The 282188-nt window shown below is 47.1% G+C and overlaps 3 protein-coding genes across 7 annotated transcripts; all 3 read right to left on the reverse strand.

Moving 5' to 3' along the window:
• Positions 1 to 65806: 65806 nt before the first annotated feature.
• On the reverse strand, positions 65807 to 188877 carry LOC143774145 (phospholipid scramblase 2-like). The gene is made up of 8 exons (XM_077261477.1): positions 188739 to 188877; positions 95838 to 95883; positions 91727 to 91893; positions 90166 to 90193; positions 83055 to 83236; positions 82604 to 82765; positions 80435 to 80563; positions 65807 to 66159 (listed from the first exon to the last, which is right to left on the reverse strand). The coding sequence occupies exons 2-8, from the start codon at positions 95848 to 95850 to the stop codon at positions 66100 to 66102; spliced, it is 741 nt and encodes a 246-aa protein (XP_077117592.1). The 5' UTR covers positions 95851 to 95883; positions 188739 to 188877; the 3' UTR covers positions 65807 to 66099.
• A 20809-nt stretch (positions 188878 to 209686) lies between these two features.
• On the reverse strand, positions 209687 to 261965 carry LOC143774146 (phospholipid scramblase 1-like). Of its 5 annotated transcripts, none has more exons than XM_077261480.1 (9): positions 260965 to 261665; positions 260702 to 260735; positions 255511 to 255557; positions 255186 to 255436; positions 251265 to 251307; positions 242582 to 242802; positions 242331 to 242492; positions 241687 to 241848; positions 209687 to 209897 (listed from the first exon to the last, which is right to left on the reverse strand). In XM_077261480.1, exons 3-9 carry the CDS (start codon positions 255521 to 255523, stop codon positions 209838 to 209840), a joined length of 912 nt encoding a protein of 303 aa, XP_077117595.1. In that variant the 5' UTR covers positions 255524 to 255557; positions 260702 to 260735; positions 260965 to 261665; the 3' UTR covers positions 209687 to 209837. The 5 variants fall into 5 exon arrangements, 4 of the variants coding, with proteins under 4 accessions (XP_077117595.1, XP_077117593.1, XP_077117597.1 ...); XM_077261478.1 differs by lacking the exon at positions 260965 to 261665 and adding an exon at positions 260825 to 260958; XM_077261482.1 differs by lacking the exons at positions 260702 to 260735; positions 260965 to 261665 and adding an exon at positions 261862 to 261965.
• On the reverse strand, positions 240775 to 241643 carry LOC143773334 (uncharacterized). The gene is made up of 2 exons (XM_077260810.1): positions 241581 to 241643; positions 240775 to 241518 (listed from the first exon to the last, which is right to left on the reverse strand). Exons 1-2 carry the CDS (start codon positions 241641 to 241643, stop codon positions 240775 to 240777), a joined length of 807 nt encoding a protein of 268 aa, XP_077116925.1.
• Positions 261966 to 282188: the final 20223 nt, after the last annotated feature.

Below are 282188 nucleotides of genomic sequence, written 5' to 3' on the forward strand. Positions count from 1 at the left end.
CGTTCTCTTTGTAAAGTTGCTGAGTGTGAAGGTACCTTATGCGGGTTTCTATAAGCAGAATGTATATCTTTTTACATTGCATCTTCTCTTAATCTGTGCCCTCTGTTTGTACAGATCCTTTAGGTACAAATGTTCCCTTGTTTGAATCCCCCGGGAGACCTCAATGGTTGGAGAATTGTGCATCATGTCTGCTCTTTGCGTTTGCATATGGTTAGTTTTTGTATTACAAGGTGTCCACTGTCCATCTGCTGCTAGCTTTACCTGCCGTTATTTAGGGTTACATTTATTGGGGTCTTGTGGTCGGCTGCCTTATTGATCCGGTAAGCAGTTGCAGACTGAGGGAGGTATTTATTTGGCAGATTGTTCTGTGCCGCGCTGATGGGGTTGTGTGAACACTGCACCCGATGATCTGACTTGTCGTATAATTGGTTTCCAGTAGGTAAATGACTATCCAAAAATAAATAATGTGACCAACGATTCGATCCAGTTGTTCATGATCGCTTTGGTTACATATTAGGTTTCCTAATAGGACTCTGGGACTCCCTATGTGGGGACTGTTTGCCAACTATGGAGTCAGTGAGATGGGTCAGCTTGGGCCTACAGCCCTGATGGGTGGGATTCTACTAGGCTGACATGATTGGGTGCCCTGCAGAATGGGCATTTGGTGCTTGTAGCAGTCTGCACACATGTGACTAATTCTTATAGTCAGCACCCTTGCTTGCGGTTATGTGATCACCCTTAGCGCAATGCCATTGTGTATGTGCCGGCCACCAATGGCCCCTGTGGACGCTTTCCCTCCCTCGATAGTCCGCAGTCGGGGGATGATCTAGTTGATTAGGTATTTAAGTGTAGTGATTACTTGGTTGCAAACCCATTACATGCGCAGGCACAGACACATGTCGGCCTTTAGGATGTGTCATGGAATGTGAATGAATGTGCAGTAATCCTGCTCTCTGTTGCTGCGACTTACCTGACTTCCCTACATGACGGTGATATCCCTGCGGTGGCCATGTGTAAGAGAAATGCGCAGGCGCATAAGGGGATGAGCTTAGCGTCTTCTGTTGCCATGGGGATACACTGCTGCGTCTGAGTATTGGTCTGTCTGCTGAAGCATCATCTGCGCAGGCGCATAAGGAAATGAGCTTAGCGTCTTCTGTTGCCATGGGGATACACTGTTGCGTCTGAGTATTGGTGTGTCTGCTAAAGCATCATCTGCGCAGGCGCATAAGGGGATGAGCTTAGCGTCTTCTGTTGCCATGGGGATACACTGTTGCGTCTGAGTATTGGTGTGTCTGCTGAAGCATCATCTGCGCAGGCGCATAAGGGGATGAGCTTAGCGTCTTCTGTTGCCATGGGGATACACTGTTGCGTCTGAGTATTGGTCTGTCTGCTGAAGCATCATCTGCGCAGGCGCATAAGGAAATGAGCTTAGCGTCTTCTGTTGCCATGGGGATACACTGCTGCATCTGAGTATTGGTCTGTCTGCTGAAGCATCATCTGCGCAGGCGCATAAGGGGATGAGCTTAGCGTCTTCTGTTGCCATGGGGATACACTGTTGCGTCTGAGTATTGGTCTGTCTGCTGAAGCATCATATGCGCAGGCGCATAAGGAAATGAGCTTAGCGTCTTCTGTTGCCATGGGGATACACTGCTGCATCTGAGTATTGGTCTGTCTGCTGAAGCATCATCTGCGCAGGCGCATAAGGGGATGAGCTTAGCGTCTTCTGTTGCCATGGGGATACACTGTTGCGTCTGAGTATTGGTCTGTCTGCTGAAGCATCATCTGCGCAGGCGCATAAGGGGATGAGCTTAGCGTCTTCTGTTGCCATGGGGATACACTGTTGCGTCTGAGTATTGGTGTGTCTGCTGAAGCATCATCTGCGCAGGCGCATAAGGAAATGAGCTTAGCGTCTTCTGTTGCCATGGGGATACACTGCTGCATCTGAGTATTGGTCTGTCTGCTGAAGCATCATCTGCGCAGGCGCATAAGGGGATGAGCTTAGCGTCTTCTGTTGCCATGGGGATACACTGTTGCGTCTGAGTATTGGTCTGTTTGCTGAAGCATCATCTGCGCAGGCGCATAAGGAAATGAGCTTAACGTCTTCTGTTGCCATGGGGATACACTGCTGCATCTGAGTATTGGTCTGTCTGCTGAAGCATCATCTGCGCAGGCGCATAAGGGGATGAGCTTAGCGTCTTCTGTTGCCATGGGGATACACTGCTGCATCTGAGTATTGGTGTGTCTGCTGAAGCATCATCTGCGCAGGCGCATAAGGGGATGAGCTTAGCGTCTTCTGTTGCCATGGGGATACACTGCTGCGTCTGAGTATTGGTGTGTCTGCTGAAGCATCATCTGCGCAGGCGCATAAGGAAATGAGCTTAGCGTCTTCTGTTGCCATGGGGATACACTGCTGCATCTGAGTATTGGTCTATCTGCTGAAGCATCATCTGCGCAGGCGCATAAGGGGATGAGCTTAGCGTCTTCTGTTGCCATGGGGATACACTGCTGCGTCTGAGTATTGGTGTGTCTGCTGAAGCATCATCTGCGCAGGCGCATAAGGGGATGAGCTTAGCGTCTTCTGTTGCCATGGGGATACACTGCTGCGTCTGAGTATTGGTCTGTCTGCTGAAGCATCATCTGCGCAGGCGCATAAGGGGATGAGCTTAGCGTCTTCTGTTGCCATGGGGATACACTGTTGCGTCTGAGTATTGGTGTGTCTGCTGAAGCATCATCTGCGCAGGCGCATAAGGAAATGAGCTTAGCGTCTTCTGTTGCCATGGGGATTGTTGTGAAATTGGATTCTGGGCTCCCCCGGTGGCCACTTGTGGAATTGAACTTGTGTGCATCATCCCCTCTGTTCACCTGCTCCTATCAGGATGTGGGAGTCGCTATATAACCTTGCTCCTCTGTCAGTTTCTTGCCGGTCAACAATGTAATCAGAAGCCTTCTGTGCTTGTTCCTGCTACTAGACAACTCCCAGCTAAGTTGGACTTTTGTCCTTGTGTGTTTTTGCATTTTGTTCCTGTTCACAGCTGCTGTTTCGTTACTGTGTCTGGAAAGCTCTTGTGATCGGAAATTGCCACTCTGGTGTTATGAGTTAATGCTAGAGTCTTAAAGGAATTTCTGGATGGTGTTTTGATAGGGTTTTCTGCTGACCATGAAAGTGTCCTTTCTGTCTTCCTGCTATCTAGAAAGCGGACCTCGATTTTGCTAAACCTATTTTCATACTACGTTTGTCATTTCATCTAAAATCACCGCCAATATATGTGGGGGCCTCTGTCTGCCTTTTGGGAAAATTTCTCTAGAGGTGAGCCAGGACTGTCTTTTCCTCTGCTAGGATTAGTTAGTTCTCCGGCTGGCGCTGGGCATCTAGGGTTAAAAAACGTAGGCATGCTACCCGGCCACTTCTAGTTGTGCGGCAGGTTTAGTTCATGGTCAGTATAGTTTCCATCTTCCAAGAGCTAGTTCTCATATATGCTGGGCTATGTTCTCTCGCCATTGAGAATCATGACAGGGGATACACTGTTGCGTCTGAGTATTGGTGTGTCTGCTGAAGCATCATCTGCGCAGGCGCATAAGGAAATGAGCTTAGCGTCTTCTGTTGCCATGGGGATACACTGCTGCATCTGAGTATTGGTCTATCTGCTGAAGCATCATCTGCGCAGGCGCATAAGGGGATGAGCTTAGTGTCTTCTGTTGCCATGGGGATACACTGCTGCGTCTGAGTATTGGTGTGTCTGCTGAAGCATCATCTGCGCAGGCGCATAAGGAAATGAGCTTAGCGTCTTCTGTTGCCATGGGGATACACTGTTGCGTCTGAGTATTGGTGTGTCTGCTGAAGCATCATCTGCGCAGGCGCATAAGGAAATGAGCTTAGCGTCTTCTGTTGCCATGGGGATACACTGCTGCATCTGAGTATTGGTCTATCTGCTGAAGCATCATCTGCGCAGGCGCATAAGGGGATGAGCTTAGTGTCTTCTGTTGCCATGGGGATACACTGCTGCGTCTGAGTATTGGTGTGTCTGCTGAAGCATCATCTGCGCAGGCGCATAAGGAAATGAGCTTAGCGTCTTCTGTTGCCATGGGGATACACTGTTGCGTCTGAGTATTGGTGTGTCTGCTGAAGCATCATCTGCGCAGGCGCATAAGGAAATGAGCTTAGCGTCTTCTGTTGCCATGGGGATACACTGCTGCATCTGAGTATTGGTCTATCTGCTGAAGCATCATCTGCGCAGGCGCATAAGGGGATGAGCTTAGTGTCTTCTGTTGCCATGGGGATACACTGCTGCGTCTGAGTATTGGTGTGTCTGCTGAAGCATCATCTGCGCAGGCGCATAAGGGGATGAGCTTAGCGTCTTCTGTTGCCATGGGGATACACTGCTGCGTCTGAGTATTGGTGTGTCTGCTGAAGCATCATCTGCGCAGGCGCTTGTAGTAATAGACGCTGAAATCGCTTCGCCTCTGTACTCGCTATGAGCACTTTGTGCCGGATCATCAGAAGTGACTATTATTTTATTTCAAGATCTGAATTCATTATATGCGTGACATTGCGTGAGAATTTTTCTCTGCTGTGATCCTATATATGTGTAATATGATTGCGGTGTGCTGTTGGTGACGCTGCGTAACCCTTTACCCCGAGGGTGGTTTGCACGGTAATGACCAGGCCAATTTGTGCAATTCTGACCACTGTCCCTTCATGAGGTTATAACTCTGGAACGCTTTAACGGATCTTGGCGATTCAGACACTGTTTTCTCGTGACATATTGTAGTTCATGATAGTGGTAACATTTATTCGATATAAATTTTGCAATTTTCCAACTTTGAATTTTTATGCCCTTAAATCACAGACATATGTCACGCAAAATACTTAATAAGTAACATTTCCCACATGTCTACTTTACATCAGCACAATTTTGGAACCAAATTTTTTTTTTCTTAGGGAGTTATAAGGGTTAAAAGTTGACCAGCAATTTCTCATTTTTACAACACCATTGTTTTTAAGGGACCACATCTCATTTGAAGTCATTTTGAGGGGTCTATATGATAGAAAATACCCAAGTGTGACACCATTCTAAAAACTGCACCCCTCAAGGTGCTCAAAACCACATTCAAGAAGTTTATTAACCCTTCAGGTGCTTCACAGGAATTTTTAATAAAAAAAAAATGTTGTACAATTTGTCCTGAGTACGCTGATGTCCCATATGTGGGGGTAAACCACTTTTTAGGCGCATGGCAGAGCTCGGAAGGGAAGGAGCGCCATTTGACTTTTCAATGCAAAATTGACTGGAATTGAGATGGGACGCCATGTTGGGTTTGGAGAGCCCCTGATGTGCCTAAATAACATGTTTCGCCTATATGACCTTAGTCATGGTCTCACTGATCAGACACAAATAGACATTACATAGCTACAAGAAGCCGTCCGTACAGAGGCCGGTCCAGGACAGGAGCCTCAGCTGTGGAGTAACTCGCTCATATCCAGCACGCAGGCAGATGTGCTCAACATGGAAACCAGAGAAGTGCAGCTAGAAAAAAGGTCCATGAGAACCTGAGCATATGAATATGATAGCGAGATGACATTATACAGACAACACTAGCAGGAGAGCATCATCTCGTATCAGGACGTTCCCATACTCCGTACAAATTCATCTGACACATAATAGACTATGGGACATTAGTGGCAGATAACAACATTAGCAATCAGACTTTAGTGGAATATGATGGTATCATGTGTGCGTGGTATGTATTGGTATCTTTTATCATAAATAAATAATATAATAATAATAATAATTAGGATGTCAAAGTGTGAATGTACCTGTGCAACATACATTATCACAACCAAAAGAACCAAATACCCTAAAAAATCACTTTTAATGAATAATCTTAAAATCTCATAGATAAACACACAATGACTACCAACATCATAACCACTAATTCTGAGCGGGGTATATAAACGCCAGGAGAACACAGGACCTCTTTTTGTAAAGAAAGGTATACCTGACTAAGTCCCTAATGGTCACCCTAATGGGACTCACACCTTCCTGACAGCGGAGGTTGGCACCCTAGAATTCGATGTGGCGCCCCCACTCAACGGCGGCTATCCCTCCTCATCCTAGTCGGGTCCTAACAACTACCCACACCCAGACTCCAACATACAACACACACACAACAAAAAACCTAGGCCATAGTACACGCCATGTCTGCATATCCGTATCACAGACATACATAGAAGCCTCACTGATAATAGACCAGATCACAGATTTCTCATGGCTGCAGCGCTACACATCAAAGCGCTTAATATATTCCTGCCATGAGGTGCCGGGCACAGTCTGCTATGATCAGCGACATTACTTATCCGAATACAAGTGACTCAGTCTGTCCCATGTCACCATCCCGAGGGATGACTGAGTCACTTATATAAAGATAAGTAATGTCGCTGATGTGTCACAATTTGCACAATAGCACCTTAGAGTATTAGGGTCCCCAACTATTGAATGTTGAGAAACCTCTTTTTCTGGACTCTCCATGTCTAACATCTTGTCAGTATCTAGTCCTGGAATCTGTTTCTCTTGCCCTTAGACTTGCCCTTAGTTAACATGGATCTTGATGTTTCACGTCGGCCATCTTGCTTCCTGCCAAAGTTGTATATAAAGCCAGCACCTGCTCTGTTTCATTGCTTGTGTATTATGTTTTGGACCTTGTTCCTCTGCAGTCCCAAGCCTGGACTTACTATCCCTGTGGGTCCTTTCCTAACGGCGGAGTCCTCTGCCAACCTGCACGTCTGGATCCCTGCCTGCTGACCAAGTGATTGCTAACACCTGACTTCAGAAACCTCTGCCTGACCACACCTGCGGTGAAGTAAGAACTCCAGCCAGCTAGTGTGTTCCTCTGCTCTGCAAGAGACTGTGTCTTGTGCACTCATTGCTCAGTGACTTTGCATGCTGTGTCGCAGAATATCAGCTCTGCTATTACTGTTTATCAGATTGACTGAACATTTATCTGGACTTACATGCTATATTGCATTCAGATCACAAATACAATCTTGCTTGTGAAAACCATTGTGTCTGCAGTCTCTTTGACCTAGCCACTGGTGTCCAGTTGTATCGAAATGTCGGGACCACACTCAGTCGGAGCAGCCTTTGGAAGTGGAGAATCACCAGAAATAATACACAAGACACGTCTCGTATAGTATATCACTGGGAAGCCTCTGAAGCACGCCTGCCTTCAAAGTGCTATCCCCTCTTTATATAGTTGTACAGGTAGTTTCAGTGGTTATACAAGTTTTGCTTGTTTAAACAAAGAGAGAAAAGAGAAGACAAAAAAACAGTTTCGGCTATGTGATAGTTTCACAACAAACAAAACAGTACAGTTTCGCCTAAGTGGCAGTTTCACAAACAAAAAATAGGATTTCACACTATAGCTAAAATGTCCTTGAATGGACAGGTCAATATTGATCACAAATTCTTTTTGGTTCATTGAGGTAACCATTTTTGTTCCGCTCTTCACAATCCCCCCTTTGACATATTCCATTCAAAACCTTGTCATATAGACGATTATTTTAGTCATTCTTTTTGTGATATTACAAAAAAAAAACAACTTTATATTCTCGCATCCATTACACAAAATTTATTTGTGCATACCGAGATACCCTTGAGTACAACCTTGAATAATACATATATAATTACAATAACTATAACTGTATGTGTTAGACTCCCGGTATAATCCCGGTAACCCATCCACCGATCCCCCTGAACCAATTGGCCGGGTTAAGAAAAGAAAAGGTATCTGACCACCAGCTATCCTTATTTTGGTCATTGTCTTTGTCATACTGATCCCTGAGTCGTTGTACGTCTTCTAATTTAAATCTCATACTCATAGTACTATTCGGGTCTATATAATGACAGCAGGTGGGTCCGATGATTTGACACATACCCCCTTGTGAGGCAGTTAGGTAATCCAATACCAGGGTATGTTGGTTAGTGATTATTATAAGCTGATTCTGTACAGCTATACTAGTATTTAATATGTCCAATATATCCCAAATCTGGTCATCTAGATAATCCGTGGCTCTAACTAATTTATCCCACATCTGGTATGGCGATTGTAGTATTCCATAGTCTAGTATTGCCAGGTTGGTTGTTGGCCAGGTTGTCTGAACAATTAGGCCAAGCGAATATTTCTTCAGCTGACACGGGAACTGCTAGAAAAGGTATACTTGTGGCTGATACTGGTGAATGGGTACAGATCCAACAATCTGCCAGGGGTTGCGTATTATTTAACAAATCATGCACTAATTTTCTATGATGTTGTACGAATCTATTGTTCAAAGGGGCTAGAGAATTCAATCTTTCCCATGCCTCCGTTGAGGTTAACATTATTAACATCAATATCATGAGTCTTATACTGCTTTTTTGCAATGGCTTGCATGTATCCATGATGCCTTTCCTTCAAGCTTGACTGCTGTTGGAGTTGTTAACAGGACTTGGAAAGGTCCGTCAAATCTCGGTTCCAGAGTCTTTCTGGTGTGTCTTTTCACGTAGATTTGATCACCAGGTTCCAACTTGTGGCCTCCTTCGAGATTTTCTGGATCTGGAAGGGAAGCAAAAACTTGCAAATGCACTTTAGTTAAACGTTTTTGTAATTCTTGTACATAAGCAGTTAAAGTCTCAGTATTCAACATCAGTTGTTGTGGAAAATAACAACCCAAATTTGCTGCTCTACCAAAAAGAATCTCATGTGGTGACAGCTTAGCCTTCCCCCTTGGGGCGTTTCGGATGGAATACAGGGCAAGTGGTAGACACTCGGTCCAAGGCTTTCCTGTTTCTGCCATGGCCTTCTGGATTTTTAATTTTATTGTTCCATTTAATCTTTCCACTTTACCTGAACTCTGTGGGTGATACGGAGTGTGAAACTGGTTTTCTACTCCCAACATTTTCATAACATTCTGGAATATTTCTCCAGTAAAATGGGTACCCCTATCTGACTCGATCACCTCAGGCATGCCGTAACGGGGTATCAGTTCATGTGCTATTTTAATGGCAGTAGTTTTTGCTGAGGCTTTACGAACTGGATAAGCCTCTGGCCACCCTGAGAACATGTCCACACACACAAGCACATATTCGTATCCATTGTACCTAGGAAGTTGGATGTAGTCGATCTGGAGTCTTTGAAAGGGATACAGTGGTCTTACATGATGCTTGGTTGGGGTTTTAATGGTCTGACCTGGATTGTGTGCCAGGCATATGGCGCATGCAGCACACATGTTCCGAGCGAAATTACCAAAGCCTGGAGCCAACCACCTTTCTTTTACCTTGAGCGTCATACCGTTTGCCGATACATGCGTAGGTAGGTGGAGGTCACTCGCCACTGCGGGGTACCAGGCTCTGGGTAAACACAACAAAGTTCCTTTTTTCCATAATCCTTGCTGATCTTCTGCCCCTTTTTTCTGCCACTGCCCTCGTTCTTCGTCGTCTACCTGTTTCTGAGCTTCCTTCAATCTCTCCTCATCATCTTCAGAGCTATCTAGTGTGTGGGCATGATGTAAGGGTTTACGTGCTGCCTGTTTTGCTGCTTTGTCGGCTTTATCGTTACCCCTGGCTTCCTCGGTGTCGAGTCTCACATGTGCAGCTACCTTTATCACCGCTATTTCTTTAGTTTCTTGTGCTGCCTCCAGAATCTGTCTAATGAGGGAGGCATGTTTAACAGGTTGGCCTGAAGCAGTCATATAACCTCTGGCTCTCCATATTACGCCAAAATCGAAAATAATGCCATGTGCATATCTAGAATCAGTGTATATGTTTGCTGTCTGATCTTTGGCTATTTTTAGAGCTTCAACTAATGCCGTAAGTTCTGCTTCTTGTGCAGACTGATTAGCAGGGAGAGGTTCTGCTTTCAGCACTTCATGCTGAGTTACTACCGCATAACCTGTATGAAATTGTCCATTCATATCTGCATATCTACTGCCATCTATGAAAAGTTCAAATGTAGCATTACAGAGTGGCTTGTCACGTACATTACGTAAGCCCTGAGTCTCTTGTTCCATTAATTGTACACAATCATGCATTGACTCTGATGGGTCAAAGGAGTTGGAGAGTGCAGTTTCCTCAGGTATGGTACCCCCCTCAGACTCTAAAGGGAGCAAAGACGCGAGATTAAGAGTCTGAAGCCTGGCAAAGGAAATGTTGGGCGGCAGTAGTAGGGAACATTGGAGACGGAGGTGTCTGGCCATTGAAATATGTTTAGGTTGGACCTGGTTAAGAATGCCATGTACATCATGAGTGGTCTGAACTAGAAGTGGGTGATCAAGAACAATCTCAGAAGCTTTATCTAATAACAGTGAAATTGCGGCTACTACTCTTACACAAGAAGGTGCGGCTCTAGCTACAGGGTCCAGATGAGCTGATATGTATGCCACAGGTCTCTGTTTGTTTCCATGTTTTTGTGTGAGCACCCCTGTAGCATGTGAGGGTATCTCAGCTGCCATCAATTGAAAAGGTTTAGTGTAGTCTGGGAGTCCCAGAGCCGGAGCTGATACCAGTGCTGTTTTCAAAGAGGAAAATGACTGTTTAGCCTCTTCACTGAGTGAATATGGTGTGTTGGCAATACAGTCATATAAAGACTGCATGAGTTGACTTGCATGTATGATCCACTGTCTACAGTGTGAAACAATACCCAGGAAAGCACGCAGCTGTTTGTGATTCCTGGGTTCAAGCATGTTACGTATGGCTTCCGTACGTTGAGGTGTGAGGTGTCTGATGCCCTGTGATATGCAGTGACCTAAGAACACGACTGTTTGTTGACAAGCCTGGAGTTTCTGTCTATTTACTTTACAGCCTTCTTGCGCTAGGAAAATTAAGAAATTAACAGTTGAGGTAACTGCCGTCTGCTCATCAGGGCAACAAATAAGTAAGTCATCTACATACTGTAGAATGACTACTCCTGGTTCTGGGGTGAAATTTTTCAGCACGGTCTGCATTGCTTCAGAGTACAAAGTTGGTGAGTGTACCATACCTTGTGGCAATCTTGTCCATGCTAATTGTTTACCCTTGAATGTAAAGGCAAACAAATGCCAACAGTTCTTATGTAGTGGCACAGAAAAAAATGCGTTTGATAAGTCAATTACCGTAAAATATGCAGCAGTGCTGGGAATTTGAGACAGTAAGGTATGAGGATTCGGTACCACAGGGGTGACCGGTGCCAAAACCTTATTGATTTCCCGTAGGTCGTGCACCATGCGATATTTCACCATAGTTTCTTTGGAGGAAACTTTCTTTTTAACAGGGTATAAGGGTGTATTGGCGGGTGACCTGATTTCTACCAAAACACCTTGTAATACATAATCCTGAATTTGTTGAGAAATCGCCAGTTCTTGCTGGGCGCTGATGGGGTATTGCCTGAGCTGAGGTAAAATGGTTCCCGGGGCAGTTTCTAACAGTATAGGAGCTACTGATAAGAATCCTACATCAGTGTCTCCTTTTGCCCATAGGCTGTCAGGAACCCGAGACAAGTCAATTTCTGCTTGTTGAGTGTAAATTTCGGGAAAATCCTCCATTGCCTGTATTCTAACATATTGTTCCAGAGTTTCTGCATCTTCAGGGATGGTCAGCATAACTGTGCCATTTTCTCTAAAATGGATGTTTGCGTGCATTTTACTTAAGACATCAGTACCCAGCAAGCAGGTAGGTGCACCTTTAGCAAATAAAAATTTGGATACAAAAGTTTTAGGGCCAAAGCTCACATTTAAAGGTTTTGTAAAGGGCAACGCCTGAATTTTACCATCATACCCTTCTGCATATGTTACCTTTGAGGATATATTGTCAGGATATGGTAAAAAGTCCTGATTTAAAATGGAGGATGTTGCTCCCGTATCTATCAGAAAAGGTACATTTTTACCCTCAACCTCAACTTGTATTATTGGTCTTCTAGAAGGAAGAGAGACCTGCATAACCTTCAGTCATTCTGAGCTGTCTGTTTGATCAGGCGCTGGGTTATTTATCCTATTTTTGGGTACAAAGGTTCCTGAATCTATATCTGCTTTTCTCTTCCTACATTCCCTTTGGAAATGTCCTGGCTTCTTACAGTAATGACAAGTAAACTTTTGATTAGCAGAGCCAGTATTAGCCTGTGCAATTCTTACTGGCTTAGAATTTTCTCTTAAGTCCATTTCTATCCCTACAGCTTTCTGTCTAGCCAGGTGTGGGTCTTCCAAGGTTCTCCAATCAGGGGTTGCGGCCTTAAGCTTTTCCTTCACTTTTGGAGACAATCCATCTATAAAGGTTTTTGTAACTAACCTCATCATTCCTGAAGCGGTTAGATCCATGCCTTCATCTCTGAAATTATTTTCTACACTTAGATAATATTCGTCTACTGATTGTCCAGATTTCTGAGCCACCACTCCCGTTGTTCCTCTCTGCCTCTGTTTTTCCCTCATGAAAACCATTAAGTGATCTACAAATTGCGTACCTGATTCTATCGTTTGTAAGGCACCATCTCCTGCCTGGGGCCTATGTACCTGTAGATTTGCTAATAGCTCCTGGAAGAGTCCAGGAGTCATTTTCATTCTACATAATTCTTCTCCATCTGCCCAAACTCCAGCGTGAGTCTGCATAATTTGCTGTATATATTGTGCAAATCTAACTGGACACTGGGTGGGATCTGGTGCGTTATGCAAGAGAGACATGCCTTCAGCGGGGGACCAAGGGAAATATTGTCGAGTTTGGTGGTATCTAGTTCCCATTACTCCGTCAGCACCAGGTTCCCTAAAGGGTCTTGGTACTACCCTAACAGGGGCAAGTACAGCGCCATGTCTAGGTGTACCACAGGCTAGGCAATCATTTCTCCAGTCTGGATTTTGTTGTCCACAGTGCGGACATACCCATCCTCCTGGTCCGGCTAAACTTTGAGGTGGTGTTTGGAGAAAAGATGGGGCATGTGGGTTAAGGTATGGAGGTGGAGTGTTCTTATATTCCACATTTTGTTTTTCTCCATAGCCTGCGGGTCTAATACACCACTTTTTATTCTGTTGATTATATGTCCATCCCTCTTTTTCTGCTACCCTAGAGACATCAATCAACGCTTGGATCTGATCTATCCATTTCTTGTCTCTGATTATGCCTTTTTTTTTTTCCTGAATTCCTTCCCATTTTTTTCTACTAAAGGCTTCTGCCTTAGTAACTCCAAACTTACTAAAAATCTTTCTCAGCCCCTTAGTGGCATCTTCACCACTTCTCTCCTTTATGATAGTATAGATATCTAATTCTTCTGGTTCCGACTTTGTTTGCTTATTCCCCATTTTCTTATCCTGAGCTTTTTTCTTTTCTTGCCCTAGGTGGCGTTTGGGTATGAGAATACCTCGTTACCTTCTTCCTAAGGAGCTAGGATGTTTAACGGCTTCTGCGTACCGTGTTGATGTAAGAAAATCCTGATTCCTACACCTATAGCAAACAACACAAATGCAACCAGACAGAGGATCAAAATACAACGTATCTTGTCCCAGGCTAATTTATCTGTCCTGGGCTCATACTATCATACACTTATCCGTCACCAGGTTTTCGTCAAAGACAGGATCAGAGATTGAACATAGGCGCGGAGGTCTCCCCGAAAGGACGCAACCACGTTGCCCAGTGGGACAGTCACTTCTTCTGTTTCAACACCCTGGGCGGCTTATAGGGCTATTCCCAGCTTCCACACACCTTCTATTCACATTCACTCTCATTCAATGCCGTACTCCGTGAGGTGGTCAATTCCTAAGTAGTTCAAGAACCCGAGCTATAGGTATCCTCCTCTACTAGAACTACCCGCTAAAGGACACGACACAGAAAATCTTACGGACAGTGCAGGGCAGATATAAGAGATCTAACAGTGTCTCTTACCTGGCCAGGTTTTTATTCATCTGCCGTCCATTATCCCAGATTCTCTATTCGTTCGTATTCTGCCGGTGTTCTTGAAGGAGTACACAGACCTCGGGTCCCTGTTCAGGCGCCAGGAAATGTCGGGACCACACTCAGTCGGAGCAGCCTTTGGAAGTGGGGAATCACCAGAAATAATACACAAGACACGTCTCGTATAGTATATCACTGGGAAGCCTCTGAAGCACGCCTGCCTTCAAGGTGCTATCCCCTCTTTATATAGTTGTACAGGTAGTTTCAGTGGTTATACAAGTTTTGCTTGTTTAAACAAAGAGAGAAAAGAGAAGACAAAAAAAACAGTTTCGGCTATGTGATAGTTTCACAACAAACAAAACAGTACAGTTTCGCCTAAGTGGCAGTTTCACAAACAAAAAATAGGATTTCACACTATAGCTAAAATGTCCTTGAATGGACAGGTCAATATTGATCACAAATTCTTTTTGGTTCATTGAGGTAACCATTTTTGTTCCGCTCTTCACACACTAGTATCGTGACACATCTATTGTATTGTATAGACTAAGTAGATTGATATCCGGCTGAGATAAAAGATCCTCTTGGCTCTCAATATACAGAGTTCGCATATCAGGTACCTAATACTGTGCATCATTTGGTGCTTGTAGCTTTATTTTTTATTATTAATAGTTTTTCACATTCACAGTGTGACCTAGGTTTTTTGTTGTGTGTATGTTGTTTTTGGAGTCTGGGTGTGGGTAGTTGTTAGGACCCGACTAGGGTGAGGAGGGATAGCCGCCGTTGAATGGGGGAGCCACATCGAAATATAGGGTGCCAACCTCCGCTGTCAGGAAGGTGTGAGTCCCATTAGGGTGACCATTAGGGACTTAGTCAGGTATACCTTTCTTTACAAAAAGAGGTCCTGTGTTCTCCTGGCGTTTATATACCCCGCTCAGAATTAGTGGTTATGATGTTGGTAGTCATTGTGTGTTTATCTATGAGATTTTAAGATTATTCATTAATAGTTATTTTTTAGGGTATGTTGGTTCTTTTTTGGTTGTTATTTTGATTATACCCTTACATTATTTTGTTTTGGTTTCCGACATCCATTATCCACTGGTGAGCAGAATGGTACTCCACCTATCTGTGCTATATCACCTACTTTATACCATGATCCATATATATCACGATTATGTATTACTCCCAAAATTCGGCATAATGTATGAGACCTGAATTTCATATTAGTTCCAAAATCCGATCAGTAGAACCTTCATTATTAACAATGAAACTGGTGCATGGACAGTCTGCGGGCGTGTGGGATAGAAGGCAGTACAAGTTGTTCATAGGCTCAGCTTAGGATTCTTTATGGTGGAACATCAGGTTCCTGTAATTCAATGCAATTTTTCAAGATATTAATTATATGGTAGGATTAATCCCTCCTATTCAAACCGTCAGGATGTCTAGTGACCAACGTAACCAGCCAGAATGCTCCGCGATTCAGAACCTTTCTTCTCTAGAATCGGGCGTCTGACCTTCTCTATACGGCAGAATGGTAATGCGGCAGCCTTCCCACCATACATGACCGCAAGGTGTCTGCAGACGGCGGAAACATTTATGTTCAGTTCTCCCGTAGAATCGGATCAATGTCTCCTGATTCTGCGTTTCAGGGGACCGATCGTACAACCAATGTACTGAATCTTACACTCCACACGTTCCATGAAATCCATCACTCTGCTGGTGCTACAATTCATGAAGTCTTTGATTGTGTATGTAAGGCCGGGGACACACAACGTATAAAAAAACATCGCACAAATGTTTCCTAAACAGTGATCCGTGTGCAGTGCGAGGATGCGATTTCCTCGCATCAAATGATCCTTTTGACATCCGTGTGACATCCGTAGGCAGGGAGTGGCAGCGTATTTTGTGCATGGCATCCTCCGTATGTAATCCGTATCCGTACTGCGATATTTGCTCGCAGGCTTGCAAAACCGACATCTAATGAATTTATGTGCTCAAATGTTCGTTAAAACATATATACAGTATGTCGAGATATATATATATATATATATATATATATATATATATATATATATATATATATATATATATATATATGTCATTGAGACACACACACATATATATATATATATATATATATTCTGTATTTATATTTAATTCAGCGCGTGATATGTGAAAAGCCGGTAATTCAATTGCCGCTTTTCATTTCTCCTTCCCAAACCCGACATGATTACATACAGTAAACCATCTCATATCCCCCTTTTTTTTGCATATTCCACACTACTAATGTTAGTAGTGTGTATGTGCAAAATTTGGGTGCTGTAGCTGCTAAAATAAAGGGTTAAATGGCGGAAAAAATTGGCGTGGGCTCCCGCGCAATTTTCTCCGCCAGAGTGGTAAAGCCAGTGACTGAGGGCAGATATTAATAGCCTAGAGAGGGTCCATGGTTATTGGCCCCCCCGTGGCTAAAAACATCTGCCCCCTGCCACCCCAGAAAAGGCACATCTGGAAGATGCGCCTATTCTGGCACTTAGCCACTCTCTTCCCACTCCCGTGTAGCGGTGGGATATGGGGTAATGAAGGGTTAATGTCACCTTGCTATTGTAAGGTGACATTAAGCCAGATTAATAATGGAGAGGCGTCAATTATGACACCTATCCATTATTAATCCAATAGTACGAAATGGTTAATAAAACACACACACATTTTTAAAAGTATTTTAATGAAATAAAGACACAGGGTGTTGTAATATTTTATTAGACTTTTAATCCACCTGAAGACCCTTGTCACCTGAAACAAAGTTTAAAAAAACCAAACAACAATATTCCATACCTTCTGTCGTTCTGTCCCACGTTGTAAATCCATCTGAAAGGGTTAACTAATTTTACAAGCAGAAGCCTGTTAATGCAGCCGCTTCTGCCTGTAAAAACCCGGGGAATGAATGGAAAGCAGGGTGACCTGTAGTTACCTTGAGTCGCGGTGATGCGCCCTCTGCTGGATGTCCTCATGAACTGGAGCCTTGGAATTTTTCCCAGGCTCCAGTTCATGAGGACATCCAGCAGAGGGCGCCTCACCGCGACTCAAGGTAACTACAGGTCATTCCCCTGCAATCCATTCATTCCCTGGGGGTTTTACAGGCAGGAGCACTGCTTTAGCACAGCTCCTGGCTGTAAAATGATTTAACCCCTTCAGATGTATTTAATTCGTGGGACTTGACCTGAGCAACGGAAGGTATGAGATATTGTTGTTTTTTTATTTTTCCTTTGCTACAGAACGAGGGTCTTCAGGTGGATTACGAGTATAATAAAATATTAAAACACCCTGTGTCTTTATTTCATTAAAATACTTTGTAATAATGTGTGTGTGTTTTATTAACCATTTCGTACTATTGGATTAATAATGGATAGGTGTCATAATTCTACTCCGTGACCGATCCGGAACTGTCGGGGCTGTCACCCAGGTTTCACGGGGGAAAGCTTAAAGCCCCGGACCGACCTCTGCACCTAGAAGTAGGGGGCGTGGCTAAGATAAAAGTTAGTTGCCGTGGGAACATGTATCGCGCAGGAGGGCAGTGTCATGGCTTCTGCGGGGGGCCAACTGCCAGAGTGGACAAAAACCAGCAGAGGCTAAAAGCTGTTAACAGAGACTGCCGACAACGACGTACCCGGAACCCGCTGACATCGCTGACCATGAGTGACAGGATGCCCAGTCAGGACATAAGCCTGCGCACGCACTGACGGGAGAATTGGGACACCCGCTGTGAGGGGTTTCCCTTTGTACCTGAGCTGAGTTGCTCGTTGTCCCTTTACACTGACAGGGGGAAAGACTGTGTTCTGTCCGGGTCATCGTTTCCTGACTCACTGGTCACCGACCGGACCATGAAGAATCAGTGCCGCCGCCAGGATCCAGGACGCCATATTTTCCAGGACCATACTGGACCCCTTATGTGCCACTGCTTTGGCGCAAACATCCACTGTTATGGACCTGGTGGTTAGGAGCACCCGAAATGACCTGATGGTTAAACTAGAAACAGGGACAAGCTCTGGGGACGTGGGAACTCTGCTGACCGCAAACCCTACTCCTATCACAAACACTAGAGATAGCCGTGGAGCGTACCTAACTCTCCCTAGACGCCTCTGCACAGCCTAAGAGCTAACTACCCCTTAAAGAAAGAAATAGAAGCCTTACCTTGCCTCAGAGAAATTCCCCAAAGGAAAAGGCAGCCCCCACATATATTGACTGTGAGTTAAGAGGAAAGTCACAAACACAGGAATGAAACGGGTTTTAGCAAAGGAGGCCAGTCTTCACTAAATAGTCAGAGGATAGAAAAGGGAACTATGCGGTCAGCACAAAAAACTACAAAAGCCACGCAGAATATGCAAAAGGACCTCCACACCGACTCACGGTGTGGAGGCGCAACTCTGCACCACCAGAGCTTCCAGCTAGCAAGGAAATATCATGATAGCAAGCTGGACTAGAATGTAGCAGTACTAAGAAATATATTCAAAAAGCAGTAACAACAAATGAACTATCAGGGACTTAGCTTCTGCTGGAGTAGACAGGTCATCAGAGAAGTCCAAGAGAGATCTGAACCAATACTGAAACATTGACAGCTGGCAAGAAGTAACGATCTGAGTGGAGTTAAATAGGGAAGCCAGCATGACAATAAACGAGGGCAGCTGAGCCAGCCAAACTCAGTGACCAGCAGTTCCGCTCAAAGCCACCAGAGGGAGTCCAAGAGCAGAATTAACCAAAGTACCATTCATGACCACAGGAGGGAGTCCGAGAACGGAATTCACAACAATCCACATCCTGAACTAACCGCATTCTGAAGTCGTCAGACTGATAAGTTTGCTTTCCTTAAACTTCCTACCCTATGCTTCACACCCGCTTCCCCTGAGTTACGTCCCCTGTGTTCCTTTATACTGTTTTATCTATTTTCTCCCTGCGAGGAGTATACCTGTTAAATTAAACCCCATGGTAACACTTGCCCTGCCTGTGACCCGTTACTGCATCTTCCTACCTGCTCACACTTGGCGTAGTCGGCAGGATGCAGTCTACTGGCACGGAGGGGGCAGACCAAGCGTCTGGGGAGAGCTCTAGGTCCAGCATTTCCCTGGGGGCAATGTTAAACAACCAACCTAAATTTAATGGGAGTAACACCATGTTGTGGAGCTGGACTGAATGTGTTAAAGGGATGATGAGAACACTCTATGATACCTGCCTTACAGGCGGAGGTCGCCATGATGGCCCTGGAAGGGGAGGCGAGGGATTCAGTGATGCTACGGCCCCCCAGACAGCAGGATACACTTGACAAGGTGTTACATATACAGGAGGAAACACATGGGGACCCCACAGATGTAGGAGAGCTGCGCATGCGACTGTTTAGCCAGATTCAAAAGGAAGAGGAGACAGTGACACAGTTCATGAACATATTGCAGGAAATACACACTACCATATCCCGGAAAGACGGTGTGGGGGTAGGGTCGATTGACGTGGTGCTGCGTGATCAGTTAGTGACCGGGTTGAGATGCGCTGCTGAAACAGGCCCTGCAGGAGCGTTTGAGTGCAAACCCACACATGACTTTTGCAGCAGTTGGAAGTGAGGCACGCGTGCGAGAGCAAGAACAAGGGGTGACAGTTCCAGTGGAGAAGGTCCGGAGCGGAGAGGTGGCCATGAATGCAGTGGCTGCGCCCGGATGGGTGGAAGATTTTCGGAGAGAAATCCAAGAGATGAGGGAAGACTTGACAGAAACTAAAAAGGTGACCTCGCTGAGCTCATCTGGGAGCAGAGACTTCTCAGAACCGCGATGGGGCGGAAGAGTGTGTAGACGGGAGGAACTTCCTACCTGCTTCCTCTGTGGAGAGCTGGGGCACATGGCCCGGATGTGCCCACAATGTGGGTGGCCTCTCCAGCGTCACCCGTTAAACTAGGCGGCTCAGAGGCTGGGGGACGCCGCCCGGAGCCAGACCAGCCAGTAAGAAGAACCAGAAGTCCCACCAATTTAATTTCAAGGTGTCCGTTAGTCTGGGCCGAAATAGATGGAGGGGCCATATGCTGTCTGGTAGATACCGGCTCCCAAGTAACCATGATGCCAGAGAAGTATTTCAGAAACCATTTCCCTGAAGCAACGAGGCTTGAATGGGGACAGGTGATAAAGTTGACGGCCGCCAATCAGCTTTCCATCCCGGTCGCAGGGGTGGCATGGATGCAAATTAGAGTCTGCGGCAAAGACTTGGGTCGCTGAGTTGTGGTACTGACTTTGGGTGACACTGAGCGTGGATATACTGTTACCCTGGGGATGAATGTGCTTAAGGAGTTCGGATGTTTGCTTATCAACGAGTCCCCAGACCTGTTTCAGAGACAATGGAGTCCCCGAACACCTCAAAGGAAAATATTTCAACAGTTGATTCGGACAGCTCAGGCGCAAGAAGTCTCCTGTGATGGAAAAGTGCTGGGCAAAGTGGTCATTCCGGCTGCAAACAATCTTGAAATACCTGCGGGGCAGACAGTGCCATTTCCCTGAAGCAACAAGGCCTGAATGGGGACAGGTGATAAAGTTGACGGCTGCCAATCAGCTCCCCATCCCAGTCGCAGGGGTGGCATGGATGCAAATTAGAGTCTGCGGCAAAGACTTGGGCCGCTGAGTTGTGGTACTGACTTCGGGTGACACTGAGCGTGGATATACTGTTACACTAGAGATGAATGTGCTTAAGGAGTTCGGAAGTTTGCTTATCAACGAGTCCCCAGACCTGTTTCTGAGACAATGGAGTCCCCGAACACCTCAAAGGAAAATATTTCAACAGTTGATTCGGACAAAGTTCTGGGCAAAGTGGTCATTCCGGCTGCAAACAATCTTGAAATACCTGCGGGGCAGACCATGCTCTCTGTCCCAGTACGGGCCTGCACCCCTCTGGAAGGAGTGGAAGTACAACTAGAACCAGCTGCTATAGAGAATCTACCACCCGGACTCCTAATTGCCCGAACATTGGCTACCGTACGAGATGGGAAAGTGGCCGTGAGATGTGTAAATTTGAGAGGGGACACACTGACACTTTTCCCCAGGCATGAAATAGCACAAATAGTTGGCATGCCGGAGGAGCTGATACCTTTACAGTCCGCACAGTTGACAGCAAAAAAAGGAGACCCTTGGACTGTAACAGTAGAAACTTGTTCAATGTCGGAACCCCCATGGCAAAGAAAAGGGCAAAGAATCTTAGAACAAATGCAGGCTGAACTAACAGAGCTCACACCGCAGCAGATACAGCAGGTGGAAGATGTACTCGGACGCTATCAAGATGTATTTGTCGTCATGAGGATGATTTTGGCTGTACCACTGCAATCGCTCACAAGATCCCAATGGGTAATGCTGCGCCCATAAGAGAACGCTACCATCAAATTCCTCCACAGCTGTACCAGGAGGTGAAAGGAATGCTCTCACAGATGTTGCAGAATGGTGTCATCCTGGAAAGTCAAAGTCCATGCGCTGCTCCTATAGTCCTAGTACGAAAAGAAGACGGCACTCTGAGATTTTGTGTAGACTATCGCAAGTTAAATGCATGCACTGTGTGGGATTCGTACCTGCTACCCCGGATTGAAGAGTCCTTATCCGCCCTGGGACAAGCGAGATACTTCTCTACCCTAGATCTCGCCAGTGGATATTGGCAAGTGCCGATGTCCGAACACGACCGAGCGAAGACGGCCTTCATACTACCTATGGGCCTGTTTGAGTGTAATAGAATGCAGTTTGGGCTGGCCAACGCTCCTGGAACTTTTCAGCGACTGATAGAGAGGTGCTTGAGTGACCTGAATTTCGAAGCCACTTTGATCTATCTAGATTATATAATTGTCTTATATATGGAGCGCCCCCAGACGCAGGGCCGCGGGGTACTCGGTACCGGGCCTCTCTGTCTCAGTCCTGGGGTTGTCACGGTGGCTAGACCCGGTCCGTGACCCTGCTAAGGGGCGTCCAATGAAAAGTGTGATGATGGTGCGTGGTGCAAGGTGCGATGAATAACGAGGACACAGGGTTGCAGTTTCTTTACCTCTTTACTGAAGGCTTCGGCATCCGCAATCCAGAGTACTGCTAACAGGGCTGGCTGAGACCGGCCGGTCCGAAGGCACATCCAGAGTTCCCTTTGCAGGTGGAAATCAGTGCCTACCTTCTAGCGCCTGTGTGTTGTAGTACCTCCCTGCTGAGCACCACGGGATAGTCCTCACAACTGTTGTGTCTGTTTCTGATGTTCTTTCTCTCTCCGTCCCCCAGATGATTTGGCTAGGACGCACCCGTATGATGGGGTAGGCCTGGAGTTATTTTATAGGGACCCTAGAGACGCCCGACTGCTACGACCCATAACCGTTTTCTCCCATTAAGTGACACAAACAAATTATCAAACTTGAAAACTTTTATTGGGAAATATAAGCATAAAATTTCCATCTTTTAACTTTGGGTAAAATATTTGGTCGCAGCTTATAAAAACAGGCAATATCTGCCAACAAATTTGGGTGTAGGGAGATTAACTGCATTCCGGACTCCCGGGCAGGTATCTTCACCACCAACAAAGCTCCACCATTCCGCAGCTGCGACTGAAACAAACCATAACAAAAAGGGGAGGGAGGGCGGGAAACAGGTCCGGGTCCAGGGATCGGATGTGCTATCAGCACTTCCGGGTGCCAGAAGCAGGGGATAAGCCCCGCCCCCTCTGCGGGGAGTTAATCCCATATTCCATTTGGCCACAGAATGGGAGATCTGCTTTTTACACAGGGGAAGGCGCAGCAGTCAGGGGACAGCGGCATAAGCCGCAGTGTCCCAAAGACTGCTACGACCCATAACCGTTTTCTCCCATTAAGTGACACAAACAAATTATCAAACTTGAAAACTTTTATTGGGAAATATAAGCATAAAATTTCCATCTTTTAACTTTGGGTAAAATATTTGGTCGCAGCTTATAAAAACAGGCAATATCTGCCAACAAATTTGGGTGTAGGGAGATTAACTGCCTTCCGGACTCCCGGGCAGGTATCTTCACCACCAACAAATCTCCACCCTTCCGCCAAGGAGGAGCGAATACAGAGAGCTACGACCCCTACAACGAATGCATAGCCTGTTCCACGCCTTCACGAAGCCCATTGAGGAAAATATCCAAACCCGCCGCGTTCAAATGAACTCCGTCTGGAAGAAGAAAACCGGAATTGTCTCCCTCCAGACGGTGGTGCCTTACCACTACACCATTCTTAAATCTCACGAAGCGCGATATCCTCTGGTTCAAAGTACGTCTGGATCTCTCCATAGCATCCAATTCCCTGGCACCCCGCCACACCAGTCGTGGGATAACCTCAGACCAGACTAGTCGCATCAGCGGGAAAAACTCGGGAATTTGTCCATATCAGATCTGATAAGCGTAAGCAGCTCGGCAAGTGGAGACGAAGCCAGGTCATTTCCTCCGGCATGGATAACCACAATGGCGGGAGATGAAGACACCCGTGCAATGTGAACGACCTCCGGCAGCACTTGAGACTACGTCAGACCTCTCATACCACGCCATATCACGTCGACATCATCAAAACCCAAGGATCGCCCTCCTGGGCACAATTCAGCACGACGAGCTGCCCAATAGATGTATGAGTGACCCACAATCCAGACGCTGGGTCGCACTCCATCTAGGAATTAAAGAATACAATTAATCAACGTACAATAATCAAACACTAACGATAACTTCTCCGATTTATCCCTGAAGCTGCTTCTATTATTGTTTTGACAAACAAAACCAAAATTTTATAACAATAAGTCAGGCCTGATATATCTAGCAAAACAACGGGATTTCAATCTACCCACCCTTTGAATCTCTGAAACAAATAAACCCGCCCTGGAGGCTTCAGTTGCTGCACCTATTCAAAAAGAATGAGTCCGAAATTCTGCCGCGGGCATTCCCAAAAACGACAACGCGCGTCTCAATATGACTAAAAATTGACCCGACACTAGAGGAAGGCCATTCTCATGCATGAAAAATTGATCACCATCCCTTCTCACCCGCATGAAGTTCTTAATTAACGTTAATGGGCAAACATCCTTGTTGATGGCAAATATTGGGAACCAAATCCCCCTGCCCTACTGATCAGTTTTAGATTTACATATTCTGATCCTGAGACCATCGTCACAAATTAAAAACATCATCTTGCCTCAGTCCACCCGGTTTATTTAAGGCCGTGGGTAAGATCTCACTGACCCGCATAGCCCCAAAAATGCCAGGCCAAAAGCCGCTGATGTGAGTGCAGCTTCATAGTTAGAATCGCAAACTGATACCGCGGACTTAACCAAGCTAACAAGCAAGTCAAAGGAGATAGGACGCCTGTTGTCACAGTGCTTATCCACTCGGCGCCAACCTTTTAGTAGCTGACTGACTAAAAAATGTTTCGTGGAATCTGACCACCCACGCAATTTAAAATGGAAGGCTAACGCAGACACACGATTGCGCGCAACCGCACCCGATACTCCCTTGGCATGCATTTTGGATAGAAATGCCATGGTCACCTGCATCCGCACATCATCCAAAGACCCCACCGGCTTTCCGTCTGCTAAAAAGACACCACTCCTCCCACGCCTTACCATAGGCTCTCCAGGTCGACGGAGCTACCGATGAGCGTATTAGCGGCATCAGGTCCCCAGGACATTCCAGATCGAACGTGGGCAATCCACCTCCTCCAAACGTTCCTGAAGACGCAAATCCTGTAGGTCCTGTGAATAAATCCCAGTTACTAACTCTGGAACAGTCACATTGTTATTGGGTAATGTATTAGCTTTGAACCAAACATTAAACATTAAACATTTTAAAACTATGAATCTAACCAGGTCTAAAACCAAAAGTGAAGGAGATGCTAGGTAGTTGATGGCATGCGCCCCGCCAACGGTTTCAAGGTGTAAACGGATTCGCTTGTTGGCCAATAGTGGGCCCCATATTTCCATGGCCACCGCAACAGGGAAAAGGTCAATCAAGGTTGGGTCAACATTACACTTCCTGGCAATCCAGGAAGCAGGCCATAGTGCAGAGCATATTTGGCTGCCGAAACGAACACTGAAACCCGTGTGGCCTGACGCTGCAAACAACAAACCCATATCAACGTTTGAACACTCTACCTCCTGAAAGCAAGTCCTACCATTGTAATTGCTGAGAAACATCTTCCATGTGTTTAAATCAGAACGTAACTGGGCTGTTATCCTGATTCTGTGATGACGTTGTTTCACTCCTCTCGTGGCAATCATCAATCTGCGAGAAAATATCCTGCCCACTGGCATGATCCTGCATGCAAAATTTAATGAGCCAAGAAGTGACTGCATTTGCGTCAATGTGACTTTGCCAACCGAAATGCACCCATTAATGAGATCCAGCAATTTGTCGATTTTGTCTTTCGGCAATCTAAATTCCATGGCGACCGTGTCGATTTCAATACCAAGGAATGTGATCACTGATACTGGCCCTATCGTCTTCTTGGGGGAAAGTGGGACCCCAAAATATGTCATGGCATCTTTGAATTGGGCCAGCGCTGAGGAACAGGCGTCTGAATCAGCTGGGCCAACTATCAAAAATCATCAAGGTAATGAGTAATGGCAGTTAGCCGGGTGATCTCGCGAGCAACCCATTCTAAAAACGTGCTGAATAATTCAAAATAAAAACAGGAAAGTGAGCACCCCATGGGGAGACATGTGTCGTAGTAGTAAACATCCTCAAATTTGGCTCCCAGTAAGTGGTAGCAATCCGGGTGAACCGGAAGTAGACGGAAAGCGGATTCTATGTCCGACTTGGCCATAAGGGCCCCCGGACCGGCGTTTCTGACTAAATCCACTGCCTTGTCGAAGGAAATATAATTAACGGCTGAATCCTCACTGGGTATGCCATCGTTAACCGACATCCCCTTGGGGTAGGACAGGTGATGAATCAGCCGGTACTTGCCTGCCTCTGCCGACTTATTGGGGTATTTGTCCAGCCACGGCCCCATTCTTTCTACGCTCACTGGCGTCGGTAACCTCACCTGTAGAGGGGTTTTTCCCGGGGTTAGCTTTTTGGGACGGCCGTGTGCATTTTGCCACGGAGTGGGGTCCACCGCACGTTGAACACTCGTGCCTATATTTGCAGAGCCCATAGAACTTACAGTGTCCTTCATTAAATAACCAGCATGAACCTGGCCTACGAATAGATGCTGCTGCCGTGTTGCTATTGGACCCGGCAGCGGACCCATGAAAGGATTGAGTCATTTTTTTTTATTTTTTATTTTTTATTTTTTTTGGGGGGGGCCATCATCAGGCGAAGCCACGGATCCATGGCTTTCACACCCCAGCCTAATTGGGGATTGACGGACAAGCGACGGCGGAAATCTTCATCATATTTCCACCATGCTGATCCCCCGTGAGCCTTATATGAATTATCGATGCTATCTAAGTATATAAAAAGCTCAGAGCACCTCTCGGGGTGCTTCTCCCCCATAACACATCCTAGGACCGCAAAAGCTTGCAACCAGTTATTAATGGTTTTTGCAACTTTTTGCTTCCGTTCGTATGTCTTATCACCCAAACGTCTCTCTCTATCAATTGAATGTTGGTCCGTGGAAACCAGGGACCATATATCGACGAACTCATTGGCCCAAATTTGTTCCTTGATGACGCTGTCCAAGTGAGCCCCTAACGGAGGGACACCACAAAACAGACCATCCTTATAAACGTCCGGGCGAGGAGGGAGGGGCTGCCTGCACGATCCTGACGGTTGCAGTATTTTTGGATTAACATAAATCCTATTCCCTGTGGCCGCATTGGCTACTGTATCTGAAAGGATGGTGTTGGTTCTCTCCCCCCCCAAGCCCCAACAAAGGGGTACTCACCAATTGGTGCACCGACATCCGTACGGCTTGTGTCCCGTGCCACGGGAGTCATCGAACCTTGACGTTCCGTGAGATGTATGGACCTACGACGAGAAGACTCCTGCCTGTGCGACCTGCTTAAAGAACTACCGGATGACGAAGGCGAGCGCCAACGTGACGCTCTAGAACGCCTACTGCGCCGGCTGGACCTGGATCGATACGAACGTCGCTTGCTGTCAGAACGACCGCGCTTCCTATGTCTATTTCTGCGGTGCCCTCTGGGGGATGACGATGATGACGATGATGATCTGCGCGCGGAGCGGATACCCGCACTCTGTCTGTTATCCAGAGCCGGGGTGCCAGCACCCTGAATTGGGGGACGAACACCGGTTGCCATCAGCGATAGCGACGCTGAGGCGTTCTGATGTTCAACTACCGCCGCCTGAGAGGGAGTTATTTGCCCGCCTGGTATTTGCGAATACGGGGTACTAAAGATGAGTGGGTAGGATGGAAACTGTGACTCTCCCCCTATATTAGACTGGGAGTATGCGCTATGCTGTCCGGGCGCTGATATTATGTGAGGTGAACCCACATTTGGCTGCACTGGAGCTGCCGTATCCCTGCTCCTATCAGTATTGGCCATGACTTCCCCCCTGTTCCTAGAAAGTGGTGGGATGCCCCCCTGCGGAGCCTCAGTCTCCTTTTCTGCAGAGCCTGCATCCTGTGAGGAAGCAGACGTTCCCAGGGCTCCCCCCATGCTGTCTCCAAGTAAGATTGCAGTGCCAGATACTAAAGCAGGCACTTGCAGACCTGCACTCCTTCTTACAGTAACTGGGGCAGCAGGGGCTGTACAACTAAATGTGCCACGCAGCGCCGATCCCTGAGCCTCCCCCACCTGAGGTACGACGCTGCTTCCCGCCGTACTAACGCGCCTGGCGCCCGAGTCAGAAGAAGCACGCACGCGAATTGCGCGCGCCCTTGTTTGAATATAATGGCGGGCTCAGCCGTGCCGGAGGCCGGGTGGCTCTGCGAAAGCGCCGACCCTCCGGCGGCACCGCCTGCACCATAGTAAGGAAGGAGTCGCTTCCAGTCAGCAAAGCTGCTAACCAAGCGCTTCCTTCCCTGCCAATCCTATCCCTCACCGCATGTTCCAGCGGGTCCATGATCCGGCAGCCCAAACAGGTCCGGGTCCAGGGATCGGATGTGCTATCAGCACTTCCGGGTGCCAGAAGCAGGGGATAAGCCCCGCCCCCTCTGCGGGGAGTTAACCCCATATTCCATTTGGCCACAGAATGGGAGATCTGCTTTTTACACAGGGGAAGGCGCAGCAGTCAGGGGACAGCGGCGTAAGCTGCAGTGTCCCAAACTCTCCCACAATTGCCCCCTATGTCTGCTTAGGTGATTTAGGTGAGACAGCCAACCTAAAGTCAACTGCCCTGCCGCTGTTTGAAGTAATGCGTGGAGCCCAATACTTCCTCGGCGTTCCGGCCACCGGCTACGCGCCTCAGTAGGATGTTGCCGATCTCGGGGCACGACTCCTACTGGCTCTATTCTCCTTTGTGCTGTGATCTCGTTTCTCACATCTCCACAGTAAACCTCGCTTCTTATCCTTTCTTAAGATGCCGCCGCGATGAAGTGCAGGCGCGGTTCCGTAACGATCTGTCCTTTTCGCTAGGCCTCTGTCAGGATCCCACCCCTGACAGGGACCCCTGTGAATCTTCCCAAGCAACCCCTTCTCTCACTAGGTGTTGACTGGGCAAAACCCAGTCAGCTTCTCTCCCTAACTTCCTATCCAGCCCCCAGTTTTACCAGATTGTGAGGAGTGGCCTAATACATAGAACCCTTTGCTCCCCCTGGTGGCCAGACTGTGAAGTGTAATGTGTGACTGTGATACCTGGTCAGGTGAACTCCTTAAGTGCCATCAGACGTACCATCACTCTCCTTAGTGGCGGAGCGTCAGTACTGCAACGACCAGGACTCTGGGGCGCTGCACTCCCCCCCGGTTAAATCCAGTACTCCCGGACTGGGAAGAAGAACAACAATACATGTCAGCAAAAAGACATACAAATTTTTGAAATGCAATGAACAAGTAAATTTAACAGTGCTTCCCTTTATGGGAGGTGAGGACACTTGAACGTTACAAACGGAAACATATTTACATTTTTACTCAAGGCTATAAATAACACTTATGACTAACTTGACTATAAATAACCATCATTACCCAGCCGGGCATTCTATCTACTAAGTGCAAATTTTGAACAATAATTTAACTTTTCCTTTAAGGGCGTATAAGCAGAACCCACTAAAGGCTTACCATAAAACTCTAAAATATAAATTAACTTTGTCTTTATTCTCTGACTTTGAACATGCAGGACCGCCTGGCTACTCGTCCGGGCCTACTGCCTCTTTTCTTCTATTAGCTTAATTTTTATTCACAGTACAAGATCAATCAACCATGTCTCTATGGTTTCCAGGAGGACTCACAAACCCCTACGGGCTCACTTTCTTTCAACTTTTTTCTGTCCTCAATCTCTAGTAACATCATCAAACATTTTCTATTATTTCTTAAATAACTACACACTATTCATTACTATTCAACATTCTTAAAGTAACATTATACTTAAGTGCAACACATCAACATTCCCTTTAAGAGGGGACCAAGTCTCTTTGTAAGTAGTGCAGACTCTCTATCTGCAAGTCCGTTTAAAGCGAGAACTTCTGCGCTGTATTCAAGAACAGTCTCTTCAAAAAGTTCTCCTTCTTGTAAAACCAGTAGGGGGCACCTTTAAGAAGGTGCGAACTATTTACAGCAACAGTTTGTGAATCATTCACCGTCCATGATTCGGCAGTCTTTTAGAACACTGATGAACTTGTGCAAAAACAAACATAAAACAATAGGGATCCCGGGTCAACAAAGGGATCCCTTTAAGAACTAACCCTAGACGGGTTTTAAAGCAGCAAGACAGGAAAACAAACAGTTAACTATTTACAAGCCATGGTTTCGAGGTTTATTGCAGCTTTGGAGGTAGCACTAGTGGAGGTAGCCCGGTTGGATACTGGCGGCTACCAGGTGCTACATAGGGTGCTCCCTCACTCCAGACGAAGGTCTAAGTACCCACAGTGTTCTGTTCAGGGGTAACCTGAGCACCGGTTACCATTGGAGTTGGCTCTGTGGCCACGACAGTTTCAGTATTTGTGACAGTGCACACAGTTGTCTTAGTGTTGGGACCCGCTAGTTCAGAGGCTAGGGGGTTAATGTCGTTAGTCTTAGTTGTGGCAGCAGGTAGCGCTGCTGCAAGATCAGTCACTGGAACGGAGTCAGTAGCGGTGGCACGAGCAGTCGCTGGAGTGGTGTCAGTCATCAGGGCAGGGTCGTTCTTCATACCTGCTTCCGATGCAGTTCCTCCGGTGCCGGTCTGCTCCGTCTCCGCTGGGGTCTGGAACGCTGGTTGCAGGGCCTTGTGCTGCGATGTTGTCATCTCTGTTGGCAGCATCTCGCTTTCAGGCAGGGCCTTGCTTTCTGGCTTCGGAGCGCTGGAACTTCTTTCCTGCTCCGGACCAGACGAGGCTGCCGAAAAGGCGTCTGGCGAAGCTCCCGATAAAGGTCTTCTTCCACCCGGCCTCAGTGCTCAGCTGCGTCCGCAGGAGTTGGTCGCTGAGCTCTTCCACGCCGGCCTGCAGGAAATCAGCATCAGCGGTGGAGGCCTGGTTATGGTGCCCCTCCGGGTAGCTGGGGGAATCCTCTGCTCCGACCCCATGCTCCAGCTCCGGGTGGCCAGCCGTGGCAACCTCCACGTGGCTGACTTCTTCTTTGTCCTTTTCCCGCTCTCTCCTTCGTGGGCGGTTTCGCTTTCTTTGTCTCCGCCCTCCATTGAGAATCAGGAGGCGGATCTCGACTGCTGACGGACACGTCCTCAAGGTACAGAAATACTTAGACTGGGCAGCCATTGTCTTTCGCGCTCTTTAGTTCGTTCACGCCCACAAATCCACGCCCTTCTTCTTCTCCTGCGCTCCTCGTGGCGCTGTAATGGCGGCGGTTTTGGCAGGAATTTTTGTCGGCAAATAGCAATACCCACCCTGGAAAAATATACAGTGCACCATCTTAACTTGGGTCCGCTGCACCTTGGTTAGTGCAATTGTTGGAGGCCTTGAACAGGTAAGCATCTCTGCCTGTATACTGTTTTTTTTTGTTTAGAATAGTGGAGGTTTTTCCTCTTATGGTGTTTTTTTTGATTAGGACTGCCAATATGTAAGGACCCTTGACGCAGGTTGGCAGCTTAAATATTGTGGCCATAATATCAACCAATACCTTGCATACATTGTTATGTTTTTAGTGCACTGTATATTTTTCCAGTGTGCGGCTGGGCCCTGGATGGCTCTGTACACTGTGGCCTCTGTTCGCACAGGATGCATTATGGTGAGCCCGCTACATGGCGTCATTAATATGCTTTGAGCCATATACTTTGCATTTCTGTGTGAACACGCCACATACAGACTATTTGTTTGCACAGGTGCACCAAGCGGCCAATTCCTGATTGTAGGGTGGCTGCATTATCGGTATTATTGCACCTGTGTATTTGCCATCTTAACTTGGGTCCGCTGCACCTTGGTTAGTGCAATTGTTGGAGGCCTTGAACAGGTAAGCATCTCTGCCTGTATACTGGTTTTTTTTGTTTAGAATAGTGGAGGTCTTTCCTCTTATGGTGTTTTTTTACATCCCTTACACTCTTCTCTTCAGCAGACCAGGCAAAGAGATCACAGAGCTGGAGCTGGACCCATAGTAGGACTACCAACGGACGGAGGTGTCCACCTGGGTACGAGAACAACGCCATTGGCAGCAAACACTACGTCGCCTGGTACAGACCCAGTTTCAGGAGTTGGAGCATTCTGAGAAAACTCCTCTACGAAGGACAGCTCTACAGGCCGGAGACCGGGTGTTGGTACAAGAGAATCGCTCTCGAGATAAACTTGACTATCGATGGGAGAAAACACCGTACCAGGTAAAGCGGCGAGTCAGTTCTGAAAGACCCATCTACCTTGTCCAGTCTGAGGGGGAAGAAGATGCCCAACTCGCACAGTACACCGAAATATGCTCCGCCCCTGCGTATCCAGGGATCCTGTTTTAGAAGAAGAAGAAAACCCGGTGTTGCCGAGAGCCCTCCTGTTATGACCCCCAATGGCAGAGGGTCTCAGAAATAATAACCAAGTCTGCAAACACAAAAAACCAGCTCCTAGGGCAGTGGTAACTGGGCTGACCATATATCTAATCCTAGCACCACAAATAGAAGTAGCCGGGGAACGTGCCTACGTTGGTTCTAGACGTCTCGCGCCAGCCGGAGAACTAACTAACCCTAGAAGGGAAAAGAAAGACCTTTCTTGCCTCCAGAGATAAGACCCCAAAAAGTTGGATACAAGCCCCCAACAAATAATAACGGTGAGGTAAGAAGAAAAGACAAACATAAGAATGAACTAGGTATTTAGCAAAGAGAGGCCCACTAGCTAATAGCAGAATATAGTAAGATGACTTATATGGTCAGCAAAAACCCTATTAAAATATCCATGCTGGGTATTCAAGAACCCCCGAACCGTCTAACGGCCGGGGGGAGAACACCAGCACCCCTAGAGCTTCCAGCAAGGTCAGAAATCACATTTAGTACAAGCTGGACAAAAATAGAAGCAAAGCAAATAACCCAAATAACCAAAAAGCAGAACTTAGCTTAATTTTGCAAAAACCAGGACCAGCAGATAGGAGCAAACAGAAGGATCTGATTACAACGATGACAGGCACTGGACTAAGGATCCAGGAAGTTAATATAGCAACACCCCTGGACTAACGGCCCAGGTGAGTGCCAAAGTGAAGAAAGACAATCCCAGAGTCATATCACTAGTGACCACAAGAGGGAGCCAAAAAGTCTAATTCACAACAGTACCCCCCCTTAAGGAGGGGTCACCGAACCCTCACCAAGACCACCAGGGCGATCAGGATGAGCAGCGTGAAAGGTACGAACTAAATCGGCCGCATGCACATCAGAGGCAACCACCCAGGAATTATCCTCCTGACCATAGCCCTTCCACTTGACCAGATACTGAAGCCTCCGCCTGGAGAGACGAGAATCCAAGATCTTCTCCACCACGTACTCCAACTCGCCCTCAACCAACACCGGAGCAGGAGGCTCAACAGAAGGAACCACAGGCACAACGTACCGCCGCAACAAAGACCTATGGAACACGTTGTGAATGGCAAACGACACCGGAAGATCCAAGCGAAAGGACACCGGATTAAGGATTTCCAATATCTTGTAAGAACCGATGAAGCGAGGCTTAAATTTAGGAGAGGAGACCTTCATAGGAACAAATCGAGAAGACAGCCATACCAAATCCCCAACACGAAGTCGGGGACCCACACCGCGGCGGCGGTTGGCAAAACGCTGAGCCTTCTCCTGTGACAACTTTAAGTTGTCCACCACATGATTCCAGATCTGCTGCAACCTATCCACCACAGAATCTACCCCAGGACAGTCAGAAGGCTCCACATGTCCCGAGGAAAAACGAGGATGGAAACCAGAGTTGCAGAAAAAAGGCGAAACCAATGTAGCGGAACTAGCCCGATTATTAAGGGCAAACTCAGCCAACGGCAAGAAGGTCACCCAATCATCCTGATCCGCAGAAACAAAACACCTCAAATAAGCCTCCAGAGTCTGATTAGTTCGCTCCGTTTGTCCATTAGTCTGAGGATGAAAGGCAGACGAAAACGACAAATCAATGCCCATCCTAGCACAAAAGGATCGCCAGAACCTGGAAACAAACTGGGATCCTCTGTCAGACACAATATTCTCAGGAATGCCGTGTAAACGAACCACATTCTGAAAGAACACAGGAACCAGATCGGAAGAGGAAGGCAGCTTAGGCAAAGGTACCAAATGGACCATCTTAGAAAAGCGATCACATACCAACCAGATGACAGACATGCCCTGAGAAACCGGAAGATCTGAAATGAAATCCATGGAAATGTGTGTCCAAGGCCTCTTCGGGACAGGCAAGGGCAAGAGCAACCCGCTGGCACGAGAACAGCAAGGTTTAGCCCGAGCACAAGTCCCACAGGACTGCACAAACGACCGCACATCCCGAGACAAGGAAGGCCACCAAAAGGACCTAGCCACCAGATCTCTGGTGCCAAAAATTCCCGGATGCCCTGCCAACACCGAGGAATGAACCTCGGAAATGACTCTGCTGGTCCACTTATCAGGAACAAACAGTCTGTCAGGTGGACAAGAGTCAGGTCTACCAGCCTGAAATCTCTGCAACACACGTCGCAAATCCGGAGAAATGGCTGACAAGATAACTCCCTCTTTAAGAATACCAACTGGTTCTGCGACTCCCGGAGAGTCAGGCACAAAGCTCCTTGAAAGAGCATCAGCCTTCACATTCTTTGAACCTAGTAAATACGAGACCACAAAGTCAAAACGGGAGAAAAACAATGACCAGCGGGGCTGTCTAGGATTCAGGCGTTTAGCAGACTCGAGATACATCAAATTTTTGTGATCAGTCAAGACCACCACACGATGCTTAGCACCCTCGAGCCAATGACGCCACTCCTCAAATGCCCACTTCATGGCCAACAACTCCCGATTGCCAACATCATAATTCCGCTCAGCAGGCGAAAACTTCCTCGAGAAAAAGGCACAAGGTCTCATCACAGAGCAACCAGGGCCTCTCTGCGACAAAACGGCCCCTGCCCCAATCTCAGAAGCATCCACTTCAACCTGAAAGGGAAGTGAGACATCAGGCTGGCACAAAACAGGCGCCGAAGTAAACCGGCGCTTCAACTCCTGGAAAGCCTCCACGGCTGCAGGAGCCCAGTTAGCAACATCAGAACCTTTCTTGGTCATATCCGTCAAAGGTTTAACAATGCTAGAAAAATTAGCAATAAAACGACGGTAGAAGTTAGCAAAACCCAAGAACTTCTGAAGACTCTTAACTGACGTGGGCTGAGTCCAATCATGAATAGCTCGGACCTTGACTGGGTCCATCTCCACCGCAGAAGGGGAAAAAATAAACCCCAAAAAGGGAACCTTCTGTACTCCAAAGAGACACTTTGAGCCCTTAACAAACAACGCATTCTCGCGCAAAACCTGAAACACCATCCTGACCTGCTCCACATGCGAGTCCCAGTCATCAGAAAAAACCAGAATATCATCCAGATAAACGATCATAAATTTATCCAGATACTTCCGGAAAATATCATGCATAAAGGACTGAAACACTGAAGGAGCATTAGAGAGCCCAAAAGGCATCACCAAGTACTCAAAATGACCTTCGGGCGTATTAAACGCGGTTTTCCATTCATCTCCTCGCTTAATGCGCACAAGGTTGTACGCACCACGAAGATCTATCTTGGTGAACCACTTGGCACCTTTAATTCGGGCAAATAAGTCTGACAACAGAGGCAAAGGATACTGAAATTTAACAGTGATTTTATTCAAAAGCCGATAGTCAATACAAGGTCTCAAAGATCCGTCCTTCTTGGCCACAAAAAAGAATCCCGCACCAAGAGGGGAAGAGGATGGACGGATATGCCCCCTTAGGTTGCAAATTACCAATGGCGACAGGACTAACAACCCTTGTTAGGCGTTTAGAGCATGCTGATATAACATGTGTAGAATCACCACAGTAAAAACACAACCCATTCTGACGTCTATGATTTTTCCGCTCATTTCTGGTCTGAATTCTATCACATTGCATCAAATCAGGTGCTTGTTCAGACAACACCACCAGAGGATTAGCGGCTTTGCGCTCCCGCAAACGCCGGTCAATTTGAATAGCCAGCGCCATGGAATCATTCAGACCTGTAGGAATGGGGAAACCCACCATCACATTTTTAATGGCTTCAGAAAGGCCATTTCTGAAATTTGCGGCCAGAGCGCACTCATTCCACTGAGTAAGCACGGACCATTTCCGAAATTTTTGGCAATACACTTCAGCTTCATCCTGGCCCTGAGAAATAGCCAGCAAGGCTTTTTCTGCCTGAACCTCAAGATTGGGTTCCTCGTAAAGCAATCCAAGCGCCAGAAAAAACGCATCAATATTTGCCAATGCCGGATCTCCTGGCGCTAGCGAGAAGGCCCAATCCTGAGGGTCGCCCCGTAAAAAAGAGATAACAATTTTAACTTGCTGAGCCGAGTCTCCAGATGAACGGGGTCTCAGAGATAGAAACAATTTACAATTATTCCTGAAATTCCCAAACTTGAATCGATCTCCAGAAAACAGTTCAGGAATAGGTATTTTAGGTTCAGACAAAGGACTCCTGGTAACAAAATCTTGTATGCCTTGCACACGAGCAGCAAGCTGGTCCACACTTGTAATCAAGGTCTGGACATTCATGTCTGCAGCAAACACAAGCCACTCAAAGGTAAAGGGGAGGAAGAGAGGAAAAAAAAAAAAAACTCAGAATTTCCTTTCTTATAATTCCACTTCTGCAATGCATTAAACATTCAATGTTGGCCTGGCATACTGTTATGACCCCAATGGCAGAGGGTCTCAGAAATAATAACCAAGTCTGCAAACACAAAAAAACAGCTCCTAGGGCAGTGGTAACTGGGCTGACCATATATCTAATCCTAGCACCACAAATAGAAGTAGCCGGGGAACGTGCCTACGTTGGTTCTAGACGTCTCGCGCCAGCCGGAGAACTAACTAACCCTAGAAGGGAAAAGAAAGACCTTTCTTGCCTCCAGAGATAAGACCCCAAAAAGTTGGATACAAGCCCCCAACAAATAATAACGGTGAGGTAAGAGGAAAAGACAAACATAAGAATGAACTAGGTATTTAGCAAAGAGAGGCCCACTAGCTAATAGCAGAATATAGTAAGATGACTTATATGGTCAGCAAAAACCCTATTAAAATATCCACGCTGGGTATTCAAGAACCCCCGAACCGTCTAACGGCCGGGGGGAGAACACCAGCACCCCTAGAGCTTCCAGCAAGGTCAGAAATCACATTTAGTACAAGCTGGACAAAAATAGAAGCAAAGCAAATAACCCAAATAACCAAAAAGCAGAACTTAGCTTAATTTTGCAAAAACCAGGACCAGCGGACAGGAGCAAACAGAAGGATCTGATTACAACGATGCCAGGCACTGGACTAAGGATCCAGGGAGTTAATATAGCAACACCCCTGGACTAATGGCCCAGGTGAGTGCCAAAGTGAAGAAAGACAATCCCAGAGTCATATCACTAGTGACCACAAGAGGGAGCCAAAAAGTCTAATTCACAACTCCCTCCCTTAGTTCATAGTGATTATGAAGAAAAAGAATATCCAAGGCTACCGATAGTGACGCCGAAAGAAGAGCTAATATCCGAGACCCCTGGAACATCTGAAATTCCTGAAATGGCTGCTTCACCAGAACTGGGCGCGTCCCTGCTCCCGTCAGTTCAACCTGATTCAACTACTCAAATGCATATGCAGGAAACTCCTAGTTTACGACGTTCTGAATGTTCAACAGCAGGAAAACCCTAACCGCTTTGATCAGGATCATTTTGTTTGGCGACAAATAATTCAAAGAATGGGAGAATGTCAGCGCTTACTGCAGGAATTCTCGCCCGTGGAATGGTGAGCACAAAGAGTGGGGGAATGTAAGGAGAAGACCCGGATGAGGCCTACCTACTCCATGATGGATCCGGAATTGTCGGGGCTGTCACCCAGGTTTCATGGGGGAAAGCTTAAAGCCTCGGACAGACCCCTGCACCTAGGAGTAGATGGCGTGGCTAAGATAAAAGGGCCACAGCGTGCGGCAAATCAGTTAATTGCCGTGGGAACATGCATCGCACAGGAGGGTAGTGTCAGGGCTTCTGCAGGGGGGCCAACTGAGGCAAAAAGCTGTTAACAGAGACTGCTGACAACTACGCACCTGATCCCCGCTGACATTGCTGATCGTGAGTGACAGGACGCCCAGTCAGGACATAAGCCTGCGCACGTGTAGGGGACAGGGACCTGGTGAGCTGTGCAGACGGGTGGAACCATTGTTGCCGGGAGTCGGGGTTCCGGGGGACGGATTTGAGGGGCGCATGGGAAGCCAGGCTCATGTGACAGGAGGCAGAGTGACGCAGAGAGAGGAGAGGATAAAAAGCAAAACGCGCGAAAGCAGGGACGGAGAAGGGCGGGAAATCTCTGAGGAGAGGAAACTGCAGCGCAGTTGTTGTGTGTGTGCAGGCCGCAGTGAGACTTGCTGGAAGCAGGGGGAGAACGTGCAACAGACACTGCGGGCAATTACCAGAGCCCCCAAAAAGAGGCGCACTCGTCGTCAGCGACCCCCCAGGCAGAGGGGTAGCGCTGATCAGCTCAGGGACAATATTACCGTGCTCCCCGGGAGCATCTTGCCACAGAGTGCTCCGGGCCCTCCTGGGTTTTTCTTAGCTGTGACTGATACCGATTATTCTGCTAATTCTTCTCAAAAAGACCCCTCTCTGGACGTGGAAACTGTTACCCCGGATCAACGTCCGCCTGTGGGAGGTAACGCAGCACCGCAAAAGACATTCTGGACTCGAATCTACACCTGGGCCCGTCAACGGAGGACACCTCCTTCCCCCGCCATCAGGACTACGTCGCTGACGGAGCTTCACCATCAGGACTACGCCGCTGACGGAGCTTCACCATCAGGACTGCATCGTTGAAACAACGCTGATAAGTGAACTTGGTTGACTTGTTCTTGTTAGTGGGTCACTAGTGAGGCGCTGTCGTGTTTCGCGGGTTTAGTTCAGGGCGCCTATATAGTAGATAGGATTTACTGTGAAATTGTGATCGTGTACCTAAGTTCCCTGCGTGGAAAACTGTTATTTCTTTGTTGGGTTGGAAGTTAAAGGAAAGTTAAAAAACGTTATTTGCTTTCTGACTCCTCTTTGTCCCTGCATCCTTCTTTATCTGCGGTCTCTACATTTGGCGTAGTCGGCAGGATGCAGGATCCAAAGAGGGAGCCAGAAGATACGGAGGATGGGGCTGGCCCGAGAGCGTCTCTCTCATTGGGGGCCATGTTGAATAACCTGCCCAAGTTTAATGGGAGCAACATGTTGTTGTGGAGTTGGACTGAAAGGATGCGGGGGCTGCTGAGGATGCATCCTATGACCCCGGCCCTGGAAGCAGAGGTGGCCATTATGGCCTTAGACGGAGAGGCCCGAGATTCAGTGATGTTGAGATCCCCCACAGAGCGGAATACTTTTACCGGGGTGTTAAATGTGTTAGAGGGGACGCACGGGGATCCCACCGACGTGGGAGAGCTGCGGGCCCGGTTGTTTGGACGGCGACAAAAAGAAGGCGAGACTGTCACTCAGTACATGAATGCTCTGCAAGAGCTAAACATTGCAATCGTGCGGAAAGATGGTATGGGGATGGGACATGTTGACGTGACCCTGCGCGACCAACTGGTGACGGGACTGCGAGATGAGTTGACGAAACAGGCTCTACGTGAACGAGTGCGGGTCGACCCGCGCCTGACTTTCTCCGACATAGGCAATGAGGCCCGCACCCGGGAGCAAGAGAGGGGGGTGACGGTCCTGACAGGAGAGACTCGGGTTATCCAGACCGCTGCACCAGGAGGGGGTGAGCCGTCGTGGGTTCAGGAGATGCGGCAGGAGCTCAAACAAATCAGGGACGAACTGGCTGAAGTTAAAAAGAATGCGCGAAGCCCAAGGGAGCTACCCCGGGGGCAAGGGTCTGGGAGTCCAGCTCGTGGCGCTCGTCCAGGATATTATTCGGTCCCCGGTGCTTGCTATGGTTGCGGGGAGGCAGGACATTTCGCACGGGAGTGCCCCCAGAGAGGGAGGGCCTCGTCCCGTCAGGCGTTAAACTAGAGGGCTCCGAGCTAAGGGGACGACGCTCGGAGCCAGAGTCCCCGCGGATGGGTGGTGAAAGTCCCGGAAATTTGGTTGCCAGCTGCCCCCTGGTTTGGGCAGAGTTTGAAGGGCGGGCTGTCCGTTGTCTGGTGGACACCGGGTCCCAAGTCACGACTATGCCCGAGGCTTATTTTAGAAAACACTTTCCTTTGACAGTCAGACCCCAATGGGGTCCCGTAATTCGGTTACAGGCCGCCAATCAGCTGCCCATCCCAGTGGAAGGGGTCACCTGGATGCAAATATCTTTATGTGGGAAGGACCTGGGCCGCCGGGGGGTTGTGTTAACACGGGGAGATCCCGGCCCACAACATACTGTGACCTTGGGGATGAACGTATTGAAAGATTTTGGCAGTTTTCTGTTAGGGGAGACTACGCAAGAGACACTCAATCAGTGGGGGACCAGTACACCTCAGGGCTCCGTGTTCAGACAGTTAGTGAGGGAAGTCCGGGTACAAGAGACCTGTCAGGAGGGAGACATACTAGGGAGAGTAATTACTTCCCCGACAGCAAAGGTGACGTTCCCCCCAGGACAGACTGTTATATCCCTGCCCATACGAGCTCGCATCCCTCTAGAAGGAGTACAAGTACAGATTGAGCCCACCTTTACATCCCCTTTGCCCACAGGACTGCTGGTGGCCCGATCCCTGGCTACTGTTAAAAATGGGGCCGTACCAGTGCGATGTGTGAATGTGGACGAACACGATGTCGTGCTACGGGTCCGAAGTGAGATGGCCAAAGTGTTACGACCTTTAGAAGTGATGCCCCCTCCAGATACTTTGCAGTTAACGGTGGATTCCCCTGATCCCTGGATGGTCAGTGTCCGGTCTACGCAGGATCCTGAGCCAATAGCGTTTCGAAAGGGTCAAACTATTCTGGAGCACATGCGGACGGAATTGTCGGGCCTGGATCCATCACAGATCTCACAAGTGCAGCGACTCCTTGGACATTATGCTAAAGTGTTCGCACAACATGAAGATGATTTTGGCTGTACCACGGCCATCGAACATGGAATTCCGACCGGAGATACAGTGCCCATCAGGGAGCGGTACAGACAGATTCCCCCGCAGATGTACCAGGAAGTAAAGACGTTGTTAGGCCAGATGCTACAAAAGGGAGTGATCTGCGAGAGTCAGAGCCCGTGGGCTGCCCCGATCGTGCTGGTGCGGAAAAAGGATGGCACGCTCCGGTTCTGTGTGGACTATCGTAAGCTAAATGCATGCACCGTCCGAGACTCTTATCCACTTCCCCGTATCGAGGAGTCTCTCTCCGTGCTGGGTCGGGCCAAATATTTTTCCACCTTAGACCTAGCCAGCGGATACTGGCAGGTCCCGATGACAGAAGCAGATCGTCCTAAGACAGCGTTTATCCTTCCCATGGGACTATTCGAGTTCAATCGAATGCCGTTTGGGCTGGCCAACGCTCCAGGCACCTTCCAACGATTAATGGAGCGGTGTCTGGGGGATTTGAACTTCGAGGCCACTCTCATTTATCTGGATGACATCATCATCTATGCTCCAACATTCGAGGAACATCTGTGCCGACTGGAGCAGGTACTAGACCGGTTGCTGAAATACGGGCTTAAGGTGAAGCCCCAGAAGTGTCACTTGTTCCGGGAACAGATCGAGTACCTGGGGCATGTGGTGTCCGCCGAAGGAGTCCGGCCATCGCAGGAGAAGATTGCCGCAATCCAGGAGTGGCCCACACCGGAGACCGCCAAGGATGTACGGGCGTTCTTGGGCCTCGCTGGGTACTACCGGCGCTTCGTGAAGAACTTTGCTCGCCGTTCTCACAATCTACAAGTCCTGCTGAAAGGAAGCTCCCCCAAGGAATGGGGAAAGAAGATACAATGGCAGGAGCCACAAGAAGCAGCGTTCCGGGACTTGAAGACAGCTCTCATGGAGCCGCCGGTGTTGGCTTATGCGGACTTTTCGCAACCGTTCATCCTACACACCGACGGCAGCTCTCAGGGATTGGGGGCTGTGTTGTCTCAGGTTCAGGATGGGCGGGAGAGAGTGATCGCCTATGCGAGTCGGTCTCTTCGTGACTCTGAGTTGAACCCGGACAATTATAGTTCTTTCAAGGTGGAGCTGCTGGCCGTGGTGTGGGCTATGACGGAGCGGTTCGCTGAGTACCTGGCCGGTTCCGAGGTGCTGATACGCACGGATAACAACCCATTGGCACATCTGGAAAATGCGAAATTGGGTGCCCTGGAACAGCGCTGGGTAGCCCGGATGGCCAAGTACAGATACCGTATCCTCTACAAGCGAGGAGCGGAGAATGTTCATGCTGACGCGTTATCTCGTCTGCGGAAGAACCCCCCAAGAACTAACCGAGATGAGGAGCTGGAGGGAGAAGAAATCCCCTACGCCATCGGGGGCGCTGCTCGGACGGCTGTGAGCCGGGAACAGACCGGGAACGGAACGGCTACAGGACTGTTGGTTCAGAGTCGGGACGAATGGATACGGCTGCAACAGGAAGACCAGGAACTAGCTCCATTGCGACAGTGGATAACGAATGGTCTATTGCCCGTGAGAACCCCTGGACAAACTCTCCCGTCAGACCTGAACCTTCTTCTGCGGCAGTGGGAGCGCCTAACTCTTCAGGACGGGCTCTTATGCCACTTAACCATGGCTCAGGCAGATTCCGAGCCGACCTGGCAGATGGTCTTACCAGGGCCCGCGGTGGCCGCAGTTGCTAAAGAAGCTCATGAGTCCGGGGCACACTTCGGAGTGAAGAGGACGTTTAAGTGGCTGCAAACTCGGTTCTATCATCCTCGGCTGCTTGCGGAAGTACAGGTACTCGCATTCTTCATCGCAACATGCTCCGGTTGTGTCGCTCTGTTGACTCGGACACCCCGGAATCCGCAATCAGGGAAGAGCCACCTACGACTGAGTCCCCCAACAACCATTGGTGGGATGAAGAAGATGATGAAGAAGAACGGCGTCAAAATACTCCCCCTATCTTGACTACTACACTACCCCTGACCAGTCACCCTTCCGCTGACGACATTCCCCCAACACCCCCTACACAAGGACCCGAGCCACGACGTTCTGAACGTTCTACTGCCGGTAGACCCCCAACTCGCTACAGTCCTGACTTACACACTAGACAGACCCAAGTGTGGAACAACCCGTCAGATGGGCGACCTGTCAGTGCGAAGGCCTCGCCCGGGGACTGGCGAGCATACAGGGTGGGGGAATGTAGGGGACAGGGACCTGGTGAGCTGTGCAGACGGGTGGAACCATTGTTGCCGGGAGTCGGGGTTCCGGGGGACGGATTTGAGGGGCGCATGGGAAGCCAGGCTGATGTGACAGGAGGCAGAGTGACGCAGAGAGAGGAGAGGATAAAAAGCAAAACGCGCGAAAGCAGGGACGGAGAAGGGCGGGAAATCTCTGAGGAGAGGAAACTGCAGCGCAGTTGTTGTGTGTGTGCAGGCCGCAGTGAGACTTGCTGGAAGCAGGGGGAGAACGTGCAACAGACACTGCGGGCAATTACCAGAGCCCCCAAAAAGAGGCGCACTCGTCGTCAGCGACCCCCCAGGCAGAGGGGTAGCGCTGATCAGCTCAGGGACAATATTACCGTGCTCCCCGGGAGCATCTTGCCACAGAGTGCTCCGGGCCCTCCTGGGTTTTTCTTAGCTGTGACTGATACCGATTATTCTGCTAATTCTTCTCAAAAAGACCCCTCTCTGGACGTGGAAACTGTTACCCCGGATCAACGTCCGCCTGTGGGAGGTAACGCAGCACCGCAAAAGACATTCTGGACTCGAATCTACACCTGGGCCCGTCAACGGAGGACACCTCCTTCCCCCGCCATCAGGACTACGTCGCTGACGGAGCTTCACCATCAGGACTACGCCGCTGACGGAGCTTCACCATCAGGACTGCATCGTTGAAACAACGCTGATAAGTGAACTTGGTTGACTTGTTCTTGTTAGTGGGTCACTAGTGAGGCGCTGTCGTGTTTCGCGGGTTTAGTTCAGGGCGCCTATATAGTAGATAGGATTTACTGTGAAATTGTGATCGTGTACCTAAGTTCCCTGCGTGGAAAACTGTTGTTATTTCTTTGTTGGGTTGGAAGTTAAAGGAAAGTTAAAAAACGTTATTTGCTTTCTGACTCCTCTTTGTCCCTGCATCCTTCTTTATCTGCGGTCTCTACACACGCTCCGACAGGAGAATTGGGACACCCGCTGTGAGGGGTTTCCCTTTGTACTTGAATCGAGTTGCTCATTGTCCCTGTACCCTGACAGGGGGAAAGACTGTGCTCTGTCCGGCTCACCGTTTCCTGACACACCGATCACCGACCGGATCACAAGGAATCACCGTCACCGCCAAGACATCATTTTTTCCAGGACAACACTGGACCACGAGGAACCACCGCCACCACCAGGATCAAGGACACCATGTTTTTCAGGACCATATTGGACCCCTTATGTGCCACTGCTTAGGCGCCAACATCCACATCCTGAACTTACCGCATTCTGAAGTCGTCAGACTGATAAGTTTGCTTTCCTTGAACTTCCTACCCTATGCTTCACACCTGCTTCCCCTAAGTTACGTCCCCTGTAATCCTTTATACTGTTTTATCTGTATTCTCCCTGCGAGGAGTATACCTGTTAAATTAAACCCCACGTTAACGCTTGCTCTGCCTCCGACCCGTTACTGCATCTTCATACCTGCTCACATGTATGTCCGGCCCGTGTGATGAGAAGTAAAATCCTTACATTTCTCAGCATGCGTGCAGCTGATGCAGATTTTCTGGCCACATTTATAGAATCCTGTCAGACTTAACCAGTTATTGGTTTCTTTAGTATTATCTCTAACAAAGAGACTGGGTGAAATCCAAAGTGGGAGCTTTTCTGGCAGAGAACTGGACATATTCTCTGCCAGACTTTGTTTGAGCTGTGGATCCTGGTGTAGCATCGATATGTATTTTCTGATTATAGTCACTATTTGCCCATAGTTAGCACTATATTGGGTGGTGAAATTAATAAAACCCATACCCACAGAGATATTTCTTTTTTATGATTATTTTTAATAAGAACATCTCTACTCCATTTTGCTACCTTGTCTTTATCTCGTTTTAAGACGCTTTGTGAATATCCTCTACTCTGTAATTCCGCACATTTTTTGTCCAGTTCTGCATCTAGTAATGTATCATCAGAACAATTTCTTTTGATTCTAATGAGTTCTCCCACAGGTATATTGTGTGTAACATGCTTCTGATGGCATGAGTTTGGCTTACGAATGGTATTAGTGTCCGTTTCTTTTCTCTATGTAATCTTTTAACTCTTGGTGACCCCTCTACTGGTGCGGAGGGCGACATCTAGAAAATTAACTTTTTCTTTATTGAAACAATGAGAAACTTTGAAATTGAATGGATTATCGTTCAGAAATGTTAAAAACGTAATAGCTTCATCTATGTCATCTGTCCACACCAGCAAGAGGTCATCAATGTATCTCCAAAACCAAAACATGGTTTTCAAGAAAGGATTGTCTGGAGAGAACAATATAGTTTCTTCCCAAAAGGCTATGGTAATATTTGCAAGGGAGGTGAGAATTTCCCCCCACGCTTACACCTTGTTTCTGGATACTAAAGTTGTTGCTAAATGTGAAATAATTTCTATTGAAAAGAAATTTCATGGATTCAATGATAAACTCTACCACATACCACACTCATAGGTGCTCTATTTAGAAAGGAAGAATTTTAGAGCTATTCTACCCACCTCGTCATCCCACACAAGTTTATCAAATACTTGTAGGACAGCTTTAGTGCCCCTAAGATCTCCAGGGATCTCTTTTATGAGTGGCTGAAGCATGTGGTCCACCAATGCTCCTAGTCTTTCATTCACGACCCAATGCCTGATATTATAGATCTCATTTTGGGAGGAAAGTCCGGTTTACTTTGGGTAGGGAATGGAGAATGGAAATTATAGGTGTATCAATATACAAATAATCAAAGATTTTTTGTGATAGAACCCCATTCTCTAGACCCTTTCTGAAGAGCACTAATAGATCTTGTTGGATCACTGCTCAAAACACCATAGATGTCAATATTGCTCAGCATCAGCTACTGCATTTCAGATATAAATGAGTATAGAGGACGACTATAGCGCTGCCCTTATCAGCTTTACGTATATTGGTGTTTTTATTATTTTTAATCTCCCTAAGAGCTAGACTTTATTTTTTACTTAGATTGTTCGAGGAAGTTTTTTTTTGTCACGATCCAACCTATTAAGTTCTTGTTCCACCACATCTTGGAACTGGTCCAGAATGGGCGGTCTTGATTGGATCAGATAACAATATTTATTTTTGGTCTAAAATATTATATTTCCTACCCAAGTGCTTTGGTAGGATTCCGATCTAAGTAATATTTTGTAAATCACTGAATAAAGGGATCGGAATATCTTCAGTTGGTATGTTTATGACAGCAGATCTATCATCAGAAGTATGTGGTTCTAATGTGTCATCTTCCTTAAAATGGCACTTGATGGTAATGGGCCTGGCACATTTATTTACATCCAGCAATGTAGAAGATAAATCAAAGTTTTTAGTGGGTGAATGTCCAAGAACAGAGAGATGTTCTTCCTGCAAAATCTGTGCAGACAAATTCCACAAGGGACAAGATTGCGTTATTTGTGCTTTCTGAGACTGCTTTTTCTTATTAGGATGTCTTTATCCTGCCCATTGTCATCGTTTTTTGAAAAACCTTCTTTTTTTGTTGTTTTTTTTGGAATATGGTGAAGAGGACTATCAGGACCGGACTCTGTTATATCCTCAGACTCAAGTCAGGAAGTGGTCTCCATAGATGTCTCTGGGTAGGAAAAACTCACTTTACGTAATGGCAGTCTGTCATCCTCTTTGAGATTTTTCTTTGATGTTTTTTTCTGAGTTTTTATGGAATACAGTTTTTTTTCCCACGAATAAATTCTATCTGCATTTTAGTCCTGATAATCTCTCTTGTATTTCTTCTTTTTAACATCATTGATTTGATTTTCCAATTTATCAATGTGAGAGTCAAGCTCATCCTGCAGTTTTTTGAAATTACCGGGTTTATTACATTTGTCCAATTATCTCAAAGCCTTCGTCATCAGAATTCTGTATTTTTTTCATTATCTCCTCATATTTGATGATTAATTTGATAAGATAAGATTGCTAGTGTGGGTACCCGGTCTGTGCCTAAATACATGTCTGACTTTGGGGATGTTTTCTCGGAGCAGGGGTGCTTTTGGCTCTGGGCTCTCAGCTGAGCTTGGGTAGCCACTCCCATCCCTTATATAATCTGGGTCCTGACTGATACACATTGTCAGAGCTAGCTTTTGCTGAGGGGCTGGAAGGATAGTAGTTGGTGGTGATATGAAAAGGCGTTTGGTGGTTTATCTGTGACTGCTGCTTGGTTTATAGAGTGTAATAATTCCCTTTCCTTCTCCTTCTTTGATTTTACCCCATCTTCCACTCCCCGATGCATTCCCCTGTTGTTGTGAGTATATTTGTATGCCTGGTGTTTTCCGTTTCCCCTGTTCATGTTACCTTGTTCGTCTGTTTGGTGTGCTACGGTGCACAACTACTTCCCTCTTCCCTGGGTGGGGGAAGGGCTCAGATAGAGGGCTAATTCAGGAGATAAGGCAATGTTTGTGGCCCTGACATCTTCACCTTCAGAAGTAACCCAGGGAAAAGGGCGAGCTAGGGCACCCACTAGTGTAAGGGACAGGGATGAAGCCCCTGGTTCCGGGCCACCCGACAACAGAGTCGTGACAGCTGCTGCCAATACACAGCTGGACATCTCCTGCCTGTCGATACTGAACTACACTGTATTGTTGACAGTGCCACTGTCACTGAATGTTATATGGAAAGGACCTCCAGGGTCATCGTGTCTAAACCCTCTGCTCAATGCAGGAGTCACTAAACCATCAAAGATGTGACAGCCCTTGGGATAATTGTAGACAGCTATTAAGTCTCCTCTTAGCCTTCTTTTTTGCAGTGAAACATTCCCAGATCCTTTACCCGTTCCTCGTAGGACATCCTTTGCAGTCCGCTCACCATCCTGGTCGCTCTTCTCTGCCTGTCCATCTATACTGTACTGCTCCTGACAATGCTACTGCTAATAAACTTTGTTGGCTTAAGATTCATTTTCGCAACATCTTTGACATCTGTTTAAAGATTTTACATATAAAATAATGGCGATGTCCGGAAGGTGCCTGAACAGTGGTTGGGTCACTTCTTTTATCGGCTTCAGCTGAATATTAAAAGAAGTTAAAAAAGACAATTTTCAGTATACACAAAAAGAATTGATGGACAACAGTCACCAGAGGTAGAAAATATGTAAAAACTTTTATTTATAGCTCCAAACACATAACAAAGCAACATTTTCACCGTTCGGTTTTCCTCCAGCTTTTACAGAAAATTAAACCGAAAAAAAATTAAATAGAGTACAAGTTGGTATGCAAATGTAATGCAGGTGTGTGGATGGAACGCACAGAGGCATGATGCGGAGACCGTCAGAGATAATTACAGCTCTATTTATATACCGTGATTTAACCACTTACGACCGCCGATACGCCTTTTAACGGCGCTGTGGAATAAGTGTATAGTGCCCCCCAGAGTTGGAATTTCTCCGGGGTTTTGGCTACCGGGGGTAGCTGAGAACCAAGAGAACATGATTTGGGTTGGTTTTTACCCACCCCAGTGTTGCCATCTCCATTATTAACGGTATAACGGCAACCGCAAAAAAAGTCAGATTTTCTATTTAATTTCTCTCTCCTCTGATGTGATCGCACATCAGAGGAGAGAGAGAAATAGGGTCCCCCGATCACCCTGATACCTCCAGAGTCCCTGCATCCCCTGAGATGTCCCCCGGGCCGCCGGCATCTTCTTCCACGAGAAAATGGTAGGCACATGCACAGTGCGCCCCCCGAGATCTGCTGGCCAGTACTCGGTAACAATAGGACATTTTTCCTATTGGTTCATTTTGATCACTGTGATAGACCCTATCACGGTGATCAAAATAAAAACTATTGTAAATTAACCCCCCTTTTATCACCCCCTTAGTTAGGTAAAAACAATGAAATAAAAAATATATATTTATTTCCATTTTTCCATTAGGGTTAGAATTGGGCTAAAGTGAGTTGGGCTAAAGTTAGGGTTAGGGTTATGGTTAGGATTATGGTTAGGGTTGGGATTAGCGTTAGGTTTGTGGTTAGGGTTATAGTTAGGGTTGGGATTAAGGTTGGGGTGTGTTGAGTTAGGTTTGTGGTTAGGGTTGGAATTAGGGTTAGGGGTGTGCTGGGGTTGGGGTTGGAGTTAGAATTGGGGGTTTCCGCTGTTTAGGTACATCAGGGGGTCTCCAAGTGCGACCTGGCACCACCATTGATTCCAGCCAAGGTTGCGTTCAAAAAGTCAAATGGTGCTCTCTCCCTTCTGAGCCCTGCTGTGCGCCCAAACAGTGGCTTTTCCCCATGCATGGGGTATCGGCGTACTCAGGACAAATTGCACAACATATTTTGTGGTCCATTTTCTCCTGATACCCTTGTGAAAATAAAAAAAAATTGTTTCCAAAGTAAATTTTTTGTGAAAAAAAAGTAAAATCTTCATTTTTTTCTTTGCATGTTGCTTTAGCTCTCATGAAGCATCTGAAGGGTTAAGAAACTTCTTGAATATGGTTTTGCGCACCTTGAGGCATGCAGTTTTTAGAATAGTGTCACTTTTGAGTATTTTATTTTATATTGACCCCTCAAACTCACTTCAAATGTGAGGTGGTCCCTAAAAAAATGGTTTTGTAAATTTTTGTTGTAAAAATGAGAAATCGCTGGTCAAATTCAAGCCTTATAACTCCCTAACAAAAAAAAAGTTGGTTCCAAAATTGTGCTGATGTAAAGTAGACATGTGGGAAATGTTACTTATTGTGTATTTTGTGTGACATATCTCTGTGATTTAAGGGCACAAAAATTCAAAGTTTGAATATAGCAAAAATTTTCAAAATTTTCACCATATTTCAATTTTTTTCATAAATAAACGCAAGTCGTATCAAATAAATTTTACCACTAACATGAAGTACAATATGTCACGAAAAAACATTCTCAGAATCACCGGGATCCGTTAAAGCGTTCCAGAGTTATAACCTCATAAAGTGACAGTGGTCAGAAGTGTAAAAATTGGCCCGGTCATTAAGCAGCAAATTGGCTCGGTCACTAAGGGGTTAAATTAACTCTGAACAATTAGCGTTAGTAACTAGGCAGATTAACATTCAAAGATTACAATAAACCTGGAAAAAAGGAAGTCTCCCTCTATGTAACGTTAATGTTCTGTTCACACTGGTGTTGCGCCCAGTCGCGAGAGCCACCACATAAATTCTCTCTCTGCAAATCTGTCTCTATTGGGGGTCACCGGGTTTTCCCACTAGACCACAAGTCTCTCTGATGTATTCTTTCAAAGCCCGTTGAGCCTCTCACACACCAACCGGCCCTCTCCCAACCTGAGATCCTAATCCCAGCCGACCCCGGTACCATAGAGGATAGCTGGAAGTAATGGCCATGCTCATATGCACTATCGTTCTGCAGTCGCAGGCATGTCCTGCCTGTTGCAGTCTCCTCATGGATCTTCTCGGATTTACCATTGATGGAAGTCTTTCAGAACTGGAATGGAGTAGACCGGGCCTCGGCTCTTGATGGGTGACGTCTGGTCTCTTGAGTTTCACTGGCGTGGGGGACAGATCTCAGTCCCAACTAGCTCAGGTACAACTCAGAGTCTTTGTCAGGCAATGGCCGACACCTTGATGTCATAGACTTTCTGCTGAGGCCTGTTACCCTCAACAACATCTGCTCCACTTTTTTCAGAGTTCTGGCTCCTACAGACCAGTTAGACGCTCGTTACCTGCATTATAGACATCTGTGTTACATAGTCGCCTTTATAAAAGATTCCTGTCCACAGACTCCATCAGTCAGACTCTAACCTCTACAACATGGGCAAGACCAAAGAGCTTTATAAGGAAGGGACAATATCATAGACCTGCACAAAGCTGGAATGGGCTACAAAACCATAAGTAAGACGCTGGGTAAGAAGGAGACAACTGTTGGTGCAATAGTAAGAAAATGGAAGAAATAGAAAATTACTGTCGGTCGACATTGATCAGGGGTACCATGTAAAATTTCACCTTGTGGGGTATCCTTGATCGTGAAGAAGGTGAGAGATCAGCCTAAAACTACACAGGGGAACTTATTAATGTTCTCAAGGCAGCTGGGACCACAGTCACCAAGAAATCCAATGCCACCGTAAAGATTTAAAATCCTGCAGTGCCCACAAGGTCCTTCTGCTCTAGAAGGCACATGTGCAGCCCGTCTGAAGTTTGCCAGTGATCCCCTGGATGATTCTGTGAGTGATTGGGAGAAGGTGCTGTGGTCAGATGAGACAAAAATCGAGGTCTTTGGCATTAACGCAACTTGTCATGTTTGGAGGAAGAGTAATGCCACCTGTGACCCAAAGAACACTGTCCCCACTGTCAAGCATGGAGGAGGAACCATTATGTTTTGGGGGTATTTCTCTACTAAGGGCACAGGACTACTTAACCGCATCAATGGGAGAATGGATGGAGCCATGTACTGTAAAATCCTGAGTAACAACCTCCTTCCCTCCGCCAGGACATTAAAAATAGGTCGTGGCTGGGTCTTTCAGCAACACAATGACCCAAAACATACAGCCAAGGCAACAAAGGAGTAGCTCAAAAAGACGCACATTAAGGTCATGAAGTGGCCTAGCCAGTCTCCAGACCTTCATCCCAGAGAAAACCTATTGAGGGAGTTGAAGCTCTGAGTTGCCAAGCGACAGCCCCAAAATCTTAATGATTTAGAGATGATCTGCAAAGAGGAGTGGAGCAAAATTCCTCCTGACATGAGCGCAAACCTCATCATCAACTACAAAAATCGTCTGACTGCTGAGCTTGCCAACAAGGGTTTTACCACCAAGGATTAAGTCTTGTTTGCCAGAGGGATCAAATACTTATTTCTCACTGCAAAACGCAAATAAATGTATATAATTTATACAACCTGATTTTCTGGGTTTTATTTTTGATATTCTATCTATCAATGCTAAAATTAACCTACCCTTAAAATTATAGACGGTTCATGTCTTTGTCAGTGGGCAACTTACAAAATCAGCAAGGGATCAAATACTTATTTCCCCCACTGTATATACCTCCATTACTCACAAAAGAGGCCTTGAGGCTACGAACAGATTACTCATGGAAGCTAATGTAGACATCAAAATTAGAGACTTCTGTTCCGATCTCTTAGAATTAGTTTTGAAAGAAAACTTTTTCCTATTCCAAGACACATATTATGTCCAGACCCAAGGGACTGCAATGGGATCAAATGTAGCATATGTAAAATATATTTTGCATTTGGGATGGCCCACTCGAAACTTGTGAAAAACTGAAGCGCCGGATCCGTTATTTAGCTGGATCCGTCCTTCTTTAATGTGCATGGATTTTTGACTCCCTGTTCCGGGGAAGAGAGAGAAATTCTGCATGATTTGTATGAAAAATGCATTGAAAACCGGATCAGGCCACCGGATTCATTGTTACACATCTCCGTTTCATGTGTTTTTGGCCGATTATGTCACTGTGCGTTTTTTTCCCACCGGACAAAAAACGTTGCAGTGGACGTTTTCTCCATCCACCGGAAACGACTATTTGGACGGATCCGGGAAAAAAACGGATGAAACGTCTGCCCATCAGGCACAATCCGGCACTAATACAACTCTATGGGAAAAAAAACAGATCTGGTGTAAAAAAAAACAGATCCGTTTTTTCCCAAAATTCCCGGATTGTGCCTGAAACAAAAAGCCTGATGTGTGAAAATAGCCTTATTCCTTCCAGATCTGATAGACATCCAACTTCTTATCTTTACCACCACCTTCTGATAACCACACAGAATACATAGCAGTCATTCCCCCCACTAAACCCCTGGTCTGTGCACTCATTTCCCCATTCTGGTCTGTAATGCATACATTATCCAGTACCAAATACCAAGTACCAGCAACACAACACGATACGCCACAGCTACAATACAAGTCCAATCATTAAACTAAATAGCAAAGCCACTAAAGACTCAAGGTCTACAAAAATTCAATCAAATTCAACAGCAGAAAAAAAAGGCAGCAACACTTACCTGCCCAGATCTTGGAACAAATGCACTGCAGGGTGCGGCCAGCCCATAAAGCAAGATGTTAGCAAAATACCAGATCAACAGCCGCTCACCACATACCCACTCCTGGAGGGGTGACTGCCCAGTATACAAGTGCACAATAAAGGCCCACATAGTGCGTTGTCCACACAATCAATCCAATCATTCCTCTAACATGGACGCGGACATCCAAGCGCAAGTGCAGCCCCTCGCACTGCAGTCACAACACATGCTGACACAGACTGGACACATGACGCTATGACGCACTGCGGGCACGTGATATGATGATGCGCCGGACCTTCAGCATGCCTACACTTCCAGGAACTATGCCTTATAACCTCGGCCAGTATACAATGGCCGACAGCGCTTTACCCCAGTGACGCTACTCTCAACTCCATGTGCTGACATTCCTCCCTCGCAGGCATACAGACACAGCCACCACACATCTCATGCATGTCTTCTGCAATATACAAGGATTTTAGATGTACATATACTACGGTTTATACTTTTTCATAGAACCATAGAATGGTAGAGTTGGAAGGGACCTCCTGGGTCATCTGGTCCAACCCCCTGCTCAATGCAGGATTCACTAAACCATCTCAGACAGGTGTCTGTCCAGCCTCTGTGTGAAGACTTCTATTGAAGGAGAACTCACCACCTCTCGTGGCCGCCTGTTCCACTCATTGATCACCCTCACTGTCACCCTTCTAATATCTAATCTGTGTCTCCTCCCATTCAGTTTCATCCCATTGCTTCTCGTCTTTCCTTGTGCAAATGAGAATAAAGATGATCCTTCTACAATGTGACAGCCCTTCAGATATTTGTAGACAGCTATTAAGTCTCCTCTCAGTCTTTTTTGGAAACTAAACATTCCCAGATCCTGTAACCATTCCTCATAGGACATGGTTTGCAGACCAGTCACCATTCTGGTCGCTCTTCTCTGAAATTGCTCCAAAACTGGACACAGTGTTCCAGATGAGGTCTGACCACAGAGGAGTAGAGGGCAATAATGACTTCACGTGATCTAGACTGTATGCTTCTGTTAATACATCCCAGAATTGCATTTGCCCTTTTTGCTGCTGCATCACACTGTTGACTCATGTTCAATTTATGGTCTATTAGTATACCCAAGTCTTTTTCACACGTGCTGTTGCTTAGCCCTATTCCTCCCATTCTGTATATGCTTTTTTTATTTTTATTGCCCAGATGTAGTACTTTGCATTTTTCCTTATTAAAAACCATTCTGTTAGTTGCTGCCCTCTAATCCAGTTATTTATGTCTTTTTGAATCCTCTCTCTTATTATTATTATTTATTTTTATAGCACCATTGATTCCATGGTGCTGTACATGAGAAGGGGTTACATACAAGTGACAGATATCACTTACAGTAAACAAACTAACAATGACAGACTGATACAGAGGGGCGAGGACCCTGCCCTTGCCGGCTTACATTCTACAGGATGGTGGGGAAGGAGACAATAGGTTGAGGGTTGCAGGAGCTCCGGTGTTGGTGAGGCGGTAGCTCCGGTAGTGGTAAGGCGGTAGCTCCGGTAGTGATGAGAAGTCAGCGGGGTCAGTGCAGGCTGTAGCTTTCCTGAAGAGGTGGGTTTTCAGGTTCCGTCTGTAGGATCCGAATATGGTTGATAATCGGACGTGTTGGGGCAGAGAGTTCCAGAGGATGGGGGATATTCGGGAGAAGTCTTGGAGGCAATTGGATGAGGAGCGAATAAGTTTGGAGGAGAGGGGGTCTTGGGAGGACCGGAGATTACGTGAGGGAAGATATCGGGAGATTAGTTCAGAGATATATGGAGGAGACAGGTTATGGATGGCTTTGTAGGTATTAGTAATTTGAACTGGATACGCTGAGGGAATGGGAGCCAGTGAAGAGATTTGCAGAGGGAGGAAGCGGAGGAGTAGCGAGGAGAGAGATGGATTAGTCGGGCAGCAGAGTTAAGGATGGACTGGAGAGGTGCAAGGGTGTTAGCAGGGAGGCCGCAGAAAAGGATGTTGCAGTAGTCAAGGCGGGAGATGATGAGGGCATGCACAAGCATTTTAGTAGATTGAGAAAAGGACGGATTCTGGAGATATTTTTGAGCTGGAGGCGACAGGAGGTGGAAAGAGCTTGGATGTGCGGTTTGAAGGACAGGGCAGAGTCGAAGGTTACTCCGAGGCAGCGGACTTCCGGTATGGAGGAAAGCATGATGTAATTGATTGCGATAGATAGGTCAGGTAAGGAAAATCTGTGGGATGGAGGAAAGATGATGAGTTCAGATTTGTCCACATTGAGTTTGAGGAAGCGAGAGGAGAAGAAGGAGGATATGGCTGATATGCACTCTGGGATTCTGGACAGCAGAGCGGTGACGTCTGGGCCAGAGAGGTAGATCTGAGTGTCATCAGCATAGAGGTGTGTTGTGAAATTGGATTCTGGGCTCCCCCGGTGGCCACTTGTGGAATTTAACTTGTGTGCATCATCCCCTCTGTTCACCTGCTCCTATCAGGATGTGGGAGTCGCTATATAACCTTGCTCCTCTGTCAGTTTCATGCCGGTCAACAATGTATCAGTAGCCTTTCTGTGCATGTTCCTGCTACTAGACAACTCCCAGCTAAGTTGGACTTTTGTCCTTGTGTGTTTTTGCATTTTGTTCCTGTTCACAGCTGCTGTTTCGTTACTGTGTCTGGAAAGCTCTTGTGAGCGGAAATTGCCACTCTGGTGTTATGAGTTAATGCTAGAGTCTTAAAGTAATTTCTGGATGGTGTTTTGATAGGGTTTTCTGCTGACCATGAAAGTACCCTTTCTGTCTTCATGCTATCTAGTAAGCGGACCTCGATTTTGCTAAACCTATTTTCATACTACGTTTGTCATTTCATCTTAAATCACCGCCAATATATGTGGGGGCCTCTGTCTGCCTTTTGGGAAAATTTCTCTAGAGGTGAGCCAGGACTGTCTTTTCCTCTGCTAGGATTAGGTAGTTCTCCGGCTGGCGCTGGGCATCTAGGGATAAAAAAACGTAGGCATGCTACCCGGCCACTTCTAGTTGTGCGGCAGGTTTAGTTCATGGTCAGTATAGTTTCCATCTTCCAAGAGCTAGTTCTCATATATGCTGGGCTATGTTCTCTCGCCATTGAGAATCATGACAGTTTGACCGGCCCAAAAAAGGGTTAAATTACTGGCTGAGAAAGGAGAAAAAAAAGAAGTCTGCTACAATTTTTTTTTTTTTTCCCTCTAGTTCTGAGTGTGCTCTTAATTGAATCACTTGCTAGTCTGCCTATACTGCAGCCTTCCTCTCTTCCTCTCCTTCTAATCCTTGAATGGCTCTGTGTTCACCTGTTTCAAATGGATCTTCAGAGTGTAGCTACAGGTTTGAATAATCTCGCCACAAAGGTACAAAATTTGCAAGATTTTGTTGTTCATGCACCTATGTCTGAGCCTAGAATTCCTTTGCCTGAATTCTTCTCGGGGAATAGATCTCACTTTCAAAATTTTAAAAATAGTTGCAAATTGTTTTTGTCCCTGAAGTCTCGCTCTGCCGGAGACCCTGCACAGCAGGTCAGGATTGTAATTTCCTTGCTCCGGGGCGACCCTCAAGACTGGGCTTTTGCATTGGCACCAGGGGATCCTGCGTTGCTCAATGTGGATGCGTTTTTTCTGGCCTTGGGGTTGCTTTATGAGGAACCTCATTTAGAGCTTCAGGCGGAAAAGGCCTTGATGTCCTTGTCTCAGGGGCAAGATGAAGCTGAAATATACTGCCAAAAATTCCGCAAATGGTCTGTGCTTACTCAGTGGAATGAGTGCGCCCTGGCGGCGATTTTCAGAGAAGGTCTCTCTGATGCCATTAAGGATGTTATGGTGGGGTTCCCTGTGCCTGCGAGTCTGAATGAGTCCATGACGATGGCTATTCAGATCGATAGGCGTCTGCGGGAGCGCAAACCTGTGCACCATTTGGCGGTGTCTACTGAGAAAACGCCAGAAAATATGCAATGTGATAGAATTCTGTCCAGAAGCGAGCGGCAGAATTTTAGACGAAAAAATGGGTTGTGCTTCTATTGTGGTGATTCAACTCATGTTATATCAGCATGCTTTAAGCGTACTAAGAAGCCTGACAAGTCTGTTTCAATTAGCACTTTACAGTCTAAGTTTATTCTATCTGTGACCCTGATTTGTTCTTTGTCATCTATTACCGCGGACGCCTATGTCGACTCTGGCGCTGCTTTGAGTCTTATGGATTGGTCCTTTGCCAAACGCTGTGGGTATGATTTGGAGCCATTGGAGGCTCCGATACCTCTGAAAGGGATTGACTCCACCCCATTGGCTAGTAATAAACCACAATACTGGACACAAGTGACTATGCGTGTTAATCCGGATCACCAGGAGGTTATTCGCTTTCTGGTGCTGTATAATCTACATGATGTTTTGGTGCTGGGATTGCCATGGCTGCAATCTCATAACCCAGTCCTCGACTGGAGAGCTATGTCTGTGTTAAGCTGGGGATGTAAAGGAACTCATGGGGACGTACCTTTGGTTTCCATTTCATCATCTATTCCCTCTGAGATTCCTGAATTCTTGTCTGACTTTCGTGACGTTTTTGAAGAACCCAAGGTTGGTTCACTACCTCCGCACCGGGAGTGCGATTGTGCCATAGACTTGATCCCGGGTAGTAAATACCCTAAGGGTCGTTTATTTAATCTGTCTGTGCCTGAACACGCTGCTATGCGAGAATATATAAAGGAGTCCTTGGAAAAGGGACATATTCGTCCTTCGTCATCTCCCTTAGGAGCCGGTTTTTTCTTTGTGTCTAAGAAAGACGGCTCTTTGAGGCCGTGTATTGATTATCGACTTTTGAATAAAATCACGGTTAAATATCAATATCCGTTACCACTGCTTACTGATTTGTTTGCTCGTATTAAGGGGGCCAAGTGGTTCTCTAAGATTGATCTCCGTGGGGCGTATAATTTGGTGCGAATCAAGCAGGGGGATGAGTGGAAAACCGCATTTAATACGCCCGAGGGCCATTTTGAGTATTTGGTGATGCCTTTTGGTCTTTCAAATGCCCCTTCAGTCTTCCAGTCCTTTATGCATGACATTTTCCGCGATTATTTGGATAAATTTATGATTGTGTATCTGGATGATATTCTGATTTTTTCGGATGACTGGGACTCTCATGTCCAGCAGGTCAGGAGGGTTTTTCAGGTTTTGCGGTCTAATTCCTTGTGTGTGAAGGGTTCTAAGTGTGTTTTTGGGGTTCAGAAGATTTCCTTCTTGGGATACATTTTTTCCCCCTCTTCCATCGAGATGGATCCTGTCAAGGTTCAGGCTATTGGTGATTGGACGCAACCCTCTTCTCTTAAGAGTCTTCAGAAATTTTTGGGCTTTGCTAACTTTTATCGTCGATTTATTGCTGGTTTTTCTGATGTTGTAAAACCATTGACTGATTTGACTAAGAAGGGTGCTGATGTTGCTGATTGGTCCCCTGATGCTGTGGAGGCCTTTCGGGAGCTCAAGCGCCGCTTTTCTTCCGCCCCAGTGTTGCGTCAGCCTGATGTTGCTCTTCCTTTTCAGGTTGAGGTCGACGCTTCTGAAATCGGAGCTGGGGCGGTGTTGTCGCAGAGAAGTTCCGACTGCTCCGTGATGAGACCTTGTGCTTTTTTTTCCCGTAAATTTTCGCCCGCCGAGCGGAATTATGATATTGGGAATCGGGAGCTTTTGGCCATGAAGTGGGCTTTTGAGGAGTGGCGTCACTGGCTTGAGGGGGCCAGACATCAGGTGGTGGTATTGACTGACCACAAAAATTTAATTTACCTTGAGTCTGCCAGGCGCCTGAATCCTAGACAAGCGCGCTGGTCGTTGTTTTTCTCTCGGTTTAATTTTGTGGTGTCTTACCTACCGGGTTCTAAGAATGTTAAGGCGGATGCCCTTTCTAGGAGTTTTGAGCCTGACTCCCCTGGTAATTCTGAGCCCACAGGTATCCTTAAAGATGGAGTGATATTGTCTGCCGTTTCTCCAGACCTGCGGCGGGCCTTGCAGGAGTTTCAGGCGGATAGACCTGATCGTTGCCCACCTGGTAGACTGTTTGTTCCTGATGATTGGACCAGTAGAGTCATCTCTGAGGTTCATTCTTCTGCGTTGGCAGGTCATCCTGGAATCTTTGGTACCAGGGATTTGGTGGCAAGGTCCTTCTGGTGGCCTTCCCTGTCACGAGATGTGCGAGGCTTTGTGCAGTCTTGTGACGTTTGTGCTCGGGCCAAGCCTTGTTGTTCTCGGGCTAGTGGATTGTTGTTGCCCTTGCCTATCCCGAAGAGGCCTTGGACGCACATCTCGATGGATTTTATTTCGGATCTGCCTGTTTCTCAGAAGATGTCTGTCATCTGGGTGGTGTGTGACCGTTTCTCTAAGATGGTCCATCTGGTTCCCTTGCCTAAGTTGCCTTCTTCTTCCGAGTTGGTTCCTCTGTTTTTTCAAAATGTTGTTCGTTTGCATGGTATTCCGGAGAATATCGTTTCTGACAGAGGGACCCAATTCGTGTCTAGATTTTGGCGGGCATTCTGTGCTAGGATGGGCATAGATTTGTCTTTTTCGTCTGCTTTCCATCCTCAGACTAATGGCCAGACCGAGCGGACTAATCAGACCTTGGAGACATATTTGAGGTGTTTTGTGTCTGCAGATCAGGATGATTGGGTTGCTTTTTTGCCTTTGGCGGAGTTCGCCCTCAATAATCGGGCCAGCTCTGCCACCTTGGTGTCCCCGTTTTTCTGTAATTCGGGGTTTCATCCTCGATTTTCCTCCGGTCAAGTGGAATCTTCGGATTGTCCTGGAGTGGATGCTGTGGTGGAGAGGTTGCATCAGATTTGGGGGCAGGTGGTGGACAATTTGAAGTTGTCCCAGGAGAAGACTCAGCTTTTTGCCAACCGCCGTCGTCGTGTTGGTCCTCGGCTTTGTGTTGGGGACTTGGTGTGGTTGTCTTCTCGTTTTGTCCCTATGAGGGTTTCTTCTCCTAAGTTTAAGCCTCGGTTCATCGGCCCGTACAAGATATTGGAGATTCTTAACCCTGTGTCCTTCCGTTTGGACCTCCCTGCATCCTTTTCGATTCATAATGTTTTTCATCGGTCATTGTTGCGCAGGTATGAGGTACCAGCTGTGCCTTCCGTTGAGCCTCCTGCTCCGGTGTTGGTTGAGGGTGAGTTGGAGTACGTTGTGGAAAAGATCTTGGACTCTCGTGTTTCCAGACGGAAACTCCAGTATCTGGTCAAATGGAAGGGATACGGTCAGGAGGATAATTCTTGGGTCACTGCCTCTGATGTTCATGCCTCCGATCTTGTCCGTGCCTTTCATAGGGCTCATCCTGATCGCCCTGGTGGTTCTGGTGAGGGTTCGGTGCCCCCTCCTTGAGGGGGGGGTACTGTTGTGAAATTGGATTCTGGGCTCCCCCGGTGGCCACTTGTGGAATTTAACTTGTGTGCATCATCCCCTCTGTTCACCTGCTCCTATCAGGATGTGGGAGTCGCTATATAACCTTGCTCCTCTGTCAGTTTCATGCCGGTCAACAATGTATCAGTAGCCTTTCTGTGCATGTTCCTGCTACTAGACAACTCCCAGCTAAGTTGGACTTTTGTCCTTGTGTGTTTTTGCATTTTGTTCCTGTTCACAGCTGCTGTTTCGTTACTGTGTCTGGAAAGCTCTTGTGAGCGGAAATTGCCACTCTGGTGTTATGAGTTAATGCTAGAGTCTTAAAGTAATTTCTGGATGGTGTTTTGATAGGGTTTTCTGCTGACCATGAAAGTACCCTTTCTGTCTTCATGCTATCTAGTAAGCGGACCTCGATTTTGCTAAACCTATTTTCATACTACGTTTGTCATTTCATCTTAAATCACCGCCAATATATGTGGGGGCCTCTGTCTGCCTTTTGGGAAAATTTCTCTAGAGGTGAGCCAGGACTGTCTTTTCCTCTGCTAGGATTAGGTAGTTCTCCGGCTGGCGCTGGGCATCTAGGGATAAAAAAACGTAGGCATGCTACCCGGCCACTTCTAGTTGTGCGGCAGGTTTAGTTCATGGTCAGTATAGTTTCCATCTTCCAAGAGCTAGTTCTCATATATGCTGGGCTATGTTCTCTCGCCATTGAGAATCATGACAGAGGTGGTTTGGAATCCATGGGACTTTATGAGTTGTCCCAAGCCAAGTGTATAGATTGAGAAGAGTAGGGGTCCTAGAACAAAGCCTTGGGGGACTCCAACAGAGAGAGGGTGGGATGAGGAGGTATTGTGGGAGTGGGAGACGCTGAATGTGCGGTTGTAAAGGCATGAGGCGATCCAGGATAGGGCGAGGTCTTTGATGCTAAAGGAGGAGAGGATCTGTAGTAGGAGGCAGTGGTCAACTGTGTCAAAAGCAGAGGACAGGTCTAGAAGGAGGAGTACAGAGTATTGTCCAGTAGCTTTGGCGGTAAGTAGGTCGTTAGTGATTTTGGTCAGGGCAGTCTAAGTTGAGTGATGGGGCGGAAACCAGATTGTAGATTGTCAAACAAGTTAGATGAGAGGTGGGAGGAAAGTTCAGCGTGGACGTGCTGCTCCAGGAGTTTGGAAGCGAAAGGGAGCAGCGATATTGGGCGATAGCTGGACATAGTATTAGTATTAATATTAATTAGTATTATTTCTAGTATTAGCTATCCCTCCTAGCTTTGTGTCATCAGCAAATTTAATTAGTGTACCCTCAATTCCTTCATCTAAATCATTGATAAAGATGTTGAACAATACAGGGCCCAGGATAGAACCCTGTGGTCCCCCACTTGAGACATTCTTCCAACTGGATGTGCAGCCATTTACGACCACTGTTTGGGTCCGATCACTAAGCCAGTTATGAATCCACCTAACAGTTGCCTTGTCCATTCTTATTCATTTTTTCAATAAGGATGGTGTGAGATACTTTGTCAAATGCTTTGCTGAAGTCAAGATATACTATATCTACAGCATTTCCCTGATCCACCCAGTCAGTGATTCTGTCAAGAGAAGGAAATTAAGTTAGTCTGACATGACTTATTAGTTACAAACCCATGCTGACTCTGGTTAATCACTTCATTCTTATCCAGGTACTTACATACATGTTGTTTAATATAATTTGTTCAAAGATCTTTCCTGGTATAGACGTCAGACTCACCGGCCTATAGTTCCCTGACTCCACCTTCTTCACTTTTTTTAAAGATAGGAACAACATTTTCTCTTCTCCAATCTTCTGAGACTTCTCGTTTTCTCCAAAAAATGTGAAAGATTATGGAGAGTAGTTCAAAAATGTCTTCTGCTATCTCCTTCAGTACTCTGGGGTGTAATTCATCTGGACCCGGAGACTTGAATTCATTTATGTTAGCTAAGTGTTTCCTCACTATCTTTTTGTTTATAGATATCCTGGACTCTTCTATCCCTTTAATAGGACAGTGAAGATTAATGGATGTTACATTTCCTTTCTGAGAGAAAACAGATGCAAAATAGGAATTTAAAAGTTCGACTTCTCAACATCCTTTCTTACCATTTAATCATTTTCATCCTGTAAAAAATCCTGTAGCATTTTTTACTTTTGACATATCCCCAAAATCGTTTTTTGCTTCTGAAGTCGCTTGCAAGCCTTTTGCCCGTATATATGAAAATACATGAACCCTTCCCTCGCTCATCCAGCTACAATATGACCACCCAAGTTCACCACTCTCACACTGGATGTCTCCGCTCCTCTATACACTACTGGCTGGAACATCCCACTGGACTCTCCCCAGTTCTCTCACAAGACTTTCCTGTATCCTTTGCACCTTACATTTTGCTGTAACCATGAGTCTTCTGTAAATTGCTTTTTATTGACTTCCCAGTCAATAAATGGTTCATTTTGTTTAGGTATTCGCTCTCCAGGGATACTGGGGCCATGAACATACGATTGTTTTGCTACATGACTTATGACTTTTGATAAGAATATTTTCATTGTGATTTAGTTTTTTGTATTTAATTTGTTTTGCATTGAATTCATTTGCCTTATTAGAATGTAGTCACGCGTATGACACATCCTTCTTCTTCCTTTCTGTATATCCCTCTAGTTTCTGATGAAGGTTTGAAACAGACCGAAAACATTCAAAACTAATGTATGCAAAATAAAGGACGACACTGAGTGCCAAGTCTAGGGAAGGGTTAATGTCAGTGTGGAGACACGGGGGTCAGCAAGTGGTCTCTGTCATGATAATGTAAGAATATCATTGGTCTGAGGGATTTTTTCAGAAGGTACATGGTTCCCGACACACTGCCTAGGAAGCTTTTCTTCTCGGTCTTGGCCTGCAGGCAACTCCCTCCCCCCTGAATACAGCTGTAACTTGAAACTCTAGTGTGGTACTCTGTCCCTCCCCCTCCCTTTGAATGCAGGAGTGTGTAGAAATTCTTTGTCTGAAAACCATGTGCTCTTTTGCTCATGTACAACTTTAATAGTAAGGCATAACTTGACCCCAATTAGTGACAGAGATATGGAAGTTATATATTTGGTATGTGCATCGGCCAGGCCATCCCACAGTGTGTTTTCTAGGTGCAGTGCCAAGTGGATACGGAGAAACGGATTGCTGCTTAACAGGGGCTCATAACTACGTCGTGGTTGGGCTCAAATTAACGCCTAGCTCATGCCCGGAAGAAGGGTAGTTCCGTGATCGCTATCCGAGGTTGCATCCTGGAGCTACAGGAGATATGAATGTTGCACAACTCTGAGAAAGTAGGAGTGCATTCTATACCTACGCCATTCAGTGATGTCATGACCAAGGGGTATAAGACCCTGAGAGCTCAGTTTTCACTAGCCCTTTGACCAGGAAGTTAATTAAGAGACGCTCTGTAATGCATGTTGATGTATCGCCCCTCCCCCGAGCCACATGGCCTGCCAGGAGCTAAAATAATATAAGGAACTGTAAGTGCGGCGCATCAGGGTCCTGGTCATCGCAGTGGTATTGCTTTCCTCTCGGGGAGAATGATGCTACGTTCGGAGGCAAGAAAGGATAATTGCATCCGGGTATCACAAACATGCAACACATTCACACTCCAGGCCACCAGGGGGAGCTTTTGCTCCTATTTATGAGGTCTCTCCCTATATATATATATATATATATCTGATAACTGGTAGTCTGTAGGGAAAGTTAGTTAGTTCCATACAGTAGTCTGAGGAGGACAGAAGGTCAACGGAAGCTGTGCATGCCCTCAGAGCTGCAGCTCCCAGAAAGAGACATTGAAATGGCAGAATTGTATTGCAGCGAGCGTGAAGGAAAGCAAAGCAAAGGAGAGGATACTAGAAGCGGACCAGCCCCGAACAGGCTGCCTCCTTCTGAGGCGCAGAATCCCGGTAGCCGGAACACCGAGGTAGTAAGGACCTCTACGCCTTATTTCAGTGACCGGCGGGACAGCTAATTGCAGGTTACCTGTCCGCCCCTACACCCAGGAGGCACGGTGACACCCACAGTGCCGGGTTATCTAAGAGAACCTATAAACAGGCTCAAGTCACCAGTCATACGGGTTTTGTCCTATCCTATACGGGGGACAGAGAGAACGAAATACCACATCTGTGAGACCCTTATGTGAAGCCATAGGCAGTAAGGGACTACACCACCGCAGCGCAAGGGAAGGCTACTGATTTCCACCTGGACAAGGGAACTCTGGACTTGCCTCCAACCTAACTGGACTGTACCTGCCCTGTGGTCTGGTGCCCTGGACTGTGGATGCTGAAGTCTTCAGTAAAAGGTAAAGAGACTGCAACCTTGTGTCCTCATTCTTCACCATCTACACACCGGGAAGCCCTGGGGACACACTTCACCTGTGGGAAGGTATACCATCTAGCTGCCATAACATCACCCCAGCGGACCCCTTAAAGCAGCGTCGGTCACCCTGATCGAATACCACAGGTGGCATCACGAACATAAACTTTATCCCTTTAAAGACCTTTCCCCTTTTACATGGGCGCCCAAAGCCACGGACCAGGTCAGACACCGTGACATCCTCATGTGAAACAGCAGGACCCGGTACCGAGTACCCCACGGCCCTGGTGGGCGACTCATAAGTGTTTTTTTTCTTCTGTTAATCCTTTATTTGTAATTGTCTGTACATGCGATACTTGTCTTCTTTTATAATACCTTTTTATACTTCTGTAAACACTGCCTACCTTTTTGGTAATAAAATATATAAAATTACTAGCTTTGTTTCTCCTTGCTCTATAACGTACGGTCACGTCCTCTGAGGTGAATTACGCTACTAATTTGGGTTGGCTCCGGACCCATTATTATGTAGGAAACGGGAGCTGGTGGCAGCGGATTTGCCCTGTGCGTTTGGGAGGCTTTGTAGAGACGGCGGCGTTGATAATTATTGTTCCCGCCTGAGTGGGAGTAGTTATATCACCCTAACTGCACTGTGCCCCTTAGCCAGTACAAAGTAAGGCAGCCTTTCTGGTGACTAATTATCCTAGATACAGTACCCTGACTGACCTGAGGGTAAGGGGGCACCAGAGAGCTGCAAGTTCCAAAACCGGAAGTGGGATATAGATAAATCCCCTTCAGAAGGAACCAGGGGCAACCAAACAACCCCAGTTCAAGATAAATTGGTGTGAGTTTTGGGGATGATAAAGGTATCCTCCTCGTGAACCATGACAGATTGGTGACATATGGTGGGATTCCTGACAGTCTCATCCACTGACGCATGGACCAGGACTCACCACACCTGGGTGCCAAGTCTAGGGAAGGGTTAATGTCAGTGTGGAGACACTACAGACCACCAGGGATGCTGATATTAACCCCTTCCCTGCTACAGACCACCAGGGATGCGGACATTAGCCTGTTCCCGACCCTAGACCACCAGCAGTAACCCGACAATCAGTGTAAATCACGACCCCGTCCCCCATGATCACTCACCTCCCCCCATGTGAGTCTCCCACACAGGAGGAACAATGGGACGAGATGTAACTAACCTGCAGGAGGCCGAGGCAGCAGCCATATAGAATCTGGTACTTGTAGTGCACACCATAAACTCACATTCAGGCGCCATGTCAGACAGCAGAGACCGCGTTTATTGAGATATAGGATACAGTGCACATGTAATAGAGCTCATTATAACTGCCAGGAACATAGGTTGTCAGACACTTCTCATCAAGCATTAGTCGTTTTGAACAGTTTTCTTATTAATGCCAGCGATTTGTGGCCACCACCCCATGAGTGCCCATGGTACATGGCCAGGGGTGGTGGGGTGTGATGCTCTGCGGTGAAGCCGCCACCAGATACATGTGGCTGAGGAGACTGCGATAATACTGAAATATGTAACAGGTGTTTAGTCATATGACATTTAGGAATTATGCCGCGCTTGTCTCTGCAGATTACTCCGGGACACTTTAATGAAATGATCCTGAAAACAAGGAAAAATATAATTAAAATAAAGAAAGTGCAAATATGAAAAAAAAGGAGGCTAAAGGGGAGAGGAGGGGAGGGTAGGAGATGAGGAAGAGGAGGAGAGAGGAGGGGAGAAGATGAGGAAGAGGAGGAGAGAGGAGGGGAGGAGAAAATTAAGAGAGGGAGAGGCAAAGAGAGGAGGAAGCGAAGGAGAGGAGAAAGAGAAGAAAGGAGGTGAGGAGATGAGGAAACTAGGTAGCGGAGGAAGAGAGGAGATTAAGAAGAAAGAGAGGAGGGGAGGAGATGAGGAAAAGGAGAGAGGAGGGAAGTATATGAGGAAGAGGAGGGGAGGAGATGAGGAAGAGAGGGAGAGGAGGAAGAGGAGAAAGGAGGGGAGGAGATGAGGAAAAGAGGGAGGAGAGGAGGAGATCAGGAAGAAAGAGGAGACGAGGAACAGAGGGATAGGAGAAGAGAGGGAGAGGAGAAGAGAAGGAAAAGAAGGACAGAAGAGAGGATGAAGAGGAGAGAGAAATAAGGGGAGAGAGAAGGAGAGGAGAAAAGATGAGCAAGAAGAGAGGAGGGGGAGGAGATTAGGAAGAAAGGGAGAGGAGGAGAGAGGAGGGGAGTAGATGAGGAAGAGGAGGAGATGAGGAAGAGAGAGGAGGAAAAAGAGGGAGATGATGAAGAGGAGGGGTGATGAGAAAAAGAGGGAGAGTATAAATAGGAGAGAAGAATAAGAGGAGAGAGAGGAGAGAGGAGTGGAGGATATGAGAAAGAGTGGGAAAGGAGGAAGAGGAGGGGAGGAGATCAAGAAGAAAGGGAGAATGGGAAAGATTAGGAAGAGGAGTGAGGAGGGGAGGAGATGAGGAAGAGAGGGAGAGGAGGAAGAGGAGAAAGGAGGGGAGGAGATGAGGAAAAGAGGGAGGAGAGGAGATCAGGAAGAAAGAGAGGAGGAGAGGAGATGAGGAAGAAAGGGATAGGAGAAGAGAAGGAAGAGAGGGACAGAAGAGGATGAAGAGGAGAGAGGAATAAGGGGAGAGAGAAGGAGAGGAGAAAAGATGAGCAAGAAGAGAGGAGGAGATTAGGAAGAAAGGGAGAGGAGGAGAGAGGAATGGAGTAGATGAGGAAGAGAGAGGAGGAAAAAGAGGGAGATGATGAAGAGGAGGGGAGGAGATGAGAAAGAGGGAGTGTATAAAGATGAGAGAGGAATAAGAGAAGCGAGAGGAGAGAGAAGAGAGGAAGAGGAGATCAGGAAGAGGAGGGGAGAGGATGAAAAAGAGATGAGGAGAGAGGAGGAGAGGATAAAGAGGAGAGAGGAAAAAGGAGAGAGGAATAAGAGGAGAGACAAAGGGAGGAGATGAGGGAATGAGAGGAGAGGAGAAAGAGGATAGAGAGGAGAGGAGGAGATGAAGAAAAGATTAAGAGGAGAAGAGAAGAGGAGATGAGGAGAAAAAAGGAAGAGGAAAGATGATGGTAGAAGATGAGGAAGAGAGGGAGAGGACTGGAGATGAGGAAGAGTGGGAGAGGAGGAAGAGGAGAGAACAGTGGAGGATATGAGAAAGGAGGGGAGGAGATCAGGAAGAAAGGGAGAAGGGGAAAGATGGGGAAAGATTAGGAAGAGGAGAGAGAAGGGGAGGAGATAAGGAAGAGAGGGAGATGAGGAGAGAGAGGAGGACGGAGAGGAAGAGCGATATATGAGTAGAGAAGAGGAGAGAGAGATGGGAGGAACAGATGGATAGGAGGAACAGAGGGACAGGGAGAGAGACAAAAGAGGAGAGGGATAGGAGGAGAGAGGAGAAAGAGAGGGAGAGAGGAGTAAGAGCGGGATATGAGGAAGAAGACAGAAAGAGAGACAGGAGGAGAGAGAGAGGGAGAGAGGAGGAGGGAGAACAAAAAAGAGGAGAGAGAGAGAGGAGACTAAAACAAAAGGGGAGAAAGGCGAGAGGGAGACAGAGGGTAGAGAAAGCAGAGGAGCGCAAGAAAGAGGAGTACAGAGAGGAGAGAAAGAGGAGAGGGAAGAGCAAAAGAGGAGGAGAGAGAAGAGACAGTAAGAGGGGGAAGAGAGGAAGATGAGGAGAAAGTGGAGAGAGGAGGAGAAAAAGAAGAGGAGGAAAAGTAAAAAAGTAAAGAGAAGAAAGAAGAGTAGGTAAAAGATGGGAGAATGAAGAGAAGGAAGAGGAGGAGGAAGAAGAGTAGGGAGTAGATATAACGTGAAATAGGAAAAAGAAGGAAGCTGAGGAGAGAGTAATGATAACAAAGAATGAGAGAGTGAGAGGAGGAGGAGGAGTGACAAATAAGAAGAGGAGAAAGAGGAAAGAAGGAATAGGAGGAGGAGAAAGAGGAAGAAGAAGAATAGGGAAAGGGAGGAAGAAGAGAGAAGAGGAGAAAGAGGAAAATGAAGGAAGGGGAGGAGTAAAAAGAGGATAAAGAGAAGTAAAAGGAGCACAGTCAGTGCAGCACACAACGTATGTCCAGCACCCTTTAGCAGCTACCGTTTGGTCTTTTAGGCCCAGCCTCATTAATATCCTGGGATAGCTCTCTGCAGGCATTGGATTTTTGTTAAAAATCACATTTGTGAAAAATAAATTCACACAAATCACATAAATAAAAAGCCTCTAATTCCCCGTAAAATGTGTAGAGCGCTGCGAGTTCCCCTGGGATTCAATTGAACACACTTTGATGTATGTAATGGATGTATGTAATGCAATCACAGCCTTTTTAATGTCCAAATGACTTCCTCCTATGTGGCGAGGGGAACACAGATGGTAACCAGAAGTAACCCACAGATGGTAACCAGAGGTAACCCACAGACATTTCAGTCTACCTACACTGTGTAAAATGCTAAACAATTATCCCTTTTGGGTGGTGTGGGCACATTCACTGCTGTGGTTTATAGACAGGTAGTACAAACTGAAGCAGACGAGGCATTTTCACAATTAGGCGTACTGTACTGTTTTTAATGTGAAGACGTAATGATGACCTCTCATCAAGAAGTGAAAAAAGATATTGTTATTTTATGGTCCGCAACTGGTTCACTAACCGCACAATCATTAGGCAATTACAAAGGCTTTTTATAAAATCATCCAAAAATAATCCCCTTATTTCTGGAGACAAAACTGTTCCTATGTTTTGAATGTGAAGACTTTCTGTCTGGTTTTCACCAAGCCTTTTAAAAAAATTAGCTCTATTTTCAGAATGGTTTCTAGGGGGTCCAAAAACCAAGTTCATTTCCCAGCATCAGAAGTGCTGTCTAGCACTATAGCCCACGGGGCAGCCAGGAGACGAGTGGGCGTGCAGTGACGGCAGCAGAAGTAGCACCATAGAGATCTAAGACGGCGCAGGCAGAGAAGCTGGGCAGTTTACGGCCAGCAATGACCGCTCCGGCAGCAGCAGAACTTCAGTCTAGATGACATGATGGACAGTGAGTAGATGACCAGTAGAGTGTGGTCCATTGGCACAGGAGGCGGCAGAATGGTGCAGATGTCAGTCAATGGGTAGGCTGGCCGGCAGGCAGATGATATGACTGAATTAATCATTGACATCAGCCATCAGTACATGAAAGTGGTGTGGTCTGGCTCCGTAAGAATGGCTCTTTAAGTATGAAGCAGAAATATGCCAGAAAAATAACCCCCTGCTATAGATGCTTCAATGTCATTATTACTATCAATCTGACAATCAATCTGCTTCATCCTCGGGGATGTTTCCTGGCTGCAAAATCATCGCCCATATTTTCTGACCCCCTTTCACCCTGTACTTGTCTGTCATTACTGGTATGGTTTTTTTCCGGGAAGAAATGAGGAATCCAGCTCAATGAGATAGTGAAAAAACTCTTTTCTTTATTCACTTGAAACGTGTTCAGTGGAGGATAAAAACATCAGCACTGACCACATTTTTCAAGTGAATAAAGAAAAGCGTTTTTCCACTATCTCGTTGAGCTGGATTCCTCATTTCTTCCCTGACTTCTCCACGCCTTGACACAGCGGTTCCGTGCTCCGAGTTTCCAAGGATATCGATCATGGTGAGCTGGACTTTGTTCGGTTATGTTTTTTTTTCCCCTGCATGTTTTCCCACCTTAATTCCTTAATGCTAACACACACTTGGCTTTATCTGTGCATTTGGATCTGACTATCTCTTGTTTGCATTTTCTCTTCTGCCTTCTAATTCATCCCCTCCTGTGTCTGTGATCGGTCTCCTTGCTGCTCCTCCCTCCTGATCACACCTGGCCTATTTCATGTGCACTTAGCTTGTTATAAATTCAGAGTCCCTGGTCTGTCTGACCGTGGTCTGGCTCCATAAGTATGGCTCTTTAAGTATGCAGCAGAAATATGCCAGAAAAAAGGCCAGAAGTGAACAGAAGGTACGACTAAACGCTGTTATTAAATGTACTAAATATCTTTTTTCTTTACCCCACTCTTACTCTCATCATGCTGACCTATGCCCTAACAGTTTTGGCTCCATTACTCCTCACTCTCCTTCGCTATCCGCAAACTCCAGCACCCTCTAACCAAATAATAATCTCTCCTTCTTCCTTCTTGCCTCCCCACCTGACTTTCTCCACAGACCTCCTCAACATCACGTCTGTTCTACTAAAACATAAAACAAGCCGCCCACTCTCCTTCTCCCACCTGCTCTCCCTCTCTCTGCTTCTCCTCACTGCTGGCGATCTCCCAATCCTGGAACTTCACAGCTCATACCTCCCATTATTTCCCCCTCCTATCACTCCTAACCCAATATAAACACCCGAAATCTCGCCTACTTCAAACCCGTGTCCTAAACGCCCATCTCCCTCTCTCTGGAGCACTCTGGAATGCCCGCTCCGTCTGCAAGAAACTCCATGTGATCCACGACCTCTTTACCTCTTGTAACTTTTCCTTCCTAGGCTGACACGCTTCGACACAGCCTCCCCTACTACGCTATGTTACGGTGGTCTCCACTTCACCCACACTCCTCGCCCTGGCAACAGACATGGTGGAGGAGTGGGCCATCTCCTTTCTTCCAACTGTACCTTTAACCCAATCCCACCTCTTCACTCCCTTATCCTCCCCTCTTTTGAAGTCCACTCTGTCCGCATCTACTCTCCCTGCAATCTCCAATTAGCTGTCATATACCGACCTCCAGACCTGACCACTGCCTTTATTGAGCAATTCTCCACCTGGCTTCTTCATTTTCTCTCTGCTAACATTCCCCATCATTATGGGTGACTTCAACATCCCCACTGACACCCACCAGTCAGCAGCCTACAAACTCCTTTCACTCAATCTTTTGGACTTACTCAGTGGTCCTCTTCAACTACCCACACAGACGGACACACTTTAGACCTGGTCTTCACCCATTTCTGCTCCCTATCCAACTTCACAACCTCCCCTCACCCTCTATCTGCCCACCATCGACTCACTTTCTCATCCCTGTTCTCCTCACCTGTCACCCATGTTCACCAACTTGCACACCTCTGCAGAAACCTCGCACATCTAGACCCTCGCACACTCTCTGACTCTATTCAGCCACTGTCCTCCATAGCTTCACTCCAAACCACAGACACTGCCACTAGTTTCTACAATGCCACTCTTGCATCAGCTATTGCCACGGTCGCCCCTCTTCATGGCAGAGTGTGACAAATCCAATCAATTGATAACTGGCACAATAACATCACTAAAAAGCTTCGGCAAGTATCCAGAATTGCAGAACGGCGTTGGAAAAAAACGCATTCGCAAGATGATGTGACTGCACTCAAACAGTCAACACTCGCATTCAAATCAGCTCTCACCTCTGCTAAACAGGCCTACTTTACATCCCTTGTAGCTTTCTAATCCCACAACGCCAAACAGTTGTTCAACACTTTTAACTTCCTCCTCCGCCCACCACTGCCCCCTCCAACTTCCCTCATCTCTGCCGAGGACTTTGCCACGCACTTCAAAAATAAGATAGACCAAACAAGGCAAGTCTTTATTGTCCGACCACCACAACCTCTTTTTATATCAGACCAATGCCATAACACCATAACATCCCTCTCCAAAATCACTGAAGGAGATCTTACTCCTCTCCTCTCCAAATCACACCTCACCACTTGTGCACTTGACCCCATCCCATCCCACCTCCTCCCCAACCTCACCACCACACTTATCCCATCCCTAACCCATCTCTTCAACCTATCACTAACTTCTGGTATCTTCCCTTCTGCTTTCAAACATGCCACAATCACCTCATCCTCAAAAAGCCATCCCTTGACCTGAACGCTATGTCCAGCTATCGCCTCATATCTTTGCTCCCATTTGCTTCCAAACTCCTTGAACAGTATGTCCATGCTGAACTTTCCTCTCACTTTGCATCTAACTCTCTCTTCGACAACCTACAATCTGGCTTCCGTCCCCACCATTCCACTGAGACTGCCCTGACCAAAATTACTAACGGCTTACTTACAGCCAAAGCTAACTGACAATTCTCCATCCTCCTCCTTCTAGTCCTGTCCTTTGCCTTCCACACAGTTGACCACTGCCTCCTACTACAGATCCTCTCTTCCTTTGGTGTCAAAGACCTTGCCCTATCCTGGATCTCCTCATACCTTAGCACCCACACATTTAGCGTTTCCTATTCCCACACTACCTCCTTGTCTCACCTCTCTGTTGGTGTCCCTCAAGGCTCTGTCCTAGGACTTGTAGAGAAGAAAATATATACCAGCTCACCCGTCAATGCATTAGCTGAGCTTCGGGAGCACGGACCCGCTGTGTCCAAGCGTATGTAATCTGAAAGAAAATAGATGTACAGCTCCACCGAATCCGTGAAGATAAAATTTCTTTATTCACAAAACTTGTAACATAGAGAATACAAACTTCAGCACAAAACCAAGTGGGTGTGAATCTCGATGCGTTTCTGGAGACTAAGCTCCTTTAATCAGGATTCGGTGGAGGTGGACATCTCTTTTCTGTCCTAGGACCCCTTCTGTTTCTATACCCTTGGCCTGGGAAAACTAAAAGTCATATGGCTTCCAGTACCATCTATACGCTGATGACTGTTATGATCCGGTGACCCTGGAGCCGCATGAGACTATCTCTGGAGTAGGTGGAACCTGTACTGACCGCAATCCTAATTCTGACACCACAACTAGAAGTAGCCGTGGGATGTACCTAACACGTCCTAGACACCTCGACACAGCCGGAGAACTAAATACCCCTATAGATGGAAATGGGAAATCCTATCTTGCCTCAGAGCAGAGCCCCCAAATATTGACAGTGAATTTAAGAGGAAATACGTACACAGGCAGAAAAGACAGAGTTTAGCAAAAGAGGCCCTTCTAGCTAGATAGAAAGGATAGGACAGAGTTCTAAGCAGTCAGTATTAAAACACTAGAAAAATCCACAGCAGAATATACTATACACTACATCTAACTAAAGACATAGGATGTATATCTGCATCTCCAGAGAAACCAGCATGACTGAAAAAATCCAAACAAGTCAAAAGCTGGACAAAAACACATTAGATTGCACTGCACATAAAAGCACACTGCATGCGTGCTACAGAGAGCAAAACAGGGCACTTATCTTTAGCTGAAATGACAGCAGGGCAAATGGAGCCAGACAGAGATGCAATCCCTCCAAGATACAATGGACAACTGGCAGGGATTGATGGATCCTACAAACCTAAATACCTAATAGAGCTGCAATAAGCAGAAACACCTGCCCAGCTTATAATCCAGAGACCACTGCACTACCACTAACAACCACCGGAGAGAGCCCAAGAGCAGAATTCACAACAGTACCCCCCCCCCTTGAAGAGGGGTCACCGAACCCTCACCAGAGCCCCCAGGCTGATCAGGACGAGCCAGATGAAAGGCCCGAACCAAATCAGCAGCATGGACATCAGAGGCAAAAACCCAAGAATTATCCTCCTGGCCGTAACCCTTCCATTTGACAAGGTACTGAAGTTCCGTCTCGAAAAACGAGAATCCAAAATCTTCTCAACCACATACTCCAACTCCCCATCAACCAACACAGGAGCCGGAGGATCAACAGAGGGAAGAACGGGCACCACATATTTCCGCAATAAAGATCTATGGAAAACATTATGGATAGCAAAAGATGCCGGAAGGGCCAAACGAAAAGACACCGGATTGATAATCTCAGAAATCCTATAAGGACCAATAAACCGAAGCTTAAACTTAGGGGAAGAAACCTTCATAGGAACATGACGTGAAGACAACCAGACCAAATCCCCAACCCGAAGCCGGGAACCAACACACCGACGACGATTAGCAAAACGTTGCGCCTCCTCCTGAGACAACACCAAATTGTCCACCACATGAGCCCAAATTTGCTGCAACCTGTCCACCACAGAATCCACACCAGGACAATCAGAAGGCTCAACCTGCCCTGAAGAAAAACGAGGATGAAAACCAAAATTACAACAAAAAGGCGAAACCAAGGTAGCCGAACTAGCCCGATTATTAAGGGCAAATTCGGCCAATGGCAAGAAAGCCACCCAATCATCCTGATCAGCAGACACGAAGCATCTCAAATAAGTTTCCAAAGTCTGATTGGTTCGCTCAGTTTGGCCATTTGTCTGAGGATGAAATGCAGAAGAAAAAGACAAATCAATGCCTAGCCTAGCACAAAAGGCTCGCCAAAACCTAGAAACAAACTGGGAACCTCTGTCGGACACAATATTCTCCGGAATACCATGCAAACGAACCACATGATGAAAAAACAACGGAACCAACTCTGAAGAGGAAGGCAACTTAGGCAAAGGCACCAAATGAACCATCTTAGAAAACCGGTCACAAACCACCCAGATAACCGACATCCTCTGGGAAACAGGAAGGTCCGAAATAAAATCCATAGAAATATGCGTCCAAGGCCTCTCAGGGACCGGCAAAGGCAAAAGCAACCCAATAGCACGGGAACAACAAGGCTTAGCCCGCGCACAAGTCCCACAGGACTGCACAAAAGAACGCACATCCCGCAACAAAGAAGGCCACCAAAAAGACCTACCAACCAAATCTCTGGTACCAAAAATACCAGGATGACCAGCCAACACCGAACAATGAACCTCCGAAATCACCCTACTAGTCCATTTATGAGGAACGAACAGTTTCCCCACTGGACAGCGGTCAGGTTTGTCAGCCTGAAATTCCTGAAGAACTCGTCGCAGATCAGGGGAGATGGCAGAAAGGACCACCCCTTCCTTTAGAATGCCGACTGGTTCCAGGACCTGCGGAGAATCAGGCAAAAAGCTCCTAGAGAGGGCATCAGCCTTAATGTTATTAGAACCCGGAAGATATGAGACCACGAAATCAAAACGGGAGAAAAACAAAGACCATCGAGCCTGTCTAGGATTCAGCCGCTTGGCAGACTCGAGGTAAATCAAATTTTTATGATCGGTCAAGACCACAATACGATGCTTGGCTCCCTCAAGCCAATGTCGCCATTCCTGAGGAAGCGACGGGATTTACACGCGAAACGCGCGTTGGGGTTTGCGACCCAGGATCTACACAGGACGCCTGCACACATATGGGTAAACTTATTTAACTATGTCTGTTTGCACAGTATTTATGACTAGATTATGATGTGTGGGGAACTTATACTCGGTTTAATCACCGCTTGCCACTGATAGCAGGTCCCATGTGTATGATAGTATTTACTGGTATGCACATGACTGGGAAGTAATACGTATTGGTTTCACCTGTGTCCTGTTTTATCCTGGATCGCTCTTCTGATGTATTCAGGATTTAGTTGCTAATTGTTACAGATTAATTATTTATTATCTCATGGTACATTTTTATGTATGTGATTCTTTGAAATAAAATTTAACTTTTTGTGAACCTACATTGGCTAGTTTTGACTCTTGGTTCTCCTTTATATTACTAAATACCTAATAGAGCTGCAATAAGCAGAAACACCTGCCCAGCTTATAATCCAGAGACCACTGCACTACCACTAACAACCACCGGAGAGAGCCCAAGAGCAGAATTCACAACACATGACACTCAGATCTACCTCTCTGTCCTAGTGTCATCTCTCTGCACTCCAGAATCTCAGAGAGTCTATCAGCCATATCCTCCTTCTCCTCTCGCTTCCTCAAACTCAATGTGGACAAATCTGAACTAATTATCTTTCCTCCATCTCGCACATCTTCCCTACCTGATCTATCTATCACAATAAATGAATTCACACTTTCCCCCATCCCGGAAATCCGCTGCCTCGGAGTAACCCTGGACTCTGCCCTGCCCTTCAAACCGCACATCCAAGCTCTCGCCACCTCCTGTCGCCTCCAGCTCAAAAATATTTCCAGAATCCGTCCTTTCCTCAACCCACAATCTACCAAAATGCTCATGCATGCCCTAATCATCTCCCACCTCGACTACTGCAACATCCTCCTCTGCGGCCTATCCTCTAACACTTTCACACCCCTCCATACCGTCCTTAACTCTGCTGCCCAACTAATTAATCTCTCTCCTCTCTACACTCCTGCTTCCCCTCTTTGCAAATTCTCTCACTGGCTCCCAATTTCCCAGCGTATCCAGTTTAAACTACTAACACTGACCTACAAAGCCATCCATAACCTTTCTCCTCCGTATATTTCCGTATATTTCCGAACTAATCTCTCAATATCTTCCCTCACGTAATCTCCGGTCCTCCCAAGACCTCCTTCTCTCCACCACATTTATTCATGCCTCACCCAATCGCCTCCAAGACTTCTCCCGAATATCCCCCATCCTCTGGAATTCAGTGCCCCAACATGTCTGATTATCCACCACATTTGGATCCTTCAAACAGAACCTGAAAACCCCCCTCTTCAAGAAAGCTTACAACCTGTAATGACCACACGGCCACCTCAACACCATCGGAGCTACTGCAACCCCCGACCTACTGTCTCCTCCCCCATCATCCTGTAGACTGTAAGCCCGCAAGGCTGGGTACTGTTCCCTCTGTACCGGTCTGCCATAGTTAGTTTACTGTCAGTGATATTTGTATTTTGATGTAACCTGTTATGACCTGGTGGTTAGGAGCACCCGAAGTGACCTGATGGTTAAAACAGAAAACCTGGGACAAGCTCTGAGGAAGTGGTAACTCTACTGACCGCAATCCCTAATCCTATCATACACACTAGAAATAGCCGTGGAGCGTACCTAACTCTCCCTAGACGCCTCTTCACAGCCTAAGAGCTAACTACCCATAAAGATAGAAATAGCAGCCTACCTTGCCTCAGAGAAATTCCCCAAAGTAAAGGTAGCCCCCCCACAAATATTAACTGTGAGTTAAGAGGGAAGTGACAAACACAGGAATGAAACAGATTTTAGCAAAGGAGGCCGAATCTTCTCTAGAAAGACAGAGGATAGGAAAGGGAACTATGCGGTCAGTATAAAAAACTACAAAAACCACGCAGAGTGTGCAAAAAGACCTCCACACCGACTCACGGTGTGGAGGTGCAGCTCTGCACCCCCAGAGCTTCCAGCTAGCAAGGAAATATCATAATAGCAGGCTGGACTGAAACATAGCATGTACTGAAAAATATATTCAAAAACCAATGAACAGCAAATGACTAGCAAGGACTTAGCTTCTGCTGGAGTAGTCAGGTCATCTGAGAATTCCAAGAGAGATCTGAACCAGTACTGAGACATTGACAGCTGGCATGGACTAACGACCTGGGCAGAGTTAAATAGGGAAGCCAGCAGCAGCAATAAACGAGGGCAGCTGAGAAAGCCAACCTCAAAGATCAGCAGTTCCACTCAAAGCCACCAGAGGGTGTCCAAGGACAGAACTCACCAAAGTACCATTCACGACCACAGGAGGGAGCCCGAGAACGGAATTCACAACAGTAACCCCTTCTCATGTGCAGCACCATGGAATCAATGGTGCTATATAAATAAATAATAATAATAAAGTCTCCTCTGATTCATACCCGAATCAATCATTTTGACAAATGTAAGGTTTTCCATGCTTGTGGCAGATAACCTGGTCTTCTTGGGTGAGACGGATCCTCTGGCCATGCTGAACACCCTCTGTGACATGACACTGGGGGCTCAACTCGACAGTACTCCTATAACAAACTGGACCAGTTCTTGCCACTGGTGCAAATTACTGACTCAGAAATCTCTGGGATCGGGGGTTCAGGGTATTTGCCTTTGTAAGGACACAGTCTAGGTACAGCTGACACTGGAGGTTCAAGCAGTGCGTCTGTGTTTGCTGAATTTGCCGGAATGTCGCAATGGAAAAAAAAAAAATCTTGACCATCATGTCTAATATACTGTGGATGCTGCTTCCTCGGCAATTTGTTGTCGCCCTAACACTGGCAAGGGCGGAAACGCTGTATCTGTGGATCACAGAGGGGTTAGCCATGCAGATGGCACACAACTGCCCAGCGACGTCATTGCAGGCCAATTAACAGAGCTTTATTACTCATTTTTCGCCATTTTTAGTGACTCTTACTACTCTCTCCTCTCTATTATACATGTTTCTTGGATACATTGATGATCTCTACTGTCTAATACTCCTGGACGGTTCCCCCGATGTTCTGCTTCTTTTCTCTCTATCATTGTGCCAACACTGCAGTTTTACTTCATCATTTCTTATATTTCACTCTGTGCATTTTATGGGTCTTATACATTTGTCTCCATTTTTACATAACTTTTTTCCTTCATGTTTATTTTGTATCTTGTCTCCTTAATCTTGTGCACATTCTGCTCTGATATCTGTTTATTTTCTTGCTTTATGGCCGTGACCGAGGTCCACAGATGACTGATCGCTGGCCATTATACACACTGGCGACATCGGATGACACTTCAGTAAAGTTACATTTGATTTTCGGTTTGCATCTCTTGGAGAGCCGTGGTTATTTTCTTTTGCTCCTCTGGCCACAACCAGAGCCTTTCTCAAGCTTGTATTTTCTGAAATAAATCCTGACCTATTAAATTCAGGGCTATGGTTGGATAGTGGGTTATTTTGCATGACCATAAGGTAGCCAAAATATTCCGGTCATTGCCACTCAAGACAATTCCAAGTTGCGGACGACAACTCAAGATGAGCATGATGAGAAGTGGGAAGACAACAACTCGAGACAAGCGTTGCAAGAAGTGAGAGGACGACAACCTGGACTAGCATGGCGAGAAGTGGGAGGATGACAACTCGAGACTAGTGTAGCGAAAAGTGGGAGAATGACAACTCGAGACGAGTGTAGCGAAAAGTGGGAGAATGACAACTCGAGACAAACAGGGTGAGACGTGAGAGAACGACAACTCGAAATGAGCGTGGCGAGAAGTGGGAGGATGACAACTTGAGACGAGTGTAGCGAGAAGTGGGAGGACGACAACTCGAGAGGAGCGGGGCAAGAAGTGAGAGGGCGACAACTCGAGAGGAGCGGGGCAAGAAGTGGGAGGGCAACAACTTGAGAGGAGAGGGGCAAGAAGTGGGAGGGCGACAATGCGAGAAAAGTGTGGTAAGTTGTGGGAGGACGACAACTCGAGACGAGTGTAGCGAGAAGTGGGAGGACAACAACTCGAGATGAGTGGGACGAAAAATGGGAGGACAACAACTGAAGACGAGAGGGGCAAGTGTGGCGAGAAGTGGGAGGATGACAACTCGAGAGAAGCATGATGAGAAGAGAGAGGACGACAACTCGAAGCTTGAAGTAAGTTCATGAAACCTAAAATGTAAAGTTTCTACATGTAGGTTCACGAGTCACGACTGGTAACAAATATGTGGCAACAATGACAGTATGACTGGGAGGTGTATGGCATCTAGAGTAGACAATTAAAGCAGGTATTCCAAAAATAAAGAGACCTTTTATAATTAAAAAGTGAAAAAAAAGTAAAAAAAACGTTCACATGCCTTTTCCGAATCAGTTGGGAGCAGAAAATGTAGGTAGAATTCTCTTCCATGAGTGAGCATGTATGACTGCCCACTGTACTCGGGCACCTTGGGTAACTTGTGATACTCTTGTCATCTTGGAATAGTGCAGTCCGTCATTTAGCTGTCATAAGCTTTACAGATAACAGTCCTGCTTCTAGACTGGGATCACACAACATATCCTTTACTGCTATGGCTCCGTACATTTTTTCTCCGCAAATGAGGACTCCTTGACCAGTTACTCTGTGGTAATAATCTCCCACATGTCATCTAGAGATGGTCACGTTCCACTTTTTTCCTCCATAACTGGTCATTTTCTTATTCAGTGGCCACAATAAGTCTGAGCTCTTGACCTACGGGCCAGTCTTATGGCTCCGCCATGTGTGGGCACTGCTAGGACAGTCACAGAGGGCACAGTGGACATGGCCACAATCCAACATAGAAGCAACTACTCACCAGGTACAGGGCAGAGCCCAACAATATCGCCTTCAGTGTCACCTCCAGGTCCAGCGGGAAGGAAACAAAAATTTGATCACCCTCCATCTTGATCATTCCCACGACATGCTGCTCATCCTGAGACTTCACCTTGGACATAGACAGAGAGATTTATCTCCTGAAACATAATAGTTGGAATTGAGAGTCCGCAGTGGTTGATACCTTTTAATGGCTAACTGAAAAGATGGTAACAAATTGCAGCTTTCGAGACTACGCAGGACTCTTCATCAGGCACAGACTAATATGACATTTGAAGAATCACATATTTATACACAACACGGCACAGAACTGTCATTAAAGGAGAGTGATAAACAGTTGTGTCCATAAATATTGGAACAGTTCATAGATGAGGAGTGAATGTTTTATTGTCCTCTGATTGGGGTCTCCTTCTTTGTTATGATGCCCCATAAGGTCTGAAGTACAAATTCCTTAACTGACGTAAAAAGACATAAATCCATGCGACACATTCATTTCTGCACTAAGTGTGTCAAAGGTCGTCATTAGTGATGAGCGAGTATACTTGTTGCTCGGGTTTTCCTCACATGTATTCAGGCTGGCCAGTAGCTGTAAATCATTCAGCTGCGGCAATGAAAACTAAATCTCCGAGCACTAAAAAATACTCAGAGGACACCCGAGCGTGCTCAGGAAAACCCCAGCAAAGAGTACACTCACTCATCACTAGTTGTCATAAATTTATATTCCCAGACTCTTCTCTCTCTGAGATTTAAAGTTACCTTTCAATACAAGTAATTTCATGTCCATAATGTTATGATTTGGGAGACAAAAATGTATTGCCACAGGTAGATCCATTCTTTTTTCTCTTATTGTATGGCGGTGAGAATTTATCCTTGTTCTCAGTTTCTGCCCTGTCTCCCCCATATACAGACCCCCAGTTGGACATTTAGTACAAATAATTAGGTACACCACATTAGAAGTGACGCAGCTGAAGGTACCTGGGATCTTGTAGTCCTGATGTGAATTGGGGATCTTTATCTTGTCTGTGGTCATTATAAATGGACAGGTTTTACATTTTTTCTGGTTGCAGGTTCCTGCAGCTGTTGGAGAGGACAGGGAGAGAAACTGAGAACAAGGATGAACTCTCATTGCCACACAATAAGAGAAAAAACAATATATCTACCTGAGGCCAAACATTTTTGTCTCCCACATCATAACATTATGGACATGAAATTACTTGTATTTAAAGGTAACTTCAAATCTCAGAGAGACAGAAGAGTCTGGGAGTATAAACTTATGACGACCTTTGACACACTCAGTGCAGGAATGAATGTGTCGCATGGATTTATGTCTTTTTACATCAATTAAGGAATTTGCTCCTCAGACGGTGTGGGGGCATCATAACAGAACCAGACCCCAATCAGAGAACAATAAAACATTCACTCCTTATCTATGAACTGTTCCAATATTTACAGACACAACTGTTTATCACTCTCCCATAATGACAGTTCTGTGTCATGTATAAATATGTGATTCTTCCGATGTTGTATTAGTCTATGCCTGATAAAGAGACCTTAGTAGTCTCGAAAGCTGCAATTTGTTACCATCTTTTCAGTTCGCCATTAAAATGTATCAACCACTGAGGACTCTCAATTCCAAATATTATTCTATATACTGGCTAACATGGTACAAAGATATATATCTTTCCTGTATCTCCTGAAACATATCACCCTAAAAGGAGTTGGGGTGAAGGTGGGGGTGGGTCCGGCATCGGCCCATAGCTCAATCCATCAGTGTCACCCTGCAGGGCACAGTGCAGACTCATAGCTCCCTTTTGTCTTTATCACCCTTCAGGGGCCAGGGCCGGCTCATAGCTCCCTTCTCTGTCAGCATTACCCTGTAAGGGCGGGGTCATAATGCTCTACAGTCTATCACTCTGCGGGGGCGGGGATCTCTTCTATCTATATCATTCTGCGGGGCGGAGTCATAGCTCCCTTCTGTCTATCACCCGACAGGGGGCGGGGTCACAGCTTCCTTCTATCTGTATCACTCTGCAGGGGCGGGTTCATGGCTCCCTTCTATCTGTATCACCCTGCACGGGGCGGGGTCACAGCTCCCTTCAGTTTATATCACCCTGCTAGGGGTTGGGCACACATCAAATACCATGTGACTTACCTCAAAAGTGACGTTGCCAAAGATACTGTTCTGGAATCTAGGTCCCAGGATGATCAGAGTCACCTCCTTGGAGCAATTCAAGATGGACAGGTGGGTCACCATCAAGTTATTATGCACCTTGACAAATCCAACTGGACATCCTGGGGGACAGTGCACCTCCATCTACAGGAGGAGAAACATGGCGTCAGGAGTAATTGGTACTGTGACCATCAGAGGGCACCACATAATAGGTGCCAGATCTCGTGTTGCCCTGTGGGGTGGTTCTTCAGGAGATAATAGCAAATGCTCGGCCCTCTGATATAATAAACAGGAGTGTTAGTTGAGTATCTCTGGTCCATGTGGGCTGTTATGTGGATGACTTTAGTGGTGTGGGAGCGAGAGGTGCCCTGACACCCAGGTCAGGGAGGGTGAGGTGCCCTGACACCCAGGTCACTGTCTATGTACCCCTCACCTCTCGGGTACAGGTGCAGCTGCAGGTCTCCAGCAGCTGCAGGACATCATTGTTGCTGTTGTCCTTAATCTTCACATCGTAGAGAGGTCCACAGCACGCAACATTCTGAAACGCCTGGAATACTCGCTGACCAACGTGGTTCAACACATCAAATGTGCAGTTCCGACCCTGCGACACCATGACTGGTGGGAAGACACACAAGGATGGATCAATACCAGAACTCAGAGGACAGCTCACATGAGATAGGTAGGACCATATTCATGGACAGCACCCACTGTAGAAGACAGTTGTAGCGCCCCCACTGTTGCAGGGCCGAGGGGTACCCGGTACCGGGCCTCTGAGTCTATGCGCTGGGATTGTCACGGTGGCTAGACCCGGTCCGTGACCCTGCTGAGGGGCGCCCAATAATAGGTGTGGAAAGTGGTGGTAGTGCGGTGGAGTGCCGGTCACAGTAAATAACGAGGACGCCAGGTTGCAGTCTCTTTACATCTTTACTGGAGGCTTCAGGACCCTCAATCCGGAATACGGTTAACCGGGCTGCGCAAGTCCGGCCGGTCTGATGGCACCTCCAGAGTTCCCTTTGCAGGTGGAAATCTGTGCCTACCTTCTAGCGCTTGTATGTTGTGGTCCTCCCCTGCTGTGCTTACGGGATAGTCCCCACAACTGTTGTGTCTGTTTCTGAAGTTCCCTCACAACTCGATTCTGATGTTCTTCTTCATCCCCCAGATTATATGGCTAGGACGCACCCGTATGACGGGTAGGCTCGGAGTTCTTCCGGGACCCTAGAGTCGCCCCTCTCCAAATGTTGCCCCCTATGTCTTCGTAGGTGATTTGTGTGAGACAGCCCACCTATAACTGACTGTCCTGCCGTAGGTTTGAAGTATTGCTTGGAGCCTAGTACTTCCTCAGCGTTCCGGCCACCGGCTGCGCGCCTCAGTAGGATGTTGCCTCGTCTTACAGCACGACTCCTACTGGTATTTCTCCTTGTTGCGTTGATGTCGTTTCTCACTCAGCACAATCAACCTCGCTTCTTATCCTTTCTTGGGGTACCGCCGCGATCAAGTGCAGGCGCGGTCCCATAACGTTCTCTCTGTTCGCTAGGCCTCTGTCTGGATCCCACCCCTGACAGAGACCCCCCTGAGTCTTCCCCTGCAACACCCTCTGCCACAGGATGTTGCCTGGCTCCAACCCAGTCAGTTTCTCCCTAACTTCCTATCCAACCCCCAGTTTTACCAGACTGTGAGGAGTGGCCTAATACATAGCGCCCTTAGCTCCCCCTGGAGGCCAGACTGTGAAGTGTATTGGTGTCTGTGATACCTGGTCAGGTGAACTCCTTCAGTGCCATCAGACGTACCATAGCCCCCCTTAGCGGCAGAGCATCAGTACTGCAACGACCAGGACTCTGGGGCGCTGCACTCCCCCCCGGTTAAATCCAGTACTCCTGGACTGGGAAGAATACAACAATACATGTCAGCAAAAAGACATACAATTTTGAAATGCAATAACAAGTAAATTTGAACAGAGCTTCCCTTTATGGGAGGTGAGGACACTTGAACGTTACAAACATGGTTAAATACTTTAAATAACATACTATAAATAACTTTTCTTACCCAACCGGGTATTCTACTAAGTGCAAAATTTTGAACAATAATTTAACGTTGCCTTTAAGGACGTACACGCTGAATCCACTAAAGACCTTTTTATAAAACACTATAAGGCTAATCAACTTTTCTTCATTTTCCATCCTTACATCCGCAGGACCGCCTGTCTATCTGCCTCAGGCCTACTGCCTCTCGCTCTGTTGCAGGACCGCCCCTTTCCGCCCGGGCCTTCTGCCTTTCTGCTACTATACACAGTATAGAACATATCATCCATCTCTCAGTTCAGGATCACCGAGCCATCTCTGTATGGCTCCTAGGAGGACTCACCGACTAACCCCGTACGGGTTCACTTCCTGTCCTCATTCTCTAACACATTATTAAACATTCCTTACAATTAACTAGCTAACTACATATAACTGCTACATGTCAGCATTATTACTTCTTCTTTTAAAGTATCATCATTGTCTAAGTGCTATCGATGAACGTCCCCTTTAAGAAGGGACCAAGTCTCTATGAGGTAGTGCAACTTCTCAAGCTGCAAGTCCATATGCAGTAAGGACTCTGGTGCTGTTTCCAGGAACAGTTTCTTCGCAAAGAGTCCTTTCTTTTGTAAAACCAGTAGAGGGCACCTTTAAGAAGGTGCAAACTATTTACAATGAGTTTGTAATCATGCAGTGTTCATGATCCAGCAGTTCTTTCAACAACGATAAAACGAAAAACAAAAACAAAAGCAAAAAGGCAAAATAGGGATCCCGGGTAAACGAAGGGATCCCTTTAAGAATAACCCTAGTCGGGTTTAAAGCAGCAAACAGCAGGCAAACAAACAGTTAACTATTTACATATCAATGGCATCGAGGTTTACTCTCGCTCTGGCGGCCGTAGCTCCGCATAGACCTCGCTCGGCAAGGTGATCGGCGAGATCGGGGCCTTTAAGAAGTGCTCCATACCCGTGGCCCGATCCCAGGGTGTAAGGCGTCGGAGTCTATAGCTCACAGGGAGAGGGGGTGCCGCGACAGGGCCTATCAGCAGGTCCTCTGCTGGCGGGGCAGGGTCGTTCTTCATACCTGCTTCAGATGCGGTCCCTCCGGTGCCGATTTGCTGCGTCTCCGCTGGGATCTGGAACGCTGGTTGCAGGGCCTTGCGCTGCGGCGCTGTCCTCTCCGTTCGCAGCATCTCGCTTTTCGGCAGGGCATTGCTTTCTGGCTTTGGAGCGCTGGAACTTCTTTCTTGCTCCGGACCAGATGAGGCTGCCGACAGATGTCTGGTGAGGCTCCCGATGATGGTCTTCTTCCACCCGGTCTCAGTGCTCAGCTGCGTCTGCAGGAGTTGGTGGATCAGCTCGTCCGCTCCGGTCTGCAGGAGGTCAGCGTCAACTGTGGAGGTCTGGCTGCGGTGCCTCTCCGGGTAGCTGGGGGAGTCCTCGGCTCCGACCCCACGCTCCGGCTCCGGGCGGCTGGCCATGGCATCCTCCATGTGGCTCGCTCCTTCTTCCTGGTCCTTTTCCCGCTCTCTCCTTCGTGGGCGGTTTCGCTTCCTTTGTCTCCGCCCTCCATTGAGAATCAGGAGGCGGATCTCGGCTGCTGACGGACACGTCCTCAAGGGGCAGAAATACTTAGACTGGGCGGCCATTGTCTTTCGTGCTCTTCAGCTGGTCCACGCCTACTCCACGCCCCTCTTCTTCTCCTGCGCTCTCCTCAGCGCTGTAATGGCGGCGGTTTTTGGTGGCAAGTGGCACTACACAGTCCTTGCAATAAGTCACAGTCCAAACACAGTAAATCACAGTTCCAAGGCACACATGACCTGATTCTTTAGGCTTAAGTAGATCCTGTTCGTGACGCCAAGTTGTAGCGCCCCCACTGTTGCAGGGCCGAGGGGTACCCGGTACCGGGCCTCTGAGTCTCTGCGCTGGGATTGTCACGGTGGCTAGACCCGGTCCGTGAACCTGCTGAGGTACGCCCAATAATAGGTGTGGAAAGTGGTGGTAGTGCGGTGGAGTGCCGGTCGCAGTAAATAACGAGGACGCCAGGTTGCAGTCTCTTTACCTCTTTACTGGAGGCTTCAGGACCCTCAGTCCGGAATACGGTTAACCGGGCTGCGCAAGTCCGGCCGGTCCGATGGCACCTCCAGAGTTCCCTTTGCAGGTGGAAATCTGTGCCTACCTTCTAGCGCTTGTGTGTTGTGGTCCTCCCCTGCTGTGCTTACGGGATAGTCCCCACAACTGTTGTGTCTGTTTCTGAAGTTCCCTCACAACTCGATTCTGATGTTCTTCTTCGTCCCCCAGATTATATGGCTAGGATGCACCCGTATGACGGGTAGGCTCGGAGTTCTTCCGGGACCCTAGAGTCGCCCCTCTCCAAATGTTGCCCCTATGTCTTCGTAGGTGATTTGTGTGAGACAGCCCGCCTATAACTGACTGTCCTGCCGTAGGTTTGAAGTAATGCTTGGAGCCTAGTACTTCCTCGGCGTTCCGGCCACCAGCTGCGCGCCTCAGTAGGATGTTGCCTCGTCTTACAGCACGACTCCTACTGGTATTTCTCCTTGTTGCGTTGATGTCGTTTCTCACTCAGCACAATCAACCTCGCTTCTTATCCTTTCTTGGGGTACCGCCGCGATCAAGTGCAGGCGCGGTCCCTTAACGTTCTCTCTGTTCGCTAGGCCTCTGTCAGGATCCCACCCCTGACAGAGACCCCTCTGAATCTTCCCTTGCAACACCCTCTGCCACAGGATGTTGCCTGGCTCCAACCCAGTCAGCTTTCTCCCTAACTTCCTATCTAACCCACAGTTTTACCAGACTGTGAGGAGTGGCCTAATACATAGCGCCCTTAGCTCCCCCTGGAGGCCAGACTGTGAAGTGTATTGGTGTCTGTGATACCTGGTCAGGTGAACTCCTTCAGTGCCATCAGACGTACCATAGCCCCCCTTAGCGGCGGAGCATCAGTACTGCAACGACCAGGACTCTGGGGCGCTGCACACACACGCGGCCATACCAGAGAAAACAACAGATCAGGAGAGGTCCTTCCTCAAGAGAAAGGATCCCAACCTGTGGCTTGTGGGCTCATGATGTGTGGCTCACGGCTGTCTGCCAGCTTTCTGCATTAGCACCAGGTCTTGCAAACCACTGTGAAGATCAGGTCCCTGGATGGTGACATTTGTGAGGAGCCTCCCACAGAAGAGGAGATCTGAATACTGGCCTTGGGGGTGCAGAGATAAATTAGGTATGGAACCCTGGAGATAGGATGATTCTGCCCGTCAGATGTGATGGGAGTGCTGGATGCAAGAATACTGAATGCGGGCGAGGCGGGAACTGCTGGATACAAGTGCATGTGATTTCTGTGGGGGAGCTTTGGTTGTCACAATGCCGATAATGGGGGCTCTAGGGGTCACTACTGTGGAGGAGAAAGGAGCTGCATGTCACCACTTGGGCGGGAGCCCATCTCCGGATGTGGCTCAGAACCCTCTTTCACCGCTGAATGTGGCTCTTACGGTAAAGGCCCGTCTCACTTAGCGAGATCGCTAGCGAGATCGCTGCTGAGACACAAGTTTTGTGACGCAACAGCGACCTCAGTAGCGATCTCGCTATGTGTGACACGTACCAGCGACCCGGCCCCTGCTGTGAGATCACTGGTCGTGTCGGAATGGCCTGGGCCGTTTTTTGATCGTTGAGGTCCCGCTGACATTGCTGAATCGGTGTGTGTGACACCGATCCAGCGATGTCTTCACTGGTAACCAGGGTAAACATCGGGTTACTAAGCGCAGGGCCGCGCTTAGTAACCCGATGTTTACCCTGGTTACCATCGTAAATGTAAAAAAAAACAAACAGTACATACTCACCATCTGATGTCCGTCAGGTCCCTTGCCGTCTGCTTCCTGCTCTGACTGTCTGCCGGCCGTACAGTGAGAGCACAGCACAGCAGTGACGTCACCGCTGCGCTCTGCTCTCACTGTACGGCGGCACTCAGTCAGAGCAGGAAGCAGACGGCAAGGGACCTGACGGACATCAGATGGTGAGTATGTACTGTTTTTTTTGGTAACCAGGGTAAACATCGGGTTACTAAGCGCGGCCCTGCGCTTAGTAACCCGATGTTTACCCTGGTTACCCGGGTGCTGCAGGGGGACTTCGGCATCGTTGAAGACAGTTTCAACGATGCCGAAGTCGTTCCCCTGATCGTTGGTCGCTGGAGAGAGCTGTCTGTGTGACAGCTCCCCAGCGACCACACAACGACTTACCAACGATCACGGCCAGGTCGTATCGCTGGTCGTGATCGTTGGTAAATCGCTATGTGAGACGGGGCCTTAAGAGGGTGGAGGCCGCTGCTCTAGAGATTAGTGATGTAGATGGGGACCACCAGCCTGGTATCAAAGCATCAAACACTACCATAGACCAGGGTACTAGACAAATCCAAATCATGAGAGGCACTAAGCCAATAGACTGCAGGACTAACCAACAAACCACAGGACCCCAGGGAACATAACACTAGACTGCAGGACTAAACCTTCAAACCACAGGACATCAAGGATTAGAGGATTAAACCTTTAGACACCATTGACCATTACATTAAACCACTATACACCTAGGACTGGAGCAACAAACCAAAACTAAAGGTACCGTCACACATAGCGATTTACCAACGATCACGACCAGCGATACGACCTGGCCGTGATCGTTGGTAAGTCGTTGTGTGGTGGCTGGGGAGCTGTCACACAGACCGCTCTCTCCAGCGACCAACGATCAGGGGAACGACTTCGGCATCGTTGAAACTGTCTTCAACGATGCCGAAGTCCCCCTGCAGCACCCGGGTAACCAGGGTAAACATCGGGTTACTAAGCGCAGGGCCGCGCTTAGTAACCCGATGTTTACCCTGGTTACCAAAAAAAGCAAACAGTACATACTCGCCTTTCGGTGTCCAGGTCCCTTGCCGTCTGCTTCCTGCTCTGACTGAGCCGCCGTACAGTGAGAGCAGAGCGCAGCGGTGACGTCACTGCTGTGATCTGCTCTCACTTTCCGGCCGGCAGTCAGAGCAGGAAGCGGACGGCAAGGGACCTGGACACCGAAAGGCGAGTATGTACTGTTTGTTTTTTTTGGTAACCAGGGTAAACATCGGGTTACTAAGCACGGCCCTGCGCTTAGTAACCCGATGTTTACCCTGGTTACCAGTGAAGACATCGCTGGATCGGTGTCACACACACCGATTCAGCGATGTCAGCGGGACCTCAACGATCAAAAAATGGCCCAGGCCATTCCGACACGACCAGCAATCTCACAGCAGGGGCCTGATCGCTGGTACGTGTCACACATAGCGAGATCGCTACTGAGGTCGCTGTTGCGTCACAAAACTTGTGACTCAGCAGCGATCTCGCTAGCGATCTCGCTATGTGAGACGGGGCCTTAAGGAATGCATATCTAAATAATTAACCACCAGGGACTAGGATAGGATAATTCCCCTGTATTCACACAGAGGACACAGGATATAGAACACGATCATTTTGGAATATATATACAATTTTCTTACATTTCTCTTTCACGGTTAGCTGGTTAATCTGAAACAGAAAACTCAACATTAGTGATGACTCTGCACAAGGTGGACATATGGATGACTGACATCACAGCTGAAAGGACAGGCTGGAGAGACGGGAGGAGCAGACAGGCTGGGGAGACAGGAGGAGAAGACAGGCTGGGGAGACGAGAGGAGAAGACAGGCTGGAGAGACGGGAGGAGCAGACAGGCTGGAGAGACGGGAGGAGAAGACAGGCTGGGGAGATGGGAGGAGAAGACAGGCTGGGGAGACGGGAGGAGAAGACAGGCTGGGGAGATGGGAGAAGAAGACAGGCTAGGGAGACGGGAGGAGAAGACAGGCTGGGGAGACGAGAGGAGCAGACAGGCTGGGGAGACGGGAGGAGAAGACAGGCTGGAGAGACGGGAGGAGAAGACAGGCTGGGGAGAAAAGAGGCGAAGACAGGCTGGGAAGACGGGAGAAGACTGGCAGGGGAGACGGGAGGAGAAGACAGGCTGGGGAGATGGGAGGAGAAGACAGGCTGGGGAGAAAGGAGAAGACAGGCTGGGGAGACGGGAGGAGAAGATAGGCTGGGGAGACGGGAGGAGAAGATAGGCTGGGGAGACGGGAGGAGCAGACAGGCTGGGGAGACGAGAGGAGCAGACAGGCTGGGGAGACAAGAGGAGAAGACGGGCTGTGGAGACGGGAGGAGAAGACAGGCTGGGGAGACGGGAGAAGATGGGATGGGGAGACATGAGGAGCAGACGGGCTGGGGAGACGGGAGGAGCAGATGGGCTGGGGAGATATAAAGAGGACAGAATGGAAAGAAAAGGGAGAAAGTCTTGGAAGACACAGTACATTGACAAGCAAGGAAGGTAAATAAATGAGGCAGAAAGGGGAGAAAGATTTGTAGACAGGCTACAAATATTCTGTGGATAAAGGTAAGGAATAGGACAGAGAGGGATGAGACAAGCAGGAGGAAGAGAGAAACAAGATGAGCAGGCATGGGAGAAAGGCAGATAAAACAGAGGGAGAAGGGCAAATAAGACACAGGAGGCAAATAAAGAATACAGGCAGGGGAGACAGAAGAGACAGGAATGTGAAAGGAGACACATGCTGGGAAGACAGTAAGAGCACACAAGCAGATGTCAGTGTTTTTCTCCATGTAGAAAAGTCCCGGAGACACCATCACGTGTTTCTCAACGCAAGCAATGAATAGGTCTTTCATCGGGAAGGAACAACCACGGGAAGGGCAGCATCCAATAAAGGAAAACCACCTATGCCAAAACATGGTATCCATCCATAGACAGCTGTTTCGACATTTGCATATTTCCCATAAGCGATGGGGGCAATGTTCTGGATCACTGCGTTGAGAAACACGTGATGGTGTCTCCGCGGTGTTGGATGTTTTGATCTCCCTGAGGTCATTCATCCTTATGTTTATACTGTTTTTCTCCAGTCACCTGAGGACATAGTTGGATTCCTCAGAGATCAACTCTGTTCTACAGCTGCTCATGGAAGACACTATGGGAGCACACACAAGACAGAGACTTCTAGACAGATGTGACAGATGACTTACCTGGAGAAGTTGCTCCATGCCGGGGGGAAGCCCTTTCAATATTGGAGTGTCTAGTTGATAACTTGGTGGGGCAGATGGTGCACTTGTACTCGGGGGTGCATACGGTGCAATGAGATTATAGCTTGGAGGCTCATCTTCAAGAGGTCTAGTCTGAAGTGGTGATGAATCTGCAAAGAGTTTGGAGACTCAATGTGAAATTTTGGAAACCTGAATGGTCATAAACCCGTATTCTGCAATGGTTAATGCTCTACATTCCCAGTATGTTCTGTAAAGTTATTTTCTTATTGTGCCATCAAAATGAAACCTTCCATATGTCAATGGTGTCCAGTACTTAAAAAACACTTATTCTTCTGTGCTGGGTCCTCACATGACCAAACCTTCTTCTATTTAGATCAATTTACTCTGTAAAATAGATAAGAATCTTCTGTCCCTAATAACAATTATATTAGATAGACCTCTCCAGGTCCTTCCATAAAATGGACATCTCTCGGTCCTTCTACAATCTTCAATCCCTTCTAGAAGATGGACATTTTCAGGCCCATCTACGAGATGGTTATTTTGAGGGACTTCTACAAGACAGACATCTCCAGGACCTTCTATAAGATGGACAACTCCAAATCCTTCTATGAGATGGACATTTCTATGTCCTTCTACGAGACAGGCATCTCCAGGCTCTTCCACGAGATATACATCTCCAGGTGTCTTTATTTGAGATTAATCTCTCTAGATTGTTCTGTTAAAATATTGTTCTGTGTTTTTATTGAAAATTTTGGTAAATACAGACACGAAGGGTAGGAAGCTGCCTCCACAAAAAAAAAGAAAGAAAGTCGCTTTGTAGGTTCTTCTATTGCATTAATATCGTCAGGTTCTTCCATAGTGTGTTCACTTTCAGGTTTTTCAACAAGATGGACGTCTCATGGTTTTCCTATGAATTAGCGATTAGAAGAAAATCAAGCTCCAACAAATACATAAGACCTAACTAGTCTAAAGAAGAGCATCGTGTCCTCGAAACTTGTAACCAATGTAGACTTTCACAAATAAAGGATCATGAATAAAATCCTAAGGACTGATGAATCTATTTAATGGATTGACAGCAACACCTCAGCCATCATTTTTATTCAGTTTAATCACCTTTCCCATAGGATGTTGGCCCCTTCAGAAGTGAAACTCACACAAAAGACCCAAGGTTTAAGCAGTCACCCTCAGTCTGACCCACCCGTAAATAGGGTTACTGTCACGATTCCTACCCCCAGTGTGGTAAATGGCAACTTAGGCAACCAATCAGACAGTAGGGCGTGATGAGCTGTCAGTGTTGTGAGTGACAGTCCAGTCGCCCAATCTGGGGCAGGGATTGTGGGGTTTCCTACAGGTGTCACCTGTTCTGAGTGATTCCCTGGCTATTTAACTGGCTGTCTACCTCTGATTACTGCCAGTAGTAGCCTTAGCTCAGTGGTGAATGTTTGCCTTGTTCTTCAGTGTTCTGTCTCTGATATATTTCTGTCTTACCTTGGACCTTGCCTCTTACCATCCCTTTCCCTAGCCCCTTTGTCTTCATTTGCTACCTTCCTGGAATTCTGACCTTCGGACTGTGACCTGGCTGCGCCTTTGCCTTACCTCTTTTGTTTATGATAAGCCCTTTTGGTATCTGACCCCGGTCCTCTTGACTACTGCATAGGGCATAATAGGCTCTTAACCAACTCATGACTTGTCCACGAGTACTGACTAGCGTGATAGTTACAAGTACTTTAACACCTATATAAAGTGGGTACGGAAAGTATTCAGACCCCTTTAAATATTTCACTCTTTGTTTCATTGCAGCCATTCAGTAAATTTAAAAAAGTTCATTTTTTTCTCATTAATGTACACTGTGCACCCCATCTTGACTGAAAAAAAACAGAAATGTAGAAATTTTTGCAAATTTAATAAAAAAGAAAAACTGAAATTTCACAAGGTCATAAGTATTCAGCCCCTTTGCTCAGACACTCATATGTAAGTCACTTGCTGTCCATTTCCTTGTGATCCTCCTTGAGATGGTTCTACTCCTTCATTGGAGGCCAGCTGTGTGTAATTAAACGGATAGGACTTGATTTGGAAATGCGCACACCTGTCTATATAGGACCTCACAGCTCACAGTGCATGTCAGGCCAAATGAGAATCATGAGGTCAAAGGAACCGGCCAAGGAGCTCAGAGACAGAATTGTGGCAAGGCACAGATCTGGCCAAGGTTACAACAGAATTTCTGCAGCACTCAAGGTTCCTAAGAGCACAGTGGCCTCCATAATCCTATAATAGAAGAGGTTTGGGACCTCCAGAAGTCTTCCTAGACCTGGCCGTCCAGCCAAACTGAGCAATCGTGGGAGAAGAGCCTTGGTGATAGAGGTAAAGAAGAACCCCAAGATCACTGTGGCTGAGCCCCAGAGATGCAGTAGGGAGATGGGAGAAAGGTCCACAAAGTCAACTATCACTGCAGCCCTCCACCAATCGGGCCTTTATGGCAGAGTGGCCCGACGGAAGCCTCTCCTCAGTGCAAGACATATGAAAGCCCGCAAAGAGTTTGCTAAAAAACACACGAAGGACTCCCAGACTATGAGAAATAAGATTCTCTGGTCTGATGAGATGAAGATAGACCTTTTTGGTGATAATTCTAAGCGGTATGTGTGGAGAAAACCAGGCACTGCTCATCACCTGCCCAATACAATCCCAACAGTGAAACATGGTGGTGGCAGCATCATGCTATGGGGTGTTTATCAGCTGTTGGGACAGGACAACTGTTTGTCATTGAAGGAAACATGAATGCGGCCAAGTACAGAGATATCCTGGATGAAAACCTCTTCCAGAGTGCTCTGGGCCTCAGACTTGGCCGAAGGTTCACCTTCCAACAAGACAACGACCCTAAGCACACAGCGAAAATAACAAAGGAGCGGCTTCAGAACAACTCTGTGACCATTCCTGACCGGCCCAGCCAGAGCCCTGACCTAAACCCAACTGAGCATCTCTGGAGAGACCTGAAAATGGCGTCCACCAACGTTCACCATCCAACCTGACGGAACTGGAGAGGATCTGCAAGGAAGAATCCCCAAATCCAGGGGTGAGAAACTTGTTGCATCATTCCCAAGAAGATTCATGGCTGTACTAGGTCAAAAGGGGCTTCTAAATACTGAGCAAAGGGGCTGAAGACTTATGACCATGGGAGTTTTCAGTTTTTCTTTTTTAATAAATTGGCAAAAAATAACTACATTTCTGTTTATGAGAAAAAAATGAACTTTTTTGAATTTACCAAATGGCTGCAATGAAACAAAGAGTGAAAAATGTAAAGGGGTCTGAATACTTTCCGTACCCACTGTAAGTCAATTATATAAGTCAAACAGACACCTGTTGGGAACGTTTACTCCCCATTGATTAATCTTTCTGTTGAGACATATATTATACAAGGCACCATCCTCCGATTTTTATATTTCTATGAGTTGCTATCAGGTTCTTCCATGAGATGGTCACCTCCAGGTTCTTTCATAAGAGGGACATCTCCACTTTCTGTTATAAAATGGACACCTCCAGTTTCGTCCATGAGATGGATGCCTCTAGGCTCTTCCATGAGCTGGATATCACCACTTTTTGCTTTGATATTGTTGTCTGCAGTTTCTTTTATGAGATGAAAATCTTCAGGTTACCCAATAGGAAGAACATCTCCAGTTTCACCTAAACGACCTTTACTCCTGAGCATTACACTTTGCATTAGTCAAGAAGACGCTGACAGGTCTTTGTGGGATTAGGCGAGGAGATGAGCAAATGACAATGCAGAATTCTGTACAATCAACATGATCTCGTTGATGTAATTATTGTCCCTTCACAACGTTCTCCTGATGAAAGCTGTGGATTCAGCTTTATCCAGCCCTTATTGCGGGGGTCTGCTCCCAAGCTGCCGTACTATCGACCAGGCCTGATTTTCTTTGTAGGCTACAATGATTCCAGATCAGTAGAGCAATTACTCATGAGATCCCCAGATGGACCCTTGGGGCACGACGTAGAGTATCAGGGTGATCATGTATAATCATCTAATCTACTGTCAGGACACAGGGGTGAATGTAAGGCCAGGGGCTCATAAGAAAATTACCTTTGAACGACATGGGCAGGAGGCACAAGACACCGGATCCAAATGTCTAAAAACACAAAAGACAAAGTGATAGAAAGGCTTGTAGGATGGCTAGTATGGAGTAATAATGGGCTAAATGGAGTAATAATGGGGTTATATGGAGTAATAATGGGGTTATGTGGAGCAATAATGGGGTTATGTGGAGCAATAATGGGGGTATATAGAGTAATAATGGGGGTATATAGAGTAATAATGGGGGTATGAGGAGTGATAATGGGGGTATATAGAGTAATAATGGGGTTATATGGAGTAATAATGGGGGTATATAGAGTAATAATGGGGGGTATATAGAGTAATAATGGAGGTAATATGGAGTAATAATGGGGTAATATGGAGTAATAATGGGGGTATATAGAGTAATAATGGGGGTAATATGGAGTAATAAAGGGGATATATAGAGCAATAATGGGGGTATATAGAGTAATAATGGGGTAATATGGAGTAATAATGGGGGTACATAGAGTAAGAATGGGGGGTATATAGAGTAATAATGGGGGTATATAGAGTAATAGTGGGGGTATATAGAGTAATAATGGGGGTATATAGAGTAATAATGGGGTTATATGGAGTAATAATGGGGGTATATGGAGTAATAATGGGGGTATATAGAGTAATAATGGGGTTATATGGAGTAATAATGGGGGTATATGGAGTAATAATGGGGGTATATAGAGTAATAATGGGGGTATATAGAGTAATAATGGGGGTATGAGGAGTGATAATGGGGGTATATAGAGTAATAATGGGGTTATATGGAGTAATAATGGGGGTATATAGAGTAATAATGGGGGGTATATAGAGTAATAATGGAGGTAATATGGAGTAATAATGGGGTAATATGGAGTAATAATGGGGGTATATAGAGTAATAATGGGGGTAATATGGAGTAATAAAGGGGATATATAGAGCAATAATGGGGGTATATAGAGTAATAATGGGATAATATGGAGTAATAATGGGGGTACATAGAGTAAGAATGGGGGTATATAGAGTAATAATGGGGGTATATAGAGTAATAATGGGGTTATATGGAGTAATAATGGGGTTATATGGAGTAATAATGGGGGTATATAGAGTAATAATGGGGGTATATAGAGTAATAATGGGGGTAATATGGAGTAATAATGGGGTTATATGGAGTAATAATGGGGGTATATAGAGTAATAATGGGGATATGAGGAGTAATAATGGGGGTATATAGAGTAATAATGGGGTTATGTGGAGCAATAATGGGGGTATGAGGAGTAATAATGGGGGGTATATAGAGTAATAATGGAGGTGATATGGAGTAATAATGGGGTAATATGGAGTAATAATGGGGGTATATCTATATATAATTGTCTAAGGGTTTTTCCGTCAGTCTGTCTGTCTGTCTTTCTGTCTGTCTAGCTGTCTTTCTGTCTGTCTGTCTGTCCTGGAAATCCCGCGTCTCTGATTGGTCGAGGCCGCCAGGCCTCGACCAATCAGAGACGGGCACAGCATGGCGACGATGATGTCATAAAGGTTGCCTCGACCAATCAGCGACGGGCACAGTCTGCCGCCAGGCCTCGACCAATCAGCGACGGGCACAGTATCGACGTAGATGTCATAATGGTTGCCATGGCGGCGATGATGTCATAAAGGTTGCCTCGACCAATCAGCGACAGGCACAGTCTGCCGCGAATTCTGGAATCATCATTGTCCATATACTACGGGGACATGCATATTCTAGAATACCCGATACATTAGAATCGGGCCACATTCTAGTAGAGTAATAATGGGGGTAATATGGAGTAATAAAGGGGGTAATATGGAGTAATAATGGGGGCTATATAGAGTAATAATGGGGGTAATATGGACTAATAATGGGAGTAATATGGAGTAATAATGGGAGTAATATGGCGTAATAATGTGGGTAATATGGAGTAATAATGGGGTAATATGGAGTATTAAAGGGGGCATATAGAGTAATAATGGGGATATATAGAGTAATAATGGGAGTATAGAGTAATAATGGGGTAATATGGAGTAATAATGGTGGCTACATAGAGTAATAATGGGGGTAATATGGAGTAATAATGGGGTAATATGGAGTATTAAAGGGGGCATATAGAGTAATAATGGGGATATATCGAGTAATAATGGGAGTATAGAGTAATAATGGGGTAATAATGGTGGCTACATAGAGTAATAATGGGGGTAATATGGAGTAATAATGGCGGTAATATGGAGAAATAATGGGGGCTACATAGAGTAATAATGGGGGTAATATGGAGTAATAATGGGGGTAATATGGAGTAATAATGGGGGTAATATGGAGAAATAATGGGGGCTACATAGAGTAATAATGGGGGTAATATGGAGTAATAATGGGGGTAATATGGAGTAATAATGGGAGTAATATGGAGTAATAATGGGGTAATATAGAGTAATAATGGGGTATATAGAGTAATAATGGAGGTATATGGAATAATAATGGGGGTAATATAGAGTAATAATGGGGGGTAATATAGAGTAATAATGGGGGTAATATGGAGTAATAATGGGGTACATGGAATAATAATGGGGGTAATATGGAGTAATAATGGGGTATACAGAGTAATAATGGGGGTATGAGGAGTAATAATGGGGGTAATATGGAGTAATAATGGGGGTATATAGAGTAATAATGGGGGGTAATATAGAGTAATAATGGGGTAATATGGAGTAATAATGGGGTATATAGAGTAATAATGGAGGTATATGGAATAATAATGGGGGTAATATAGAGTAATAATGGGGGGTAATATAGAGTAATAATGGGGGTAATATGGAGTAATAATGGGGTACATGGAATAATAATGGGGGTAATATGGAGTAATAATGGGGTATATAGAGTAATAATGGGGGTATGAGGAGTAATAATGGGGGTAATATGGAGTAATAATGGGGGTAATATGGAGTAATAATGGGGGTATATAGAGTAATAATGCGGGGTAATATAGAGTAATAATGGGGGTAATATGGAGTAATAATGGGGTACATGGAATAATAATGGGGGTATATGGAGTAATAATGGGGTATATAAAGTAATAATGGGGGTAATATGAAGTAATAATGGGGGTAATATGGAGTAATAATGGGGGTATATGGAGTAATAATGGGGTAATATGGAGTAATAATGGAGGTAATATGGAGTAATAATGGGGTTATATGGAGTAATAATGGGGTTATATGGAGTAATAATGGGGTAATATGGAGTAATAATGGGGGTATATGGAGTAATAATGGGGTTATATGGAGTAATAATGGGGGTATATAGAGTGATAATGGGGGTAATATGGAGTAATAATGGGGGTAATATGGAGTAATAATAGGGGGTAATATGGAGTAATAATAGGGGTAATATGGAGTAATAATGGGGGTAATATGGAGTAATAATGGGGGTAATATGGAGTAATAATGGGGGTATATGGAGTAATAATGGGGGTATATAGAGTGATAATGGGGGTAATATGGAGTAATAATGGGGGTAATATGGAGTAATAATAGGGGTAATATGGAGTAATAATGGGGGTAATATGGAGTAATACTGGGGGTATATAGAGTAATAATGGGGGTAATATGGAGTAATAATGGGGGTAATATGGAGTAATGATGGGGGTAATATGGAGTAATAATGGGGGTAATATGGAGTAATAATGGGGGTATATAGAGTAATAATGGGGGTAATATGGAGTAATAATGGGGGTAATATGGAGTAATGATGGGGGTAATATGGAGTAATAATGGGGGTATATAGAGTAATAATGGGGGTAATATGGAGTAATAATGGGGGTATATGGAGTAATAATGGAGGTAATATGGAGTAATAATGGGGTAATATGGAGTAATAATGGGGGTAATGTGGAGTAATAATGGGGGTAATATGGAGTAATAATGGGGGTAATATGGAGTAATAATGGGGGTAATGTGGAGTAATAATGGGGGTAATGTGGAGTAATAATGGGGGTAATGTGGAGTAATAATGGGGGTAATGTGGAGTAATAATGGGGGTAATATGGAGTAATAATGGGGGTAATGTGGAGTAATAATGGGGGTAATATGGAGTAATAATGGGGGTAATATGGAGTAATAATGGGGTAATATGGAGTAATAATGGGGGTAATGTGGAGTAATAATGGGGGTAATATGGAGTAATAATGGGGGTAATATGGAGTAATGATGGGGGTAATATGGAGTAATAATGGGGGTATATAGAGTAATAATGGGGGTAATATGGAGTAATAATGGGGGTATATGGAGTAATAATGGAGGTAATATGGAGTAATAATGGGGTAATATGGAGTAATAATGGGGGTAATGTGGAGTAATAATGGGGGTAATATGGAGTAATAATGGGGGTAATATGGAGTAATAATGGGGGTAATATGGAGTAATAATGGGGTACATGGAATAATAATGGGGTAATATGGAGTAATAATGGGGGGTATATGGAGTAATAATGGGGGTAATATGGAGTAATAATGGGGGTAATATGGAGTAATAATGGGGGTAATATGGAGTAATAATGGGGGTAATATGGACTAATGATGGGGGTAATATGGAGTAATGATGGGGGTAATATAGAGTAATAATGGGGGTATATAGAATAATAATGGGGAATATGGAGTAATAATGGGGGGTATATGGAGTAATAATAGGGTAATATGGAGTAATAATGGGGGTAATATGGAGTAATAATGGGGGTAATATGGAGTAATAATGGGGGTATATGGAGTAATAATGGGGGTAATATGGAGTAATAATGGGGGTGTATGGAGTAATAATGGGGGTAATATGGAGTAATAATGGGGTAATATGGAGTAATGATGAGGGTAATATGGAGTAATAATGGGGGTATATAGAGTAATAATGGGGGTAATATAGAGTAATAATGGGGGGTAATATGGAGTAATAATGGGGGTAATATGGAGTAATAATGGGGGTATATAGAGTAATAATGGGGGTAATATAGAGTAATAATGGGGGGTAATATGGAGTAATAATGGGGGTAATATGGGGTAATAATGGGGGTAATATGGAGTAATAATGGGGTATATGGAGTAATAATGGGGTAATATGGAGTAATAATGGGGGTAATATAGAGTAATAATGGGGGTATATGGAGTAATAATGGGGGTATATAGAGTAATAATGGGGGGTAATATGGAGTAATAATGGGGGTATATAGAGTAATAATGGGGGTAATATAGAGTAATAATGGGGGGTAATATGGAGTAATAATGGGGGGTAATATGGAGTAATAATGGGGGTATATAGAGTAATAATGGGGGTAATATAGAGTAATTATGGGGGGTAATATGGAGTAATAATGGGGGTAATATGGAGTAATAATGGGGTATATGGAGTAATAATGGGGGTAATATGGAGTAATAATGGGGGTAATATAGAGTAATAATGGGGGTATATGGAGTAATAATGGGCGGTAATATGGAGTAATAATGGGGGTATATAGAGTAATAATGGGGGTAATATAGAGTAATAATGGGGGGTAATATGGAGTAATAATGGGGGGTAATATGGAGTAATAATGGGGGTATATAGAGTAATAATGGGGGTATTATAGAGTAATAATGGGGGGTAATATGGAGTAATAATGTGGGTAATATGGAGTAATAATGGGGGTAATATAGAGTAATAATGGGGGTATATAGAGTAATAATGGGGGTAATATGGAGTAATAATGGAGGTAATATAGAGTAATAATGGAGGTAATATAGAGTAATAATGGGGGTATATGGAGTAATAATGGGGTACATGGAATAATAATGGGGGTAATATAGAGTAATAATGGGGGTATATAGAGTAATAATGGGGGTAATATGGAGTAATAATGGGGGTAATATAGAGTAATAATGGGGGTATATGGAGTAATAATGGGGGTATATAGAATAATAATGGGGGGTAATATGGAGTAATAATGGGGGGTATATAGAGTAATAATGGGGGTAATATAGAGTAATAATGGGGGTATATAGAGTAATAATGGGGGTAATATAGAGTAATAATGGGGGGTAATATGGAGTAATAATGGGGGTAATATAGAGTAATAATGGGGGTATATGGAGTAATAATGGGGGTATATAGAATAATAATGGGGGTAATATGGAGTAATAATGGGGGTATATAGAGTAATAATGGGGGTAATATAGAGTAATAATGGGGGTAATATGGAGTAATAATGGGGGTAATATGGAGTAATAATGGGGGTATATAGAGCAATAATGGGGGTAATATGGAGTAATAATGGGGGGTAATATGGAGTATTAATGGGGGGGTAATATGGAGTAATAATGGAGGTAATATAGAGTAATAATGGGGTTATATGGAGTAATAATGGGGGGTAATATGGAGTAATAATGGGGGTAATATGGAGTAATAATGGGGGTAATATGGAGTAATAATGGGGGTAATATAGAGTAATAATGGGGGTATATGGAGTAATAATGGGGGTATATAGAATAATAATGGGGGGTAATATGGAGTAATAATGGGGGTATATGGAGTAATAATGGGGGTATATGGAGTAATAATGGGGGTATATAGAATAATAATGGGGGGTAATATGGAGTAATAATGGGGGTATATAGAGTAATAATGGGGGTAATATAGAGTAATAATGGGGGGTAATATGGAGTAATAATGGGGGTAATATGGAGTAATAATGGGGGTAATATAGAGTAATAATGGGGGTATATGGAGTAATAATGGGGGTATATAGAATAATAATGGGGGTAATATGGAGTAATAATGGGGGTATATAGAGTAATAATGGGGGTAATATAGAGTAATAATGGGGGTAATATGGAGTAATAATGGGGGTAATATGGAGTAATAATGGGGGTATATAGAGCAATAATGGGGGTAATATGGAGTAATAATGGGGGGTAATATGGAGTATTAATGGGGGGGTAATATGGAGTAATAATGGAGGTAATATAGAGTAATAATGGGGTTATATGGAGTAATAATGGGGGGTAATATGGAGTAATAATGGGGGTAATATGGAGTAATAATGGGGGTAATATAGAGTAATAATGGGGGTATATGGAGTAATAATGGGGGTATATAGAATAATAATGGGGGGTAATATGGAGTAATAATGGGGGTATATGGAGTAATAATGGGGGTATATGGAGTAATAATGGGGGTATATAGAATAATAATGGGGGGTAATATGGAGTAATAATGGGGGTAATATGGAGTAATAATGGGGGTACTATAGAGTAATAATGGGGGTAATATAGAGTAATAATGGGGGTATATGGAGTAATAATGGGGGTATATAGAATAATAATGGGGGGTAATATGGAGTAATAATGGGGGTATATGGAGTAATAATGGGGGGTAATATGGAGTAATAATGGGGGGTAATATGGAGTAATAATGGGGGTACTATAGAGTAATAATGGGGGTATATAGAGTAATAAAGGGGGGTAATATAGAGTAATAATGGGGGTAATATGGAGTAATAATGGGGGTATATGGAGTAATAATGGGGGTATATAGAATAATAATGGGGGGTAATATGGAGTAATAATGGGGGTATATGGAGTAATAATGGGGGGTAATATGGAGTAATAATGGGGGTAATATGGAGTAATAATGGGGGTATATGGAGTAATAATGGGGGGTAATATGGAGTAATAATGGGGGTAATATAGAGTAATAATGGGGGTATATGGAGTAATAATGGGGGTATATAGAATAATAATGGGGGTATATGGAGTAATAATGGGGGTATATAGAATAATAATGGGGGGTAATATGGAGTAATAATGGGGGTATATAGAATAATAATGGGGGGTAATATGGAGTAATAATGGGGGTAATATGGAGTAATAATGGGGTACATCGAATAATAATGGGGGTAATATGGAGAAAAGAAAGGAGCACTAGGGTGTAATAATGGGGTTATGCACAGGAGCCAGCTAAGGCTTGTAATGTAACTTGCCGTGTCCAAACCCTCAGAATAATTATGAAAATAGCTTGGAGGATATTCACTAAATTAAAACATAACTTTTAATAAATATGTATAAAATATCTGGGCCCTTACCAAAAATACATATATAGACAAAGTGAACAAGGTGCTAAAGTGAACCAGTGCTAAATAGATAAAAAACTGGAATAGTCTTACCAGTTGACGGACAAATGGTGGAGGTCTCACCAATTCTGTGGGGTAGGTGGTTCCAAATAAATACGAGATGAAGAAAAACAGGGTCAGAGGTAGGGAAATATAGTATAACCGCTGTCTTCCCTGTAAACCCCTGTAGAGCTCCTGTCCTCACAAGGACAGGCCCCAAGTGAGCCCTGCTATGGCCACCCACCAACCACAGTAACCCTAATTGTCTCTTATCTCCCTACGCGTTTCAACTCCGATGAAGGAGAATCATCAGGGGAGTTATTTATGAAAAATGCCAATGGGTCTTCTTAGTAAGTCAAACAAAGACAGTCCATCATTAACCAAACTGGTCCGTGTGCAGTTCTATATAGGACGGGTCCCGCAGTGGCTGGGAGTCCCGTCAATAACCAGCAGAAACCTGGAGTCCCCGACTATAAACTGCGGACATCACCGAGGTTTCTGCTGGTTATTGACGGGACTCCCAGCCACTGCGGGACCCGTCCTATATAGAACTGCACACGGACCAGTTTGGTTAATGATGGACTGTCTTTGTTTGACTTACTAAGAAGACCCATTGGCATTTTTCATAAATAACTCCCCTGATGATTCTCCTTCATCGGAGTTGAAACGCGTAGGGAGATAAGAGACAATTAGGGTTACTGTGGTTGGTGGGTGGCCATAGCAGGGCTCACTTGGGGCCTGTCCTTGTGAGGACAGGAGCTCTACAGGGGTTTACAGGGAAGACAGCGGTTATACTATATTTCCCTACCTCTGACCCTGTTTTTCTTCATCTCGTATTTATTTGGAACCACCTACCCCACAGAATTGGTGAGACCTCCACCATTTGTCCGTCAACTGGTAAGACTATTCCAGTTTTTTATCTATTTAGCACTGGTTCACTTTAGCACCTTGTTCACTTTGTCTATATATGTATTTTTGGTAAGGGCCCAGATATTTTATACATATTTATTAAAAGTTATGTTTTAATTTAGTGAATATCCTCCAAGCTATTTTCATATGCACAGGAGCCCACACACATCACCACACATCACAGGTTCTCCACGTTGACTAAATCGGCCAATTAACCCTTTTGCCCATATGCCTTATCATAGAGTGTCCATGTGCTCTCACGGCCGCCGGGCACCTGCTCAGAGCCTCCATTGCCGCCATCTTAGTCCTCCTCTGTTGTCCAGCGTCATTACTTGCCCTGATCGCACAGATTAAAGTTCAATTGATGAAACAGCCAATAATGTCCTCAAGTTGACCGTCGATGGTGAAAAAAGATAGAAATCATCGTTCCAACAACGATGACGGCGGCCTTGTTATTTGGGAGAAAAGCTGAGGATCGGTGCTAGCGGTCAGATCAGCACATTATTACCGATCCTCAGGACAGGTGATAGCTTTCACCAGAGAACCCCCCTAACAGCAGTGTCGGACCCCTCACCCACCGGTCGTGCCCCACACACTGACCCGATCCTTTGGGTTCTCCTCCGCTCTCCTGTCCAGGTCTGGGACACCCGACAATATCTCATTATAAATATGGAGAAAATCAAATAGAATCATTTCAATTAACCCTTTCCTCCCCCATCAAAAAGAAATAAAAAAAGAACAACAATATTCGCTGTCGCTACATCCGGAAAAGTCCGATCTATCAAATGATAAAAGAAAGGTTTTTTCAGCTGCCACAACAATGCAAAAAACTAAAGTGCAACAAAAAACAATAAAAATATCATATCTCCCCTACAATGATATCACCAAACCTTCACACTGCCCCATCGACTGAAAAATGGAAACTTAACGGGTCGCGGGAAATGGCGACAAACTAAATGATTTTTTTCTCTTTTTTTTTTAGCAAATTAACAATTTTTTTTCACCACTTTAATGAAAAAAAAAAAAATCATACATGTTTGTTATCCCCATAATTGTCCTGACCGGAGAGTCTCATCCCCAGGTCATTTGTTATCTTTAATGGTGTAAAACCAAAACCCCAAAAATGTCTTCACAATTTCAACACCTTTGGAATATTTTCAAGCTGTCAGACCCCTCACAAGACAAAATGGATGAGGTCAGTCAGCAGTATAACTTGTCCCACAAAAACAAGCTCTCATACGACCGTGTCAATGAAAAAATAAACAACTTTAGAGGAAAAAAATCATCTGGAAGGGAAGGGGTTAGCTGCAGCTAATAAGGGAGAAGCCTTCAGTTGCTTAGAATGACCTTGGGTTCCTTTGTGTAGGATATTGTGCACCTTGTTTTTGGAGTGATGTTTGTTGGTCGACCGTTCCTGTGATAGATCACTGTCCTATATATACAGTGGGGAATATTAATATGTTGCACTGCCCACTTCGTAAGTTCATCGGCGGCAGGAGTCGGGCCATGGCTGCGTTCAGTGGTGCGGGGGCTCTGCTGACATTTTGAAGAAGCCCGGAGCCCCACACTTTCCATACTTTCTAATGTGGTGGACTCCGGGAAAAATGGCAGCCAGATGCAGCACATGCGCAATTTAGATGTCGGGAGCCAAGTCCACGGGAGGGGAGATCTCGGTTCCAAGATCTCAATTTGCACATGTGACGCCTCTGGAGGTCATTTTTACGGCGTCCTCCACATAGAAGAGCATGGAAAGGGCTTTCTCAAAATGTCAGAGGAGCCCCAGCACCGCCGAACACCTCGCTGTACCAGCCTGGGGCCTGCAGCCATCACCCTACTTCTGTCTCTGCTGCCGTCAGAAGCTTCCGGCAGCAACAACACTGGACCTGCTCCATCTTAGCTGTAAACTCCACTGCAGCTACAATTCAGATTATAAGACTCACCTCCATTTTCCCCAAAAAAAATTTGGAAAAAAAAAAGTGGGTCTTATAATCTGAAAAATACAGTAATTAATTAGCGTTTTATTACATGAAATAAGTATTTGATACAATAGAAAAACAGAACTTCATGTTTTGTACAGAAACCTTTCTTTGCGATTACAGAGGTCAGATGTTTCCTGTATTTCTTGACCAGGTTTGCAGCAGGGATTTTGGTTCCCTCATCCATACAGATCTTCTCCGGATCTTTCAGAATTCGGGGCTGTCGCTGGGCAAAATTTAAGGTATGTGCCCATGTTGCGGACTGGTGTGAGGATTTTTCCGCACTGTTTTTGCAAAATCCACAGGTAAACAGCACTGCGGATTACCTGCAGATTTAACGCATTTTTTTGCGGACATCCCCTGCGGTTTTACACCTGCGGATTCCTATTGAGGAACAGGTGTAAACCACTGCGGAATCCGCACAAAGAATTTACATGCTGCAGAAAAAACAACATAGCGTTTCTGTGCTTTTTTTCTGCAGTATGTGCACAGCGGATTTGGTTTTCCATAGGTTTACATGGTACTGTAAACTCACGGAAAACTGCTGCGAATCCGCAACAAAATCTACAACGTGTGCACATAGCCTAACTTTCAGGTCCTCCAAAGATTTTCTATTGAGTTCAGGTCTGTAGACTGGCTAGGCCACTCCAGGACCTTGAAATGTTCTTACTGAAGGAAGGAGGCTGTTGACCAAAATCTCACGTTACATGATTCCTTCCATCCTCCCTTCAATACAGTGCAGTCATCCTGTTCCCTTTGCTGACAAGCACCCCAAAAGTATGATGGTTCTCCTACCATGCTTCACGGTTGGGACGCTGTTCTTGGGGTTGTACAGGGTCTCTTGGTAGGGACTAGAGGGAGACAGTGGGTGGTAGGGCTCTTGGTAGAGTTTAGAGGGAGACAGTGGGTGGTAGAGGCTTTTGGTACAGATTAGAGGGACACAGTGGGTGGTAGGGCTCTTGGTAGAGATTAGAGGGAGACAGTGGGTGGCGGGGCTCTTGGTAGATATTAGAAGGAGACAGTGAGTGGTAAGGCTCTTGGTAGAGTTTAGAGGGAGACAGTGGGTGGTAGGGCTCTTGGTAGAGATTAGTAGAGGGAGACAGTGGGTGGTAGGGCTCTTGTTAGAGATTAGAGGGAGACAGTGGGTGGTAGGGCTCTTGGTAGAGATTAGAGGGAGACAGTGAGTGGTAGAGGCTTTTGGTAGATATTAGAAGGAGGCAGTGAGTGGTAAGGCTCTTGGTAGAGTTTAGAGGGAGACAGTGGGTGGTAGGGTGTTATGACCCCAATGGCAGAGGGTCTCAAAAGTACATACCAAGTCTGCAAACATAAAAAACCAGCTCATAGGGCAGTGGTAACTGGGCTAACCGTATATCTAATCCTAGCACCACAAATAGCAGCAGACAGGGAACGTGCCTACGTTGGTTCTAGACGTCTCGCGCCAGCCGGAGAACTAACTAACCCTAGAAGGGAAAAGATAGACCTTTCTTGCCTCCAGAGAAAAGACCCCAAAAGTTGGATACAAGCCCCCCACAAATAATAACGGTGAGGTAAGGAGAAACGACAAACGTAAGAATGAACTAGATATTTTAGCAAAGAGAGGCCCACTGACTAATAGCAGAATATAGTAAGATGACTTATACGGTCAGCAAAAACCCTATCAAAATTTCCACGCTGGATATTCTAGAACCCCCGAACCGTCTAACGGCCCGGGGGGAGAATACCAGCCCCCTAGAGCTTCCAGCAAAATCAGGAATCACATTTAGTACAAGCTGGACAGAAAATAAGAGCCATACAAATAACCAAAAAACAAGGAAGCACGACTTAGCTTAATTTTGCAAGAACCAGGACCAGCAGACAGGAGCAAACAGAAAGGATCTGATTACAACGATGCCAGGCACTGGACTGAGAATCCAGGAAGCTTATATAGCAACACCCCTGGACTAACGACCCAGGTGGGTGCCAAACTGAGAAAGACAATCCCAGAGTCATATCACCAGTGACCACAAGATGGAGCCAAAAAAGTCTAATTCACAACAGTACCCCCCCTTTAAGGAGGGGTCACCGAACCCTCACCAAGACCACCAGGGCGATCAGGATGAGCAGCGTGAAAGGCACGAACTAAGTCGGCCGCATGCACATCAGAGGACACCACCCAGGAATTATCCTCCTGACCATAGCCCTTCCACTTGACGAGATACTGAAGCCTCCGCCTGGAGAGACGAGAATCCAAGATCTTCTCCACCACGTACTCCAACTCGCCCTCAACCAACACCGGAGCAGGAGGCTCAACAGAAGGAACCACAGGTACAACGTACCGCCGCAACAAAGACCTATGGAACACGTTGTGAATGGCAAACGACACCGGAAGATCCAAGCGAAAGGACACAGGATTAAGGATTTCCAATATCTTGTAAGGACCGATGAAGCGAGGCTTAAATTTAGGAGAGGAGACCTTCATAGGAACAAATCGAGAAGACAGCCATACCAAATCCCCAACACGAAGTCGGGGACCCACAACGCGGCGGCGGTTGGCAAAACGCTGAGCCTTCTCCTGTGACAACTTCAAGTTGTCCACCACATGATTCCAGATCTGCTGCAACCTATCCACCACGGAATCTACCCCAGGACAGTCAGAAGGCTCCACATGTCCCGAGGAAAAACGAGGATGGAAACCAGAGTTGCAAAAAAAAGGCGAAACCAAAGTAGCGGAACTAGCCCGATTATTAAGGGCAAACTCAGCCAACGGCAAGAAGGTCACCCAATCATCCTGATCTGCAGAAACAAAACACCTCAAATAAGCCTCCAGAGTCTGATTAGTTCGCTCCGTTTGTCCATTAGTCTGAGGATGAAAGGCAGACGAAAACGACAAATCAATGCCCATCTTAGCACAAAAGGATCGCCAGAACCTGGAAACAAACTGGGATCCTCTGTCAGACACAATATTCTCAGGAATGCCGTGTAAACGAACCACATTCTGAAAGAACAAAGGAACCAGATCGGAAGAGGAAGGCAGCTTAGGCAAAGATACCAAATGGACCATCTTGGAAAAGCGATCACATACCACCCAGATGACAGACATGCCCTGAGACACCGGAAGATCTGAAATGAAATCCATGGAAATGTGTGTCCAAGGCCTCTTCGGGACAGGCAAGGGCAAGAGCAACCCGCTGGCACGAGAACAGCAAGGCTTAGCTCGAGCACAAGTCCCACAGGACTGCACAAATAACCGCACATCCCGTGACAAGGAAGGCCACCAAAAGGACCTAGCCACCAGATCTCTGGTGCCAAAAATTCCCGGATGCCCTGCCAACACCGAGGAATGAACCTCGGAAATGACTCTGCTGGTCCACTTATCAGGAACAAACAGTCTGTCAGGTGGACAAGAGTCAGGTCTACCAGCCTGAAATCTCTGCAACACACGTCGCAAATCCGGAGAAATGGCTGACAAGATAACTCCCTCTTTAAGAATACCAACTGGTTCTACGACTCCAGGAGAGTCAGGCACAAAGCTCCTTGAAAGAGCATCAGCCTTCACATTCTTTGAACCTGCTAAATACGAGACCACAAAGTCAAAACGGGAGAAAAACAATGACCAGCGGGCCTGTCTAGGATTCAGGCGTTTAGCAGACTCGAGATACATCAAATTTTTGTGATCAGTCAAGACCACCACACGATGCTTAGCACCCTCGAGCCAATGACGCCACTCCTCAAATGCCCACTTCATGGCCAACAACTCCCGATTGCCAACATCATAATTCCGCTCAGCAGGCGAAAACTTCCTAGAGAAAAAGGCACATGGTCTCATTACAGAGCAACCAGGGCCTCTCTGCGACAAAACGGCCCCTGCCCCAATCTCAGAAGCATCCACTTCAACCTGAAAGGGCAGTGAGACATCAGGCTGGCACAAAACAGGCGCCGAAATAAACCGGCGCTTCAACTCTTGGAAAGCTTCCACGGCTGCAGGAGCCCAGTTAGCAACATCAGAACCTTTCTTGGTCATATCCGTCAAAGGTTTAACAACGCTAGAAAAATTAGCGATAAAACGACGGTAGAAGGTAGCAAAACCCAAGAACTTCTGAAGACTTTTAACTGATGTGGGCTGAGTCCAATCATGAATAGCTCGGACCTTGACTGGGTCCATCTCCACCGCAGAAGGGGAAAAAATAAACCCCAAAAAGGGAACCTTCTGTACTCCAAAGAGACACTTTGAGCCCTTAACAAACAAAGCATTCTCACGCAAAACCTGAAACACCATCCTGACCTGCTCTACATGCGAGTCCCAATCATCAGAAAAAAACAGAATATCATCCAGATAAACAATCATAAATTTATCCAGATACTTCCGGAAAATATCATGCATAAAGGACTGAAACACTGAAGGAGCATTAGAGAGCCCAAAAGGCATCACCAAGTACTCAAAATGACCTTCGGGCGTATTAAATGCAGTTTTCCATTCATCTCCCTGCTTAACGCGCACAAGGTTGTACGCACCACGAAGATCAATCTTGGTGAACCACTTGGCACCTTTAATCCGGGCAAACAAGTCCGACAACAGAGGCAAAGGATACTGAAATTTAACAGTGATTTTATTCAGAAGCCGATAGTCAATACAAGGCCTCAAAGATCCGTCCTTCTTAGCCACAAAAAAGAATCCCGCACCAAGAGGGGAAGAGGATGGACGGATATGCCCCTTCTCCAGAGACTCCTTGATATACGAACGCATTGCGGTATGCTCAGGTACAGACAGATTAAATAGTCTTCCCTTAGGAAATTTACTACCTGGAATCAAATCTATGGCGCAGTCACAGTCCCTATGAGGAGGCAGAGCACTGGACCTGGACTCGCTGAATACATCCTGATAATCAGACAAATACTCAGGAACTTCCGAAGGAGTAGAGGAAGCAATAGACACCGGCGGGGAATCACCATGAATTCCCTGACAGCCCCAACTTGACACAGACATTGCCTTCCAATCCAAGACTGGATTATGGGTCTGTAACCATGGCAGACCCAAAACGACCAAATCATGCATTTTATGCAGAACAAGAAAACGAATCACCTCCCGGTGTTCAGGAGTCATGCACATGGTTACCTGTGTCCAAAACTGCGGTTTATTTTCCGCCAATGGCGTAGCATCAATACCTCTAAGAGGGATAGGATTTACCAAAGGCTCAAGAACAAAACCACAGCGCTTGGCGAATGACAGATCCATAAGACTCAGGGCAGCACCTGAATTTACAAACGCCATAACAGGGTAGGAAGACAATGAGCAAATTAAAGTCACAGACAAAATAAATTTAGGTTGCAAATTACCAATGGCGACAGGGCTAACAACCCTTGTTAGGCGTTTAGAGCATGCTGATATAACATGTGTAGAATCACCACAGTAAAAACACAACCCATTCTGACGTCTATGATTTTTCCGTTCATTTCTAGTCTGAATTCTATCACATTGCATTAAATCAGGTGTTTGTTCAGACAACACCACCAGAGGATTAGCGGTTTTGCGCTCCCGCAAACGCCGGTCAATTTGAATAGCCAGCGCCATGGAATCATTCAGACTTGTAGGAATGGAGAAACCCACCATCACATTCTTAATGGCTTCAGAAAGGCCATTTCTGAAATTTGCGGCCAGAGCACACTCATTCCACTGAGTAAGCACGGACCATTTCCGAAATTTTTGGCAATACACTTCAGCTTCATCCTGGCCCTGAGAAATAGCCAGCAAGGCTTTTTCTGCCTGAATTTCAAGATTGGGTTCCTCGTAAAGCAATCCGAGCGCCAGAAAAAACGCATCAATATTTGCCAATGCCGGATCTCCTGGCGCTAGCGAGAAGGCCCAATCCTGAGGGTCGCCCCGTAAGAAAGAGATAACAATTTTAACTTGCTGAGCTGAGTCTCCAGATGAACGGGGTCTCAGAGATAGAAACAATTTACAATTATTCCTGAAATTCCTAAACTTGAATCGGTCTCCAGAGAACAGTTCAGGAATAGGTATTTTAGGTTCAGACATAGGACTACTGGTAACAAAATCTTGTATGCCCTGCACACGAGCAGCAAGCTGATCCACACTTGTAATCAAGGTCTGGACATTCATGTCTGCAGCAAGCACAAGCCATTCAGAGGTAAAGGGGAGGAACAAAGAGAGGAAAAAAAAAAAAAAAAACTCAGAATTTCCTTTCTTATTATCCCACTTCTGCAATGCATTAAACATTCAACTTTAGGCCTGGCATACTGTTATGACCCCAATGGCAGAGGGTCTCAAAAGTAAATACCAAGTCTGCAAACACAAAAAATCAGCTCATAGGGCAGTGGTAACTGGGCTGACCATATATCTAATCCTAGCACCACAAATAGCAGCAGCCAGGGAACGTGCCTACGTTGGTTCTAGACGTCTCGCGCCAGCCGGAGAACTAACTAACCCTAGAAGGGAAAAGATAGACCTTTCTTGCCTCCAGAGAAAAGACCCCAAAAGTTGGATACAAGCCCCCCACAAATAATAACGGTGAGGTAAGGAGAAACAACAAACGTAAGAATGAACTAGATATTTTAGCAAAGAGAGGCCCACTGACTAATAGCAGAATATAGTAAGATGACTTATACGGTCAGCAAAAACCCTATCAAAATCTCCACGCTGGATATTCAAGAACCCCCGAACCGTCTAATGGCCCGGGGGGAGAATACCAGCCCCCTAGAGCTTCCAGCAAAATCAGGAATCACATTTAGTACAAGCTGGACAGAAAATAAGAGCCATACAAATAACCAAAAAACAAGGAAGCACGACTTAGCTTAATTTTGCAAGAACCAGGACCAGCAGACAGGAGCAAACAGAAAGGATCTGATTACAACGATGCCAGGCACTGGACTGAGAATCCAGGAAGCTTATATAGCAACACCCCTGGACTAACGACCCAGGTGGGTGCCAAACTGAGAAAGACAATCCCAAAGTCATATCACCAGTGACCACAAGAGGGAGCCAAAAAAGTCTAATTCACAACAGTAGGGCTCTTGGTAGAGATTAGAGAAAGACAGTGGGTGGCAGGGCCTTTGGTAGAGATTAGAGGGAGACAGAGAGTGGTAGGGCTCTTGGTAGAGATTAGAGGGAGAAAGTGAGTGGTAGGGCTCTTGGTAGAGATTAGAAAAAGACAGTGGGTGGCAGGGCCTTTGGTAGAGATTAGAGGGAGACAGTGAGTGGTAGGGGCTCTTGGTAGAGATTAGAGTGAGACAGTGGGTGGTAGTGCTCTTGGTAGTTACTAGAGGGAGACAGTGGGTGGTAGAGCTCTTGGTAGAGATTAGAAGGAGACAGTGGGTGGTAGGGGCTCTTGGTAGAGATTAGAAGGAGACAGTGGGTGGCAAGGCTCTTGGTAGAGATTAGAGGGAGACAGTGGGTGGTAGGGCTCTTGGTAGAGATTAGAGGGAGACAGTGGGTGGTAGGGCTCTTGAGTGGGGACTAGAGGGAGACAGTGGGTGGTAGGGCTCTTGGTAGAGATTAGAGGGAGACAGTGGGTGGTAGAAGCTCTTGGTAGAGATTAGAGGGAGACAGTGGGTGGTAGGGCTCTTGGTAGAGATTAGAGGAAGACAGTGGGTGGTAGGGCTCTTGAGTGGGGACTAGAGGGAGACAGTGGGTGGTAGGGCTCTTGGTAGAGATTAGAGGGAGACAGTGGGTGGTAGGGCTCTTGGTAGAGATTAGAGGGGGACAGTGGGTGGTAGGGCTCTTGGTAGAGATTAGAGGAAGACAGTGGGTGGTAGGGCTCTTGGTAGGGACTAGAGGGAGACAGTGGGTGGTAAGGCTCTTGGCAGGGACTAGAGGGAGACAGTGGGTGGTAGAGGCTCTTGGTGGAGATTAGAGGGAGACAGTGGGTGGTAGGGGCTCTTAGTAGAGATTATAGGGAGACAGTGGGTGGCAGGGGCTCTTGGTAGAGATTAGAGGAAGACAGTAGGTGGTAGTGGCTCTTGAGTGGGGACTAGAGGGAGACAGTGGGTGGTAGGGCTCTTGGTAGAGATTAGAGGGAGGCAGTGGGTGGTAGGGCTCTTGTAGGGACTAGATGGAGACAGTGGGTGATAGGTGCTCTTGGTAGGGACTAGAGGGAGACAGTGGGTGGTAAGGCTCTTGGTAGAGATTAGAGGGAGATAGAGGGTGGTAGAAGCTCTTGGTAGAGATTAGAGGGAGACAGTGGGTGGTAGATGCTCTTGGTAGATATAAGAAGGAGACAGTGGGTGGTAGGTCTCTTGGTAGAGTTTAGAGGGAGTAAGTGGGTGGTAGGGCTCTTGTTAGAGATTAGAGGGAGACCGTGGGTGGTAGGGGCTCTTGGAAGAGATTAGAGGGAGACAGTGGGTGGTAGGGGCTCTTGGTAGATATTAGGAGACAATGGGTGGTAGGGCTCTTGGTAGAGATTAGGGGGTGTAAGTGGGTGGTAGGGCTCTTGGTAGATAATAGAAGGAGACAGTGGGTGGTAGGCGCTCTTGGTAGATATTAGAAGGAGACAGTGGGTGGTAGGGCTCTTGGTAGGGATTAGAGGGAGACAGTGGGTGGTAGGGCTCTTGGTAGATAATAGAAGGAGACAGTGGGTGGTAGGCGCTCTTGGTAGATATTAGAAGGAGACGGTGGTAGGGCTCTTGATAGAGATTAGAGGGAGACAGTGGGTGGTAGGGGCTCTTGGTAGAGATTAGAGGGAGACAGTGGGTAGTAGGGCTATTGGTAGAGATTAGAGGGAGACAGTGGGTGGTAGAGGCTCTTGGTAGAGATTAGAGGGAGACCGTGGGTGGCAGGGCTCTTGGTAGAGATTAGAGGAAGACAGTAGGTGGTAGGGCTCTTGAGTGGGGACTAGAGGGAGAGAGTGGGTGGTAGGGCTCTTGGTAGAGATTAGAGGGAGGCAGTGGGTGGTAGGGCTCTTGGTGGGGAATAGAGGGAGACAGTGGGTGGTAGGTGCTCTTGGTAGAGGTTAGAGGGAGACAGTGAGTGGTAGGGCTCTTGGTAGGGACTAAAGGGAGACAGTGAGTGGTACGGGCTCTTGGTATAGATTAGAGGGAGACAGTGGGTGGTAGGGCTCTTGGTTGGGACTAGAGGGAGACAGTGAGTAGTAGGTGTTCTTGGTAGGGACTAGAGGGAGACCGTGGGTGGCGGGGCTCTTGGTAGGGATTAGAGGCAGACAGTGGGTGGTAGGGGCTCTTGGTAGAGATTAGAGGGAGACAGTTGGTGGTACGGGCTCTTGAGTGGGGACTAGAGAGAGACAGTGGGTGGTAGGGCTCTTGGTAGGGACTAGAGGGAGACAGTGGGTGGTAGAGTGTTGTGAATTCTGCTCTTGGGCTCCCTCCGGTGGTTGTAAGTGGTAGCGCTGCTGTCTCTGAGTCGCATCATTTGTCAGGTGTGTTCACTTTTTGCAATTCTGACTGGGCTATTTAGTCTTGCTTGACCCTTTAGTCAGTGCCAGTTGTCCATTGTTCCTGGAGGATTCACATCCCTGCCTGGTCTCTTCTGCTTTGCTGTTCTTTTCAACAAAGATAAGTTCTGGCCTTGATTTTTGCTGTCCACATGCTGTGGCCTTATTGTTCAGTTCTTTTCCATGTTTTGTCTTGTCCAGCTTGGTCTGTATAAGGATTTGTTTAGCCAAGCTGGTATCTCTGGAGATGCAGATATACCCTCCATATCTTTAGTTAGCTGTGGAGATTTTGTATTTTCTGTGGTGGATATTTTCTAGTGTTTTAATACTGACCGCATAGTACTCTGTCCTATCCTTTCTATTTAGCTAGAAGTGGCCTCCTTTGCTAAATTCTGATTTCAGTCTGTGTATGTTTTTTCCCTCTCCTCTCACAGTCAATATTTGTGGGGGGCTGTCTATCCTTTGGGGATGTTCTCTGAGGCAAGATAGTTTTCCCTTTTCTATTTCTAGGGGTAATTAGTCCTCCGGCTGTGACGAGATGTCTAGGGAGTGATAGGTACATTCCACGGCTACTTCTAGTTGCGGTGTTAAGTTCAGGGTCTGCGGTCAGTACAGGTACCACCTTCTCCAGAGTACGTCTCATGCTGCTCTTAGACCACCAGATCATAACAGTAGAGGCTCTTGGTAGAGATTAGAGGGAGACAGTGGGTGGCGGGGCTCTTGAGTGGGGACTAGAGGGAGACAGTGAGTGGTAGGGCTCTTGGTAGGGACTAGAGGGAGTGGGTGGTAGGTGCTCTTGGTAGGGACTAGAGGGAGACAATGGGTGTTAGGGGCTCTTGGTAAAGATTAGAGGGAGACAGTGGGCGGTAGGGGCTCTTCGTACAGATTAGAGGGAGACAGTGGGTGGTAGAGGCTCTTGGTAGAGATTAGAAGGAGACAGTGAGTGGTAGGGGCTCTTGGTACAGATTAGAGGGAGACAGTGGGTGGTAGAGGCTCTTGGTAGAGATTAGAAGGAGACAGTGGGTGGTAGGGGCTCTTGGTAGAGATTAGAAGGAGACAGTGGGTGGCAGGGCTCTTGGTAGAGATTAGAGGGAGACAGTGGGTGGTAGGGGCTCTTGGTAGAGATTAGAGGGAGACAGTGGGTGGTAGGGCTCTTGGTAGAGATTAGAGGGAGACAGTGGGTAGTAGGGCTCTTGGTAGAGATTAGAGGGAGACAGTGGGTGGTAGGGCTCTTGAGTGGGGACTAGAGGGAGACAGTGGGTGGTAGAGGCTCTTGGTAGAGATTAGAGGGAGACAGTGGGTGGCAGGGCTCTTGGTAGAAATTAGAGGGAGACAGTGGGTGGTAGGGCTCTTGAGTGGGGACTAGAGGGAGACAGTGGGTGATAGGGGCTCTTGGTAGAGATTAGAAGGAGACAGTGGTGATAGAGGCTCTTGGTAGAGATTAGAGGGAGACAGTCGGTGGTAGGGCTCTTGGTAGGGACTAGAGGGAGACAGTGGGTAGTAGGGGCTCTTGGTAGATATTAGGAGACAGTGGGTTGTAGGGCTCTTGGTAGAGATTAGAAGGAGACAGTGGTGATAGAGGCTCTTGATAGAGATTAGAGGGAGACAGTCGGTGGTAGGGCTCTTGGTAGGGACTAGAGGGAGACAGTGGGTAGTAGGGGCTCTTGGTAGATATTAGGAGACAGTGGGTTGTAGGGCTCTTGGTAGAGATTAGAAGGAGACAGTGGTGATAGAGGCTCTTGGTAGAGATTAGAGGGAGACAGTCGGTGGTAGGGCTCTTGGTAGGGACTAGAGGGAGACAGGGGGTGGTAGGGGCTCTTGGTAGATATTAGGAGACAGTGGGTTGTAGGGCTCTTGGTAGAGATTAGAAGGAGACAGTGGGTGGTAGAGGCTCTTGGTAGAGATTAGAGGGAGACAGTCGGTGGTAGGGCTCTTGGTAGGGACTAGAGGGAGACAGGGGGTGGTAGGGGCTCTTGGTAGATATTAGGAGACAGTGGGTTGTAGGGCTCTTGGTAGAGATTAGAGGGAGACAGTGAGTGGTAGGGATCTTGGTAGAGATTAGAGGGAGGCTCTTGGTAGAGATTAGAAGGAGACAGTGAGTGGTAGGGCTCTTGGTAGAGATTAGAGGGAGACAGTGGGTAGTAGGGCTCTTGGTAGAGATTAGAGGGAGACAGTGGGTGGTAGGGGCTCTTGGTAGAGATTAGAGGGAGACAGTGGGTGGTAGAGGCTCTTGGTAGAGATTAGAAGGAGACAGTGGGTGGTAGGGGCTCTTGGTAGAGATTAGAAGGAGACAGTGGGTGGCAGGGCTCTTGGTAGAGATTAGAGGGAGACAGTGGGTGGTAGGGGCTCTTGGCAGAGATTAGAGGGAGACAGTGGGTGGTAGGGCTCTTGGTAGAGATTAGAGGGAGACAGTGGGTAGTAGGGCTCTTGGTAGAGATTAGAGGGAGACAGTGGGTGGTAGGGCTCTTGAGTGGGGACTAGAGGGAGACAGTGGGTGGTAGAGGCTCTTGGTAGAGATTAGAGGGAGACAGTGGGTGGCAGGGCTCTTGGTAGAAATTAGAGGGAGACAGTGGGTGGTAGGGCTCTTGAGTGGGGACTAGAGGGAGACAGTGGGTGATAGGGGCTCTTGGTAGAGATTAGAAGGAGACAGTGGTGATAGAGGCTCTTGGTAGAGATTAGAGGGAGACAGTTGGTGGTAGGGCTCTTGGTAGGGACTAGAGGGAGACAGTGGGTGGTAGGGGCTCTTGGTAGATATTAGGAGACAGTGGGTTGTAGGGCTCTTGGTAGAGATTAGAGGGAGACAGTGAGTGGTAGGGATCTTGGTAGAGATTAGAGGAAGACAGTGGTGGTAGAGGCTCTTGGTAGAGATTAGAGGGAGACAGTGGTGGTAGAGGCTCTTGGTAGAGATTAGAGGGAGACAGTCGGTGGTAGGGCTCTTGGTAGGGACTAGAGGGAGACAGGGGGTGGTAGAGTGTTGTGAATTCTGCTCTTGGGCTCCCTCCGGTGGTTGTAAGTGGTAGCGCTGCTGTCTCTGAGTCGCATCATTTGTCAGGTGTGTTCACTTTTTGCAATTCTGACTGGGCTATTTAGTCTTGCTTGACCCTTTAGTCAGTGCCAGTTGTCCATTGTTCCTGGAGGATTCACATCCCTGCCTGGTCTCTTCTGCTTTGCTGTTCTTTTCAACAAAGATAAGTTCTGGCCTTGATTTTTGCTGTCCACATGCTGTGGCCTTATTGTTCAGTTCTTTTCCATGTTTTGTCTTGTCCAGCTTGGTCTGTATAAGGATTTGTTTAGCCAAGCTGGTATCTCTGGAGATGCAGATATACCCTCCATATCTTTAGTTAGCTGTGGAGATTTTGTATTTTCTGTGGTGGATATTTTCTAGTGTTTTAATACTGACCGCATAGTACTCTGTCCTATCCTTTCTATTTAGCTAGAAGTGGCCTCCTTTGCTAAATTCTGATTTCAGTCTGTGTATGTTTTTTCCCTCTCCTCTCACAGTCAATATTTGTGGGGGGCTGTCTATCCTTTGGGGATGTTCTCTGAGGCAAGATAGTTTTCCCTTTTCTATTTCTAGGGGTAATTAGTCCTCCGGCTGTGACGAGATGTCTAGGGAGTGATAGGTACATTCCACGGCTACTTCTAGTTGCGGTGTTAAGTTCAGGGTCTGCGGTCAGTACAGGTACCACCTTCTCCAGAGTACGTCTCATGCTGCTCTTAGACCACCAGATCATAACAGTAGAGGCTCTTGGTAGAGATTAGAGGGAGACAGTGGGTGGCGGGGCTCTTGAGTGGGGACTAGAGGGAGACAGTGAGTGGTAGGGCTCTTGGTAGGGACTAGAGGGAGTGGGTGGTAGGTGCTCTTGGTAGGGACTAGAGGGAGACAATGGGTGTTAGGGGCTCTTGGTAAAGATTAGAGGGAGACAGTGGGCGGTAGGGGCTCTTCGTACAGATTAGAGGGAGACAGTGGGTGGTAGAGGCTCTTGGTAGAGATTAGAAGGAGACAGTGAGTGGTAGGGGCTCTTGGTACAGATTAGAGGGAGACAGTGGGTGGTAGAGGCTCTTGGTAGAGATTAGAAGGAGACAGTGGGTGGTAGGGGCTCTTGGTAGAGATTAGAAGGAGACAGTGGGTGGCAGGGCTCTTGGTAGAGATTAGAGGGAGACAGTGGGTGGTAGGGGCTCTTGGTAGAGATTAGAGGGAGACAGTGGGTGGTAGGGCTCTTGGTAGAGATTAGAGGGAGACAGTGGGTAGTAGGGCTCTTGGTAGAGATTAGAGGGAGACAGTGGGTGGTAGGGCTCTTGAGTGGGGACTAGAGGGAGACAGTGGGTGGTAGAGGCTCTTGGTAGAGATTAGAGGGAGACAGTGGGTGGCAGGGCTCTTGGTAGAAATTAGAGGGAGACAGTGGGTGGTAGGGCTCTTGAGTGGGGACTAGAGGGAGACAGTGGGTGATAGGGGCTCTTGGTAGAGATTAGAAGGAGACAGTGGTGATAGAGGCTCTTGGTAGAGATTAGAGGGAGACAGTCGGTGGTAGGGCTCTTGGTAGGGACTAGAGGGAGACAGTGGGTAGTAGGGGCTCTTGGTAGATATTAGGAGACAGTGGGTTGTAGGGCTCTTGGTAGAGATTAGAAGGAGACAGTGGTGATAGAGGCTCTTGATAGAGATTAGAGGGAGACAGTCGGTGGTAGGGCTCTTGGTAGGGACTAGAGGGAGACAGTGGGTAGTAGGGGCTCTTGGTAGATATTAGGAGACAGTGGGTTGTAGGGCTCTTGGTAGAGATTAGAAGGAGACAGTGGTGATAGAGGCTCTTGGTAGAGATTAGAGGGAGACAGTCGGTGGTAGGGCTCTTGGTAGGGACTAGAGGGAGACAGGGGGTGGTAGGGGCTCTTGGTAGATATTAGGAGACAGTGGGTTGTAGGGCTCTTGGTAGAGATTAGAAGGAGACAGTGGGTGGTAGAGGCTCTTGGTAGAGATTAGAGGGAGACAGTCGGTGGTAGGGCTCTTGGTAGGGACTAGAGGGAGACAGGGGGTGGTAGGGGCTCTTGGTAGATATTAGGAGACAGTGGGTTGTAGGGCTCTTGGTAGAGATTAGAGGGAGACAGTGAGTGGTAGGGATCTTGGTAGAGATTAGAGGGAGGCTCTTGGTAGAGATTAGAAGGAGACAGTGAGTGGTAGGGCTCTTGGTAGAGATTAGAGGGAGACAGTGGGTAGTAGGGCTCTTGGTAGAGATTAGAGGGAGACAGTGGGTGGTAGGGGCTCTTGGTAGAGATTAGAGGGAGACAGTGGGTGGTAGAGGCTCTTGGTAGAGATTAGAAGGAGACAGTGGGTGGTAGGGGCTCTTGGTAGAGATTAGAAGGAGACAGTGGGTGGCAGGGCTCTTGGTAGAGATTAGAGGGAGACAGTGGGTGGTAGGGGCTCTTGGCAGAGATTAGAGGGAGACAGTGGGTGGTAGGGCTCTTGGTAGAGATTAGAGGGAGACAGTGGGTAGTAGGGCTCTTGGTAGAGATTAGAGGGAGACAGTGGGTGGTAGGGCTCTTGAGTGGGGACTAGAGGGAGACAGTGGGTGGTAGAGGCTCTTGGTAGAGATTAGAGGGAGACAGTGGGTGGCAGGGCTCTTGGTAGAAATTAGAGGGAGACAGTGGGTGGTAGGGCTCTTGAGTGGGGACTAGAGGGAGACAGTGGGTGATAGGGGCTCTTGGTAGAGATTAGAAGGAGACAGTGGTGATAGAGGCTCTTGGTAGAGATTAGAGGGAGACAGTTGGTGGTAGGGCTCTTGGTAGGGACTAGAGGGAGACAGTGGGTGGTAGGGGCTCTTGGTAGATATTAGGAGACAGTGGGTTGTAGGGCTCTTGGTAGAGATTAGAGGGAGACAGTGAGTGGTAGGGATCTTGGTAGAGATTAGAGGAAGACAGTGGTGGTAGAGGCTCTTGGTAGAGATTAGAGGGAGACAGTGGTGGTAGAGGCTCTTGGTAGAGATTAGAGGGAGACAGTCGGTGGTAGGGCTCTTGGTAGGGACTAGAGGGAGACAGGGGGTGGTAGGGGCTCTTGGTAGATATTAGGAGACAGTGGGTTGTAGGGCTCTTGGTAGAGATTAGAGGGAGACAGCGAGTGGTAGGGATCTTGGTAGAGATTAGAGGGAGGCTCTTGGTAGAGATTAGAAGGAGACAGTGAGTGGTAGGGCTCTTGGTAGAGATTAGAGGGAGACAGTGGGTAGTAGGGCTCTTGGTAGAGATTAGAGGGAGACAGTGGGTGGTAGAGGCTCTTGGTAGAGATTAGAGGGAGACAGTGGGTGGTAGGGGTTCTTGGTAGAGATTAGAGGGAGACAGTGGGTGGTAGGGCTCTTGGTAGAGATTAGAGGGAGGCCGTGGGTGGCAGGGCTCTTGGTAGAAATTAGAGGGAGACAGTGGGTGGCAGGGCTCTTGGTAGAAATTAGAGGGAGACAGTGGGTGGTAGGGGCTCTTGGTAGAAATTAGAGGGAGACAGTGGGTGGCAGGGCTCTTGGTAGAAATTAGAGGGAGACAGTCGGTGGTAGGGCTGTGGGTAGAGATTAGAGGGAGACAGTGGGTGGTAGGGGCTCTTGGTAGATATTAGAAGGAGACAGCGGGTGGTAGGGGCTCTTGGTAGGGACTAGAGGGAGATAGTGGGTGGTAGGGGCTCTTGGTAGAGATTAGAATGAGACAGTGGGTGGTAGGGCTCTTGGTAGAGATTAGAAGCAGACAGTGAGTGGTAGGGGCTCTTGGTAGAGATTAGAGGGAGACAGTGGGTGGCAGGGCTCTTGGTAGAAATTAGAGGGAGACAGTCGGTGGTAGGGCTCTTGGTAGAGATTAGAGGGAGACAGTGGGTGGTAGGGGCTTTTGGTAGAGATTAGAGGGAGACAGTGAGTGGTGGGGCTCTTGAGTGGTGACTATAGAGAGACAGTGGGTGGTAGGGGCTCTTGGTAGGGACTAGAGGGAGACAGTGAGTGGTAGGGGCTCTTGGTAGAGATTAGAGGGAGACATTCGGTGGTAGGGCTCTTGGTAGAGATTAGAGGGAGACAGTGGGTGGTAGGGCTCTTGGTAGACATTAGAGGGAGACAGTGGGTGGTAGAGCTCTTGGTAGAGATTAGAGGGAGACAGTGGGTGGTAGGAGCTCTTGCTAGAGATTAGAGGAAGACAGTGGGTGGTAGGGGCTCTTGGTAGATATTAGAAGGAGACAGTGGGTGGTAGAGCTCTTGGTAGATATTAGAAGGAGACAGTGGGTGGTAGGGCTCTTGGTAGAGATTAGAGGAAGACAGTGAGTGGTAGGGCTCTTGGTAGACATTAGAGGGAGACAGTGGGTGGTAGAGCTCTTGGTAGAGATTAGAGGGAGACAGTGGGTGGTAGGAGCTCTTGCTAGAGATTAGAGGAAGACAGTGGGTGGTAGGGGCTCTTGGTAGATATTAGAAGGAGACAGTGGGTGGTAGAGCTCTTGGTAGATATTAGAAGGAGACAGTGGGTGGTAGGGCTCTTGGTAGAGATTAGAGGGAGACAGTGGGTGGTTGGGGCTCTTGGTAGGGACTAGAGGGAGACAGTGGGTTGCAGGGCTCTTGGTAGGGACTAGAAGGAGACAGTGGGTGGTAGAGGCTCTTGGTAGAAATTAGAGGGAGACAGTCGGTGGTAGGGCTCTTGGTAGAGATTAGAGGGAGACAGTGGGTGGTAGGGGCTTTTGGTAGAGATTAGAGGGAGACAGTGAGTGGTGGGGCTCTTGAGTGGTGACTATAGAGAGACAGTGGGTGGTAGGGGCTCTTGGTAGGGACTAGAGGGAGACAGTGAGTGGTAGGGGCTCTTGGTAGAGATTAGAGGGAGACATTCGGTGGTAGGGCTCTTGGTAGAGATTAGAGGGAGACAGTGGGTGGTAGGGCTCTTGGTAGACATTAGAGGGAGACAGTGGGTGGTAGAGCTCTTGGTAGAGATTAGAGGGAGACAGTGGGTGGTAGGAGCTCTTGCTAGAGATTAGAGGAAGACAGTGGGTGGTAGGGGCTCTTGGTAGATATTAGAAGGAGACAGTGGGTGGTAGAGCTCTTGGTAGATATTAGAAGGAGACAGTGGGTGGTAGGGCTCTTGGTAGAGATTAGAGGAAGACAGTGAGTGGTAGGGCTCTTGGTAGACATTAGAGGGAGACAGTGGGTGGTAGAGCTCTTGGTAGAGATTAGAGGGAGACAGTGGGTGGTAGGAGCTCTTGCTAGAGATTAGAGGAAGACAGTGGGTGGTAGGGGCTCTTGGTAGATATTAGAAGGAGACAGTGGGTGGTAGAGCTCTTGGTAGATATTAGAAGGAGACAGTGGGTGGTAGGGCTCTTGGTAGAGATTAGAGGGAGACAGTGGGTGGTTGGGGCTCTTGGTAGGGACTAGAGGGAGACAGTGGGTTGCAGGGCTCTTGGTAGGGACTAGAAGGAGACAGTGGGTGGTAGAGGCTCTTGGTAGAGATTAGAGGAAGACAGTAGGTGGTAGGGCTCTTGGTAGAGATTAGAGGAAGACAGTAGGTGGTAGGGCTCTTGAGTGGGGACTAGAGGGAGACAGTGGGTGATAGGGGCTCTTGGTAGATATTAGAAGGAGACAGTGGGTGGTAGATGCTCTTGGTAGAGATTAGAGGGAGACAGTGGGTTGTAGGGCTCTTGGTAGAGATTAGAGGGAGACAGTGGGTGGTAGTGCTCTTGGTAGAGATTAGAGGGAGACAGTGGGTGGCGGGGCTCTTGGTAGAGATTAGAGGGAGACAGTGGGTGGCAGGGCTCTTGGTAGAGATTAGAGGGAGACAATGGGTGGTAGGCCTCTTGGTAGGGACTAGAGGGAGACAGTGGGTGGTAGGGCTCTTGGTAGGGACTAGAGGGAGACAATGGGTGGTAGGGGCTCTTGGTAGGGACTAGAGGGAGACAGTGGGTGGTAGGGGTTCTTGGTAGAGATTAGAGGGAGACAGTGGGTGGTAGGACTCTTGGTAGAGATTAGAGGAAGGCAGTGGGTGGTAGGGCTCTTGAGTGGGGACTATTGGGAGACAGTGGGTGATAGGGCTCTTGGTAGAGATTAGAGGAAGACAGTGGGTGGTAGGGGCTCTTGGTAGAGATTAGAGGAAGACAGTGGGTGGTAGATGCTCTTGGTAGATATTAGAGGGAGACAGTCTGTGGTAGGGGCTCTTGAGTGGTGACTATAGAGAGATAGTGGGTGGTAGGAGCTCTTGGTAAGGACTAGAGGGAGACAGTGGGTGGTGTTATGATCCGGTGACCTTGGAGCCGCATGAAACTTTCTCTGGAGTAGGTGGAAACTATACTGACCGCAGATCCTGAACTAACACCGCAACTAGAAATAGCCGTGGGGTGTGCCTAACAAACCCTTGACACCTCGACACAGCCGGAGGACTAAATACCCCTATAGATAGAAAATAGGAATACTACCTTGCCTCAGAGCAGAACCCCAAAGGATAGGCAGCCCCACGAATATTGACTGTGAGTAGGAGAAGAAAAGACACACGCAGGCAGAAAACAAGATTTAGCAAAAGAGGCCACTCTAGCTAAATAGGGAAAGATAGGACAGAATACTACTAGGTCAGTATTAAAACCCTTCAAAAAATATCCACAGCAGATAATACAAAAAATTCCACAATCTAACTAAAGACATGGAATGAATATCTGCAACCCCAGAGAATCCAACAAGACTGAGAAAATACTGACACAATCTAAGCTGGACAAGAAAACACAAAAGAATAGCACTGAATCATGAAGCACACAGCATGTGTGCCACAGAAAAAAACCCAGACACTTATCTTTGCTGATTTGGCAGAAAGGCAGGAGGAACCAGGCAGAGGTCCAACACCTCCCAACAACAATTGACAACTGGCAAGGACTAATGGATCCTGCACACCTAAATACCCCAGTCAGAACTGCAATCAGCAGAAACACCTGACCAGGACTGCAACTCAGGGACAACTGCATTACCACCTACCACCACCGGAGGGAACCCAAAAGCAGAATTCACAACAGGGTGGTAGGGGATCTTGGTAGGGACTAGAGGGAGACAATGGGTGGTAGGGGCTCTTGGTAGGGACTAGAGGGAGACAGTGGGTGGTAGGGGTTCTTGGTAGAGATTAGAGGGAGACAGTGGGTGGTAGGGCTCTTGGTAGAGATTAGAGGAAGACAGTGGGTGGTAGGGCTCTTGAGTGGGGACTAGAGGGAGACAGTGGGTGGTAAGGCTCTTGGTAGAGATTAGAGGAAGACAGTGGGTGGTAGGGCTCTTGAGTGGGGACTATTGGGAGACAGTGGTTGGTAGGGCTCTTGGTAGGGACTAGAGGGAGACAGTGGGTGGTAGGGCTCTTGGTAGAGATTAGAGGAAGACAGTGGGTGGTAGATGCTCTTGGTAGATATTACAGGGAGACAGTCGGTGGTAGGGGCTCTTGAGTGGTGACTATAGAGAGACAGTGGGTGGTAGGGGCTCTTGGTAGGGACTAGAGGGAGACAGTGGGTGGTAGGGCTCTTGGTAGAGATTAGAGGGAGACAGTGGGTGGTAGGGGCTCTTGAGTGATGACTATAGAGAGACAGTGGGTGGTAGGGCTCTTGGTAGGGACTAGAGGGAGACAGTGGGTGGTAGGGGCTCTTGAGTGGGGACTATAGGGAGACAGTGGGTGGTAGGGCTCTTGGTAGAGATTAGAGGAAGACAGTGGGTGGTAGGGCTCTTGAGTGGGGACTAGAGGGAGACAGTGGGTGGTAGGGCTCTTGGTAGAGATTAGAGGGAGACAGTGGGTGGTAGGGCTCTTGGTAGAGATTAGAGGGGGACAGTGGGTGGTAGGGCTCTTGGTAGAGATTAGAGGGGGACAGTGGGTGGTAGGGCTCTTGGTAGAGATTAGAGGGAGACATTGGGTGGCAGGGCTCTTGGTAGGGACTAGAGGGAGACAGTGGGTGGCAGGGCTCTTGGTAGGGACAAGAGGGAGACAGTGGGTGGTAGGGGCTCTTGAGCGGGGACTATAGGGGGACAGTGGGTGGCAGGGCTCTTGGTAGGGACTAGAGGGAGACAGTGGGTGGTAGGGCTCTCTAGTGGCGTGAGTTCACTGATTGACTACTGAAGCTTCCATCTATAGATAATACAGTGAGGCCTGATGTTCACCAGCTCCAGGACCCTCCCGTCTGGGCACGTGCCCACAGTCAGGAATAGCGGCGTTTTGGACGTTGCGTTCTGTGATACAAGCACAGTGGATGGATTCATCGATATTCCGTGCACACTCTGCTTCTCTTTACCGCTGCGTACACTCCCCTGCATTGCCTGGATACGAGCCGCAACATGCTAATTATCTGCAGTGGTCCTTGCTGTGTAGTTTCCTCCATAGCTAGTCATTAGATGCGATAAATCCACATGGTTCACTAACGCCGAGTCCAGAACACTGCTAAGCCTGATGGTACAGATAGCCTTACTCAGCAAACAGAACTGTGGCTCCCGGCAGTCAGCTCCGGCCTGCGGAGGAGACCAGGTATTATGGCAGCTGGGCTGTGAGGAGGGAAGGGGGACACTGTGCACTTCACACCTCGCTCCTTTCTGGGCAGTGATGATGGCTAATCTCACTACTGGTCCCAGCAGGAGGCGCATGGTGATACTGCCACCTACTGGGCACAATAATTATCTCTCCTGCAGAAATGATTGCTGCTGCTGCAGATCCTGTGCCCCGCCGCCTCTCCTCTCCGTGCCGCTCTGAGCAAGCTGAGGTCAGGATGCTACCCCCAACTTCCCAGGACAGCCCCACCAATGCGGTATATATATATATATATATATATATATATATATATATATATATATATATATATATATATATATACTAGATTGTGGCCCGATTCTAACGCATCGGGTATTCTAGAATATGCATGTCCCCGTAGTATATGGACAATGATGATTCCAGAATTCGCGTCAGACTGTGCCCGTCGCTGATTGGTTGAGGCAACCTTTATGACATCGTCGCCATGGCAACCATTATGACATCTACGTCGATACTGTGCCCGTCGCTGATTGGTCGAGGCTTGGCGGCAGACTGTGCCCGTCGCTGATTGGTTGAGGCAACCTTTATGACATCATAGTCGCCATGCTGTGCCCGTCTCTGATTGGTCGAGGCCTGGCGGCCTCGACCAATCAGAGACGCGGGATTTCCAGGACAGACAGACAGAAAGACAGACAGACAGACAGAAAGACAGACAGACAGACGGAAAAACCCTTAGACAATTATATATATAGATATGCAGCGCCCCAGAGTCCTGGTCGTTGCAGTACTGATGCTCCGCCGCTAAGGGGGGCTATGGTACCTCTGATGGCACTGAAAGAGTTCACCTGACCAGGTATCACAGACACCAATACACTTCACAGTCTGGCCTCCAGGGGGAGCTAAGGGTACTATTCATTAGGCCACTCCTCACAATCTGGTAAAACTGGGGGTTGGATAGGAAGTGAGAGAGAAGCTGACTGGGTTGGAACCAGGCAACATCCTGTGGCAGAGGGTGTTGCAGGGGAAGATTCAGGGGGGTCCCTGTCAGGGGTGGGATCCTGACAGAGACCTAGCGAACAGAGAGAACGTTACGGGACCGCGCCTGCACCTGATCGCGGCGGTACCCCAAGAAAGGATAAGAAGCGAGATTTATTGTGCTGAGTGAGGAACGAGATCAACGCAACAAGGAGAAACACCAGTAGGAGTCGTGCTGTAAGACGAGGCAACATCCTACTGAGGCGCGTGGCCGGAATGCCGAGGAAGTATAGAGCTCCAGGCAATCCTTCAAACCTACGGCAGGACAGTCAGTTATAGGCGGGCTGTCTCACCCAAATCACCTAAGAAGACATAGGGGGCAACAACAGGAGAGGGGCGACACTAGGGTCCAGGAAGATCTCCGAGCCTACCCGTCATACGGGTGCGTCCTAGCCATATCATCTGGGGGACGAAGAAGAACATCATAATACAGTTGTGAGGGAACTTCAGAAACAGACACAACAGTTGTGGGGACTATCCCGTATGCACAGAAGGGGAGGACCACAACACACAAGCGCTAGAAGGTAGGCACAGATTTCCACCTGCAAAGGGAACTCTGGAGGTGCCATCGGACCGGCCGGACTTGCGCAGCCCGGTTAACCGTATTCCGGACTGAGGATCCTGAAGCCTTCAGTAAAGAGGTAAAGAGACTGCAACCTGGTGTCCTCGTTATTTACTGCGACCGGCCCTTCACCGCATTACCACCACTTTCCACACCTATTATTGGGCGCCCCTCAGCAGGGTCACGGACCGGGTCTAGCCACCGTGACAATCCCAGCGCAGATACTTAGAGGCCCGGTACCGGGTACCCCTCGGCCCTGCAACAGTGGGGGCGCTGCAACTTGGCGTCACGAACAGGATCTACTGAAGCCTGAAGAATCAGGTCATGTGTGCCTTGGAATTGTGATTTATTGTGCTTGGACTGTGACTTATTGCAAAGACTGTGTATTGCCACTTGCCGCCAGAAGTTCCCGCCAAAACCGCCGCCATTACAGCGCTAAGGAGAGCGCAGGAGAAGACGAAGGGCGTGGAGTGGGCGTAGACGAGCTGGAGAGCGCGAAAGACAATGGCCGCCCAGTCTAAATATTTCTGTACCTTGAGGACGTGTCCGTCAGCAGCCGAGATCCGCCTCCTGATTCTCAATGGTGGGCGGAGACAGAGAAAACTAAACCGGCCACGAAGGAGAGAGCGGGAAAAGGACCAGGAAGAAGAAGTCAGCGACATGGAGGACGCCATGGCCAGCCGCCAGGAGCCGGAGCGTGGGGTCGGAGCCGAGGACTCCCCCAGCTACCCGGAGAGGCACCGCAGCCAGACCTCCACAGTTGACGGTGACCTCCTGCAGACCGGAGCGGACGAGCTGATCCACCAACTCCTGCAGACGCAGCTGAGCACTGAGGCCGGGTGGAAGAAGACCAACATCGGGAGCCTCACCAGACATCTGTCGGCAGCCTCATCTGGTCCGGAGCAAGAAAGAAGTTCCAGCGCTCCGAAGCCAGAAAGCAAGGCCCTACCGGAAAGCGAGGTGCTGCAAACGGAGAGGACAGCGCCGCAGCGCAAGGCCCTGCAACCAGCGTTCCCTATCCTAGCGGAGACGCAGCAAATCGGCACCGGAGGGACCGCATATGAAGCAGGTATGAAGAACGACCCTGCCATGCCAGCAGAGGACCTGCTGATAGGCCCCGTCGCGGCACCCCCTCTCCCTGGGACCTATAGACTCCGGCGCCTTACACCCTGGGATCGGGCCACGGGTATGGAGCACTTCTTAAAGGCCCCGATCTCGCCGATCAGCTTGCCGAGCGAGGTCTATGTGGAGCTACGGCCGCCAGAGCGAGAGTAAACCTCGATGCCCTGGATATGTAAATAGTTAACTGCTTGTTTCCCTGCTTTTTGCTGCTTTAAACCCGACTAGGGTTATTCTTAAAGGGATCCCTTCGTTTACCCGGGATCCCTATTGCTTTTATTTTTGCTTTTATTTTCCTTTTTGCTCCCTATTCACCCATGTTATAAAGACTACCGAATCATGGACGGTGAATGATTCACAAACTGTTTTGTAAATAGTTTGCACCTTCTTAAAGGTGCCCTCTACTGGTTTTATAAAAGAAAGGACTCTTTGCGAAGAAACTGTTCTTGGAAACAGCACTGGAGTCCTTACTGCATACGGACTTGCAGCTTGAGAAGTTGCACTACCTCATAGAGACTTGATCCCTCCTTAAAGGGGACGTTCATCGATAGCACATAGAATGATGATATGTTAACAGAAGAAGTAATAATGCTTACATATGAGAGTTATATGTAGTGAGCTAGTTAATTGTGAGAAATGTTTGGTAATGTGTTAGAGAATGAGGACAGGAAGTGAACCCGTACGGGGTTAGTCGGTGAGTCCTCCTAGGAGCCATACAGAGATGGCTCGGTGATCCTGAACTGAGAGATGGATGATATGTTCTATACTGTGTATAGTAGCAGAAAGGCAGAAGGCCCGGGCGGAAAGGGGCGGTCCTGCAACAGAGCGAGAGGCAGTAGGCCTGAGGCAGATAGACAGGCGGTCCTGCGGATGTAAGGATGGAAAATGAAGAAAAGTTGATTAGCCTTATAGTGTTTTATAAAAAGGTCTTTAGTGGATTCAGCGTGAACGTCCTTAAAGGCAACGTTAAATTATTGTTCAAAAATTTGCACTTAGTAGAATACCCGGTTGGGTAGAAAAGTTATTTATAGTAAGTTATGTAAAGTATTTAACCATGTTTGTAACGTTCAAGTGTCCTCACCTCCCATAAAGGGAAGCTCTGTTCAAATTTGCTTATTGTTATTGCATTTCCAAAATTGTATGTCTTTTTGCTGACATGTATTGTTGTTTTCTTCCCAGTCCAGGAGTACTGGATTTAACCGGGGGGGAGTGCAGCGCCCCAGAGTCCTGGTCATTGCAGTACTGATGCTCCGCCGCTAAGGGGGGCTATGGTACGTCTGATGGCACTGAAGGAGTTCACCTGACCAGGTATCACAGACACCAATACACTTCACAGTCTGGCCTCCAGGGGGAGCTAAGGGTGCTATGTATTAGGCCACTCCTCACAATCTGGTAAAACTGGGGGTTGGATAGGAAGTGAGAGAGAAGCTGACTGGGTTGGAACCAGGCAACATCCTGTGGCAGAGGGTGTTGCAGGGGAAGATTCAGGGGGGTCCCTGTCAGGGGTGGGATCCTGACAGAGACCTAGCGAACAGAGAGAACGTTACGGGACCGCGCCTGCACTTGATCGCGGCGGTACCCTAAGAAAGGACAAGAAGCGAGGTTTATTGTGCTGAGTGAGAAACGAGATCAACGCAACAAGGAGAAATACCAGTAGGAGTCGTGCTGTAAGACGAGGCAACATCCTACTGAGGCGCGCAGCCGGTGGCCGGAACGCCGAGGAAGTATAGAGCTCCAGGCCTAACTTCAAACCTACGGCAGGACAGTCAGTTATAGGCGGGCTGTCTCACCCAAATCACCTAAGAAGATATAGGGGGCAACAACAGGAGAGGGGCGACACTAGGGTCCAGGAAGGGTCCTAGCCATATCATCTGGGGGACGAAGAAGAACATCATAATCGAGTTGTGAGGGAACTTCAGAAACAGACACAACAGTTGTGGGGACTATCCCGTAAGCACAGCAGGGGAGGACCACAACACACAAGCGCTAGAAGGTAGGCACAGATTTCCACCTGCAAAGGGAACTCTGGAGGTGCCATCGGACCGGCCGGACTTGCGCAGCCCGGTTAACCGTATTCCAGATTGAGGATCCTGAAGCCTTCAGTAAAGAGGTAAAGAGACTGCAACCTGGTGTCCTCGTTATTTACTGCGACCGGCACTCCACCGCACTACCACCACTTTCCACACCTATTTTTGGGCGCCCCTCAGCAGGGTCACGGACCGGGTCTAGCCACCGTGACAATCCCAGCGCAGATACTTAGAGGCCCGGTACCGGGTACCCCTCGGCCCTGCAACAGTGGGGGCGCTGCATATATATATATACACATACAGTATATATATATACATATACACACACAGTACAAGCACTGCTACACTGTGACCTGTATTGTAACTCGTAAGCACCACTACACCATATATACAATACAAGCGCCACTACACCATGACCTATATACACACACAGGGATGAACTTAGCCACACTGCTGCCTGAGGCAAACTTCAAAACGCCCCCCCCCCCCCAAACACATATACAGTACAGCCCCCATATAGGGCTCCCATCTCATATACAGTCCCCCCTTCATTACATGAGTGATAACTATTGTACATTCTACAATAGGTCATAAATCAGACAGTATAGTCCTCTATACAGTATTCTGGGCACCACAGTGCTCCTTACAGAATGATGAGCCCCATATATTGCTCCATACAGTATTGTGGGCACCGCACAGCGCCCTATACAGAATAACATGCCCCATATATTGCTCCATACAGTATAATGAGCCCCACATGATGCTCCATACTGTATGAGCCCCACATGATGCTCCATACTGTATAATGGCCACACAGTGCTCCATACTGTATAATGAGCCCCACATGATGCTCCATACTGTATAATGGCCACACAGTGCTCCATACTGTATAATGGCCACACAGTGCTCCATACTGTATAATGGCCACACATGATGCTCAATACTGTATGATGACCACACATGATGCTCCATACTTTATAATGGCCACACATCATGCTCTATACTGTATAATGGCCACACATGATGCTCCATACTGTATAATGGCCGCACATGATGCTCGATACTGTATAATGGCCGCACATGATGCTCCATACTGTATAATGGCCGCACATGATGCTCCAGACTGTATAATGGCCGCACATGATGCTCCATACATAGGGGGCAGCGGGACTGACACTGGCACCAACCTAAATGGGTAAGACTAACATGGCTTTATCGGTCCTCTAATTTGGCCTATGTAGGCATAAGGATTTATATGGGAGATGCACATACCGTCAGATGTGGTCATCTGAACCGGACTCAGTTTTATACTGAACGGTGCGTTGCCTGTTAGTGTCCATATGGTGTTACTTGCAGTAGTCTTGGTCCCTTGTACGTGTATGCTATGAGCACCTTGTTTATGTACTTTGTTCCTGTGTATGTTATATTTATAATAAAATTTGAGTTTTAGTGAATTATGTTTTTGGGTGTATATTTACTCCAGGCTTTTTGTAGGATCAATGATGCTCCATACTGTATAATGGCCACACATAGTTACTCCTACACACGCGGCTGCGCTCCGTACACCTTGCACACACGGCTCCACTCTACTCACGCGGCTCTGCTCCATACACCTCGCACACACCCGGCTCTGCTCCATACACCTCATACACACCCGGATCCACTCCGTACCCATCATACACATGCAGCTCTGCTCCGTACACTGAATACACACCCGGCTCTGTTCCGTACACCTCGTACACATTCAGCTCCGGTCCATACACCTCATACACACCCAGCTCCGCTCCGTACACCACATACACATTCAGCTCCGCTCCATACACCTCATACACACACGGCTCCGCTGCATACACCTCATACACACGGCTCCGCTCCATACACCACATACACATTCAGCTCCGCTCCATACACCTCATACACACACAAGGCTCCGCTCCATACACCTCATACACACACGACTCCGCTCCATACACCTCGTACACACACAGCTCAGCTCCATACACCTCATACACACACGACTCCGCTCCATACACCTCATACACATTCAGCTCCGCTCCATACACCTCATACACACACGGCTCCGCTGCATACACCTCATACACACGGCTCCGCTCCATACACCACATACACATTCAGCTCCGCTCCATGCACCTCATACACACACAAGGCTCCGCTCCATACACCTCATACACACACGACTCCGCTCCATACACCTCGTACACACACAGCTCAGCTCTATACACCTCATACACACACGACTCCGCTCCATACACCTCATACACACACGGCTCCGCTCCATACACCTCATACACACACAGCTCCGCTCCATACACCTCATACATACACGACTCCGCTCCATACACCTCGTACACACGCGGCTCCGCTCCATACACCTCATACACACACAAGGCTCCGCTCCATACACCTCATACACACACGACTCCGCTCCATACACCTCGTACACACACAGCTCAGCTCTATACACCTCATACACACACGACTCCGCTCCATACACCTCATACACACACGGCTCCGCTCCATACACCTCATACACACACAGCTCCGCTCCATACACCTCATACATACACGACTCCGCTCCATACACCTCGTACACACGCGGCTCCGCTCCATACACCTCATACACACACAAGGCTCCGCTCCTTACACCTCATACACACACGACTCCGCTCCATACACCTCGTACACACACAGCTCAGCTCCATACACCTCATACACACACGACTCCGCTCCATACACCTCATACACACACTTACCATGGCAACCAGCACAGTCGAGTCCTGCAATCCATGGAGGTCCCGATCATGTGACTCCTAACTCCTCCCCTCCAAAGACCTCATCACAGGTCCTGTTTGCACAGAGCAGCCAATATGTGGTGTGCTGCTCTGCGGGTGCAGGGATGACCGGCTGATATTGCACACCGTTGGTTGTGAGCAGGGGTGCACACCGCACTAGTGACAGCAAATGTCAGGGATTATGGAGAGTCGGCACCAGGTGTTCTGACCACCGCTCTGCCGCCCCGTCTTTCAGTCACGACTGCCGCCTGAACCAAAGGGCTCAACTTGCCCCATGATAGCGGCGCCCCTGTACACACAGTCCAGACACTACTACACCCTGACCTGTATATACACAGTCCTGACACCACTATACCATAACCTGTATACACACAGTCCAGACACCACTACACCATAACCTGTATACACACAGTCCAGACACCACTACACCATAACCTGTATACACACAGTCCAGACACCACTACACCATAACCTGTATACACACAGTCCAGACACCACTACACCATAACCTGTATACACACAGTCCAGACACCACTACACCATAACCTGTATACACACAGTCCAGACACCACTACACCATAACCTGTATACACACAGTCCAGACACCGCTACACCATAACCTGTATACACACAGTCCAGATACCACTACACCATAACCTGTATACACACAGTCCAGACACCACTACACCATAACCTGTATACACACAGTCCAGACACCGCTACACCATAACCTGTATACACACAGTCCAGACACCACTACACCATAACCTGTATACACACAGTCCAGACACCGCTACACCATAACCTGTATACACACAGTCCAGACACCGCTACACCATAACCTGTATACACACAGTCCACACACCACTACACCATAACCTGTATACACACAGTCCAGACACCGCTACACCATAACCTGTATACACAGTCCAGACACCGCTACACCATAACCTGTATACACACAGTCCAGACACCGCTACACCATAACCTGTATACACACAGTCCAGACACCGCTACACCATAACCTGTATACACAGAGTCCAGACACCACTACACCATAACCTGTATACACACAGTCCAGACACCGCTACACCATAACCTGTATACACACAGTCCAGACACCGCTACACCATAACCTGTATACACACAGTCCAGACACCGCTACACCATAACCTGTATACACACAGTCCAGACACCGCTACACCATAACCTGTATACACACAGTCCAGACACCACTACACCATAACCTGTATACACACAGTCCAGACACCACTACACCATAACCTGTATACACACAGTCCAGACACCATTACACCATAACCTGTATACACACAGTCCAGACACCACTACACCATAACCTGTATACACACAGTCCAGACACTACTACACCATAACCTGTATACACACAGTCCAGACACCACTACACCATAACCTGTATACACACAGTCCAGACACCACTACACCATAACCTGTATACACACAGTCCAGACACCACTACACCATAACCTGTATACACACAGTCCAGACTGTACTACACCATAACCTGTATACACACTGTCCAGACACCGCTACACCATAACCTGTATACACACAGTCCAGACTATACTACACCATAACCTGTATACACACAGTCCAGACACCACTACACCATAACCTGTATACAGACAGTCCAGACACCACTACACCATAACCTGTATACACACAGTCCAGACACCACTACACCATAACCTGTATACACACAGTCCAGACACTACTACACCCTGACCTGTATACACACAGTCCAGACACCACTACACCCTGACCTGTATACACACAGTCCAGACACCACTACACCATAACCTGTATACACACAGTCCAGACACCACTACACCATAACCTGTATACAGACAGTCCAGACACCACTACACCATAACCTGTATACACACAGTCCAGACACCACTACACCATAACCTGTATACACACAGTCCAGACACCGCTACACCATAACCTGTATACACACAGTCCAGACACCGCTACACCATAACCTGTATACACACAGTCCAGACACCACTACACCATAACCTGTATACACACAGTCCAGACACCACTACACCATAACCTGTATACACACAGTCCAGACACCACTACACCATAACCTGTATACAGACAGTCCAGACACCGCTCCACCATAACCTGTATACACACAGTCCAGACACCGCTACACCATAACCTGTATACACACAGTCCAGACACCGCTACACCATAACCTGTATACACACAGTCCAGACACCACTACACCATAACCTGTATACAGACAGTCCAGACACCACTACACCATAACCTGTATACACACAGTCCAGACACCACTACACCATAACCTGTATACACATAGTCCAGACACTACTACACCCTGACCTGTATACACACAGTCCAGACACCACTACACCCTGACCTGTATACACACAGTCCAGACACCACTACACCATAACCTGTATACACACAGTCCAGACACCACTACACCATAACCTGTATACACACAGTCCAGACACCACTACACCATAACCTGTATACACACAGTCCAGACACCACTACACCATAACCTGTATACACACAGTCCAGACACCACTACACCATAACCTGTATACACACAGTCCAGACACCACTACACCATAACCTGTATACACACAGTCCAGACACCACTACACCATAACCTGTATACACACAGTCCAGACACCACTACACCATAACCTGTATACACACAGTCCAGACACCACTACACCATAACCTGTATACACAGTCCAGACACTACTACACCCTGACCTGTATACACACAGTCCAGACACTACTACACCCTGACCTGTATACACACAGTCCAGACACCACTACACCATAACCTGTATACACACAGTCCAGACACCACTACACCATAACCTGTATACACACAGTCCAGACACCGCTACACCATAACCTGTATACAGACAGTCCAGACACCGCTACACCATAACCTGTATACACACAGTCCAGACACCACTACACCATAACCTGTATACACACAGTCCAGACTATACTACACCATAACCTGTATACACACAGTCCAGACACCACTACACCATAACCTGTATACACACAGTCCAGACACCACTACACCATAACCTGTATACACACAGTCCAGACACCACTACACCATAACCTGTATACACAGTCCAGACACCGCTACACCATAACCTGTATACACACAGTCCAGACACCACTACACCATAACCTGTATACACACAGTCCAGACACCGCTACACCATAACCTGTATACACACAGTCCAGACACCGCTACACCATAACCTGTATACACACAGTCCAGACACCACTACACCATAACCTGTATACACACAGTCCAGACACCACTACACCATAACCTGTATACACACAGTCCAGACAGTACTACACCATAACCTGTATACACACAGTCCAGACACCACTACACCATAACCTGTATACACACAGTCCAGACACCGCTACACCATAACCTGTATACAGACAGTCCAGACACCGCTACACCATAACCTGTATACACACAGTCCAGACACCACTACACCATAACCTGTATACACACAGTCCACACTATACTACACCATAACCTGTATACACACAGTCCAGACACCACTACACCATAACCTGTATACACACAGTCCAGACACCACTACACCATAACCTGTATACACACAGTCCAGACACCACTACACCATAACCTGTATACACAGTCCAGACACCGCTACACCATAACCTGTATACACACAGTCCAGACACCACTACACCATAACCTGTATACACACAGTCCAGACACCACTACACCATAACCTGTATACACACAGTCCAGACACCACTACACCATAACCTGTATACACACAGTCCAGACACCACTACACCATAACCTGTATACACAGTCCAGACACCACTACACCATAACCTGTATATATACAGTCCAGACACCACTACACCATAACCTGTATACACACAGTCCAGACACCACTACACCATAACCAGTATACACACAGTCCAGACACCACTACACCATAACCTGTATACACACAGTCCAGACACCACTACACCATAACCTGTATACACAGAGTCCAGACACCACTACACCATAACCTGTATACACACAGTCCAGACACCACTACACCATAACCTGTATACACACAGTCCAGACACCACTACACCATAACCTGTATACACACAGTCCAGACACCGCTATACCATAACCTGTATACACACAGTCCAGACACCGCTACACCATAACCTGTATACACACAGTCCAGACACCGCTACACCATAACCTGTATACACACAGTCCAGACACCACTACACCATAACCTGTATACACACAGTCCAGACACCACTACACCATAACCTGTATACACACAGTCCAGACACCACTACACCATAACCTGTATACACACAGTCCAGACACCACTACACCATAACCTGTATACACACAGTCCAGACACCACTACACCATAACCTGTATACACACAGTCCAGACACCACTACACCATAACCTGTATACACACAGTCCAGACACCGCTACACCATAACCTGTATACACACAGTCCAGACACCGCTACACCATAACCTGTATACACACAGTCCAGACACCACTACACCATAACCTGTATACACACAGTCCAGACACCACTACACCATAACCTGTATATACAGTCCAGACACCACTACACCATAACCTGTATACACAGAGTCCAGACACCGCTACACCATAACCTGTATACACACAGTCCAGACACCACTACACCATAACCTGTATACACAGAGTCCAGACACCACTACACCATAACCTGTTACACACAGTCCAGACACCACTACACCATAACCTGTATACACACAGTCCAGACACCGCTACACCATAACCTGTATACACACAGTCCAGACTATACTACACCATAACCTGTATACACACAGTCCAGACACCACTACACCATAACCTGTATACACACAGTCCAGACACCACTACACCATAACCTGTATACACACAGTCCAGACACCACTACACCATAACCTGTATACACACAGTCCAGACACCACTACACCATAACCTGTATACACACAGTCCAGACACCACTACACCATAACCTGTATACACACAGTCCAGACACCACTACACCATAACCTGTATACACACAGTCCAGACACCACTACACCATAACCTGTATACACACAGTCCAGACACCATTACACCATAACCTGTATACACAGTCCAGACACTACTACACCATAACCTGTATACACAGTCCAGACACCACTACACCATAACCTGTATACACACAGTCCAGACACCACTACACCATAACCTGTATACACACAGTCCAGACACCATTACACCATAACCTGTATATACACAGTCCAGACACCACTACACCATAACCTGTATACACACAGTCCAGACACCACTCCACCATAACCTGTATACACACAGTCCAGACACCACTACACCATAACCTGTATACACACAGTCCAGACACCACTACACCATTACCTGTATACACACAGTCCAGACACTACTACACCATAACCTGTATACACAGTCCAGACACCACTACACCATAACCTGTATACACACAGTCCAGACACCACTACACCATAACCTGTATACACACAGTCCAGACACCACTACACCATAACCTGTATACACACAGTCCAGACACCACTACACCATAACCTGTATACACACAGTCCAGACACCGCTACACCATAACCTGTATACACACAGTCCAGACACCACTACACCATAACCTGTATACACACAGTCCAGACACCACTACACCATAACCTGTATACACACAGTCCAGACACCACTACACCATAACCTGTATACACACAGTCCAGACACCGCTACACCATAACCTGTATACACACAGTCCAGACACCACTACACCATAACCTGTATACACACAGTCCAGACACCGCTACACCATAACCTGTATACACAGTCCAGACTATACTACACCATAACCTGTATACACACAGTCCAGACACCACTACACCATAACCTGTATACACACAGTGCAGACACCATTACACCATAACCTGTATACACACAGTCCAGACACCACTACACCATAACCTGTATACACACAGTCCAGACACCACTACACCATAACCTGTATACACACAGTCCAGACACCACTACACCATAACCTGTATACACACAGTCCAGACACCACTACACCATAACCTGTATACACACAGTCCAGACACCACTACACCATAACCTGTATACACACAGTCCAGACACCACTACACCATAACCTGTATACACACAGTCCAGACACCACTACACCATAACCTGTATACACACAGTCCAGACACCACTCCACCATAACCTGTATACACAGTCCAGACACTACTACACCATAACCTGTATACACACAGTCCAGACACCACTACACCATAACCTGTATACACACAGTCCAGACACCACTACACCATAACCTGTATACACACAGTCCAGACACCGCTACACCATAACCTGTATACACACAGTCCAGACACCACTACACCATAACCTGTATACACACAGTCCAGACACCACTACACCATAACCTGTATACACACAGTCCAGACACCGCTACACCATAACCTGTATACACACAGTGCAGACACCACTACACCATAACCTGTATACACACAGTCCAGACACCACTACACCATAACCTGTATACACACAGTCCAGACTATACTACACCATAACCTGTATACACACAGTCCAGACACCACTACACCATAACCTGTATACACACAGTCCAGACACCGCTACACCATAACCTGTATACCCACACTCCAGACACCACTACACCATAACCTGTATACACACAGTCCAGACACCACTACACCATAACCTGTATACACACAGTCCAGACACCGCTACACCATAACCTGTATACACACAGTCCAGACACCACTACACCATAACCTGTATACACACAGTCCAGACACCACTACACCATAACCTGTATACACACAGTCCAGACACCGCTACACCATAACCTGTATACACACAGTCCAGACACCGCTACACCATAACCTGTATACACACAGTCCAGACACCGCTACACCATAACCTGTATACACAGTCCAGACACCACTACACCATAACCTGTATACACACAGTCCAGACACCACTACACCATAACCTGTATACACACAGTCCAGACACCGCTACACCATAACCTGTATACACACAGTCCAGACACCGCTACACCATAACCTGTATACACACAGTCCAGACACCACTACACCATAACCTGTATACACAGTCCAGACACCACTACACCATAACCTGTATACACACAGTCCAGACACCGCTACACCATAACCTGTATACACACAGTCCAGACACCACTACACCATAACCTGTATACACACAGTCCAGACACCACTACACCATAACCTGTATACACAGTCCAGACACCACTACACCATAACCTGTATACACACAGTCCAGACACCACTACACCATAACCTGTATACACACAGTCCAGACACCACTACACCATAACCTGTATACACACAGTCCAGACACCACTACACCATAACCTGTATACACACAGTCCAGACACCGCTACACCATAACCTGTATACACACAGTCCAGACACCGCTACACCATAACCTGTATACACACAGTCCAGACACCGCTACACCATAACCTGTATACACACAGTCCAGACACCGCTACACCATAACCTGTATACACACAGTCCAGACACCACTACACCATAACCTGTATACACACAGTCCAGACACCTCTACACCATAACCTGTATACACATAGTCCAGACACCACTACACCATAACCTGTATACACACAGTCCAGACACCGCTACACCATAACCTGTATACACACAGTCCAGACACCACTACACCATAACCTGTATACACACAGTCCAGACACCACTACACCATAACCTGTATACACACAGTCCAGACACCACTACACCATAACCTGTATACACACAGTCCAGACACCGCTACACCATAACCTGTATACACACAGTCCAGACACCACTACACCATAACCTGTATACACAGTCCAGACACCACTACACCATAACCTGTATACACACAGTCCAGACACCACTACACCATAACCTGTATACACACAGTCCAGACACCGCTACACCATAACCTGTATACACACAGTCCAGACACCGCTATACCATAACCTGTATACACACAGTCCAGACACCGCTACACCATAACCTGTATACACACAGTCCAGACACCACTACACCATAACCTGTATACACACAGTCCAGACACCACTACACCATAACCTGTATACACAGTCCAGACACCACTACACCATAACCTGTATACACAGTCCAGACACCACTACACCCTGACCTGTATACACACAGTCCAGACACCATTACACCATAACCTGTATACACACAGTCCAGACACCACTACACCATAACCTGTATATACACAGTCCAGACACCACTACACCATAACCTGTATACACACAGTCCAGACACCACTACACCATAACCTGTATACACACAGTCCAGCCACCACTACACCATAACCTGTATACACACAGTCCAGACACCACTACACCATAACCTGTATACACACAGTCCAGACACCACTACACCATAACCTGTATACACACAGTCCAGCCACCACTACACTATAACCTGTATACACACAGTCCAGACACCACTCCACCATAACCTGTATACACACAGTCCAGACACCGCTACACCATAACCTGTATACACACAGTCCAGACACCACTACACCATAACCTGTATACACACAGTTCAGACACCACTACACCATAACCTGTATACACACAGTCCAGACACCGCTACACCATAACCTGTATACACACAGTGCAGACACCACTACACCATAACCTGTATACACACAGTCCAGACACCACTACACCATAACCTGTATACACACAGTCCAGACACCGCTACACCATAACCTGTATACACACAGTCCAGACACCACTACACCATAACCTGTATACACACAGTCCAGACACCACTACACCATAACCTGTATACACACAGTCCAGACACCGCTACACCATAACCTGTATACACACAGTCCAGACACCACTACACCATAACCTGTATACACACAGTCCAGACACCACTACACCATAACCTGTATACACAGTCCAGACACCACTACACCATAACCTGTATACACACAGTCCAGACACCACTACACCATAACCAGTATACACACAGTCCAGACACCACTACACCATAACCTGTATACACACAGTCCAGACACCGCTACACCATAACCTGTATACCCACACTCCAGACACCACTACACCATAACCTGTATACACACAGTCCAGACACCACTACACCATAACCTGTATACACACAGTCCAGACACCGCTACACCATAACCTGTATACACACAGTCCAGACACCACTACACCATAACCTGTATACACACAGTCCAGACACCACTACACCATAACCTGTATACACACAGTCCAGACACCGCTACACCATAACCTGTATACACACAGTCCAGACACCGCTACACCATAACCTGTATACACACAGTCCAGACACCGCTACACCATAACCTGTATACACAGTCCAGACACCACTACACCATAACCTGTATACACACAGTCCAGACACCACTACACCATAACCTGTATACACACAGTCCAGACACCGCTACACCATAACCTGTATACACACAGTCCAGACACCACTACACCATAACCTGTATACACACAGTCCAGACACCACTACACCATAACCTGTATACACACAGTCCAGACACCGCTACACCATAACCTGTATACACACAGTCCAGACACCGCTACACCATAACCTGTATACACACAGTCCAGACACCGCTACACCATAACCTGTATACACAGTCCAGACACCACTACACCATAACCTGTATACACACAGTCCAGACACCACTACACCATAACCTGTATACACACAGTCCAGACACCGCTACACCATAACCTGTATACACACAGTCCAGACACCGCTACACCATAACCTGTATACACACAGTCCAGACACCACTACACCATAACCTGTATACACACAGTCCAGACACCACTACACCATAACCTGTATACACACAGTCCAGACACCGCTACACCATAACCTGTATACACACAGTCCAGACACCACTACACCATAACCTGTATACACACAGTCCAGACACCACTACACCATAACCTGTATACACAGTCCAGACACCACTACACCATAACCTGTATACACACAGTCCAGACACCACTACACCATAACCTGTATACACACAGTCCAGACACCACTACACCATAACCTGTATACACACAGTCCAGACACCACTACACCATAACCTGTATACACACAGTCCAGACACCGCTACACCATAACCTGTATACACACAGTCCAGACACCGCTACACCATAACCTGTATACACACAGTCCAGACACCACTACACCATAACCTGTATACACACAGTCCAGACACCGCTACACCATAACCTGTATACACACAGTGCAGACACCACTACACCATAACCTGTATACACACAGTCCAGACACCACTACACCATAACCTGTATACACACAGTCCAGACTATACTACACCATAACCTGTATACACACAGTCCAGACACCACTACACCATAACCTGTATACACACAGTCCAGACACCGCTACACCATAACCTGTATACCCACACTCCAGACACCACTACACCATAACCTGTATACACACAGTCCAGACACCACTACACCATAACCTGTATACACACAGTCCAGACACCGCTACACCATAACCTGTATACACACAGTCCAGACACCATTACACCATAACCTGTATACACACAGTCCAGACACCACTACACCATAACCTGTATACACACAGTCCAGACACCACTACACCATAACCTGTATACACACAGTCCAGACACTACTACACCCTGACCTGTATACACACAGTCCAGACACCACTACACCCTGACCTGTATACACACAGTCCAGACACCATTACACCATAACCTGTATACACACAGTCCAGACACCACTACACCATAACCTGTATATACACAGTCCAGACACCACTACACCATAACCTGTATACACACAGTCCAGACACCACTACACCATAACCTGTATACACACAGTCCAGCCACCACTACACCATAACCTGTATACACACAGTCCAGACACCACTACACCATAACCTGTATACACACAGTCCAGACACCACTACACCATAACCTGTATACACACAGTCCAGCCACCACTACACTATAACCTGTATACACACAGTCCAGACACCACTCCACCATAACCTGTATACACACAGTCCAGACACCGCTACACCATAACCTGTATACACACAGTCCAGACACCACTACACCATAACCTGTATACACACAGTCCAGACACCACTACACCATAACCTGTATACACACAGTCCAGACACCGCTACACCATAACCTGTATACACACAGTGCAGACACCACTACACCATAACCTGTATACACACAGTCCAGACACCACTACACCATAACCTGTATACACACAGTCCAGACACCACTACACCATAACCTGTATACACACTGTCACGATGGTATGAAATATCATAAGTCCAGTCCAGACACCACTACACCATAACCTGTATACACGCAGTCCAGACACCACTACACCCTGACCTGTATACACACAGTCCAGACACCACTACACCATAACCTGTATACACACAGTCCAGACACCGCTCCACCATAACCTGTATACACACAGTCCAGACACCACTACACCATAACCTGTATACACACAGTCCAGACACCACTACACCATAACCTGTATACACACAGTCCAGACACCACTACACCATAACCTGTATACACACAGTCCAGACACCACTCCACCATAACCTGTATACACACAGTCCAGACACCACTACACCATAATCTGTATACACACAGTCCAGACACCACTACACCATAACCTGTATACACACAGTCCAGACACCACTCCACCATAACCTGTATACACACAGTCCAGACACTACTACACCATAACCTGTATACACACAGTCCAGACACCACTACACCATAACCTGTATACAGACAGTCCAGACACCACTACACCATAACCTGTATACACACAGTCCAGACACCACTACACCATAACCTGTATACACACAGTCCAGACACCGCTACACCATAACCTGTATACACAGAGTCCAGACACCACTACACCATAACCTGTATACACAGAGTCCAGACACCACTACACCATAACCTGTATACACACAGTCCAGACACCACTACACCATAACCTGTATACACACAGTCCAGACACCGCTACACCATAACCTGTATACACACAGTCCAGACACCACTACACCATAACCTGTATATACAGTACAAACACCACTACACCATAACCTGTATACACACAGTCCAGACACCACTACACCATAACCTGTATACACACAGTCCAGACTATACTACACCATAACCTGTATACACACAGTCCAGACACCACTACACCATAACCTGTATACACACAGTCCAGACACCACTACACCATAACCTGTATACACACAGTCCAGACACCACTACACCATAACCTGTATACACACAGTCCAGACACCACTACACCATAACCTGTATACACACAGTCCAGACACCACTACACCATAACCTGTATACACACAGTCCAGACACCGCTACACCATAACCTGTATACACACAGTCCAGACACCACTACACCATAACCTGTATACACACAGTCCAGACACCGCTACACCATAACCTGTATACACACAGTCCAGACACCGCTACACCATAACCTGTATACAGACAGTCCAGACACCGCTACACCATAACCTGTATACACACAGTCCAGACACCACTACACCATAACCTGTATACACACAGTCCAGACTATACTACACCATAACCTGTATACACACAGTCCAGACACCACTACACCATAACCTGTATACACACAGTCCAGACACCACTACACCATAACCTGTATACACACAGTCCAGACACCGCTACACCATAACCTGTATACAGACAGTCCAGACACCGCTACACCATAACCTGTATGCACACAGTCCAGACACCACTACACCATAACCTGTATACACACAGTCCAGACTATACTACACCATAACCTGTATACACACAGTCCAGACACCACTACACCATAACCTGTATACACAGTCCAGACACCACTACACCATAACCTGTATACACATAGTCCAGACACCACTACACCATAACCTGTATACACACAGTCCAGACACCACTACACCATAACCTGTATACACACAGTCCAGACACCACTACACCATAACCTGTATACACACAGTCCAGACACCACTACACCATAACCAGTATACACACAGTCCAGACACCACTACACCATAACCTGTATACACACAGTCCAGACACCACTACACCATAACCTGTATACACAGTCCAGACACCACTACACCATAACCTGTATATATGCAGTCCAGACACCGCTACACCATAACCTGTATACACACAGTCCAGACACCGCTACACCATAACCTGTATACACACAGTCCAGACACCACTACACCATAACCTGTATACACACAGTCCAGACACCACTACACCATAACCTGTATACACACAGTCCAGACACCACTACACCATAACCAGTATACACACAGTCCAGACACCACTACACCATAACCTGTATACACACAGTCCAGACACCACTACACCATAACCTGTATACACACAGTCCAGACACCGCTATACCATAACCTGTATACACACAGTCCAGACACCGCTACACCATAACCTGTATACACACAGTCCAGACACCGCTACACCATAACCTGTATACACACAGTCCAGACACCACTACACCATAACCTGTATACACACAGTCCAGACACCGCTACACCATAACCTGTATACACACAGTCCAGACACCACTACACCATAACCTGTATACACACAGTCCAGACACCACTACACCATAACCTGTATACACACAGTCCAGACACCACTACACCATAACCTGTATACACAGTCCAGACACCACTACACCATAACCTGTATACACACAGTCCAGACACCACTACACCATAACCTGTATACACACAGTCCAGACACCACTACACCATAACCTGTATACATACAGTCCAGACACCGCTACACCATAACCTGTATACACACAGTCCAGACACCACTACACCATAACCTGTATACACACAGTCCAGACACCACTACACCATAACCTGTATACACACAGTGCAGACACCACTACACCATAACCTGTATACACACAGTCCAGACACCACTACACCATAACCTGTATACACACAGTCCAGACACCACTACACCATAACCTGTATACACACAGTCCAGACACCGCTACACCATAACCTGTATACACACAGTCCAGACACCGCTACACCATAACCTGTATACACACAGTCCAGACACCACTACACCATAACCTGTATACACACAGTCCAGACACCACTACACCATAACCTGTATACACACAGTCCAGACACCACTACACCATAACCTGTATACACACAGTCCAGACACCACTACACCATAACCTGTATACACACAGTCCAGACACCGCTACACCATAACCTGTATACACACAGTCCAGACACCGCTACACCATAACCTGTATACACACAGTCCAGACACCACTACACCATAACCTGTATACACACAGTCCAGACACCACTACACCATAACCTGTATACACACAGTCCAGACACCACTACACCATAACCTGTATACACACAGTCCAGACACCACTACACCATAACCTGTATATACACAGTCCAGACACCACTACACCATAACCTGTATACACAGAGTCCAGACACCACTACACCATAACCTGTATATACAGTCCAGACACCACTACACCATAACCTGTATACACAGAGTCCAGACACCGCTACACCATAACCTGTATACACACAGTCCAGACACCACTACACCATAACCTGTATACACAGAGTCCAGACACCGCTACACCATAACCTGTATACACACAGTCCAGACACCGCTACACCATAACCTGTATACACAGAGTCCAGACACCACTACACCATAACCTGTATACACACAGTCCAGACACCACTACACCATAACCTGTATACACACAGTCCAGACACCACTACACCATAACCTGTATATACACAGTCCAGACACCGCTACACCATAACCTGTATACATACAGTCCAGACACCACTACACCATAACCTGTTACACACAGTCCAGACACCACTACACCATAACCTGTATACACACAGTCCAGACACCGCTACACCATAACCTGTATACACACAGTCCAGACACCACTACACCATAACCTGTATACACACAGTCCAGACACCACTACACCATAACCTGTATACACACAGTCCAGACTATACTACACCATAACCTGTATACACACAGTCCAGACACCACTACACCATAACCTGTATACACACAGTCCAGACACCACTACACCATAACCTGTATACACACAGTCCAGACACCACTACACCATAACCTGTATACACACAGTCCAGACACCACTACACCATAACCTGTATACACACAGTCCAGACACCGCTACACCATAACCTGTATACACACAGTCCAGACACCACTACACCATAACCTGTATACACACAGTCCAGACACCACTACACCATAACCTGTATACACACAGTCCAGACACCACTACACCATAACCTGTATACACACAGTCCAGACACCACTACACCATAACCTGTATACACACAGTCCAGACACCGCTACACCATAACCTGTATACACACAGTCCAGACACCACTACACCATAACCTGTATACACACAGTCCAGACACCGCTACACCATAACCTGTATACACACAGTCCAGACACCGCTACACCATAACCTGTATACACACAGTCCAGACACCACTACACCATAACCTGTATACACACAGTCCAGACACCACTACACCATAACCTGTATACACACAGTCCAGACACCGCTACACCATAACCTGTATACACACAGTCCAGACACCACTACACCATAACCTGTATACACACAGTCCAGACACCACTACACCATAACCTGTATACACACAGTCCAGACACCACTACACCATAACCTGTATACACACAGTCCAGACCCCACTACACCATAATCTGTATACACACAGTCCAGACACCACTACACCATAACCTGTATACACAGTCCAGACACCACTACACCATAACCTGTATACACACAGTCCAGACACTACTACACCATAACCTGTATACACACAGTCCAGACACCGCTACACCATAACCTGTATACACACAGTCCAGACACCACTACACCATAACCTGTATACACACAGTCCAGACACCATTACACCATAACCTGTATACACACAGTCCAGACACCACTACACCATAACCTGTATACACACAGTCCAGACACCACTACACCATAACCTGTATACACACAGTCCAGACACCATTACACCATAACCTGTATACACAGTCCAGACACCACTACACCATAACCTGTATACACACAGTCCAGACACTACTACACCATAACCTGTATACACAGTCCAGACACCACTACACCATAACCTGTATACACACAGTCCAGACACTACTACATCATAACCGGTATACACACAGTCCAGACACCGCTACACCATAACCTGTATACACACAGTCCAGACACCGCTACACCATAACCTGTATACACACAGTCCAGACACCACTACACCATAACCTGTATACACACAGTCCAGACACCACTACACCATAACCTGTATACACACAGTGCAGACACCATTACACCATAACCTGTATACACACAGTCCAGACACCACTACACCATAACCTGTATACACACAGTCCAGACACCACTACACCATAACCTGTATACACACAGTCCAGACACCACTACACCATAACCTGTATACACACAGTCCAGACACCACTACACCATAACCTGTATACACACAGTCCAGACACCACTACACCATAACCTGTATACACACAGTCCAGACACCACTACACCATAACCTGTATACACACAGTCCAGACACCACTACACCATAACCTGTATACACACAGTCCAGACACCACTACACCATAACCTGTATACACACAGTCCAGACACCACTACATCATAACCTGTATACACACAGTCCAGACACCGCTACACCATAACCTGTATACACACAGTCCAGACACCACTACACCATAACCTGTATACACACAGTCCAGACACCACTACATCATAACCTGTATACACACAGTCCAGACACCGCTACACCATAACCTGTATACACAGTCCAGACACCACTACACCATAACCTGTATACACACAGTCCAGACACCACTACACCATAACCTGTACACACACAGTCCAGACACCGCTACACCATAACCTGTATACACAGTCCAGACACCACTACACCATAATCTGTATACACACAGTCCAGACACCACTACACCATAACCTGTATACACACAGTCCAGACACCACTCCACCATAACCTGTATACACACAGTCCAGACACTACTACACCATAACCTGTATACACACAGTCCAGACACCACTACACCATAACCTGTATACAGACAGTCCAGACACCACTACACCATAACCTGTATACACACAGTCCAGACACCACTACACCATAACCTGTATACACACAGTCCAGACACCGCTACACCATAACCTGTATACACACAGTCCAGACACCGCTACACCATAACCTGTATACACACAGTCCAGACACCACTACACCATAACCTGTATATACAGTACAAACACCACTACACCATAACCTGTATACACACAGTCCAGACACCACTACACCATAACCTGTATACACACAGTCCAGACTATACTACACCATAACCTGTATACACACAGTCCAGACACCACTACACCATAACCTGTATACACACAGTCCAGACACCACTACACCATAACCTGTATACACACAGTCCAGACACCACTACACCATAACCTGTATACACACAGTCCAGACACCACTACACCATAACCTGTATACACAGTCCAGACACCGCTACACCATAACCTGTATACACACAGTGCAGACACCACTACACCATAACCTGTATACACACAGTCCAGACACCGCTACACCATAACCTGTATACACACAGTCCAGACACCACTACACCATAACCTGTATACACACAGTCCAGACACCACTACACCATAACCTGTATACACACAGTCCAGACACCACTACACCATAACCTGTATACACACAGTCCAGACACCACTACACCATAACCTGTATACACACAGTCCAGACACCGCTACACCATAACCTGTATACACACAGTCCAGACACCACTACACTATAACCTGTATACACACAGTCCAGACACCGCTACACCATAACCTGTATACACACAGTCCAGACACCGCTACACCATAACCTGTATACACACAGTCCAGACACCGCTACACCATAACCTGTATACAGACAGTCCAGACACCGCTACACCATAACCTGTATACACACAGTCCAGACACCACTACACCATAACCTGTATACACACAGTCCAGACTATACTACACCATAACCTGTATACACACAGTCCAGACACCACTACACCATAACCTGTATACACACAGTCCAGACACCACTACACCATAACCTGTATACACACAGTCCAGACACCGCTACACCATAACCTGTATACAGACAGTCCAGACACCGCTACACCATAACCTGTATGCACACAGTCCAGACACCACTACACCATAACCTGTATACACACAGTCCAGACTATACTACACCATAACCTGTATACACACAGTCCAGACACCACTACACCATAACCTGTATACACAGTCCAGACACCACTACACCATAACCTGTATACACATAGTCCAGACACCACTACACCATAACCTGTATACACACAGTCCAGACACTACTACACCATAACCTGTATACACACAGTCCAGACACCACTACACCATAACCTGTATACACACAGTCCAGACACCACTACACCATAACCTGTATACACACAGTCCAGACACCACTACACCATAACCAGTATACACACAGTCCAGACACCACTACACCATAACCTGTATACACACAGTCCAGACACCACTACACCATAACCTGTATACACACAGTCCAGACACCACTACACCATAACCTGTATACACACAGTCCAGACACCGCTACACCATAACCTGTATACACACAGTCCAGACACCACTACACCATAACCTGTATACACACAGTCCAGACACCACTACACCATAACCTGTATACACACAGTCCAGACACCACTACACCATAACCTGTATACACACAGTCCAGACACCACTACACCATAACCTGTATACACACAGTCCAGACACCACTACACCATAACCTGTATACACAGTCCAGACACCACTACACCATAACCTGTATATATGCAGTCCAGACACCGCTACACCATAACCTGTATACACACAGTCCAGACACCGCTACACCATAACCTGTATACACACAGTCCAGACACCACTACACCATAACCTGTATACACACAGTCCAGACACCACTACACCATAACCTGTATACACACAGTCCAGACACCACTACACCATAACCAGTATACACACAGTCCAGACACCACTACACCATAACCTGTATACACACAGTCCAGACACCACTACACCATAACCTGTATACACACAGTCCAGACACCGCTATACCATAACCTGTATACACACAGTCCAGACACCGCTACACCATAACCTGTATACACACAGTCCAGACACCGCTACACCATAACCTGTATACACACAGTCCAGACACCACTACACCATAACCTGTATACACACAGTCCAGACACCGCTACACCATAACCTGTATACACACAGTCCAGACACCACTACACCATAACCTGTATACACACAGTCCAGACACCACTACACCATAACCTGTATACACACAGTCCAGACACCACTACACCATAACCTGTATACACACAGTCCAGACACCGCTACACCATAACCTGTATACACACAGTCCAGACACCGCTACACCATAACCTGTATACACACAGTCCAGACACCACTACACCATAACCTGTATACACACAGTCCAGACACCACTACACCATAACCTGTATACACACAGTCCAGACACCACTACACCATAACCTGTATACACACAGTCCAGACACCACTACACCATAACCTGTATACACACAGTCCAGACACCGCTACACCATAACCTGTATACACACAGTCCAGACACCGCTACACCATAACCTGTATACACACAGTCCAGACACCACTACACCATAACCTGTATACACACAGTCCAGACACCACTACACCATAACCTGTATACACACAGTCCAGACACCACTACACCATAACCTGTATACACACAGTCCAGACACCACTACACCATAACCTGTATATACACAGTCCAGACACCACTACACCATAACCTGTATACACAGAGTCCAGACACCACTACACCATAACCTGTATATACAGTCCAGACACCACTACACCATAACCTGTATACACAGAGTCCAGACACCGCTACACCATAACCTGTATACACACAGTCCAGACACCACTACACCATAACCTGTATACACAGAGTCCAGACACCACTACACCATAACCTGTTACACACAGTCCAGACACCACTACACCATAACCTGTATACACACAGTCCAGACACCGCTACACCATAACCTGTATACACACAGTCCAGACACCACTACACCATAACCTGTATACACACAGTCCAGACACCACTACACCATAACCTGTATACACACAGTCCAGACTATACTACACCATAACCTGTATACACACAGTCCAGACACCACTACACCATAACCTGTATACACACAGTCCAGACACCACTACACCATAACCTGTATACACACAGTCCAGACACCACTACACCATAACCTGTATACACACAGTCCAGACACCACTACACCATAACCTGTATACACACAGTCCAGACACCGCTACACCATAACCTGTATACACACAGTCCAGACACCGCTACACCATAACCTGTATACACACAGTCCAGACACCACTACACCATAACCTGTATACACACAGTCCAGACACCACTACACCATAACCTGTATACACACAGTCCAGACACCACTACACCATAACCTGTATACACACAGTCCAGACACCGCTACACCATAACCTGTATACACACAGTCCAGACACCACTACACCATAACCTGTATACACACAGTCCAGACACCGCTACACCATAACCTGTATACACACAGTCCAGACACCGCTACACCATAACCTGTATACACACAGTCCAGACACCACTACACCATAACCTGTATACACACAGTCCAGACACCACTACACCATAACCTGTATACACACAGTCCAGACACCGCTACACCATAACCTGTATACACACAGTCCAGACACCACTACACCATAACCTGTATACACACAGTCCAGACACCACTACACCATAACCTGTATACACACAGTCCAGACACCACTACACCATAACCTGTATACACACAGTCCAGACCCCACTACACCATAATCTGTATACACACAGTCCAGACACCACTACACCATAACCTGTATACACAGTCCAGACACCACTACACCATAACCTGTATACACACAGTCCAGACACCGCTACACCATAACCTGTATACACACAGTCCAGACACCACTACACCATAACCTGTATACACACAGTCCAGACACCACTACACCATAACCTGTATACACACAGTCCAGACACCATTACACCATAACCTGTATACACACAGTCCAGACACCACTACACCATAACCTGTATACACACAGTCCAGACACCACTACACCATAACCTGTATACACACAGTCCAGACACCATTACACCATAACCTGTATACACAGTCCAGACACCACTACACCATAACCTGTATACACACAGTCCAGACACTACTACACCATAACCTGTATACACAGTCCAGACACCACTACACCATAACCTGTATACACACAGTCCAGACACTACTACATCATAACCGGTATACACACAGTCCAGACACCGCTACACCATAACCTGTATACACACAGTCCAGACACCGCTACACCATAACCTGTATACACACAGTCCAGACACCACTACACCATAACCTGTATACACACAGTCCAGACACCACTACACCATAACCTGTATACACACAGTGCAGACACCATTACACCATAACCTGTATACACACAGTCCAGACACCACTACACCATAACCTGTATACACACAGTCCAGACACCACTACACCATAACCTGTATACACACAGTCCAGACACCACTACACCATAACCTGTATACACACAGTCCAGACACCACTACACCATAACCTGTATACACACAGTCCAGACACCACTACACCATAACCTGTATACACACAGTCCAGACACCACTACACCATAACCTGTATACACACAGTCCAGACACCACTACACCATAACCTGTATACACACAGTCCAGACACCACTACACCATAACCTGTATACACACAGTCCAGACACCACTACATCATAACCTGTATACACACAGTCCAGACACCGCTACACCATAACCTGTATACACACAGTCCAGACACCACTACACCATAACCTGTATACACACAGTCCAGACACCACTACATCATAACCTGTATACACACAGTCCAGACACCGCTACACCATAACCTGTATACACAGTCCAGACACCACTACACCATAACCTGTATACACACAGTCCAGACACCACTACACCATAACCTGTACACACACAGTCCAGACACCGCTACACCATAACCTGTATACACAGTCCAGACACCACTACACCATAACCTGTATACACAGTCCAGACACCACTACACCATAACCTGTATACACACAGTCCAGACACCACTCCACCATAACCTGTATACACAGTCCAGACACTACTACACCATAACCTGTATACACACAGTCCAGACACCACTACACCATAACCTGTATACACACAGTCCAGACACCACTACACCATAACCTGTATACACACAGTCCAGACACCGCTACACCATAACCTGTATACACACAGTCCAGACACCACTACACCATAACCTGTATACACACAGTCCAGACACCACTACACCATAACCTGTATACACACAGTCCAGACACCGCTACACCATAACCTGTATACACACAGTGCAGACACCACTACACCATAACCTGTATACACACAGTCCAGACACCACTACACCATAACCTGTATACACACAGTCCAGACTATACTACACCAGAACCTGTATACACACAGTCCAGACACCACTACACCATAACCTGTATACACACAGTCCAGACACCGCTACACCATAACCTGTATACCCACACTCCAGACACCACTACACCATAACCTGTATACACACAGTCCAGACACCACTACACCATAACCTGTATACACACAGTCCAGACACCGCTACACCATAACCTGTATACACACAGTCCAGACACCACTACACCATAACCTGTATACACACAGTCCAGACACCACTACACCATAACCTGTATACACACAGTCCAGACACCGCTACACCATAACCTGTATATACAGTCGAGACACCGCTACACCATAACCTGTATACACACAGTCCAGACACCGCTACACCATAACCTGTATACACACAGTCCAGACACCGCTACACCATAACCTGTATACACAGTCCAGACACCACTACACCATAACCTGTATACACACAGTCCAGACACCACTACACCATAACCTGTATACACACAGTCCAGACACCACTACACCATAACCTGTATACACACAGTCCAGACACCGCTACACCATAACCTGTATACACACAGTCCAGACTATACTACACCATAACCTGTATACACACAGTCCAGACACCACTACACCATAACCTGTATACCCACAGTCCAGACACCGCTACACCATAACCTGTATACACACAGTCCAGACACCACTACACCATAACCTGTATACACACAGTCCAGACACCACTACACCATAACCTGTATACACAGTCCAGACACCGCTACACCATAACCTGTATACACACAGTCCAGACACCGCTACACCATAACCTGTATACACACAGTCCAGACACCACTACACCATAACCTGTATACACACAGTCCAGACACCACTACACCATAACCTGTATACACACAGTCCAGACACCGCTACACCATAACCTGTATACACACAGTCCAGACACCACTACACCATAACCTGTATACACACAGTCCAGACACCACTACACCATAACCTGTATACACAGTCCAGACACCACTACACCATAACCTGTATACACACAGTCCAGACACCACTACACCATAACCTGTATACACACAGTCCAGACACCACTACACCATAACCTGTATACACACAGTCCAGACACCACTACACCATAACCTGTATACACACAGTCCAGACACCGCTACACCATAACCTGTATACACACAGTCCAGACACCGCTACACCATAACCTGTATACACACAGTCCAGACACCGCTACACCATAACCTGTATACACACAGTCCAGACACCGCTACACCATAACCTGTATACACACAGTCCAGACACCACTACACCATAACCTGTATACACACAGTCCAGACACCACTACACCATAACCTGTATACACACAGTCCAGACACCGCTACACCATAACCTGTATATACAGTCGAGACACCGCTACACCATAACCTGTATACACACAGTCCAGACACCGCTACACCATAACCTGTATACACACAGTCCAGACAACGCTACACCATAACCTGTATACACAGTCCAGACACCACTACACCATAACCTGTATACACACAGTCCAGACACCACTACACCATAACCTGTATACACACAGTCCAGACACCGCTACACCATAACCTGTATACACACAGTCCAGACACCGCTACACCATAACCTGTATACACACAGTCCAGACACCACTACACCATAACCTGTATACACACAGTCCAGACACCACTACACCATAACCTGTATACACACAGTCCAGACACCGCTACACCATAACCTGTATACACACAGTCCAGACACCACTACACCATAACCTGTATACACACAGTCCAGACACCACTACACCATAACCTGTATACACAGTCCAGACACCACTACACCATAACCTGTATACACACAGTCCAGACACCACTACACCATAACCTGTATACACACAGTCCAGACACCACTACACCATAACCTGTATACACACAGTCCAGACACCACTACACCATAACCTGTATACACACAGTCCAGACACCGCTACACCATAACCTGTATACACACAGTCCAGACACCGCTACACCATAACCTGTATACACACAGTCCAGACACCGCTACACCATAACCTGTATACACACAGTCCAGACACCGCTACACCATAACCTGTATACACACAGTCCAGACACCACTACACCATAACCTGTATACACACAGTCCAGACACCTCTACACCATAACCTGTATACACACAGTCCAGACACCACTACACCATAACCTGTATACACACAGTCCAGACACCGCTACACCATAACCTGTATACACACAGTCCAGACACCACTACACCATAACCTGTATACACACAGTCCAGACACCACTACACCATAACCTGTATACACACAGTCCAGACACCACTACACCATAACCTGTATACACACAGTCCAGACACCGCTACACCATAACCTGTATACACACAGTCCAGACACCATTACACCATAACCTGTATACACACAGTCCAGACACCACTACACCATAACCTGTATACACACAGTCCAGACACCACTACACCATAACCTGTATACACACAGTCCAGACACTACTACACCCTGACCTGTATACACACAGTCCAGACACCACTACACCCTGACCTGTATACACACAGTCCAGACACCATTACACCATAACCTGTATACACACAGTCCAGACACCACTACACCATAACCTGTATATACACAGTCCAGACACCACTACACCATAACCTGTATACACACAGTCCAGACACCACTACACCATAACCTGTATACACACAGTCCAGCCACCACTACACCATAACCTGTATACACACAGTCCAGACACCGCTACACCATAACCTGTATACACACAGTCCAGACACCACTACACCATAACCTGTATACACACAGTCCAGACACCACTACACCATAACCTGTATACACACAGTCCAGACACCACTACACCATAACCTGTATACACACAGTCCAGACACCACTACACCATAACCTGTATACACACAGTCCAGACAGTACTACACCATAACCTGTATACACACAGTCCAGACACCACTACACCATAACCTGTATACACACAGTCCAGACACCACTACACCATAACCTGTATACACACAGTCCAGACACCACTACACCATAACCTGTATACACACAGTCCAGCCACCACTACACTATAACCTGTATACACACAGTCCAGACACCACTCCACCATAACCTGTATACACACAGTCCAGACACCGCTACACCATAACCTGTATACACACAGTCCAGACACCACTACACCATAACCTGTATACACACAGTCCAGACACCACTACACCATAACCTGTATACACACAGTCCAGACACCACTACACCATAACCTGTATACACAGTCCAGACTATACTACACCATAACCTGTATACATACAGTCCAGACACCACTACATCATAACCTGTATACACACAGTCCAGACACCGCTACACCATAACCTGTATACACACAGTGCAGACACCACTACACCATAACCTGTATACACACAGTCCAGACACCACTACACCATAACCTGTATACACACTGTCACGATGGTATGAAATATCATAAGTCCAGTCCAGACACCACTACACCATAACCTGTATACACGCAGTCCAGACACCACTACACCCTGACCTGTATACACACAGTCCAGACACCACTACACCATAACCTGTATACACACAGTCCAGACACCGCTCCACCATAACCTGTATACACACAGTCCAGACACCACTACACCATAACCTGTATACACACAGTCCAGACACCACTACACCATAACCTGTATACACACAGTCCAGACACCACTACACCATAACCTGTATACACACAGTCCAGACACCACTACACCATAACCTGTATACACACAGTCCAGACACCACTCCACCATAACCTGTATACACACAGTCCAGACACCACTACACCATAATCTGTATACACACAGTCCAGACACCACTACACCATAACCTGTATACACACAGTCCAGACACCACTCCACCATAACCTGTATACACACAGTCCAGACACTACTACACCATAACCTGTATACACACAGTCCAGACACCACTACACCATAACCTGTATACAGACAGTCCAGACACCACTACACCATAACCTGTATACACACAGTCCAGACACCACTACACCATAACCTGTATACACACAGTCCAGACACCGCTACACCATAACCTGTATACACACAGTCCAGACACCGCTACACCATAACCTGTATACACACAGTCCAGACACCACTACACCATAACCTGTATATACAGTACAAACACCACTACACCATAACCTGTATACACACAGTCCAGACACCACTACACCATAACCTGTATACACACAGTCCAGACTATACTACACCATAACCTGTATACACACAGTCCAGACACCACTACACCATAACCTGTATACACACAGTCCAGACACCACTACACCATAACCTGTATACACACAGTCCAGACACCACTACACCATAACCTGTATACACACAGTCCAGACACCACTACACCATAACCTGTATACACACAGTCCAGACACCACTACACCATAACCTGTATACACACAGTCCAGACACCGCTACACCATAACCTGTATACACACAGTCCAGACACCACTACACCATAACCTGTATACACACAGTCCAGACACCGCTACACCATAACCTGTATACACACAGTCCAGACACCGCTACACCGTAACCTGTATACAGACAGTCCAGACACCGCTACACCATAACCTGTATACACACAGTCCAGACACCACTACACCATAACCTGTATACACACAGTCCAGACTATACTACACCATAACCTGTATACACACAGTCCAGACACCACTACACCATAACCTGTATACACACAGTCCAGACACCACTACACCATAACCTGTATACACACAGTCCAGACACCGCTACACCATAACCTGTATACAGACAGTCCAGACACCGCTACACCATAACCTGTATGCACACAGTCCAGACACCGCTACACCATAACCTGTATACACACAGTCCAGACACCACTACACCATAACCTGTATACACACAGTCCAGACACCACTACACCATAACCTGTATACACAGTCCAGACACCGCTACACCATAACCTGTATACACACAGTCCAGACTATACTACACCATAACCTGTATACACACAGTCCAGACACCACTACACCATAACCTGTATACACAGTCCAGACACCACTACACCATAACCTGTATACACATAGTCCAGACACCACTACACCATAACCTGTATACACACAGTCCAGACACCACTACACCATAACCTGTATACACACAGTCCAGACACCACTACACCATAACCTGTATACACACAGTCCAGACACCACTACACCATAACCTGTATACACACAGTCCAGACACCACTACACCATAACCTGTATACACACAGTCCAGACACCACTACACCATAACCTGTATACACAGTCCAGACACCACTACACCATAACCTGTATATATGCAGTCCAGACACCGCTACACCATAACCTGTATACACACAGTCCAGACACCGCTACACCATAACCTGTATACACACAGTCCAGACACCACTACACCATAACCTGTATACACACAGTCCAGACACCACTACACCATAACCTGTATACACACAGTCCAGACACCACTACACCATAACCAGTATACACACAGTCCAGACACCACTACACCATAACCTGTATACACACAGTCCAGACACCACTACACCATAACCTGTATACACACAGTCCAGACACCGCTATACCATAACCTGTATACACACAGTCCAGACACCGCTACACCATAACCTGTATACACACAGTCCAGACACCGCTACACCATAACCTGTATACACACAGTCCAGACACCGCTACACCATAACCTGTATACACACAGTCCAGACACCACTACACCATAACCTGTATACACACAGTCCAGACACCACTACACCATAACCTGTATACACACAGTCCAGACACCACTACACCATAACCTGTATACACACAGTCCAGACACCGCTACACCATAACCTGTATACACACAGTGCAGACACCACTACACCATAACCTGTATACACACAGTCCAGACACCACTACACCATAACCTGTATACACACAGTCCAGACACCACTACACCATAACCTGTATACACACAGTCCAGACACCACTACACCATAACCTGTATACACACAGTCCAGACACCGCTACACCATAACCTGTATACACACAGTCCAGACACCGCTACACCATAATCTGTATACACACAGTCCAGACACCACTCCACCATAACCTGTATACACACAGTCCAGACACCACTACACCATAATCTGTATACACACAGTCCAGACACCACTACACCATAACCTGTATACACACAGTCCAGACACCACTCCACCATAACCTGTATACACACAGTCCAGACACTACTACACCATAACCTGTATACACACAGTCCAGACACCACTACACCATAACCTGTATACAGACAGTCCAGACACCACTACACCATAACCTGTATACACACAGTCCAGACACCACTACACCATAACCTGTATACACACAGTCCAGACACCGCTACACCATAACCTGTATACACACAGTCCAGACACCGCTACACCATAACCTGTATACACACAGTCCAGACACCACTACACCATAACCTGTATATACAGTACAAACACCACTACACCATAACCTGTATACACACAGTCCAGACACCACTACACCATAACCTGTATACACACAGTCCAGACTATACTACACCATAACCTGTATATATGCAGTCCAGACACCGCTACACCATAACCTGTATACACACAGTCCAGACACCGCTACACCATAACCTGTATACACACAGTCCAGACACCACTACACCATAACCTGTATACACACAGTCCAGACACCACTACACCATAACCTGTATACACACAGTCCAGACACCACTACACCATAACCAGTATACACACAGTCCAGACACCACTACACCATAACCTGTATACACACAGTCCAGACACCACTACACCATAACCTGTATACACACAGTCCAGACACCGCTATACCATAACCTGTATACACACAGTCCAGACACCGCTACACCATAACCTGTATACACACAGTCCAGACACCGCTACACCATAACCTGTATACACACAGTCCAGACACCGCTACACCATAACCTGTATACACACAGTCCAGACACCGCTACACCATAACCTGTATACACACAGTCCAGACACCACTACACCATAACCTGTATACACACAGTCCAGACACCACTACACCATAACCTGTATACACACAGTCCAGACACCACTACACCATAACCTGTATACACACAGTCCAGACACCGCTACACCATAACCTGTATACACACAGTCCAGACACCGCTACACCATAACCTGTATACACACAGTCCAGACACCACTACACCATAACCTGTATACACACAGTCCAGACACCACTACACCATAACCTGTATATACACAGTCCAGACACCACTACACCATAACCTGTATACACACAGTCCAGACACCACTACACCATAACCTGTATACACACAGTCCAGACACCACTACACCATAACCTGTATACACACAGTCCAGACACCACTACACCATAACCTGTATACACACAGTCCAGACACCACTACACCATAACCTGTATACACACAGTCCAGACACCGCTACACCATAACCTGTATACACACAGTCCAGACACCACTACACCATAACCTGTATACACACAGTCCAGACACCACTACACCATAACCTGTATACACACAGTCCAGACACCACTACACCATAACCTGTATACACACAGTCCAGACACCACTACACCATAACCTGTATACACACAGTCCAGACACCGCTACACCATAACCTGTATACACACAGTCCAGACACCGCTACACCATAACCTGTATACACACAGTCCAGACACCACTACACCATAACCTGTATACACACAGTCCAGACACCACTACACCATAACCTGTATACACACAGTCCAGACACCACTACACCATAACCTGTATACACACAGTCCAGACACCACTACACCATAACCTGTATATACACAGTCCAGACACCACTACACCATAACCTGTATACACAGAGTCCAGACACCACTACACCATAACCTGTATATACAGTCCAGACACCACTACACCATAACCTGTATACACAGAGTCCAGACACCGCTACACCATAACCTGTATACACACAGTCCAGACACCACTACACCATAACCTGTATACACAGAGTCCAGACACCACTACACCATAACCTGTTACACACAGTCCAGACACCACTACACCATAACCTGTATACACACAGTCCAGACACCGCTACACCATAACCTGTATACACACAGTCCAGACACCACTACACCATAACCTGTATACACACAGTCCAGACACCACTACACCATAACCTGTATACACACAGTCCAGACTATACTACACCATAACCTGTATACACACAGTCCAGACACCACTACACCATAACCTGTATACACACAGTCCAGACACCACTACACCATAACCTGTATACACACAGTCCAGACACCACTACACCATAACCTGTATACACACAGTCCAGACACCACTACACCATAACCTGTATACACACAGTCCAGACACCGCTACACCATAACCTGTATACACACAGTCCAGACACCACTACACCATAACCTGTATACACACAGTCCAGACACCACTACACCATAACCTGTATACACACAGTCCAGACACCACTACACCATAACCTGTATACACACAGTCCAGACACCACTACACCATAACCTGTATACACACAGTCCAGACACCGCTACACCATAACCTGTATACACACAGTCCAGACACCACTACACCATAACCTGTATACACACAGTCCAGACACCGCTACACCATAACCTGTATACACACAGTCCAGACACCGCTACACCATAACCTGTATACACACAGTCCAGACACCACTACACCATAACCTGTATACACACAGTCCAGACACCACTACACCATAACCTGTATACACACAGTCCAGACACCGCTACACCATAACCTGTATACACACAGTCCAGACACCACTACACCATAACCTGTATACACACAGTCCAGACACCACTACACCATAACCTGTATACACACAGTCCAGACACCACTACACCATAACCTGTATACACACAGTCCAGACCCCACTACACCATAATCTGTATACACACAGTCCAGACACCACTACACCATAACCTGTATACACAGTCCAGACACCACTACACCATAACCTGTATACACACAGTCCAGACACCGCTACACCATAACCTGTATACACACAGTCCAGACACCACTACACCATAACCTGTATACACACAGTCCAGACACCACTACACCATAACCTGTATACACACAGTCCAGACACCATTACACCATAACCTGTATACACACAGTCCAGACACCACTACACCATAACCTGTATACACACAGTCCAGACACCACTACACCATAACCTGTATACACACAGTCCAGACACTACTACACCATAACCTGTATACACAGTCCAGACACCACTACACCATAACCTGTATACACACAGTCCAGACACTACTACATCATAACCGGTATACACACAGTCCAGACACCGCTACACCATAACCTGTATACACACAGTCCAGACACCACTACACCATAACCTGTATACACACAGTCCAGACACCACTACACCATAACCTGTATACACACAGTCCAGACACCACTACACCATAACCTGTATACACACAGTGCAGACACCATTACACCATAACCTGTATACACACAGTCCAGACACCACTACACCATAACCTGTATACACACAGTGCAGACACCATTACACCATAACCTGTATACACACAGTCCAGACACCACTACACCATAACCTGTATACACACAGTCCAGACACCACTACACCATAACCTGTATACACACAGTCCAGACACCGCTACACCATAACCTGTATACACACAGTCCAGACACCGCTACACCATAACCTGTATACACACAGTCCAGACACCACTACACCATAACCTGTATACACACAGTCCAGACACCACTACACCATAACCTGTATACACACAGTGCAGACACCATTACACCATAACCGGTATACACACAGTCCAGACACCGCTACACCATAACCTGTATACACACAGTCCAGACACCACTACACCATAACCTGTATACACACAGTCCAGACACCACTACACCATAACCTGTATACACACAGTCCAGACACCACTACACCATAACCTGTATACACACAGTGCAGACACCATTACACCATAACCTGTATACACACAGTCCAGACACCACTACACCATAACCTGTATACACACAGTCCAGACACCACTACACCATAACCTGTATACACACAGTCCAGACACCGCTACACCATAACCTGTATACCCACAGTCCAGACACCGCTACACCATAACCTGTATACACACAGTCCAGACACCATTACACCATAACCTGTATACACACAGTCCAGACACCGCTACACCATAACCTGTATACACACAGTCCAGACACCACTACACCATAACCTGTATACACACAGTCCAGACACCACTACACCATAACCTGTATACACACAGTCCAGACACCACTACACCATAACCTGTATACACACAGTCCAGACACCACTACACCATAACCTGTATACACACAGTCCAGACACCACTACACCATAACCTGTATACACACAGTCCAGACACCACTACACCATAACCTGTATACACACAGTCCAGACACCACTACACCATAACCTGTATACACACAGTCCAGACACCACTACATCATAACCTGTATACACACAGTCCAGACACCGCTACACCATAACCTGTATACACACAGTCCAGACACCACTACACCATAACCTGTATACACACAGTCCAGACACCACTACATCATAACCTGTATACACACAGTCCAGACACCGCTACACCATAACCTGTATACACAGTCCAGACACCACTACACCATAACCTGTATACACACAGTCCAGACACCACTACACCATAACCTGTACACACACAGTCCAGACACCGCTACACCATAACCTGTATACACAGTCCAGACACCACTACACCATAACCTGTATACACACAGTCCAGACACCACTACACCATAACCTGTATACACACAGTCCAGACACTGCTACACCATAACCTGTATACACACAGTCCAGACACTGCTACACCATAACCTGTATACACACAGTCCAGACACCACTACACCATAACCTGTGTACACACAGTCCAGACACCACTACACCATAACCTGTATACACACAGTCCAGACACCACTACACCATAACCTGTATACACACAGTCCAGACACCACTACACCATAACCTGTATACACAGTCCAGACACCACTACACCATAACCTGTATACACACAGTCCAGACACCACTCCACCATAACCTGTATACACAGTCCAGACACTACTACACCATAACCTGTATACACACAGTCCAGACACCACTACACCATAACCTGTATACACACAGTCCAGACACCACTACACCATAACCTGTATACACACAGTCCAGACACCGCTACACCATAACCTGTATACACACAGTCCAGACACCACTACACCATAACCTGTATACACACAGTCCAGACACCACTACACCATAACCTGTATACACACAGTCCAGACACCGCTACACCATAACCTGTATACACACAGTGCAGACACCACTACACCATAACCTGTATACACACAGTCCAGACACCACTACACCATAACCTGTATACACACAGTCCAGACTATACTACACCAGAACCTGTATACACACAGTCCAGACACCACTACACCATAACCTGTATACACACAGTCCAGACACCGCTACACCATAACCTGTATACCCACACTCCAGACACCACTACACCATAACCTGTATACACACAGTCCAGACACCACTACACCATAACCTGTATACACACAGTCCAGACACCGCTACACCATAACCTGTATACACACAGTCCAGACACCACTACACCATAACCTGTATACACACAGTCCAGACACCACTACACCATAACCTGTATACACACAGTCCAGACACCGCTACACCATAACCTGTATATACAGTCGAGACACCGCTACACCATAACCTGTATACACACAGTCCAGACACCGCTACACCATAACCTGTATACACACAGTCCAGACACCGCTACACCATAACCTGTATACACAGTCCAGACACCACTACACCATAACCTGTATACACACAGTCCAGACACCACTACACCATAACCTGTATACACACAGTCCAGACACCGCTACACCATAACCTGTATACACACAGTCCAGACACCGCTACACCATAACCTGTATACACACAGTCCAGACACCACTACACCATAACCTGTATACACACAGTCCAGACACCACTACACCATAACCTGTATACACACAGTCCAGACACCGCTACACCATAACCTGTATACACACAGTCCAGACACCACTACACCATAACCTGTATACACACAGTCCAGACACCACTACACCATAACCTGTATACACAGTCCAGACACCACTACACCATAACCTGTATACACACAGTCCAGACACCACTACACCATAACCTGTATACACACAGTCCAGACACCACTACACCATAACCTGTATACACACAGTCCAGACACCACTACACCATAACCTGTATACACACAGTCCAGACACCGCTACACCATAACCTGTATACACACAGTCCAGACACCGCTACACCATAACCTGTATACACACAGTCCAGACACCGCTACACCATAACCTGTATACACACAGTCCAGACACCGCTACACCATAACCTGTATACACACAGTCCAGACACCACTACACCATAACCTGTATACACACAGTCCAGACACCACTACACCATAACCTGTATACACACAGTCCAGACACCACTACACCATAACCTGTATACACACAGTCCAGACACCACTACACCATAACCTGTATACACACAGTCCAGACACCGCTACACCATAACCTGTATACACACAGTGCAGACACCACTACACCATAACCTGTATACACACAGTCCAGACACCACTACACCATAACCTGTATACACACAGTCCAGACACCACTACACCATAACCTGTATACACACAGTCCAGACACCACTACACCATAACCTGTATACACACAGTCCAGACACCGCTACACCATAACCTGTATACACACAGTCCAGACACCATTACACCATAACCTGTATACACACAGTCCAGACACCACTACACCATAACCTGTATACACACAGTCCAGACACCACTACACCATAACCTGTATACACATAGTCCAGACACCACTACACCATAACCTGTATACACACAGTCCAGACACCGCTACACCATAACCTGTATACACACAGTCCAGACACCACTACACCATAACCTGTATACACACAGTCCAGACACCACTACACCATAACCTGTATACACACAGTCCAGACACCACTACACCATAACCTGTATACACACAGTCCAGACACCGCTACACCATAACCTGTATACACACAGTCCAGACACCATTACACCATAACCTGTATACACACAGTCCAGACACCACTACACCATAACCTGTATACACACAGTCCAGACACCACTACACCATAACCTGTATACACACAGTCCAGACACCGCTACACCATAACCTGTATACACATAGTCCAGACACCACTACACCATAACCTGTATACACACAGTCCAGACACCGCTACACCATAACCTGTATACACACAGTCCAGACACCACTACACCATAACCTGTATACACACAGTCCAGACACCACTACACCATAACCTGTATACACACAGTCCAGACACCACTACACCATAACCTGTATACACACAGTCCAGACACCGCTACACCATAACCTGTATACACACAGTCCAGACACCATTACACCATAACCTGTATACACACAGTCCAGACACCACTACACCATAACCTGTATACACACAGTCCAGACACCACTACACCATAACCTGTATACACACAGTCCAGACACTACTACACCCTGACCTGTATACACACAGTCCAGACACCACTACACCCTGACCTGTATACACACAGTCCAGACACCATTACACCATAACCTGTATACACACAGTCCAGACACCACTACACCATAACCTGTATACACACAGTCCAGACACCACTACACCATAACCTGTATACACACAGTCCAGACACCACTACACCATAACCTGTATACACACAGTCCAGACACCACTACACCATAACCTGTATACACACAGTCCAGACACCACTACACCATAACCTGTATACACACAGTCCAGACACCACTACACCATAACCTGTATACACACAGTCCAGACACCACTACACCATAACCTGTATACACACAGTCCAGCCACCACTACACTATAACCTGTATACACACAGTCCAGACACCACTCCACCATAACCTGTATACACACAGTCCAGACACCGCTACACCATAACCTGTATACACACAGTCCAGACACCACTACACCATAACCTGTATACACACAGTCCAGACACCACTACACCATAACCTGTATACACACAGTCCAGACACCGCTACACCATAACCTGTATACACACAGTGCAGACACCACTACACCATAACCTGTATACACACAGTCCAGACACCACTACACCATAACCTGTATACACACAGTCCAGACACCACTACACCATAACCTGTATACACACTGTCACGATGGTATGAAATATCATAAGTCCAGTCCAGACACCACTACACCATAACCTGTATACACGCAGTCCAGACACCACTACACCCTGACCTGTATACACACAGTCCAGACACCACTACACCATAACCTGTATACACACAGTCCAGACACCGCTCCACCATAACCTGTATACACACAGTCCAGACACCACTACACCATAACCTGTATACACACAGTCCAGACACCACTACACCATAACCTGTATACACACAGTCCAGACACCACTACACCATAACCTGTATACACACAGTCCAGACACCACTACACCATAACCTGTATACACACAGTCCAGACACCACTCCACCATAACCTGTATACACACAGTCCAGACACCACTACACCATAATCTGTATACACACAGTCCAGACACCACTACACCATAACCTGTATACACACAGTCCAGACACCACTCCACCATAACCTGTATACACACAGTCCAGACACTACTACACCATAACCTGTATACACACAGTCCAGACACCACTACACCATAACCTGTATACAGACAGTCCAGACACCACTACACCATAACCTGTATACACACAGTCCAGACACCACTACACCATAACCTGTATACACACAGTCCAGACACCGCTACACCATAACCTGTATACACACAGTCCAGACACCGCTACACCATAACCTGTATACACACAGTCCAGACACCACTACACCATAACCTGTATATACAGTACAAACACCACTACACCATAACCTGTATACACACAGTCCAGACACCACTACACCATAACCTGTATACACACAGTCCAGACACCACTACACCATAACCTGTATACACACAGTCCAGACACCACTACACCATAACCTGTATACACACAGTCCAGACACCGCTACACCATAACCTGTATACACACAGTCCAGACACCGCTACACCATAACCTGTATACACACAGTCCAGACACCACTACACCATAACCTGTATACACACAGTCCAGACACCACTACACCATAACCTGTATACACACAGTCCAGACACCACTACACCATAACCTGTATACACACAGTCCAGACACCACTACACCATAACCTGTATACACACAGTCCAGACACCACTACACCATAACCTGTATACACACAGTCCAGACACCACTACACCCTGACCTGTATACACACAGTCCAGACACCATTACACCATAACCTGTATACACACAGTCCAGACACCACTACACCATAACCTGTATACACACAGTCCAGACTATACTACACCATAACCTGTATACACACAGTCCAGACACCACTACACCATAACCTGTATACACACAGTCCAGACACCGCTACACCATAACCTGTATACACACAGTCTAGACACCGCTACACCATAACCTGTATACAGACAGTCCAGACACCGCTACACCATAACCTGTATACACACAGTCCAGACACCACTACACCATAACCTGTATACACACAGTCCAGACACCGCTACACCATAACCTGTATACACACAGTCCAGACACCGCTACACCATAACCTGTATACACACAGTCCAGACACCACTACACCATAACCTGTATACACACAGTCCAGACACCACTACACCATAACCTGTATACACACAGTCCAGACACCGCTACACCATAACCTGTATACACACAGTCCAGACACCACTACACCATAACCTGTATACACACAGTCCAGACTATACTACACCATAACCTGTATACACACAGTCCAGACACCACTACACCATAACCTGTATACACACAGTCCAGACACCACTACACCATAACCTGTATACACACAGTCCAGACACCGCTACACCATAACCTGTATACAGACAGTCCAGACACCGCTACACCATAACCTGTATACACACAGTCCAGACACCACTACACCATAACCTGTATACACACAGTCCAGACTATACTACACCATAACCTGTATACACACAGTCCAGACACCACTACACCATAACCTGTATACACAGTCCAGACACCACTACACCATAACCTGTATACACATAGTCCAGACACCACTACACCATAACCTGTATACACACAGTCCAGACACCACTACACCATAACCTGTATACACACAGTCCAGACACCACTACACCATAACCTGTATACACACAGTCCAGACACCACTACACCATAACCTGTATACACACAGTCCAGACACCACTACACCATAACCTGTATACACACAGTCCAGACACCACTACACCATAACCTGTATACACAGTCCAGACACCACTACACCATAACCTGTATATATGCAGTCCAGACACCGCTACACCATAACCTGTATACACACAGTCCAGACACCGCTACACCATAACCTGTATACACACAGTCCAGACACCACTACACCATAACCTGTATACACACAGTCCAGACACCACTACACCATAACCTGTATACACACAGTCCAGACACCACTACACCATAACCAGTATACACACAGTCCAGACACCACTACACCATAACCTGTATACACACAGTCCAGACACCACTACACCATAACCTGTATACACACAGTCCAGACACCGCTATACCATAACCTGTATACACACAGTCCAGACACCGCTACACCATAACCTGTATACACACAGTCCAGACACCGCTACACCATAACCTGTATACACACAGTCCAGACACCACTACACCATAACCTGTATACACACAGTCCAGACACCGCTACACCATAACCTGTATACACACAGTCCAGACACCACTACACCATAACCTGTATACACACAGTCCAGACACCACTACACCATAACCTGTATACACACAGTCCAGACACCACTACACCATAACCTGTATACACACAGTCCAGACACCGCTACACCATAACCTGTATACACACAGTCCAGACACCGCTACACCATAACCTGTATACACACAGTCCAGACACCACTACACCATAACCTGTATACACACAGTCCAGACACCACTACACCATAACCTGTATATACAGTCCAGACACCACTACACCATAACCTGTATACACAGAGTCCAGACACCGCTACACCATAACCTGTATACACACAGTCCAGACACCACTACACCATAACCTGTATACACAGAGTCCAGACACCACTACACCATAACCTGTTACACACAGTCCAGACACCACTACACCATAACCTGTATACACACAGTCCAGACACCGCTACACCATAACCTGTATACACACAGTCCAGACACCACTACACCATAACCTGTATACACACAGTCCAGACACCACTACACCATAACCTGTATACACACAGTCCAGACACCACTACACCATAACCTGTATACACACAGTCCAGACACCGCTACACCATAACCTGTATACACACAGTCCAGACACCACTACACCATAACCTGTATACACACAGTCCAGACACCACTACACCATAACCTGTATACACACAGTCCAGACTATACTACACCATAACCTGTATACACACAGTCCAGACACCACTACACCATAACCTGTATACACACAGTCCAGACACCACTACACCATAACCTGTATACACACAGTCCAGACACCACTACACCATAACCTGTATACACACAGTCCAGACACCACTACACCATAACCTGTATACACACAGTCCAGACACCGCTACACCATAACCTGTATACACACAGTCCAGACACCACTACACCATAACCTGTATACACACAGTCCAGACACCACTACACCATAACCTGTATACACACAGTCCAGACACCACTACACCATAACCTGTATACACACAGTCCAGACACCACTACACCATAACCTGTATACACACAGTCCAGACACCGCTACACCATAACCTGTATACACACAGTCCAGACACCACTACACCATAACCTGTATACACACAGTCCAGACACCGCTACACCATAACCTGTATACACACAGTCCAGACACCGCTACACCATAACCTGTATACACACAGTCCAGACACCACTACACCATAACCTGTATACACACAGTCCAGACACCACTACACCATAACCTGTATACACACAGTCCAGACACCGCTACACCATAACCTGTATACACACAGTCCAGACACCACTACACCATAACCTGTATACACACAGTCCAGACACCACTACACCATAACCTGTATACACACAGTCCAGACACCACTACACCATAACCTGTATACACACAGTCCAGACCCCACTACACCATAATCTGTATACACACAGTCCAGACACCACTACACCATAACCTGTATACACAGTCCAGACACCACTACACCATAACCTGTATACACACAGTCCAGACACCGCTACACCATAACCTGTATACACACAGTCCAGACACCACTACACCATAACCTGTATACACACAGTCCAGACACCACTACACCATAACCTGTATACACACAGTCCAGACACCATTACACCATAACCTGTATACACACAGTCCAGACACCACTACACCATAACCTGTATACACACAGTCCAGACACCACTACACCATAACCTGTATACACACAGTCCAGACACCATTACACCATAACCTGTATACACAGTCCAGACACCACTACACCATAACCTGTATACACACAGTCCAGACACTACTACACCATAACCTGTATACACAGTCCAGACACCACTACACCATAACCTGTATACACACAGTCCAGACACTACTACATCATAACCGGTATACACACAGTCCAGACACCGCTACACCATAACCTGTATACACACAGTCCAGACACCACTACACCATAACCTGTATACACACAGTCCAGACACCACTACACCATAACCTGTATACACACAGTCCAGACACCACTACACCATAACCTGTATACACACAGTCCAGACACCGCTACACCATAACCTGTATACACACAGTCCAGACACTACTACACCATAACCTGTATACACACAGTCCAGACACCACTACACCATAACCTGTATACACACAGTCCAGACACCACTACACCATAACCTGTATACACACAGTCCAGACACCACTACACCATAACCTGTATACACACAGTCCAGACACCACTACACCATAACCTGTATACAGACAGTCCAGACACCACTACACCATAACCTGTATACACACAGTCCAGACACCACTACACCATAACCTGTATACACACAGTCCAGACACTACTACACCCTGACCTGTATACACACAGTCCAGACACCACTACACCCTGACCTGTATACACACAGTCCAGACACCACTACACCATAACCTGTATACACACAGTCCAGACACCACTACACCATAACCTGTATACAGACAGTCCAGACACCACTACACCATAACCTGTATACACACAGTCCAGACACCACTACACCATAACCTGTATACACACAGTCCAGACACCGCTACACCATAACCTGTATACACACAGTCCAGACACCGCTACACCATAACCTGTATACACACAGTCCAGACACCACTACACCATAACCTGTATACACAGAGTCCAGACACCACTACACCATAACCTGTATACACACAGTCCAGACACCACTACACCATAACCTGTATACACACAGTCCAGACACCACTACACCATAACCTGTATACACACAGTCCACACACCACTCCACCATAACCTGTATACACACAGTCCAGACACCACTACACCATAACCTGTATACACACAGTCCAGACACCGCTCCACCATAACCTGTATACACAGTCCAGACACCGCTACACCATAACCTGTATACACACAGTCCAGACACCGCTCCACCATAACCTGTATACACACAGTCCAGACACCACTCCACCATAACCTGTATACACACAGTGCAGACACCACTACACCATAACCTGTATACACACAGTCCAGACACCACTACACCATAACCTGTATACACACAGTCCAGACACCACTACACCATAACCTGTATACAGACAGTCCAGACACCGCTCCACCATAACCTGTATACACACAGTCCAGACACCGCTACACCATAACCTGTATACACACAGTCCAGACACCGCTACACCATAACCTGTATACACACAGTCCAGACACCACTCCACCATAACCTGTATACACACAGTCCAGACACCACTACACCATAACCTGTATACACACAGTCCAGACACCACTACACCATAACCTGTATACAGACAGTCCAGACACCACTACACCATAACCTGTATACACACAGTCCAGACACCACTACACCATAACCTGTATACACACAGTCCAGACACTACTACACCCTGACCTGTATACACACAGTCCAGACACCACTACACCCTGACCTGTATACACACAGTCCAGACACCACTACACCATAACCTGTATACACACAGTCCAGACACCACTACACCATAACCTGTATACACACAGTCCAGACACCACTCCACCATAACCTGTATACACACAGTCCAGACACCACTCCACCATAACCTGTATACACACAGTCCAGACACCACTACACCATAATCTGTATACACACAGTCCAGACACCACTACACCATAACCTGTATACACACAGTCCAGACACCGCTACACCATAACCTGTATACACACAGTCCAGACACCACTACACCATAACCTGTATACAGACAGTCCAGACACCACTACACCATAACCTGTATACACACAGTCCAGACACCGCTACACCATAACCTGTATACACACAGTCCAGACACCACTACACCATAACCTGTATACACACAGTCCAGACACCACTACACCATAACCTGTATACACACAGTCCAGACACCACTACACCATAACCTGTATACACACAGTCCAGACACCGCTACACCATAACCTGTATACAGACAGTCCAGACACCGCTACACCATAACCTGTATACACACAGTCCAGACACCACTCCACCATAACCTGTATACACACAGTCCAGACACCACTACACCATAATCTGTATACACACAGTCCAGACACCACTACACCATAACCTGTATACACACAGTCCAGACACCACTACACCATAACCTGTATACACACAGTCCAGACACCACTACACCATAACCTGTATACACACAGTCCAGACACCACTACACCATAACCTGTATACAGACAGTCCAGACACCACTACACCATAACCTGTATACACACAGTCCAGACACCGCTACACCATAACCTGTATACACACAGTCCAGACACCGCTACACCATAACCTGTATACACACAGTCCAGACACCACTACACCATAACCTGTATACACACAGTCCAGACACCACTACACCATAACCTGTATACACACAGTCCAGACACCGCTACACCATAACCTGTATACAGACAGTCCAGACACCGCTACACCATAACCTGTATACACACAGTCCAGACACCACTACACCATAACCTGTATACACACAGTCCAGACTATACTACACCATAACCTGTATACACACAGTCCAGACACCACTACACCATAACCTGTATACACACAGTCCAGACACCACTACACCATAACCTGTATACACATAGTCCAGACACCACTACACCATAACCTGTATACACACAGTCCAGACACCGCTACACCATAACCTGTATACACAGTCCAGACACCGCTACACCATAACCTGTATACACACAGTCCAGACACCGCTACACCATAACCTGTATACACACAGTCCAGACACCACTACACCATAACCTGTATACACACAGTCCAGACACCACTACACCATAACCTGTATACACACAGTCCAGACACCACTACACCATAACCTGTATACACACAGTCCAGACACCACTACACCATAACCTGTATACACACAGTCCAGACACCACTACACCATAACCTGTATACAGACAGTCCAGACACCACTACACCATAATCTGTATACACAGTCCAGACACTACTACACCATAACCTGTATACACAGTCCAGACACCACTACACCATAACCTGTATACACACAGTCCAGACACTACTACACCCTGACCTGTATACACACAGTCCAGACACCACTACACCCTGACCTGTATACACACAGTCCAGACACCACTACACCATAACCTGTATACACACAGTCCAGACACCACTACACCATAACCTGTATACACACAGTCCAGACACCATTACACCATAACCTGTATACACAGTCCAGACACCACTACACCATAACCTGTATACACACAGTCCAGACACTACTACACCCTGACCTGTATACACACAGTCCAGACACCACTACACCCTGACCTGTATACACACAGTCCAGACACCACTACACCATAACCTGTATACACACAGTCCAGACACCACTACACCATAACCTGTATACACACAGTCCAGACACCACTACACCATAACCTGTATACACACAGTCCAGCCACCACTACACTATAACCTGTATACACACAGTCCAGACACCACTACACCATAACCTGTATACACACAGTCCAGACACCGCTATACCATAACCTGTATACACACAGTCCAGACACCGCTACACCATAACCTGTATACACACAGTCCAGACACCACTACACCATAACCTGTATACACACAGTCCAGACACTACTACACCCTGACCTGTATACACACAGTCCAGACACCACTACACCCTGACCTGTATACACACAGTCCAGACACCACTACACCATAACCTGTATACACACAGTCCAGACACCACTACACCATAACCTGTATACACACAGTCCAGACACCACTACACCATAACCTGTATACACACAGTCCAGACACCACTCCACCATAACCTGTATACACACAGTCCAGACACCACTACACCATAATCTGTATACACACAGTCCAGACACCGCTACACCATAACCTGTATACACACAGTCCAGACACCGCTACACCATAACCTGTATACACACAGTCCAGACACCACTACACCATAACCTGTATACACACAGTCCAGACACCGCTATACCATAACCTGTATACACACAGTCCAGACACCGCTACACCATAACCTGTATACACACAGTCCAGACACCGCTACACCATAACCTGTATACACACAGTCCAGACACCGCTACACCATAACCTGTATACACACAGTCCAGACACCGCTACACCATAACCTGTATACACACAGTCCAGACACCACTACACCATAACCTGTATACACACAGTCCAGACACCACTACACCATAACCTGTATACACACAGTCCAGACACCAGACACCGCTACACCATAACCTGTATACACACAGTCCAGACACCGCTACACCATAACCTGTATACACACAGTCCAGACACCGCTACACCATAACCTGTATACACACAGTCCAGACACCACTACACCATAACCTGTATACACACAGTCCAGACACCACTACACCATAACCTGTATATACAGTCCAGACACCACTACACCATAACCTGTATACACAGAGTCCAGACACCGCTACACCATAACCTGTATACACACAGTGCAGACACCACTACACCATAACCTGTATACACACAGTCCAGACACCACTACACCATAACCTGTATACACACAGTCCAGACACCACTACACCATAACCTGTATACACACAGTCCAGACACCACTACACCATAACCTGTATACACACAGTCCAGACACCACTACACCATAACCTGTATACACAGAGTCCAGACACCACTACACCATATCCTGTTACACACAGTCCAGACACCACTACACCATAACCTGTATACACACAGTCCAGACACCACTACACCATAACCTGTATACACACAGTCCAGACACCGCTACACCATAACCTGTATACACACAGTCCAGACACCACTACACCATAACCTGTATACACACAGTCCAGACACCACTACACCATAACCTGTATACACACAGTCCAGACACCACTACACCATAACCTGTATACACACAGTCCAGACACCACTACACCATAACCTGTATACACACAGTCCAGACACCACTACACCATAACCTGTATACACACAGTCCAGACACCACTACACCATAACCTGTATACACACAGTCCAGCCACCACTACACTATAACCTGTATACACACAGTCCAGACACCACTACACCATAACCTGTATACACACAGTCCAGACAGTACTACACCATAACCTGTATACACACAGTCCAGACACCATTACACCATAACCTGTATACACAGTCCAGACACTACTACACCATAACCTGTATACACAGTCCAGACACCACTACACCATAACCTGTATACACACAGTCCAGACACTACTACACCCTGACCTGTATACACACAGTCCAGACACCACTACACCCTGACCTGTATACACACAGTCCAGACACCACTACACCATAACCTGTATACACACAGTCCAGACACCACTACACCATAACCTGTATACACACAGTCCAGACACCATTACACCATAACCTGTATACACAGTCCAGACACTACTACACCATAACCTGTATACACAGTCCAGACACCACTACACCATAACCTGTATACACACAGTCCAGACACTACTACACCCTGACCTGTATACACACAGTCCAGACACCACTACACCCTGACCTGTATACACACAGTCCAGACACCACTACACCATAACCTGTATACACACAGTCCAGACACCACTACACCATAACCTGTATACACACAGTCCAGACACCACTACACCATAACCTGTATACACAGTCCAGACACCGCTACACCATAACCTGTATACACACAGTACAGACACTACTACACCATAACCTGTATACACACAGTCCAGACACCGCTACACCATAACCTGTATACACACAGTCCAGACACCGCTACACCATAACCTGTATATACACAGTCCAGACACCGCTACACCATAACCTGTATACACACAGTCCAGACACCACTACACCATAACCTGTATACACACAGTCCAGCCACCACTACACTATAACCTGTATACACACAGTCCAGACACCACTACACCATAACCTGTATACACACAGTCCAGACACCGCTATACCATAACCTGTATACACACAGTCCAGACACCGCTACACCATAACCTGTATACACACAGTCCAGACACCACTACACCATAACCTGTATACACACAGTCCAGACACTACTACACCCTGACCTGTATACACACAGTCCAGACACCACTACACCCTGACCTGTATACACACAGTCCAGACACCACTACACCATAACCTGTATACACACAGTCCAGACACCACTACACCATAACCTGTATACACACAGTCCAGACACCACTACACCATAACCTGTATACACACAGTCCAGACACCACTCCACCATAACCTGTATACACACAGTCCAGACACCACTACACCATAATCTGTATACACACAGTCCAGACACCGCTACACCATAACCTGTATACACACAGTCCAGACACCACTCCACCATAACCTGTATACACACAGTCCAGACACCACTACACCATAACCTGTATACACACAGTCCAGACACCACTACACCATAACCTGTATACAGACAGTCCAGACACCACTACACCATAACCTGTATACACACAGTCCAGACACCACTACACCATAACCTGTATACACACAGTCCAGACACCGCTACACCATAACCTGTATACACACAGTCCAGACACCGCTACACCATAACCTGTATACACACAGTCCAGACACCGCTACACCATAACCTGTATACACACAGTCCAGACACCGCTACACCATAACCTGTATACACACAGTCCAGACACCGCTACACCATAACCTGTATACAGACAGTCCAGACACCGCTACACCATAACCTGTATACACACAGTCCAGACACCACTACACCATAACCTGTATACACACAGTCCAGACTATACTACACCATAACCTGTATACACACAGTCCAGACACCACTACACCATAACCTGTATACACACAGTCCAGACACCACTACACCATAACCTGTATACACATAGTCCAGACACCACTACACCATAACCTGTATACACACAGTCCAGACACCACTACACCATAACCTGTATACACAGTCCAGACACCGCTACACCATAACCTGTATACACACAGTCCAGACACCACTACACCATAACCTGTATACACACAGTCCAGACACCACTACACCATAACCTGTATACACACAGTCCAGACACCACTACACCATAACCTGTATACACACAGTCCAGACACCACTACACCATAACCTGTATACACACAGTCCAGACACCACTACACCATAACCTGTATACACAGTCCAGACACCACTACACCATAACCTGTATATATACAGTCCAGACACCGCTACACCATAACCTGTATACACACAGTCCAGACACCGCTACACCATAACCTGTATACACACAGTCCAGACACCACTACACCATAACCTGTATACACACAGTCCAGACACCACTACACCATAACCTGTATACACACAGTCCAGACACCACTACACCATAACCAGTATACACACAGTCCAGACACCACTACACCATAACCTGTATACACACAGTCCAGACACCACTACACCATAACCTGTATACACACAGTCCAGACACCGCTATACCATAACCTGAATACACACAGTCCAGACACCGCTACACCATAACCTGTATACACACAGTCCAGACACCGCTACACCATAACCTGTATACACACAGTCCAGACACCACTACACCATAACCTGTATACACACAGTCCAGACACCGCTACACCATAACCTGTATACACACAGTCCAGACACCACTACACCATAACCTGTATACACACAGTCCAGACACCACTACACCATAACCTGTATACACACAGTCCAGACACCACTACACCATAACCTGTATACACACAGTCCAGACACCGCTACACCATAACCTGTATACACACAGTCCAGACACCGCTACACCATAACCTGTATACACACAGTCCAGACACCACTACACCATAACCTGTATACACACAGTCCAGACACCACTACACCATAACCTGTATATACAGTCCAGACACCACTACACCATAACCTGTATACACAGAGTCCAGACACCGCTACACCATAACCTGTATACACACAGTCCAGACACCACTACACCATAACCTGTATACACAGAGTCCAGACACCACTACACCATAACCTGTTACACACAGTCCAGACACCACTACACCATAACCTGTATACACACAGTCCAGACACCGCTACACCATAACCTGTATACACACAGTCCAGACACCACTACACCATAACCTGTATACACACAGTCCAGACACCACTACACCATAACCTGTATACACACAGTCCAGACTATACTACACCATAACCTGTATACACACAGTCCAGACACCACTACACCATAACCTGTATACACACAGTCCAGACACCACTACACCATAACCTGTATACACACAGTCCAGACACCACTACACCATAACCTGTATACACACAGTCCAGACACCACTACACCATAACCTGTATACACACAGTCCAGACACCACTACACCATAACCTGTATACACACAGTCCAGACACCACTACACCATAACCTGTATACACAGTCCAGACACCACTACACCATAACCTGTATACACACAGTCCAGACACCGCTACACCATAACCTGTATACACACAATCCAGACACCACTACACCATAACCTGTATACACACAGTCCAGACACCACTACACCATAACCTGTATACACACAGTCCAGACACCGCTACACCATAACCTGTATACACACAGTCCAGACACCACTACACCATAACCTGTATACACACAGTCCAGACACCACTACACCATAACCTGTATACACACAGTCCAGACACCACTACACCATAACCTGTATACACAGTCCAGACACCACTACACCATAACCTGTATACACACAGTCCAGACACCACTACACCATAACCTGTATACACACAGTCCAGACACCACTACACCATGACCTGTATACACACAGTCCAGACACCACTACACCATAACCTGTATACACACAGTCCAGACACCACTACACCATAACCTGTATACACACAGTCCAGACACCACTACACCATAACCTGTATACACACAGTCCAGACACCACTACACCATAACCTGTATACACACAGTCCAGACACCACTACACCATAACCTGTATACACACAGTCCAGACACCACTACACCATAACCTGTATACACACAGTCCAGACACCACTACACCATAACCTGTATACACACAGTCCAGACACCATTACACCATAACCTGTATACACACAGTCCAGACACCACTACACCATAACCTGTATACACACAGTCCTGACACCACTACACCATAACCTGTATACACACAGTCCAGACACCATTACACCATAACCTGTATACACACAGTCCAGACACCACCACACCATAACCTGTATACACAGTCCAGACACCACTACACCATAACCTGTATACACACAGTCCAGACACCACTACACCATAACCTGTATACACAGTACAGACACCACTACACCATAACCTGTATACACACAGTCCAGACACCACTACACCATAACCTGTATACACACAGTCCAGACACCACTACACCATAACCTGTATACACAGTCCAGACACCACTACACCATAACCTGTATACACACAGTCCAGACACCACTACACCATAACCTGTATACACACAGTCCAGACACCACTACACCATAACCTGTATACACACAGTCCAGACACCACTACACCATAACCTGTATACACACAGTCCAGACACCGCTACACCATAACCTGTATACACACAGTCCAGACACCACTACACCATAACCTGTATACACACAGTCCAGACACCACTACACCATAACCTGTATACACACAGTCCAGACACCACTACACCATAACCTGTATACACACAGTCCAGACACCGCTACACCATAACCTGTATACACACAGTCCAGACACCGCTACACCATAACCTGTATACACACAGTCCAGACACCACTACACCATAACCTGTATACACACAGTCCAGACACCACTACACCATAACCTGTATACACACAGTCCAGACACCGCTACACCATAACCTGTATACACACAGTCCAGACACCACTACACCATAACCTGTATACACACAGTCCAGACACCACTACACCATAACCTGTATACACACAGTCCAGACACCACTACACCATAACCTGTATACACACAGTCCAGACACCACTACACCATAACCTGTATACACACAGTCCAGACACCACTACACCATAACCTGTATACACACAGTCCAGACACCACTACACCATAACCTGTATACACACAGTCCAGACACCACTACACCATAACCTGTATACACACAGTCCACAAACCACTACACCATAACCTGTATACACACAGTCCAGACACCACTACACCATAACCTGTATACACACAGTCCAGACACCGCTACACCATAACCTGTATATACAGTCCAGACACCGCTACACCATAACCTGTATACACACAGTCCAGACACCTCTATGAGTTCCTTACTTTTCTTTTCCTTCTTGTCCTTCTTTTTCTCTTAACAATGTGGAGCACAACAGGAAGTTGCGTTGTGCGTTGGTTAATCTAGAAACACTGGACATGTCACTGTGCCAAGATTCATACCAGGGGCGTAGCTACACTGGAAGCAGAGCGCGCAGCCTCTCTCCAAGGGGTTCACAGATCCATATACTAATGAAAGCCTGTGTCCGAATCTACAGGAAAAGAGCAGAATTCCGCCCAGTGTACAGGAGGAGTGGTACTGTGCAGTGTATATATACAGGAGGAGTGGTACTGTGCAGTGTATATATACAGGACAGGAGGAGTGGTACTGTGCAGTGTATATATACAGGACAGGAGGAGTGGTACTGTGCAGTGTATATATACAGGAGGAGTGGTACTGTGCAGTGTATATATACAGGAGGAGTGGTACTGTGCAGTGTATATATACAGGACAGGAGGAGTGGTACTGTGCAGTGTATATATACAGGAGGAGTGGTACTGTGCAGTGTATATATACAGGAGGAGTGGTACTGTGCAGTGTATATATACAGGAGGAGTGGTACTGTGCAGTGTATATATACAGGAGGAGTGGTACTGTGCAGTGTATATATACAGGAGGAGTGGTACTGTGCAGTGTATATATACAGGAGGAGTGGTACTGTGCAGTGTATATATACAGGACAGGAGGAGTGGTACTGTGCAGTGTATATATACAGGAGGAGTGGTACTGTGCAGTGTATATATACAGGACAGGAGGAGTGGTACTGTGCAGTGTATATATACAGGACAGGAGGAGTGGTACTGTGCAGTGTATATATACAGGAGGAGTGGTACTGTGCAGTGTATATATACAGGACAGGAGGAGTGGTACTGTGCAGTGTATATATACAGGAGGAGTGGTACTGTGCAGTGTATATATACAGGAGGAGTGGTACTGTGCAGTGTATATATACAGGACAGGAGGAGTGGTACTGTGCAGTATATATATACAGGAGGAGTGGTACTGTGCAGTGTATATATACAGGAGGAGTGGTACTGTGCAGTGTATATATACAGGAGGAGTGGTACTGTGCAGTGTATATATACAGGAGGAGTGGTACTGTGCAGTGTATATATACAGGACAGGAGGAGTGGTACTGTGCAGTGTATATATACAGGAGGAGTGGTACTGTGCAGTGTATATATACAGGAGGAGTGGTACTGTGCAGTGTATATATACAGGAGGAGTGGTACTGGGCAGTGTATATATACAGGACAGGAGGAGTTGTACTGTGCAGTGTATATATACAGGACAGGAGGAGTGGTACTGTGCAGTGTATATATACAGGAGGAGTGGTACTGTGCAGTGTATATATACAGGAGGAGTGGTACTGTGCAGTGTATATATACAGGAGGAGTGGTACTGTGCAGTGTATATATACAGGAGGAGTGGTACTGTGCAGTGTATATATACAGGAGGAGTGGTACTGTGCAGTGTATACATACAGGAGGAGTGGTACTGTGCAGTGTATATATACAGGGGAGAGGTACTGTGCAGTGTATATATACAGGACAGGAGGAGTGGTACTGTGCAGTGTATATATACAGGAGGAGTGGTACTGTGCAGTGTATATATACAGGACAGGAGGAGTGGTACTGTGCAGTGTATATATACAGGAGGAGTGGTACTGTGCAGTGTATATATACAGGAGGAGCGGTACTGTGCAGTGTATATATACAGGAGGAGCGGTACTGTGCAGTGCATATATACAGGAGGAGTGGTACTGTGCAGTGTATATATACAGGAGGAGTGGTACTGTGCAGTGTATATATACAGGAGGAGTGGTACTGTGCAGTGTATATATACAGGAGGAGTGGTACTGTGCAGTGTATATATACAGGACAGGAGGAGTGGTACTGTGCAGTGTATATATACAGGAGGAGTGGTACTGTGCAGTGTATATATACAGGAGGAGTGGTACTGTGCAGTGTATATATACAGGAGGAGTGGTACTGTGCAGTGTATATATACAGGACAGGAGGAGTGGTACTGTGCAGTATATATATACAGGAGGAGTGGTACTGTGCAGTGTATATATACAGGAGGAGTGGTACTGTGCAGTGTATATATACAGGAGGAGTGGTACTGTGCAGTGTATATATACAGGACAGGAGGAGTGGTACTGTGCAGTGTATATATACAGGAGGAGTGGTACTGTGCAGTGTATATATACAGGAGGAGTGGTACTGTGCAGTGTATATATACAGGAGGAGTGGTACTGTGCAGTGTATATATACAGGAGGAGTGGTACTGTGCAGTGTATATATACAGGAGGAGTGGTACTGTGCAGTGTATATATACAGGAGGAGTGGTACTGTGCAGTGTATATATACAGGACAGGAGGAGTGGTACTGTGCAGTATATATATACAGGAGGAGTGGTACTGTGCAGTGTATATATACAGGAGGAGTGGTACTGTGCAGTGTATATATACAGGAGGAGTGGTACTGTGCAGTGTATATATACAGGAGGAGTGGTACTGTGCAGTGTATATATACAGGACAGGAGGAGTGGTACTGTGCAGTGTATATATACAGGAGGAGTGGTACTGTGCAGTGTATATATACAGGAGGAGTGGTACTGTGCAGTGTATATATACAGGAGGAGTGGTACTGTGCAGTGTATATATACAGGAGGAGTGGTACTGTGCAGTGTATATATACAGGAGGAGTGGTACTGTGCAGTGTATATATACAGGACAGGAGGAGTGGTACTGTGCAGTGTATATATACAGGAGGAGTGGTACTGTGCAGTGTATATATACAGGAGGAGCGGTACTGTGCAGTGTATATATACAGGAGGAGTGGTACTGTGCAGTGCATATATACAGGAGGAGTGGTACTGTGCAGTGTATATATACAGGAGGAGTGGTACTGTGCAGTGTATATATACAGGAGGAGTGGTACTGTGCAGTGTATATATACAGGAGGAGTGGTACTGTGCAGTGTATATATACAGGACAGGAGGAGTGGTACTGTGCAGTGTATATATACAGGAGGAGTGGTACTGTGCAGTGTATATATACAGGAGGAGTGGTACTGTGCAGTGTATATATACAGGAGGAGTGGTACTGTGCAGTGTATATATACAGGAGGAGTGGTACTGTGCAGTGTATATATACAGGACAGGAGGAGTGGTACTGTGCAGTGTATATATACAGGAGGAGTGGTACTGTGCAGTGTATATATACAGGAGGAGTGGTACTGTGCAGTGTATATATACAGGAGGAGTGGTACTGTGCAGTGTATATATACAGGAGGAGTGGTACTGTGCAGTGTATATATACAGGAGGAGTGGTACTGTGCAGTGTATATATACAGGACAGGAGGAGTGGTACTGTGCAGTGTATATATACAGGAGGAGTGGTACTGTGCAGTGTATATATACAGGAGGAGTGGTACTGTGCAGTGTATATATACAGGACAGGAGGAGTGGTACTGTGCAGTGTATATATACAGGAGGAGTGGTACTGTGCAGTGTATATATACAGGAGGAGTGGTACTGTGCAGTGTATATATACAGGAGGAGTGGTACTGTGCAGTGTATATATACAGGAGGAGTGGTACTGTGCAGTGTATATATACAGGAGGAGTGGTACTGTGCACTGTATATATACAGGAGGAGTGGTACTGTGCAGTGTCTATATACAGGACAGGAGGAGCGGTACTGTGCAGTGTCTATATACAGGACAGGAGGAGTGGTACTGTGCAGTGTATATATACAGGAGGAGTGGTACTGTGCAGTGTATATATACAGGAGGAGTGGTACTGTGCAGTGTATATATACAGGAGGAGTGGTACTGTGCAGTGTATATATACAGGAGGAGTGGTACTGTGCAGTGTATATATACAGGAGGAGTGGTACTGTGCAGTGTCTATATACAGGACAGGAGGAGCGGTACTGTGCAGTGTCTATATACAGGACAGGAGGAGCGGTACTGTGCAGTGTCTATATACAGGACAGGAGGAGTGGTACTGTGCAGTGTATATATACAGGACAGGAGGAGTGGCATTGTGCAGTGTACATATACAGGAGGAGTGGTGCTGTGCAGTGTATATATACAGGAGGAGTGGTACTGTGCAGTGTATATATACAGGACAGGAGGAGTGGTACTGTGCAGTGTATATATAGAGGAGGAGTGGTACTGTGCAGTGTATATATACAGGAGGAGTGGTACTGTGCAGTGTATATATACAGGACAGGAGGAGTGGTACTGTGCAGTGTATATATACAGGAGGAGTGGTGCTGTTTAGTGTATATATACAGGACAGGAGGAGTGGTGCTGTGCAGTGTATATATACAGGACAGGAGGAGTGGTACTGTGCAGTGTATATATACAGGAGGAGTGGTACTGTGCAGTGTATATATACAGGAGGAGTGGTACTGTGCAGTATATATATATACAGGACAGGAGGAGTGGTACTGTGCAGTGTATATATACAGGACAGGAGGAGTGGTACTGTGCAGTGTATATATACAGGAGGAGTGGTACTGTGCAGTGTATATATACAGGACAGGAGGAGTGGTACTGTGCAGTGTATATATACAGGAGGAGTGGTGCTGTTTAGTGTATATATACAGGACAGGAGGAGTGGTGCTGTGCAGTGTATATATACAGGACAGGAGGAGTGGTACTGTGCAGTGTATATATACAGGAGGAGTGGTACTGTGCAGTGTATATATACAGGAGGAGTGGTACTGTGCAGTATATATATATACAGGACAGGAGGAGTGGTACTGTGCAGTGTATATATACAGGACAGGAGGAGCGGTATTGTGCAGTGTATATATACAGGTGGAGTGGTACTGTGCAGTGTATATATACAGGACAGGAGGAGTGGTACTTTGCAGTGTATATATACAGGAGGAGTAGTACTGTGCAGTGTATATATACAGGACAGGAGGAGTGGTACTATGCAGTGTATATATACAGGACAGGAGGAGTGGTACTGTGCAGTGTATATATACAGGAGGAGCGGTACTGTGCAGTGTATATATACAGGACAGGAGGAGCGGTACTGTGCAGTGTATATATACAGGAGGAGTGGTACTGTGCAGTGTATATATACAGGACAGGAGAAGCGGTACTGTGCAGTGTATATATACAGGAGGAGTGGTACTGTGCAGTGTATATATACAGGACAGGAGGAGTGGTACTGTGCAGTGTATATATACAGGAGGAGTGGTACTGTGCAGTGTATATATACAGGACAGGAGGAGTGGTACTATGCAGTGTATATATACAGGACAGGAGGAGTGGTACTGTGCAGTGTATATATACAGGAGGAGCGGTACTGTGCAGTGTATATATACAGGACAGGAGGAGCGGTACTGTGCAGTGTATATATACAGGAGGAGTGGTACTGTGCAGTGTATATATACAGGACAGGAGGAGTGGTACTGTGCAGTGTATATATACAGGAGGAGTGGTACTGTGCAGTGTCTATATACAGGACAGGAGGAGCGGTACTATGCAGTGTATATATACAGGACAGGAGGAGTGGTACTGTGCAGTGTATAAATATATAGGAGGAGTGGTACTGTGCAGTGTATACATACAGGACAGGAGGAGTGGTACTGTGCAGTGTATATATACAGGAGGAGCGGTACTGTGCAGTGTATATATACAGGACAGGAGTGGTACTGTGCAGTGTATATACACAGGACAGGAGGAGTGGAACTGTGCCGTGTATATATACAGGAGGAGCGGTACTGTGCAGTGTCTATATACAGGACAGGAGGAGCGGTACTGTGCAGTGTCTATATACAGGACAGGAGGAGTGGTACTGTGCAGTGTATATATACAGGACAGGAGGAGCGGTACTGTGCAGTGTATATATAAAGGACATGAGGAGTGGTACTGTGCAGTGTATATATACAGGAGGAGTGGTACTGTGTGTAGTATATATACAGGACAGGAGGAGTGGTACTGTGCAGTGTCTATATACAGGGCAGGAGGAGCGGTACTGTGCAGTGTATATATACAGGACAGGAGGAGTGGTACTGTGCAGTTTATATATACAGGACAGGAGGAGCGGTACTGAGCAGTGTATATATAAAGGACATGAGGAGTGGTACTGTGCAGTGTATATATACAGGAGGAGTGGTACTGTGCAGTGTATATATACAGGAGGAGTGGTACTGTGCAGTGTATATATACAGGACAGGAGGAGTGGTACTGTGCAGTGTATATATACAGGACAGGAGGAGTGGTACTGTGCAGTGTATATATACAGGACAGGAGGAGTGGTACTGTGCAGTGTAAATATACAGGACAGGAGGAGTGGTACTGTGCAGTGTATATATACAGGAGGAGTGGTACTGTGCAGTGTATATATACAGGAGGAGTGGTACTGTGCTGTGTTTATATACAGGACATGAGGAGTGGTGCTATGCAGTGTATATATACAGGACAGGAGGAGTGGTACTGTGCAGTGTATATATACAGGAGGAGTGGTACTGTGCAGTGTATATATACAGGACAGGAGGAGTGGTACTGTGCAGTGTATATATACAGGAGGAGCGGTACTGTGCAGTGTCTATATACAGGACAGGAGGAGCGGTACTGTGCAGTGTATATCTACAGGACAGGAGGAGTGGTACTGTGCAGTGTATATATACAGGAGGAGCGGTACTGTGCAGTGTATATATACAGGAGGTGTGGTACTGTGCAGTGCACAGTACCACTCCTCCTGTATATATACACTGCACAGTACCACTCCTCCTGTATATATACACTGCACAGTACCGCTCCTCCTGCATATATACACTGCACAGTACCACTCCTCCTGTCCTGTATATATACACTGCACAGTACCGCTCCTCCTGTCCTGTATATAGACACTGCACAGTACCGCTCCTCCTGTATATATACACTGCACAGTACCACTCCTCCTGTCCTGTATATATACACTGCACAGTACCACTCCTCCTGTATATATACACTGCACAGTACCACTCCTCCTGTATATATACACTGCACAGTACCGCTCCTCCTGTATATATACACTGCACAGTACCACTCCTCCTGTCCTGTATATATACACTGCACAGTACCGCTCCTCCTGTCCTGTATATAGACACTGCACAGTACCGCTCCTCCTGTATATATACACTGCACAGTACCACTCCTCCTGTCCTGTATATATACACTGCACAGTACCACTCCTCCTGTATATATACAGTGTATATTGTCACAATATGGTATGAAATATCATATAAGTTAGTTTCTCTGCCAGCACACATAGGGTGGGCAGTGACCCCCCTTCACTCTGTGTTCAGCCTGTCTTGTCAATGAGTGTACAAGTTTTATTGCTTCTAGCTGCAAATGCCTGACTTCAGCTGCCAAGCCTCAGCCCCCGCCAAGGTATTTACGACCGGCATTTCCTGCCGTGTAAGCTCTTGTCCAGCTATAACTGGATGAGAAACTTCCAGAATCATGAAAGTCTTTTGTTCTGTTTTTGTAAGATATTAGGCCAACCATGGGAGATAGGAACTCAAAAATATATCGTCATAATCATACTCGGAGGATCTACCCATCCCTAGAAACACGGGCTTCTAACTCCATCTAATAAAGAAGTAGGGATTTCTCTGCAAATATGTATCCCAGATAGGACATATTTGATCTCATTAGAATGCTCACGTTAATCCGAGATGAATGATGGGTTTGATATGACTATGACATGTTCTGGAGCGAAGTACGGGCATCAGATATATTTAATGCAATGCAAATATGTACAAGGTAATTATGAAAATAAAAGGATTAAATGAAGAAAAGATAACACTCACATTTCTCAGATCATTGCATTGCAGGCAACCATACGTCCCAGCTCATTGGACGTGCTCAGGGCTCTCAGGAAATCACAAGAAGACTGAGCTGGGGATCCTGCCACAACCTTAAAACCTGCAGCTAGTGACATCACAGAAAGGCTGGCTTATCCAGACCCTCCTCTCTCTACATTCTGACTAAGTATAAGCTAAATCTTTCTAAGACTTGTAATTCCGCTACTGAACATATCATAGTTGTGACAAACCCAGCATTCATCTCAGATTACCGTGGGCTTTCTAATGAGATCAAATATGTCCTATTATTTCCAGAGCAATCCCTACTTCTTCACCCGATGGAGTTAGACGCCCGTGTTTAGAGTGATGCGTAGATCCACCGATGGAGAATAAGAAGATATATCTACCATTTTCCTATCTTACATCGTCTGCCTAATATCTTACAAAAATGGAACAAAGGACTCCCATGATTCCGGAATCTTCTCTAACAGTTCCAGCTAGAGCAGTTGGGAGGGGGCGAGTAACTTTCTTCAGAGCCTGGAATTTATGGCACGGCCATAAAACCCCCTTCTGCCTTAGATTCAGAAACTCACAGGGAAGTAAAGAGAACCAGAGAGGGGGGGGGGGGGTTTAGCCCCCGCAGGCTAGCAAGAAAACTAACTTATGATATTTCATACCATATCGTGACAGTTCCCCTAGCCTGTTGCCTGCAATGCTTTGAACAAGTGTAAGTGTTATTTTTCATGTTATTCCCTGTTTTTTTATAATTACCTTGTACATATTTGCAATTGTCTCTTTTGTAACATCTTTGTAAAATATTTTGATAAAGCACTGCCTACATTTTGTGGGGTATATTATTTCATGCCAGTTCTTTCTCCATGCTCTAAAAACGTACCCTAAGTCTCTGAAGGGAATTACGCTACTGTTTTTGGTTAGCTTCGGACCCGTGTAATCGAAGCTGGTGGCGGCACTACCGTGTGCAGGCCTTTGGGTGTTGTAGCGATTGCTGCTTGATAATTATTGTTCCTGCCTGAGCGGGAGCAGTTTTATCGCGTCGCTGCAGCGTGCCAAATAGCCAGTACATAGCAGGCAGCCTTTCTGGCGACTAATTACCCTAGGTGCAGTACCTAACCTGACCTGATAGAAAGGGGGGCGCCAGAGAGCTGCAAGGTTTAAGTGGAACCGTAAGCGGGATACACAAGAATCCCTGCAGTTCGTGGTATATTGAAGAGCAGTGGGATACCTAAAATAAGCCCCTGCTGTAAACTAAGAGGTCCCTAGCCTTGTGTGTGTTTTTTCATCACATTGTGGCAGTGGAGGGATAACTAAGATAAGCCCCCCTGCACATGTGATAGCCGTCTGTTGGTCTAAAGTCACCCCAATCCGTGACATATTGGTGACAGTGGTCAGGAATCCCTGTGGATTTCGTGACAAACTGCTGGCCGCGGCTAAGGGATCTTGACAGTCACGGTGTGAATCGTGACAATTGGTGGCAAGGCGGTGGGATATTAGAGCATTAGTGATTTGGTTTGAGCAATCATTCCTCTCACTAAAAACTTGCAGAAAGTTCTTGCGAGGACTCTGCGCAAATAAGTTTGGAGAACGAACTCAGTGTTTATTAGTTGTGAGACAATTGTGTACTGGTAATTATCCCCTCCCTTTCTCTTCGTTTTTCTATCCTATCTTTTATTTGGCAACCATGGTTGGGCTGGGAGAAGCCTTTTATGAACAGCAGACCAGAGACACCCTGGTTGCCTTATGCAAGTCACAGCACATTGACTGTGCAAGCAAAAACAAAAGCCAACTGGTCGCAGTCCTGATGCAATGGGAAGCCGCTCTAGACCACTCACAGAGCCCAGAAGCCAGCACCAGCGAACATGGTGCTGCAGCAGAGGTCCAACCACTGAATGCTGGCCCCGTTAGCAATCCAGGCGAATTGGACCCCCACCTGCAGGCGGCCTTGAAAGAATTCCCCGCTGACGACCATGAGGGACGTCGGCAGCTGATTCAGCAATACCGGCAGGAGGCCGAGGCCTGAGCCGTGCGAGAGGCCCAGCGAGAGGCAGAGAGATCCGAGCGAGAGGCCCAGGCCCAGCGAGCCGAGCGAGAGGCCCAAGCGCAGCGGGAGTACCAGCTGCAGATGGCCCGACTGCAAATGCAGGGGTCATCCCAGTCCAGCCGTGAGCCCAGCAGCGCTCAGATACCGAAGCCCCGGCCCGATCACTTCCCTGTTATTGAAAAGGACGGGGACTTGGACACTTTTCTGCGGGCCTTTGAGAAAGCCTGCAGACAGTACCAGCTGCCTACACAAGAATGGGCACGATACCTGACACCAGGGCTGAGAGGAAAAGCTCTGGAGGCGTTTGCTGCCCTCCCTCAAGAACAAGATGGTGATTATGAGGCCATCAAGCAGGCTCTGATAGCCAAGTACCAGCTTACCACCGAGGTGTACCGTAAAAAGTTCCGGACCCTCCAATGTGGCCCACACGACAGTTACACTGATGTGGTGCATGGACTGGGGACCCACTTTGACCAGTGGACCCAAGGACTGTCAGTGACCACCTTTGCACAGCTGCGAGACCTGATGATCAAAGACCAGTTCTTCCATCTTTGCCCAGCTGAGGTGCGACAGTTCGTGATGGACAGAGAGCCCAAAGACGTGATGAAAGCAGCGCAGATTGCCGATGCCTATGAGGCCAACCGTAGATCGGAAGTGCGGAAGCCAGTCACCACCAGCTGGAGAGGGGGTAAGCCTGCAACCAACGCCAGTACCCCTGCCAGCCAACACACCAGAGGTCCTGTCCCCATGGCCAATAGCACCAGACCTACCACCAAACTTCGCCAGTGTTACCATTGCAGGCAGCCTGGTCATATCAGTCCCCAGTGTCCAGTCAAGCAGAAGAACCCCTCAGCCAAGGCCCCAGGGCCTAATGCAGCAGTTCTTTTGGTGGGTGGTGTGGCTGGGAGGGTGTGTGATAACGTACAGCACGTCACTGTGGGAGGTCATGTTGCTACAGGCCTCAAAGACACCGGGGCTGAACGAACCCTCATCCGACCCGAACTGGCAGCCCCTGAAGAAATCATTCCGGGGAAAACCCTAACTGTCACTGGGATTGGGGGCATCAGCTGTCCCTTGCCAATGGCCCGGGTTTATATTGATTGGGGTGCTGGGAGTGGGGTGAAGGAAGTGGGGCTGTCTGATAATTTGCCCACTGATGTTTTGTTGGGGACTGATTTGGGGAGGTTGGTTGCATACTATGTCATTGACACCCCTCCCCAATCTACTAATGAGGGTAACGTTAACCCTGATGATGATGATGATGGGAAATCGTATGTGTTACCTGACCATGCTTTATCTTGTAATGATGCATCTGATAACCATTTTTTCCCTAGGATTGATGGTGAAAATGTTGTACCTGTGCCAACTGAACCTGATAATGATGTTTCTGTGAAAGTTGATGTGTCCATAGGTACAGGAGTGCTCAGCCACGTTGCTCTGCGGAGTGAGACGGCTGAGGAACCCCTAGCAGGGGCAAGTGTCGGTGCTACAGGAAATGGGGAGATACATGAGAACCGTGAGGAAGGTGATGCCATGCAATTGACCAGTGCCACCGAGGAAGGTAACTGGCCCATAAGTAGCAATGCTCCTGATGTAATGGGGGTGGATGGGGAGATAGAGCCCATAGCAGCGTCGGCTGATGGGTCTGTAGAAATCCCCGGGGAGACAGCCTACGTAGCTGCTGTCACCCGCAGTCAGAGTGCCCGGAACGCAGATAACTGTCTGCCTCCCGGACCCTCCTCAGTCATCAGTATGACTGAACCAGAGGTGGACCCAGAGCAGGTCCCAGAGGGCTCCCGTGGGGAAGGGACCCTGACGTCGCTTCTGGCTTCCCCTAGCCAGGAGTTTCAGGCCGCTCTGCACACGGATGCGAGCCTAGAGAGTTTGAGACAACTCGCCGGGACACCATTCTCCGGGAATGATAAGGAGAAGGTGTTCTGGGAAGGAGGAAGGTTGTACCGGGAGACAGTACCCGGAGAATCACAAAAGGAGTGGTTGAGGGAAAGACAGCTGGTCGTCCCGCAGCAATTCCGGGGTGAGTTGTTAAGGATTGCCCATGAGATCCCGCTAGCTGGACACTTGGAGAATCAGCAGAACTAAGGCCCGGCTGTCTCAACACTTCTATTGGCCTAAGATGGGGACAGATGTGTCAAACTACTGCCGCTCCTGTGTCACCTGTCAAAGAGTGGGGAAGGCGGGGCCTGCTCTTAAGGCTCCCCTGATCCCTTTGCCAGTGATAGAGGAGCCTTTCCAGAGGATCGCGGTGGATCTTGTGGGCCCGCTGGCCATCTCCAGCAGTTCTGGAAAGCGATATATTCTTACTGTGGTAGACTACGCTACCCGGTACCCAGAGGCAGTAGCTCTGTCGTCAACTAGGGCAGATAAGGTGGTGGATGCCCTGTTGGCCATCTTTTCACGTGTAAGATTTCCCAGGGAAATGCTTACTGATCAAGGGACCCAATTTATGTCTCACCTAATGGAGGCTCTCTGTAAGAAAATGCAGGTGAAGCACCTGGTATCGAGTGCGTATCACCCACAGACCAATGGCTTGTGTGAACGCTTCAATGGTACCCGCAAACAGATGCTACGCATGCTGGTTGAGACTCAAGGGCGCAACTGGGAGCGGTATCTCCCACACCTGCTGTTCGCTTACCGAGAGGTTCCGCAGGCCTCGACGGGGTTCTCCCCCTTCGAGCTCCTGTATGGCAGGCGAGTCCGGGAACCCCTTGGGTTGGTAAGAGAATCCTGGGAAGAGGAGCCGAACCCTTCTGAAGTGTCCATAGTGGAGTATGTCGTGCGCTTCCGTGACAAGATGCAGACCTTGACGCAGTTGGTGCATGACAACATGACGCAGGCTCAGGCTGATCAGAAGCACTGGTACGACCAGAACGCCCGGGAGCGGACCTACCACGTGGGTCAAAAGGTGTGGGTGCTGGTCCCCGTACCAACGGATAAGCTTCAGGCAGCCTGGGAGGGCCCGTACGTTGTCCACCAACAGCTGAACCCGGTCACCTACGTGGTCACGCTTGACCACGCTCGGGGTAGGCGAAAGGCCTTTCACGTCAACATGATGAAGGCTCATCACGAACGTGAACCTTTCGTCCTACCGGTCTGCAGCTTACCCGAAGACGGGGAGGAGGACACCCTCCTGGACATGCTGGCCCAAGCCAAGGCCGGTGGGTCCATTGAGGACGTGGAGGTAAGCGCCTCGCTAGATGAACCACAGCGGTTGCAGTTGCAAACCACATTGGAACCCTTCCGGGTCGTGTTCTCCAACCGGCCTGGAAGGACTGAGTTAGCCGTCCACGAGGTGGACACCGGGAATCACGCCCCACTACAGCGAACATCCTATCGAATCTCTGACCAGGTGCAGCAGATTATGCGCCAGGAGATCGATGAGATGTTACAGCTGGGGGCGATTCGACGGTCAAAGAGCGCGTGGGCCTCACCTGTAGTGCTCGTGCCAAAAAAGGACCGGACCACCCGGGGGCTCAACGCCATTACAGCCTCTGACGCGCACCCAATGCCGCGCAGAGGAGCTGCTTGAGAAGTTAGCTGGCGCAAAGTACCTGACAATAATGGATTTGAGTCGAGGATACTGGCAGATTCCCCGGAGCCCCGAGGCACAGAAGTCCGCCTTTATCACACCCTTCGGACTGTACGAGTCTACGGTCATGCCCTTCGGCATGAAGAATGCCCCTGCCACTTTCCAGCGGATGGTCAGTCTCCTGCTTCAGGGACTGGAGAAGTACGCAGTGGCGTACTTGGATGATATTGCCATCTTCAGTCCCTCCTGGGGGGAAAACCTGCAGCATCTCGAGGAGGTGCTCAGGCGAATTCACCGAGCAGGACTGACTATCAAGCCGGGAAAGTGCCAGATAGGCATGAGTGAGGTCCACTACCTGGGGCACCGGGTAGGCGGAGGCACCCTGAAGCCAGAGCCTGAGAAAGTGGGCGCGATCGTGAACTGGCCCACTCCTGGGACCAAGAAACAGGTGATGTCCTTCCTGGGCACTGCAGGGTACTATAGGCGCTTTGTGCAGCACTATAGTAGCCTGGCAAAACCTTTGACGGACCTCACCAGGAAGAAGCTACCCCACATCGTCAACTGGACAGATGGCTGTGAGGGGGCCTTCCAGGCGTTGAAAACTGCACTGTGCCACGCCCCTGTGTTGAAAGCAGTCGACAGCAGTCAACCGTTCTTGGTACAGACCGACGCCAGCGAGTTTGGCCTCGGTGCTGTGCTCAGCCAGGTTGACTCGGAGGACCAAGAGCACCCCGTGTTGTACCTGAGCCGGAAACTTTTGCCGAGGGAAGTGGCCTACTCCACCATCGAGAAGGAGTGCCTGGCCATAGTCTGGGCCCTGCAGCGCTTGCAGCCCTATTTGTACAGTCGCCCCTTCACTGTGGTGACCGACCACAACCCTCTGCGCTGGCTTAACGCCATGTGTGGAACCAATGGCAGTTTGCTACGCTGGAGCCTTGCCCTTCAGCAATTTGACTTCACCATTAAACACAAAGCGGGCAAAGAGCATGGGAATGCAGACGGACTCTCCCGCCAGGGTGAACCCACGGAGGTGCGCATGGAGGCATACCGAGAGGTTCTGCCACCGTAGCGCACGCCAAAAGGGGGAGGTGTCACGATATGATATGAAATATCATATAAGTTAGTTTCTCTGCCAGCACACATAGGGTGGGCAGTGACCCCCCTTCACTGTGTTCAGCCTGTCTTGTCAATGAGTGTACAAGTTTTATTGCTTCTAGCTGCAAATGCCTGACTTCAGCTGCCAAGCCTCAGCCCCCGCCAAGGTATTTACGACCGGCATTTCCTGCCATGTAAGCTCTTGTCCAGCTATAACTGGATGAGAAACTTCCAGAATCATGAAAGTCTTTTGTTCTGTTTTTGTAAGATATTAGGCCAACCATGGGAGATAGGAACTCAAAAATTTATCGTCATAATCACACTCGGAGGATCTACCCATCCCTCGAAACACGGGCTTCTAACTCCATCTAATAAAGAAGTAGGGATTTCTCTGCAAATATGTATCCCAGATAGGACATATTTGATCTCATTAGAATGCTCACGTTAATCCGAGATGAATGCTGGGTTTGATATGACTATGACATGTTCTGGAGCGAAGTTACGGGCATCAGATATATTTAATGCACAGTAACACTGACGAGGTAGGAGGGGTTGGAAAAGCCAGCCCTTTTTGTGAGGTCACAGGCTGTAGGTTTTAAGTGCTGGCCGGCGTCCAAGAGGGTCAGATTTGAGTTTTTACCTGAAGAGCCCAGAGTGCATGCCCTGATGCACTGGGATAGATGGAAAGTTCCCCTAGCCTGTTGCCTGCAATGCTTTGAACAACTGTAAGTGTTATTTCTCATGTTATTCCCTGTTGTTTTTATAATTACCTTGTACATATTTGCAATTGTCTCTTGTAACATCTTTGTAAAATATTTTGATAAAGCACTGCCTACATTTTGTGGGGTATATTATTTCATGCCAGTTCTTTCTCCATGCTCTAAAAACGTACCCCAAGTCTCTGCAGGGAATTACGCTACTGTTTTGGGTTAGCTTCGGACCCGTGTAATCGAAGCTGGTGGCGGCACTACCGTGTGCAGGCCTTTGGGTGTTGTAGCGATTGCGGCTTGATAATTATTGTTCCTGCCTGAGCGGGAGTTTATCGCGTCGCTGCAGCGTGCCCAATAGCCAGTACATAGCAGGCAGCCTTTCTGGTGACTAATTACCCTAGGTGCAGTACCTAACCTGAACTGATAGAAAGGGGGGCGCCAGAGAGCTGCAAGTTTTAAGTGGAACTGTAAGCGGGATACACAAGAATCCCTGCAGTTCGTGGTATATTGAAGAGCAGTGGGATACCTAAAATAAGCCCCTGCTGTAAACTAAGAGGTCCCTAGCCTTGTATGTGTTTTTTCATCACATTGTGGCAGTGGAGGGATAACTAAGATAAGCCCCCCTGCACATGTGATAGCCGTCTGTTGGTCTAAAGTCACCCCAATCCGTGACATATTGGTGGCAGTGGTCAGGAATCCCTGCGGATTTCGTGACAAACTGCTGGCCGCGGCTAAGGGATCGTGACACCTGTCCAGGCCTCTAAACAAATGCACTATCAAGGTGCAGCGGACCCCAAGTAAAGATGGCGACTACACATAATATCAACCAATACCTTACATACATTGTTATGTTTTTGTGCACTTTATATATTTTTCAGGGTGCAGCTGGGCCCAGATGGTTCTGTAAACGGTGGCCTCTGTTCACACAGGATGCATTATGGTGAGCGCGCTATATGGCGTCATTAATAGGCTTTGAGCCAGATGCTCTGCATTTTCTGTGAACATCGCCACATACAGATTCTTTGTTTGCACTGGTGTAACAAGCGGCCAATCCCTGATTGTAGGCTGACTGCCTCATCGGTATTACTGCACATGTGTAGTCGCCATCTTTACTTGGGTCCGCTGCACCTTGAGAGTGCATTTGTTTAGAGGCCTGGACAGGTAAGCATCTTTGCCTGTGTACTGGTGTTTTTTTGTCTATAATAGTGAAGGTTTTTCCCTCTTGTGGTGTTTTTTGCCCAGTCTCATACCCAAACTGGTCAAAGTGGGATGCTGGGCCGACTGAAATATTCCACCTAGAGTTCTGCAAGCATCTTCTCCAAGTTCATCAGAGCACACCAAACAGCGCCTGCTGAGCAAAGCCGGGCAGATTCCCACTACACGTCACAATAAAGAAGGCGGCACTGTCATTCAAGGCTCATCGACAAAGTAGCAGTCCCAGCGCCTACATCACAAAGCCTTCCTACATCGGGAAGCCCCAGGAAGCCTCCCAACAAAAAGTACCCAAAGCCAGTCTGACCAAGCCATCAACCTACATGGCCTGACAAAAGGTGAAATCCAGAAGATGGTACACAAAGTCAAAGGAATATCTCAGCATCTGGAGGAATGACAAACAAGCGACGACACTACTCTATCCTCCTTCTCCTGGACCTGTCTTCTGCCTTTGACACAGTGGACCACTTCCTTCTGCTACAGATCCTCTCATCTCTTGGCATCACAGACTTGGCCCTATCCTGGATCTCGTCATATCTGACAGACCGAACATTCAGTGTCTCCTCCCTCACAAACTCCTCATTTTGCCCCTTGTCTGTCGGTGTTCCTCAAGGCTCTGTTCTAAGACCCCTACTCTTCTCCATCTGCACCTTCGGCCTGGCACAGCTCATAGAATCCCACAGTATGCAGTATCATCCCTACGCCGATGACACTCAGATCTACCCATCCGGACCTGACCTCACCTCCTTACTTGCCAAAATCCCACACTGTCTGTCTGCTATCTCGGCCTTCTTTTCTGCTCGCTTTCTAAAACTGAACATGGACAAAACAGAATTCATAATCTTTCCCCCATCTCACTCTACCCCTCCACCAAACCTATCCATCAAGGTCAATGGCTGCTCACTTTCCCCAGTCCCATACGCCCGGTGTCTCGGGGTGAGCCTCGACACTGCCCTCTCTTTCAAGCCACATATCCAAGCCCTTGCCTCCTCCTGCTGTCTCAAACTCAAAAATATTTCCAGGATCTGCACATTTCTTGACCGCGACACCACACAAACACTAGTGCACGCCCTTATGTCCCGCCTTGACTACTGCAACCTCCTACTCTCTGGCCTCCCCTCTAACACTCTGGCACCACTCCAATCCATCCTACACTCTGCTGCCTGACTAATCTAACTGTCTCCCCGCTATTCCCCAGCCACTCCCCTATGCCAAGCCCTTCACTGGCTTCCTATCACCCAGAGACTCCAGTTCAAAACCCTTACAGTGACGTACAAAGCCATCCACAACCAGTCTCCTCCATACATCTCCGACATGGTCTACCAGTACTTACCTATACGCAACCTTCGATCTTCACAAGATCTCCTCTTCTACTCCCCTCTCAGCTCTTCTTCCCACAACCGCATCCAAGACTTCTCCTGTGCTTCCTCCATACTCTGGCACTCTCTACCCCAGTGATTTTCAACCTTTTTTGAGCCGCGGCACACTTTTTATACTTAAAAAATCCCGAGGCACACCACCAACCAAAATGGCACAAAATGGTGCGTCCAGGTTTGAGATGAAAGTCTGCAGTCATTCTATGTGACTGCAGGCTTCTGAATTCTCACAGCGCAAGCACTGCACACTTTCAGGATTCTCCCTTGCCGGTGGCCAGAGTGGACGGTCATGACAGCACAAGTATGTGATTTGGATACTTCTGGTCACATTCTAACTAGACGTGTCCGGCCTCAGTCAATTCATTTTCATTGAATGAGGCCACACATGTCTAGTCAGCACGTGACCGCATGTATGTAAATCACCAACATCAGAGAATTATGATAGCAGTGTGCACTGTGAGAATTCAGAAGTCTGCAGTCACATAGTATGACTGCAGACTCATCACAACCTTGGACATCCCCTTTAATGTTCCTAACAAATAAAAATGAGAATTAGTATCACAAAAAAAACACATTTACATCCATGTACCTGATAGATGACGTTGTTTGTGGAGTCGCCTCTTTCTTTTCATCTTCACCTTGTCCAGATGCCATGATGACTCTTCTCATCCACCGGCAGAGCTCGTTTCTGCAGACTTCCATCTTCTCCTGTCTTCTGCAGCACATCCCGACACAACACCCTTAAAGATAGCAGTGTTATTATAATGCTCCGGAATAACAATATCTGCCCTAGGCCGAGCCTCTGAGTAAATAATTGCCCCTCACTTTATTCCCAGCACATAATATGACCCTCACTGTCCCTCTTATGGTACATGCCATCCACACTACCCTCTCTCTCTTTTCCATACTTCACACTGCCTTCTCATACGGTGTCCCTCATAGAGAGCCCAGTCTCTCTACTGTGCCCCTTCATTACACTCCTCCTACTTGGCATACTGTCTCCTCCTGGCTGTTACCCTCACACTACTCAGTATCTATTATGTGTCCACTCACACTTTCATCCCCCCATACTGTCTGCACACATTTCTAATAGCCTCCTCCTGTACATCCCCCCCCCCCTGCTAACATACCCCTTTGCTCTCTCCATATTTCCTCCTCACACATTCCCCCCTCACACATTCCCCCGACTCCCCATACTGTCCTCACACATCCCATCACCGTTGCTCCCAGTACTGTCAGCACGCATTTTTCCCCTCGCTACTGTGTCCACCCCCATCTCCCCACTCACCCCCACAGAATATATCCACTGCCCTTCCGATAGAATAAATCCATCCCCTTCCACAGAATAAATGCACCCTGCCCCACACATGCTAAATAAATTCCAGCCCCCCCCCACGTACACACTGAATAAATCCCCCACACACACTGAATAAATCCCCCCACACACTGAATAAATCCCCCCCCCACACTGAATAAATCCCCCCCCCACACTGAATAAATTCCCCCCCCCACTGAATAAATCCCCCCACACTTAATAAATCCCCCCACATACTCCCCATAAACCCACCCCACGCTGAATCTTCGGTGTCTTCAGCTCCACAGCACAGGAGCACTTACCACCAAGTCTCTTCTTTCTCCTGCGCGCCGGATAGTGATGTCAGCAGCGTGATCACATGACTTGATCACGCTGCTGGCGTCGCTCTGACCCGGCAGTCAGAGCCTCAATTGTACTCGCAGCTGGTAGATGTCTGCGAGTACAATTGATCTCCGGGAGCCGGCGCGCTGCAGCTTCTCTGTGCCGGCTGTCAGCTTGACAGTCGGCACAGAGAACAGCTGACTCCCGTTCCCCGCGGCACACCCGACCATGTGCCGCGGCACACTGGTTGAAAAACACTGCTCTACCCCAACACATCAGACTCTCGCCTACCATAGAAACCTTCAAAAAGAACCTGAAGACCCACCTCCTCCAACAAGCCTACAGCCTGCAGCGATCCTCAACCTACTGAACCGCCGCACAACCAGCTCTGCCCTCTCCTAGTGTATCCTCACCCATCCCCTGCAGACTGAGCCCTCGCGGGCAGGGTCCTCTCTCCCTCCTTATGTACCTGTTAGTGCCTTGTTTTTTGCTCATGTTTAATGTATTTGTCTATATTTGCCCCGTATTTCACATGTAACGCGCCATGGAATAAATGGCGCTATAAAAATGTATAATAATAAACAAACCCCAGAAACTGACGATGTATCAGAACCTACAGAGGGAGTACAAACTGGCCCCATATCTAGAGAAACTAGAAAACCCCAAAGAGCGACAGATCCAGAGCCGATACAGACTGAGCGCCCACAGCCTACTCATCGAATCCGGGCGCCGCCGACCGAACTACAAGCCCCAAGAGAGAGCAGACTGTGCCAGCTGTGCCCCCAGGAGGCCATGGAGGATGAGGCCCACTTCCTGCTGAGGTGCCCCAAATACTCCGCAGTGAGAGACACTCACCTCAAGAGACTGTCAGATCTCCTCCCAGACCTCACCTCCATGGAGGAGGAAGAGAAACGAACGGTAATACTGGGGGAAGAGGAAAGTGCAGCGAGAGACAGAAAAGAGAGACAGAGAGGAAGAGACAAACTGAGAGACAAACAGACAGAAAGAGACAGAAACAGAGAGAAACAGAAACCGTGAGAAACAGAGACAAAGAGAGAAACAGAGAGAAACAAACAGACAGACAGCGAGAGACATTCGGCCCCTTCACTCCCCCCCCCCCCCCATCATTCGGCCCCCACACTCCCCCCCCATCATTCGGCCCCCACACTCCCCCCATCATTCGGCCCCCACACTCCCCCCATCATTCGGCCCCCACACTCCCCCCATCATTCGGCCCCCACACTCCCCCCCCATCATTCGGCCCCCACGCTCCCCCCATCATTCGGCCCCCACACTCCCCCCATCATTCGGCCCCACGCTCCCCCCATCATTTGGCCCCCACACTCCCCCCATCATTCGGCCCCTACACTCCCCCATCAATCGGTCGCTTCATTCCTCCCATCAGGCCCCTTCACTCCCCCCATCATCACCATGTCTGCATTCTATAGGGAGCGGATGCTGCAGGACCCTCCAATCGATGTGCTGTTACCATGGCAATTACAGAGTAATAACCTTTATTATCAGTATATATAATATAATAGAAAATACGGCAGCTCGTACAGAGAAGTGTAAACGTTGGAGTACATGAGTGGGGGAGGGGACAGGGTGTAAACTGTGGATACAAAGATGGCGGCAGCACCGGGCGGCGTTAGCTGATCACCGTGTGGCGCTCCTTCTTACTTCTTGACCTTTCAAAGAACGCGTAATCCTGAAGAGAGAACAGAAAAGATGGCGTCACCGAAGGCAGATCCACCGAAAGTCAAACAAAGATGGCCGTGTGCCGCGGTCACAGCAAACACTGACCAGTAGAACCCAACACTACTAGTCACATGACAAATGATATGGAGTGATGGATACATGGTATATTACACAGCTGCTGATAATGATATATACAGTATATATAGTATGGAGTGATGTATACATGGTATATTACACAGCTGCTGATAATGATATATACAGTATATATAGTATGGAGTGATGGATACATGGTATATTACACAGCTGCTGATAATGATATATACAGTATATATAGTATGGAGTGATGTATACATGGTATATTACACAGCTGCTGATAATGATATATACAGTATATATAGTATGGAGTGATGGATACATGGTATATTACACACCTGCTGATAATGATATATACAGTATATATAGTATGGAGTGATGGATACATGGTATATTACACAGCTGCTGATAATGATATATACAGTATATATAGTATGGAGTGATGGATACATGGTATATTACACACCTGCTGATAATGATATATACAGTATATATAGTATAGAGTGATAGATACATGGTATATTACACACCTGCTGATAATGATATATACAGTATATATAGTATGGAGTGATATATACATGGTATATTACACAGCTGCTGATAATGATATATACAGTATATATAGTATGGAGTGATGATACGGGGTATATTACACACCTGCTGATAATGATATATACAGTATATATAGTATGGAGTGATGGATACATGGTATATTACACAGCTGCTGATAATGATATATACAGTATATATAGTATGGAGTGATGGATACATGGTATATTACACACCTGCTGATAATGATATACAGTATATATAGTATAGAGTGATAGATACATGGTATATTACACACCTGCTGATAATGATATATACAGTATATATAGTATGGAGTGATGGATACATGGTATATTACACAGCTGCTGATAATGATATATACAGTATATATAGTATGGAGTGATGGATACATGGTATATTACACACCTGCTGATAATGATATATACAGTATATATAGTATGGAGTGATATATACATGGTATATTACACAGCTGCTAATAATGATATATACAGTATATATAGTATGGACTGATGATACAGGGTATATTACACACCTGCTGATGATATACAGTATATATAGTATGGAGGGATGGATACATGGTATATTACACAGCTGCTGATGATATATACAGTATATATAGTATGGAGTGATGGATACATGGTATATTACACAGCTGCTGATAATGATATATACAGTATATATAGTATGGAGTGATGATACGGGGTATATTACACACTTGCTGATGATATACAGTATATATAGTATGGAGGGATGGATACATGGTATATTACACAGCTGCTGATGATATATACAGTATATATAGTATGGAATGATGGATACAGGGTATATTACACAGCTGCTGATGATATATACAGTATATATAGTATGGAGTGATGGATATGTGGTATATTAAACACCTGCTGATAATGATACAGTATATATAGTATGGAGTAGGATACTGGGTATAATACACAGCTGTTGATATTGATATATAAAGTATATAGTATGGAGTGATGGATACATGGTATATTACACAGCTGCTGATAATGACATATACAGTATATATAGTATGGAGTGATGGATACAGGGTATATTACACACCTGCTAATGATATATACAGTATATATAGTATGGAGTGATGGATACAGGGTATATTACACATGCTGATAATGATATATACAGTATATATAGTATGGAGTGATGGATACATGGTATATTACACATGCTGATAATGATATATACAGTATATATAGCATGGAGTGATGGATACGGGGTATATTACACACCTGCTGATAATGATATATACAGTATATATAGTATGGAGTGATGGATACGGGGTATATTACACACCTGCTGATAATGATATATACAGTATATATAGCATGGAGTGATGGATAAGGGATATATTACACACCTGCTGATAATGATATATACAGTATATATAGTATGAAGTGATGGATACAGGGTATATTACACACCTGCTAATGATATACAGTATATATAGTATGGAGTGATGGATACATGGTATATTACACACCTGCTAATGATATATACAGTATATATAGTATGGAGTGATGGATACAGGGTATATTACACATGCTGATAATGATATATACAGTATATATAGTATGGAGTGATGGATACATGGTATATTACACATGCTGATAATGATACAGTATATACAGCATGGAGTGATGGATACGGGGTACATTACACACCTGCTGATAATGATATATACAGTATATATAGTATGGAGTGATGGATACGGGGTATATTACACACCTGCTGATAATGATATATACAGTATATATAGTATGGAGTGATGGATACGGGGTATATTACACACCTGCTGATAATGATATATACAGTATATATAGCATGGAGTGATGGATACGGGGTATATTACACACCTGCTGATAATGATATATACAGTATATATAGCATGGAGTGATGGATACGGGGTATATTACACACCTGCTGATAATGATATATACAGTATATATAGTATGGAGTGATGTATACATGGTATATTACACACCTGCTGATGATATATATGGTGTATATTGTTGTGATTTTGCTTTTTGCTCCCTCTAGTGGTCATTAGTGATTTGACTCTGGAGCGTCTGTCTTTTTCTATATCCTCACCTGGGCCGTTAGTTCAGGGGCGTTGCTATATAAGCTCCCTGGACCTTCAGTTCAATGCCTGGCATCGTTGAAATCAGAGCTAATCTGTTGTGCTCTTGTCCTCTGATCCTGGTTCCTGTTTTTCAAGCTAAGTCTGCTTCTTTGCTTTTGTTTTGTTTGGTATTTTTGTCCAGCTTGTTCCTATCTGTATCCTGACCTTTGCTGGAAGCTCTAGGGGGCTGGTGTTCTCCCCCCGGACCGTTAGACGGTTCGGGGGTTCTTGAATCTCCAGCGTGGATTTTTATAGGGTTTTTGTTGACCAGATAAGTTATCTTGCTATATTCTGCTATTAGTAAGCTGGCCTCTCTTTGCTGAACCTGGTTCATTTCTGTGTTTGTCATTTCCTCTTACCTCACCGTTATTATTTGTGGGGGGCTTGTATCTTGCTTTGGGGTCCCTTTCTCTGGAGGCAAGAGAGGTCTTTGTTTTCTTCTCCTAGGGGTAGTTAGATTCTCCGGCTGGCGCGAGTCATCTAGCGATCACCGTAGGCATGATCCCCGGCTACTTCTAGTGTTGGCGTTAGGAGTAGCTATTTGGTCAACCCAGTTACCACAGCCCTATGAGCTGGATTATTGTATCTTGCAGACTTACACGTTCCTCTGAGACCCTGTCCACTGGGGTCATAACAGTATGCCAGGCCAGTATTAAATGTTTAATGCATTGCAGAAGTGGGATTATAAGAAAGAAAATTTTGAGGTTTTTTTTCCTCTCTCATTTTTTTTTTTTTTCTTTTCCCCTTTACCTCAGAGTGGCTTAAGCTTGCTGCAGACATGAATGTCCAGACCTTGATTACAAGTGTGGACCAGCTTGCCGCTCGTGTGCAGGGTATACAAGATTATGTTACCAGAAATCCTAGGTCTGAACCCAAGATTCCGATTCCTGAACTGTTTTCAGGAGACCGATTTAAGTTTAGGAATTTCAGGAATAATTGTAAATTATTTTTGTCCCTGAAACCTTGTTCGTCTGGAGACTCTGCTCAACAAGTAAAAATTGTTATTTCATTCTTACGGGGTGACCCTCAGGATTGGGCTTTTTCGTTGGCGCCAGGAGATCCGGCATTGGCTGATATTGATGCGTTTTTTCTGGCGCTCGGTTTACTTTATGAGGAACCCAATCTTGAGATTCAGGCAGAGAAAGCCTTGCTGGCTATGTCTCAGGGCCAGGACGAGGCTGAGGTGTATTGCCAAAAATTTCGGAAATGGTCCGTGCTGACACATTGGAACGAGTGTGCACTGGCCGCTAATTTTAGAAATGGTTTCTGAGGCCATTAAGAATGTTATGGTGGGTTTTCCCATTCCCACAGGTCTGAATGATACCATGTCCCTGGCTATTCAAATTGACCGGCGGTTGCGGGAGCGCAAAACCGCAAATTCCCTCATGGTGTTGTCTGAACGGACACCTGATGTGATGCAATGTGATAGAAAAACCGCAAATTCCCTCATGGTGTTGTCTGAACAGACACCTGATTTGATGCAATGTGATAGAATTCAGACTAGAAATGAGAGGAAAATTCATAGACGCCGGAATGGCTTGTGCTACTACTGTGGTGATTCTACACATGTTATCTCAGCATGCTCTAAACGTATATCTAAGGTTGTTAGTCCTGTCACCGTTGGTAATTTGCATCCTAAGTTTATTCTGTCTGTAACTTTGATTTGCTCACTGTCATCTTATCCTGTCATGGCGTTTGTAGATTCAGGTGCTGCCCTGAGTCTTATGGATCTCTCATTTGCTAAGCGCTGTGGTTTTATTCTTGAACCATTAGAAAATCCTATCCCTCTTAGGGGTATTGATGCTACGCCATTGGCAGAAAATAAGCCGCAGTATTGGACACAGGTTACCATGTGCATGACTCCTGAACACCGCGAGGTGATACGTTTTCTCGTTCTACATAAAATGCATGATTTGGTTGTTTTGGGGCTGCCATGGTTACAGACCCATAATCCAGTCCTTGACTGGAAGGCTATGTCAGTGTCTAGTTGGGGCTGTCGTGGTATTCATGAGGATTCCCTGCCTGTGTCTATTGCTTCTTCTACGCCTTCGGAAGTTCCGGAGTACTTGTCTGATTATCAGGATGTCTTTAGCGAGTCCAGGTCCAGTGCATTGCCTCCTCATAGGGAATGTGACTGTGCAATAGATTTGATTCCAGGCAGTAAATTTCCTAAGGGAAGACTGTTTAATCTGTCGATACCTGAACATACCGCTATGCGTTCATATATCAAGGAGTCTCTGGAGAAAGGACACATCCGTCCGTCTTCTTCCCCTCTTGGTGCGGGATTCTTTTTTGTGGCTAAAAAGGACGGATCTTTGAGGCCTTGTATTGACTATCGGCTTTTAAATAAGATCACTGTCAAATTTCAGTATCCTTTGCCGCTGTTGTCTGACTTGTTTGCCCGGATTAAAGGTGCCAAGTGGTTCACCAAGATAGACCTTCGTGGTGCGTACAACCTTGTGCGCATTAAGCAAGGGGATGAATGGAAAACCGCATTCAATACGCCCGAAGGTCATTTTGAGTACTTGGTGATGCCTTTTGGGCTCTCTAATGCCCCTTCAGTTTTTCAGTCCTTTATGCATGACATTTTCCGGAACTATCTGGATAAATTTCTGATCGTTTATCTGGATGATATTCTGTTTTTTTCTGATAATTGGGACTCGCATGTGGAGCAGGTCAGGATGGTCTTTAAAATTTTGCGTGAAAATTCTTTGTTTGTCAAGGGCTCAAAGTGTCTTTTTGGTGTACAGAAGGTTCCCTTTTTGGGGTTCATTTTTTCCCCTTCTGCTGTGGAGATGGACCCAGTCAAGGTCCGAGCTATTCTTGATTGGACTCAGCCCTCGTCAGTTAAGAGTCTTCAGAAGTTCTTGGGTTTCGCTAACTTCTACCGTCGTTTTATCGCTAACTTTTCTAGCATTGTGAAACCTTTGACGGATATGACCAAGAAGGGCTCCGATGTGGTTAATTGGGCTCCTGCTGCCGTGGAGGCTTTCCAGGAGTTGAAACGTCGGTTTACTTCGGCGCCTGTTTTGTGCCAGCCTGATGTCTCGCTTCCCTTTCAAGTTGAGGTGGATGCTTCAGAGATTGGAGCAGGGGCCGTTTTGTCGCAGAGAGGCCCTGGTTGCTCTGTTATGAGACCTTGCGCCTTTTTCTCTAGGAAGTTTTCGCCTGCGGAGCGAAATTATGATGTGGGCAATCGGGAGTTGTTGGCCATGAAATGGGCATTTGAGGAGTGGCGTCATTGGCTCGAGGGTGCTAAGCATCGTGTGGTGGTCTTGACTGATCACAAAAATCTGATGTATCTCGAGTCTGCTAAACGCCTGAATCCTAGACAGGCCCGCTTGTCATTGTTTTTCTCCCGTTTTGACTTTGTTGTCTCGTATTTACCAGGTTCAAAGAATGTGAAGGCCGATGCTCTTTCCAGGAGCTTTGTGCCTGATGCTCCTGGAGTCGCTGAACCTGTTGGTATTCTTAAGGATGGTATTATCTTGTCAGCTATTTCTCCAGATCTGCGACGTGTGTTGCAGAGATTTCAGGCTGATAGGCCTGATTCTTGTCCACCTGACAGACTGTTTGTGCCTGATAAGTGGACCAGCAGAGTCATTTCCGAGGTTCATTCCTCTGTGTTGGCAGGTCACCCAGGAATTTTTGGCACCAGAGATCTGGTGGCCAGATCCTTTTGGTGGCCTTCCTTGTCTAGGGATGTGCGGTCATTTGTACAGTCCTGTGGGACTTGTGCTCGAGCTAAGCCTTGCTGTTCTCGTGCCAGCGGGTTGCTCTTGCCCTTGCCTGTCCCTAAGAGACCTTGGACACATATCTCCATGGATTTCATTTCTGATCTTCCGGTGTCTCAGGGCATGTCTGTTATCTGGGTGATATGTGATCGCTTCTCCAAGATGGTCCATTTGGTTCCTTTGCCTAAGCTGCCTTCCTCTTCCGATCTGGTTCCTGTGTTTTTCCAGAACGTGGTTCGTTTGCACGGCATCCCTGAGAATATTGTGTCAGACAGAGGATCCCAGTTCGTTTCCAGATTCTGGCGATCCTTTTGTAGTAGGATGGGCATTGACTTGTCGTTTTCGTCTGCTTTCCATCCTCAGACTAATGGACAGACGGAGCGAACTAATCAGACTTTGGAGGCTTATTTGAGGTGTTTTGTCTCTGCTGATCAGGACGATTGGGTGACCTTCTTGCCGTTAGCTGAGTTTGCCCTTAATAATCGGGCTAGTTCCGCCACCTTGGTTTCGCCGTTTTTCTGCAACTCTGGTTTCCACCCTCGTTTTTCTTCGGGTCATGTGGAACCTTCTGACTGCCCTGGGGTGGATTCTGTGGTGGATAGGTTGCAGCGGATCTGGAATCTTGTGGTGGACAACTTGAAGTTGTCACAGGAGAGGGCTCAGCGCTTTGCCAACCGCCGCCGCGGTGTGGGTCCCCGACTACGTGTTGGGGATTTGGTGTGGCTTTCTTCCCGCTTTGTTCCTATGAAGGTTTCCTCTCCCAAATTTAAACCTCGTTTTATTGGTCCTTACAAGATATTGGAAATTCTTAATCCTGTATCCTTTCGCCTGGATCTTCCTGTGTCGTTTGCTATCCACAACGTGTTTCATAGGTCCTTGTTGCGGCGGTACGTTGTGCCTGTGGTTCCTTCTGCTGAGCCTCCTGCTCCGGTGTTGGTTGAGGGCGAGTTGGAGTACGTGGTGGAGAAGATCTTGGATTCTCGTCTCTCCAGGCGGAGGCTTCAGTACCTGGTCAAGTGGAAGGGCTATGGTCAGGAAGATAATTCCTGAGTGGTCGCCTCTGATGTTCATGCGGCCGATTTAGTTTGTGCCTTTCACGCCGCTCATCCTGATCGCCCTGGTGGTCGTGGTGAGGGTTCGGTGACCCCTCACTAAGGGGGGGGTACTGTTGTGATTTTGCTTTTTGCTCCCTCTAGTGGTCATTAGTGATTTGACTCTGGAGCGTCTGTCTTTTTCTATATCCTCACCTGGGCCGTTAGTTCAGGGGCGTTGCTATATAAGCTCCCTGGACCTTCAGTTCAATGCCTGGCATCGTTGAAATCAGAGCTAATCTGTTGTGCTCTTGTCCTCTGATCCTGGTTCCTGTTTTCCAAGCTAAGTCTGCTTCTTTGCTTTTTGCTTTTGTTTTGTTTGGTATTTTTGTCCAGCTTGTTCCTATCTGTATCCTGACCTTTGCTGGAAGCTCTAGGGGGCTGGTGTTCTCCCCCCGGACCGTTAGACGGTTCGGGGGTTCTTGAATCTCCAGCGTGGATTTTTATAGGGTTTTTGTTGACCAGATAAGTTATCTTGCTATATTCTGCTATTAGTAAGCTGGCCTCTCTTTGCTGAACCTGGTTCATTTCTGTGTTTGTCATTTCCTCTTACCCCACCGTTATTATTTGTGGGGGGCTTGTATCTTGCTTTGGGGTCCCTTTCTCTGGAGGCAAGAGAGGTCTTTGTTTTCTTCTCCTAGGGGTAGTTAGATTCTCCGGCTGGCGCGAGTCATCTAGCGATCACCGTAGGCATGATCCCCGGCTACTTCTAGTGTTGGCGTTAGGAGTAGCTATTTGGTCAACCCAGTTACCACAGCCCTATGAGCTGGATTTTTGTATCTTGCAGACTTACACGTTCCTCTGAGACCCTGTCCACTGGGGTCATAACAGTATATATAGTATGAAGTGATGGATATGTGGTATATTCTTTTCTTACTTTTGACTCTGCAAAAACTCTGTTTCACTCATTCATTCTCGTCTGGACTATTGTAACTCTCTACTAATCGGTCTCCCTCTTACCAAACTCTCCTTGCTCCAATCTGTCCTGAATGCTGCAGCCAGGATTATATTCCCCACCAACCGTTACACAGATGCCTCTACCCTGTGCCAGTCATTACACTGGTTACCCATCCACTCCAGAATCCAGTACAAACTTATAACTCTCATCCACAAAGCACTCCATGGCTCAGCACCACCCTACATCTCCTCCCTGGTCTCAGTCTACCACCCTACCTGTGCCCTCCGTTCTGCTAATGACCTGAGGTTAACATCCTCAATAATCAGAACCTCCCACTCCCGTCTCCAAGGCTTTTCATGTGCTGTGTCAATTCTTTGGAATGCACTACCCAGGTTAATACGATTAATCCCCAATCCCCCCAGTTTTAAGCGTGCCCTAAAAACGCATTTGTTTAGACTGGCCTGCCGTCTCAAAGCATTAGCCTAACTATCCGTGTGACACATTCGAAAAAGTTAAACCATTATCAGGTTCCTCGCATCATGTTGTCAGGCGCTTCATGCAGTTAATAGCACTCTGTGTCTGTACGGTTACATATTTAGGCTGATAACCGGTTCATGCAGCTTTACATGAACACCTAATTCTTACGCTATGGCTGGTCCTAACAACGAAAGCAATTGTTACCATCCACCTCTCGTGTCTCCCCTCTTTCCTCATAGCTTGTAAGCTTGCAAGCAGGGCCCTCACTCCTCTTGGTATCTGGTGAGCGGGGCCCTCACTCCTCTTGGTATCTGGTGAGCGGGGCCCTCACTCCTCTTGGTATCTGGTGAGCGGGGCCCTCACTCCTCTTGGTATCTGGTGAGCGGGGCCCTCACTCCTCTTGGTATCTGGTGAGCGGGGCCCTCACTCCTCTTGGTATCTGGTGAGCGGGGGCCTCACTCCTCTTGGTATCTGGTGAGCGGGGGCCTCACTCCTCTTGGTATCTGGTGAGCGAGGGCCTCACTCCTCTTGGTATCTGGTGAGCGGGGGCCTCACTCCTCTTGGTATCTGGTGAGCGGGGGCCTCACTCCTCTTGGTATCTGGTGAGCGGGGGCCTCACTCCTCTTGGTATCTGGTGAGCGGGGGCCTCACTCCTCTTGGTATCTGGTGAGCGGGGGCCTCACTCCTCTTGGTATCTGGTGAGCGGGGGCCTCACTCCTCTTGGTATCTGGTGAGCGGGGGCCTCACTCCTCTTGGTATCTGGTGAGCGGGGGCCTCACTCCTCTTGGTATCTGGTGAGCGGGGGCCTCACTCCTCTTGGTATCTGGTGAGCGGGGGCCTCACTCCTCTTGGTATCTGGTGAGCGAGCCCTCACTCATCTTGGTATCTGGTGAGCAGGGCCCTCACTCCTCTTGGTATCTGGTGAGAGGGGCCCTCACTCCTCTTGGTATCTGGTGAGAGGGGCCCTCACTCCTCTTGGTATCTGTTTTGATCTGTTTATTGTTATGCTGTAAAGTCTATTCTCTGTACAAGTCCCCTCTATAATGTAAAGCGCTGCGGAATATCTAGGCGCTATATAAATAAAATAAATTATTGTTATTTATTTAGATAGCACCATTAATTCCATGGGGCTGTACATGAGAAAGAGGTTACATACAGAGTTAAAGATATCGTTTACAGCAAACAAATTTACAATGACAGACTGGTACAGAGGGGAGAGGACTCTGTCCTTGCGGACTTACAATCTATGGGATAATGAGGAAGAGACAGAAGGTCGGGTGTTGTGAATTTGCTTTTTGCTCCCTCTAGTGGTTACTAGTTTTTTGACTCTGGTTTTTCTGTCTTTCCTTTTATCCGCACCTGGGTCGTTAGTTAGGGGTGTTGCTATATAAGCTCCCTGGACCTTCAGTTCAATGCCTGGCAACGTAGTTATCAGAGCTAGTCTGCTGTGCTCTTGTCTACTGATCCTGGTTCCAGTTATATCAGCTAAGTCTGCCTTTTGCTTTTTGCTATTTGTTTTGGTTTAATATTTTTGTCCAGCTTGTTCCAAATCTATATCCTGACCTTTGCTGGAAGCTCTAGGGGGCTGGTGTTCTCCCCCCGGACCGTTAGACGGTTCGGGGGTTCTTGAATTTCCAGTGTGGATTTTGATAGGGTTTTTGTTGACCATATAAGTTACCTTTCTTTATTCTGCTATCAGTAAGCGGGCCTCTCTGTGCTAAACCTGGTTCATTTCTGTGTTTGTCATTTCCTCTTACCTCACCGTCATTATTTGTGGGGGGCTTCTATCCAGCTTTGGGGTCCCCTTCTCTGGAGGCAAGAAAGGTCTTTGTTTTCCTCTACTAGGGGTAGCTAGATTCTCCGGCTGGCGCGTGTCATCTAGAATCAACGTAGGAATGATCCCCGGCTACTTCTAGTGTTGGCGTTAGGAGTAGATATATGGTCAACCCAGTTACCACTGCCCTATGAGCTGGATTTTTGTATTCTGCAGACTTCCACGTTCCTCTGAGACCCTCGCCATTGGGGTCATAACAGTCGGGGGTGCTGCAGCTCGGGTGGTTGGTGAGGCGGCAGAATGGTTATTGCTGGCTGTAGGCTTTCCTGAAGAGATGGGTTTTCCGGTTCCGTCTGAAGGATCCGATGGTGGTGGATAATCGGACAAGTTGAGGCGTAGAATTCCAGAGGATGGGGGATATTCGGGAGAAATCTTGGAGGAGGATGGGTGAGGAACGAATAAGTGTGGAGGGAAGAAGGAGGTCTTGGGAGGATCAGAGATTACGTGAGGGAAGATATTGGGAGATTAGTTCAGAGATATAGGGAGGGGGCAGGTTGTAGATGGCTTTGTAGATCAGTGTTAGTAGTTTGAACTGGATTCGTTGGGGAATTGGGAGCCAGTGGAGGGATTTGCAAAGGGGAGAAGCAGGGGAGTAGCGAGGAGAGAGGTGGATTAGCCGGGCAGCAGAGTTGAGGACAGACTGGAGCGGTGCAAGGGAGTTAGTGGGGAGGCCACAGAAGAGGGTGTTGCAGTAATCGAGGCGGGAGATGATGAGGGCATGCATAAGAGTTTTGGTAGATTGTGGGCTGAGGAAAGGACAGATTTTGGCAATATTTGTGAGTTGGAGGCGACAGGAGGTGGCAAGAGTTTGTACGTGTGGCTTGAAGGACAGGGCAGAGTCGAGAGTAACCCAGAGGCAGCGGATTTCAGGTGTGGGAGAGAGCGTGATGCCGTTTACCATGATAGATAGATCAGGTGGGGGGGGGATGCACGAGATGGAGGAAAGAGGAGTTTGGTTTTGTCTACATTGAGTTTTAGGAAGCGAGAGTTTCCTCAGAGTGTTCTCAGAGTATTTTTTAGTGCTTGGAGATTTAGTTTTCATCGCGTCAGCTGAATGATTTACAGCTATTAGCCAGGCTAAGTACATGTGGGGGTGGCCTGGCTGCTAGTAGCTGTAAATCATCCAGCTGTGGCGAAAAAAAAACAATCTCCAAGCACTAAAAAAAAAAAAAAAAAAATACTCGGAGGACACCGGAGCGTGCTCGGGAAATCTCAAGTAACGAGTATATTTGCTCATCACTATTTATGAGTTGTCCTGGGCCAAGGGTATAGATGGAAAAAAAAGTAGGGGCCCTAGGACAGAGCCTTGAGGGACTCCAACAGAGAGAGGGCGGGATGAGGAGGTAGTGTGAAATGTCAAATGTGCCAGAAAGGTATGAGGCAATCCAGGACAGGGCAAGGTCTTTGATGCCGAGGGAAGAGAGAATATGTAGCAGTAGGCAGTGGTCGACTGTGTCGAAGGCAGAGGACAGGTCGAGAAGGAGGAGGATGGAGAACTGTGTTAGCTTTGGCTGTGAGTTAGGCTACTTTCCCACTAGCGTCACTTTGCATACGTCGTTTAGGAGAAAAAACGCATCCTGCAAAGTTGTCCGCAGGATGCGTTTTTCCCCCATAGATTTACATTCGCGACGCATTGCAACGTATGGCCACACGTCGCAACCGTCATGCGACGGTTGCATCGTGTTTTGGCAGACCGTCGGCACAAAAAAAGTTACATGTAACGTTTTTGTGCACGTCGTGTCCACCATTTTCGACCACACATGCGCGGCCGAAACTCCGCCCCCTCCTCCCCAGACATTACAATGGGGCAGCGGAAGCGTCGTAAGACTGCTTCCGCTGCCCACATCGGGCATTATTTTCACAACGCGCGTCGGCACGTCGGGCCGATGCATAGCGACAGACCCCGTGCCGACGCTAGTGTGAAAGAAGCCCGTTACGGAACCCCCCAGCACCCAGAATATGTTGTGCAGCTATATGTATGTATAATAGGTCCCATGTGAGATGCATGTCCCTAATGCATCAGCCCACAGGCTGCGCCCCTGGGCAGAGGGGACAAGATATCCCCCTTCTGACCTCCCCAACCTTTGTAATAACCACAGTAAATACCGGCAGGCTCCGGCCACCTGCGGCTATTGTAATGTATGTCTGGCTTGCCGCTTTTCAATTGGCCCACCCTCTGTATCTGTGTGATATATGCTGTGTCCTGTGAGTAAAGTGTTGTCACACTGGAAATACGTGGAGAAGCAGTGATCTTTTATATGCGCCCAGGTAACCAAGCAATTCCAGCCAGCGTCCTTCATTCAGACTCCAGCCAAAGCAGATTGGACCTCCTGAAACACGGGGTGTTACTGAAAGAGGTACTCCAGCATGGTAGACCCCGTTACACTGGTGGCAGACAGCGGGATGTGATACCCCGTCTACAGGAGGAAAGGAATGAATGGAAAACAACTACCAGAAGTTTAAGAGGACTACATTAAACATCTGGTGGAAGCCCGAGGGTTAAATCGCCAGCAACAAAACAAAAGCGGATTTGATAGCAGCCATCGTGGAACACGACCGTGCAGCGCCCCCCAATGTGAACATGGAGGAGACTGAATTCCAGAGGGAGGTAAAGAACAGACTGGCGTTCTATGGCTCAAACCCTGCAGTAGAGATCATACGAGAGGTGATGGCTGATGTGCGTACTGATCTGAAGGAAAAGATGGCCGAGCGGACCAAGATAGAGCTAGCCAAGATGGTGTTGGCAGAGCGGACCAAACTGGAGCTGGCCAAGATGGAGAGTCAGCGAGCAGGGGGAGCTCTGGCCTCCGCCCAGGTACCTTCAACAGTAAGCCACAAAAAGATCCAGTATAATGCCTTCCGACAGTTGGGGGAGGCAGAGGAAGACATTGATGGCTTTCTGCAGGACTTTGAGCAGCAGTGTGCCCTTCATCAAGTGAAGCCGCAGGAACGGATTCAGATTCTGGCCAGCAAGCTGACAGGCCGGGCAGCGGAAGAAGTGATCTTGGCTCAGTATGCGCTGACACCAGAGGCATACCGCCAAAAGTTCCGCGGACTTATAAAACGAGTAACCGATACCCACGCTGAATGGGCCTGTAAATTACGGCGGTCACTGCTACAGTGGGTATAAGGGAGCCAAGCAACCACTAAGGAGGACGTCCTCCAGCTCTTCTTGTTAGAACGATTCTTTAATGGACTAACCCCCGAGACACAGGAATGGCTTCGGGACAGGCGGCCAACGACTCTTGAGGAGGCCGCTCGTCTGGCCGATGAACATCATGATGCCAGGAGGCCTCAGTTGTCCGGATCAAAGATGGTCACTAGGAGTCCGCCCATGGACCTGGAGGCCCCCAAACCACAGAAGATTGTAGGGGGACCAGCTAAAAACCCAGCCTACCACAGTCCCCCTGGGGCGCGATGCCACACCTGCCATCAGCTGGGCCACCTGCAAAGACAATGTCCCAACCGGACTCAGCATACCCAGTGGCCAAAGGCGGGAACAGCTACCTTCAGCCGGGCCGCTGTACACTGCTACCAAGGCGAAGCTGACCCGGCATTGGGGGCTACGACTAACCAGGGGGTGGAAGAGATGGAGGAAGTGCTGCATGTAGACCCCGTGCAGGCAGCCCGGGCAGATAATCGACAACAGCATCGACAGGTCGTGTGGGTTAATGGGAAACGTATGCAAGGACTAAGAGATGCCGGGGCAACTTTGACCCTTGTGAAGCCTCATCTCGTCCGGGACCAAGAGAAGACGGACCGGACAGTGGCAGTCCGTGTAGCAGGGGGAGCCATACATCGACTGCCCACTGCCAGGATTCACCTGAACTGGGGAGTCGGGGATGGCCTTGTTGAGGTCAGCTTGATGGAGGATTTGCCTGCAGACGTCTTGCTGGGAAATGACTTGGGGCCCATGTGGTCGGCCTTCTCGGTTGCCCCTCTGGCTGAGACATATCCTGTGACCACCCGGAGACAAGCTCAAGCTACGGAGGCGGAATCACACTCAGAGGAGGCCCAGGTAAGACATCCCAGCCCTACACATATTCCCATAGCCAGACACATTTCTTGGGCCACCCCAGCTGAATTTAAGAGGGAGTTACTTGAGGATCCTTCATTGGAGGGATATTGTGGGAAGGCACAGGAGGGGAGAGGGGTACTGGAAGGGGAACAGTTTGTATGGAAGCAGGGACTCCTCCACCGGATCACAGAGCAGCACCACACAGGGACGAGCCCCACTATAAAACGACAGCTGGTAGTTCCCAAGAAGTATAGGCAGGAGTTACTGCGAATCTCTCATGACATACCCTTGGCTGGGCACGTCGGCGTCAGTCATCGTCTGACACAAAACTTCTTTTGGCCGGGGGTTACCTATGATGTTCGTCAGTACTGACAGACCTGTGACAGTTGCCAGCGCATTGGCAAGAGGGGAGATCGATGCAAGGCCAAATTACGCCCCCTCCCCATTGTGGAGGAACCATTTAGCCGAGTAGCGGCCGATCTGATAGGTCCGTTAGCCAAACCCAGTCCGTCAGGGAAAAGGTATATATTGACAGTGGTAGATTATGCCACACGGTATCCAGAGGCGGTTGCGTTACCTAACATACTGGCAGAGACGGTGGCGGCTGCCCTGCTCCAGGTTTTCTCACGGGTTGGATTTCCCCGGGAGATTATCTCGGACCAGGGTACCCAATTTACAGCAGAGGTGACCAACCAACTGTGGAAGCTGTGCGGCGTAAAGTTCATTTGAAGCGCCCCGTACCACCCGCAAACCAATGGGTTGTGTGAACGCTTTAACGGGACGTTAAAACAACTCATTGGGACTTTTACCAGGACCTACAGGGACTGGGAGAAATTCTTGCCACACCTCCTGTTTGCCTATCGGCAGGTGCCCCAAGAATCCACAGGGTTCTCCCCGTTCGAACTGGTATACGGGAGGCGGGTAAGGGGACCCCTAGACTTAGTGCTAGAACTTTGGGAAGGGGAGGGCATTATAGAAGGGGTACCTATTGTACCCTATGTGCTGGAATTCCGGGACCGCCTACAGGAGCTGACCCAGGCTGTACGTGGGAACATGCAGGTGGCCCAGCAGCGCCAGCGCGTATGGTACGATCGGAGGGCCAGAGAACGCACCTTGGAAATAGGACAGAAGGTCCTGGTGTTAAGAGCCCACTAGGCAGAACAAGTTCCAAGCTGCATAGCAGGGGCCCTACCAGGTAGTGGGGAAAATAGCCGACACCACCTATAATGTCGCCGATTGTGACAACCCCAGGGTTATCCGCATGTTCCACGTGAATATGCTGAAGCCCTACCGGGAGCGCCCTGAAGAGGTAGTGGCCATCTGTGCACCTGAAGCAGAGGATTTAGCCGGACTTCCCTTGCCTGATGTCTTAGGGGAAAGGACTCAGTCTAAAACATGGGACCAGGTACACTGGGGTGAAGACCTAGGTCCCCGGGAGAGAAAGCAGGCGGAGGCGTTGTTGAGGCAGCGACAGAGGATGTTTTCGGGGAGACCAGGGTACACTTGCCTGGCACAACACAAGGTTGAGACCCAGGATCAGACCCCCCTGCGACAACCCCCCTTCCGCGTCCCTGAGTCTGTACGAGAAGGGATGCGACAAGAGATACAAGAGATGTTGTGTTTAGGGGTCATTGAAGAGTCAGATAGTCCCTGGGCATTCCCCTGTAGTGTTAGTGCCCAAGAAGGATGGGACTACACGGTTTTGTGTAGACTATCGTAAGCTCAATGAGAAAACGGTGACGGATGCGTATCCCATGCCGCGTGTGGATGAGTTGTTAGACCGGCTGGCGGGGGCAAAGTATTTGACCACCATCGATCTATGCAAAGGTGTTATGATCCTTAGTGGCTGGGGATCACAGAATGAACTAGCTAAGTTACTGAACATAGAACGAGCTCTAGGGAGGTGGTAACTGGACTGACCGCAAAACCTGATCCTAACAAACACACTAAAGGTAGCCGGTGAATGTGCCTAAATTCCTGGACGTCTCGACACAGCCTGAGAAACTTGCTACCCCTATAGAGAAAGTAAGACCTCACTTGCCTCAGAGAAATGACCCCAAAGATATAGAAAGCCCCCAACAAACAATAACGGTGAAGTAAGGGGAAAATACAAAACGTAGAAATGAAAACAGATTCAGCAAATGAGGCCCACTAATACTAGATAGCAGAAGACAGGCAGGGAACTGTGCGGTCAGTAAAAAACCCTATACAAAATATCCACGCTGAGAATACAAGAACCCCCACACCAACTAACGGTGAGGGGAGAAACTCAGCCCCCTAGAGCTACCAGCAAGCAAGGAAATCACATATTAGCAAGCTGGACAAGGACAAATAAATAACCAAGAAACATATTGAACACTGATGAGCAAAAAATAACCAAACAGAAACTTAGCTTCTCTTGGCGAGACTGATAACGAAGGGATTCAGGAGAGATCAAAATAGCACTGAATACATCGACAGCAGGCAACCACTGAAAGTCCAGGTGAGCTAAATAGGAAACCAGCAACAGATAACGAGACAGCTGAACCAGCCTCAGACCTGCAGAATGACACAAAGAGCCACCAGAGGGAGCCCAAAGACAGCACTCACACAGTACCACTTGTGACCACAAGAGGGAGCCCAAAAACAGAGTTCACAACACAAAGGCTACTGGCAGATTCCCCTTAGTCCTGACGCTATTCCCAAGTCGGCATTTGTCACCCCGTTCGGCTTATTCCAGTTTCGAGTTATGCCATTCGGGATGAAGAATGCCCCAGCGACCTTCCAGAGGCTGGCTGACCGGCTTCTGGATGGTCTCCAGGACTAGGCTTGTGCCTACCTGGATGACATCGCCATCTATAGCGCGACATGGGAAGAGCATCTAAATCACCTAGAGACAGTATTGGACAGGATCCACAAGGCCGGAATCACCCTGAACCCAAACAAGTGTCAGGTGGGCAAAGCAGAGGTTCAGTATGTAGGGCATTGGGTGGGAAGTGGGAAACAGCGACCAGAACCAGCCAAGATTGAGGCCATAGCCAAATGGCTCACCCCACCAGGGTCATGGCGTTTCTAGGGACAGCGGGGTATTACAGGAAATTCATTCCCAATTACAGCAGCGTAGCCAAGCCCCTCACTGATCTGACCCGTAAGAACCAACCCCGCCAGGTAACCTGGACCCCAGAGTGTGAGGAAGCCTTCGGCCAGCTAAAGGACGCCCTCACCAATACCCCTGTATTGGCCGCACCCGATCCAACTAAACGTTTCCTTGTTCACACAGATGCTTCTATGTTTGGATTGGGGGCAGTACTGAGCCAAGTCGGGCCGGACGGCCAAGAACACCCGGTAGCTTACCTGAGTCGGAAACTACTGCCCCATTAAGTAAGCTATGTGGCCATCGAGAAGGAGTGCCTGGCAGTAGTATGGGCACTCAAAAAGTTACAAATATGGTTGTATGGACGACAGTTTTCCCTCCTAACGGACCATAATCCCCTAGTCTAGCTTAATCGGGTCTCTGGAGACAACGCCAGATTACTGCGGTGGAGTTTAGCCCTACAACCTCTGGACTTCACCATCCACTACAGACCCGGCAAACAAAACGGTAACGCCGATGGACTAAGTCGTAAAACGGAACTTATACCAACCCCATAAACTTCGGTCATCCCTAAACCGATCCGTTAAGGATCAGACTGTGTATGCCGATCGCGTCGCTGAAAAAAGGGAGCCGTGTTATGGAACCCCCCAGCACCCAGAATATGTTGTGCAGTTATATGTATGAATAATAGGTTCCATGTGAGATGCATCAGCCCACAGGCTGCACGCCCCTGGGCAGAGGGGACAAGATATCCCCCTTCTGACCTCCCCCACCTTTGTAATTCCCACAGTAAATACCGGCAGGCTCCGGCCACCTGCGGCTATTGTAATGTATGTCTGGCTTGCCGCTTTTCAATTGGCCCGCCCTCTGTATCTGTGTGATATATTCTGTGTCCTGTGAGTAAAGTGTTGTCACACTGGAAATATGTGGAGAAGCAGTGATCTTTTATATGCGCCCATGTAACCAAGCAATTCCAGCCAGCGTCCTTCATTCAGACTCCAGCCAAAGCAGAGTGGACCTCCTGAAACACGGGGTGGTACTGAAAGAGGTACTCCAGCACGGTAGACACCGTTACAAAGCCTAAGTCATTAGTAATTTTGGTCAGGGCAGTTTCGGTGGAGTGTTGGGGGGCAGAAGTCAGATTGGAGGCTGTCAAGGAGAGAGTTAGATGAGAGGTGGGAGGAAAGTTGAGCGTGGACATGCTGCTCAAGGAGTTTTGAAGCCAACAGGAGCAGTGATATGGGGCGATAGCTGGGCATAAAAGTTGGGACAAGATTAGTTTTTTTGAGGATCGGTGTGATGGTGGCATGTTTGAAGGCAGAGCGGAAGGTACCAGAAGATAGTGAAGGTTGAAGAGATGAGTTAGGGCTGGAATGAGTGTGTTAGTAAGGTTGGGGAGCAGGTGGGAAGGGATGGTACGTCAAGTGCACAGGTGGTGAGGTGTGATTTGGAAAGGAGGTAAGTTCTCCTTCAGTGATGTTAGAGAGGGAGGTTATTAGGGAAGGGCAGATGTCTGGTATATGGAGTGGTTGGGGTGGTCGAACAGTAAAGGTTTGCCTTGCTTGGTCGATCTTGTTCTTATAAGTAGGTGGCAAAGTCCACGGAAGAGATGAGGGGAGTTGGGGGTGGCAGTGGTGGGTGGAGATGAGAGTTAAATGTGCTGAACAGTTGTTTTGGGTTGTAGGATAATGAAGATACAAGGTTTGTGAAATAGGTCTGTTTAGCAGAAAGGCGGGCTAGTTTGAAGGCAAGTGTAGCTTGTTTGAGAGCCGTAAAGTCGTCTGGCAGGCGTGTTTTCTTCCAACGCCGCTCCGCGACCCTGGATGCTTGTCGAAGTTTTTTGGTGAGACTGTTATTACACAACTGTTGATAATGATATACCGTATTTTTCGGACTATAAGACGCACCTGATTATAAGGGGGGAGCATGTGCCTGCCAGCAGCACAGGGGGGGCATATAAGTGACCGGGGGCCATATACATGATGGGAGTGGGGGGGGAGATGCAGGGACATGTAATATTCGCTGCTCCCCTGTGAATCAACTCGGCACAGGTTCAGCACCGAGGTGATGGACAGCAGGTGCAGTGAGTATTACATGAGGCTAATGAGTGGGAGCACAGAACCTCCTGCTGTCTCTGCAGCCGGCCCACCCCAGCCCCCTGACACCACTCCAGAGCTCCCTCCCCTCCTCTACAGCACAGCATACAGATTCGGATTATAAGATGCACCCCCCACTTTCCTCAAAAATTGAGGAACAAAAGTGCGTCTTATAGTCCGAAAAATACGGTATCTTTCCCTCCTCATTTAAACATGCCATCATACAACCTTTATTTAAAAAGCCATCCCTGGACCAGAACTGCACTGCTAACTACAGACCTGTCTCTAACCTTTCCTTCATCTCAACTCCTGGAACGCTTGGTCCACTCCCGTCTAATCCGCTATCTCTCGGATAACTCTCTTCTTGACCCCTTACAATCTGGTTTCCGCTGTGTACACTCAACTGAAACTGCCCTCACTAAAGTCTCTAATGATCTAATAACAGCTAAATCCAAAGGTCATTGCTCCCTGCTGATTCTCTTGGATCTATCTGCTGCATTTGATACTGTGGATCATCAGCTCCTCCTCAATATGCTCCGCTCCATCGGCCTCAAGGACACAGCCCTCTCCTGGTTCTGCCAGCTCCTCTTCCTCTCCTTGTCGCCTTACTATCGGGGTTCCGCAGGGCTCAGTCCTAGGCCCCCTCCTCTTCTCTCTATACACGGCCCCTATTGGACAAACAATCAGCAGATTTGGGTTCCAGTACCATCTCTATGCTGACGACACCCAATTATACACTTCTTCCCCTGTCATCACCCCTACCCTAATTCAAAATACCAAGGATTGTCTGTCTGCTGTCTCTAACATCATGTCCTCCCTCTATCTGAAACTAAATCTCTCCAAAACGGAACTTCTTGTGTTTCTCCCTTCTACTAACCTCACTCTACCCAACATCGAAATTACCCTGGAGGGTTCAACCATAACTCCCAAGCAGCATGCCCGCTGTTTTGGGGTCATATTTGACACCGAACTTTCCTTTACTCCCTATATCCGATCACTCACTCGCTCTTGTCACCTGCATCTTAAAAACCATCTCCAGAATCCGACCTTTTCTCACCTTTGAAACTGCTAAGACTCTTACTGTCGCTCTCATTCATTCTCGTCTGGACTACTGCAACTCTCTTCTGATCGGTCTCCCTCTTGCCAAACTTTCTCCTCTCCAATCCATCTTGAATGCGGCAGCCCAGGTCATTTCTGTCCAGCCGCTCCACCGATGCCTCCATCTTGTTCCAGTCATTACACTGGCTACCCATTCGCTACAGGGTCCAGTATAAACTCATCTCTCTCACCCACAAAGCCCTCCACAGTTCTGCACCGCCTTATATCTCCTCTCTCATCTCTGTCTATCGCCCTACACGTGCCCTCCGTTCTACAAATGACCTAAGACTAACATCCCCTGTAATCCGAACCTCACACCTCCGTCTACAAGACTTCTCTCGTGCTGCGCCAGCTCTCTGGAATGCACTTCCCCAGACGATCAGACTGATACCTAGCCCCGACCTATTCAAGCGCGCTCTAAAAACCCATCTCTTCAAACAAGCCTACCACATCAACTACTCAGTAAACTAACTTTGTCCTGTTCCCTCCCTCCAAATATCACTCTGAATCTGCCCCCTACTATTCATCTGTCTCCACACCCTCCATGCACACGATAACTGCACTGGATACTTGACTATTGCACTTAAACACACGGGCTGATGACCGGATCATGCAGCTTTATATGAAAATCCCTATATTATAATTGCCAGACCTGAAATAACGAGCACTTTTCACCTATTGTGTCCCCCCATTTCCATGTAGATTGTAAGCTCGCGAGCAGGGACCTCACCCCTAATGTCACTGTTTAAATTTTCTTAACTTGTACTGAATTTATTGTCTGTACATGTCCCCGCTTAATTGTAAAGTGCTGCGGAATATGTTGGCGCTATATAAATAATTATTATATATATACAGCATATATTGATGGATACAGTGGTATATTACACATCTGCTGATAACGATATATACAGTATATATAGTATGGAGTGGTATATTACACAACTGCTGATATATATATATATATATATATACACACACACATATATATATATATATATATATATATATATATATATATATATATATATATATATATATATATATATATATATATATATATATATATATATATATATATATATATATATATACATATACATACATACATACTGGGTATGTCATATATTGTGAAACAAAGAAAAAAAACGCACATGGAAGAATCAAGAGGTAGATAAAAAATAAAATTATACTTTATTGGATTCTTTAAATTAAAAGGTGGGGGAAAGTTTATACAAAGCAGAAAGGTAATCAAACAATGAAAATAACCCAATATGTGGAACCACAGGTCAGAGGTACAGAGATAAGTTCAGAATTCCTATGTGACAAGTAAAAGTTCACATGACTGTGAGGCAAGTACCTGATCAACAAGTGAAGGGAGTAAACCACTAGTGAACACGACTGCAAGAGAAAAATCTAAGGGCAAAAAACATATAGATTTTATGTCATTCCCGAGACCTGCGGTGCTACAACCTCTACGTGTTTCGGCTGAAGTACCTTCTTTCAGGGGAGTGATGGATACAGGGTATATTACACACCTGCTGATAATGATATATACAGTATATATAGTATGGAGTGATAGATACGTGGTACAATACAGACCAAAACTTTGGACACACCTTCTCATTTAAAGATTTTTCTGTATTTTCATGACTATGAAAATTATAAATTCACACTGAAGGCATCAAAACTATGAATTAACACATGTGGAATTATATACTTAACAAAAAAGTGTGAAACAACTGAAAATATGTCTTATATTCTAGGTTCTTCACAGTAGCCACCTTTTGCTTTGATGACTGCTTTGCACACTCTTGGCATTCTCTTGATGAGCTTCAAGAGGTAGTCACCGGGTATGGTCTTCACTTCACAGGTGTGCCCTGTCAGGTTTAATAAGTGGGGTTTCTCACCTTATAAATGGGGTTGGGACCATCAGTTGTGTTGAGCAGAAGTCTGGTGGATACACAGCTGATAGTCCTACTGAATAGACTGTTATTTTGTATTATGGCAAGAAAAAAGCAGCTAAGTAAAGAAAAATGAGTGGCCATCATTACTTTAAGAAATGAAGGTCAGTCAGTCTGAAAAATTGGGAAAACTTTGAAAAGTGTCCTCAAGTGCAGTTACAAAGAAACTGGCTCACATGAGGACCGCCCCAGGAAAGGAAGACCAAGAGTCACCTCTGCTTCTGAGGATAAGTTTATCCGAGTCACCAGCCTCAGAAATCGCAGGTTAACAGCAGCTCAGATTAGAGACCAGGTCAATGCCACACAGAGTTCTATCAGCAGACACATCTCTACAACAACTGTTAAGAGGAGACTTTGTGCAGCAGGCCTTCATGGTAAAATAGCTGCCAGGAAACCACTGCTAAGGACAGGTAACAAGCAGAAGAGACTTGTTTGGGCTAAAGAACACAAGGAATGGACATTAGTCCAGTGGAAATCTGTGCTTTGGTCTGATGAGTCCAAATGTGAGATCTTTGGTTCCAACCACTGTGTCTTTGTGCGACGCAGAAAAGGTGAACGGATGGACTCTACATGCCTGGTTCCCACCGTGAAGCATGGAGGAGGAGGTGTGATGGTGTGGGGGGGCTTTGCTGGTGACACTGTTGGGGATTTATTCAAAATTGAAGACATACTGAACCAGCATGGCTACCACAGCATCTTGCAGCGGCATGCTATTCCATCCGGTTTGCGTTTAGTTGGACCATCGTTTATTTTTCAGGTGAATAGGACCTGTATAGGGCGTTAGGGGAACTTAGGGATAGGCACAGGATGGAGTCAGGAGGTGCCCCTATTCTCGCTCCCAACTGTTAAGGCCTTCCTCTCCCTATTCCATCCCGTGTGGTATATAAACACCTGCTGATAACGATATATACAGTATATATAGTATGGAGTGATGGATACGGGGTATATTACACACCTGCTGATGATATATACAGTATGGAGTGATGGATACATAATCTTTTTTTATATAGCGTTAACAAATTCCGCAGCGCTTTACAGACATTATCATCGCTGTCCCCGATGGGGCTCAGTCTTAGATCCCCTATCAGTAGGTCTTTGGAATGTGGGAGGAAACCGGAGAACCTGGAGGAAACCCACGCAAACACAGAGAGAACATACAAACTCCTGGCAGATGTTGTCCTTGGTGGGATTTGAACCCAGGACCCCAAAGCTGCTGTGCTATCCACTGAGCCACCGTACTGCCCTACACATGGTATATTACACAGCTGCTGATAATGATATATACAGTATATATAGCATGGAGTGATGGATACATGGGTATATTACACACCTGCTGATAATGATATATACAGTATATATAGCATGGAGTGATGGATACAGGGCATATTACACAGCTGCTGATAATGATATATACAGTATATATAGTATGGAGTGATGGATATATGGTATATTACACAGCTGCTGATAATGATATATACAGTATATATAGTATGGAGTGATGGATACATGGTATATTACACAGCTGCTGATAATGATATATACAGTATATATAGTATGGAGTCATGGATATATGGTATATTACACAGCTGCTGATAATGATATATACAGTATATATAGTATGGAGTGATGGATACGGGGTATATTACACACCTGCTGATAATGATATATACAGTATATATAGCATGGAGTGATGGATACGGGGTATATTACACACCTGCTGATAATGATATATACAGTATATATAGTATGGAGTGATGGATACATGGTATATTACACACCTGCTGATAATGATATATACAGTATATATAGTATGGAGTGATGGATACAGGGTATATTACACAGCTGCGGATAATGACATACAGTATACATAGTATGGAGAGATGGATACATGGTATATTACACACCTGCTGATAATGATATATACAGTATATATAGTATGGAGTGATGGATACGGGGTATATTACACACCTGCTGATAATGATATATACAGTATATATAGTATGGAATGATGGATAAATGGTATACTACACACCTGCTGATGATATACAGTATATATAGTATGGAGTGATGGATACATGGGTATATTACACACCTGCTGATAACGATATATACAGTATATATAGTATGGAGTGATGGATACAGGGTATATTACACAGCTGCTGATAATGATATATACAGTATATATAGTATGGAGTGATGGATACGGGGTATATTACACACCTGCTGATGATATATACAGTATGGAGTGATGGATACATAATCTTTTTTTATATAGCGTTAACAAATTCCGCAGCGCTTTACAGACATTATCATCGCTGTCCCCGATGGGGCTCAGTCTTAGATCCCCTATCAGTAGGTCTTTGGAATGTGGGAGGAAACCGGAGAACCCGGAGGAAACCCACGCAAAAACAGAGAGAACATACAAACTCCTGGCAGATGTTGTCCTTGGTGGGATTTGAACCCAGGACCCCAAAGCTGCTGTGCTATCCACTGAGCCACCGTACTGCCCTACACATGGTATATTACACACCTGCTGATAATGATATATACAGTATATATAGTATGGAGTGATGGATACAGGGCATATTACACAGCTGCTGATAATGATATATACATTATATATAGTATGGAGAGATGGATACATGGTATATTACACACCTGCTGATAATTATATATACAGTATATATATAGTATGGAGTGATGGATACAGGGTATATTACACACCTGCTGATAATGATATATACAGTATATATAGTATGGAGTGATGGATACCGGGTATATTACACAGCTGCTGATAATGATATATACAGTATATATAGCATGGAGTGATGGATACATGGTATATTACACAGCTGCTGATAATGATATAAACAGTATATATAGCATGGAGTGATGGATACATGGTATATTACACACCTGCTGATAATGATATATACAGTATATATAGTATGGAGTGATGGATACATGGTATATTACACAGCTGCTGATAATGATATATACAGTATATATAGCATGGAGTGATGGATACATGGTATATTACACACCTGCTGATAATGATATATACAGTATATATAGTATGGAGTGATGGATACAGGGTATATTACACAGCTGCTAATAATGATATATACAGTATATATAGCATGGAGTCATGGATATATGGTATATTATACAGCTGCTGATAATGATATATACAGTATATATAGTATGGAGTGATGGATAGATGGTATATTACACACCTGCTGATAATGATATATACAGTATATATAGTATGGAGTGATGGATACATGGTATATTACACACCTGCTGATAATGATATATACAGTATATATAGTATGGAGTGATGGATACATGGTATATTACACAGCTGCTGATAATGATATATACAGTATATATAGCATGGAGTGATGGATACATGGTATATTACACAGCTGCTGATGATATATACAGTATATATATTATGGAGAGATGGATACATGGTATATTACACAGCTGCTGATAATGATATATACAGTAATATAGTATGGAGTGATGGATATATGGTATATTACACAGCTGCTGATAATGATATATACAGTATATATAGTAGGGAGTGATGGATACAGGGTATATTACACACCTGCTAATGATATATACAGTATATATAGTATGGAGTGATGTATACAGGGTATATTACACAGCTGCTGATGATATATACAGTATATATAGTATGGAGTGATGGATACATGGTATATTACACACCTGCTGATAATGATATATACAGTATATATAGTATGGAGTGATGGATACATGGTATATTACACACCTGCTGATAATGATATATACAGTATATATAGTATGGAGTGATGTATACATGGTATATTACACAGCTGCTGATAATGATATATACAGTATATATAGTATGGAGTGATGTATACATGGTATATTACACAGCTGCTGAATGATATATACAGTATATATAGCATGGAGTGATGGATACAGGGTATATTACACACCTGCTGATAATGATATATACAGTATATATAGTATGGAGTGATGTATACATGGTATATTACACAGCTGCTGATAATGATATATGCAGTATATATAGTATGGAGTGATGGATACAGGGTATATTACACAGCTGCTGATAATGATATATGCAGTATATATAGTATGGAGTGATGGACAGATGGTATATTACACAGCTGCTGATAATGATATATACAGTATATATAGTATGGAGTGATGGATACAGGGTATATTACACAGCTGCTGATAATGATATATACAGTATATATAGTATGGAGAGATGGATACATGGTATATTACACAGCTGCTGATAATGATATATACAGTATATATAGTATGGAGTGATGGATACATGGTATATTACACACCTGCTGATAATGATATATACAGTATATATAGTATGGAGTGATGGATACATGGTATATTACACAGCTGCTGATAATGATATATACAGTATATATAGTATGGAGTGATGGATATATGGTATATTACACAGCTGCTGATATATACAGTATATATAGTATGGAGTGATGGATATATGGTATATTACACAGCTGCTGATAATGATATATACAGTATATATAGTAGGGAGTGATGGATACAGGGTATATTACACACCTGCTAATGATATATGCAGTATATATAGTATGGAGTGATGGATACGGGGTATATTACACAGCTGCTGATGATATATACAGTATATATAGTATGGAGTGATGGATACATGGTATATTACACACCTGCTGATAATGATATATACAGTATATATAGTATGTAGTGATGGATACATGGTATATTACACAGCTGCTGATAATGATATATACAGTATATATAGTATGGAGTGATGGATACATGGTATATTACACAGCTGCTGATAATGATATATACAGTATATATAGCATGGAGTGATGGATACATGGTATATTACACACCTGCTGATGATATATACAGTATATATAGTATGGAGTGATGGATATATGGTATATTACACAGCTGCTGATAATGATATATACAGTATATATAGTAGGGAGTGATGGATACAGGGTATATTACACACCTGCTAATGATATATACAGTATATATAGTATGGAGTGATGTATACAGGGTATATTACACAGCTGCTGATGATATATACAGTATATATAGTATGGAGTGATGGATACAGGGTATATTACACAGCTGCTGATGATATATACAGTATATATAGTATGGAGTGATGGATACGGGGTATATTACACAGCTGCTGATAATGATATATACAGTATATATAGTATGGAGTGATGTATACATGGTATATTACACAGCTGCTGATAATGATATATACAGTATATATAGTATGGAGTGATGGATACATGGTATATTACACACCTGCTGATAATGATATATACAGTATATATAGTATGGAGTGATGGATACAGGGTATATTACACAGCTGCTGATAATGATATATACAGTATATATAGTATGGAGTGATGGATACATGGTATATTACACACCTGCTGATAATGATATATACAGTATATATAGTATAGAGTGATAGATACATGGTATATTACACACCTGCTGATAATGATATATACAGTATATATAGTATGGAGTGATATATACATGGTATATTACACAGCTGCTGATAATGATATATACAGTATATATAGTATGGAGTGATGATACGGGGTATATTACACACCTGCTGATAATGATATATACAGTATATATAGTATGGAGTGATGGATACATGGTATATTACACACCTGCTGATAATGATATATACAGTATATATAGTATGGAGTGATGTATACATGGTATATTACACAGCTGCTGATAATGATATATACAGTATATATAGTATGGAGTGATGTATACATGGTATATTACACAGCTGCTGATAATGATATATACAGTATATATAGCATGGAGTGATGGATACAGGGTATATTACACACCTGCTGATAATGATATATACAGTATATATAGTATGGAGTGATGTATACATGGTATATTACACAGCTGCTGATAATGATATATGCAGTATATATAGTATGGAGTGATGGATACAGGGTATATTACACAGCTGCTGATAATGATATATGCAGTATATATAGTATGGAGTGATGGATACATGGGTATATTACACAGCTGCTGATAATGATATATGCAGTATATATAGTATGGAGTGATGGATTCATGGTATATTACACAGCTGCTGATAATGATATATACAGTATATATAGCATGGAGTGATGGATACATGGTATATTACACACCTGCTGATGATATATACAGTATATATAGTATGGAGTGATGGATATATGGTATATTACACAGCTGCTGATAATGATATATACAGTATATATAGTAGGGAGTGATGGATACAGGGTATATTACACACCTGCTAATGATATATACAGTATATATAGTATGGAGTGATGTATACAGGGTATATTACACAGCTGCTGATAATGATATATACAGTATATATAGTATGGAGTGATGGATACATGGTATATTACACACCTGCTGATAATGATATATACAGTATATATAGTATGGAGTGATGGATACATGGTATATTACACAGCTGCTGATGATATATACAGTATATATAGTATGGAGTGATGGATACATGGTATATTACACAGCTGCTGATAATGATATATACAGTATATATAGTATGGAGTGATGGATACAGGGTATATTACACACCTGCTGATAATGATATACAGTATATATAGTATGGAGTGATGGATACGGGGTATATTACACACCTGCTGATAATGATATATACAGTATATATAGTATGGAGTGATGGATACGGGGTATATTACACACCTGCTGATAATGATATACAGTATATATAGTATGGAGTGATGGATACGGGGTATATTACACACCTGCTGATAATGATATACAGTATATATAGTATGGAGAGATGGATACGGGGTATATTACACACCTGCTGATAATGATATATACAGTATACATAGTATGGAGTGATGGATACGGGGTATATTACACAGCTGCTGATAATGATATACAGTATATATAGTATGGAGTGATGGATACAGGGTATATTACACAGCTGCTGATAATGATATACAGTATATATAGTATGGAGTGATGGATACGGGGTATATTACACACCTGCTGATAATGATATACAGTATATATAGTATGGAGTGATGGATACGGGGTATATTACACACCTGCTGATAATGATATATACAGTATATATAGTATGGAGTGATGGATACGGGGTATATTACACACCTGCTGATAATGATATACAGTATATATAGTATGGAGTGATGGATACAGGGTATATTACACAGCTGCTGATAATGATATACAGTATATATAGTATGGAGTGATGGATACGGGGTATATTACACACCTGCTGATAATGATATACAGTATATATAGTATGGAGTGATGGATACGGGGTATATTACACACCTGCTGATAATGATATACAGTATATATAGTATGGAGTGATGGATACGGGGTATATTACACAGCTGCTGATAATGATATACAAGTAATAAAATGCCTTAAAACATTCTCTCTCTCTCATTATTCCGGCATTTGGCAGATATTAATAATTATGGTAATCCTAACTAACCCAAAACAGGTAAAGGTTTATACTGATTTAAGGTCAGATAGTGAGAAAACCTGCAGATGTCTCTCTATATAATAATAAATATATATATAGGAAACTTCTGGTTTCGCCTGTAGGTAATATATGGAGATCTGATCTCCTTTAACTTCTGCTGCTGGATTTCCCTTAGGAATGAAGAGTATATTTATTTTTCGGAGTCTGAGCACTTCTGCCTCTCCTCAGATATACACCACTGATGGCGCAGCTGGCCTCACCACATGAAGAGGTCTCGCAGCTGGCCTCACCACATGAAGAGGTCTCGCAGCTGGCCTCCTTACATGAAGAGATCTCGCAGCAGGCCTCCTTACATGAAGAGGTCTCGCAGCAGGCCGCCTTACATGAAGAGGTCTTGCAGCAGGCCTCCTTACATGATGAGGTCTCGCAGCAGGCCTCCTTACATGATGAGGTCTCGCAGCAGGCCTCCTTACATGATGAGGTCTCACAGCAGGCCTCCTTACATGATGAGGTCTCGCAGCAGGCCTCCTTACATGACGTCTCGCAGCAGGCCTCCTTACATGATGAGGTCTCGCAGCAGGCCTCCTTACAAGATGAGGTCTCGCAGCAGGCCTCCTTACATGATGAGGTCTCGCAGCAGGCCTCCTTACATGATGAGGTCTCGCAGCAGGCCTCCGTACATGATGAGGACTCGCAGCAGGCCTCCGTACATGATGAGGTCTCGCAGCAGGTCTCCTTAGATGATGAGGTCTCGCAGCAGGCCTCCTTACATGAGGAGATCTCGCAGCAGGCCTCCTTACATGAGGAGATCTCGCAGCAGGCCTCCTTACATGAGGAGATCTCGCAGCAGGCCTCCTTACATGATGAGGTCTCGCAGCAGGCCTCCTTACATGAGGAGGTCTCACAGTAGGCCTCCTTACTTGATGAGGTCTCGCAGTAGACCTCCTCACATGAGGTCTCGCAGTAGGCCTCCTTACATTAGCATTTTCCGTCTTTCTCTTGGCAGCCAGGCCAGTTATGTAGTAACCTGAGGGCCCCATGCCCCATCCCTCTGGTGGACATGCCCCATACAGAATGTCTTACCAGTAGGAAGCAGGCTCCAATGAGCACGGCCTTCATCTTCACATCCAGATCTTTGGGGAACTGGATTCCAAAGTTATCGGCATCTGTGAATATTTCCTTAGGTAGCCCACTCCACTGCTTACTGATCCGGCCCACACTGCGAGACTCATTTAGTGGTTTAACCTAGAGAAAGAGTGGGGGATGAAATGGCATCAATGGATGAGATGATGTGTGGGAGGCAAGACGGACAGGTGAGAAGTAGGATGGCCATGATGAGCTGGACACAACAGCGGGGGTTGAAAGGTTTGGTGAGGAGAGGAGAAGGCTACAACCTTCAAGATGCAGTAAAGATGAAGAAAAGATTACATGAAGAAAAAGACATGGAGAGCATGGTACTGCATGGAGGGAGATGTTCCTTCTCTGCCTGTTCCATGATCTGCAGAAGACCATGGAGGAGGAGGAGGAAGAGACTGAGAGCACTGAACAGCATGGAGAATGAAGACTCTGAAAGGAGAGTGGGAGGACACTGATGGACATGGAGGAGGAAGGGTAAAGAAGACATGGACAACATGTAGAAGGAAGTGGGAGATCAGGTGAGAATTAATTAGATCGTGACAGAGGACCACAGAGAAGGTGGAGGAGACCACCGACGCCCTGATCCTCACCTGGAAATTCACATCTCCACAACAGCTGGACATCAGACATGGCCCGACCACTTTCAGCAACGGCTGCCGGCTCTCATTGAGGAGACAATACTTAGGGACGAACGGATGCCAGCTCTGCACAATGTACCCAATAGTGTGCCCTGGGGGGCTCTGAACCTCGAGCTGCGGACAGATGAACAGAGCATTCAGAGTGATGGAGAGCGGTGGGAACAGCAGAGTGCTACCGGATGGCGGTGTAGTGCGGAGCGTACCTCCTGTAAACAGCAGGGGAAGCAGCAGCTGGTGCATTTCAGGGGGCGGATGAAGTGGATGACCTCCCGTCCAGTGTTGTCGCACACTTGCAGGGTCAGCGGGCGGAGTGACCCGCAACACCATCGGGCGCACACTGTGCTCCTCTCCTGCGCAGTGAAGATCCGCTGACCCATAATATTTCGTAACTCATACTGGTTGCACGTCTCAAAACCCGTGACAGCTGTGAGAAGAGGGGAGACGTCACTGCAGGACACAGCGGGCATCAGGTACAAGGACGTACACTATATGGAGGACGGTATGTGCCCCCTCCAGACCCTGGCGCTGGGGAGAGGCCGGGCTCACAATCTCTGGATATTACAAACTGGCAGTTGGGGGGGGGGGGGGGCAAAGGTGATGGATGTTATGCACCGGGGGTGGGACAATGGTGACGGATGTTATACACCGGGGGTGGGACAATGGTGACGGATGTCATACACCGGGGGTGGGGCAATGAGGCCGGATGTTATACACCGGGGGTGGGGCAATGAGGCCAGATGTTATACACCAGGGGGTGGGACAATGGTGACGGATGTCATACACCGGGGGTGGGACAATGAGGCCGGATGTTATACACCGGGGGTGGGGCAATGAGGCCAGATGTTATACACCAGGGGGTGGGACAATGGTGACGGATGTCATACACCGGGGGTGGGACAATGAGGCCGGATGTTATACACCGGGGGTGGGGCAATGAGGCCGGATGTTATACACCGGGGGTGGGGCAATGAGGCCAGATGTTATACACAGAGGGTGGGGCAATGAGGCCGGATGTTATACACCGGGGGTGGGGCAATGAGGCCAGATGTTATACACAGAGGGTGGGGCAATGAGGCCGGATGTTATACACCGGGGGTGGGGCCATATATTATATATCGTGTCATAGAGAATAGCAGGGGGGGAAATCACGCAGATCCCACCGCTATCCCCACGTTGTCAAGGCACTTACACAATTGACTGACGAGTGATGAGTTAGGGTATGTTTCCACGTTCAGGAAACGCTGCGTGTTGACGCAGCGTAGAGCAGTAGCGTCAAACACGCAGCGTCCAGATGTTACAGCATAGTGGAAGGGATTTCATGAAATCCGTCTCCACTATGCATTAAAAGACGCATGCGGCAGACCCACGGAAACGGACATGCGGGCGCGTCTTTTAAGAACGCAGCATGTCCTTACATTGCTGAAACAACGCAAGGACAACGCAGGTGACCTGCCAGTGACCTCAGGTGCAGAATTGGTCAGGATTTTACCTGCATAAAATCCTGAACGTGGACACATACACTTAGGCAGCTGTTATGATCCCAGTGGTAGAGGATCTCTGATATTCCGGCAAGATAGCAAAAAACATAAATACTGCTCTAGGGAGGTGGAAACTGGGCTAACCGCATACCTGATCCTAACACACACAACTAGAAGCAGCCGGTGAACGTGCCTACGTTGGTTCTAGACGTCTCGAGCCAGCCGGAGAACTGACTACCCCTAGAGGGAAAATAAGACCTCACTTGCCTCCAGAGAAATTGAACCCCAAAGATATAGAAAGCCCCCAACAAATAATAACGGTGAGGCAAGAGGAAAACACAAACGTAGAGATGAACTAGATTCAGCAAAGTGAGGCCCACTAGTCTAGATAGACAGAAAATAGACAGTGGACTATGCGGTCAGCAAAAAACCCTACAAAAACATCCACGCTGAACATACAAGAACCCCCACACCGACTGACGGTGCAGAGGGAGAATATCAGCCCCCTAGAGCTTCCAGCGAGCCAGAAAATCAAAAATTAAGCAAGCTGGACAAAGACACTGAAAAATGCAAACGATCCAAATTATACAAAACAGACTTAGCTTTTCTTGCATGAGACAGACTGAAAGGAATCCGGAGGAGACCATATAGGTCTGGATACAACGATGCCAGGCAAGAGACTGAGTCCGGAGGAGACTTAAATAGGGAACACCCGCTGCTTAACGACACAGCTGGAGCTCAGGCCTGCAACAAGACATGCCTAACACAATACCGTTAGTGACCACCAGAGGGAGCCCAGAAACACAGTTCACAACAGTACCCCCCCCTTGAGGAGGGGTCACCGAACCCTCACCAAGACCCCCAGGGCGATCAGGATGAGCAGCGTGAAAGGCATGAACCAAATCAGCCGCATGAACATCAGAGGCGACAACCCAGGAATTATCCTCCTGACCATAGCCTTTCCACTTAACTAAATACTGGAGTTTCCGTCTAGAGATACGAGAATCCAGAATCTTCTCCACCACGTACTCCAACTCGCCCTCAACCAAAACCGGGGCAGGAGGCTCAACAGCAGGAACCATAGGCACCACGTACCGCCGCAACAAGGACCTATGGAACACATTATGAATAGCAAATGACGCTGGAAGGTCCAAGCGAAAAGACACCGGGTTAAGGATTTCCAAAATCTTATAAGGACCGATAAAGCGAGGCTTAAACTTAGGAGAGGAGACTTTCAAAGGAACATGCCGAGAAGACAACCAAACCAAATCCCCAACACGAAGTCGGGGAGCCACACCGCGGCGGCGGTTGGCAAAACGCTGGGCCTTGTCTTGTGACAATTTCAAATTGTCCACCACATGGTTCCAAATCCGCTGCAACCTATCCACCACAGAATCAACCCCAGGACAGTCAGAAGGTTCAACCTGGCCCGAGGAGAAACGAGGATGAAAACCAGAGTTGCAGAAAAAGGGTGAAACCAAAGTGGCAGAACTAGCCCGATTATTAAGGGCAAACTCGGCCAGTGGCAAAAAGGTAACCCAGTCGTCCTGATCAGCAGAAACAAAACATCTCAAATAAGTCTCCAACGTCTGATTAGTTCGCTCGGTCTGGCCATTAGTCTGAGGATGAAAAGCCGACGAAAAAGACAAATCAATACCTATCTTAGCACAAAAGGATCGCCAGAATCTGGACACAAACTGGGATCCTCTGTCAGACACAATATTCTCAGGGATGCCGTGCAAGCGAACCACATTCTGAAAGAACAAAGGGACCAAATCAGAGGAGGAAGGCAACTTAGGCAATGGCACCAAATGGACCATTTTAGAAAAACGATCGCACACCACCCAGATGACAGACATCTTTCGAGATACCGGAAGATCCGAAATGAAATCCATGGAAATGTGCGTCCAAGGCCTCTTCGGGATAGGCAAGGGCAAAAGCAACCCGCTGGCACGAGAACAGCAAGGCTTAGCCCGAGCACAAATCCCACAGGACTGCACAAAAGAACGCACATCCCGCGAAAAGGAAGGCCACCAAAAGGACCTAGCCACCAAATCTCTGGTACCGAAAATCCCAGGATGTCCCGCCAACACTGAAGAATGAACCTCAGAAATAACTCTGCTGGTCCATCTGTCAGGGACAAACAATCTCTCCGGTGGACAACGATCAGGCCTATCAGCCTGAAATTTCTGCAGCACTCGTCGCAAATCTGGGGAAATGGCAGACAAAATCACTCCCTCTCTGAGAATACCAGCCGGCTCCGAGACTCCCGGAGAGTCAGGCACAAAACTCCTAGAAAGTGCATCAGCCTTCACGTTCTTCGAACCAGGCAGGTACGAGACCACAAAGTCAAAACGGGAGAAAAACAACGACCAACGAGCCTGTCTAGGATTCAGGCGCTTGGCAGACTCGAGGTAAATCAGATTTTTATGATCAGTCAAGACCACCACACGATGTCTAGCTCCCTCGAGCCAATGTCGCCACTCCTCAAATGCCCACTTCATAGCCAACAACTCCAGATTACCAACATCATAGTTCCGCTCAGCAGGCGAAAATTTCCTTGAAAAGAAGGCGCAAGGCTTCATCACGGAGCCATCAGAACTTTTTTGCGACAAAACAGCCCCTGCACCAATCTCAGAAGCATCAACTTCAACCTGGAAGGGAAGAGAGACATCCGGCTGGCACAAGACTGGCGCTGAAGTAAACCGACGCTTTAGCTCCCGAAAGGCCTCCACGGCCGCAGGAGACCAATTAGCAACATCAGAACCCTTCTTGGTCATATCCGTCAAAGGTTTAACCACGCTGGAAAAATTAGCGATAAAACGACGGTAAAAATTAGCAAAGCCCAAGAACTTCTGCAGGCTCTTAACAGACGTGGGCTGAGTCCAGTCATGAATGGCACGGACCTTGACTGGGTCCATCTCCACAGTAGAAGGGGAAAAAATAAAACCCAAAAAAGAAACCTTCTGTACCCCAAAGATACATTTTGAGCCCTTCACAAATAGAGCATTCTCCCGCAGAACCTGAAACACCATCCTGACCTGGTTCACATGGGACTCCCAATCATCAGAAAAAAACAAAATATCATCCAGATAAATAATCATAAATTTATCCAGATATTTCCGGAAGATGTCATGCATGAAGGACTGAAACACAGAAGGGGCATTAGATAGTCCAAAAGGCATCACCAGGTACTCAAAATGACCCTCGGGCGTATTAAATGCCGTTTTCCATTCATCTCCCTGCTTTATGCGCACCAGGTTATACGCACCACGAAGATCTATCTTGGTGAACCAACTGGATCCCTTAATCCGAGCAAACAAATCAGACAACAATGGCAAAGGATACTGAAATTTAACAGTGATCTTATTCAGAAGACGATAATCAATACAAGGTCTCAGAGACCCGTCTTTCTTGCCCACAAAAAAGAATCCTGCACCAAGAGGGGACGAGGATGGGCGAATATGTCCCTTCTCCAAAGACTCCTTTATATAACTCCGCATCGCGGCATGCTCTGGCACAGATAAATTAAAGAGTCGTCCCTTAGGAAACTTACTACCAGGAATCAAATCTATAGCACAATCACAGCCCCTATGAGGAGGAAGGGCACTGGACCTGGCCTCATTAAATACATCCTGAAAGTCTGACAAAAACTCAGGGATCTCAGAAGGAGTAGAAGAAGCAATAGACACCAATGGAGAATCGCCATGAATCCCCTGACACCCCCAACTAGACACAGTCATAGCTTTCCAATCTAAAACTGGATTATGGGCCTGTAACCATGGCAGACCCAAAACGACAACATCATGCATTTTATGCAGTACCAGAAAACGAATCACCTCCTGATGTACAGGAGTCATGCACATGGTCACCTGCGTCCAATACTGAGGTTTATTCTCTGCCAATGGCGTAGAATCAATTCCTCTAAGAGGAATAGGATTTTCCAAAGGCTCCAGGACAAAACCGCAGCGCTTGGCAAACGACAAATCCATCAGACTTAAAGCAGCACCAGAATCCACAAAAGCCATAACTGAGTAAGAAGATAATGAACAAATTAAAGTCACAGACAAAATAAACTTAGGCTGAAAAGTACCAATGGCGACAGGATTAACAATTTTTTTTAAGCGTTTAGAGCATGCTGAGATAACATGTGTTGAATCACCACAGTAGAAACACAACCCATTTTGACGTCTATGATTTTGTCGCTCGGCTCTGGTCAGAATTCTGTCACATTGCATAGAATCAGGTGACCGTTCAGACAGCACCGCCAAAGGATTATCAGATTTGCGCTCCCGCAAACGTCGATCAATTTGAATGGCTAGCGCCATTGAATCATTTAGACCTGTAGGGATAGGAAACCCCACCATCACATCTTTAATGGCTTCAGAAAGACCATTTCTGAAATTTGCGGCCAGTGCACACTCATTCCATTGAGTAAGCACGGACCATTTCCGAAATTTTTGACAATATACCTCAGCTTCGTCCTGACCCTGAGAGATAACCAGCAACATCTTTTCAGCCTGATTTTCAAGATTAGGCTCCTCATAAAGCAAACCAAGTCCCAGGAAAAACGCATCAACATTCACCAATGCAGGATCTCCTGGCGCCAGAGAGAAGGCCCAATCCTGAGGGTCGCCGCGCAAGAAGGAAATAACAATCTTAACTTGCTGAGCGGAATCACCAGAGGAACGAGGTTTCAGAGACAGAAACAATTTGCAATTATTCCTAAAATTCAGGAACTTAGATCTATCTCCAAAAAACGGCTCAGGAATAGGTATTTTTGGTTCAGACATAGGGCTATGGATAACAAAATCCTGAATGCTTTGCACCCTAGCAGCAAGCTGATCCACACTAGAAGTCAGAGTCTGGACATTCATATCTGCAGCAGAGTTCCAGCCACTCAGAGAAAAAGGGGATGGAAGAAGCTAGGCAAACTGCAGCAACAAAAAAAAAACTCAGAACTTCTTTTTAATCCCGCTTCTGCGATGCAATAAACATTTTCTTTCGGCCTGGCATACTGTTATGATCCCAATGGTAGAGGATCTCTGATATTCCGGCAAGATAGCAAAAAACATAAATACTGCTCTAGGGAGGTGGAAACTGGGCTAACCGCATACCTGATCCTAACACACACAACTAGAAGCAGCCGGTGAACGTGCCTACGTTGGTTCTAGACGTCTCGAGCCAGCCGGAGAACTGACTACCCCTAGAGGGAAAATAAGACCTCACTTGCCTCCAGAGAAATTGAACCCCAAAGATATAGAAAGCCCCCAACAAATAATAACGGTGAGGCAAGAGGAAAACACAAACGTAGAGATGAACTAGATTCAGCAAAGTGAGGCCCACTAGTCTAGATAGACAGAAAATAGACAGTGGACTATGCGGTCAGCAAAAAACCCTACAAAAACATCCACGCTGAACATACAAGAACCCCCACACCGACTGACGGTGCGGAGGGAGAATATCAGCCCCCTAGAGCTTCCAGCGAGCCAGAAAATCAAAAATTAAGCAAGCTGGACAAAGACACTGAAAAATGCAAACGATCCAAATTATACAAAACAGACTTAGCTTTTCTTGCATGAGGCAGACTGAAAGGAATCCGGAGGAGACCATATAGGTCTGGATACAACGATGCCAGGCAAGAGACTGAGTCCGGAGGAGACTTAAATAGGGAACACCCGCTGCTTAACGACACAGCTGGAGCTCAGGCCTGCAACAAGACATGCCTAACACAATACCGTTAGTGACCACCAGAGGGAGCCCAGAAACACAGTTCACAACAGGCAGCTGGTTATTGGGGAACTCCCAGTGAGCGTATGGTATATACACCTCTGATCCAGACACATGAAATATATGTATATACCCCAGTACGGTCACTGCCAGCTCTGCAATAACAAAAGGAACTACTAGCTGCCACCACCAATCGATTATACAGGCCACGTATGGCTTCAGGAGTGCGGTTTACAGAGCAAGAGGAGCAGAGCCATTACATTTCATAAATTTAATCGGAAAAGTAGACAGTGTTTATAAAATTATACAAAGATCTTAGAAAAATGGGAGTAAAACAATACGATATATACAATTACATGCAATAAAAAGGAATAACTAAAAGAGAAATACTAAACCGGATGTTGCAGGAATGGCTCCTATCTTTAGGGGGGGGGGAGTGATCCGATTAGGAAAATGAACGCTCTCTCTCACAGAGAACTGGGTATTCCAAATATGAACAATGACAGAAACCCAAACTCTGGTTTTGATTAGTTCAAGGTTACGCTATGAACCTTCCCTTGGTGAGCTCATATGGGGAGCTGGTAAAGGGATGTGCTAGGTTTCACAACTTTCAGGATATCTTCGCCCCGGGAGGTCCCAGGCCGTAGATATTGTCGGCATATTTCCTGTCACGATTTTACCTTTCTATAAACATCAATTCCAGTTGGCACTCAGTCCTTGATACTCGGGTTGGGAACACATTTCAAATAACCTAAGAAGACCTGCCCTTGTAAGGTTGCAGAATTTGCAGTACTTCTATAAACTCTGAAAACTTACAAGTGAAAGTGTACTTCTCTCCAAATCCTAGCCTTGGTGTCTGGTTTTCAGAGCAGATCTTGTGTTGTAATTACCTGGCCACTGCAAGACGTCAATGGAGGTTGAAGTGTCAGCTCTCACTAGCCCAGGTATAATTAGTCTGACATGTTGGGAGAGTGATGTGTCCCCTCTCTAGAGATGTCTTTATGGATTTTAACATTTTTCTCTACGACACGCTGAAGGTGGGGCCTTGGGACCAGATTTTATACACTAGGGGTGGAGCGTTGTGGGCTGGATATTATACAATGAGGGGTGGGGCATTGGGACCGGATATCTTACACTAGTAGCAGGGTGGCAATGTGGCTCCATGTTATACACTAGGGGTTGGGTGATGGGGCAGGATATCATACACTGGGGGTGAGGTTGAATATTATAAACTGGGGGTGGGGTCATGAAGGAGAAGCCAGAATTTGGTGCTGAATACATGTGGCACAAGACCTTTCTCCATATAGTGCCCTAGATTAGAGGATTGAGGTGTATGCTCCCTGTACCCCACCCAGTCTTTTTTCCCGCTCCCCTTTTTCTCCCCGCCGTTACATCCCATTTTCTCCTAAATCCCCGTCCCTGCTCTCCTCTTCCTCAATGCCCCTGCTTCAGTCTAGTTCCTCACCCCAGGTCTCCTTTCTCCTCTCCCCGCCTCCGGTCTCTGCCCCTGCTTTTTTCTCCCCGCCACCACTCCCACTCCTCTTTCTCCCAGCTTTATCCCCGCCTCGACTCCCACTTTCTCTCCGACCCCGCTGTTCTTTCTCCCCACCTCCACTCCTGCTTTCTTTGTCCCTGCTCTCCCCGCCTCCATTCCTTTCTCCCCCGCCCTGTCACGTACCTTCCAGTAGTTCTGTCTTCTGGTGGATTAATATTTGGTCTATCTGCAGACAGAGAAGATAGGAGAATGATCAGCAGATAATATACATACAGATCATACGACAGACGGGTCAGTGACTAGAACGTGTCTTCAGCGTCCGCCGGTGATAGAACGATTCTATAGTGTACCAATCAGAGTTGTCATAGGGACTCGTCCTATCAGTTTTCATTATGGCAGAGTTTACTTGTCTCTGATCATGACAACTCTCATCATCCAGTGGCCTGCAGGATGAGACGTGATTGTTCCATCCGTTCACAGAAACTCTCAGCCCTCAGTGTAGAGCATTCCCCTCCCCCGTAGCATAATAAACAGAGAAACAGAAATCTGAGAGCGAAAAGGAAGAAGAAGTGAAAACCACAAACATCATGGGGATGAAAACACTCAGCACGGCAGAGAGCGACACGGCGCAGCGACATCCACAGTGCCCCATAATAACCGTGATATCCACAGTGCCCCATAATAACCGTGATATCCACAGTGCCCCATAATAACCGTGATATCCACAGTGCCCCATAATAACCGTGATATCCACAGTGGCCCATAATAACCGTGATATCCACAGTGCCCCATAATAACCGTGATATCCACAGTGCCCCATAATAACAGTGATATCCACAGTGCCCCCATAATAACAGTGATATCCACAGTGCCCCATAATAACAGTGATATCCACAGTGCTCCCATAATAACAGTGATATCCACAGTGCCCCATAATAACAGTGATACCGACAGTGCCCCCATAGTAACAGTGATACCCACAGTGCCCCCATAATAACAGTGATATCCACAGTGCCCCATAATAACAGTGATATCCACAGTGCCCCATAATAACAGTGATATCCACAGTGCTCCATAATAACAGTGATATCCACAGTGCCCCCATAATAACAGTGATATCCACAGTGCCCCATAATAACAGTGATATCCACAGTGCCCCATAATAACAGTGATATCCACAGTGCCCCATAATAACAGTGATACCCACAGTGCCCCCATAATAACAGTGATATCCACAGTGCCCCCATAATAACAGTGATATCCACAGTGCCCCCATAATAACAGTGATATCCACAGTGTCCCCATAATAACAGTGATATCCACAGTGCCCCCATAATAACAGTGATATCCACAGTGCCCCCATAATAACAGTGATATCCACAGTGTCCCCATAATAACAGTGATATCCACAGTGCCCCCATAATAACAGTGATATCCACAGTGCCCCATAATAACAGTGATATCCACAGTGCCCCCATAATAACAGTGATATCCACAGTGCCCCATAATAACAGTGATATCCACAGTGCCCCCATAATAACAGTGATATCCACAGTGCCCCATAATAACAGTGATATCCACAGTGCCCCATAATAACAGTGATATCCACAGTGCCCCATAATAACAGTGATATCCACAGTGCCCCATAATAACAGTGATACCCACAGTGCCCCCATAATAACAGTAATACCCATAGTGCCCCATAATAACAGTGATATCCACAGTGCCCCCATAATAACAGTGATATCCACAGTGCTCCATAATAACAGTGATATCCACAGTGCCCCCATAATAACAGTGATATCCACAGTGCCCCATAATAACAGTGATATCCACAGTGCCCCATAATAACAGTGATATCCACAGTGCCCCATAATAACAGTGATACCCACAGTGCCCCCATAATAACAGTGATATCCACAGTGCCCCATAATAACAGTGATATCCACAGTGCCCCCATAATAACAGTGATATCCACAGTGTCCCCATAATAACAGTGATATCCACAGTGTCCCCATAATAACAGTGATATCCACAGTGCCCCCATAATAACAGTGATATCCACAGTGCCCCATAATAACAGTGATATCCACAGTGCCCCCATAATAACAGTGATATCCACAGTGCCCCATAATAACAGTGATATCCACAGTGCCCCCATAATAACAGTGATATCCACAGTGCCCCATAATAACCGTGATATCCACAGTGCCCCCATAATAACAGTGATATCCACAGTGCCCCCCATAATAACAGTGATACCCACAGTGCCCCCCATAATAACAGTAATATCCACAGTGCCCCATAATAACAGTGATATCCACAGTGCCCCATAATAACAGTGATATCCACAGTGCCCCCATAATAACAGTGATATCCACAGTGCCCCATAATAACAGTGATATCCACAGTGCCCCATAATAACAGTGATATCCACAGTGCCCCCATAATAACAGTGATATCCACAGTGCCCCATAATAACCGTGATATCCACAGTGCCCCCATAATAACCGTGATATCCACAGTGCCCCATAATAACAGTGATATCCACAGTGCCCCATAATAACAGTGATATCCACAGTGCCCCATAATAACAGTGATATCCACAGTGCCCCATAATAACAGTGATATCCACAGTGCCCCATAATAACAGTGATATCCACAGTGCCCCCATAGTAACAGTGATACCCACAGTGCCCCATAGTAACAGTGATATCCACAGTGCCCCATAATAACAGTGATATCCACAGTGCCCCCATAATAACAGTGATATCCACAGTGCCCCATAATAACAGTGATATCCACAGTGCCCCCATAATAACAGCGATATCCATAGTGTCCCCATAATAACAGTGATATCCACAGTGCCCCCATAATAAGTGATACCACAGTGCCCCATAATAACAGTGATATCCACAGTGCCCCCATAATAACAGTGATATCCACAGTGCCCCATAGTAACAGCGATATCCACAGTGCCCCCCATAATAACAGCGATATCCACAGTGTCCCCATAATAACAGTGATATCCACAGTGTCCCCATAATAACAGTGATATCCACAGTGTCCCCATAATAACAGTGATATCCACAGTGCCCCATAATAACAGTGATATCCACAGTGCCCCCATAATAACAGTGATATCCACAGTGCCCCATAGTAACAGCGATATCCACAGTGCCCCCCATAATAACAGCGATATCCACAGTGTCCCCATAATAACAGTGATATCCACAGTGTCCCCATAATAACAGTGATATCCACAGTGTCCCCATAATAACAGTGATATCCACAGTGTCCCCATAATAACAGTGATATCCACAGTGCCCCATAATAACAGTGATATCCACAGTGCCCCCATAATAACAGTGATATCCACAGTGCCCCATAGTAACAGCGATATCCACAGTGCCCCCCATAATAACAGCGATATCCACAGTGTCCCCATAATAACAGTGATATCCACAGTGTCCCCATAATAACAGTGATATCCACAGTGTCCCCATAATAACAGTGATATCCACAGTGCCCCATAATAACAGTGATATCCACAGTGCCCCCATAATAACAGTGATATCCACAGTGCCCCCATAATAACAGTGATATCCACAGTGCCCCCATAATAACAGTGATATCCACAGTGCCCCATAATAACCGTGATATCCACAGTGCCCCATAATAACAGTGATATCCACAGTGCCCCATAATAACAGTGATATCCACAGTGTCCCCATAATAACAGTGATATCCACAGTGCCCCCATAATAAGTGATACCACAGTGCCCCATAATAACAGTGATATCCACAGTGCCCCCATAATAACAGTGACATCCACAGTGCCCCCATAATAACAGTGACATCCACAGTGCCCCCATAATAAGTGATATCCACAGTGCCCCCATAATAACAGTGATATCCACAGTGCCCCCATAATAACAGTGATATCCACAGTGCCCCCATAATAAGTGATATCCACAGTGCCCCCATAATAACAGTGACATCCACAGTGCCCCCATACTAACAGCGACAGAGCTCTCCCTCCAGGAGGAAGGCTGCGGTGGTCTCGCACAGTAAATGCCCGGAGCAGGAGGTGGGTGGTGGTACCTGGCTGAGGTACTCCAGTGCACCGGGGGTGCTGCCGCTGCTCACTGGCATATACGGAGCGCCCCCCGAGGGAGGGTCCGGCTGCGGGTGTGGAGCAGGGTGCATGTGGTGCTGAGGGGGGATGCTGCAGCCCGGTCCGGGGTAGTCATGGAAACCAGGAGTTGGAGGTGGTGGTGGAGCTGAGGGGCTGGTGGGGTATGGAGCGGATGGATATGGAGGGCTCGGGTATCCGGCAGCGGGTGAAGGGTAACCTGGGTGAGAAGAGACAGACCCTGAGTCACTGACCTCCTGACGAAGAGACCCTCGGTCAGCAACGGTGCGTTACCTGGAGCCGCCATGGTTAGTCCTGGTGTCTGTGATGCATCCGGTGACCTGCAGGATGAAGAGAAAAGAGGTGATGACCCTGGGGCAAGAGGCGGCCATGATTGTCATACCAGGCCTCTGATCCAGCTGTGGCTCTCGGGGGTTAAGGCATGTTGGGAGTTGTAGTTTTCCAGTAGACCCCAGGCGCCGGACATTTCCTGGACATAAATTATCTGGGAGGGAATGGACCTCATTTAACCCACCCCTGGCCAGGTCAGGAGCAACAGGGGCCATGTCCTGTCCCTCCATTCGAGTGATCACCCATCATCCATTCTCTTTCCAAGCTCATGCCCAACCAGTTCAGTGAGGTTTCTCTGGGTGCAGCCTGTTCAGTCACCCGCTCGCCTGGCCTAGCGCTTCATTACATGAGATGATCAGAAGCCCCACACCGCTGATCTCCAGGAGTGCTGGATCCACTGCCGCCATGACACTGTCCGGCTGTGGGCTGTCATCCCACTCAGGTATGGTTCATTACACGTAAAGAGCAGAATGATGCGAGTGGGAGGGGAACGTGGCGGCCCACACAAAGGAGACTGGCCCCAGAAGTGCTGAAATGTGAGGAAAAAAAAAAAGAGCGGGAGCCAGCACGAGGGGGAGCAGGAGCCATCGATGACATTAAGGGAGCAGGTGGTGATATTGAGAGAATGAGCAGGAGCCATCAATGACTGAGAAAGCAAGCAAGTTCCGTCAACAACATTGAGTGAGGGAACAGAAGCTACCGACAACATCGAGAGAGCTTGAGCTGTCAACAACGAGACAGAGTGGGAGCCATCAACAACACCGAGAGAGGGGTCAGGTGCTATTGACAACATCGAGTGAGAGCAGGAGCCGATGACAACATTGAGAGAGCAAGTTGGAGCCAGCAACAACATTGAGAAAGAACGGAAGCTGTTGATGCCATCAAGAGAGAGGGAGTGGGAGCTAACGAAAATATCAAGAGAGGGAGAGTGAAATGTTTATGCCATGTAGAGAGGGAGCGGGGGTTTGCGATGCCATCAAGACAGTGGGAGCTGTCAACGACATCGAGAGAACAGGAGCTGTTGATGTCATTTGAGAGATGGAGCGGGAGCTGTCGATGATATCGAGAAGGGAGTGGGAGCCGTTGATGACATTGAGGAAAGGAGCAAGAGCCATCAACTTCATTGAGAGATGGAGCAGGAATGGTCAATGACATCAACAGAGAGTGGGAGCCGTTAATGAAATTATGAGAGGGAGCTATCGAAATCATCGAGAGAGGGAGCAGGAGCTGGAGTCATCCATGCCATGAAGACAGTGGGAGCTGTTGACGATATTGAGAGAGGTAGCGGGAGCTGTAGACAACATTGAGAGTGAGCGATTGCCATTGTCGACATTGGGAGAGCGAGTGGGAGAAGTTGACGACATCGAGACAAGGAGCAGGAATGGTCAATGACATTGAGAGAGGAAGCAAGATCCATCGATGACATTGAGAGAGAGATAGCTGAAGCTGTTGGCGACATCAAGAGAGGGAGCGCGAGCTGCAGAAGGCATCGAGAGGGGGCATGGGATTTGACGATGGCAATGAGTGAGAAAGCTTGAGTTGTCAGCAAGATTTAGAGAGGAAGCAGAAGCCATCGACAACAGAAAGTGAGAGCTATTGATGACACTGAGAAGAGCAGGAGCCGTCAACGACATTGAGAGTGGGAACGGACGACGACATCGAGAGAGCGGTAACAGTCGATGACAGAAAGAGCTTGAACTGTCGACAACATAGAGAGAGTTAGTGGGAGCGATTGACAACATTTAAAAGGGAGATGGAGCCATCAACTTTGAAAGAGAGCCGTCAACAACATCGATGTCACGACGACAACTGTTGAGTGACCTGGGGCTCCTTCCCTGTCCCTAACACCAGGGGGCGCCCTAGCTCGTCCGACTCCCCGGGATACTTCCAAAGGTGAAGTTGCTGGGGCCTCCTCCCTTGCCTTATCTCCTAAGTTAGCCCTCTGTCTGTTCTCTCCCCCCACCAAGGGAAGAAGGGAGCTCCTGTGTACCGTAGTACACCAACCCGACAAACAGGGCAACACAAGGGTTAACAAAACTCCAGGTATACAAAATATTCACTCACATGTAACAGAGGAATGCAGCAGGGTGTGAAGGTAGGGGAAGAAAGCAAAACAGGGAAGGATAGGCAATTATCACACATACAAACCAAGCACAGTCACTGAGAACTCCTCATATGTGCTCCTCTCCCTCCCTTAGCCATGCAGCAAATGCTAGCTCTGACAAGGATTAGTAACAGAGCCCAGATTATAAAGGGGAAAGGAGTGGCTAACCGAGCTCATCAGTGAGCAGAGATTTCCAACATGGCTGATTAACCCCTGTTCTGCTAGCAGAAATAAACACATTTAAAAAGAAGGTGAAGTGCTTCTCAGCGCTGGAGTAGGAGCAATCAGACACTTGGGTCTTCTGGCTCCACACTGTCCAACCCCGTGACAATCGAGACAGCGAAAAAGGGCCATCAACAACATGGAGAGGGTGAGCGTCAGCTGTCCGATAACAATGAGATGAGGTTATCAGGAAATAAGAGATGACGGGAGGAAACGCACAATGACTGAGGAGAAGTGGGGTCACTGGGGCTAGCGAGAGAGAACACAGACCATAGAGCAGGAGAAATGATACCCGAGAGAATTGGGCAGGGTAAATCAAGAGATAACTGGGTCCTAACAATGGGGGCGTAGATCAAATAGGGGGTAACACGGGGGCCGCGGACGCTAGGCGGGGAGTAACACGGAGGCCGCGGACACTAGACGGGGAGCAACATGGGGGCCGCATAATTACAGAATACAGGGGAGCAACACGGGGGCCGCGGACCCTAGACGGGGAGCAACACGGGGACCGCGGACATTACAGAATATAGGGGATCAGCACGGGGGCCGCGTGCATTACAGAATATAGGGGATTAGCACGGGGGCCGCGGACCAGACGGGGAGCAACACGGGGGCCGCGGACCCTAGACGGGGAGCAACACGGGGGCCGCGGACATTACAGAATATAGGGGGATCAGCACGGGGGCCGCGGACATTACAGAATATAGGGGAGTAATACGGGGGCCGCGGACCCTAGACGTGAGCAACACGGGTCCGCGGACCCTAGACGGGGAGCAACACAGGGGCCGCGTACATTACAGAATAAAGGGGAGTAACACGGGGGCCGCGGACGCTAGGCGGGGAGTAACACGGGGGCCGCGTACATTACAGAATATAGGGGATCAGCACGGGGGCCGTGGACCCTAGACGGGGAGCAACACGGAGGCCGCGGACACTAGACGGGGAGCAACATGGGGGCCGCATACATTACAGAATATAGGGGAGTAATACGGGGGCCGCGGACCCTAGACGTGAGCAACACGGGGGCCGCGGACCCTAGACGGGGAGCAACACGGGGGCCGCGTACATTACAGAATATAGGGGATCAGCACGGGGGCCGCGGACCCTAGACGGGGAGCAACACGGGGGCCGCGGACCCTAGACAGGGAGCAACACGGGGGCCGCGGACATTATAGAATATAGGGGGATCAGCACGGGGGCCGCGTGCATTACAGAATATAGGGGAGTAATACGGGGGCCGCGGACCCTAGACGTGAGCAACACGGGGGCCGCGGACCCTAGACGTGAGCAACACGGGGCCGCGGACCCTAGACGTGAGCAACACGGGGGCCGCGGACCCTAGACGTGAGCAACACGGGGGCCGCGGACATTACAGAACAAAGGGGAGCAACACGGGGGCCGCGGACGCTAGGCGGGGAGTAACACGGGGGCCGCGTACATTACAGAATACAGGGGAGTAATACGGGGGCTGCGGACACTAGACGTGAGCAACACGGGGGCCGCGTACATTACAGAATACAGGGGAGCAACACGGGGGCCGCGGACACTAGACAGGGAGCAACATGGGGGCCGCATACAATACAGAATATAGGGGATCAGCACGGGGGCCGCGGACATTACAGAATATAGGGGAGCAACACGGGGGCCGCGGACGCTAGGCGGGGAGTAACACGGGGGCCGCGTACATTACAGAATAAAGGGGAGTAACACGGGGGCCGCGTACATTACAGAATACAGGGGAGTAATACGGGGGCTGCGGACACTAGACGTGAGCAACACGGGGGCCGCGTACATTACAGAATACAGGGGAGCAACACGGGGGCCGCGGACACTAGACAGGGAGCAACATGGGGGCCGCATACATTACAGAATATAGGGGATCAGCACGGGGGCCGCGGACATTACAGAATATAGGGGAGTATCACGGGGGCCGCGGACCCTAGACGGGGAGCAACACGGGGGCCGCGTACATTACAGAATACAGGGGAGTAATACGGGGGCTGCGGACACTAGACGTGAGCAACACGGGGGCCGCGTACATTACAGAATACAGGGGAGCAACACGGGGGCCGCGGACACTAGACAGGGAGCAACATGGGGGCCGCATACATTACAGAATATAGGGGATCAGCACGGGGGCCGCGGACATTACAGAATATAGGGGAGTATCACGGGGGCCGCGGACCCTAGACGGGGAGCAACATGGGGGCCGCGTACATTACAGAATACAGGGGAGTATCACGGGGGCCGCGGACACTAGACAGGGAGCAACATGGGGGCCGCATACATTACAGAATATAGGGGATCAGCACGGGGGCCGCGGACATTACAGAATATAGGGGAGTATCACGGGGGCCGCGGACCCTAGACGGGGAGCAACATGGGGGCCGCGTACATTACAGAATACAGGGGAGTATCACGGGGGCCGCGGACACTAGACAGGGAGCAACATGGGGGCCGCATACATTACAGAATATAGGGGATCAGCACGGGGGCCGCGGACATTACAGAATATAGGGGAGTATCACGGGGGCCGCGGACCCTAGACGGGGAGCAACATGGGGGCCGCGTACATTACAGAATAAAGGGGAGTAACACGGGGGCCGCGGACCCTAGACGGGGAGCAACATGGGGGCCGCGTACATTACAGAATATAGGGGATCAGCACGGGGGCCGCAGACGCTAGACGGGGAGCAACACGGGGGCCGCAGACATTATAGGGGGTCTCGTACATTACAGAATGTGGGGGATAATTATGGGATAAAACTTGAGTAAAGTTGGGATGTAAGCACAGAGTTAGGTTCCTACCTTGTGGGCCTCCCCCCAGGCTGCAGCTCTTGGGGTCTCTTTCTCACTGACGGTCTCTTTCTCGCTGACGGTCTCTCTCTCACTGACGGTCTCTTTCTCACTGACGGTCTCTTTCTCACTGACGGTCTCTGTCACTGACGGTCTCTCTCTCGCTGACGGTCTCTCTCTCACTGACGGTCTCTCTCTCACTGACGGTCTCTCTCTCGCTGACGGTCTCTCTCGCTGACGGTCTCTCTCTCACTGACGGTCTCTTTCTCACTGACGGTCTCTGTCACTGACGGTCTCTGTCACTGACGGTCTCTTTCTCGCTGACGGTCTCTCTCTCACTGACGGTCTCTTTCTCGCTGACGGTCTCTCTCACTGACGGTCTCTTTCTCGCTGACGGTCTCTCTCTCACTGACGGTCTCTTTCTCACTGACGGTCTCTGTCACTGAAGGTCTCTTTCTCGCTGACGGTCTCTTTCTCGCTGACGGTCTCTCTCACTGACGGTCTCTTTCTCTCACTGACGGTCTCTTTCTCGCTGACGGTCTCTCTCACTGACGGTCTCTCTCTTCCTGACGGTCTCTTTCTCACTGACGGTCTCTTTCTCGCTGACGGTCTCTCTCACTGACGGTCTCTTTCTCACTGACGGTCTCTTTCTCACTGACGGTCTCTCTCTCACTGACGGTCTCTTTCTCACTGACGGTCTCTGTCACTGACGGTCTCTCTCTCACTGACGGTCTCTTTCTCTCACTGACGGTCTTTCTCACTGACGGTCTCTCTCGCTGACGGTCTCTTTCTCACTGACGGTCTCTCTCTTCCTGACGGTCTCTCCCGGCGTCTCTTGGTGTCGCTCTATTTTTGCCTTGTTGGGGGAGGTGTCGCAGAGAGCGCAGGGCGAGGCCCCCTGAGGGAGCGAGACAGCAGGTAGGACCAGACAGCTGACACACGGAGGGAGGGGAAGAGACGGCTGCAAGGAGGAGACGGCTGCAAGGAGGAGGCGGCCGCGGAGACATAATGGAGGGAGGGGAAGAGACCGCGGCCAGGGTGTGGGGTCCGCAGGGAGCGCACTGATCTCTTATACCAGCTCTCCCCCCAGTGGCCACTGCTGGCTACTGCAGGAGGAATTCATTACTTCATAGACGCCCACTAGTGACCAGGACACAGGGAAGTTTCCTCACCCTCCCCGGGTCCAGCGCGAGCTCTTCACCTCTGGTGGTTGATGACAGGCTGCAGTGGTGATATCAATAGCGCTGCAGCCAATCACTGAGCCACCAGCTCTGACACGAGAGCGGGGAGGGAGAGAGCCCAGGGAGAGTGAGAGAGCTCATGGGCAGCTAGAGGGCCCAGGGGGAGTGAGAGTGGGGAGCGAGAGTGACCGGGGGAGTGAGAGAGCTCATGGGCAGCTAGAGGGCCCGGGGGAGTGAGAGTGGGGAGCGAGAGTGACCGGGGGAGTGAGAGAGCTCATGGGCAGCTAGAGGGCCCAGGGGGAGTGAGAGTGGGGAGCGAGAGTGACCGGGGGAGTGAGAGAGCTCATGGGCAGCTAGAGGGCCCGGGGGAGTGAGAGTGGGGAGCGAGAGTGACCGGGGGAGTGAGAGAGCTCATGGGCAGCTAGAGGGCCCAGGGGGAGTGAGAGTGGGGAGCGAGAGTGACCGGGGGAGTGAGAGAGCTCATGGGCAGCTAGAGGGCCCAGGGGGAGTGAGAGTGGGGAGCGAGAGTGACCGGGGGAGTGAGAGAGCTCATGGGCAGCTAGAGGGCCCAGGGGGAGTGAGAGTGGGGAGCGAGAGTGACCGGGGGAGTGAGAGAGCTCATGGGCAGCTAGAGGGCCCGGGGGGAGTGAGAGTGGGGAGCGAGAGTGACCGGGGGAGTGAGAGAGCTCATGGGCAGCTAGAGGGCCCAGGGGGAGCTGCAGTGGGGAGCGAGAGTGACCGGGGGAGTGAGAGAGCTCATGGGCAGCTAGAGGGCCCGGGGGAGTGAGAGTGGGGAGCGAGAGTGACCGGGAGAGTGAGAGAGCTCATGGGCAGCTAGAGGGCCCGGGGGAGTGAGAGTGGGGAGCGAGAGTGACCGGGGGAGTGAGAGAGCTCATGGGCAGCTAGAGGGCCCGGGGGAGTGAGAGTGGGGAGCGAGAGTGACCGGGGGAGTGAGAGAGCTCATGGGCAGCTAGAGGGCCCGGGGGGAGTGAGAGTGGGGAGCGAGAGTGACCGGGGGAGTGAGAGAGCTCATGGGCAGCTAGAGGGCCCGGGGGAGTGAGAGTGGGGAGCGAGAGTGACCGGGGGAGTGAGAGAGCTCATGGGCAGCTAGAGGGCCCGGGGGAGTGAGAGTGGGGAGCGAGAGTGACCGGGGGAGTGAGAGAGCTCATGGGCAGCTAGAGGGCCCGGGGGGAGTGAGAGTGGGGAGCGAGAGTGACCGGGGGAGTGAGAGAGCTCATGGGCAGCTAGAGGGCCCGGGGGGAGTGAGAGTGGGGAGCGAGAGTGACCGGGGGAGTGAGAGAGCTCATGGGCAGCTAGAGGGCCCGGGGGGAGTGAGAGTGGGGAGCGAGAGTGACCGGGGGAGTGAGAGAGCTCATGGGCAGCTAGAGGGCCCGGGGGAGTGAGAGTGGGGAGCGAGAGTGACCGGGGGAGTGAGAGAGCTCATGGGCAGCTAGAGGGCCCGGGGGAGTGAGAGTGGGGAGCGAGAGTGACCGGGGGAGTGAGAGAGCTCATGGGCAGCTAGAGGGCCCGGGGGGAGTGAGAGTGGGGAGCGAGAGTGACCGGGGGAGTGAGAGAGCTCATGGGCAGCTAGAGGGCCCGGGGGAGTGAGAGTGGGGAGCGAGAGTGACCGGGGGAGTGAGAGAGCTCATGGGCAGCTAGAGGGCCCGGGGGGAGTGAGAGTGGGGAGCGAGAGTGACCGGGGGAGTGAGAGAGCTCATGGGCAGCTAGAGGGCCCGGGGGAGTGAGAGTGGGGAGCGAGAGTGACCGGGGGAGTGAGAGAGCTCATGGGCAGCTAGAGGGCCCGGGGGAGTGAGAGTGGGGAGCGAGAGTGACCGGGGGAGTGAGAGAGCTCATGGGCAGCTAGAGGGCCCGGGGGGAGTGAGAGTGGGGAGCGAGAGTGACCGGGGGAGTGAGAGAGCTCATGGGCAGCTAGAGGGCCCGGGGGAGTGAGAGTGGGGAGCGAGAGTGACCGGGGGAGTGAGAGAGCTCATGGGCAGCTAGAGGGCCCAGGGGAGTGAGAGTGGGGAGCGAGAGTGACCGGGGGAGTGAGAGAGCTCATGGGCAGCTAGAGGGCCCGGGGGGAGTGAGAGTGGGGAGCGAGAGTGACCGGGGGAGTGAGAGAGCTCATGGGCAGCTAGAGGGCCCAGGGGGAGTGAGAGTGGGGAGCGAGAGTGACCGGGGGAGTGAGAGAGCTCATGGGCAGCTAGAGGGCCCGGGGGGAGTGAGAGTGGGGAGCGAGAGTACCTCCCACACCTGCTATTCGCTTACCGAGAGGTTCCGCAGGCCTCAACGGGGTTCTTCCCCTTCGAGCTCCTGTACGGCAGGCGGGTCCGGGGACCCCTGGGGTTGGTAAGGAAATCCTGGGAAGAGGAGCCGAACCCTTTTGAAGTGTCCACAGTGGAGTATGTCATGCGCTTCCCTGACAAAATGCAGACCTTGGCGCAAGTCCAGTCCGATCAGAAGCACTGGTACAACCAGAATGGAGTGGACCTACCAGGTGGGTCAGAAGGTGTCGGTGCTGGTCCCCGTACCAAAAGATAAGCTTCAAGCAGCCTGGGAACACCCGTACGTCGTCCACCAACAGCTCAACCCGGTCACCTACGTGGTCACGCTGGACCACGTACGGGGTAGGCGCCAAGCTTTCCATGTCAATATGGTGAAGGCTTATCACGAATGTGAAGCCTACGTCCTACCGGTCTGCAACCTGCCCGAAGGTGGGGAGGAAGACCCCCTCGTGGACATACTGGCCCAAGCCAAGGCCAGTGGGTCCATCGAGGATATGGAGGTAAGCGCCTCGCTAGATGAACCACAGCAGTTGCAGTTGCGAACCAGGCTGGAACCCTTCCGGGCCGTGTCCTCCAACCGACCTGGAAGGACTGAGTTAGCGGTGTACGAGGTGGACACCAGGAATCACGCCCCACTATGGCGAACACCCTATTGGATCTCTGACCAGGTGCAGCAGATTATGCGCCAGGAGATCGATGAGATGTTACAGCTGGGGGTGATTCAACGGTCAAAAAGCGCGTGGGCCTCACCTGTAGTGCTCGTGCCAAAGAAGGATCGGACCACCCGGTTCTGCGTGGACTACAGGGGGCTCAACGTCATCGCAGCCTCTGACGCGCACCCAATGCCGCGCATCGAGGAGCTGCTTGAGCGATTAGCTGGCGCCAAATATCTGTCCATAATGGATCTGAGTTGAGGATACTGGCAGATTCCCCTGAGCCCCGAGGCGCAGGAGAAGTCCGCCTTTATCACACCCTTTGGACTGTACGAGTCCACGTTCATGCCCTTCGGCATGAAGAATGCGCCTGCCACTTTCCAGCGGATGGTCAACCACCTGTTTCAGGGACTGGAGGAGTACGTTGTGGCGTACCTGAATGACATTGCCGTCTTCAGTCTCTCCTGGGACGAACACCTGCAGCATCTCCAGGAGGTGCTCAGGTGAATTCACCAAGCAGGTCTGACTATCAAGCCGGGAAAGTGCCAGATGGGCATGAGCGAGGTCCACTACCTGGGGCACCGGGTAGGCAGGGGCTCCATAAGGCCAGAGCCTGAGAAAGTGGATGTGATCACGTCCTGGCCCACCCCCAGGACCAAGAAACAGGTGATGTCCTTCCTGGGCACTGCAGGGTACTATAGGCGCTTTTTTTTCAGAACTATAGCAGCCTGGCAAAATCCTTGACGGACCTCACCCGGAAGAAGCTACCCCAAACAGTCGACTGGACCGACGGCTGTGAGGTGGCTTTCCGGGCTTTGAAAACAGCACTGTGCAACTCTCCTGTGTTAAAAGCAGTCGACAGCAGAAAACCGTTCCTGATAGAGACCCAAACCAGCGAGTTTGGCCACGGTGCTGTGCTCAGCCAGGTTGACTCGGGGAACCAAGAGCACCCCGTGTTGTACCTGAGTCGGAAGCTTCTGCCAAGGGAAATGGCCTATTCCACCAGCAGTACAGCAAAAAACGTTTCGGTCAAACTTGACCTTCGTCAGTTACGTACTTAGTATATAAGAAAGATCTGGTTGATATCACTGTGTTCCTATGAATATCTTATTTTCCGTAAGGTCTGTGTACAATGGATGAATAGGAGACTGTATTAGTCATAGTGACAGTCACTTCAAATGGCCTTGTCTGTTGGATAGGTTATACCTGTGTTCTCTTTGACGCCACCGCTAGTCACTGCTATCCACCGCTAGTGACTGTACACAGACCTTACGGAAAATAAGATATTCATAGGAACACAGTGATATCAACCAGATCTTTCTTATATACTAAGTACGTAACTGACGAAGGTCAAGTTTGACCGAAACGTTTTTTGCTGTACTACTTTCCATGGACTGAATAAAAGTTCTTCCTTATGTGTAATTAAGTAGAGTGCTAGGTTTCTGTATTTATCAAATCACGGTTTGAGAACCTACCTTAGCAACCTCTTCAGTAGTGCTCATGTTATTTATATTCACCGATAGATCTATAACCCAGTGAAATCTCTAGGATCCAAACCCAACGAAATCCAAGGAATGATTTTCTCCGTAAGCAGGTCATGTATCCACGTCGTGTTTTTACTTAAATGAACCCCTGGTTCATGACACTCCCATCACTGTGCCTCCATTTTGTCTTGGAGAGTGAGAGCGGCCCCAGATATACCCTACTCACTCTGCCCCCATCCTGTGCTGCAGAGTGTGGGTGGGAGCGCTCCCCTAGATATACTCCTGTCACTGTGCCCCCATCCTGTGCTGCAGAGTGTGGGCGGGAGCGCTCCCCTAGATATACTCCTGTCACTGTGCCCCATCCTGTGCCGGAGAATGTGAGCAGGAGAGTGGCACCAGATATACTCCCGTCACTCTGCCCCCATCCTGTGCTGGAGAGTGTAGGCGGGAGAGAGGCCCCAGATATACCTTCTTCATTCTGCCTCCCATCCTGTGCTGGAGAGTGTGGGAGGGAAAGTGGCCCCAGATATACCCTCCTCACTTTGCCCCCCATCCTGAGCTGGAGAGTGAGAGAGCACCGATAGATATACTTCCGTCATTCTGCTCCTCATCCTGTGCTGGAGAGTGGGCGGGAGAGCACCCCCAGACATACTCCTGTCACTCTGCCCCCCATCCTTTGCTGGAGAGTGTGGGTGGGAGAGCACCCTAAATTTACTGCCGTCACTCTGCCCCCCATCCTGTGCTGGAGACTGGAGTTACCATTGCACGGACCCTTGGGACCGCATTACCCTCGCACGGACCCTTGTTACATCGTTACCGTTGCATGGACCCTTGGGACCACGTTACCACGTTACCCTCGCACGGACTCTCGGGACAGCGTTACCCTCGCACGGGCTCTCGGGACAGCATTACCCTCCCACTGACCTTCGGGCCAGCGTTACCCTCCCACTGACCTTCGGGACAGCGTTACCCTCGCACTGACTCTCGGGACAGCGTTACCCTCGCACTGACTCTCGGGACAGCATTACCCTCGCACTGTCCCTCGGGACAGCAAATCCAAGTATATAATAGAATCCTAGAATGTTATAGGTGGAAGGGATCTCCAGGGTCATCGGGTCCTCATGTCCAACCCCCTTCTCAATGCAGGATTCACTAAATCATCTCAGACAGATGTCTGTCCAGCCTCCGTGTGAAGACTTCCATTGAAAGAGAGCTCACCACCTCTCATGGCCGCCTGTTCCACTCATTGATCACCCTCACTATCAAAAAGATTTATCTAATATCTAATCTGTGTCTTTTCAGTTTCATTGCATTGCTTCTCGTGTTTCCATGTGCAAATGAGAATAATGATCCCTCTACACTGTGACAGTCCTTCAGATAGTTGTAGACGGCTATTAAGTCTCCTCAGCCTTCTTTTTTGCATCTAAACATTCCCAGAATTAACCGTTCCTTGCAGAACATACTTTGCAGTCCGCTCACAATCCTGGTTGCTCCTCTCTGAACTTGCTCCTGTTTTTCAATGTCTTTTTTAGAATGTGGTGCCCTAAACTGGACACAGTATTCCAGATGAGACCTGACCAAGGAGGAGTAGAGGGAGATAATTACTTCACGTGATCTAGACTCTATGCTTCTCTTAATACATCCTAGAACTGCTGCTGCATCACACTGTTGACACCTGTGCAGTCTGTGATCTATTAGTATACCAAGTCTTTTTTACACGTGCTGTTGCTTAGTTCTATTCTTCCCGGGCTGATCCCAAGGGGGCTCAGGGTACAGGTATTCCTGTCTTTCCCAGTTGATAATGCTGAAACACGATTGAGATGGGAAGAGTGTGCCAATCAGTGCTCCAGGGGCTTTATGGAGATCCTCAAGGAAATGAATTCCAATTCTTTGAGGGATATGGAAGTTGAGATTGAAGTTCTACAAAATATGATTAAAAATGAAATGTCAAATGAAGCCCTTAAGAAGTTTAACATGGAGATAGATAAGGAGGTATAAAAATGGGCGGAGGATATACAACAGATAAAATCCAAAAGGTTCCAGCGTGATGTGAACGATAAACAATCAAATAGAACATATAAATGGAGAAACCAAAATGAGAGATCACGTCTGTCCTATAGAAATGGATCTGGCTCACGGTGCCGCTCAACATCACTTAGATCTACCACCTCAGCTGATGAGCAGCATATGGGCAAAAAGAGTCGCCCTGAAGGAGATGGTGAGGGAAGCCAAATGGTTAAAAGGATGAATGCAAGACAAAATGGAAAAAAGGAGCAGTGGAAAAACAGCCAGAGATGAGGTCCCGGGGGGGGGGTTACAGGTAATTTATTGGATCATGTACTTTCTGATACCCGAGTTGAGGTGCTAAGCAGAGCTTTGTCTTTTTCTCCCACTAATGGTTTTGATTATTTTGCATGTAAATTGATTTTAAAGAAGTTACTTTCAAAGGGTGGTCAGGGACAGGACGCGTGGAGCCCCGCTGAAAGGGATGCCATTCGGATATTAGAGGAATTACTAGAGGAACAAATACCAAGAGAAGGTGGATTTCCATCATCGATCCTTCCTAGATCTACAAAGTTTCCCCCTTTGTCCTTATGCCCTGCCATGGTGGTTTTCACTAAGTTGGTGACTGAGGACTTGAAAAAGTTATCCACATTCCGACGTTTTTGTTGATCTGACTTATAAAGAAAGGGAAGCGATTCGTCAATTACAGTCATTAGATGATGTGGTATTTAAGGCAGTGGACAAAAGGGCCAATTTGTAAATATGAACGGGAAGCGTTTCGACAGTTACAAGATGACCAGGTTTATACAAAATTCAACTATAGTCCGATGACCTCCTTCTCGGCATGGCTCCAGACGATTCTGTTGAAGGCCTTTGAGCAGGGAATAATTAATTAAAAAAAGTCTTGGAGGGCTTGACAGTCCTAGCTGTATATTTATTGATTTTTACCTCAAGGCAAAAGTGGAAACTTTGCCGTCATTTGTTATTGACACGACGGACGTCCTAACCAGGGTTGACGACATCTTTGTGGATGCTGGAACTTGTGACAGCTGATGTTGAAACGCTGTATACTTGTATAAACCACGCCGATGGTCTGCGGGCTGTCCCCTTCTTTCTCGAGGCCTCCGACCTGAACGGCCGCCTGTGTGAGCTTATCCTCGAGCTGCTGTAGTTTGTCCTATTGCACAATTTTTTTACTTTTAAAGACCGTTTTTACCATCAAAAATGCTGAGCGGCCATGGGTGCTGCTTGTGCGCCCGCGTACGCCAACCACTTTCTAGGGTACTAGGAGAGGTTGGTTTTCGGTGATGCGGGGGCACTGACCATGTGCTGGCTTGGCTGCGCCATATTGATATTTTATTTTTGGGGCGTGGAATGGCGCAGCAGCTCGGGGATTTCATGGCTATGCTAAATTCTAATACCTTCAACATTAAACTGACTTATAGGTATGATGAGTCAAAAGTGCACTTTTTGGACATGAGCCTGGAGGTGGATGCCAATCTGTCCATCCAGACCAATATCTTTCGCAAAAAAACTGCGGTTAACGCTCTGATCCATGCGAAGTCTGCACACAGTCAAGCCACCATTGGGGCGTTCCCGGTCGGACAGTTCTTGAGGATGAAGCAAATATGCTCCACAGACCAGAAATTTGAGGTACAGGCTGGAGACTTAAGATCAAGATTTTATCAGCCTGGTTATAGCAAAAGGTTTGTGAAACGTGGATACAACAGGGCGAAATCCACACCTCGGAATCAAGTGTTGTATCAAAATAAAAAGAAAGATAAGATGGATGATAAAATTAGATTTATTTCGGTTTACAACCATGAATGGGAGAATATTGTAAAGAAATATTGGCCTATATTAAGTGCGGAACCCTCCCTGGGACCCATTCTGGCAGATCACGCCCTGATGACCCCTCGCAGGTCCAAAAATTTAAAGGATCTTTTAGTAAAGAGCCATAATGTTGCACCGGTCAAAAATCCTTTTGGGGCAAGAAGAACAATGAAGGAGTGCTTTAGTTGTGGCCACTGTGCCGCTTGCGCCAATGTCCTGACGGCTGGTGGTAAAAGGAATTTTGAAATGAGGGAATATATCAATTGCAGCAGCACAAATTCGATATATTATGCGACATGTAGCTGCCCACTTATATATATGGGACTTCCCTCTCGAGAGCTACGGGTGAGAGTGATGGAGCACGGACGGGACATTGGCGCGCAAAGATCTACAGTGGATCCACTGGAATTAAAAACCGTCCCAAGGCACTTTAAGCTGACCCACAACTGTGATCCCACGGAATTTATGGCTCGAGGGATAGACATGGTCCGCAGGGAGATACGTGGTTTTGAATATAAAGCAACTCCTTGCAAGAGGGGAATTACAATGGATCGTTAGGCTGGGAACCACCAAACCTGATGGTTTAGATGAATCATTGAATTTTGCATCATATGAAGGAGCTGTAAGTTGTCACCCCCTCCATCTGTATCTATTAATTGTTTTTAATTATTGTTTTGTTATATGTTAGTTCTTTTTTTATGTTTGGTTTATCTAATTTTAGTCTCCTGCGGATTGATGGATGGATATGGTCTCCATTGTCAAATGTCTACAATGTTCTGTGACCACATCTATGGCTAAGAAGCCCTTGTCTCAGCACGTGATATTGGCCACCAGTGTGAAGAATAGTTCTGGGGCTTTTACACTGTAATTGTTTTAATATTATTGCATTGACTAGGTACAGTATATGAGTATAGTGTCATACACAGGTGGTATCTCCCACACTCGTATATCCTCCAGGCTCCATGGTGGTGGTGCGCGTGCGCCGGCTTTTCTAGCGCTTCTGCCCCTTGATATCCGGCAGCTGCTTGGTGTCTCGAGCGCCTGACTGGGGGCTTTGGCAATCGCTGCGCTCCCGCTCGCTGGTCTGGGGCATTTGCCAGGGGGTGTGGTTGCGGCAGTGTTTTTGCCGCAGGCGCATGCACCATTAATACATTACCATGTAAGGCCGGTCATATGATTGTCAAGGCCGGTCATATGATTGTCACATGACTTGTTACTATGGAGATGAAAGGTCCTGCCTCTAATACATTACCATGCGAGGCCAGTCATGTGATTATCACATGACTTGTTACTATAGAGATAAAAGATCCTGCAGCCTGACTAAGAATAGTACTCCCCCTTGAGGAAGCAGAGTCAACGGACAGCAAAACGGGCGTCGGGGCTTGGGTGCTGGCGTTTTAGTACCGGGTAAGATGATTTTCTGACTGTGTATCATACAAATGAACTTGGGGAACCTTTGATGAATGTAATGTCAGATTGGTTTTGGACCTTGGACTCTTGACCACAAACCATGCAACCCTGGGCAATATGAAATACATGAGAACACAACAGAGAGCTTAATATTCCAAAAATAAACTATTCATAATAAATAATAACGTTTGCCTTTATAGGTTTGAAAAAGTACATCTTTATTCATATTACAACACAAAACAGGCAAACAGGTGCAAATGATAAACGCAAAAAAATACTGGACAGATCAGGTGGGCAATGATACAACCTAGCAGGGGCAGGCAAACAGTAAAATGGGGACACTCAAAATAAACATTACACACAGCCAGTTTAAATTGCTGGATTGTAAGAATACACGTGTGTGTATCCCAGAGTGCCCTCATAAAAAAATATATATAAAGGGCAAGAAGAGATGGTTATATCAATAAGTGTGCTCCCCAATAAATAATTGGTATGGCAGAATCGCCAAACACGTTAGGAGCCATCAGTAAAGTGCCAGAAGTGCATACATCTCAGAGATGAAAAAACTTCTTAGCCGTGGATGCCAAACCAAACTGCGCAGATGCCCCAACGCGCGTTAGCTGCTGCTTCGGGGGGGCAGTTCATCTCTGATATATATGCACTTCTGGCTCTTTATTGATGGCTCCTAACCTGTTTTTAAATATTTTTCTTCTATTTTCCACATTTTTGGTGCATTTCAATATTGATGTTTCCTGTCTCCTGTTCTTTCTTTCCGCTTACTATCCAGAACGGCATGTTGTGTTCATTTTTCTGAGCTACCTTACCGTCAAAATATGACATTTCATGGCGTCCACCATGATCTATGCGATATATTGGGATATCTTCATATATACAGTACAGACCAAAAGTTTGGACACACCTCATTTAAAGATTTTTCTGTATTTTCATGACTATGAAAATTGTACATTCACACTGAAGGCATCAAAACTATGAATTAACACATGTGGAATTATATACCTAACAAAAAAGTGTGAAACAACTGAAATTATGTCTTATATTCTAGGTTCTTCACAGTAGCCACCTTTTGCTTTGATGACTGCTTTGCACAGTCTTGGCATTCTCTTGATGAGCTTCAGGAGGTAGTCACCAGGAATGGTCTTCCAACAATCTTGAAGGAGTTCCCAGAGATGCTTAGCACTTGTTGGCCCTTTTGCCTTCACTCTGCGGTCCAGCTCACCCCAAACCATCTCGATTGGGTTCAGGTCTGGTGACTGGAGGCCAGGTCATCTGGCGTAGCACCCCATCACTCTCCTTCTTGGTCAAACAGCCCTTACACAGTCTGGAGGTGTGTTTGGGGTCATTGTCCTCGTGAAAAATAAATGATGGTCCAACTAAACGCAAACCGGATGGAATAGCATGCCGCTGCAAGATGCTGTGGTAGCCATGCTGGTTCAGTATGCCTTCAATTTTGAATAAATCCCCAACAGTGTCACCAGCAAAGCCCCCCCACACCATCACACCTCCTCCTCCATGCTTCACGGTGGGAACCAGGCATGTAGAGTCCATCCATTCACCTTTTCTGCGTCGCACAGACACGGTGGTTGGAACCAAAGATCTCAAATTTGGACTCATCAGACCAAAGCACAGATTTCCACTGGACTAATGTCCATTCCTTGTGTTCTTTAGCCCAAACAAGTCTCTTCTGCTTGTTGCCTGTCCTTAGCAGTGGTTTCCTAGCAGCTATTTTACCATGAAGGCCTGCTGCACAAAGTCTCCTCTTAACAGTTGTTGTAGAGATGTGTCTGCTGCTAGAACTCTGTGTGGCATTGACCTGGTCTCTAATTTGAGCTGCTGATAACCTGCGATTTCTGAGGCTGGTGACTCGGATAAACTTATCCTCAGAAGCAGAGGTGACTCTTGGTCTTCCTTTCCTGGGGCGGTCCTCATGTGAGCCAGTTTCTTTGTAGCACTTGATGGTTTTTGCCACTGCACTTGGGGACATTTTCAAAGTTTTCCCAATTTTTCAGACTGACTGACCTTCATTTCTTAAAGTAATGATGGCCACTCGTTTTTCTTTACTTAGCTGCTTTTTTCTTGCCATAATACAAATTCTAACAGTCTATTCAGTAGGACTATCAGCTGTGTATCCACCAGACTTCTGCACAACACAACTGATGGTCCCAACCCCATTTATAAGGCAAGAAATCCCACTTATTAAACCTGACAGGGCACACCTGTGAAGTGAAAACCATTCCCGGCGACTACCTCTTGAAGCTCATCAAGAGAATGCCAAGAGTGTGCAAAGCAGTCATCAAAGCAAAAGGTGGCTACTGTGAAGAACCTAGAATATAAGTCATAATTTCAGTTGTTTCAGACTTTTTTGTTAAGTATATAATTCCATATGTGATAATTCATAGTTTTGTTGCCTTCAGTGTGAATGTACAATTTTCATAGTCATGAAAATACAGAAAAATCTTTAAATGAGAAGGTGTGTCCAAACTTTTGCTCTGTACTGTACATATGTATTTTTCAGGGGGTTGGTCAGGTTCCATATCCATATAGTTGTAATGTGCTAAATGGTGACCATGCATTTTGAGATGTCATAATTACCATGTAAGAACTATTGGCAATTAGGGTGTATTTATGTACTATCTATATATATATATATATTTGCCTACGGTCCACTTCCGTCTGTTTCTAACTTCCATCTGTAACGGAAATCCTGGGTCGCTGATTGGTCGAGGTCGGCTGGCCGCGACCAATCAGCGAGATTGGGGCGGGATTTAAATACCGCTTCACTTTTTAATATTGATGCTGCCTATGCAGCATCAATAGTAAAAACATAGAATGTTAAAAATAATAAATAAAACCACAAAACATTATATTCTCACCTTCCGAAGTCCGCCGTGGCCTTTCCCGCTCCTCGCGACGCTCCGGTACCAAGAATGCATTGCGGCAATGACCCAAGATCATGTGGCGGTCTCGCGAGACTGCTACATGATCACGGGTTATTGACGCTAGGCATTACTGGGAACGGAGCGTCGCGAGGAGCAGCGGTAAAGGCCTGGGTTGGATCCGGGGGTCAACGGAAGGTGAGTATATAACTATTTTTTATTTTGTTGTTTTAACAGGGATATGGTGCCCACATTGCTATATACTACGTGGGCTGTGTTATATACTACGTGGCTGTGCTATATACTACATGGGCTGTGCAATATACTACATGGCTGTGTTATATACTGCGTGGGCTGTGCTATATACTATGTGCCTGTGCTATATACTACGTGACTGTGCTATATACTACATGGGCTGTGCAATATACTATGTGGCTGTGTTATATACTGCGTGGGCTGTGCTATATACTACGTGGCTGTGCTATATACTACGTGGGCTGTGCAATATACTATGTGGCTGTGTTATATACTGCATGGGCTGTGCAATATACTATGTGGCTGTTATATACTGCGTGGGCTGTGTTATATACTACGTGGCTGTGTAGTATACTACATGGCTGTGCTATATACTACGTGGGCTGTGTTATATACTGCGTGGCTGTGCTATATACTACGTGAGCTGTGTTATATACTATGTGGGCTGTGTTATATACTGCGTGGGCTGTGTTATATACTGCGTGGGCTGTGCTATATACTACGTGGGCTGTGCAATATACTACGTGGCTGTGTTATATACTGCGTGGGCTGTGCTATATACTACGTGCCTGTGCTATATACTATATGGCTGTGCTATATACTACTTGGCTGTGCTATATACTATGTGGGCTGTGCAATATACTATGTGGCTGTGTTATATACTGCGTGGGCTGTGCTATGTAATACGTGCCTGTGCTATATACTACATGGGCTGTGCAATATACTATGTGGCTGTTATATACTGCGTGGTCTGTGCTATATACTACGTGCCTGTGCTATATACTATGTGGCTGTGCTATATACATGGCTGTGCTATATACTACGTGGCTGTGTAATATACTACGTGGCTGTGCTATATACTACGTGGGCTATGTTATATACTATGTGGCTGTGCTATATACTACGTGGGCTGTGTTATATACTATGTGGCTGTTATATACTACGCAGCTGTGTTGTATATTGCGTGGGCTGTTTTATATACTACGTGGCTGTGCTATATACTACGCAGCTATGTTGTATACTGCGTGGGCTGTGTTATATACTACGTGGGCTGTGCTACATACTACATGGCTGTGCATTCTAGAATACCCGATGCATTAGAATCGGGCCACCATCTAGTGATATATATTTATGCATGGGAGCTAATTATAGATTTATCCCTCCTCAATAGTCACATGATCATCTTTTCTAGGTGGCGATTTGACTATTTCTATACTTTTAATTGGTCATTAGAAGGCTGAGTTAATAGATGTATGTGTATGTTTATATATGTACATTGGTAGGTAGTAATATGATTTTATTTGTAGTAATTGTTATCTGATGACACTATTATGGCATGCATGTCAGATTTATATGCGATGCTGTTAGTGATTGGCGGTACATGTTCATTATACTAACAATTGTTGCTGCACACAGCCGGCTTTGTGGCCAGCCAACCGCCATGTATACTCCAAGATGCTGGCCCAACATCTCCTCTGGCCATTATATCTGACATTAGGTTGGTCCTTCTAGTGACAGCGCCGCGGGTCTGTACGCATGCACGCCCTGCCCCGCGACTCCGGTCTGCTCTCGGCATTTGTCATGGTGCTTTCACGGTGCTCCGCCTATACATGATGTCGACGCTGACTGGAGTCCCGGTTTGCCATGGCATTGGATGCATCACTTCCGGTCCGCGGCCCTGCCACTTTGGTTTCATGTGTCATTACCCTGACGAAGGACATCCGAAACACGGGTCGGGGTGACGCACGAGCCCTGGTAGCCTGAGTATGCCACTCACTAGAGGTAACTACATAGATCTTGGCACCTGTTATTATCTAGGAGGTTCCATGGTTCCAGACACACGCTGCAGATTCGACCTCCCCCTTTCTCTCCCACTGCATTCGCTGATACAGAAACAAAGCCCTATGGCAGACACACGCTATGTGCTCTCTGACCGCCCTTCAGCTACATAGGAAACTGTCTTCTCACGACACACTCTGTGCAACGTGATACCAATGTGCAGCATTACCCCACTGCCTAGTTTATGGCTTTAAGCTGGGAAAGGCAGCCATAGTACCATGTGCTCTTTCATTCAGGTAAAAACTTAATAGTAAGGCATAACTTGACCCCAGTTAGTGACAGAGATATGAAAGTTATATATTTGGTATGTGCGACAGTAGGGCTACCCACCCGTGCGTTTTCTGAGCACAGCGCATATCAGGGACGAGAGACAGATTGCTGCTTAAGCGGGTCATATATTTACCTCGTGTTTATACTTGAAGGAACCCCATGAAGAGGTGAGCATCATGGTCATTGTGTCGCTCTTCTACGAGGTTCATACGGCGAGAAATGTGTATCGATTGCTGTTCATACTTTTAAGAAAGGGGAGTATTCAGCCTCTGAGTGAGGTCACCACAGGGGGAGTGCCTGGGTTTTGGGCACAGAGATAAGTGAGTGAGTCTTGAGTCTTCATGGGTCTTTTGTCCAGGGTCTAGCTGCGAGAACCATCTGTAATGCATCTTGATGTGTGGCCCTTCCCCCGAGCCGCATGGCCAGCCATGATATGAAAGAACCGTAAGTCTATTTTCTTCCGTGAATCCCTTTTTACTTGTAATTGTTCTGTACAGGTATACTTGTCTCATTTTATAATACTTTTCTATACTTTTGGAAACACTGCCTACCTTTTGGAGCAAAAATATATAAAATTACTAGCTTCGTTTCTCCTTGCTCTATAACGTACTGTCACGTCCCCTGAAGTGAATTACGCTACTAATTGGGTTGGCTCCAGACCCGTTATTAAGAAATTGGAGCTGGTGGCAGTGGATTTGTCATGCGCTTTTGGGAAACCTGGTAACGACGGACGGCATTGATAATTATTGTTCCCGCCTGAGTTTGAGTAGTTATATCGCCCTCACTGCAGTGTGCCCATTAGCCAGTACAAAGTAAGGCAGCCTTTCTGGCGACTAGTTATCCTAGGTGCAGTACCCTGTCTGACCTGAGGGTAAGGGGGGCGCCAGAGAGCTGCAAGTTCCAAACCGGAACTGGGAAGTGGGATATAAATTCCCTTCAGAAAAGAATCGACGCAACCAAACATCCCCGGTTCATGACATATTGGTGTCAGAGGTGGGGATAATATACATATCCTCCCTGTGATTCGTGACAGCGCCCATTATTTGGCATATCTATAGTATAGCGCTATTTGTGTTCCACTGAACACAAGGGATCCCACCTGGCTCTTTTGAGCCTATTTTTGTGCTTACATGGCAGGGGTTATTGAACCACTTAGGGATACCCGCGTCTGGATAAGATACATCTATGTTGTGTGGTGGGGCCTTGTAGTTGGATTTGTGCAGTAATATTTAGATTGTCTATCTGGATATACGCCGTATCGGCTCCTTGGGCTGGGGCGCCTTGTTTTTCAGCCGCACGTTTTCACAATGGCTGCACCACATGTTAATCGTCCTTGTCTTTTTCCTGTCTAATATTTAATGCCTCAATAAAGCATTATTGTTATACATGGACGTTTGTGGTCGTATCCGTGTTTGCGGATCTATAGATATAGGAACAGTATAATGACTGATGGCACTTTTTGCTTCCAGCAGGGGCAGTGTAATGTGACTCTCTGAGCTCAACAAGCAAGTCCTCATCTTACCATTACTAAGTTTGTTCTCGTGAATTGAGCTATACTTTGTACGAAACATCAACACTGTTTGTGGTGTCCTTTATAGCACATGGTTTTATCTGTCTTTTTGTATGTTCATTATTGTGTCAATAAAGATCTTTGTACATATATTTAAAAAAAAAAATCCATTTGTCCTCCTTTTTAATATACATTGTACATGTTTCAGTGAAATTTACAGTAAAATACACTGTGGAGAAAGGGGGGGTCAGGGGGTGCTCTAGTCCGCTAGCCAAAACCACATGGACCAGGGATGGTGCCACCGCACGTGGACTTAATACCACTCAGACAACATAGAGTGAGGGTAAAACAGGGTGGCAATTCTTTATTAAACCACAAAACAGGCAAATAACATGTAAAACAGTCTCAGCAAAATAACCAAGATGGTGCAATATTACAGAGTCTCACCCTTCCACTGACCTGCCAGGATAAGAGCAGCTTTTACTTCAGAGCTTCCAGGGCCGAATACCTCACTTGTGTCACACACACAGAGAAGGTAACAAGCGTAGGAAGATGACAGTCCATTGAGGCACAAGGCCAGGTGACCAGAGGGTCACAACCTGACTTCTCCAAATATCTCCATGGAGCAAGGTGACTGGTGGGTCCAATTCCTGGCTTTCACAAACATATCCATTGGGCTCAGGTGATCGGTGGGTCCAAATCCTGACTGCCCCAAACGTATCCATGGTTCAGTGATAGTTAATGGAGAAAATCTGTATTCTTTCATCTGGTGCCGTGGTCCTAAGCCAGGGGTGGGGAACCCTGGCCCGTGGGCCACATGCAGCCCACGGTGACTTTTTATGTGGCCTGCCCTGCACATGAAAGATGATGTTGTCTGGGTGGACGGGGTTAGCACCGTGGTGGGCATGGTTAGCGCACAATGCTCTCCTGTCCAGGAAGAGGAGCTGCTGCTGAGTCCAGAGCGATCCCTGTGCCGGCATCTCTGTGCTTTTCTACTGGTGATATGGACCTCCATGTGATCTATGTGCCCCCCCAGCTATGCAGCTTTGTGCCCCCCAATGATCTCTGCCCCTCAGCCATGTGATCTTTTTGCCCCCTGTGATCTGTGCCCCCACCTATATGCCACCCTGTGATCTTTGTGCCTCCCAGCTATGTGCCCCATGTGATCTTTTTGCCCCCTGTGATCTCTGTGGACCCAACTATGTGCCCCCTCCGTGATCTCTGTGCCCCATAGCTATATGTCCGCTGTGTTCCCTGTTCCCCACAGCTATGTGCCCCCTGTGATTTCTGTGCCTCCCAGCTATATGCCCCGGGGTGGGCACAATTTGTTTGCAAGAGTGGGGAGCAAGTGGAGGAGCGAGAGAGCTCGGGGGAGTGAGAGTGGGGAGCGAGAGTGCACTCTCGCTCCCCCTGAGCTCTCTTGCTCCCCACTCTTGCAAAGAAATTGGATCTGAAGTAAATTTTTTGTGAAAAAAAAGTTAAATGTTCTTTTTTTTTAAAAAACATTCCAAAAATTCCTGTGAAGCACCTGAAGGGTTAATAAACTTCTTGAATGTGGTTTTGAGCACCTTGAGGGGTGCAGTTTTTAGAATGGTGTCACTTTTGGGCATTTTCTGTCATATAGACCCCTCAAAGTCACTTCAAGTGTGAGGTGGTCCTAAAAAAATGGTGTTGTAAAAATGAGAAATTGCTGGTCAACTTTTAACCCTTATAACTTCCTAACAAAAAAAAAATTATGCTTCCAAAATTGTGATGTAATGTAAAGCAGACATGTGGGTAATGTTATTTAGTAACTATTTTGTGCGATATGAATCTCTAATTTAAGGGCATAAAAACAAAATTTTTTAAATTGTGAAATTTTCAAAATTTTTACCAAATTTCCATTTTTTTCACAAACTCAAGTCATATCAAAGAAATTTTACCACTGTCATAAAGTACAATATGTCACGAGAAAACAATCTCAGAATCACCAGTATCCAACGAGGCGTTTCAGAGTTATGACCTCATAAAGTGACAGTGGTCAGAATTGAAAAAATGGCCTGGTCAGGAAGTTGAAAACAGGCTTCTGGGTGAAGGTGTTAATTTTTTAATCTATTTGCATAGTTTTTTCTCCTCTGTTTTGCAAGTCAACAAACTAGCTGGGTTGGACAATGTGTAATCAACATATCAGCAAACATTGTAAAATTATCCTGCATCTCTAGTCATTCAAGATAAGAGCACAATATGTTACAACAAACTGTCAAGTTACAAGTCAATGTTACAGGCTTACACAAACAAAAGTCTGTATTTTCTTGACCAACCAGAAAGAAACACATAAATTCAAAAGTCAACATATAGATAAGTCTTTTCCTCCTGGCTTGCTGAAAATAGATGTCTGCCTAATTAAGATACAATGCTGTGTCGTCACATATACATATGTACATAATAATTGCTGAAACTACCTTATATGAAAGAAAAAACAACACGTAGGAAAACTTGCATAAATCAAACATCTGTATAAGAAATGTCCTGTTACAAAAATTAGATTATGACAAAAAAAATATGTGTCTGTGAGTACAATGTACAAAAAGTAAATCTCAGGAGGATGAAGCCCAGCACTGACGGTGCAGCACCTGTTGAGGATGAAGCCCAGCACTGACTGTGCAGCACCTGTTGAGGATGAAGCCCAGCACTGATGGTGCAGCACCTCTTGAGGATGAAGCCCAGCACTGACGGTGCAGCACCTCTTGAGGATGAAGCCCAGCACTGACGGTGCAGCACCTCTTGAGGATGAAGCCCAGCACTGACGGTGCAGCACCTCTTGAGGATGAAGCCTGGGCTTCATCCTCAACAGGTGCTGCGCCGTCAGTGCTGGGCTTCACCCTCAAGAGGTGCTGCACTGTCAGTGCTGGGCTTCATCCTCAAGAGGTGCTGCGCCGTCAGTGCTGGGCTTCATCCTCAACAGGTGCTGCGCCGTCAGTGCTGGGCTTCATCCTCAAGAGGTGCTGCGCCGTCAGTGCTGGGCTTCATCCTCAAGAGGTGCTGCGCCGTCAGTGCTGGGCTTCATCCTCAGCAGGTGCTGCGCCGTCAGTGCTGGGCTTCACCCTCAAGAGGTGCTGCGCCGTCAGTGCTGGGCTTCATCCTCAACAGGTGCTGCACCGTCAGTGCTGGGCTTCATCCTCAAGAGGTGCTGCGCCGTCAGTGCTGGGCTTCATCCTCAACAGGTGCTGCGCCGTCAGTGCTGGGCTTCACCCTCAAGAGGTGCTGCACCGTCAGTGCTGGGCTTCATCCTCTGTAATGTGTAACATCTTGGGAAATTTTTCTGTGACTGTTCTACATGTTATCTGCCTGTTTTGTGGTTCAATAAAGCATTGCCACACTTTTATCTTCACCCTGTGTTGTCTGACTAGCGTTATGCCCACGTTAACGGGAGAGCGGGCGTTAGGCGGGATGATCCCTGGTCTATGCGGTTTCGGCTAGCGGACTTGGGCACCCACCAACCCGTTTCCCCACAACCTCCTCTGTGTTTCTTGTGCCTCTTGTGTAATATTAGTTGTCATGAATCTTTTGTCGGGTAACCCGGGACCAGGAACTTATTCCCTGTCCCTAATGCTAGGGGCGTCCTAACTCGCTTTATTCCCCTGATTACTTCTGATGGTGAAGACGCCTGGGCCAAGTAGCTCCTGAATCCTCCCTCAGTCTGTTTTCTTCCCCCACACAGGGAAGAGGGGGGTAGTAGTGTACCATAATACACCGATCAGACTAACAAGGTAATACGAACAGGGGTAATGAAAAAAATACCAATCATACAAATATAATCACACAGACAACAGAGGAATGCACCATGTAGAGGAGGATGGGGTTAAACCAAAGTAGGAGAAGAAAAGGAATCACACACTCAA

This window comes from Ranitomeya variabilis, chromosome 5 (assembly GCF_051348905.1).
Source record: "Ranitomeya variabilis isolate aRanVar5 chromosome 5, aRanVar5.hap1, whole genome shotgun sequence".
Classification (NCBI taxonomy): domain Eukaryota; kingdom Metazoa; phylum Chordata; class Amphibia; order Anura; family Dendrobatidae; genus Ranitomeya; species Ranitomeya variabilis.

What these genes read in the sequence shown, in the direction of transcription:
- LOC143774146 (XM_077261482.1), bottom strand. An exon ending in TCCCCTGCTGTTTACAGGAG is followed by an intron (nt 242,493 to 242,581) that starts GTACGCTCCGCA and finishes ATCTGTCCGCAG; the next exon opens with CTCGAGGTTCAGAGCCCCCC. An exon ending in GTGGAGATGTGAATTTCCAG is followed by an intron (nt 241,849 to 242,330) that starts GTGAGGATCAGG and finishes CTCTTTCTCTAG; the next exon opens with GTTAAACCACTAAATGAGTC.
- LOC143773334 (XM_077260810.1), bottom strand. Translation starts at nt 241,643, where the DNA reads ATGGGGCCCTCAGGTTACTACATAACTGGCCTGGCTGCCAAGAGAAAG. An exon ending in GAAAGACGGAAAATGCTAAT is followed by an intron (nt 241,519 to 241,580) that starts GTAAGGAGGCCT and finishes TCATCAAGTAAG; the next exon opens with GAGGCCTACTGTGAGACCTC.
- LOC143774145 (XM_077261477.1), bottom strand. An exon ending in GCTAACCGTGAAAGAGAAAT is followed by an intron (nt 83,237 to 90,165) that starts GTAAGAAAATTG and finishes TCTTCCCACCAG; the next exon opens with TCATGGTGTCGCAGGGTCGG. An exon ending in GCTGCACCTGTACCCGAGAG is followed by an intron (nt 82,766 to 83,054) that starts GTGAGGGGTACA and finishes CTCCTCCTGTAG; the next exon opens with ATGGAGGTGCACTGTCCCCC.